This window comes from Pan paniscus, chromosome 1 (genome assembly GCF_029289425.2).
Source record: "Pan paniscus chromosome 1, NHGRI_mPanPan1-v2.0_pri, whole genome shotgun sequence".
Classification (NCBI taxonomy): Eukaryota; Metazoa; Chordata; class Mammalia; order Primates; family Hominidae; genus Pan; species Pan paniscus.
This window is the reverse complement of record NC_073249.2, coordinates 193,875,323-194,112,830: the sequence shown is the minus strand read 5'-3', so window position 1 is coordinate 194,112,830 and position 237,508 is coordinate 193,875,323. Positions and strand designations below refer to the sequence as shown.

Genomic DNA, 237,508 nt, shown 5'->3' with positions numbered 1-237,508 from the left:
GGGCCCTGTGTCAGAGCAAACAGCCTTATTTGGCCCAAGCCTGCAAGAAGCTTTCAGTGTAGAGGAAGCTAGAACCGTCTCCTGGGGAGAAAAACCTATGCAGAAAATAATGCCAAATCACTGGGCTGAGTGATGTGATAGACATTGAGAACCAGGGAAGCCAGGGATGGATGGGAGAAATTAACTCCGGGACTGGGGATGGCCTCGTGAACAAAGTACCTGGGCCTGGAAGGATGAGAAAAGCTGTTCTGGAATCAGGAATCAGGCACAGACTCTGCTTTGAAGGACAAGCGCAGCCACTCTTAACTCTCAGCCCCTCCACAAAGCCAAACCCAGGAGGAGGAGAGAGGCCCCTGGGCTGGCTACTCTTAGCCTAACCTTCCTTCTCAGAGCTGTGTGTCCTGGAGCTGACTCCTGTGGCCAGCGTCTCCTGGGCCCCCTTGCCTTCTGGTTTCAGGTGGGGTTTGGCCAAATTGGGGACCCTGGCAGGAGATCAGAGAGGGAGGAGAGTGAGATCAAGATATTTATTTTTATTTTATTTTTTAGTTTTGGGGGGACAGAGTCTCGCTTTGTCACCCAGGCTGGAGTGCAGTGCCATGATCTCAGCTCACTGCAACCTCCACCTCCTGGGTTCAAGTGATTCTCGTGCCTCAGCCTCCCAAGTAGCTGGGACTACAAGCATGTGCTACCACACCCAGCTAATTTTTGTATTTTTACAAAATACAAAGAGACAGGATTTTGCCATATTGGCCAGGCTGGTCTCAAACTCCTGACCTCAGGTGATCCACCCACCTCAGCCTCCCAAAGTGCTGGGATTATAGGTGTGAGCCATCACACCCAGCCTAGATAAAGATATTTATTATGCCCCCTCCCTGCCTGTGACTTTGGCAGTAACTATATTCCTCCCCCAAAAGCCATGGCTCCTGTTGGGTGGTTTGTACCCATGGGTACAGCTCTGGCCAGGTTCCTTAACAAGGCTCCCTCCCCTGCTCCTTCAGGCCCAGGGGTAATGATTCCATTCCACCATTGCGAGTCCCAGGTGCTCCGCCATTCCTGCCCACACCTCTGTGAATGGTCTCTTCATTAAATCCTCTTCTGGCAAACACTGAGTGTTTGAGTGTGCTGCTGTTTCCTGCTGAGACCCCTAAGATAAAAACTGAACCTTAGAAAGCTGGGCCCTGGGCAGATAACTTAGGGAGACTTTCTTTCTAAATACCCCCCACAGCTGGGTGTGGTGGCTCACACCTCTAATTCCAGGTGTGAGGGAGGCTGAGGCAGGAATATTGCTTGGGTCCAGGAGTTCAAGGCTACGGTAAGCAATGATCGCACCACTGCATGATGCCCTATTGCCTGGGCAACAAAGTGAGACCCTGTCTCCAAAAACATACATAAATAAATCCCCACCGGCTGGGCTCCGTGGCTCACGCCTGTAATCCCAGCACTTTGGGAGGCCAAGGCACGTGGATCACCTGAGGTCAGGAGTTCAAGACCAGCCTGGCCATCATGGTGAAACCCGGTTTCTACTAAAAATACAAAAACTAGGCCGGGCGTGGTGGCTCACACCTGTAATCCCAGCACTTTGGGAGGCCGAGGCGGGCAGATCACGAGGTCAGGAGATCGAGACCATCCTGGCTAACACGGTGAAACCCCGTCTCCACTAAAAATACAAAAATTAGCCGGGCATGGTGGCGGGCACCTGTAGTCCCAGCTACATGGGAGGCTGAGGTAGGAGAATGGCCTGAACCCGGGAGGCGGAGCTTGCAGTGAGCTGAGATTGTGCCACTGCACTCCAGCCTGGGCAGCAGAGTGAGACTCTGTCTCAAATAAATAAATAAATAAATAAACAAACAAATAAATAAATAAAATAAATAAAAATACAAAAACTAGAATCAAGCGTGGTGGCTCACGCCTGTAATCCCAGCACTTTGGAAGGCTGAGGCAGGTGGATCACCTGAGGCCAGGAGTTCGAGACCAGCATGGCCAACCTGGTGAAACCCTGTCTCTACTAAAAATACAAAAATTGGCTGGGTGTAGTGGCTCATGCCAGTAATCCCAGCTACTTGGGAGGCTAAGGCAGGAGAACTGCTCGAACCTGGGAGGTGGAGGTTGCAGTGAGCCAAGATTGTGCCACTGTGCTCCAGCCTGGGCAACAAGAGCAAAACTCTGTCTCAAAAAAAAAAAAAAAAAAAAAAACACACCAAAAACCAGAATCAGAAAAGTTGTGAACAAATTTCATCTCGAGTGAAGACTTCTGGGTGCCACTCCAGGCAGGGTCCCCACCCAAGGGGTCCCTCTGTCTTAGGACTGTAGTTTCTGTGGCTGGTAGAATGGGGCCGGCAGGGGACTGTGAGTGAGTGGACATGCGTGTGGGAGGAATGGATGGATGAGCTGGGAAGTGGAGAGGCACCAGAGGGCAGCAGGGGAGGCATGGCCTTGGCAGCTGTCTCTAGCAGACCCCAGAGCAGATCCTATAGGACCCTGGGAAACCAACCTCCCTGAACCTCAGCTCCCTCTCAGCAAAATGGGCAATTAACACCCTCTTCACAGGGTTGTTGTGAAATGCAATCAAATGTGAGGCTCAACATATGAGCCACTGGAAGTGGAGCTGCTCTCCAAGCTGAGAGTAGCACATTCCCCATTACTACTGATGCAGGTGGAGGCCATTCTGCTCACTTTTTTTTTTTTTTTGAGACGGCGTTCTTGCTCTTGTCCCCCAGGCTGGAGTGCAATGGCACGATCTTGGCTCACTGCAATCTCTGCCTCCTGGGTTCTCCTGCCTCAGCCTCCTGAGCCACCTGCCTCCACACCTGGCTAATTTTTGTATTTTTAGTAGAGAAGGGGTTTCTCCATATTGGCCAGGCTGGTCGCGAACTCTTGACCTTCAATCCGCCCTCCTGGGTCTCCCAAAGTGCTGGGATTACAGGCATGAGCCACCACGCCTGGCCTCTGCTCACTTTCTTTGTGCCAAGAGCTCCAGCAACCCATCTAGAGGTGGGAGGAGGGTGGTACAGAGATGCCCTGGCAGGGCCCTCAGACCCACCACTTCTGTTTTTTGTTTTCAGACAGAGTCTTGCTCTTGCCCAGGCTGGAGTGCAGTGGTATGATCAGTGGGACCACAGGTGTGTGCCACCCCACCCGGCTAAATATTTTATTTTTTGTACAGATCGCAGCCAGATAGAGGGGTATCTCACCATGTTGCCCAGGCTGGTCTTGAACTCTTGAACTCAAACGATCCTCCAGCCTTGACCTTCCAAAGTGCTGGGATTACAGGCATGAGCCACCACACCCAGCCTTGACCTACTGCTTCTAGAGAGCCAGGGTATGAATCCAAGCTTTGGAGCGCTTACTTGCTGTGTGACCTTAGGAAAGTCACTCCACTTCATGGAAATTGTTTTCTTCTCTGTAAAATTAGATAACACAGCCAGGCGCGGTGGCTCACTCCTGTAATCCCAGCACTTTGGGAGGCCGAGGTGGGTGGATCACCTGAGGTCGGGAGTTCAAGACCAGCCTGACCAACATGGAGAAACCCCGTCTCTACTAAAAATATAAAATTAGCTGGGCATGGTGGTGCATGCCTGTAATCCCACCTACTCGGGAGGCTGAGGCAGGAGAATCGCTTGAACCCAGGAGGCGGAGGTTGCAGTGAGCCGAGATCGTGCCATTGCACTCCAGCCTGGGAAACAAGAGCGAAATTCTGTCTCAAAACAAAACAAAAACAAGAAATAATTAACTATTATTTTTGAAACTCCCCTTTCTCCTGCTTCCTCTCTCTGAAGCTGCAACCAGGGGCTGGCTGACTACAGCATGTGTTTTCACTCGCTCATTCATTCACTTCACCATTTGTTAGGCCAGACAATGTGTTAAACCCTAAGAACATGAAGACAGTAAGTCATTAAAGCAAGACCTATATCTGTATGACTTCATGGCTGTGTCCCTTGTCCCTAGGTTTTCAACAAATAGTGGCCAAATGATGTGTTCATGAAGAGTATAGTAATGAATAAGACAAATAGAAGAGAATAAAGAATGAAAAGAAAAAACAAATAGTGGCCAAATTAGTAAATGATGTTAGCTATATTCTTGAGCCCCTACTGCATGCCAGATGCTAAACTAGTCTTTTTTTTTTTTTTTTTTTTTGAGACAGAGTCTCAGTCTGTCACCCAGGCTGGAGTGCAGTGGCGCAATTTTGGCTCGCTGCAACCTCCACCTCCCGGATTCAAGCAATTCTCCTGCCTCAGCCTCCTGATTAGCTGGGATTACAGGCACCCACCACCATGCCTGGCTAATTTTTGTATTTTTAGTAGAGAGGAGATTTCGCCATGTTGGCCAGGCTGGTCTCAGACTCCTGACCTCAGGTGATCTGCCCGCTTGGGCCTCCCAAAGTGCTGGGATTACAGGCCGGAGCCACTGCACCTGGGCTAGAAGGCATTTTATCTGCTTTAATGCAATAAATCTTCAGAACAGCCCTATAACATGGGGCCTGTAATAAAGCCCATTTACTGATGAGAAAACTGAGGCTTGGAGAGGTTATGCAACTTAGTTGACCAAAGTCACACAGAGAGGAAATGGTGGCACCCAAGATTCAATACACTGCCTCCACGAATAAATGATGTGTTATCCACATCATTGTCATTAACCTTGACTTTCAGAGACTTATAGTCTAGTGGGAATCTGGCAGCCTTTCCATCCTCAGACTTAGCCCCAAGGGGCCCAGGCATGGCCACAGACTTGTTTTGTGTCTCCGGGCAAATTACTTAACCTCTCTGGTTCTGCTTCCTTTTTTTTTTTTTTTTTTTTTTTGAGACCAAGTCTTGCTCTGTCACCCAGGCTGGAGTGCAGTGGTGCCATCTCAGCTCACTGCAAGCTCCGCCTCTCAGGTTCATGCCATTCTCCTGCCTCAGCCTCTAGAGTAGCTGGGACTACAGGCGCCCACCACCACGCCCAGCTAATTTTTTGTATTTTTAGTAGAGATGGGGTTTCACCGTGTTAGCCAGGATGGTCTCGATCTCCTCACCTCGTGATCTGCCCACCTTGGCCCCCCAAAGTGCTGGGATTACAGACGTGAGCCACAGCGCCCGGCCACTTCTTTTTTTCTTTTTTTGAAACAAAGTCTCACTCTGTCACCCAGGCTGGAGTGCAGTGGCTGGATCTCAGCTCACTGCAACCTCCGCCTCCCGAGTTCAAGCAATTCTCCTGCCTTAGCCTCCTGAGTAGCTAGGATTACAGGCACTTGCCACCACGCCAGGCTAATTTTTGTATTTTTAGTAGAGACGGAGTTCCACTATGTTGGCCGGGCTAGTCTCAAACTCCTGACCTCAGGTGATCCACCCGCCTCGGCCTCCCAAAGTGCTGGGATTACAGGCGTGAGCCGCCGCGCCTGGCCCCCTGATTCTGCTTCTAGGAAATGAGATTGGGTGGGCGTTAAATGAGAAAATGTGCAGGAAATGCCCAGCCCTTTGCCCAGTATACAAGAGACACTTGATAAGTGTTCTTCTCTTTATTTCCTTCTTTCTCCCTGCCCTCTGGGACCGCTGTCTGGGAGCCATTGGGGCCTACCCGGTGCTGACCACCAGCCACCGCTTCAGAGGAAGCTGTGTTCAGGGTCGTCCCTCCCCAGGTCGGGCAATGCCGAGCACTGCCTCCAGGGGGCGCCGCCACGCCGACCCCGCGCCCCGGGGGTTGTCTTTTCCGCCGCAGCCGCGCGGAGCCGCGCGGGGCCGCCCGGGCCCTGAGTTTTCAGGACGGATGGCGCGCCGACAGTGGGGAGGTCGGCGTCCCAGCTGAATCAAGGACGTCCTTTAGCACCGCAGTGATAATGAACACACAACAATAATAGCCGCAGATCCACCCATAGCGAGCTGCTGGAGTTTAAAGGGCGCATGCGCGTGCTGGGAGGCTGTGGGACTCAGGGAAGGAGCCAGGCCTTAGACTCTGAGCTGGGTTCGAATCCAGAGCAGAGCAGTCTCTCACGTTTCCCCGCTCTGTACCCTTAGGCTTCTCTGAGCTTCTGCTTCCTTTTTTTTTTTTGAGACGACGGAGTCTCGCTGTGTCGCCCAGGCTGGAGTGCAGTGGCGCGATCTCGGGTCACTGCAAGTTCCGCCTTCCAGGTTCACGCCATTCTCCTGCCTCAGCCTCCCGAGTAGCGGGGACTACAGGCGCCCGCCACCACGCCTGGCTAATTTTTAAATATGTTTTTAGTAGAGACGGGGTTTCACTGTGTTAGCCAGGATGGTCTCGATCGATCTCCCGATCTTGTGATCCACCCGCCTCGGCCGCCCAAAGTGCTGGGATTACAGGCGTGAGCCACTGCGCCCAGCCTCCTTTGTTTTCAAATGGGAAATGTATTATAGTTCTTGAGAGGAATAAATGAGCAACTTAGGAGAAGTGCATGTACCGTAATTCCCTCTGTCCTGTGAGGGAGCTCTGATTGAATTCCTTTGTGGAATGAGAACGCTGGGGACCCTTTCCCAGGCTCGCGGGCCTCCATGGGTCTCTCTCTCCCCTAGCACAGCCCAAAGGCCAGTTCAGGAGCTCTCTCCCTAAACCCCCTCTTCGGAGCTTCCCTACTCCTCTCTGGAGTTGGCAGCACCTTCAGCTCCTTGGGCTCCTCTGGGAACTGCCCCTCCGTCCCCAGGTGCAGGCCCAAGCCAGCAATCTTCCCCTGGCCAATCCCACTACATCCCTCAAACTGAAGCAACGCCCCGTTTGTTCTCCTTACCGCTTCCAAAACCCCATCCAGCCATCTTCTCCAGAAAAACCTTTCCCAGTGTCCTCTCCCAGGTCCACAGCCTTTGCACATGCCACTCCTTGTATCTGGAACACCCTTTCCCCAAGCCCTAAAGCTTGTTACTCAGAGCACAGCTTAAATATCACTTCTTCCAGGACGCTCCCTCCCTGTGGTCCTATGGTCGCCTGAGTTTCTTTTGCATTTCTTGTTTTTTTTTTTTTTTTTCTTGAGAAGGTGTCTCGCTCTGTCTCCCAGGCTGGAGCGCAGTGGCGCGCGATCTCGGCTCACTGCAAGCTCCACCTCCTGGGTTTTATGCCGTTCTCCTGCCTCAGCCTCCCGAGTAGCTGGGACTGAGGCGTGCACCACCTACGCCCGGCTAATTTTTTTTTTTTGTATTTTTTTTAGTAGAGATGGGGTTTCACCGTGTTAGCCAGGATGGTCTCGAACTCCCTGACCTTGTGATCCGCCCACCTCGGCCTCCCAAAGTGCTGGGATTAGAGGCGTGAGCCACCGCGCCCGGCTGTTTTGTTTTGTTTTTTAAGATGCAGTCTCACTCTGTCCCCCAGGCTGGAGTGCAATGGCGCGATCTCGGCTCACTGCAACCTCACCTCCTGGGTTCAACCAATTCTCTTGCCTCAGCCTTCTGAGTAGCTGGGAGGGACTACAGGTGTGCGCCACCATGCCTGGCTACTTTTTGTATTTTTACAAAACTACTATATTGGCCAGGCTGGTCACTATATTGGTTTCACTACATTGGTTTCACTATATTGGCCAGGCTGGTCTCGAACTCCTGACCTCAGGTGATCCGCCCGACTCAGCCTCCCAAAGTGCTGGGATTACATGTGTGAGCCACCATGCCCAGCAGGATTTTTTTGTTTAGTGCCTAATCTACCCTCATTACAGAGTGAAGCCCTCAAAAACAAGAACCTCATCAGTCAAGGGCTCCATGTTATGCCTAGGGCCCTGCCCTGTGAAGGTTTGGTAAATGTGTGTCTAATGAATAAGTGATTCCACCCAACTGGGTCCACACTCACTAAGCTTTCTCAACAGCCTCGGCTCAAAGGCACATACACAGAGTCAACACAGCCACACACACAGGCACACACATGCACAGAGTCACAAATGGTGCACAAATATGCAACAGGCTCACGCACAAAGCTGAATTCATCTGTGCTCACTACTCCTCTGTGTCCCAGGTCTGTTTTCTTTTGTGACTTGGGGTCCCTGAGAACAAGAGTGTTTTTTTTTTTCTTTTTTTAGATAGAGTTTCACTCTTTCGCCCAGGCTGTAGTGAAGTGGCAAGATCTCGGCTCACTGCAACCTCTGCTTCCCAGGTTCAAGTGATTCTCCTGCCTCAGCATCCTGAGTAGCTGGGATTACAGGCACCCGTCACCATGCCCGGCTAGTTTTTGTATTTTTAGTAGAGACAAGATTTCCTCATGTTGGCCAGGCTAGTCTTGAACTCCTGACCTCAGGTGATCCACCTGCCTCAGCCTCCCAAAGTGCTAGAATTACAGGCATGAGCTACTGCACCTGGCAAGAGTTATGATTTTTTGTCCTCGAGACGGACTTTCACTCTTTTGCCCAGGCTAGAGTGCAGTGGTGCAATCTCGGCTCACTGCAACCTCCGTCTTCCGGTTTCAAGCGATTCTCCTGCCTCAGCCTCCTGAGTAGCTGGAATTACAGGTGCCCGCCACCACGCCTGGCTAACTTTTGTATTTTTAGTAGAGACAGGGTTTCACCATGTTGGCCAGGCTGGTCTTGAACTCCTGACCTTGTGATCCACCTGCCTCAGCCTCCCAAAGTGCTGGGATGACAGGCATGAGCCACCGTGCCCAGCCTTTTTTTTTTTTTTTTTTTTGAGTCGGAGTTTTGCTCTTGTTGCCCAGGCTGGGGTGCAATGGCACGATCTCGGCTCACTGCAACCTCCACCTCCCAGGTTCAAGCGATTCTCCTGCCTCAGCCTCCCGAGTAGCTGGGATTATAGGCATGTGCCACCATGTCCAGCTAATTTTTAGTAGAGACGGGGTTTTTCCATGTTGGTCAGGCTGGTCTCGAACTCCCGACCTCAGGTGATCCGCCTGCCTCGGCCTCCCAAAGTGCTGGGATTACAGGTGTGAGCCACCGCGCCCGGAAAGAGTTGTGTTTTTTACCAGCCTAGGAGCCCCTAGGAGAGGGCAATTTGCTCCCATCAGACTGGGAATCCCAGGCGAATGCTCTATCTCCCCAACTAGTTTGAGGACCTGGGCTCAGGAGTGTCTCCCTTACCAGCCCAGGAGCTCCTGGACCAGGCTGCTTCTACTTCAGGCTTTGGAGCCCTTGGGCTATGCTAGATATGTTCACTAACTAGCCTTGGAGCCGCAAGAACAGAATGGGCCTTCCTTGCTTCAGCCAGGTACTCCAGGAGCAGAGCTGAGCTGGATCTCCCCCAGCAGGCTGGTGGCTCCCACAGGCATGGCTGTGTCTTCCTGACCCCTCTCCACCTCTTCCACTGTCCACCGGCCTGACCCTTCTACCTTGATACAGCAGTTAGGGCTGGGCTGGGCTGGGCTGGGCTGGGCTGCCTGAGCTTTGGAAGCAGCAGCAAACCACACTGTAATACAGGTCCTTTGGAATTCCCTAGGAGGTGGCAGGATCAGTGAGGCTGCAGTAGGGGTCACCTGGCCTGCCTCAGTAGGTTGGGCAACTCATCCATATATCTAGTCACTCACCAAACCAGTCCAGAGTTCTTGGGCCTGGGCCTGCAGCGCTCTATCTGTATTATGTAGTTAAATTGTCTCATCAATCCTGTGAGGTGGGTGTGATCACGCCTCATTTACAGATGAGGAAACTGAGGGTCAGAGAACAGCAGTGACTTGCCCTAAGTCACAGAGCTGGGAAAGAGCTGGCTGGTTGCCTACTGCATCTTCTATCCAGGTTCAGGAAATGTTTAGGGATAGATTCCACAGGTAGAGAGAGGTGTGTGGTGGGATGCCCAGGTTTCTGGCTTGGGTGGCTTTCAGGAGAGTGCTGGCTCCTGAGACAGGGACTGCAAGAAGGTGGGAGTGCCTGTCAGGGAGCTGAGGAGCAGTGGGGAGGCGTAGGTTGCCAAGCAGCTAACCAGGGCAGGCAAGAGGTGGGTCTGGAACCCAGGCTTCCCCATTCCCAGCAGGAGCGTCCCCTGCCTACTCCCCACCCAGCTCTTGGCACTGGAGTCCTGGGTTCAAGTCCCATTCTCCATTTGACCCCATCTGAAAAACATGGGCACAGACCCTGTGAGGTCAACACCTGGGATTCCTGCTCCTTTAAGCCTTTCCCAGTGGAGGGCATGGCCCTGGCTGCAGGTGAGCGCTGTTGCCACATCAGCCGGGTAAGCCCTGCCCTGTCCCCTCCCCCAGCTCTGGAGGGAGGCCCTAGAGGCCCCAGAGGACGGTGGGAAGTGGGTGGGGAGAAAAGGCGGAGTCTGCTTGGCTGGAGAGAAGGGGACAGCCCTGGGGTGGGTGAAGGCACCTGAGTGTTGAGAACACCTGACTGTGCTAGCCTCTGTGTGTCTGTGAGGGTGTCTCTGAATGTTCCAGAGTGCACAGGAGTGTGTACAAAATAAACGTGCACTTTGACTGTGAGGATACAAGGTTGTATGCAAGACTGCATGAATGTCTCAAATACCTCTTTTGTGTGCCTTTGTTTCTGTGTGGCTGTCCCTGGGTGTGCAGGAGTAAGTATGAATGTGTTTGTTTGTCTCCAGGGTGCCTTTGTGTGGCCAAGTGTGTGTGTGACCCTCTGAATAAATCTCAGAATAAACCTGAGCTTTTGTGAGTCCACATTTAGAAGTGCCCCTCCAACTGGCCCCAGGCTGATGGAGGCATAAAGCCTGCCCCATCCTTTAGAAAAGCCCAGCCCCTGTGCCCCCTCTCCCTTCCTGGTGACTCGCCGCCCCCGCACCTGCCCCCAACCTCCAGAGCCTCCTGCCTTAAAGAGCAGTCCCTCTCTTGCCCAGCTTGTCCTCTCAACACTCAAAGGAAGGCTCAGTCCCCTCCTCTAGGTGGACTTCTGTGACCAGGGAAGGGGGGCCTTACATTATTTGCTAAGCATCTTCTATTGTACCCCCATTTGACAGATGATGACACACAGCCCAAAGCAGTGCAGTGACCTGCTGCAGGTGGGCACTTGTGTTTGATTCCATGACTCTTTTTTTTTTTTTTTTTTTTTTTGAGACAGGGTCATGCTCTGTCACCTAGGCTGGAGTGCATTGGTGTAGTGTTGGCTCATTGCAGCCTCAACCTCCTGGGATCAAGTGATCCTCCTGCCTCAGCCTCCCATGTAGCTGGGACCACATGTGTGCACCACCACACCCAGCTAATTTTATTTCTTTGTAGAGACAGGGTCTCACGTTGTTGTCTAGGCTGGTCTCAAGCTTCTGGGCTCAAGTGATCCTCCTGCCTCAGTCTCCCAAACTCCTGGGATTACAGGTGTGAGCCACAGCGCCTGGCAATTCCATGACTCTTAAAGCCCCTGGTGGAATCCCTGGCCATGTCCAGCCCCGTCAGTGTCCCCGACCCAGGGACTTTGAACCTGGGAAAGAGAAAGGAAACTGACATTTAGTGAGCCCCTCAGCCGCTCGCGTGGCCTTTCCCATGTTGTCATTTTATTCCCTTCAGGCTTGCTCAGAGAGGGAGGCAGCTTGCCTTAGGGTCACATGGTCAGAAAGTAGCCAAGCTAGGATTTGAACCCAGGCCTTTCTGGCTCTGGAGCTCATGCTGTTAGGTGTAGGGGGAGGTTGGGGATGGGCTGGTCCAGGACTGACTGACCTCTAGTTGCAGAGAGAAAGGAGGAAAGTATGACGAGACATGGGTGGAAATGGAGAGAAGGCTGAGGTGACACAGTCTCATGTGAGCTCCATCAACAGCCCCAGTAGGACTTCCTGTTCTAACCAGAATCCGGCTCCCTGTCCATTGCCCCTCTCCCCTAGACGGAGGGGGCTGGATTGGGGAAAAACGTGACTAAATCAGCCCAGGCTTGAACAACCTCTCTACTGGCTAGTCGCAAGTGTTTGGAATTCCACCATTCCAGTGATCTCTGTCCCCTTTCGGCCCTTCTTTCAGAACCACAGGCTCCCAGGATGTGTCTAGTCTCCAGCCCTGCCTGGGGAAGTCTGGCTAGAGCAGGGGGCACCAGATTGATGGAAGTCCTGGATGCTCTTCTTCAATAAAGGTGGGGGGCAGTGGCGATGGGACAGGGCACCGGCAGGGAGTGGGAAGAGCAGGCCTCTGGGAGGCAGATCGCAGCAAAAGCAAGACTTGAATCTCACCTTTGGACTTCAGGTCCAAGGCTCTTGCTACCATATGTGGCTTCCACTGGATACCAGGGCTGACTTTGGCTGGTGGAGGAGGCCACAGAAGCAAGGATGTGAGAGCCAGAGTTCATTTGGCTCTTCTGGGTGACAAGGACCAGAGAAATGCTCACCCAAGTGCTTCAGGAGACAGGGCCTTGTTTGAGGCTGTTTGGAGAAGGCAGGCAGGCAGGGATGGTGTCCCTCACCTCCAAGCCTCAGGGAGTCTTCATGGATGTTCACAAAGCAGAGTAGCTCTACTGACCTGGATGTCTCCTCTTTGCCTCGTCTGCAGGCGCCTGATGCTCCCAAGTCTGAGGCTTAGTGGTCACAGAGACTGTCACGCTGAGACGTTGCTTCTGTCCTTCCTGCACATCTTGCCCGACCAGCGTCCTTGCTGCCCTCGGCTCCTGCTGCTTCATGGTCCTGCCCACAGCCTTCTCTGGATACTCCCTCCTCCCTGACAGAGGATCTACTGATGGGGAGGAGGATCCAGTGAATCTGATTCTTAGGGGGCAGCTTCCAGCCAGACCATGTCATGGACCACTGGCCAGCTGAGAGAGGGCCAGGCCCTAGGTCAGGCCCACCTCTGATCTAGTTAGTGGCAGACCAGTTGGATCACCTGGTGATGTAAGAAATCCTTAGAAAGGATGGTGGGCAAGGCAGGCATTTAGAGCATAAACCACTCCCTTGAATCCAGACCCCGATTTCAGCCATTTCCATGAAGTATCTTTTGGTATCTTTGCCCCATGCCCAACACAAGGCTGGCAGAGTTAAACGTCAGTGACTGTGTTCGTGAACAACCAGGTGAGTGAAGTCCGCCAAGGAGCTCTGAGGCTCCGTTGAAGGCCGATGCTGTGTGGTGGGGCCTGGAACTCCAGTGTCCTTGTCCAGGGCTCTCCAGGAGGCCTGTGGGCTTGGGTCCCTCACATGGGTCTGCTTCTCTGTGTCCTGGAGATGCCAGGGCACTGGAGCTCTCTGGTGCCAATCCTGCCACGCCAGACTCTGGGGGGTAAACACACAGCCTCTCTCTGCTTGTAGGTCTGACTATACTATACATCCCTGACCCTGGATCTCACAGCCTCTCTGCCTTGCTCCCTCACTGCCTGGGTGTCCTTCTGTTTCCGGCCTTTATGGGTGGCCCTGCCTGACCCCCCTGACCCATGGCCAGGCCTGAGGGGCCGGGTGGGTGGTGGAAGGAGGGTGCACAGTGCAACTCTTGTGCAGGGGATCAGGGTGGGGCCAGTCCCTGCTCTGTGTTCCAGCCTGGCTTGAGTCCTGGCAGGCCAGAGGGTGAGCTGCTGCTCTGCCCACAGCATCATCTCAACATCCGTTCCACTGAATGGGTCTGGAGCTGCTGTGGAAGCTGCCCAAGAAAGCCCTTGGCTGGGCTCTCCTTCCAGGCTATTATTGATCCCTTTGCCTCTGGCTCCTCCATCTCTCAGCCTGTGCCCTGGGCCATGACATGACAAGGATGTGGCTGGTATGGCTATGGCATGTGAACACAATGCTGGTTCAGGGCTGCAGTTCAAAATGCTTCATCTGGGAACTGGAGGTTAATACCAATAAGGCTTGATGAGGGAGATGGGGAATCAGCGTGGGGACAGGGCTAGCTGAGGGGACCAGACTGAGTGAGGGGATTGGGGCTGAGTGAGAGGATGGGGACTGAGTGAGGAGATGGGGACCTAGTGAGAGGATGGGGCTTAGTAAGGGGATGGGGCTCAGTGAGGAGATGGGGACCTAGTGAGAGGATGAGGACCTAGTGAGGGGATGGGGCTCAGTGAGGAGAGGGACTCAGTGAGGGGATGGGACTCAGTGAGGGGATGGGGCTCAGTGAGGAGTTGGAGGTTCAGTGCGGAGTTGGAGGCTGAGTGAAGAGATGGGGCTCAGTGAGGCAATGGGGGTTCAGTGTGGAGTTGGAGGCTCAGTGAGGGGATAGGGGTTTGGTGAGGAGATGGAGGCTCAGTGAGGGGATGGGGCTCAGTGAGGGGTTGGAGCTCAGTGAGGGGATGGGGCTCAGTGAGGGGTTCGGGCTCAGTGAGGGGATGGGGCTCAGTGAGGGGTTGGGGCTCAGTGAGGAGAGGGACTCAGTGAGGGGATGGAGCTCAGTGAAAGCTTGAATTAGAGAAGGGGTAGACAAGCCTCTGGAACTCATTACCTTAATGATCTCTTTCCACCCCAGCTCTGGTCCTGGAGCCTACCCCTGGTCTATATTCAGCTTGACCCTAGAGGGACATGGCTGTGCACCTTGGTATCAGTGACCTGTATCTGGGACCAAGACAGGCAACACCAAACAGTCCTGAGTGGCAAACTGTGAGGCCTTAGGGGTTAGGGGGCCAGGGCTGGGAGGGAGCCACAGAAACCAGTGAGAGGGAGGCCTGGCCTTGGGTCCTGGAGGGCAAGGAACCTCTTATTTCCCAAAAGGTTCCTCCCACCTCTAGGGTCCTGTAGGCTGGAGGCAGCTTCCAGAAAGGCATTTGGAATGCTGGGAACAGAGGTGGCCCTATCCCAGGTTCTTGGGATGCCCCTTCCCTCCTCATCACTAAGCCCCCATCTCTTTTTTTTTTTTTTTTTGAGACAGTCTTGCTCTGTCGCCCAGGCTGGAGTGCAGTGGCACGATCTCGGCTCACTGCAACCTCTGCCTCCTGGGACTCAGTGAGGCGATGGGGACCTAGTGAGGGGATGGGGCTCAGTGAGGGGGTGGGGACCTAGTGAGGGGATGGGGCTCAGTGAGGAGATGGGGACCTCTCCTTAGTACAGACAGGGTTTCACCATGTTGGCCAGGCTGGTCTCTAACTCCTGGCCTCAAGTGATCCACCCGCCTCAGCCTCCCAAAGTGCTGGGATTACAGGGGTGATCCACTGCACCACAGCCCTCATCTCTTTTTACCAATAACCTCCCCTTGACTGAGCCCACCCTCTGCCATAGAGTCCCCACTCTCTCTGTCTCTGTCCTCTTACTGAGCCAAGGTGCCCCTCGAAGAACCCTCAGACCAGAGCTGAAATGCTCAGGCACTGCCCTATCTCACCTTCAGTGAGGGCTCTCTACACTGGTCTCAGCCATTCTGGCTGGCCTAAGGCCTTATTGCCCAAAGAACTCACTGCTCATTTGCATTCATTTACATCTGATCATTTAACATTCAAATACCCAAGCCTGGACTGGTGAGGAATGGCTGCACATATGCATGCTATTTGTATATTCCCTTTTAGTGAGAAAATACTCAAACTCTCTTCCCTCTCCAGCTCCCCAAGGTCACCCTGTTTAGAGTCTGAGTTGAGGAGATCCTTGGTTGGGCTCCGCAGAGAAAGTGTAATAGTGCACAATGTTACATGGGAGCTAGTCTGTGTTCAGAACCCAGAAGTGCACTGAGAACATGGTGCTACCACTACTCATTTCTGTATTCATGGCAGACATGATTAACTGATCATGGTACTCTCTCCCTCTAACCCAGAACCATTTTGGGGGCATCAACTGGCATGTGAGATTAAATCTATTTGTCTCCCCTGATTAGTCCAACCATTTCCTTTCCAGACAGGGAAACTAAGGCCCAGAGAAGATGCAGAAAATACAGATCATATCCACCATCAATGCCACTTTGCAGCCTGGAAGCATATGGGCCATTCCCTTGGAGGATGGGGGAGGGCAGTTCTACTCTGTGTAATAAAATCTCCTGTGTCAGCACAGTGGCTCATGCCTATAGTCCCAGCGAGGTGGGAGGATTGCTTGAGGTCAGGAGTTCAAGGCTGCAGTGAGCTATGATCTCACCACTGCACTTCAGCTTGGGTCACAGAGTGAGACACCCCTCTCAAATAGAAAGAAAGAAAGAAAGAGATAAAGAGAAAAAGAGAGAGAGAGAGAGAAAGGAAGGAAAGAAGGAGAGACAGAATGGAAGGAATGAAAGGGAAGGGAAGGAGAAAAGAAGGAAGGAAGGAAAGAAGGAAGAAAGAAAGGAAGGAAGGAGAAAGGAAAGGAAAGGAAGGAAGGGAAGGAAGGGAAGAAAAAAAGAAATAAATAAAATATCCTAGGCTAGATACGATGGCTCATGCCTGTAATACCAGCACTTTAGGAGGCCAAGATGGGCGGATTGCTTGAGGTGAGAAGTTCTAGACTAGCCTGGGCAACATGGTGTAACCTCATTTCTACAAGATACAAAAATTAGCTGGGCATGGCCGGGCACGGTGGCTCACGCCTGTAATCCCAGCACTTTGGGAGGCCGAGGCGGGCGGATCACGAGGTCAGCAGATCGAGACCATCCTGGCTAATATGGTGAAACCCCGACTCTACTAAAAATACAAAAAATTAGCTGGGCATGGTGGTGGGTGCCTGTAGTCCCAGCTACTCGGGAGGCTGAGGCAGGAGAATGGCGTGAACCCGGGAGGCGGAACTTGCAGTGAGCCGAGATTGTGCCACTGCACTCCAGCCTGGGTAACAGAGCAAGACTCCGTCTCAAAAAAATAAAATAAAATAAAATAAAAACAAATAAATAAATAAATAAATAAATAAATAAATAAAAATTAGCTGGGCATGATGGAAGGTGTATGTAGTCCTGGCTAGCCAGGAGGCCGAGGTGAGAGGATCACCTGAACCTGGGAGGTTAAGGCTGCAGTGAGCCGTGCATGACACTGCACTCCAGCCTGGGTGACAAAGCAAGGCCCTGTCTCAAATATATATATTAAAAAAAGAAAGAAAGAAAAATATCACAAAAAGGTACTTCTGGATGGAATTAGAGGTGACTTTTATTTATGACTTTGTGTTTCTCTGTCTGTAATCCCAGTTACTCAGTAGGATGAGGCAGGAGAATTGCTTGAATCTGGGAGGCAAAGTTTGTGGTGAACCAAGATCGCACCACTGTACTCCAGCCTGGGCGACAGAGCAAGACTCTGTCTCAAAAAAAAAAAAAAAGAAAAGAAAATTGTCCCAAGATCACACAGCAAGTGGTACGGCTGTGACATCAGCCACATTACATACAATTTAAACCAGTCAAAAGTTAATATCAGGAGCTGGGTATGGTGGCCCGTGCCTGTAGTCTCAACTAGTCATGAGGCTGATGCAGGAGGATCACTTGAGCCCAGGAGTTTGAGTCCAGCCTGGGAAATATAGCAAGACCCCATCTCTAAAATAAATAAATGAATTATAACTAAAATTACAATTGGGAGGCCAGGTGCGGTGGCTCACGTCTGTAATCCCAGCACTTTGGGAGGCCAAGGCAGGTGGATCACCTGAGGTCGGGAGTTCAAGACCAACCTGACCAACATGGAGAAACCCCCATCTCCATTAAAAAAAAAAAAAACAAAATTAGCTGGCGTGGTGGTGCATGCCTGTAATCCCAGCTGTTTAGGAGGCTGAGGCAGGATAATTGCTTGAACTGGGGAGGCGGAGGTTGTAGTGAGCCGAGATTGTGCCATTGCACTGGGCAACAAGAGCAAAACTCCGTCTCAAAAAAAAAAAAAAAAAAAGGCAAAATTAGCCGGGCATGGTGGTGCACACCTGTAATTCCAGCTACTTGGGAGGCTGAGGCAGGAGAATCGCTTGAACCCGGAACACAGAGGTTGCAGTGAGCTGAGATCGTGCTCCAGCCTGGGCAACAAGAGCAAAACTCTGTCTCAGGAAAAAAAAAAAGCCCAGGTGCGGTGGCTCATGCCTGTAATCCCAGCACTTTGGGAGGCCAAGGTGGATGGATCATGAGGTCAGGAGTTCAAGACCAGCCTGGCCAAGGTGGTGAAATCCTGTCTCTATTAAAAACACAAAAATTAGCTGGGCATGGTGGCAGGCTCCTGTAATCCTAGCTCTCGGGAGGCTGAGGCAGAGAATTGCTTGAACCCAGGAGGAGGAGGTTGTAGTGAGCCAAGATCACGCCACTGCACTCCAGCCTGGGTGACAGAGCGAGACTCCGTCTCAAAAAAGAAAAAAAAAAAAAATTACTATTGGGGCTAGTCTGGCCTAGAGAAGAACAGTGATTTGCACGCTCTCCTGTATGATGTATGTGCAATACCCCATCCTGTGGGGAGTGAAGTGACTTGCCCAATGTCACACTGCATGTTGTGTAAAAAACCAGCCTGGGCCCCAAGAAGGCTGCTTTGCAGCCTGGGAAGAGGTGACAGGCCCTGGCATGATCTGCCCTGCCCTCTCAGGACCTGAATGCCCCTCTCCACTCAGGACAATGGGAACGCCTCCTGCCAAAGCCACTGCTCTTCCTCTCAGCGGGGAGGAGGGAGAAGACAATGAAAGAGGCTGGGAAATGAGGGGTGTGGGGGACTCCAAACAGAGCCAGCAACAAATAAGCAGGGCACAGAGTGGGGCAGGAAGGATGGCCCTCTGTCCACTGGGACTTTGAGAAGGGGCCATTTTGGCAGGAGGATGGGCGCAGTCTGCCTACTGGTATGCTTGAGCCCCTGGACAACTTCATTCACTGTCTCTATACATCACTCCCTCCTGTGTGCCCAGAGCATAGGACGGGGACACCAATGCACCAGCGCGCCAAATCTGCGTGACCTCGTGCAAGCCACTTAGTCTCCTCACCTGTGAATTGGAGGTGATCGGCCCTACTTCCCAGGGCTGTTCGGAGCATTAAAGGCAATCACAGAAGTGAAGCACCCCAGCTGGAGTGGGCGAGGCAGTCCAGCAAAGGCTAGTTGTTACAGTGGCAGAGGCGCTCCTCTCCCAGACTGCCCCACACAGCTGGCAATGGTGGGGACTGGCCAGGAGAGCTTGTGGGGAGGAGCCCTCTTCCTTCCTGCCCCTTCCAGCTGGGTATCAAGATCTGAGACCAGATGTGTTGGTGAGTGACTCAGCGCTTTCCTGCCTGGAAACTCCTCCCTGCCTGTCTCACCAGGCTGGGCCAGGGAGGGTGAGACAGCAGACTGGGGGTGGGAGTGGCTGGTTCTGAAAAACCTCAGGGGAGCCATGGGGGCAGGAAGGGAGAGGGAAGGAGGGATGAGAATAGTGTGCCTTGGCCTGCAAGATGGGGATGGGATGAAGGAAGTGGGACACTTCCGAGACTGTCAAGGAAGAGCTAGGTTGAGGGTGTCCTTGTCTGTCTAGTCAACCTAAAATGACCAGGTGGGAGGAGGAAAGCTCACCCCTTCCTCCTCCCACCTGCATACATCCTAGCCCCAGTATTTCCAGGCCAGCCCAAACCCATTTGTCCTGCCCTCCTGGGCTGCATACCCACATGACGCTCCCTTCCTTCCCTTTCCTCTCCTCCTCTTCCCAGCCAACCACCTCCACTTCCCCATCTCCCACTCCATTGGATCTGTTACTAACTCCTTGGTGCCCACTCTCTCTGGAAGGTTGTCCTCTATTGCCTAATCCCTCACCCTGACAGCTTAAGCTGTCAGGGACAGTAAGCATGGTTGACCTGGTCCTTCTGGACCTTCATGGAGCTTTTGTTTTTGAGACGGAGGCTCTCTCTGTCGCCCAGGTTGGAGTGCAATGGTGTGATCTCGGCTCACTGCAACCTCTGCCTCCCAGGTTCAAGCGATTCTCCTGCTTCAGCCTCCCAAGTAGCTGGGATCACAGGTGCGCACCACTTGACTAATTTTTGAATTTTTAGTAGAGATGGGGTTTCACCATGTTGTCCAGGCTGGTCTTGAACTCCTGACCTCAGGTGATCCGCCCACCTTGGCCTCCCAAAGTGCTGGGATTACAGACCCGAGCCACCATGCCCAGCATCTTCTTGGAACTCTTTTCTTCATCTCAAATATCACCCTGCTGGTTTCCCTTCTATCTTTTGGACAATTCCTTCTCTAATCTCTTCTTCCCACTCTCCCTTTTAAAGGTAGAGTGTTTTGTTTTGTTTTTTGTTTTTTGAGACGGAGTCTCGCTCTGTCGTCCAGGCTGGAGTGCAGGGGCGCGATCTCGGCTTACTGCAAGCTCCGCCTCCCGGGTTCACGCCATTCTCCTTCCTCAACCTCCCGAGTAGCTGGGACTGCAGGCGCCCACCACCACGCCCGGCTAATTTTTTGTATTATTAGTAGAGACAGGGTTTCACTGTGTTAGCCAGGATGGTCTCGATCTCCTGATCTCGTGATTTGCCCGCCTCGGTCTCCCAAAGTGCTGGGATTACAGGCGTGAGCCACCAGGCCCGGCCTTTTTTTTTTTTCTTTTTTCTTTTGAGACAGAGTTGCTCTCGTTGCCCAGGCTGGAGTGCAATTGCATGATCTTGGCTCACTACAACCTCCACCTCCCGTGTTCAAGCGATTCTCCTGCCTCAGCCTCCCAAATAGCTGGGATTACAGGCATGCGCCACCACACTCAGCTAATTTTTGTATTTTTAATAGAGACAGGGTTTCACCATGTTGGCCAGGATGGTCTTGAACTCTTGACCTTGTGATCCACCTTCCTGAGCCTCCCAAAGTGCTGGGATTACAGGGGTGAGACACTGAGCCCAGCAAAGGGTAGAGTGTTTTCTAAATTCAGTCCTTTCTTTTTTCTTTTTCTTCTTTTTTTTTTTTTGAGATGGAGTTTTGCTCTTGTTGCCCAGGTTGGAGTGCAGTAGCATGATCTCGGCTCACTGCAACCTCCGCCTCCTGGGTTCAAGCAATTATCCTGCTTAAGCCTCCCGAGTAGCTGGGATTACAGGTGCCCACCACCACACCCAGCTAATTTTTGTATTTTTTTAGTAAAGACAGAGGTTTCACCATGTTGGCCAGGCTGTTCTTGAACTCCTGACTTCAGGTGATCTGCCGGCCTCAACCTCCCAAAGTGCTGGGGTTACAGGCATGAGCCACTGTGCCCGGCCCTAAATTCAGTCCTTTCTAGCCTACCATATGGAGAAAGGATTAAGTGCATGGACCTTGGCATCATATAAACTTTGGTTCAAGTCCTGGCTCTCCTTTTTACTAGCTGTGTAACCTTGGGTAACTCCTCAGCTTCCTCCTCCATTAAATGTGTTGATCTTACCTACCTCCTGGGGATCTAATGCAATAATGCATATAAAGCATTCAGCACTGGGTCTGGTGCATAGTAAGTCAGGTAACGGCACCTGTAGATAATATCCTTTCTTTCTGGTCAGCTCCCCCCACCTCCCAACTCCTACCTCCTGGGCATGTTTTGCTGGATGTCCAAGTCAAATTCTAAGTAGCTAAAAGCAAAATTCCATCTCTTCTTTTTCCTCCCTAAACACCAGCTTCTCTTGCTGCCCTACCTCTATTAATGCCTCACCATCTTTCACTGAGGCCTGAGGCCTAGCCCTTAGGGATGTTGTACAAACAAGTACCAAAGCTATGTGCAGGGAAGGCTGACTTGAAAAATCATTGTCTTTGCCCTTAAGGAACTCACAGTCTGGTGAGAAAGTTAGACAGACAAACAAACATAATAAGATAATTGCTCTACTAGAGGTTTATATGGAGGAACTTCTATGCTTAGAAGGAATGCTGAGCCAGGTGCGGTGGCTCAAGCCTGTAATCCCAGCACTTTGGGAGGCCGAGGTGGACGGATCACCTGAGGTTGGAAGTTCAAGACTAGACTGACCAACATGGAGAAACCCCATCTCTACTAAAAATACAAAATTAGCTGGGCGTGGTGGTGCATGCCTGTAATCCCAGCTACTTGGGAAGCTGAGGCAGGAGAATCACTTGAACCCGGGAGGCAGGAGGTTGCAGTGAGCCGAGATCGCGCCATTGCACTCCACCCTGGGCAACAAGAGCGAAACTCCATCTCAAAACAATAAAAAATAAAAAGAGGGAGTGCTGAAGTGTGGCTGGATCAATCCAGGAAGACTTCCTGGAGATGATAGCATTTGAGTTGGCACCTGCAGGCTGAGTAGGAGCTTGAAAGGTAGACAAGTCAGGGAAAGCCAAAAAAATTACCCACAGACAAAGGTGTGGCCATGAGAAGGCAGGGACTGGAAGCTCACATGTGTTTTAGAGAGCTTCTCTAGGTCAGCACGGAGGATGCTGGAGGGGAGAAAAGCTGAGGCAGCAGACAGATCCAAGAGGAAGGTTTAGGATCTGAAAGTTTACTCATGCTTTGCCATGCAATGCTGTGCAACCTTAGGAAAGTCACTTGAGCTCACCGAGCTTCCATCCCTCATCTGTCAAATGGAGAGAATAATAGGTACCCATGGGGATGCTGGGGAGGGCTGAATGAGCTAATGGAAGGGAAAGTGCTGGATAAATGCAAGCTGTTGTTACTGTAGAGAATCCACCAGGGCAGGCCATGTTTCAGCTGCAGCCCCACCTCAGAAATGGCCTCCCTGAGCCTCATCCAAGTCAAGTCCACATCCTCCCAGGCTGGGGGGTGGGGTGGGGTGCAGGATGCAGGGGAAGGATGCACACACACCTGACTATGGATCTTGGCTCACTGGCTCTGTGACCTGGGACCAGTGTCTTCCCTCTCTGAACTTCATTTCATAGAGCTAAGAACCCAACTTACAGGGCTTCCGTGAATTCTGTGGGAACAGGTAAGTGATCATTAATTGTAGACAGTTAGTTCCCTGTCCCCTAGTCTCCAATTCCCTCCTCCAGGGCCTGGCACCAAGCTGAGCAGAGCGAGAAACAGTAAATATTTAATAACAGATGGGCTGAGAGCTCCTAACTGAAGGGAGATGTGGAGGAGCCGGAGGACACTTGCTTCCCCAGCAGGGGCAGCTGTGCAGACAGGCCGACCTGGGCTTCAGGGCTAGTGACAGCCAGATCCTGAAGGAGCTCTTGCCTTCAGTGACTTCCTGAGGGAGCCACAGCTACCAGTGGCCTTCCCAGGGTACCCTAGCCCCACAACACATCTCTCCTATTTTCTCACTTTGCTGCTCAGATGAACATCAAATGGATGTGGACCCCACTCAACAACCACCCACTGAATCCCTCTCCACTGCGCCAAGCCTCTCCTGGCACTATAAATTCAGAGAGGAAGGAGGCCAGCCCTTGCTCTTCAGGGCCTCCCATCTAGCTGCGAGAGTGATGGAAAACATGTTTGCTAAAATGTGATAGCTAGCCTGGGCAATGTAGGGAGACCCTGTGTCTATGAATAATTAGAAAAGCTAGCCGGGCGTGATGGCACGCGCCTGTGGTCCCAGCTACTTGGGAGGCTGAGGTGGGAGGATGATCGCCTGAGCCTGGAAGGTCAAGGCTGCAGTGAGTCGTGATCATGCCACTGCACTCTATCCTGGGCAACACAGCAAGACCCTGTCTCAAAAAAAAAAAAAATAACAAAAGCTGGGTGGCCGGGTGTGGTCCTGAAGGCTGCAGCTGTACATGTCATCACTTAGTCACTTGCCTGGTGGTCACCTATGAGTCAATGATTCAAAGGTTTCCATCCCAGGGATACATCTGCTCCTTAATAGGAATTTACAGGGACAATCCTTTGACCAGGGGAGCCACCTAAGGGACTGAGACTTGATCCCAGAGCAATCAGGCAGAGACTCTGTGCAGCTTCCTTTCCCTTCCTGCCCAGACGTGCTGCCTCTCCCTCTGACCCTGGGCCTCCCCTTTGTGAATTTAGGTCTCTGTGGTTGTCTGTGGGCTGAGGCAGCAAAAAGAGCATTTTGGAGTGAGCCAGAGCTAAATCCAAATCCTGGTTCTATTACTAACTAGCTGTGTGATCTTGGTCCAATTTCTTATCCGCTCTGAGTCAGTTTTGCAGAAAATGTTCAAATTTGCTGTATCTTTACGTACTTATATACAAATGCGTAAAAAAAGGCCAGAGGGCGGTCGGGCGCTGTGGCTCACACCTGAAATCCCAGCACTTTGGGAGGCCGAGGTGGGCAGATCACCTGAGGTCGGGAGTTCAAGACCGCCTGACCAACACGGAGAAACCCTGTCTCTACTAAGAATACAAAATTAGCCGGGCATGGTGGTGCATGCCTGTAATCCCAGCTACTTGGGAGGCTGAGGCAGGAGAATCGCTTGAATCCAGGAGGCGGAGGTTGCAGTGAGCCGAGATTGCACTATTGCACTCCAGCCTGGGCAACAAGAGCGAAACTCTGTCTCAAAAAAACAAAAAACAAAAAAAAGGCCAGGCATGGTGGCTCATGCCTGTAATCCCAGCACTTTGGGAGGCCAAGGCAGGCAGATCATGAGGTCAGGAGTTCGAGACCAGCCTGGCCAACATAGTGAAACCCCGTCTCTACTAAAAATACAAAAAATTAGCCGGGCGTGGTGGCGGGCGCCTGTAATCCCAGCTACTTGAGAGGCTGGGGCAGGAGAATCACTTGAACCTGGAAGGCGGAGGTTGCAGTGTGCCGAGATTGCGCCACTGTACTCCAGCCCGGGTGCCAGTTCCAAAAAGAAAAGAAAAGAAAAAGGCTGGAGGGGTTTATGCTACCCTTCTCATTAATAGTGGATGGGGTGGGGTGGGAAAGGGGTATGTGATGGGGAACTTTCACATTGTATCCTATTTTCTCCTGTATTATCTGGGCCTTTATAAGCATGTATATTATTGCATTTGTATGAAGTGGGGATAATCCTACCAACTTTACAGATTATTGGAAGGATTTTAAAAAGATCCTACAGGTAAAACTGTTCTCACGCTGTCTGCTGCAAAATTGGCTCTTACCAAGTATTAGTTCCCTTTTCCTCTCTTCTCCTTGCCTGGAACTGTGTTTCTACTTGTAAGTGTTTGCCTCTTTACATCTATGTTTGTTTACGGGGCCTGGTTGAATCTGTCTGTGGTTTTTTTTTTTTTTTTTTTTTTGAGACGGAGTCTCACTCTGCCCTATCTCGGCTCCCTGCAAGCTCCGCCTCCCGGGTTCACGCCATTCTCTTGCCTCAGCCTCCTGAGTAGCTGGGACTACAGGCTCCTGCCACAATGCCTGGCTAATTTTTTTTTGTATTTTTAGTAGAGATGGGATTTCACTGTGTTAGCCAGGATGGTCTCCATTTCTTGACCTCGTGATCCGCCCACCTCGGCCTCCCAAAGTGTTGGGATTACAGGCGTGAGCCACCACACCCGGCCTGTCTGTGGTTTATGGGCTGCTAAGCGTCTGTGTGTATTCTGTTCTTATATTGCTGAATGTCTGTGCATCTGGAAATGTATGCATTTGTGTATGTGTGTCTGTGTGTCTCTGTATAAGTGAGTATATGCTTGGGTGTATTGGTGGTATGTATGTGTGTGGGGTGTAGCTGTGTATCTCAGCTTGTTTGTGTCTATTTATATGTGTTTATTTTATTTCATTTTTTATTTTTTTTGAGACGGAGTCTCGCTCTGTCACCCAGGCTGGAGTGCAATGGCACGGTCTCAGCTCACCACAACTTCCACCTTCTAGGTTCAAGTGATCCTTCTGCTTCAGCCTCCTGCGTAGCTAGGATTACAGGCGCCCGCCACCACACCTGGCTAATTTTTGTATTTTTAGTAGAGACAGGGTTTTCACCATGTTGGCCAGGCTGGTCTCGAATTCCTGATCTCGTGATCCACCCACCTCAGCCTCCCAAAGTGTTGGGATTACAGGCGTGAGCCATCATGCACTGCCTATATGTCTTTATTATTATTATTATTATTATTTTGTTGTTGTTGTTTTTTTGAGACAGAGTTTCGCTCTTGTTGCCCAGGCTGGAGTGCAATGGTGCAATCTCGGCTCACTGCAACCTCTGCCTCCCAGGTTCAAGCGATTCTCCTGCCTCTGCCTACCGAGTAGCTGGGATTACAGGCACTTGCCACCGAGCCCAGCTAATTTTTTTTTTTTTTTTTTGAGATGGAGTCTTGCTCTGTCGCCCAGGCTGGAGTGCAGTGGTGCAATCTTGGCTCACTGCAAGCTCCGCCTCCTGGGTTCACGCCATTCTCCTGCCTCAGCCTCCCGAGTAGCTGGGACAACAGGCGCCCGCCACCACGCCCGGCTAATTCTTTGTATTTTTAGTAGAGACGGGGTTTCACTGTGTTAGCCAGGATGGTCTCGATCTCCTGACCTCGTGATCCGCCCGCCTCGGCCTCCCAAAGTACTGGGATTACAGGCATGAGCCACTGCGCCCGGCCGCTAATTTTGTATTTTTAGTAGAGACAGGATTTCTCCACGTTGGTCAGGTTGGTCTTGAACTCCCGACCTCAGGCGATCCACCCACCGCCCCACAAAGTGCTGGGATTACAGGCATGAGCCACCGCACCCAGCGTGTTTATTATATTTTTAATGCATATATATTTTTGAGACAGAGTCTCTGTTGCCCAGGCTGGAGTGCAGTGGCACGATCATGGCAGCTTTAACCTCCTGGGCCCAAGTGATCCTCCCACCTCAGCCTCTCAAGTAGCTGGGACCACAGGCATGCACCACGACACCCAGCTAATTTTTTTTTTTGAGGCGGAGTTTAGCTCTTGTTGCCCAAGCTGGAGTGCAATGGCGCTATCCCGGCTCACTGCAACCTCCGCATCCTGGGTTCAAGCGATTCTCCTGCCTCAGCCTCCTGAGTAGCTGGGACTACAGGCATGTGCCCACCACATCCAGCTAATTTTTTGTATTTTTAGTAAAATGGGGTTTCACCATGTTAGCCAGGCTGGTCTCAAACTCCTGACCGCAGGTGAGCCGCCTGCCTCAGCCTCCCAAAGTGCTGGGATTACAGGCGTGAGTCACCGTGCCCGGCCCAGCTAATTTTTAAATTTTTGTAGAGATGGGGAGCTTCCTATGTTGCCCAGGCTAGTCTCGAACTGCCGAGCTCCAGCAATCCTCCCACTTCAGCCCCCCAAAGTGTTGCGATTACAGGCGTGGGCCACTGTGGCCAGCTTATATGTGTTTAGATGTCAGTCTGCCTCAGCATATCTGAGTGTTTAAGGGTATCTAGGTGTGGCAGTGTGTATCTGGGCTTGTATATTGGTATATGTACCCACATGTTTGGATGTGCCACTGTGAAGTGGTGTGTAGGTAGGTTTGTCAACCTCTGTCTGTGTCTCAGTGTGTTTGTGTCTACATCTATGTAGATGTGGGGGTGGGAGCTGGGGTCTCTAAGAGTCCACATCCAGTTGTTCTATCTGTGGGCGGAGAGCTCTGCCCACACATTTCAATCCCTCCCCCTGCTTCCAGAAGGCCCTGAGTGTGGGTGTTTCACTCGTAGCCCTGCCCCTGGGCACAGGGCTTGCTGCCCAGGACTGGTGGAGTGCATGTCTGCAAACACCTAGAGAGGGGCTCCAGCCAGCAGCCCCCGACATGTAGCCTTCCCAGCTGGCAGACCAGATTGATCATTTTCCTGTTTCTGAGAAGAACCAAGCCCCTCTCTTTGGAGAGCAGAGAGTCCTCTGAATCTTGAGGTCAGGAAATCCCTGCTCTCTCAGCCTAGGTCAGTGTCCATCTGGCTGAGCTTTTCGTGTTTGTCAGATGCAGCCAGACAGCTGGGGAAACAAAACGTGTCTCCATGGCAACCCGCCTCCGCCTTCGAACTTGGGCAGTTCAGTGGTTTTGCAGGGCCCCCTTTGGGCCCAGTGCTGGGATGGGGTGGGTGGTGAGGATGAGTTAATAAGGCTTCTGCATATGTGCACTGCAGCCCCACACCCCAACATACTCAAATACCTCCACACACACTCCTTCCCTAGGTAAAACTGGATGTTCAGAATGGGGAAACTGGTTCCCAGAGAGGGCAATGTCTTGTTGCCCAAGTACACACTTAGCAAGTTAGTGGCAAGACCAAAATAATGAGAACCAGGTTAGCTGTAGGGATTCTTTTGCCCCACGTAGTTTTCTCATTCTAGGATTTAATAATTACTTTAGAATATACATATGTAGGCCGGGCGCGGTGGCTCACTCCTGTAATCCCAGCACTTTGGGAGGCTGAGGCGGGTGGATCACGAGGTCAGGAGATCGAGACCATCCTAGCTAACACGGTGAAACCCCATCTCTACTGAAAATACAAAGAATTAGCCGGGCATGGTGGTGGGCGCCTGTTGTCCTAGCTACTCGGGAGGCTGAGGCAGGAGAATGGGGTGAACCCGGGAGGTGGAGCTTGCAGTGAGCCAAGATTGCACCACTGCACTCCAGCCTGGGTGACAGAGCAAGACTCTGTCTCAAAAAAAAAGAAAAAAAAAAAGAATATACATATGTATGTATGTTTTATGTATACTGTATATTTATAAAAACATTTTTTTTTTGAGATGGAGTTTCGCTCTTGTTGCCCAGGCTGGAGTGCAATGGCTTGATCTCGGCTCACTGCAACCTCCGCCTCCCAGGTTCAAGCGATTATCCTGCCTCAGCCTCCTGAGTAGCTGGGAATATAGGCATGTGCCATCATGCCTGGTTAATTTTCTAGTTTTAGTAGAGACAGGGTTTCCCCATGTTGGTCAGGCTGGTTTTGAACTCCCAACCTCAGGTGATCTGCCCGCCTTGGCCTCCCAAAGTGGTGGGATTATAGATGTGAGCCACTGCACTGGCCAAAAACATTTTTTTGAGACAGAGTCTCGCTCTGTCACCGACGCTGGAGTGCAGTGGTGCAATCTCAGCTCACTGCAACCTCCACTTCCCCAGTTCAAGCGATCCTCCTGCCTCAGCCTCCTGAATACCTGGGATTACAGGCGCATGCCACCATGCCTGGCTAATTTTTGTATTTTTAGTAGAGATGGGGTTTCACCATGTTGGTCAGGCTGGTCTCAAACTCCGGACCTCATGATCCTCCTGCCTCGGCCTCCCAAAATGCTGGGATTACAGGCATGAGTCACTGCACCCAGTCCCCAAAACATTTTCTAAAGTAGTGAAAAGCATGTACACACATATAGTTGAGTTCTATGCTAATTTTTTTTTTTTGAGGCGGAGTCTCACTCTCTCGCCAGGCTAGAGTGCAGTGGTGCAATCTTGGCTCACTGCAACCTCCGCCTCCTGGGTTCAAGCCATTCTCCTGCCTCAGCCTCCCGAGTAGCTGGGATTACAGGCACGTGCCGCCATGCCCAGCTAATTTTTGTACTTTTAGTAGAGACAGGGTTTCTCCATGTTGGTCAGGTTGGTCTCGAGCTCCTGACCTCGTGATCCGCCCGCCTAGGCCTCCCAAAGTGCTGGGATTACAGGTATGAGCCACCGTGCCCGGCTGATAACTTGTTTCTTTGCAGACCTGAGAATAAAGCTTCTCCTGACATTTTTACGAAGTTGTTAAAACTCTTACTACTGGCCAGGCACGGTGGCTCACGCCTGTACTCCCAGAACTTTGGGAGGCCGAGGCAGGAGGATCATGAGGTCAGGAGTTCAAGACCAGCCTGGCCAAGATACTGAAACCTCGTCTCCACTAAAAGTACAAAAAAATTAGCTGGGCGTAGAGGCATGCACCTGTAATCCCAGCTATTCGGGAGGCTGAGGCAGAAAATTTCTTAAACCCAGGAGGTGGAGGTTGCAGTGAGGCAAGATCGCGTTATTGTACTCCAGCCTGGGCACAGAGTGAGACTCTGTTTCAAAAAAACAAACAAGGACTGGGTGTGGTGGCTCACACCTGTAATCCCAGCACTTTGCGAGGCCGAGGCGGCCAGATCACAAGGTCAGGAGATCGAGACCATCCTGTCTAACATGGTGAAACCCTGTCTCTACTAAAAATACAAAAAATTAGCGGGGCATGGTGGCAGGCGCCTGTAGTCCCAGCTACTCAGGAGGCTGAGGCAGGAGAATGGCGTGAACCCAGGAGGCGGAGCTTGCAGTGAGCTGAGATCTTGCCACTGCACTCCAGCCTGGGCGACAGAGCGAGACTCTGTCTCAAAAAAATAAATAAATAAATTAAAAAAAAAATAAAGTAAATCAGTGAGAACAGTGATGACTTTTTTTTTTCTTTTGAGACTGATTCTCACTGTGTTGCCCAGGCTGGAATGCAGTGGCATGATCACGGCTCACTGCAACCTCCACCTCCCGGGTTCAAGCAATTCTGGTGCCTCAGCCTCCTGAGTAGCTGGGATATTTGTTGAAAGAACGAAGGGAAACACAACCCGTTGCATACTAGAGACTGGGTGGTGGCAATAACTACCTCTCTGCTCTCTACTTTTTCTCTTCTTTCCTCCCCCTGCACCCTCACCTCTTTCCCCTCCTCTCTTTTCTTAGGAGCTGGCACCAACTTAAAGATGGGAACACATAAGACTCCATTTGATCTGGCCACACACCACTAGCACCCTATGCGAGCCATTTCTCCTCTCAACTCAGCGGGAGGAAAAATGGGTGGAATTAGGCTTGGGGCTTGATTCTAAGAGATGCCTAGAGGATCAAAGAAGACCTCAGCAGGGAGGTTGTTTGAAATGTTAAGACGGCTGCCACAGATGCCAAGAGCCAGGGATTAGGGGACATAAGAATGCTGGCTGGGACCTACATCTCCCCCCTCCCAACTTTCAACTATGCAGGATTGCTCTGCCCTCTGGTACAATTCCGGCCCCTGCAATTGGTCTAAGAACTGAGGGAAGCCACAGGTGCTCCCATCCCAAGGCTGTCTGTCCCTTCCTGGTCTTCCCTGTAAAATGTAAGAGGCTCAGCCACACCTTTGGCCTGGCTGCCCTGTCTGGAGTGAGGAGTCTTTGTGGAAGGAGGCCAGGCCCAGCAGAGGACAAAGCTGGCTCCTGTGGAAGGCAGGTCTCCCAAGTGGAAAGGGGGATTGGTGTGTGTGAGAGCAACATCACGGTGGTCCTGGGCTTTCCCCAAACAGAGGGGCAAAGTTGGAGGGCCCTTAGGATGCTGCCCCAAGCCTGGTTTTTGCTGGTTCCTCCCTGGGGACACGCTGGAAGTTTCCTTCCTGGTCAGGTGACAGCCTGGCTCCAGGTTGAACTTTGGGCCCTATCCACAGGGACTGCTGGGAAGTCAGCTCCCTCCGCTGCCTGCAAGGCCAGCAAAGACATGTAGCTGAGCTGAGCAATCATTATTCCAGGGAGCAGGATTCAGCTACAGCTGAGACACAGGCTAGCTCTTCCTAGGCTAGCCCTCCCTGGGTGGCTCAGAAGCATGTCTGTCCTTTAGGCCAGGGGGCAAGAGGGAGAGCTGGGCCTGCTGGTCTGAAGGTGGCCCGAGCTGGGGATGAGAAGTGAGAATCTCTGGGTGCTGGAGTCAGCAGCAGTGAAGGGAATAAAACCCTGAACTCTCCTCATTTCCCTTCTTCCTCTCCCTACGTGCAAATCAGAGGATCCAATCTGTGGGTTGATTCCTGGAAATTCTAGTTTGAGGGGAATTTCCCTGAGGAATTATATGAGACACTGGCAGGGCTATCTTCAGAGGCATGCAAACTGTGTAGTTACGCATAGCCCATGCTCAGAAAGGCTCTGTGCTTGGTTGAATGTTTTGCTGTTGCCTCTTTTTTTTTTTTTTTTTGAGACAGAATCTTGCTCTGTCGCCCAGGCTGGAGTGCAGTGGCGCAGTCTCGGCTCACTGCAACCTCCACCTCCCGGGTTCAGGCAATTCTCTGCCTCAGCCTCCCAGGTAGATGGGATTACAGGCACCCGCCACTATGCCCGGCTAATTTTTGTATTTATTTATTTATTTTTTAGATAGAGTTTTGCTCTTGTTGCCCAGGCTGGAGGGCAATGGCACGATCTAGGCTCACTGCAACCCCTACCTCCCGGGTTCAAGCGATTCTCCTGCTCAGTCTCCAGAGTAGCTGGGACTACAGGCATGCGCCACTACATCTGGCTAATTTTTGTATTTTTAGTAGAGACAGGGTTTCTCCATGTTGGTCAGGCTGGTCTCGAGCTCCCGACCTCAGGTGATCCGCCTGCCTCAGCCTCCCAAAGTGCGGGGATTACAGGTGTGAGCCACCGCACCTGGCCTAATTTTTGTATTTTTAGTAGAGATGGGGTTTCACCATCTTGGCCAGGCTGGTCTTGAACTCCTGACCCTGTGATCCACCCGCCTCGGCCTCCCAAAGTGCTGGTATTATACAGGCTTGAGCCACTGCGCCCGACCTTTTTTTTTTTTTGAGAGGGAGTCTCGCTTTGTCACCCAGGGTGGAGTGCAGTGGCACCGTCTCGGCTCACTATAACCTCTGCCTTCTGGGTTCAAGCGTTTCTCCTGCCTCAGTCTCCCGAGCAGCTGGGACCACAGACAAGCACCACCATGCCTCGCTAGTTTTTCTGTATTTTTATTTATTTTATTGAGACGGAGTTTCGCTCTTGTCGCCCAGGCTGGAGTGCAATGGCATGATCTTGGCTCACTGCAACCTCCGCCTCCCGGGTTCAAGTGATTCTCCTGCCGCAGCTTCCTGAGTAGCTGGGAATATAGGCGCCTGCCAGCAAGCCTGGCTAATTTTTTTTTTTTTTTTTTTGAGATGGAGTCTCACACTGTCACCGGGGCTGGAGTGCAATGGCGTGATCTCGGCTCACTGCAAACTCCGCCTCCCGGGTTCAAGTGATTCTCCTGCCTCAGCCTCTCGAGTATCTGGGATTACAGGCACTTGCCACCTCGCCTGGCTAATTTTTGTATTTTTAGTAGAGACGGGGTTTTACTATGTTGGCCAGGCTGGTCTCAAACTCCTGACCTTGTGATTCACCTGCCTCGGCTTCCCAAAGTGCCAGGACTACAGGCGTGAGTCACCTTGCCCGGCCTGCTATTGCCTCTTGAAATTCTTTTTTTAAAAGACAAGGTCAGGCCAGGCGCAGTGGCTCACGCCTGTAATCCCAGCACTTTGGGAGGCCGAGGCGCGTGGGTCACCTGAGGTCAGGAGTTCGAGACCAGCCTGACCAATATGGTGAAACCCCGTCTCTACTAAAAATACAAAAATTAGCCAGGCTTGGTGGCGGGCGCCTGTAGTCCCAGCTACTCAGGAGGCTGAGGCAGGAGAATCGCTTGAACCCGGGAGGTGGAGGTTATAGTGAACCGAGATCGTGCCACTGCACTCCAGCCTGGGCGACAGAGCGAGACTCAGTCTCAAAAAAAACAAACAAACAACAACAACAACAACAAAAAGACAAGATTTCACTCTGTTTTGCAGGCTGCAGTGCAGTGGCGCGAACATGGCTCACTATAGCCTTGACCTCCTGGGCTCAAGGGATCCTCCCACCTCAGCCTCCCGAGTGAGTAGCTAGGACCACAGGCACTTGTCACCACACCTGGCTAATGAAAAACAATTTTTTTTTTTTGGAGAGATGAGCTCTTACCATGTTGCCCAAGGCTGGTCTCGAACTCCTAGGCTCAAGCAATCCTCCCACCTTGGCCTTCCAAAGTGTTGGGATTACAGACATGAGCCACTGTGGCAGGCCTTGAAATTCTTAATAAGTTTTTTTTTTTTTTTTTTTTTTTTGAGACAGAGTCTCACTCTGTCGCCCAGGCTGGAGTGCAATGGTGCAATTTTGGCTCACTGCATCCTCCGCCTACCGGGTTCAAGCGATTCGCCTGCCTTAGTCTCCCGAGTAGCTGGGACTACAGGCATGCACCACCACACCCAGCTAAGTTTTTGTATTTAGTAGAGACCGGGTTTCACCATGTTGGTCTGGCTGGTCTTAAACTCCTGACCTCAGGTGATCCATTTGCCTGGGCCTCCCAAAGTGCTGGGAATACAGGCCTGAGCCACCATGCCTGGCACCTGTAACACTTTTCCCTTGAAAACTGCATTCTCTACATTCCCTTTCCTCACCAACTAACAGAGGAAGAGGCTGGGTTCTTAGGAGTGCTAGGCTGGGCCAAGAGCACCCAGAGTACAGGGCTGGTTCCTGATCCAGAATGGGTGCTCTGGGATTGTGGGCTGGATCTGAATGAATCGTGGTTAGACAAGAAACTGAGGCCCAGCATGGACACTGGGTGGTCTGCCCCAGGGCCCCCAGGTGGGAGAGTGTCAATGATGTCCCAGGTTCACCACAGCTGAGCCCCTGGGGACATGCAGGGGGCTAAGGCAGGTTAGGGAGATCCCACTGCACTCTAGTAATACTGCAATGTTATGGTGAGTGCTATCTACAGTGCGCCGGGGCTGACTGGGCTGGGTGGCCCAGACAAATGGGCCCCTGCCCTCGTGGAGACCAGGACCAAGAGAAAGCCATGTGACCAGAGTCAGATTGGGTGATTCTGGCCACCCCACTGGTATGGACATCACAAGGCCCTTCTGGGGACTGACGGAGGGGGTTCAAGGGTGCTGAACCCACAGCTGGTCCCCAGCGCAATTTCTAGTCCTTAGGGTTTGAAGCCTTGGACCAGCCTGAGACAAAACCCAGATGCCCATCTTGGCTCCTCTCCCGCTGACCACCTCTGTCCCCTTCTGGCCTCCATTTCCGTTGTCGTGGGATCAGATGATATAAAAGGGCTTGGTCAGCTGTAATAGACCCAGAGGCCTGTAGGCAATGAGTACAGCAATTTCAGGATTCTTAATGTTTCCTTTCCTACCAGCCTCCCAGTCACACCTCTCACCTGCCCAGAGTTCAACCCTAATTAGTGTTGAGCATCTCAGTGGGAACTCCTGGTCCAGGCAGGAGTGCCCTGGGGCCTCAAATCCTAGTCCAAGGGTAAACGGAGGAAGGGCTATCCTCATCTTGCCACCAAAGGGTGAGGCAGGAACACAGTGGGCCTGGGCCCCCGCTGCACACCGAAGATGGTTGGAGCCTGGAAGGTGTGGTAAAGAGCGAGGAGGCGACCCCAGTCAGCAGATGGGAGGGAAATACCCACTGCGGGTCACAGGTCTTGGACGTGTCTGAAGCCTCTATTCCTGGCGCAAGCGCCCCAACACTGTCGGGGCTTGGAAGGAATTCTCCAAATTCCCTTATTCCAGGAAAAAATATTCCAGAATCCCCTGTCTATTCCCAGCCCAAACTTGGGATACCAAGTCTCCTGGGGTCCAACCCCAGCCTCTCGCTCCCCATTGCCTGCGCCCTTCCCCTTTCCGTCCCCACCCCATACCACCCTCTTCCGAACAGACCTCCCGCGGTGCCCCCTGCGGGACGGAACCTCAGTGCCGCCCCCTCCCGGGCGGCCCCACGACCCGCCCTCTCGGGCCCCAGCGGGGGGCACGACCCCGGGCTCCCGGGACCCCCTCCTCTCGGGACTGGACCTCGCCCTCCGCCGGGACCGGGGGAGGCGGGGAGGGGCCGCAGGCAGCGGCGCTCCCGCCCCGCGGCCGCTCCCGCCCCGCGGCCGCTCCCGCCCCGCTCCTTCCCTCCCCGCCGGCCTGCGCCCCGCCCGCCGCTCGGCCGGCCCCTCCCGCGCCGCTCCCGCCGCCCGCTCTCCGCGCCCGCTCGGCCTCCGCCGCCCAAACTTTTCTCCGGGCGCGCGTCCCCGGCGGCCGCCCCCGGCATGGGCACCGCGCCGCAGGGGGCCTGACCCGCCGCCCGCTCCGCCCCCGCCTGCCATGGCGGCCCGCGCGCCCCCCGCCGCACCTGCGGCCGAGGAGCCGGGGAACCCGGGCGGCCCCCCGCGCAGGAAGAAGTCCCGCTCCGGCGCGTCCGGCCTCCGCCGCGCCTTCAGCTGGCTGCGGGGCAAGCGGCGCAAGAAGAAGGCGGCGGGGGCCGAGGGCGCCGAACCGGCCGCCCCCCGGGCCAAGAAGGCGGAGGACAAGGCCAAGAGGGCCAAGGGCAAAGGCCGAGGTAAGGCGGTCGGCACCTGGGCTGAGCGCGGGGGGGCGTCGAGGGTGCGGCCGAGGGGGCTCTGCCGGGGGTCCGCGCGCGGCGTGTTGGAGGGGGGTGACCCCCAGGAGCTGGTGCTGGAAAGCGAAGAGGCCAGGGCTGAGTCCGAACACTTCCACCCAGCGCTGCCTTCCGCACTTTCCAGACCCAGTCCTGCCCCGCTGTGAGGGGAGGGGACCCCCGGCTGGGGCAGGGATCCCCTGGCAGAGCAGGAAGTGCTGGTAGCCCGACTCCAGGGCGGTGAGGCGATTCCCCCTCCCCCAGGCTCACCCAGGTTCTGCCCTCTGCTGAGTCAGGGGGTCAGAGACTTAACGCTGGCCTGTGGCCAATGGGAGAGACAGGTGGCCTTGGGTCTCTGGTGGGGACCCTCTGGGTCTGGAAGGTCAACCGCACTCACAAAGAGTTTCAGCTCCAGCTGGATCTGGATTTCCAGCCCCACAAAGGACCTCGCATGGAGCACAGTGTGCCCTGCCTTAGCTTCTTAACAGTGCTGGCTTTTCCCACCTGGCCTCCCTCAACGCTCACCTGGGCCAGGCCACAAACATCACCTCCTGGGGTAGTGAGCTCACCAAGGTGAACCAACCCGCCCCTCCCTATCACTCCTTCTTCCAGCCCTGGAGAAACATGCCAGTGTCGGAAGTGTGCTTACAGATGGGGGAAACTGAGGCCCAAGCTCAGTGGAGAGGCTGTACCTGGGCTGGGGTGGGTACTTAAAATTCAACAGCTAATTCTCAGTCTTTCTGAATTTGAGCCCCTGGGCTCCTCCTCTGGCCTGGATGGGCAGCCTGAAAGGCAGGGAAGCCGACCTGGCCCATCCCTGCTGGGGTCATTTTCAGTTCCTTTCTTGGGCCTTCCCTCATTTTCCAGTTTCTGTCTTCTTTTTGGTGGGGAGGGCTTGAGTCTTTGCAAGAGGGTGGAGCTCCCTTGGGGCTTGCCGTCCTGGGAAATCCACCTTTCCTAGACTGCTGCTGCAGTGCTGGAGGTGAGGAAATGGCTGGGTGTGCGGGCCCATCCCATTCTGCCTGTGTTTACCCTCCCGGTGTCCTTTAACCACCTCTTCTGGGAGAGTTAGAAGGAACACTTTAGGGGTCAGGAAGAGGGTGGAAAGCCTCATGTGTGATTGTATCCGGCTTGATCTTCCTTTTGGATAAGGGCCCTGCTTCCCTGCGGCACAGCCACAAATAGAAGTGAGGGTGCTGGGGCTGGGGTGACTGGGCCAAACCCTGAGGGAGGATTGGATTTGGGTGAGGGGTGTTTCCAAAGCCTCTGCAGTCCTAAGAGGACATGGAGTCTGTCCCAGGGCTGCCCCACTGGGATTCAGTCTGAAGTCATCCCCATCTCATTCAAGAGGGCATTGCAGCAGGATGTATTGTGGTCAGACTGTCAGGATTGGCAGGCAGAAAGCTAGTGGACTAGCAGTGTATACTCCAGGGCAGTGGACTTTTTTCCTCTGGGAGACCAGCCTGGAAGGCAGGGGGCTGGAAAAGCTGAGCCTGTAGGTCACTGCTCCAACAGCCTGGGTTTGGGGTCATTGGGTCAGTGGCCAGGCCTCCCTCTTGCCTTGTGTTTGGTATCAGGTGGCTCTGGGCTTTCTGGGCAGCATGTCGGCCTGATCTGAGCCCACGTGCATGGGTAACACCTCCTTGCCCCTGGCTGTTGTTTCTCCAGGTCTGGAGGTGGCCCTGGGTATGACTGGAGGAAGTCCTGTTCCCTTTTACTCCAGCCTCCTATTATTGCAACTGTTTCCTTGTCACCTGCCTGGCCCAACTTCTTTTCTGTTTATTAAGAGAAATAAATCTGATCCCACTAATCTCCACTGGCAACGCTGGCCAGGAACGGGAAGCCTGCAGAAGGCTTAACTCTTTCAGGGAGAATGTTCAGAATGGAGATTGGGAGAGGTGGGGAGGAGGGATACACAGGAGATTGCTGGGAGGTCGGGGATCTTTGCTGGGGAAGTCATTATCTCCTCCATTCCAATCTCTGACTCAAAGACCTACGAGAGGCAGGTCTTGATTCCTCTAATCTGACTCTCCTACTTTAAGATGGAAAAACTGAGCTTGTCATGGAGTTTTGAGCACCAGTCTTCCATGATTCCCTTGCTGACCTCACTACCCTGCACAAACTTAGAAGAAGAGAGGAAGTCTGACATTTATTGATTAGTCTGAATATGTCAAGATCTCACTTGCAGATGAAAAAATTGAGACTCAGGGACAGTGAGTGACTGATTTGACCAAACTGGGATTTAAACTCAAATTACTTGCCTCAAAAATCGGGACTGTTTTCATGACTCTCCCAAGGACATAGAGCAGCAGGTAAGGCTTGAAGATCTTCTTGTTCAACTCACTTTACAGATGGGAAATGGCCCAGAGAGAGAAGTGAGGGAACTTGATAGAGTGGGGAGAGTATCAGAATCAGGCCAATGAGAGTTTAAATCCTGGCCCAGCTACTAGCAAGCCCCATGATGTAGGATGAGCAACTTCTCAGTGGGCTCCCTGATTCCACCACTGTCTTGTGGGGAAGAAAGGGGGAATCCTCTGGCTGGACATTGCCTTGATGGGCTGTGACCTTTCTGTCTCACCAAGATTCTCACAAGAGAGCATATGAAAATTATATTAAAGGCTGGGCGTGGTGGCTCATGCCTGTAATCCTAGTATTTTGGGAGGCCGAGGCAGGCAGACTGCCTGAGCTCAGGAGTTCGAGACCAGCCTAGGCAACACGGTGAAACCCCGTCTCTACTAAAATATAAAAAATTTGCCAGACAAGGTGGCGTGCACCTGTAGTCCCAGCTACCCGGAAGGCTGAGGCAGGAGAATTGCTTGAACTCGGGAGGCGGAGGTTGCAGTTAGCCAAGATTGCACCGCTGCACTCCAGCCTGGGCAACAGAGCGAGACTCAGGGAAAAAAAAAAAAAAAAGAAAATTATATTAAAGAGAAGTAACCATAGAAATGCAAGGGGTTGCTATGACTGTGTTTATAAGTTTAGTCACCTGAGCTCTAACGACCCAGTCTGGAAGGAATGGGCTCTGGGCCTAAGAACAACTTTGCTTGACTGGGCGTGGTGGCTCACACCTGTAATCCCAGCACTTTGGGAGTTTGAGGTGGGTGGGTCACGAGGTCGCGAGTTTAAGACCAGCCTGACCAACATGGTGAAACCCTGTCTCTACTAAAAATACAAAAATTAGCTGGGCTTAGTGGCACGTGCCTGTAATCCCAGCTACTCAGGAGGCTGAGGCAGGAGAATCGCTTGAACCCGGGAGGTGGAGGTTGCAGTGAGGCGAGATTGCACCACTGTACTCCAGCCTGGGTGACAGAGCGAGACTAGGTCTCAAAAAAAAAAAAAAAATGGACAACGCTGCTTCCCTGGTCTGCCCCTGTCAAGCTACAAGATGCTGGCAGGTTATTCACCCCTCCAAGCCTCAGTATCCTTATCTGTAAAATAGGGATAATAAATCCTAGCTTTATAGGGGCCTTTCCAGGATCAAATGAGCTAACAGACATGCAAATGCGTTGTGAACTGTGGAGCATGGTGCAGCTGGCAGCAGGTTTCTGCTGTTGTTATGCTGCTGAGGACTTGAGCATTAGTTAAGTTCACCCTGATCCATGTTTGGATAACAGCCCGTGATGATGATGATTATTGAGGGGGATTCACAGAGGGTAGAGTCTCACCTTTGTCCCACAGGAGGACTCAGACATAAGAAAAAGTTAAAAAAACAGGCCAGGCACGGTGGCTCACACCTGTAATCCCAGCACTTTGGGAGGCTGAGGCGGGCAGATCACAAGGTCAGGAGATTGAGACCATCCTGGCTAACATGGTGAAACCCTGTCTCTACTAAAAAATACAAAAATTTAGCCAGTTGTGGTGTTGGGCGCCTGTAGTCCCAGCTACTTGGGAGGCTGAGGCAGGAGAATGGAGTGAACCCGGGAGGCGGAGCTTGCAATGAGCCGAGATCGCGTCACTGCACTCTAGCCTGGGCGACAGAGCAAGACTCCAGCTCAAAAAAAAAAAAAAAGAAACAAAAAACAAGTTAAAAAAAACAAAAACAAACAGGAATCCATATCTTCCAGAAATATCACCTGGACTCTAGACAAGTGTGTGGGTAGGAAGTGTTTCTGGGACAGATGCCAGGATTGGAGCCCAGCAGATAATCAGGGGAGGCTTTCTGGAGGAGGCGAGTGCCTATGGAAGGAGGGCAGGGTCCTGGCTAATCTGAATGGGAAGAGAAGTAACAGGAAGGCTGCTATGTGCTATATATACCCTGGCCAAGCATTTTCATCAAAGTCTTCCTATGTCCTTACAGCAACCTGGGAGGTGGACAGTTATCACCATTTGTAGGTGAGAAAAAAGGGGTGAGAGTAAGTAGCCCAAGGTCACTCAGCTTCATTTATTTGAAGAGGACATATTCTTTACTCTGTAGTGTAAGGCACTGTTCAAGGTGATGCGAATGCCAGAGGACCAGACAGGCAAGGTCCCCATCTATGTGGAAGTGAGGTTCACAGCATCACAATGACGGAGCCACTCAGTCTGCCTCCAGAGGCCACACTCTACAAAGAAAATTATATGATGATGGCTGTGTTTCTGACTCTGGAGGCGGGTAACCTCTCTAGAGTTTTAGACAAAACCAGTTTTGGGGAAAGGGCTATGTAGTCCTCCTGAGGGTTTCTCTTGTGCAGTGGGCAGCGGCTGAGGGGTGGGAGTAGGCGTGGCTCTGATACTGAGAATTTGAGAGCCACCCTGCCAGGCCTAGCTGACTTAGCCCCATGTTAACTCCAGTCAGTTCACTGTGGCCTCTCCAAGTTCCCTCTGGCCACTCAGGGAGGACTGTCCTTTCATGGTGTGGAGTTGTGGAGAGAACCCTGAGTTTGAGTTCTGCTCTGTTGTATGACCTTGGGTAAGTCCTGCCCCTCTTTGGACCAGACATGCCCTGTCTTGATAAAGATGGTTTTTTGTTTTTTTTTTTTTTGAGACAGAGTCTCACTCTGTCGCCCAGGCTGGCGTGCAGTGGCGAGATCTCAGGTCACTGCAACTTCTGCCTCCCAGGTTCAAGCGATTCTTCTGCTTCAGCCTGGGACTACAGGTGAGTGCCACCATGCCTGGCTAATTTTTGTATTTTTAGTAGAGATGGGGTTTCACCATATTGGCCAGGCTGGTCTCGAACTCCTGACCTCATGATCCGCCTGCCTTGGCCTCCCAAAGTGCTGGGATTACAGGCGTGAGCTACCGCGACTGGCCGACAAAGATGGGGTTTAATGGCCTCTGAGACTCTTGCTAGTTCTAGGATTCTGTGAGTTTGAGAATGGGCTGAGGGAGCAAGCCTGTAGGGGCTGGGGGCTAGGCATGGGGATGGGAGCTGTGTCCAGGAAAGGAGAGCTGACCCCCAGCCAGCCAGATAAGACACTGAGACCCAGTGGCCTGGATGTCATAGGAAGGTGAGTAAGGTGGCTGGGCGTGGTGAAACCCCGTCTCTACTAAAAATACAAAAATTATGGCCGGGCACAGTGGCTCACGCCTGTAATCCCAGTGCTTTCGGGGGCCAAGGCGGGAGGGGATCACCTGAGGTCAGGAGTTTGAGACTAGCCTGGCCAACATGGCGAAACCCCATCTCTACTAAAAATGCAAAAATTAGCTGGGCATGGTGGCATGCATCTGTAATCCTAGGCTACTCGGGAGGCTGAGGCAGGAGAATAGCTTGAACCCAGGAGGCAGAGGTTGCAGTGAGCTGTGATCGCGCCATTGCACTTCAGCCTGGGCAACAAGAACAAAAAGCTCCGTCTCAAAACAAAAAACAAAAATTAGCCAGGCGTAGTGGCAGGCGCCTGTAGTCCCAGGTACTTGGGAGGCTGAGGCAGGAGAATCACTTGAACCCAGGAGGCGGAGGCTGCAGTGAACTGAGACCACGCCACTGCACTCCAGCCTGGGCGACGGGAGTTCAACTGGGCAACAGTTTCATTCAAAACTCAAAAAAAAAAGGAAGGTGGGTAAGGAGAGTCCATTATGAACAATGTCATTTCTCTCTGCTGAGGAAGGGGCCTAGATAGTTCCAAAGCAGTGAGAGTCAAGTCTCTGGGGTCGTGGACACCTTGTTCTTCTGAGGTCAGGATGGTGTCTGTTTGCCCGTCAGTCAACACTCCCATGTGTTTTCCCCTTCTGTGTCAGTTCCTGTGCTGCTTCTCCTGCCTGGAATGTGCTCCCCTTCACTTTGCTATCCAGTGAACTCCTATTCAGCCCTCAGGGCCTGGTGTCAGTGTCATCTCTGTGATACTCCCAGGGGAAATTATTGTCCCCAGACCCTAGAGCAAGGTGCTTAAGAGAGTTGGGGTTGGGCAGTATATGCTTTTCCAGCCACTTTCTTCTTGGGTAAAGGGCACCTCAGTGTCCTTACCTGGGGCCTGGAGCAATGTAATAGGGGCTGAGTTCCCTCTGCTATGGGATACCTCCAATAGGGGAGTGGTTTCCCCAGAGGAGTTTGGGGTTTCTCAATAAGAATGTGACATTTTGGCTTCCCAGAAATGTAAAAAATAAAGAGTGTGACAGGGTGGCTGCTCTGTCTCCCCCAGACCCCTGTGAGAGGACAGACATTGTTTTCCTAGGGTCCAGACGGGAGAGGGAGCCTCACTCACTTATTTCACAGATATTTCCTAAGTGTTATATACCAGGCACTATCCTAAGGATGAATAAGAGAGACAAAGTCCTGGGCCTCATGAACCTCACGATGAGTGTGTGTATAGGGGGGAAAATAACGCTGAACAAGTAATTAAGGGTTAAAAAGTGTGACAAGGGGAAGCACAGCAATCTCTGAGGGAGGTCAGGGACGGCTTCCCCAGGGAGGTGGCGCTTGAGCTGAAATGGAAGGATGAAAGGAAGCTGGGATTGAAGGGTTTGTGGCACTGGCGTCAGGCAAAGCACGTGCTAGGGACTTGGGACCAGCTGGCTATCTGGGGTTCCGTGGGATCCAGGGATTGCTGTACCTCACTATTTTGAATACCCGAAGGGCAGAGACTGGGTTGACAGACTCTTCCCTCTGCCCTGGCCAGCACAAGGCCTGGCTAAGTGTCCTTGGATGATAGGTAATGCTCCAGTATGGGCCCCCAGAGATGGGCATCTCCGGATCCTAGACTCTCAGAGCTCATGGCCCGAGATGTCATAGGGAGCCCTCATGGTACATACAGATGGGGCAGCTGAGGCCCGGAGGAGGAAGTGACTTGCTCAAGTTCACATGGCCATCTAGTGTCAGAGGCAGAAGAAAAGCCCACAACTGCCAGGCGTTCAGCTTCTTCACTCCTTTCTTCAGACTTCAAATGGAAAATCGCATCCCAGAGAGGTGCCTCTGCTAGGGGTGTGAAGAGCTGAGAAGGAAGCAAGGCCAAGGGAGTCTTCCCTGCCCTCCCCTCAACACCTTCAGGGGCTCCTTCCAGCTCTCTCTCCCTCACCCTTCTCTTGGAAATTCCCCTTGGGCCTGAAAGGGGCTCTCAATCAGTGTGCTCTCCCCACACTATACCCTCCCTGCAGTCCCTGAAGCAGGGCTCCTAGCAAGGGTTGAACTGTGGTGGCCAAGCCCTGTGACCCCAAAAATCTGCATTCTCTTGTCAGCAGAGGGCAGAGTGAGAGCCTCCCCTCAGCACCTGCTCCTTGGAAATCCCTCTCTCTCCAGACCCTCAAAGCTGTCTCAGCTGCTCATGGCCTGTCACATGCTAAAGAAAACGAATAAGAGGAAGCATTGTATGTTATTTGGGCCACAGTGAACATGGTGGGGTTGGAGGAGCAGGGACACACACCTTCCTTGTGCGGACCCAAAGGCCACCTCTAGCCCGTTGGCAGACTTGGGGAAGTGAGCCAAGTTCCTGCAGCTTCCTTGGTTAGGAGGAGTGAAATCTCTGTCCGCCTCCCCCATCGTTAGTTATACCCCACTGTACTCTATGCCCTTGTACTCCACTGTCCTGAGGGGCTGATTCATTAAAAGACTGTCAGCCCACTCACAGGGTGCCCATCTCTGTGCTTGGCATGGAAGGGGCGATAGAGACAGCTCAGCTCACAGAGGATTTAAACCCTGAATCTTGTAGCAAAGTGCGTGATTCCCAGGAGGCTCCTGGTAGGGAGATTACTAAGTGAGGCCTCCTGTCTGCTTAGGACACCCCCTCCTCCAAGTCTAGCCAAGTGAGGTCTTCCCCACCATTTTCATTTTTATTTTTTGAGACAGAGTTTCGCTCTTGTTTCCCAGGCTGGAGTGCAGTGGTGCGATCTCTGCTCACCGCAACCTCTACCTCCTGGGTTCAAGTGATTCTCCTGCCTCAGCCTCCTGAGTAGCTGGGATTATAGGCGCCTGCCACCATGCCCAGCAAATTTTTGTATTTTTAGTAGAGACAGGGTTTCACCATGTTGGCCAGGCTGGTCTTAAACTGCTGACCTTGTGATCTGCCCGCCTCAGCCTTCCAAAGTGCTGGGATTACAGGCATGAGCCACAGCGCCCGGCCCCTTTTATTTATTTATTTATTTTTTTGAGACAGTCTCGCTGTGTCGCCCAGGCTGGAGTGCAGTGGTGCGATCTCAGCTCACTGCAACCTCTGACTCCCAGGTTCAAGCGATTCTCCTGCCTCAGCCTCCCAAGTAGCTGGGACTACAGGTGCCCGCCACCATGCCTGGCTAATTTTGTATTTTTAGTAGACACGGGGTTTCACCATGTTGGTCAGGCTGGTCTTGAACTCCCGACCTCAGGTGATCTGCCCGCCTCTACCTCCCAAAGTGCTGGGATTACAGTCATGAGCCACTGTGCCCGGCCTTCCCCACCATTTTCTAAGACAGTCACGAGGCATTCCAGCTCATTCTTGTAGTTCCTGGAGTTCTGGTCCATATGCCTTCCATACCACCTACTTCTTCCCACCAGTCCTAGCCTAGCCTGTCCTGTGTTCTTGGCAGTGGGCAGTACTCCTCCCACAGGATCCTGGAGCAAGCACTGCCTTTGCAGTGAAAGTATTTATGCGCTATCATCACTACCTCCGTCAGTATGCAAGCGTCACCGTTGCTACTACAGCTAATCTACAAGCCCCACCATCTCCACCTCCACCAGTTTCTATTAAACACATAGGTATACCTACTATGTGCTGAGCCTGGGGTTACTAAAAGGAGTCAGACAATCACTGCTCTTCAGGAAACTGTTCTGGTTGGAAAGGCAGACACTAAAACTATTGTCTGAAGGCAAGTTCTGGGATGGTGAACACGGGGTGCAGGGGAGCCCTGGGGTGTGATCAGTACTATATCAGAAGGCAGCACTAATGTCTGTGGGGCCTTCATTAAGGAAGCACTGAGCTGGGGGAAGAGGGGGTGCAAGGAAGACTTCATGGAGGAGCAGCATGTAGAGCAGGGCATTGAGAATGAAAAGGCACCTTTCAGGCCAAGGTGGAAGAGGGGATGGCAGGTGTGAACGCCTGGAGTTGTGTGCTGGAGGGTGGCAAGCAGTTTTGTGTGGTTGTAGCTCTGAGAAGAAGATTCTCATCTCAGAGATGAGGTCGGAGATGAGGCTGAACTGGTGGGCAGGGGCAGCTCCTCCAATGCTTCTTGTGAAGGCCAAGGAACCTGCCACACTTCAGACATCCTTTGAGCCTCTTCACATACCTGTCCTCACTTAATTCATGCCAAGAAATTTAGACTTTATCCTTGGGTATTCCCTCTACTCCCCCATACTAACTGTTCTTTTTATGGGCCCCAGTTTCCCTATCTATATAAATTCAGGGAATTGGCTAGCTGATCTCTGAGGTCTTTTTCAGCTTTGACACTAGGACCATTTTCTCTGTGCAAAGTGTACACGCAGCTTGGTACACATTGTATGCTCAATGAATATTTTCTATGGGTGAATAACTTGCCAGCCTTTCAAGGACTGCACTGTTGTCAACCTGAGACTCTAGCAAGAGAAGGGCCTCAGAGAGAGTTGGGTTTAGCTTTGACTCTCACATTTTGCAGGGAGGGAAGAGGGTTTGCTGGAGCCATCGGGCATAAGAGGTAGCACGGTATAGTGGAGGGGCTTGTTCTGGTGGCAGGAAGGATAAGCCATGTGGGGTCTAGAACTGAGGGCTCTAGACTTCCAGCGCAGTGCTCTCTCTACTCTACCATGTTGCCTCTAGTTGGAGAGACAGGGCAGAAGTGATAGTAAAGAAGAGTCATTGCCCAGGCAATGGGGCCCTGGGCAGGTCCCTCAGCACAAGGACACCTGTGATGAGGAGACAGAGGTGGGAGCCCCAGGCAGCCTAGAAGGCTTTTCTTCTCTCTGTTTTTAATTTTTCACTCTGTCACCCAGGCTGGAGTGCAGTAGCGTGATCTTGGCTTACTGCAACCTCTGCCTCCCAGGTTCAAGCGATCCTCCCACCTCAGCCTCCCAAGTAGCTGGGATTACAAGCATGAGCCACCACGCCTGGCTAATGTTTTGTGTTTTTAGCAGAGATGAGGTTTTACCATGTTGGCCAGGCTAGTCTCGAACTCCTGACCTGAAGTGATCTGCCCGCCTTGGCCTCCCAAAGTGCTGGGATTACAGGTGTGAGCCACAATGCCTGGCGTTTTTAAAGAAAAAAAAAAAAAACGCACACACACACACACACACACACACACATATATATATATATTTTTTGAGACGGAGTCTTGCTCTGTCGCCCAGGCTGGAGTGCAGTGGTGTGATCTTGGCTCACTACAACCTCCGCCTCCTGGGTTCAAGCGATTCTCCTGCCTCAGCCTTCTGAGTAGGTGGGATTACAGGCATGTGCCACCAACCCTGGCTAATTTTTGTATTTTTAGTAGAGACAGGGTTTCACCATGTTGGCCAGGCTGGTTAAAAAAATATTTAACAGGCCGGGTGGTGTGGCTCACGCCTGTAATCCCAGCACTTTAGGAGGCCGAAGCAGGCATATCACCTGAGGTCAGGAGTTTGAAACCCCGCCTCTACTAAAATTACAAAAATTAGCCGGGCATGGTGGTGCGCACCTGTAGTCCCAGCTACTCGGGAGGCTGAAGCAAGAGAATCGTTTGAACCCGACAGGCGGAGGTTGCAGTGAGCCGAGAGCGTGCCCCTGCCCTCCAGCCTGGGTGACAGCGAGACTTGGTCTCAAAAAAATAAAAAAAATAATAAAAAAAGGACCTACCTTACACAATTGTGGATAAAATGAAGTAATGCATGAAAGCGGTTAGCACAGAGCCTGGCACATAGTAAACACTAAGTAAAAGGGTGCTACTATTTTGAACACTATAACTACAGAAATACAGTCAGTTCGATACATTTGTACACACAGGCACGTGACACTCACAGGGAGGTGGCTGGTGGGCTCTAGCGGCAGCAGGGCTCCAGATCCGCGTTCTCCCAGCTCCATTGCACTCCTCAGAGCGGTAGCCTCTGGGCTGAGAGAGTGGGCAAGCCGCCTGCCCCACCTGGACTGGCCAGGCCTTCCCCTGTGCGCCCTAGGCTAGGCGGCTCAGCCGGTCTCCCAGGTCCCGGGAGGGGCGGAGCCGACGGGATGCGCGCCAGGCCCCGCCCCTCCTCCGGGCCCGCCCCCGGCCTGGCCATTGGCCGCAGAGCTCGGGGGCGTGGTCGAGCTGGGGCTGGGGGCGCCCGCGGTGCCCGCCCGCGAGTCTCGCTGCCTCCCTCCCGGGGCTGCGGGCCCGGCGGCCGGGCTGGCTGGGCCGCGCTTGGGTTCCCGCGCCGGCTCCCGCACCAGCAATGGGGAACTCACACCACAAGAGGAAGGCCCCCAGCGGTCCCCGGGTCCGCAGCTTCTGGCGGTTCGGGCGGTCGGCGAAGCGGCCGGCAGGTAGGGGCCGGGGTGGGGGCGGGGCAGGCAGGGAGGAGGGTCCCTACTGCGGCCGTCGCCACCGCTGCTGCCCCCTCCCGGGGCTTGGAGGGTTTGAGTGTGGGGGGGTCGGGAATCCCCGCGCAGACCCCACCCCTCACAGGCACACGGAGACACACGTACACGGTAATACCTACGGGCGGGCACACGTACATGTTCGTAGTTTACACAGTCACACGCACAACACCCACTCAAATGTACGGACACGCAGACACAGGATCACATACACCATCACACCCACACTCTCGTACCATCGCAGTAGGACGCACAGAGCCTGAGACATAGGTACATGTATACCTATGCATGCGGTTTACACAGCCACACGAACTACACCCACGCGCAGATCCAGACACACAGGCACACAGTCGTTCACACACATCGGTCATGTGGGTACAGTTGCCCAGCGTCTTAGGCACACAGATGTACACACAGGTTCATAACTGCACAACCAACCGGACTCGCATTCAGGCTCACAGCAGACCCTAAGGCACTCGGACACACACGCTTATTCCCCAGATCTTAGCCCCCAACAGGCTGAAGGCTGAAAGTTTGTAGGAGGGAGGGGAGACAAAGGTGGAAGGGAGAAGCTGGAAACCCGGGGCTGGAGTCTGGGGACCGCCTCCATCTGGCGCGATCGGGAGTCGGACTGGTTTTCTTGGCTCCCTCCCTACCCCCACCCGCGCCACCGCGACTTCTCCCCGCCTCCCCCCCTCCCCCGTCCCCGCGGTCCCCGAGGTCGCCGCCGCATCTCCCCCTTTCAATGCAGCCACCGAGCTGGAACGCAGCCCTTGCCGGCTGCTGCGGGATCCCTCCGCGGGTCACATTCCAGGCTCCAATGGGGAGGGGAAGGAAAGGGGAAGGCCTCCAATCCCAAGAGATGGGATTCCTGTTTCCCCCAACAAGTGCGGCAGTTCAGGGTATCCCCGAGGGGCGCTGAAGGAGGGGCTATCGAGAGTGCCTAGTTACTGGTGAATCCAGAGATGGGGGAAGGGCAGGGTGATGGTTCCATTCCCTCCTCCCCAAGATAGAGGGTCTTCAACATAGGCAGGCACCTTAGCGATACCTGTTGGTCTGGGGGAGTGAGGAAATCCCAGAGGAGGTGGAGTGAAGGGGGCCCTGCTGTGGTGGGAGAATCTACGGGTGTATTCCCAGGATGGCCCACATTCCTAGAGATTCCGAACGGAGCTTGATGATCTCATCGCTCCATGGAGGGGGTGGTGGAAAGAGCCTGGGCTGGGAAGTGGGGGACCTCTCCTCTCAATGAGGCTGTGGAATAGGCCCTGGTGACCTTGAGCAGATTCCTTTCACTTGTCTGGACCACTCTGGCTCCTACAGGGGTTCTGTCTGTGAAATCAGGGGCCCTAGGTGACTTCTTGGGACACTTACCGTTCTGGCTAGCCATTTCATGGATGAAGAGACTGAGGTCCAGGAAAGAGGGACTTGTCCAAGGTCATTTGCCTATGGTGGTTTGAGGTAGTAATATAATCAAAATGACAATAAGAAAAGGGTTAACTAAGTTCAGTTAGGCTCTTTGAGGATTTCTCAGAAGGTGGGTGTTGATGAGAATCTCCAGGACCTTCCAGCACTCTCCCTGCCCCAGCAGTCCTGAAAGCCCTGTCTGTGCCTACCTGTCTCTCCTAGAATCTGCACTAAGGGGGCAGGGCTGGGGCTCTTCATCTGTCCTCTGATGGTCGCTGGGATCTGATGGTTTCCTAGGAACTAACTGTGGGCCCAGACTTGTGACCATTTGTGATGGAGGAGAGAGAAGATAAGAAGGCTGTGTTTATAGTCTCTTGCCTACTGGCCCTTGAGGAAGTGGCCTGGGGCTTCCAGCAACACTTGTGAGCTTCCAGTTCCTGCTGCAACTCATGGGTCAACTCAGGCTTTAAGGCGTTCTGAAAAAAATTAGAAAGCAATGTCAAGACAACACAGAAATTAAGTGTGAGGGGCTAGGAAATATTCTAGGCAATATATCAAAAGCCTTCTGGATTGGGGTCAGCTTTAGAAAACTGAGGAGATGGTCCTAATTTGTCTTTGAAGTAATCACAGGATTGAAATTAGTCCTAAATTGTTGGTTAAATGAGAGAACCAGGGATTTGTTTCAGCTGTGGGGTATGGCCGTGAGTAAAGGCATGGAGTTGAGGTCAGGCGAGGTGGTTTATGCCTGTAATCCCAGCATTTTGGGAGGTCGAGATGGGAGGATAACTTGAGCCCAGGAGTTCGAGAGTAGCTTGGGGCAACATGACGAGACCCCCCCCCGCCCCATTTCTACAAGAAATAAAACAGTATCTGGGCGTGGTGGCACATGTGCCTTTGGTCCCAGTAGCTTGAGAGGCTGAGGTGAGGGGATTACGTGAGCCTGGGAGGTCAAGGCTGCAGTGAGCCGATCGTGCCAATGCACTCCAGTCTAGGTGACAGAGTGAGACCCTGTCTCAAAAAAAAAAAAAAAAAAAAGAATGGGCTGGATGCAGTGGCTCACACCTGTAATCCCAGCACTTTAGGAGGTTGAGGTGGGTGGATCACCTGAGGTCAGGAGTTTGAGACCAGCCCAGCCAACATGGTGAAACCCCGTCTCTACTAAAATTACAAAAACTAGCCAGGCATGGTGGCGGGCACCTGTAATCCCAGCTACTTGGGAGGCTGAGGCAGGAGAATCGCTTGAACCCAGGAGGTGGAGGTTGCAGCGAGCCAAGATTGCGCCACTGCACTCCAGCCTGGGTGACAAGAACTCGACTTCATTTCAAAAACAAAAAACAAATGGAGTTGAGACTGAGCATGGAGGTGGGAGGGAAAAGTAGCTGAGGGTCCTCTTGAGGTTCCATTGTGAATGTAAACTCGGTACCTTTGGTTTTACTTGTGCTGAGGATCCTAAGTCATCCTCGGCCTCAGCCTCTGCTGTGACAGGCCCAGATGGGGACTGGAGCTTGAGTATAAGTACTCAAGCGCCAGTATAAGTACTCATTTCGTTAGTCTGTGAGAGGAGGAGGGAGAGAGTACAAGGCAGGGAGAGAGGTCTGGAGTCTGCAGGCCACAGGGAGCCAGTGAAGGTGTTTGAGCAAGGGAGGAGTCTACAAAAGTGGGATGTTAGGAAGATGGCTCTAGGGTTGGGGCAGGTGCAGGCAGGACAGGTTGAGGGGTGGGGTGGTGAGAGTGGAGGCTCAGAGACTGTTGCAGTAATCCAGGGGAGAGGTGATGAGGTGAGGGCTGGGGACAGGGTGGGGGTTGTGGGAGTGGAGAGGAGTGGCAGCTGCAGAGACACTTCGGAGGAAGTGGCTGAATTGATAAGACCTGGGATTAACCAGATGTTGAGAGTAAGGGCCAGAGGGAGCTGTGTGTGCTTCTGTGCTTGAGGCTGCTTGGCTGGGAGATGGTAGCAGAGATAAAAATAAGTCCCTATGCTGTCCCTTTACATCAGTTAATTCATTTGTCCTTTGTCCTCCAACAGTCCCACAAGCCACAGGCTATTCTCCCATTTTAGAGATGAGGAAGCTGGAGTTCGGAGAAGTGAAGTCACTTTCTCAAGGCCACACAGCAAGGAGATGGCTGAATCTGGATTAAAACTCAAGCCTGTCACATTACAAAGCCTGTGCCCTTAATCAGTTTAGGAATAGAAGGGTGTCATCTTATGATGGAGGCGCCTGCACGTCCTCTGGGCAGAGAAAGCCTGCGGCCCCGGCCCCGGGGGATTTGGACTATGTAAAGAGGACTAGTGGAGGAAGCACTGTGGGGAGGGTTAGGGGTTGAGGACTAAGCATTAAAGCCTCCAAGCGCTTAGAGAGGGAGCAAGTGGGAAGGGGAAATCAAGACTCAAGGAAGGGTTGATCCCACGGATCAAATGCCCTTGTAAGGTAGAGAAGGGTGAAGGTGTATGAGGTGAGGCCTCCTGACTGCTGGAAAGATACTGTAACCTGCCGGGATTGTTTGGTCTTGGCACTCAGGGATCCACCCAACTCTCCCCTTCCCAGGCTAGCTGAGCACTCGGTCCTGGGCAGGTTGGGGAATGGTGGTGGATGTGAATTGGTAGCCCAGGAAGACCCGCCCTCTTCCTTTTCCCATGCATTGCACTGTCAAGCTCACACACATGGCCCTCCTTCTGGTTGGATTTATTGTTCCCATTGTGCACATGGGGAGACTGAGGGAAGGGACTACTGGAGTCAGACCATCTGGAATTCTTTTCATCCTTCCCCCTGCCTGTAGACCTGGAGGTTTAACTTCTTGGAGTCTGGGGTCTTTGGTAGGTTCCACAGCTGGACAAGGCTCCCTCCTCCATTCCCCCCATGTCTCCTCCCCTTTCTTGTGGGGAGACTTGTGACCAACTGCTTGGGTGACTTGCTTGTGGGAGCCCCGGGCTTCCAGATAAGAGGCTGGTCCAGCTCTCTCTGATCCCAGGGATCTGAGATAAGCGGAATCTCCTTGCTGCCCCAGGCCCCGACTCAAGGAAGGGAACCACTGACCCCCCTTCCTTCTAGGGGCAAAGTCATCCATGGTGAGGGCTCTTTGGAGATCATCTCTCCAACCCCCCCCACATCTCAGATGAAGAAATTGAGGCCCAGAAAAGCACAGTACCTGGCTCAGGATCATGTTGCAATTAAGGGGAAATGAAAGCTCCAACCTAGGAATCCTCACTCCAGGGCAGTGAGATCTGGTCTGGGCCTGGAATTCCCTTCCTTCCCAAACTGAGGGGTTAGGGCTGTCACATGGAGGGGTGTCACTAAGGAGAGATAGGGAGCTGATGTCAAGTGTTCCTTATCAGACCTTATCTTAATGGTCCTTAACCTTACTTGAGATTTGAAGAGAGCTGGAGTGGTGGGGAGAGGAGGCTGCTGGTGGCATGGGAAGAACATGATTTTGCAGCCAGTCAGAGTTGGGCTCACATCCTGCCTCTGCCATTTCTAGCAGTGTGACCTTGGGCAAGTCTCTGACCCTTGGGGTCAGGGTTTACACTAGATTGTGTGGCTTTCTTTAAGGTTCCCAGGCACTTTGTGATGTGGGTGTTAGTCCCACCTTACAGATGAGGGGACTGAGGCCCAGAGAGGCCAATTCCTTCATCCAAGGCCTGGAATCCAGACCTCCTGATTCCCAGCTCTTTCTTCTCCCTACTCTGTGGTGTCTGCGTCTGGCATCCATAAGATGGGGATAATCATGCCTTGAAGGAACTAAGGAAAGGGCTGTGGAAAGTTAGAATTGCGCCTTGGCTGAAAGGGATTATTATGTCATTGCTGGGAGCAAATGCTGGCGCAGAAACTCATTAGGACATTTATTAATATTATCGTAGCTAATTCCTCCGTGCACTACTGCCTGTTCCCCCAGGGCACCCCGTGGGATGGGCTCCTCCCCTCCCTGCTCTGGGCACTCCCTGCCCCCCATTATTTACCTTAGAACCGGCCTGTCAGCTCTGTCCCTGCTGGGGTGGGGCTGGACACCAAGGGAAGGAAGGAGAGGGATTCCGGCACAGGTGGGGTGCAGAGCCCCTACTTTCTTTGGGCAGAGATTGAGGTCATGCCCCTCCCCCAACTGCCCTTACCCATTAACTTTCTCAGACTTAAGATCACTAAGGTTGTTGGAGTGAGACCCAGGTTCAACCACTCCCTGGTTGGGTGACCTTGAGCAAGTTAGTCACTTTCCCTTGAGCCTCCTGGTGCTCATTTGTAAAAAGGAAACCACTCCTGCCTTTTAACTTTCTTGTCAGGTGTTCTGCGAGACAGTAGAAGAGAAAGTGTTTTGAGAACCGTAAAGCGCCTCCACCTGAAAGTTTGTTATGCTCATTTTCCTTTGTCTTGCCTCTTTGGGAATAAAATCTACATTCTGGTTTCTGCTTCTGCTTCTAGAATGTGTAATGGTGGGGGGGCGGGGGCCTTCGTTTGTCCACCTGTACAGTGAGGGGTTGAGGCTAAGGGCCTCTGAACACCCAGGATTCTGGCTCATGGGCTGGCCAGGGACAGTTCAGACAGGAGTAGGGAGTTGGGGGCTGGGTTGGCTTCAGAGGGTTCGGCCTCCTGAGCAAGGCCACCTGGACAGCTGTGCCCTCCCCCCTCATTCCTCTCCCCTGAGTCAGGCCTGCCTGGCTGTGGGCGCGCCACCACCCCCGCCCCTTGCTCTGGAATGGGGCAGGTTGAGGCCTCACCCCATGGAGGATGTTGCCAAGACAGTGCGTGCGCATGCGCGTGGCCTTGGGAGGCAGGGGCTCCCTCCCCGATTCTTCCCTTTCCCCAGGCTTAGGAAAGCCCCTGAGTAGGGGCTACACACACCTGTTTTTCTGTACACACAGCCCCTTGGCAGGCCCTGTGTGGGTCTGTGCGGTCGCTCATGGGTGAGGAAGGCAGGGACTAGGGTGGCTTAGGTGTGTTTTATGGGTGTGTGTGTGTTTTTTTTTTGTTTGAGACCGAGTGTCACTCTGTCACCCAGGCTGGAGTGCAATGGCGTGGTCTCGGCTCACTGCAACCTTCGCCTCCTGGGTTCAAGCGATTCTCCTGCCTCAGCCTCCTGAGTATCCGGGATTACAGGAGCTCGACACCATGCCCGGCTAATTTTTGTATTTTTAGTAGAGACGGGGTTTCACGGCGTTGGCCAGGCTGGTCTTGAACTCCTGACCTCGCGATCCACCCGCCTTGGCCTCGGAAAGTGCTGGGATTACAGGCATGAGCCACCGCACCCGGCCATGTGGGTGTGGTTTTGAGAGTGCCCACCTGCGGAGGTGGCCCCAGTGGGACGCTGCCTGCTGCCTGAGTCTCTGCCCTGGTAAACTGTCTCTGAGTTGAGGAGCCCGCAGGTGTGCTTCCCGGTGTGCCCTGCATGCTGGGGGCGTGGCCACCAGGAGCAAGGTGTCTTCTCAGATCCAGGAAGCCTCCTCCCCCAGGCATGTTGGGGATGGGGGTGTGGTATGGGATGCTTCCCTCATGGCCTCAGCCCTAGGCTGCACCTCTGGACTGCCAGGGGCAGAAATCCCTGGAACAAGGACTCTAAGCATGGCTGTGGGCAAGGTCTTTCCACTCTCTGGACCTCAGTTTCTTTGTGAAGTACCCCTCCCAGTCACCTGAGACTCAGGTTGCTGAGCCCCTCCCCAAGCGAGCCACAGGTGTATAGATCTGGGGTGACTCGGAGAGGCTGCGGGCTCTGACTTGGGTGGGGAGGGGGAGGGGTGTTGCTGGGGCAACCAGATGTTATCAAGTGTAAGCCCTTGGATCTCTGGGAATTTGCAGCTGTGGCCCTGACTGCCAGCTGTGGGCCTGGGACCTTGATGAGCTGATGTTCCTCCACCCCCATCTTGGCAGGAGCTCAGCCCTTAGTTTCCCTGGTTAGAGGGTAGCTGAAGATGACTGTCCTGTGTGGTGAAAGGCTCCAGTTTTAGAGCCAGCCAGAGTTCGGGAAGTCACTTAGCTCTCTGAGCCTCACAGGCCCATGATCAATTACTAGGAAAGTACCTTCCAGTACCTGCCTCGAAGAACTTTTGTAAGATCCATGAGGACAGAGACTACGTTTTGCCTTTCACCACGACCTGGCTTGGTGCCTGGCATGAATTAATCACCCTGCAAATGTCGGTCTACTGGTCTTTTCTGTTTGTGTGAGACTGATAAGAAGGGTGGGTGGGTGGGTGGATCTGGCCTAAGAGGGGAAGAGTGGGGACAGTAGGTGGTCGAGAAACCTCCAATTTGTAGGGATGATGGGGTCCCATGACCCTTTTTCAGAGGGGAGATCAGGTTTGTAGCTGGCACAGTGCACAGAACATGGCTTTTGGATTCAAGTTGTTCTGAGTGAGAATACTGCTTTGCCATTTACACCATGGAGGCCAGAGAGGGCAGCTTTATAATGCTTGCTCCCTCTGGTTTCCATTTCCTCATCTATAAAATGGGAATAAAAGTGCCTACTTCTTAGGATTATTGTTTAGATCTCATTGATTTGTTGATGTGACTATTCAGCTCCACAAATGTTTGTTCTCTGGAGAGCAAGATCTCAGCTTGTACTTGAGTAGTCTCCAAGAGGCCAGTGTTAGGGTGGCAGCAACTGGGGAAGGAACTGCAGGGGGGTCGTGTTGCTTGGGAGCCTCTGTGAATTTTTAGTTCCACAGGGACTCAGAGAGAAAGATGCTATGACAGAGAGGTGTCCTTAGGCACGGCTGGTGGGATACTGCACAGATACATATATATAGTTCACAGACTCTCTTTCACAGTCTCTGCTATGTTTTTTAGAGTTATCAGGGGAATCTTTTTTTTTTTTAAGCTTTATTTTTATATATTTACTTTTTTTTTTTAGAGACAGGGACTTACTGTGTTGCCCAGGCTGTAGTGCAGTGGTACAATTATAGCTCACTGTAACCTCGAACTCCTGGGCTCAAGCCCAGCCTCCCAGGAAATCTTTTATTTATTTATTTTTTTGAGACGGAATTTTTTTGCTCTCTTGCCCAGGCTGGAATGCAATGGCTGCGATCTCGGCTCACTGCAATCTCTGCCTCCCGGATTCAAGCGATTTTCCTGCCTCAGCCTCCCGAGTAGCTGGGATTACACGCGCCCGCCACCGCGCCTTGCTAATTTTTGTATTTTTAGTAGAGACGGGCTTTCACTATATTGACCAGGCTGGTTTCAAACTCCTGACCTCGTGATCCACCCACCTTGGCCTCCCAAAGTGCTGGGATTACAGGCATGGGCCACCACGCCCGGCCCGGTCTTGAACTCTTGACCTCAGGTGATCTGCCCACCTCAGCCTCCCAAAGTGCTAGGATTACAGGTGTGAGCCACAGTGCTAGCCTGGAATTTTTTTTTTTTTTTTTTGAGACGGAGTCTCTCTCTGTCACCCAGGCTGGAGTGCAATGGTGCAATCTCAGCTCACTGCAACTTCTGCCTCCTGGGTTTGAGCAATTCTCTCACCTCTGCCTCCTGAGTAGCTGGGACTACAGGTACACACCACCACCATGCCCGGCTCATTTTTGTGTTTTTAGTAGAGACAAGGTTTCACCATGTTGGTCAGGCTGGTCTTGAACTCCTGACCTCAAGTGATCCACCTGCCTCAGCCTCCCAAAGTGCTGGGATTACAGGCGTGAGCCACCGTGCACGGCCGGAATATTTTTTAACAGTGTCACTACCCAGCTGAAACCCTCGAGGCCTATGGGGCCCAGCCTGACCTGTCGTCTGCTCTCCTCTGATTCTGTCTCCTACCATTCTTTCCATTGCTCAATCCTCCAGCCATACTGGCCTCCTCTCTCTTCCTTGAAATCCACCACTCCTGCCTCAAGGCCTTTCCACTTGCTGTAGCCTGTCTAGAAGACTCTTCCCCAGGTACCTACCCTGACTGGCTCCTCAGTATTCAAGTGTCAGTTCCAATGTCCTTTTCTGTTTATTTTATTGTATTTTATTTTATTTATTTATTTTTGAGACAGAGTCTCACTGTTGCCCAGACTGGAGTGCAGTGGCGGGATCTTAGCTTACTGCAACCTCTGCCTCCCGGGTTCAAGCGATTCTCCTGCCTCAGCCTCCCGAGTAGCTGGAATTACAGGTGTGTACCACCACGCCCGGCTAATTTTTTTGTACTTTTAGTAGAGACAGGGTTTCACCATGTTGGCCAGGCTGGTCTCAAACTCCTGACCTCAGGTGATCTGCCTGCCTTGGCCTCCCAAAGTGCTGGGATTACAGGCGTGAGCCACCGCGCCTGGCTGATTTTATTTTTTAAAGATGCCTGTCACTCAGGCGGGAGTGCAATGGCTCAAACATGGCTCACTGCAGCCCCAACCTCCCAGGCTCAAGCAATCCTCCTGTCTTAGCCTCCCAATATCTGGGACCCCAGCTGTGAGTCACCACGCCTGGGTAATTTTCAAAGTTTTTTGTAGAGATAGGATCTTGCCTTGTTGCCCAGGCTGATCTTGAATTCCTGACCACAAGCCATCTTCCTGCCTCGGCCTCCCATAGTGCTGGGATTACAGGTGTGAGCCACCATGCCCAGCCTATTCTTTTCTTAGAGGGGCTTTTCTTGACAACCTAACTAAACCACTCTCCCCGCCCCCCGGCCCCACCAAAGCTTCCTGTCACAGCTCTGGAGTCTTCACTACCCAAAATTACATTGTTAGTTTACCTCATCCATGTATTCATCAAATATTTTTTGAACTCAACTCATAACATGTTCCAGGCACTGATTTAGCCTCTGGGGATAAACTGGTGAACAAGATAAAGTTCTTCTCCATTAACTATAGTCCCTAGTACTAGGTTAACACATGTTTGCTGATCAAACGGATACAACCATCTTGTTTTTTTCTTTTTTTTTTTTTGAAATGGAGTCTTGCTCTGTCATCCAGGCTGGAGTGCAGTGGTGGGATCTTGGCTCACTGCAGTCTTTGGCTCCCAGGTTCAAGAGATTCTCCTGCCTCGGCCTCCCGAGTAGCTGAGATTACAGGCATGCACCACCACACCAAGCTAATTTTTAATTTTAATTTTAGTAGAGACAGGGTTTCACCATGTTGGGCCAGGCTGATCTCGAACTCCTGACCTCAAGTGATCTGCCCACCTTGGCCTCCCAAAATGCTGGGATTACAGGCGTGAGCCACAGCAATCTTAAAAAGAGGAGTTATTGGCCTTATTTTCATATGAGATCGTGACTTGTGTGATGGAGTTGGATTTGAACCTCGACCTGACTTCCTTTCCAGTACTTCTCCACCTCACCTCCTTTTTTACTGCCTTCACCCATGGACTGTTTCTTGGCTAATTCTGTTCTCCCTGCCTGGTGATCCAGGACAGAATCACTGACAGCGTGGGGCCAATGTGAAGAATTCCAGGCTAGGGGAGAAGGAGGTCTGCTTTGAAGTCTAGCCTCTGCAAGATTAAGTGTGATCTTGGAGAGTTCACTGTGTTTCTCTGGGCTTCTGATGTCACATTGCCAAAGTAGGAAGAAAGTCCTTTGGAAAGTGTGGGGCTGAACCTATGTATGAGGGGCTGTACTGCCAGCCACTGTGGTTCTGCTCTGGGCATCTCCCTGGCTTCCCAGGACTGTGTCCTGGGACTGGCCCCTGCCCCTCTGGGGGCCTCTGCCCACAGCCTTGCCATCCCACTAGCAGCTCTGGGCTCCTGCCTGGCTGCTGCAGGCTCTGAGCTCTTTCCCCAGGGAATTACGCTAGGCAGCCAGGAGGCTTGCAGGTGGGCACCCTGCCAAGTCTAGTCTGGTGGCCCCTCCACCTACCATCTGGCAGCTGGGACCCCTGCCTTAACTCTGGACTTGGGGGCAGGGTGAGTGATCTGCTACTGGATTGAGTATCTTCGGTCCTCCTAATCATACTCTACTGGAGCAGAGCACCCACGGACTCCTGGCCTCAGTTTCCTTTCTGTGCCCCTGCACCCCATTTAAGGGGCGGGGTCGGCAGATGGGCGGGATCAGTGGCGAAGGTGGGAGGAGGACATGGAGAGCAGCCCCTCCCCCTCCTCTGTCTGGAGCCGGTGCTCTGCGGCGGGGCGGGAGGGCTCGCATCCCCATAGTGCTGGGTTACAGTGAAGGTACGCCCCGCGCTCTGCTCTGGAGAGGCAGGGTGGGATAGGGAACGTCTCGAGTGGCGCCCGCAGTCATGGTGGTGTTCGTTGGCCGCCGCCTCCCGGCGCTCCTAGGGCTGTTTAAGAAGAAGGGTGAGTGGGTGTGGCTTGGGGGGAGGGGAGGGATGCTCGATGCCTCCCTTTGCCAGACCCTTATGTAGAATGAGGAATCAAGGCTGGGCAAAAGTAATGGGGTGGGGGCTGGGGGCTGATAATGAGGCCAGAATCTCCCATCCGGCTGTGCTTTTGTCCAGCTGCTTTGTTGCTGCCTTTGTCTGGGCCCTGCTTGTGGCTTGGGAGGATGGATCCAGGTGTCTCTGACCTTGAAGCCTGCAGCCCTCCCGTGAGACTTGCCTCCCTGCCGGGGTACCCACACTTTACTGGGTACAGCCTCCCAGTCAAGATGTACTAGCCTTTCCTAGTGTGCCGGGGAGGATGGGACGTGGGCGGCCCAGAAGAGAGGAGAGTAGTACCACTGGAAGTTGGGAAGCCTGCTCAGTGAAATCCTGTTTAGAGGCCTGGGAATGGAGAAGTTTTGGAGGGAGGGGCCTGTTCCTCCTTCCTTCTCCTAGGAATTGGGCTTTCAGACCTGGATTAAGACATAGGGACAAGAGTTTATTGGACTTTTGAGGATTGGGGGCCCCTAGTCTGAGTGTGATCCGGGAGTCCCCTCTGGGAACCTGGAGTTGAGTCCAGGGTCAGTCTGACTCCTACTGCTGGGTGACCTTAGGCAAGGCCTTGCCCCTTTGAACCATTTTCCCACTTGTAAAATCTGGGGATCTCGTGCACTGGTCTGGTTGGATCTGTTGGGGGCCTCCTAGCTCTGACCTGTGGGATTCCTGCAGACTCCCTAGGGCAGGAGCTCTGGCTGTTGACGAATGGGCTGAGGGAGGAGGAAAGGCAGGTTTCTGAACTGAAGACCCTGCTCCTGGAGCATGGCCCTTTAAAGGGCTTGTTTTGTTCCCGTCCCTTTATAAGGTGTTACCAAGGTCACATGACCCTTCCAGCGCTTTTGCTTATGTTGTGGGTTTCATTTAAAGGGGGGGCTGGGGCTGCAAAGTGCTGACACAGCCCACCATCCCCAGGATTAGATGGCCAGCCCCTCCACAGGCGGGGCTTGTAACAGGATCCTTTGTAATGGATCCCTGGCTCCTCTGCAACAGGGGCCAGGGCCAGGGCCAGGGCCTCCAGGAGAGGGGGATACCTGGGACTATTTCCCCAAGAGAGACTGGAGCTCCCTTGGGCGGGTGGAGGGGCCTGGGTCTTTCTTCTCCCCTCCCCTGCCCATCCTTCCACTAAGGGGCAGCCACATGGGTGAGTAGGGGACCCAGGAGGCTATCTCCTTAGTCTGCATCCCCCCTAGGATTTTCTGGGAATATGGTTGTAACTCATGCCAGCTGTCTCTCCTTCCTGATTTCCCGTGGTATCTTCTTCCTGGACCTGGGTCAAGTGGTGGCATGAAAAGAGTGGTTTATTTTCCTGTGAAGTGGGGTTTTGGGTATGGAGGCAAGAGCAATGTATTTACTATGGGCTATGTGTATACTCGGGATGTCTTTTGTGGGGCTCTGAGTGACGTGTGAGTACATAGTCGTGTGTATACTTGGTTACTGTTTGTGTATATACAGAGCAGGGACTGTGGGTGTTGTGTGTTTACGTGCGGGCTGGGTGTGCTTGGTGTGTGTACCTATGTGTGTTTATACTCGGATGCCCTTTGTTTATATACATGAATGACATCTGTGGGTGCTGTGTACGTACACAGTAGACCTGTGTACCTGTGTGCCCTGTGTGTGGTGCCTTATATGGGGCCCTTTGTGCGGTGTGGGTACTCAGATTTATGTACACTTGGGTGTAGTTTGTGTATATGGGGGCTGTGTGTGTTGAGTGTTTACTCCAGAACTGTGGGTTATGTGTCCAGACTGGGGAAGGGGGCATTGCTTGTATATGCAATGGCCGTGTGCAGTCTGGGGACCATGAGTGCCCTTGCCGTGGGACCTGTGTCCCTGCAGGGCCCAGATGCCTTTGCCTCATTTCCCTTCCTCCTCCCTCCTACTAGGCTCTGCCAAGGCTGAGAATGACAAACGTCTAAGTGTAGGGCCTGGCCAGGGGCCAGGGTCTGCAGTGAATGAGCACCAGGACAACGTCTTCTTTCCCAGTGGGCGACCCCCCCACCTGGAAGAGCTGCACACTCAGGCCCAGGAGGGGCTCCGCTCCCTACAACACCAAGGTAAGCTTCCTCTCCACTCCCCTCCCCTCTCCTCCCTCCAGTGCTGCACTGTCAGCTCTCAAGGTCAGGGGCCTAACCCAACAGACCCTTCTGGTGTCTTCCAGAGAAACAGAAACTGAACAAGGGCGGCTGGGACCATGGAGACACCCAGAGTATCCAGGTGAGCCCTGCTTCCAGCTCAGTCCTGACTCTTCTCTACCTGCTTGACCCCTGGCAAGGATGTCTTGGAACATTTCTGGGTCTCAGTTTCTTTATCACAAAGGGCTACACTAAATGACCCCTGAGGGCTAGTCCAGGGTTGCTCAGTGCTAGGTGATGCTGGAGGGGATCTGTGACTCAAAAGTTCGAGTGGGAGGCTGGGCGAGGTGGCTTACACTTGTAACCCCAGCACTTTGGGACGCTGAGGTGGGCGGATCACTTGAGGTCAGGATTTCGAGACCAGCCTGGCCAAAGTGGTGGGAGGGTACCTATAATCCCAGCTGCTTGAGAGGCTGAGGCAGGATAATCGCTTGAACTTGGGAGGCGGAGGTTGCGGTGAGCCAAGATTTCGCTACTGCACTCCAGCCTGAGCTGGATTTGTCTCAAAAAAAGTTCCAATGGGGAGCCTTGAGGAGACAGCCCCACCCAGATCTCCTTCTACCCTGATAGTCCTCCCGGACGGGGCCGGATGAAGACAACATCTCCTTCTGCAGTCAGACCACATCCTACGTGGCTGAGAGCTCCACAGCAGAGGACGCGCTCTCCATCCGCTCGGAGATGATCCAGCGCAAAGGTGGATTCATGGGCAGGGGAGAGGGACAGTGGGCGCCATTGGGTCCCAGCATCTGTAGCTTCTTTTCCTCCTTATCCAGTGTTTCACCAGGCTCTCTAATTCAATGAATTCGGGAAACACAGTTCCCTGTGTCCTCTTGCACATTCGTGATACACACTAACTATAAAGCAGTTAAGAGTTAGAAAATCTTGGCGGCCGGGTGCGGTGGCTCACGCCTGTAATCCCAGCACTTTGGGAGGTCGAGGTGGGCGGGTCACGAGGTCAGGAGATCGAGACCATCCTGGCTAACATGGTGAAACCCTGTCTCTACTAAAAATACAAAAAATTAGCCTTGCCTGATGGCAGGTGCCTGTAGTCCCAGCTACTTGGGAGGCTGAGGCAGGAGAATGGCGTGAACCCGGGAGGTGGAGCTTGCAGTGAGCCGAGATTGCACCACTGCACTCCAGCCTGGTCGACAGTGTGAGACTCCATCTCAAAAAAAAAAACAAAAAAAGAGTTAGAAAATCTTAACTGTTGGAGGCCTGGTGTAACTAACTACGTGCCAGCTGTGTGACCTTGGGAAAACCCTTAACCTCTCTGAACTTCTGTTTGATGTTCTATAAAAATGAGGATAAGTACCCTATTGGAATGAATGCCAAATGTTTAGCATGACGACTAACACGTAATAATATGTTTACTAAATAATAAGCTATCACTAAAGGGAAATTACCATCATTGACTTAGTAGCCTTCCAGAAGTCTTACAGAAAGAAGCCTCTAGCTTTGTTTAACCTAGCCTTGTCCATACCTACTTGACTGTGGAAACCATTTCTCGCAGAGCTCTTATTACAAAAGTAGTGCCCTGCAGAATGTGCCCGGAGTCCTTTGCTCTAACAGTTTTTCTCCCACGACTGGCCCCCAGGCTCCACCTTCCGACCCCATGACTCATTTCCCAAATCTGGAAAGTCAGGGCGGCGTCGGCGGGAGCGGCGGAGCACTGTGCTGGGACTCCCGCAGCATGTGCAGAAGGAGCTTGGTGAGGCCTGGGTTAGGAGGGCAGTGGTGGGGTGGGTGGGGAGCCTTGGTCATCCCCTCTCTGCTGACCCCACCTCCTCCCTGTCCCTTCCAGGCCTGCGGAATGAGCGTGAGGCACCAGGCACGCCTCGGGCTCCTGGTGCACGGGATGCTGTACGCATCCCCACAGTGGACGGCCGCCCCCGAGGCACCTCAGGGATGGGGGCCCGGGTGTCCCTGCAGGCGCTGGAGGCGGAGGCGGAGGCTGGCGCTGAGACAGAGGCCATGCTGCAGCGCCACATTGACCGTGTCTACCGGGATGACACCTTTGTTGGCCGTTCCACGGGCACCCGGGCCCCACCATTGACCCGGCCCATGTCCCTAGCAGTGCCTGGACTGACAGGAGGGGCAGGGCCTGCAGAGCCCCTGAGCCCGGCCATGTCCATCTCCCCCCAGGCCACCTACCTGTCGAAGTTGATTCCACATGCTGTGCTGCCGCCTACAGTGGACGTGGTGGCCCTAGGCCGCTGCAGCCTGCGCACACTAAGCCGCTGCAGCCTGCACTCGGCCAGCCCAGCCTCCGTCCGCTCGCTGGGGCGCTTCTCCTCCGTCTCCAGCCCACAGCCCCGCAGCCGCCACCCATCCTCCTCCAGTGACACCTGGAGCCACTCTCAATCCTCCGACACCATTGTGTCTGACGGTTCCACCCTCTCCTCTAAGGGTGGCTCTGAGGGCCAGCCGGAGAGCTCTACGGCTAGCAATAGCATGGTACCCCGTCCCCAGGGAGGCAGTGGGAGGGGCTCTCCCAGTGGGGGCAGCACTGCTGAGGCCTCAGACACACTCAGCATTCGGAGCAGTGGGCAGTTGTCTGGCCGGAGTGTGTCCCTGCGTAAGCTGAAGCGGCCTCCACCCCCTCCCCGCCGGACCCACTCCCTCCATCAGCGGGGCTTAGCAGTGCCTGATGGGCCGTTAGGGTTGCCCCCTAAGCCTGAGCGTAAGCAGCAGCCCCAGCTGCCTCGGCCACCCACCACTGGTGGCTCAGAAGGGGCGGGGGCAGCACCCTGTCCACCCAACCCAGCCAACAGCTGGGTACCTGGCTTGTCTCCGGGTGGTTCCCGGCGCCCCCCACGGTCCCCAGAACGGACACTTTCGCCATCCAGTGGATACTCGAGCCAAAGTGGTACTCCCACCCTCCCTCCCAAGGGCCTGGCAGGTCCCCCTGCTTCCCCAGGCAAGGCCCAGCCCCCTAAACCAGAGCGTGTCACGTCCCTTCGCTCCCCTGGGGCCTCCGTCTCCTCTTCCCTCACGTCTTTATGTTCCTCCTCCTCTGACCCAGCCCCCTCAGACCGCTGTGGGCCACAGATATTGACCCCCCTGGGTGACAGGTTTGTCATACCTCCTCACCCCAAGGTGCCTGCCCCCTTCTCCCCACCTCCCTCCAAGCCCAGGAGCCCTAACCCAGCTGCCCCTGCTCTAGCCGCCCCTGCTGTGGTTCCTGGGCCTGTTTCTACCACTGACGCCAGTCCTCAGTCCCCTCCCACTCCCCAGACAACCTTGACTCCACTGCAGGAGTCTCCTGTCATCTCCAAAGACCAGTCACCCCCACCTTCCCCACCCCCATCTTATCATCCACCCCCACCACCCACTAAGAAGCCAGAGGTGGTTGTGGAGGCACCATCTGCCTCAGAGACTGCTGAGGAGCCCCTCCAAGATCCCAACTGGCCCCCTCCTCCGCCCCCTGCCCCTGAGGAGCAGGACCTGTCCATGGCTGACTTCCCCCCACCAGAGGAGGCTTTTTTCTCTGTGGCCAGTCCTGAGCCTGCAGGCCCTTCAGGCTCCCCAGAGCTTGTCAGCTCCCCGGCTGCTTCGTCCTCCTCAGCTACTGCTTTGCAGATTCAGCCCCCGGGTAGCCCAGACCCTCCTCCAGCTCCGCCAGCCCCAGCTCATGCTAGTTCCGCCCCAGGGCATGTGGCCAAGCTCCCTCAGAAGGAACCGGTGGGCTGTAGCAAGGGCGGTGGGCCTCCCAGGGAGGACGTAGGTGCGCCCCTGGTCACGCCCTCGCTCCTGCAGATGGTGCGGCTGCGCTCCGTGGGTGCTCCAGGAGGGGCTCCCACCCCAGCACTGGGGCCATCGGCCCCCCAGAAACCACTGCGAAGGGCCCTGTCAGGGCGGGCCAGCCCAGTGCCTGCCCCCTCCTCAGGGCTCCATGCTGCCGTCCGACTCAAGGCCTGCAGCCTGGCCGCCAGTGAAGGCCTCTCAAGTGCCCAGCCCAACGGACCGCCTGAGGCAGAGCCACGGCCTCCCCAGTCCCCTGCCTCAACGGCCAGTTTCATCTTCTCCAAGGGCACTAGGAAGCTGCAGCTGGAGCGGCCCGTGTCCCCTGAGACCCAGGCTGACCTCCAGCGGAATCTGGTGGCAGAACTCCGGAGCATCTCAGAGCAGCGGCCACCCCAGGCCCCAAAGAAGTCACCTAAGGCTCCCCCACCTGTGGCCCGCAAGCCGTCTGTGGGAGTCCCCCCACCCGCCTCCCCCAGTTACCCTCGAGCTGAGCCCCTTACTGCTCCTCCCACCAATGGGCTCCCTCACACCCAGGACAGGACTAAGAGGGAGCTGGCAGAGAATGGAGGTGTCCTGCAGCTGGTGGGCCCAGAGGAGAAGATGGGCCTCCCGGGCTCAGGTACAGTGGGCAGTGCTAGGGTGAGGTCCCATTGCTGATGATGGGAAGTAGGAATCTGAAGTCCCGCCATGGGGGATTTGTTCTTGGATCTTTAACTTTTCTGGTCTGAGAATACCTGGGAAGGGCAAGCTGTCACCCTTGCTGGGGCCCAGAGGAGGAGAATGGTGTGTGAGTGTCAGGCCTACTGTGTTTGAATTCCAGCTTTGCCTCTTTCCCTACCCTTCCTAGCTACATTGTAAAGTGTGGGGCAGTGACACCTACATTGTAGTGTCTGAACATGTGTAGGGTGTCCAGCCCAGTGCTGTGGGCATGGTCAGTAAGTCAAAGGGGTAAGAAGGTTGGGTGAGGGTATGCTTTGTTGGGCTCCTAGTGCCAGAATCAAGCCAGGAGGCCCCTTGCTAAGTGTCTTATTTTTCTCCCCCAGACTCACAGAAAGAGCTGGCCTGACCACCAGGCACCTCACTGGCACTGCTGACCCATCCCAGAAACACAATCTCAGGGACCCGAGCAGCTCCAAGGACGAGAGGATACAGCAGACACAACCTAATAGAGAGGGCGCCTGCAGCCTTAACCTCCACGGCCTTTGATACTTATGCAAGCCTGGTGTTGCTCCTGTCCTCCGAGTCATCCCGCGCTCATGCCTTTTCCCGAATGGGTTCACCTCCCGCAGTTGCCACTTCAGTCTTGGCCTTAGCCTCATCTTGAAGGGGGTAGTTGGCGGGAGAGGGTGGCTGCGCCCCCTGCTGGCCCTGAGGCCGCAGAGTTGGGAGCAGGACACCTCACCAGAGTTTCATTTTTTTTCATGTCCAAACCATGCACATACTATAGTCCAGAATCAAAGCACTTTTGAAAAGTGGCTGCATGGCCATCCTCCAGGGCCCAGGAAGTTGCATTCCAAGGGCCTGTTTACATGGCAGCAGAATCCATCCCCGGCAGTCAGCCCATAGCTTGGGACCAGTCTGTGCCCTCCTGCCCAATCCAGTTTACTCCTCTTGGTTCCTGAAGGTGGCCAAGTCATTGTGTTCCCACAGGCTTCTCTAGGCTGGGGGCAGGTGTGGGGCTGTGGAATTCCAAAGCACAAAAGGTGCAGACGGGATTGGCCTTCCTGTGCCTCAACTCACCAACCACCCTCCTGCCTTCCAGTTCTGCCAGGTGCTCCATGCTGGGGACAAGTAGGAGACTGCCAGAGCCCAAAGAAATGGGTGAGCAGTAGAGTCATCTCGGGGCACTTGGCAGTGTCAAGCACCTGCCCCTTGCCTCCTTGACCACACTGGAGTGGGTGGGCCCCCAGCACTTCAGAGGCAGGAGCCTTTGGGCTGAGCAAGCACTGAGGAGGTGGATGGAAGGGAGCATCTGGAGGTGGGGAGCTTCCTTGAGCAGTGGGCCCAGGCCTGGCCCTCCACACTTCATTCTCTGACCTTTCTCTCTCCTCGTTTCGGTGCATGTCCTTTCTGCAGCTGCCTTTCAGCACAGGTGGTTCCACTGGGGGCGGCTAACGCTGAGTGACAAGGATGGGAAGCCACAGGTGCATTTTACTCAAGTCTTCCCTAGTCAGTGAGGGGCACCCAGTGCTTCTAGGGCAGGCTGGGTGGTGGTCCCCTAGGTATCAGCCTCTCTTACTGTACTCTCCGGGAATGTTAACCTTTCTATTTTCAGCCTGTGCCACCTGTCTAGGCAAGCTGGCTTCCCCATTGGCCCCCGTGGGTCCACAGCAGCATGGCTGCCCCCCAGGGCCACCGCTTCTTTCTTGATCCTCTTTCCTTAACAGTGACTTGGGCTTGAGTCTGGCAAGGAACCTTGCTTTTAGCTTCACCACCAAGGAGAGAGGTTGACATGACCTCCCCGCCCCCTCACCAAGGCTGGGAACAGAGGGGATGTGGTGACAGCCAGATTCCTCTGGCCCTCTCCAGGCTGTTTTCCACTAGTCACTACTGTCTTCTCCTCGTAGCTAATCAATCAATATTCTTCCCTTGCCTGTGGGCAGTGGAGAGTGCTGCTGGGTGTATGCTGCACCTGCCCACTGAGTTGGGGAAAGAGGATAATCAGTGAGCACTGTTCTGCTCAGAGCTCCTGATCTACCCCACCCCCTAGGATCCAGGACTGGGTCAAAGCTGCATGAAACCAGGCCCTGGCAGCAACCTGGGAATGGCTGGAGGTGGGAGAGAACCTGACTTCTCTTTCCCTCTCCCTCCTCCAACGTTACTGGAACTCTGTCCCGTTAGGATCTTCTGAGCTTGTTTCCCTGCTGGGTGGGACAGAGGACAAAGGAGAAGGGAGGGTCTAGAAGAGGCAACCCTTCTTTGTCCTCTGGGGTAAATGAGCTTGACCTAGAGTAAATGGAGAGACCAAAAGCCTCTGATTTTTAATTTCCATAAAATGTTAGAAGTATATATATACATATATATATTTCTTTAAATTTTTGAGTCTTTGATATGTCTAAAAATCCATTCCCTCTGCCCTGAAGCCTGAGTGAGACACATGAAGAAAACTGTGTTTCATTTAAAGGTGTTAATTAAATGATTGAAACTTGGCTGTGGCTACTGCTTCTTAATGTGGGGGGGACAGGGCAGTGGTCTGGGCCCACATTTAGAAGGGAAAATGTTTTGCCTGCTGCACACATTGGACCCAAGTATGGGCCTCTTCTGCCTAGTACTGCCAAAGGGACTGTTAAGGTGTCTTGCCCATCTTCTACCCCCCCACCCCCCATTACAGGGTAAAGGAACCCCAGACTAGGTGAGGGGCCAGCAGCTGCCTCACACTTGTGTTCTCTCCTGAGATGGTCCAGCTCACATCCAGACACCCTTGTTCAGACATTTTATTTGAATTTATGACAGTGATGGGGATTTGACTGAGATGCCTTATGGAGAAGTACCCCACCCTCTATGAAGACAGAATCACTCTCTGCCATTCATTCTGCCTGATGCTAACAACACGCAGCTGGTTTAGGGAGTGTCCCAGCCTAGCTGGATCAAGGGAAATTCCAGGAGCCCTGGGGCAGGCCCTGGCCCCCAGTGCCAAGCCTCAGAGTAAGCAGACATTGGGAAAGTTGCCAACCACTTGGTAGACCACTAGGTTCTCTGTTTTCCCTTCCCTTTCCTTTTCAAATCCCACAGTTTCCTGTTGGGGAGAAGCTGTAATTAGCCTAGTCCAGGTACCAGATCCCAGCTAGAGGCGCAGCTGCTTGGATAACTCCAAGAAAACCTGGGCACCAGTATTTTTCCAATTATAAGGACTGTGGCATAAATTTTTAAATGAGTTATATTGAAACCAGATTTCTCCAGCTGCCAAGGGAAGAAGGTAGGGCTGGACTCCCTGCTGTGGCCCAGCCCTTGTTAGGGGTTGGTCTCTCACTGCAGCCAGACAGGATGATCCTGGGTTCTGGGGAGGATAAGCTGCCCCTTGCCGAGTTCTGCACTGAATAAAGAGTCCAAACCCGCTGCTTCTGTGTCCTGAGAGATGGGTAAATGGGTGATGGATGGAGCAGACTGAAGAGACAGCAGATGACTCAGTGGTGGAAGAAGGGGGGAAGATGCTGGGCTGGCTAGCTAATGTTCCCCCCTTTCAGCGATTTACAGGAAATGGAGCCCAGCTTGGTCATGAAGTTGGTTTGCTTCCACTGTGCGATGCACTCCTCAGAAATTTTGAAGTCAGCCTGGACAAGATAGATAAAAGAGATTTTAATGATGGTGGTGGGACTGCAAGAAACCCCCCCCTTTTTTTGGGGGGGGGCAGAGTTTTGCTCTTGTTGCCCAGGCTGGAGTGCAATGGCGTGATCTTGGCTCACCGCAACCTCTGCCTCCCAGGTTCAAGCGATTCTCCTGCCTGAGCCTTCCGAGTAGCTGGGACTACAGGCATGCACCACCACGCCCGACTAATTTTGTACTTTTAGTAGACACGGGGTTTCTCCATGTTGGTCAGGCTGGTCTTGAACTCCTGACCTCAAGTGATCCGCCTGCCTCGGCCTCCCAAAGTGTTGGGATTACAGGCGTGAGCCACTGCGCCCAGCCTGAAAACTCTCTTACATACCAGTAGGGTAAGCTGGCTCAGCTTTTCTAAGAAATGTTTGTCAAAAGCTTTCACATTCATCTTTTGACTCAAGTAAGTTCATTTTAGGGAGTTAGTTTAAGAAAATAAACCTAAGTGCAAAGGCTTATGCACCCAGACATCTGTCACATCTGTCACATCATTCTAACAGTGAAAAACCAAATAACCTCAATGTCTAATAAGAGTTTAGTTAGATAGCCGGGCGTGGTGGCTCACACCTGTAATCCCAGCATTTCAGGAGGCCGAGGCGGGCAGATCACGAGGTCAGGAGATCGAGACCATCCTGGCTAACACAGTGAAACCCTGTCTCTACTAAAATTACAAAAAATTAGCTGGGTGTGGTGGCGGGGCGCCTGTAGTCCCAGCTACTCAGAAGGCTGAGGCAGGAGAATCACTTGAACCTGAGAGGAGGAGGTTGCGGCGGGCTGAGATCACGCCACCACACTCCAGCCTGGATGACAGAGTGAGACTCCGTCTCCAAAAAAAAAGAGTTTAGTTAGATTTTGATAATTATGGTAGAATACTATACAGTGCAACCCCTCAATTTTTTTTTTTGGGGGATGGAGTTTTGCTCTTATTGCCCAGGCTGGAGTGCAATAGCGTGATCTTGGCTCACTGCAACCTCCACCTCCCAGGTTCAAGCGATTCTCCTGCCTAAGCGTCTTAAGTAGCTGGGATTACAGGCATATGCCACTGTGCCTGGCTAATTTTGTATTTTTAGTAGAGATGGGGTTTCTCCATGTTGGTCAGGCTGGTCTCGAACTCCCGCCCTCAGGTGATCTGCCTGCCTTGGCCTCCCAAAGTGCTGGGATTACAGGCGTGAGAGAAATCATGGCCAGGAGGCTTGGCACAGTGGCTCATGCCTGTAATCCCAGCACTTTGGGAGGCCCAGGTGGGTGGATCATGAGGTTAGGAGCTTGAGACCAGCCTGGCCAACATGGTGAAACCCCATCTCTACTAAAAATACAAAAATCAGCTGGATGTGGTCGCAGGCACCTGTAATCCCAGCTACTCAGGAGGCTGAGGCAGGAGAATTGCTTGAACCTGGGAGGCGGAGGTTGCAGTGAGCTGAGATTGTGCCACTGCACTCCAGCTTGGGCGACAGAGCAAGACTCCATCTTGGAAAAATAAATAAATAAATAAAATAAAAATCATGGCCAGGTACAGTAGCTCATGCCTATAATTCCAGTGCTTTGCAAGGCTGAGGCGGGAGAATCACTTGAGTCCAGGAGGTTTACAGGCTTGAGGTTACAGGGAGCTATGATGGCACCACTGGAATCCAGCTTGGGTGACAGAGTGAGACCCTGTTTCTAATTAATCAACAGCATTTAGTATGACTTAAACGGTAAACATATTATCACTCCAAGCATAGCAAAAGACCAGAAGGAAATAATCACTAATAACATTCTTTAATATCTCTAGGTGGCAGGACTAGGATATTGTGGTTTTTTTGTTTGTTTTTCTCCTATATTTTAGATGTTTTCTACTATGAAAATTTATTTTATAGCCAGAAAAAAAGGGATTCACAAAGTCAGCCTAGAAAACCAGGAAAGGAGGGAGTGGGCAAAGCAAATGGCCTCATGCAAGAGGATGGAGAGTAGAAATGACTCTCAGTGTCCTCCAGAAGCACTCATCTATCTCACTGAAGAAACACGGTATTAACTAGAAAGAGTCACCCATGAGTGTTAGTTCCATGAGGAGAGTCAACTCCTGCTGCTTTATTCATTGAGGTAGCCCAAGCACCCAGAATACTGCCTGACAGCTATATTATGGACTCGGTATTTGTTAAATGAATGAGTGAATGAATTCAGGGATCACTGGGGCAGGCCAGATTTTCATTGTCCAGAAGGCAAGGAGACAATGAGTGCTCTAAACTCAAGATGGGCAGGAGGAACCCTGGGAAGGTTTTGATCCTGGCCTCATCATTTCTTTCTTCTTTCATTTTTTTTTTTGAGACAGAGTCTCACTCTGTCGCCTAGGCTGGAGTGCAGTGGCGCGATCTCGGCTCACTGCAAGCTCCGCCTCCCAGGTTCATGCCATTCTCGTCTCAGCCTCCTGAGTAGCTGGGACTACAGGCGTCCGCCACCACGCCCAGCTGATTTTTTTCTATTTTTAGTAGAGATGGGGTTTTACTGTGTTAGCCAGGATGCTCTCGATCTCCTGACCTCATGATCCTCCCGTCTTGGCCTCCCAAAGTGCTGGGATTACAGGCGTGAGCCACCAAGCCCGGCCAATCCTGGCCTCATCATTTCTTTTCTTTTTTTTTTTTTTTTGAGATGGAGTTTCACTCTTGTTGCCCAGGCTGGAGTGCAATGGCATGATCTTGGCTCATTGCAACCTCTGCCTCCCGGGTTCAAGTGATTCTCCTGCCTCAGCCTCCGGAGTAGCTGGGATTACAGGCGCCCACCACCACGCCTGGCTAATTTTTTGTATTTTTAGTAGAGACAGGGTTTCACCATGTTGGCCAGGCTGGTCTTGAACTTCTGACCTCAGGTGATCTGCCTGCCTCGGCCTCCCAAAGTGCTGTGATTACAGGCATGGGACACCATGCCTGGCCCTGCCCTCATCATTTCTGGTGACCCTATGTGGCCTTATCAGGTATCTTGCCAGGTAAAATGGGGATAATCTCCTATCACAGACTGAAGATCAAATGAAGAAATGTCTGAAGTCCCTGACACAGGGCCTCAAACGATCTGTCGGAGATGTAATGCAAGGTCCTAAGACCCCCATGCTCCTTAGGCACCTTGAATTCAAAAAGGTCTGGAAAGAAGGAGGGAGAGAGGGGCTCAAATGCAGGAAGTCCCAACAGAGAGGGGCAGCTATGGCTTCAGTAACAGGACAGTCTGGGGACACAGTCCAGGCAGCCCAGCCAAGAAAGGGAACAATTACAGCTTTTTACCTGCAACTTCTCGAAGACTTTCTTCTTGGGCTTGAGCTCCTCATCTGGTTGGCCCTTTTCATAGCCCTTCACAAACACGTGCTCACCAGGAGCAGAGCCTGCTGGAGGGTCCAGAGGTTCAACCTGGCGGTTTATCCCTTCTCTGGGAAGACACAGGACAAGGGAAGAGTGAGGCTATGGATGGGTTCCAGTGACTTTGGAGGCCAAAGCAATCCGGGCCTTTACACAGGGGCCCTGATGGGATTTAGGGCATCCTCAGTACCAGAGCCCCAGGAGGTCCTCTTATCTTGCTACATCCCTGCATATCACCAGGGTTACATTAACCCAGGCTATACCAAAATTGTGTGTCAAGAGAGATACCAAAATCTGTGTTTCTAGGGGAGGAAGTATAAAATAACATAGCGAGGACTTTATAGACATCAAAACTGGGATTTGAATCCCTGCTCCACTCCTTACTAGTAGTAAGACTTGGGCATGTACTGGTTTGAGCCCTCCATTTCTATTTTAACAAAAATTAACTGTAGGTAAAATGCTTCATTCACAGTACTTGTACAATAAGTCCTTCATGCATCAACTTTTGGCATCAGCAAGGAAGAGGCACGTGTTCTCAGAGCTTCCACCTGGTGTGTGGAAGGACATCATATGGGCTGATTCCCTACTCTTCCTGGCCTCCCCAGGTCCTGTGCCCCACTCCAAGTCCTCACTCACATAGAAGCACACAGAAGCATGCCTTGGGACTCGACTCCTCTCATCTTCTGGGGTTTCAGGTTGCACAGCACCACTACCAGCCTGTCCTGCAGTTCCTCCTTGGGCACGAACTGTACCAGGCCGCTCACCACAGTCCGTGGTTCAGCTTCCCCCACGTCAATCTTCTCTACATACAGGCTGTCTGCATCTGGGTGCTGCCAGGGAGAGACGTCAGGAGGAAGAGGATCATCGTCCATTAGAGAAGCAGCCTGGTGAACTCTTGGATTCCAGAAAGGAGCATCCACTCCTTACAGAGGCCCCTGGAAAGACCCCCTAGAGCTAACTTTCTTTCCACGTCCCAGACAGCAGACAGGAGAATGGGCTCTGATGGTATACTCTGCTCTCAACTGAGGCCAGATTTGAGTAAAGTGGACCTAGATGCTTGTGTTAAGAGGTGGAAGGATCTCTAAGCCATCTGATGCAGGAGCACCAGCATTGATCTCAGGGTGGTTTTGGTGGTTGGGGTACACAGTGAGAAGCAAATCCATGTCGAAGGGAAAAAAAGCCCAGAACAATGGTCCCAGGCCACTGGGTGCATAACCTTCTGTCTCTGGGAAAAAGGAAGTCTTCCCTCCACCACTTTCTGAAGGGGGCAAAATGGCCCATCCAAGATAAGGCCTGTAGCTAGTCTAGGCAAGCTGACAGGGATCAGGTGAGTCTATCAGACCAGATTTAACAGATAAACAAGTTCCCTCTGACTAACATCCGTCCCCCATGCTGAGCTCCTGGCTGTGTTTGGTTGCATAATGTCCACAGGCAACAATCGCAACAGAAAGCCTGTGGCCTGGAATTAGACACCTGCACTCTGACTTGCAATATGACCTCAGGATGTTACTTCCCATCTCCAGGCCACGTTTCCTCCGGATGGAAACAGACAAACCTGACCCCAATCTGCCTCTCTGAGATGTGGTGAAAAATGAGTACCTTCTCCACAGTGATGATTTTCCCCACACGGATATCCAGCCGGGATGGGATGACCTCCTCTGGTTCTGAATTCTTGGCAGGGCCTTTGGCCATTGGCTCTGGGAATGAGAAGAACCCCATGAGGCAGAATTCTTCCCTGTGGCAGGTCAGCTACTGATCCCACCACGTTAAGACACTGAGATTAGGTAAGATTTAGTGTAGAATCCCCAGAGTCTAAACACTGAGTTGTAACTTCTTTAATACTGGGTTGGCAACCTTTCAGACATGACATACCTGATTTTCATCTGTTCTCTCCCTCAATTATTAGACTAGCGGGGAGGGAGCAGTAGTAGCTTTGCCTCCTTTAGGTATTTCCATTCATGCATTCCACATAGAATTTACTGAGTCTTGGCCAGGTGTGGTGGCTCACACCTGTAATTCTAGCACTTTGGGAGGCTGAGGCGGGAGGACTGCTTAAGCCCAGAACTTCAAGACCAGGCTGGGCAACAGAGCCAGACTCTGTCTCTTTTAGAAAAAAAAAAAAAAATTTTACTGAGTTACTGAGTTTTTTTCTGGAAGGGTCGCACAAAGCTATCAATGCCAATATCTTAGCATTATGCACAAGTGGATGGCCAACTAAGAGCCAGGCCCATGCACATAGAAGGAAACTGGGAGAATCTAAAGATAAGCTTCTCTAAGCTCTGCATGCTCTGCCCAACAGCTGTGTAAGAGACTATCGATACCCTATATACTGGTTGGGTATAATAGGTCTAATCTAATTTCTATCATTTTTCTTTTTTTGAGACATAGAGTCTCACTCTGTTGCCCAGGCTGGAGTGCAGTGGTGCGATCATGGCTCACTGCAGTCTCAACTTCCCCATGCTCAGGTGATCCTCTCACCTCAGCCTCCCAAGTAGCTGGGACTAAAGTCATGTGCTACTTTGCCTGGCTAATTTTTTTTTTTTTTTTTTTTTTTTGGTTAGAGACTGGGTTTTGGTCTCTAACTTTTGGGCTCAAGTGATCCGCCTGCCTCAGCCTTCCAAAGTGTTAAGATTATAGGTGTGAGCCACTGTGTCTGGCCCCGGTCACTATCTTTAATGAAGAGGCAGATTTAACAAACAGACTAGAAGGACCAAAGTATACATCTTACACCAGCAGCTCTCAGCAATGCTGGTACAAAAGGATGTGATCACTTCCTGCTGTTAACCAAACCCAAATCAAAATGACTCAAGTTCCATTCTAGGAGCCAGTAGGACATGACATTCCTGCACTTCAGACCCCCTGGGTTGTTGTGCCCTCAATTTAAGACAGGCATTTTTCCAAGGCTCATTGACAAGCTCTCTCTCCTGATGATGTCGGCCCCTCTCCGGCTGGCCTTACTCTGCTTTGAGGGATCTGGATAGGCAGCGCTGGCCAGTTTTTTCAGGGCAGGGGTATTAAACTTTTCCCGGATTGGATCCAGCAACTTGTTCAGTGCGACTTCAACAGAATTCTTCAGGTCTCCAGGATGTACAACCTGCAGAATCGAACAAGACCTAGTGAGATAAGGTCTAGAACAGGGCACAGGACACCTGAATCCAAAAAAGTAGGATCAAGGGAGTTTTTCCCAACAGTCTTATTTGATCCTTGTGATAATCTTGTGAGGCAGGTAGGAGAAGGGAAAATACATTCAGAAAGACTAACGTGTCCAAAATCCAAGTCTTTTGATTCTGAAATCTATACTAACTTGAGGGTGTTTAGGAGCTGAATGTATTTGTTAGTCTAATTCTTCTAGTCCCTCCATTTATGCTTAGAGTAGGGTCACAGACCAAGTGGTATTTACAAGCAGAGAAACATTCACATAGGTAACCCAAGGCCTAAAGATAACCTGAGGGAGACAGCTGAGTAAGAAGAAAGAGGAAGGGCTTTGGAGTTCGACAGACCCAGATTAGATTCCCAGCTAGCTGTGTGACTCCAAATTAGGCACATAACCCCTCTAAGCTTTGGCTGCTGCCTTTTCTCTTTTCTTTTTGTAGAGACAGGGTCTTGCTATGTTACCCAGGCTGGTCTTGAACTCCTGGGTTCAGGCAATCTGCCTGCCTCTGCCTCCCAAAGTGCTAGGATTACAGGCATGAGCCAACGTGCCGGGCCAGTGTTGGCTTTGTTACTTATAAAGTGAAGCTAACAATAGCTATATCTCACAGGATGGGGATGAGGGTTAAATCACTGAATGTGGGTGTGAAAATGATGAGAACGCTGCTGGTACATGGTAATAGTTCAGTAATTCCATTTTATTCCTTGTGTCCTGTGACTGCCTTTTCTTTGAGACGGAGTCTTGCTCCGTCACCCAGGCTGGGGTGCAGTGGCGCAATCTCAGCTCATTGCAACCTCTGCCTCCCGGGCTCAAGCAATTCTCCTGCCTCAGCCTCCTGAGTAGCTGGGACTACAGGCGCATGCAGCCACGCCCAGCTAATTTTTTGTATTTTAGTAGAGACGGGGTTTCACCATGTTGCCCAGACTGGTCTTGAACTCCTGACCTCGTGATCCACCTGCCTCAGCCTCCCAAAGTGCTGGGATTACAGGTGTGAGCCACCACACCCAGCTGACTGCCTTTTTTATATCTCAAATCTGGTCTGAAAGAATCTTCTAGATATTCTGAGGGGACATCCCTTAGGAATGAACACTTTTAATACAACAAAGCGAACATTTTTGTTTCTGATGCTACTTCTTCATTTCCTTGGGAATATTTAATTTTAATAAAAGCTCTAGGGCTGCTGCTGTCCAATATGGTGGCTACTAGCCTTGTGTGGGTATTTAAATGTAAACTGAAATTCAGTTCTTCAACTGCACCTGCCACATTGCAAGTGCTCAACAGCCACATGTGGCTTCTGTATCAGGCAGTACAGATAGGACATATCCATCACCACAGAAAGTACTGTTGGATAACATGGCTGCAGACCTTTTTTCTGAGGAATTTCATCTATTCCTAATTCCCACAAAAGACTTTTTTTTTTTTTTGAGACATGGTCTCGCTCTGTTACCCAGCTGGAGTACAGTGGCGCAATCATGGTTCAGTGCAGCTTTGATCTCCTGGGCTCAAGCGATCCTCCCACCTCAGCCTTCCCAGTAGCTGCGACTACAGGCATGTGCCATCATGGCTGGCCAGTATTTTGATTTTTAATTTTTTTTGTAGAGACAGAGTCTCACTATGTTGCCTAGGCTAGTCTTCAACTCCTGAGCTCAAGCAATTCTCCTGCCTTGGCCTCCCAAAGTACTGGGATTACAGGTGTGAGCCACCGCACCTGGTGTATATTAACATTTCTAACAGCCCCATTAAATTGGTTGGGCCTGAATTCAGAGTCAATCACAAAACCTCCCATTTTATTCCCTATATATGGTATTATCACGTCTTCCCTTTGTGACCTGGCCCTGCCTATCTCTCCCATAATCCCCCTCCTCACCTTTTAGACTCTAGTCAGACCAAACCACCTGGAATTCCTCATACATCATGCTGTTTCATCCTACCATGTCTTTGTACAATTTATTCCCTCATAGATTTCCTTGTGAACTCCTATTCCTCAAGCAAAATAGTGCTTGGATAGTGTCTCCTCCACAAGCTTTTCCAGAGAGTCAGTTAATCATTTCCTCCTATATTATTTCTGGTATATATATATTCTTTTCATTATATATATTCACATATATATTTTCACACATATATTATATTCACATATATACACACATACACATGTTAAAAAACACATATACATATATATGTAAAATGCAGCCAATGAAATGTTTACAAGTCTGCCTCGCCTACTGGACTGAGCATTAGGAGGACTGAACCCTCTGTGTAATACCAGTCCCTAGCATAGTGCCTAACACATGGGCACCTAGTAAGTCTTTTGTTAAGGTGTCTGTTGAAATGAATAGGAGCCTCTATTCTGTCCTTTTATAATTATCTCTTGTTTTTGAACCCTGATTTTGCATCTGTTCCTGAAATACTTCATCTTTGCTGAGTTAGGTCCTTTATTCCAGCCTGCTAAGTCACTTGGAGAGTGATTAAAGCACCAGTATATTAGCTTTGTACCATTTGCCCATCGAATCTGGGAACCACCTGAATCCTCATCAAAGCCATTAACAAAATATGCAGCCCTGGAGAGCATAAACAGAGCCCTGGCCGGGCACAGGGGCTCACGCCTGTAATCCCAGCACTCTGGGAGGCCGAGGCAGGCGGATCACCTGAGGTCAGGAGTTCAAGACCAGCCTGGCCAACATGGTGAAACCCCGTCTCTACTAAAAAATATGAAAATTAGCTGGGTGTGGTGGTGGGCACCTGTAATCCCGGCTACTTAGGAGGCTGAGGCAGAAGAATCGCTTGAACCTGGGAGGCGGAGGTTGCGGTGAGCCGAGATCGTGCCACTGCACTCCAGCCTAGGTGACAGAGTGAGACTCTGTCTCAAAAAAAAAAAAAAAAAACCCACAAAAACACAGAGCCCTGTAGCATATAACTACAAACCTAGTGGGCCAAGATGGAGAGGTCTGGCAGAGTTGAGTGGGGATTATCTTTCTTTTTCTTTTCTTTTCCTTTCTTTTTTTCTTTTTGAGACGGAGTTTCACTCTTGTTGCCCAGGCTGGAGTGCAACGGCGTGATCTCGGTTCACTGCAACCTCCGACTCCCAGGTTCAAGCGAATCCCCTGCCTCAGCCTCCCGAGTAGCTGGGATTACAGGTGCGTGCCACCATGCCTGGCTACTTTTTTGTATTTTTAGTAGAGATGGGGTTTCTCCGTGTTGGTCAGGCTGGTCTCGAACTCCTGACCTCAGGTGATCCACTCACCTCGGCCTCCCAAAGTGCTGGGATTACAGGTGTGAGCTGCTGCACCCAGCCCATTCTTTTCTTTTTTTTTTTTTTTAGTATCTCATGTAATTTATTGAATACAGAAAGTGAAAAACAGAATGGTTGTATGGGTACTTGAAGAAGTATGGTTTCTACTGAATGAGTACTGCTTTTGTACATCCTAAAGGGACCACTCGTGTGTATAAGATTACAGACATTTACTGATAAGAAATGTTTCCTGAGAAGAGGCGAGACAGAGTCCCTGCCAGGTAAGGAAAGGGCCCCGAGGGATAGAAATCCATCTGCATTAACAAAATTCCTAAGTCAGAAAAGCTAACTGACAAGAAACTTTAACCAAAACTGCAATTTTGAAGGAAAATGGACACTAGTGAGATTACCAAAAGTAGAGCAAAAATAGCAGGCAGCTCACTTTTACACAGAACAAGTTGTTCTAAACAAGTTCTAACGGTCAGCAAAAAATAACAAAATACAGATCTTCATGGAAGGATTCCTTTTCCTTTCATGTTACCTCAGCAGCAAAGTCCTTTTCCAGGTCCACATAAGCTGTGTAGGTTTTGTTTCCACCCCATTTCTCATCTCGTAGGATCACAAACTCTATAAGGAAAAGGATCCATGTCAACAAACTCATTGACAGCATTCCTAGCCCACATGCATGACTATTCCTAGCCCACATGCATGACTATTTGTAGTTTTTGCCATATATTCTGAACTTTATTGTATGGTATTATTCTTAAATTGGATGAGTGGCACTATTGTATACCCAGCTAGCATCTCAGCTGCTTCAGGGGAAGGCTTGTGGCTTATATCTATTTTGTTGTATTCCTCTAGTTCAACATGTCTGCCCCCACCCTTACTTCTAACACCTCTGCCCACCCCAATATTCCCTCAGAACCTAGCCTGGTAACGAATATATGGACAATTAAATTACATCCCAACATCATTCATACTTTAATATATAAGAAATCAGAGCAGAGAATCAGGGCAGCCAGTCCCTGAAGGAAGAGTCTGTGACAAATCACAAGTATGAAAACAGCACGAATTTTTCTATTCTAGCCTGGCCTCTAGGAAGAAAACAGAGAGTGTTACCGGACTTAAGGGGAAAAAGGACATGCTTGATGAAGGACAGAACCCCATTGTTCTCCACATTTCCTGGCTCACAGAAGGCCTTCTTCAGTTTTTTCTTCACATCCTCCTTCCGATCAAGGAGATCAATCTTGGACTCCTAGAAGTCATGGAACGGAAGAGGACCTCTTGTGGTTGAAAATGAGAATATGCTCAACTAATGTAAGTTGAATTTTGTTTTTTCTTCTCTGTCACCCAGGCTGGAGTGCAGTGGCACAATCATGGCTCACTGCAGCCTCAACCTCCTGGGCTCAAGAGATTCTCCCATCTCAGCCTCCTGGAAAGCTGGGACTACAGGAATGTGTCACCATGCCCAGCTAATTCTATTTTTTGTAGAGACAGGGTTTCATCATGTGGCCCAGGCTGGTCTCAAACTTCTGGGCTCAAGCAATTCTCCTGCCTTGGCCTCCCAAAGTGCTGGGATTAAAGGTGCGAGCCACTGTGCCTCGCTAAAAAAATTCTTTTTACAAAGATTTTAACATTAGGTACTTGCAGATATTTTCCTGTGGATGTGGTAAAAATAAATAAATAAAGATTTTTTTTTTTTTTTTTGAGACGGAGTCTCACTCTGTCGCCCAGGCTGGAGTGCAGTGGCGCCATCTGAGCTCACTGGAAGCTCCGCCTCCCGGGTTCATGCCATTCTCCCACCTCAGCCTCCCGAATAGCTGGGATTACAGGTGCCCGTCACCACGCCCAGCTAATTTTGTTTTTGTATTTTTAGTAGAGACAGGGTTTCACCGTGGTAGCCAGGATGGTCTCGATCTCTTGACCTCGTGATCCGCCCCGCCTTGGCCTCTCAAAGTGCTGGGATTACAGGTGTGAGCCACCGCGCCCAGGCAATAAAAATATTTTAACGTTTGGCTGGGCACAGTGGCTCACACCTGTAGTCTTATCACTTTGGGAGGCTGGAGAGTCGCTTGAGCCCAGGAGTTCAAGACCAGTGTGGGCAACATAGTAAAACCTCATCTCTACTGAAAATAAAAAATTAGCTGGGTGTGGTAGTATGCGCCTGTGGTCCCAGCTACTCAGGAGGCTGAGGCAGGAGGATCACTTGAGCCTGAGGTTGAAAGTGCAGTGAGGCATGATCATGCCACTACACTCCAGTCTGGGCGACAGTGAAAAACCACTCACAATCCTGCCATCTAACAAATTAAACTATTTTATTTTTTATGTTCTTCTCAGGCTTTGTTTATAGCACACAAAATTGTTATGAATTTGTAGTTGGAGAATAAATGTCTATCTTTTAAGTATTTCTGAGTGGCTACCTGGTCCTTACTTACAATTTTTTTTCTTTTCAGACGGTCTCGCTCTGTTGCTCAGGATGGAGTACAGTGGTGCAATTATATAGTTCACTGTAACCTCGAACTCCTGCCATTAAGTGATCTTCTGACCTCAGCCTCATGAGGAGCTAGGACTACAGGTGTACAAAACCATGCCTGGCTAATTTTTATTTATTTATTTATTTATTTATTTATTTATTTTATTTTTTTTTTTTTTGAGACAGTTTTGCTTTTGTTGCCCAGGCTGGAGTACAATGGCATGATCTCGACTCACCTCAACCTCCGCCTCCTGGGTTCAAGTGGTTCCTCCTGCCTCAGCCTCCCAAGTAGCTGGGATTACAGGCATGTATCACCAAACCCAGCTAATTTTGTATTTTTAGTAGAGACGGGGTTTCTCCATGTTGGTCAGGCTGGTGTCGAACTCCCGACCTTAGGTGATTCACCCGCCTTGGCCTCCCAAAGTGCTGGGATTACAGGCGTGAGCCACCGCACCTGGCATACCTGGCTAATTATTTGTTAAAATGGGGTCTCACTGTGTTGCCCAGGACAATCTCAAACTCCTGGCCTCTAGCAATCCTCCTGCCTCAGCTTCCCAAAGTGTTGGGATTGATAGGATCTTGCTTGCTCTGTTGCCCCGGCTGGAGTGTGGTGGCACAATCATGGCCCACTGCGACCTTTGCCTCCCAGGCTCAAGTAGTCCTCCTACCTCAGCCTCCCATGTAGCTGGAACTGTTGGTGCATGCCACCATGCCTAGCTAATTTTTAAAATTTTTTATAGAGATGGGATTTTATCATGTTGCCAAGGCTGGTCTTGAACTCCTGGACTCAACCTATCTGCCCACCTTGGCTTCCCAAAGTGCTAGGATTACAGGTGTGAACCACAATGTGTGGCCTATTTATAGTTTTTATGCCGTATTATATTCCCAATTATTAGTGAAAACATAATTTAGCAAACTCCAAATTGTTAGATTCTATCCTAATTTTTACAAATTATATATAATGCTACATTGGACATCTTTGCAGTCTTTTCCCTTCTCTAGAATCATTTCCTTAAGATGCCCAAAATTGCTAGGTTCAAAATTGTTTTTTGAAAGGTATCCTAATCAACATTGCTGTCGACAATGTGTGAGGATACTTGTTCACAGCAATCAGCCACACTAAGTATTATATATTATCTACAGCCATTTTTCCTTTTTAGGTAATAGGCTTTGTTTCTTATTTGGAAAGAGTGAGTACATGGTCATTTGAGTTCAGTGGTTACCAAATTCTAGCTCACATGTGACAGTATATGAATCACCTTTTACTGGGTTCCACCCAAACCTAATGAATCAAAATCTCTTGGGATTGGGCCAGGCATTTTTTTTTTTTTTTTTTTTTTTTAAGATGGAGTCTCACTCTGTGGCCCAGGCTGAAGTGCAGTGATGCAATCTTGACTCAGTGCAACCTCTGTCTCCTGGGTTCAAGCAATTCTCCTGCCTCAGCCTCCCGAGTAGCTGGGATTACAGGTGCATGCCACCACACCCAGCTGAATTTTATATATTTAGCAGAGAAGGGGTTTCACCATGTTAGCCAGGCTGGTCTGGAACTCCTGACCTCAGGTGATCCACCCGCCTTGGCCTCCCAAAGTGCTGGGATTACAGGTGTGAGCCACTGTGCCTGGCCCTTTTTTTTTTGAGAGAGTCTCGCTCTTGTTGCCCAGGCTGGAGTGCAACGGTGTGATCTCGGCTCACTGCAACCTCTGCATCCTGGGTTCAAGCAATTCTCCTGCCTCAGCCTCCCTAGTAGCTGGGATTACAGGCGCCTGCCACCACGCCTGGCTAATTTTTGTACTTTTAGTAGAGATGGGGTTTCACCATGTTGGACAGGCTGGTCTCGAACTCCTGACCTCAAGTATCCATCTGCCATGGCCTCCCAAGGTGCTGGGATTACAGGCATGAGCTACCACGCAGGCCTTTTTTTTTAAATTTGTATTTTTAAAAACTTTTTGGCTGGGTGCAGTGGCTCACGCCTATAATCCCAGCACCTTGGGAGGCTGAGGTGGGTGGATCACGAGGTCAGGAGATCGAGACCATCCTGGCTAATACAGTGAAACCCCATCTCTACTAAAAAAATACAAAATAAAATTAGCCAGGCATGGTGGCGGGCACCTGTAGTCCCAGCTACTCTGGGAGGCTGAGGCAGGAGAATGGCGTGAACCTGGGAGGCGGAGCTTGCAGTGAGCCGAGATCGCACCACTGCACTGCAGCCTGGGTGACAGAGTGAGACTCCATCTCAAAAAAAAAAAAAAAAAAAAAGGGAGAGAGAAAGGGAAGGAAGGAAGGAAGGAAGGAAATACAGATTCCTAAGTTCCTCCCAGAACTACTTTATCAGAATCTCTATGGACAAGGTCTAATCAACACTTTTTTTTTTTTTAATTCCCTAGATGATTCTGAAGGTAAGCCATGTTTGGGAACCCAGAACTCAACTTTTCACATCTTTGGATTTCCACGCTCTAATGAACAGAACCAAAGTGAACTTTCCCTCAAGTACACGAGCTCAAGAGGGGCTCTTAAATATTAAAAGATATCATAATATGAGTGATATCAAGTATTACCCTAGGAATAAAAATGCTAATTAGTGAAATGCAACCATAGTGCTCTCATTAATAAGGCTGAATTTCATCACAGTTGTATGAACAAAGACATTACTTTTGCTTTTATTTTTTTATCAGCAGTAAAAACCATTAAGTTATGATTAGATGTCATCAGGACTGCTCTGGATCCTTTGATACTCAAGAACCACTAAACTAACTGAATGGTGTAAGGCCCCTTCTAACTCAAATATTGGAGAATTCTAGTTAGCCAGGTCACTGTTCTTTTCAGTCCTCAATCTCTCCATTGAGGCTGAAGATTTCTAAATTCAAGTCTCAGCTGGCAACTTACCTCTTCTGAAGAGCTCATTTTGCTGCCTGTTAATCCTGGAACCATAGGATTCATCAGATGGACCCGTTTTGAATAGCCAAGTGCAGGGAGGTACTGAGAGATGAGAGAAACACACAAAAGCAGATATTAGTCTAAGTTCCTCCTCAGTGCCCTGATCTCATCTAACTTGGCCAGCAACTGAGTAGTTGTTATATTGCTTCCAATCTTTTTATACTGAATATGTAGCTTTGACAGTGACTGTAATTCAAGCGAAGTTTTTTTCCCTACTGCTTTTCTATCAGTATTACATTGTGAGGCTATTGGACTTATGTCACCATAAACAACAATAAAAGCTGGAAACACATAAAACAACAGGGCAAGCCGGGCATGGTGGCTCACGCCTGTAATCCCAGCACTTTGGGAGGCTGAGGTGGGCGGATCACCTAAGGTTAGCAGTTCAAGATGAGCCTGGCTAACATGGTGAAACCCCATCTCTACTAAGAATACGAAAATTAGCCAAGCGTGGTGGCAGGCACCTGTAATCCCAGCTACTCAGGAGGCTGAGGCAGTAGTATCGCTTGAACCCGGGAGGTGGAGGTTGCAGTGAGCCAAGATCGTGCCATTGCACTCCAGCCTGGGCGACAAGAGCGAGACTCCATCTCAAAAAACAAAAACAAAAACAAAACAAACAAAAAACAAAACAAAAAAACCCAACAGGGCAGCAAATCTTGAGCAAAGGGAAGTAAGGTGACCACACTTGCCTTGGGCTTTCTCACTGAGGGTATTTCTTTGCAAACCAGGTGCTGAGAAAAAGAGACCAAGCAGACAGCGAAAGACTAAGCAGAGGAAACAGCTATTGGAGTTCAAGGCTGGAGGAGGCTAGGGGTTGGGATGGGTTCCTCAGCCTATATCAAAATTCCCCATTGATTTCTTGGCTGACTCATAGCTGTGTATGCACATAGTGAGATACCAGGAAGTCTGGCAGAGAACAGGCTCTGGGAGGCTGGAGACCTGGGCAGAGATTTTGGAGGCTGCACAGTATTGGGGAGACAGAGATGGAAGTTTAGCTCCAATCAAAGTAGAGAAGGCTTTGTGAACACCGTGATATTTCGGTTTGAGTCTCTAGAAAGGCCATGCTCTAGGAACAAGGACCACACCACAGGAGTAAAGGCTAAGCTGAAGTAGATGTTCTAACAAAGCCTAAAACCAACCCCTGACAGAACCCAGGTGATAAGTCAGTAATTTAGCAATCTACAGAAAACATAGCATCCTACAAACACAATCCGGAGGGTCTACAATGCATCTATAATCCCTTTGATACACACATACAAAAAAATACTAGAAATGGGAAGCAGAGAAAAGTGGCTGACAGTCAAGAGAAAATAGCCAATAGAAGCAGATTCAGAAACAATCCAGATATTGCAATAAACAGACCATGATGCCAAAATAACTGTGATTGGTAGGTTAAAGAAAATAAGCCGGGCATGGTGGCTCATGCCTGTAATCCCAGCACTTTGGGAGGCCGAGGCAGGTGGGTTACGAGGTCAGGAGATGGAGACCAACCTGGCCAACATGGTGAAACCCCATCTCTACTAAAAATACAAAAATTAGCTGGACATGGTTGTGGGCGCCTGTAATCCCAGCTACTTGGAAGGCTGAGGCAGGAGAATGGCTTGAACCCGGGAGGCGGAGGTTGCAGTGAGCCAAGATCACGCCACTGCACTCCACCCTGGTGACAGAGCAAGACTCTGTCTCAAAAAAAAAAAAAAAAAAAGATGAGTTTTGCCAGGCGCGGTGGCTCACGCTTGTAATCTCAGCACTTTGGGAGGCCAAGGTCGAAGGATCACGAGGTCAGGAGACCGAGACCACCTTGGCTAACACGGTGAAACCCCGTCTCTACTAAAAATACAAAAAATTAGCAGGGTGTGGTGGCGGGCGCCTGTAGTCCCAGCTACTTGGGAAGCTGAGGCAGGAGAATGGCGTGAACCCGGGAGGTGGAGGTTGCAGTGAGCCGAGATGGCACTATGCACTCCAGCCTGGGCGACAGAGCAAGACTCCATCTCAAAAAACAAAAACAAACAAACAAACAAACAAAAAATGAGTTTTACTCCAACTGTTGTTGGAGCAAAAATGTAGTAAAACTGTTTCTTGCATTGTTGGGCAGTGGTAAAAATATCTAACTTAAACTGTAATAAATTGCAAGGATACGTGTTGTAATCTCTAGGGCAGGGATGGGCAAACTGTTTTAGAAAGGGCCAGTTAATAAAGATTTTAGGGGCTGGGTGCGGTGGCTCACGTCTGTAATCCTAGCACTATGGGAGGCCAAGGCGGGCAGATCATGAGGTCAAGAGATCAAGACCATTCCTGGCCAACATGGTGAAACCCTGTCTCTACTAAAAATACAAAAATTAGCTGGGTGTGGTGGCACGTGCCTATAGTCCCAGCTACTTGGGAGGCTGAGGCAGGAGAATTGCTGGAACCCAAGAGGCAGAGGTTGCAGTGAGCCAAGATTGTGCCACTGCACTCCAGCATGGGTGACAAAGCGAGACTCCCTCTCAAAAAAAAAAAAAAAAAAAGATTTTAGGCTTTATGGGCCACATATGCTCTTTACTGCTTATTCTTCATCTTTTTTCACAATCCTTAAACAATGTAAAAACCATTCTTAGCTCATGAGTCATACAAAAACAAGGTATGGGCCAAATCCCTGCTCTAATAATAAAAGGAGGTCCAACTAAAAAGTTAATCAAGCAGATACAATGAAATAATAGGCCAGGCGCAGTGGCTCATGCTTGTAATCCCAGTACTTTGACAGGCTGAGGTGGGTGGATCATGAGGTCAGGAGTTCGAGATCAGCCTGGCCAACATAGTGAAACTCCGTCTCTACTAAAAATACAAAAAAATTAGCTGGGTGTGGTGGCAGGCACCTGTAATCCCAGCTACTTGGGAGGCTGAGGCAAAGAGAGTCACTTGAACCTGGGAAACAGAGGTTGCAGTGAGCCGAGATCGCACCACTGCACTCCAGCCCAGGCAACAGTGTGAGACTCTGTCTTTAAAAAACAAAAAACAACAAAAAACAAAAACAAAAACAAATTATTATTTTATTCTTTTTTGTTTTTTTTTTTCAGAGACAAGGTCTTGCTTTGTCACCCAGTTTGGAGTGTGATGGTGTGATCATGGCTCACTGCAGCCATGATCACACCTCCTGGGCTCAAGCAATTATTCTGCCTCGGCCTCCTGAATAGCTGGGACTACAGAGGTGTGCCTGGCTAATTTTTTATTTTATTGTGGAGACAGAGTCTTGCTATGTGGCCCAGGCTGGTCTCAAACTCCTGGGCTCAAATGATCCTCCTGCCTCAGCCTCCCAATGTGCTGTGATTACAGGCATGAGCCACAGTGCCTGGCCCTCAAAAAATTTATACTGTGGCTGGGTGCAGTGGCTCACACCTGTAATCCCAGTGCTTTGGAAGGCTGAGATGGGTGGATCACCTGAGGTCAGGAGTTCAAAACCAGCCTGGCCAACATGGTGAAACCCCATCTCTACTTAAAAATATAAAAATTACCTAGGCATGGTGGCAGGCACCTGTAATCCCAGCTACTCGGGAGGCTGAGGCAGGAGAATCGCTTGAACCTGGGAGGTGGAGGTTGCAGTGAGCCGAGAGTGAGCCATTGCACTCCAGCCTGGGTGACAACAGCGAAACTCAGTCTCAAAAAAATATATATATATAGATATATATATCTATATATATATAGAGAGAGAGTAAGCATTTCTGCATTCATTAACTATATCAAATAACTAAGCCAGGCACAGTGGATCTTGCCTATAATCCCAGCACTTTGGGAGGCCAAGGCAGGAAGACTGCTTGAGCCCAGGGGTTTGAGACCTGCCTGGGCAACACAGGGAGGCCTCATCCCTACAAGTAATTTTAAAACTACCCGGGTGTTGTGGCATGCACCTGTGGTCCCAGCTACTTGGGAGGCTGAGGTGGGAGAACTGCTTGAGCCCAGGCTGTCGAGGCTGTGATGAGCCATGACCACATTACTGCACTCTGGCCTGGGCGACAGAGTGAGAACTTGTCTCAAAAAAAAGACAAGAAAAAAAAAAAGATGCTGGGAAATGCGAACCAAATGCTCTGTGAAAGGACAGTAGTTCCAACTGGTAATGCCTCTCCTTGGAAACTGGGCTATTAGGAAAGGAGTAAATCCAACAGGTGCGGGAGCAGCTTCCTGGTTGTCACCAGGCACATGGGCTCTGGAGTTTGAAAGATCTGGGTACTAATAATTCCTGCTCAGTTACTAACTGTGTGATATTGGACAACTTCTTATCTTCTATCCTCAGTGTTCTCATCTGCAAAACAAGGAGAATATTTACCATACACTGTGACTAGTGGGACTGACACATCATAGTTCAATAAACACAGCTGCATACCTCTGAGGTGCAAGTGAAAAAAGACAGGAAAGCAGACACTCACCTTCTCTGCAAAGGTGAAAATCTTTCTCTGATCAACGCCTCCAAATTGGGCATCTACTTTTAAATACTCTTCATCCAAAGCCTGTGGAAAGAAACACATGAACATAAACATCTACTTTATTTTTTTGAGACAGAGTCTCGCTCTGTCGCCCAGGCTGGAGTGCTGTGGCGTGATCTCGGCTCACTACCACCTCTGCCTCTCGGGTTCAAGTGAGTCTCCTGCCTCAGCCTCCCGAGTAGTTGGGATTACAGACATGCACCACCACGCCCAGCTAATTTTTTGTATTTTTAGTAGAGACGGCGTTTTGCCATGTTGCCCAGGCTGGCCTTAAAATCCTGAGCTCAGGTGATCCACCCACCTTGGCCTCCCAAAGTGCTGGGATTACAGGCGAGAGCCACCATGCCCAGCCTAAACATCTACTTTATTTCTTCTATATGGGTCTGAGAAATCAGAAACTTTAGGAAATTACTAGATTTTTCAGAAGGTAAAGCCAAGAAGAAAATAAACAGCAGTCAGCTTCCCTCTTGGCCTCAAAAGCTGCAAAGACAGTTGCTGAGTGTTTGCGGTGAACATTACTCCATGTGGATGTCATGGGATAAAAAAATAAGAGTAGTCTCTGCCCTCAGGATATGCAGAATCCTGCAGGGAGGGAGAGAAGAAGAAAACAAACCATAGTCATGCCAAAGGTATTCTACTGAATAAGGTGGCCTGTGACAAATGACATATAAGTAGCATAAAGAAGTCCTGTGAGAATTCGGGAAAAAGGTAAGACTGAACTAGAAAACAGTGACTGTCTGGGTGCGATGGCTCACGCCTGTAATCCCAGCACTTTGGGAGGCTGAGGTGGAAAGATCACTTGAGCCCGGGTGTCTCTCCAAAAATAAAAAACAAACAAACAAACAAAAAGAAATTAGCCAAGTGTGATGGCGCGCATCTATAGTCCCAGCTACTCAGGAGGCTGAGGTAGGAGGATCACCTAAGCCCAGAGAGGTCGTGGCTGCGGTGAGCCATGATCGTGCCACTGCACCCGAGCCTGGGAGACAGAGTGAAGCCCTGTCTCAAAAAATAAAATTAAATTAAAATAAATAAATAAAACAGTGACTGTCACTTATGACATGCCAGGCCTGCTGCCAGCTCCGTGGATGGTGAGATAAATCAGACCCTGACTCTCCCTTCAAGAAGCCCAATTATCCAGCTGGGGAGAGACATGTAAACAGATCATTTCAACTCAGTGTGCTAAGGGTTAACCCAGATGTTCATATAAGGAACAGTGTTGACATAAAAGAAGAAATTATCTCTATTTAGTAAGATGGGTGTGGAGAAGTCTTCCTAGAATCAGATTGTGGGCTAAGCTTGGTTTTGAAGAACATATAGATGTTTTTCACCATGCAGAGGAAATAGAATGTGAGAAGGCACAGAGGTGTGAAGTGTTTAGGGAAATTTTGAGTGATTCAGTCTGCAAAAGTACGAACTTCAAGGGAGGTGGGAAGTAGTGACTGATGAGGTTAGAAAAGTAGGTAAAGACCATAAAATGTCATGCTAGGGTGCCTAGTGTTATCTTGGCCAATGAAAGGTTTTAAGGAGAGGAGAAATATGACCAGCACTGTAGGAAGAGCGCAACAGTAACAGGGTAGGGCAGAGACTGGAGACTCATGGGTTGGAGACAAAGTGAATGCCTCAAAGGCTATTGTGAAAGTCTACGTGAGAAATATCGATGGACAAAAGACAATGAGGACGCAGAGCAAGAATGAATTTAAGACATTTTTTTAAAGTAGAATTGATAAGATTTAGTGCATAATTGGCTGAAGGGAAGAGGAAGAGAAGGCTGAACAAGCAGGAACAGTCTAGAACAGCATTATCCAACAGAATCTTCTGTGGTGATGAATATATTATATGTCTGTGCTGTCCAATATAGTAGCTAACAAAGAACTTGATATATAGCCAATGTGACTAGAGAACAAAAATTTCCATTTTATTTAATTTAAATAGCCACATATGACTAGGACTAGAGGCTACCACATTAGACAGTACAGACCTAGTTTTTTCTTTCTTTTTTTTTTTTTTAGAGATGGAGTCTCACACACACAGAATAAAACAGAGATGGAGTCTTGCTACGTTGCCTAGGCTGGTCTTGAACTCCTGGCCTCAAGCGATCCTCCTGCCTTGGACTTGGGATTATAGGCATAAACCATGGCGCCCAGCCAACAGTGCAGAACTAGCATGTCTCCGGGTTTTCTTTTTTAAAGATAGGGTCTCACTCTGTCACCCAGGCTGGAGGGCAGTGGCGTGATCTCGGCTCACTGCAACCTCCACCTCCTGCGTTCAAGCGATTCTCCCACCTCAGCCTCACAAGTAGCTGGGACTATAGGGGCATGCCACCACACCTGGCTAATTTTTGTATTATTTGGTAGAGATGGGGTTTCACCATGTTGGTCAGGCTGGTCTTGAACTCCCAACCTCGAGTGATCTGCCTGTCTTGGCCTCCCAAAGTGTTGGGATTACAGGTGCCAGCCACTGCGCCCAGCTCCAGGTTTAACCTTGGAAAATATCTCTTTGAGGTGACAAGGGAAATTCTTATTTTCTCATATCAAACATTATAAAGGGCTAGACGTGTTGGCTTATGCCTGCAATTTCAGCACTTTGGGAGACTAAGGCAGGAGGATCACTTGAGGCCAGGAGTTCAAGACCAGCCTAGACAACATAGTGAGACCTTGGTCTCTACAAAAAATTTAATTAAAAAAAATTATACAGATATACAAAGAAAAAGTGAAGTCTATCCATATTTCCATCCTGTCTTCACAAGGTAAACAGTATCAACAGCTTGGTTTGTACTTTTCTTTTTTTTTTTGGAGATGGAGTCTTGCACTGTCTGTCACCCAGGCTGGAGTGCAGTGGTGCGAGCTCCGCCTCCTAGGTTCATGCCATTCTCCTGCCTCAGCCTCCTGTGTAGCTGGGACTACAGGCGCCCGTCACCACACCTGGCTAATTTTTTGTATTTTTAGTAGAGATGGGGTTTCACCATGTTAGCCAGGATAGTCTCGATCTCCTGACCTCGTGATCCGCCCACTTCGGCCTCCCAAAGTGCTGGGATTACAGGCGTGAGCCACTGCACCCGCCTGGTTTGTATTTTTCTATCCTTCTCCTTGCTCATACAAATATATGTGCACACAAAGGAAACAGAAGGATGTTTCTGTTAAAACATGTATTTGTTTTGTTTAACAGAAAATAGGATCATGCTCAAATTTATTTTCACATATCGCTCTGAAGTTTATTTCCTTTATTAAGATTATGATAAAAAGGATTATGATTAATATAAAGATGTATGAGACGAACAATGTCTTAAAGGACAGACAGGTAGAGAAGGAATTATAATGGAAGAAGTAAAAGAGCTTCCCAGGAAGCGGGGAAGGAAGAGGAGAGACACACAGGAAGGCCTATAGGTTGGAGAAGGAATAGCAAATGCATATATTTAACTGGTGCCAGGAGAGAGGTTTGTGTACAGTACAGGCATACCTCAGCGATACTGTGGGTTCAGTTCCAGACAACCACAATAAAGTGACTCACTTGGATTTGTTTCTCGGCGCATATAAAAGTTGTGGTTACACTATACCGTAGTCTATTTAAAGTGTGTAATAGCGTTACGTCTACAAAAACAACGTACATACATTAATTTGGTTAAGGTATGGCTAAAAATGCTAATGATCATCTGAGCCTTCAGCAAGTCATAATATTCTTGCTGGTGGAGGGTCTTGCCTCCATGTCTGATGGCTGCTGACTGATCAGGGTGGTGGTTGCTGAAGGCTGCAGTGGCTGTGGCAATTCCCTAAAATAAGACAACAATGAAGTTTGCCACATCAATTGACTCTCCCTTTCACGAAAGATTTATCTGGTGCAGGTGATGCTGTTTGATAGCATTCTGTCCACAGCAGAACTTCTTTCAATATTGGAGTCCATCCTCTCAAACCCTGCTGCTGCTTTATCAACTAAGTTTATGTAATATTCAAAATCTTTTGTTGCCATTTCAACAACGTTCACAGAATCCTCACCAGTAGTTTCCATTTCAAGAAACCACTTTCTTTGCTCATCCATAAGAAGCAATTCCTCATCTGTTCAAAATTTATCATGAGATTGCAGCAATTCAGTCACATCTTCAGGCTCCACTCCTAATTGTAGTTCTCTTGTTATTTCTACCCCATCTACAGTGACTTCCCTCACTGAAGTCTTGAACCCCTCAAAGTCACCCATGACAGTTACCATCCACTTCTTCCAAACTTCTGTTAATATGGATATTTTTACTTCCTCCCATGAATCACGAATATTCTTAATAACACCGAGAATGCTGGATCCTTTTCAGAGGTTTTCAGTTTACTTTGCCCAGATCCATCGGAGGAGTCACTATCTATGGCAGCTATAGCCTTTTGAAATATATTTCTTAAATAGTAGGACTTGAAAGTTGAAATCACTCCTTGATCCATGGGCTATAGAATGGATGTTGTGTTAGCAGGCATGAAAATAACATTCAACTCCTGAACATCTCAAGCTCTACAGAAGCTCTCCATCAGAGCTCTTAGGTGACCAGGTGCACTGTCAATGAGCAGTAATGTTTTGAAAAGAATCTTTCTTTTTGAGGAGTAGGTCTCAAAAGTGGGCTTAAAATGCTCAGTAAATCATACTGTTAACAGATGTGCTACTATCCAGGCTTTGTTGTTCCATTTATAGAGCTCAGGCAGAGTAGACTTAGCATAATTCTTTTTTGAGATGGAGTCTCACTCTGTTACCCAGGCTGGAGTGCAGTGGTGTGATCTCGGCTCACTGCAATCTCTGCCTCCTGGGTATAAGTGATTCTCCTGCCTCAGCCTCCTGAGTAGCTGGGATTACAGATGCGCGCCACAACGCCTGGCTATTTTTTTTTTTTTTTTTTGAGACAGAGTCTTGCATTGTTGCCCGGGCTGGAGTGCAATGGTGCGATCTCGGCTTACTGCAATCTCCACCTCCTGGGTTCAAGCAACTGTCCTGCCTCAGCCTCCCGAGTAGCTGGGACTACAGTTGCGCACCACCATGCCTGGCTAATTTTTGTATTTTTAGTAGAGACGGGGTTTTACTATGATGGCCAGGCTGGTCTCGAACTCCTGACCTCGTGATCTGCCTGCCTCAGCCTCCCAAAGTGCTGAGTTACAGGTGTGAGCCATCACGCCTGGCCTAATTCTTCTTCTTTTTTTTTTTTTTTTGTAGTTTTAGTAGAGACGGGGTTTCACCATGTTGGCCAGGCTGGTCTCGAACTCCTGGCCTCAAGTGATTTGCTCACCTCGGCCTCCCAAAGTGCTGGGATTACAGGCATGAGCCACCATGCCAGGCCTATTTAGCATAATCCTTAAAGGCACTAGGATTTTTGGAATGTAAATGAGCATTGGCTTCAACTTCAAGTCACCAGCTGCATTAGCTCCTAACAAGAGAGTCAGCCTGTCCTTTGACGATTTGAAGCCAGGAATCAACTTCTCTCTAGCTACGAAAGTCCGAGATGGCATCTTCTTCCGAAAAAAGGCTATTTCATCTACCTTGAAAATCCACTGTTTAGTGTAGCCACCTTCATCAATGATCTTAGCTAGATCTTCTGGGTAACTTGCTGCAACTTCTACATCAGCGCTTGCTGCTTCACCTTGCACTTTTTTTTTTTTAATAGTATTTATTGATCATTCTTGGGTGTTTCTCGGAGAGGGGGATTTGGCAGGGTCATAAGACAATAGTGGAGGGAAGGTCAGCAGATAAACATGTGAACAAGGGTCTCTGGTTTTCCTAGGCAGAGGACCCTGCAGCCTTCCGCAGTGTTTGTCTCCCTGGGTACTTGAGATTAGGGAGTGGTGATGACTCTTAAAGAGCATGCTGCCTTCAAGCATCTGTTTAACAAAGCACATCTTGCACCGCCCTTAATCCATTTAACCCTGAGTGGACACAGCACATGTTTCAGAGAGCACGGGGTTGGGGGTAAGGTTATAGATTAACAGCAACCCAAGGCAGAAGAATTTTTCTTAGTACAGAACAAAATGGAGTCTCCCATGTCTACCTCTTTCCACACAGACACAGTAACAATCTGATCTCTCTTTCTTTTCCCCACATTTCCCCCTTTTCTATTCGACAAAATCGCCATCGTCATCATGGCCCGTTCTCAATGAGCTATTGGGTACTCCTCCCAGACGGGGTGGCGGCCTAGCAGAGGGGCTCCTCACTTCCCAGACAGGGTGGCCGGGCAGAGGCGCCCCCCACCTCCCTCCCGGACGGGGCGGCTGGCCGGGCAGGGGCTGCCCCCTACCTGCCGGACGGGGCGGCTGCCGGGCGGAGACGCTCCTCAATTCCCAGACGGGGCAGCTGCCAGGCGGAGGGGCTCCTCACTTCTCAGACGGGGCGGCCGAGCAAAGACGCTCACCTCCCAGACGGGGTGGCGGTCGGGCAGAGACACTCCTCAGTTCCCAGACGGGGTCGCGGCCAGACAGAGGCGCTCCTCACATCCCAGACGGGGCGGTGGGGCAGAGGCGCTCCCCACATCTCAGACGATGGGCGGCCGGGCAGAGACGCTCCTCACTTCCTAGACGGGATGGCGGCCGGGAAGAGGCGCTCCTCACTTCCCAGACTGGGCGGCCGGGCAGAGGGGCTCCTCACATCTCAGACGATGGACGGCCAGGCAGAGACGCTCCTCACTTCCCAGACGGGGTGGCGGCCGGGCAGAGGCTGCAATCTCGGCACTTTGGGAGGCCAAGGCAGGCGGCTGGGAGGTGGAGGTTGTAGCGAGCTGAGATCACGCCACTGCACTCCAGCCTGGGCAAGATTGAGCACTGAGTGAGCGAGACTCCGTCTGCAATCCTGGCACCTCGGGAGGCCGAGGCGGGCAGATCACTCGCGGTCAGGAGCTGGAGACCAGCCCGGCTAACACAGCAAAACCCCGTCTCCACCAAAAAATACAAGAACCAGTCAGGCGTGGTGGCGTGCGCCTGCAATCCCAGGCACTCGGCAGGCTGAGGCAGGAGAATCAGGCAGGGAGGTTGCAGTGAGCCGAGATGGCGGCAGTACAATCCAGCCTGGGCTCAGCATCAGAGGGAGACCGTGGAAAGGGGAGACAGAGAGGGAGAGGGGGAGAGGGGGAGAGGGGGAGAGGGAGAGAGGGAGAGAGGGAGAGAGGGAGAGAGGGAGAGAGGGAGAGAGGGAGAGAGGGAGAGGGAGAGCCACCTTGCACTTTTATGTTATGGAGATGGCTTTTTTCCCTTTAAACGTCATGAACCAATCTCTCAGCCTTCATAAAACTGAAGACAGGGCCTTTCTCTGGAGTAGGCTTTAGATTAAGGTAACATTGTGGCTGGTTTGATCTTCTATCCAGAGCACTACAATCTTCTCCATATCAGCATAAGTGAAACTTACGTCTGTTTCTATTTTTCAGGTGTTCACTGGAGTAGCACTTTGAATTTCCTTCAAGAACTTTCCCTATGGATTCACAACCTGTCTATTTGGTGCAAGAGGCCCAGCTTTCCGCCTGCCTCCGCTTTTGACATTCCTTCTTCACTAAGCTTAATCATTTCTAGGTGTAGATTTAAAGTGACAGATGTGCGGCCAGGCGCGGTGGCTCACGTCTACAATCCCAGCACTGTGGGAGGCCAAGGTGGGTGGATCATGAGGTCAGGAGTTCAAGACCAGCCTGGCCAAGATGGTGAAACCCCGTCTCTACTAAAAATACAAAAAAATCAGCCAGGCATGGTGGCAGGCGCCTGTAATCCCAGCTACTCGGGAGGCTGAGGCAGAGAATTGCTTGAACCCGGGAGGCGGAGGTTGCAGTGAGCCGAGATTGCGCCACTGCACTCCAGCCTGGGCGACAGAGCGAGACTCCGTCTCAAAAATAAATAAATAAATAAAGTGAGCTATGTGTGACTCTCCCTTTCAACACTTAGAGGCCATTGTAGGGTTATTAATTAGCCTAATTTCAATATTGTTGTGTTTTAGGAAATGAGGAGGCCAGGAGAGTGAGGAAATGGCTGGATGGTAGAGTAGTCAGAACACACACAATATTTATTAAGTTCGTTGTCTTATACGGGCACAGTTTGTGGTGCCCCAAAACAATTACAATATTAACATCAAAGGTAACAGATCGCATATCACCATGCAGATATGATAATAATGAAAAAGCTTGAAATACTGTAAGAATTACCAAAATGTGGCACAGAGACATGAAGTGAGCACATGCTGTTGGAAAAATGGTGCTGGTGGACTTGCTGTACACAGGGTTGCCACACACCTTCAATTTGTAAAAAACACAATATCTGCGTAGTGCAGTAAAGCAAAGTGCAATAAGATATGCCTATCATCAAACCAGAGCAGAAAAGGTCATCGGGCCACTCCATCCCCCTTAAGTACCTGCAGTCCGGGGTATAAGAGGCCACTCAGCAAAGGGTGCTCCACCTGCTTTACCACCTCAGCTCCAGCCTTCTTGGAATCGTGCTGTGTGACCACGGAGGAGAGTCTGTACACATCTAGTGTGTACTCTCTGAAGAGGAAAGGAAGAGGGGACAGCTGTAAACCTGGGCCTAGGCCTCAGTTTCCTAGGAAATCTAAAGCACATTAATTTACTTCCCTAACCTTAGTGTACCCAGGGATCTCGGTTTTAAAAATATATTTTAATCACCAACTTTCTTCTTCTTTCCCTCCCTTCTGGCAATGCATGCTTATTTAATTATGTTCTTGCTTAAGAAATTTCAGAGAGGAGGGTGAGGATTCAAAAACTACCTATTGGGTATTGTGCTGATTACCTGGGTGACAAAATTGTCTGTACACCAAACTCCTGTGACATGTAATTTACTCATGTAACAAACCTGCACATGCACCCCTTGAATCTAAAATAAAAGTTGGAAAAAAAGAAATCACAGAAGCTAATCTTGAAACAAACTAGGCATGGAGCCCAGACTGCAGAATCCTCCTGCTCAGAGGGAGTCTGGAACGATTAGTCCATCACCATCAGTCTTAAGTCAAGATAACACCAACCATACCTCCTGACAGGCAATTATGCAAGACAGCCATCAGAACAAAGACACACAGACCCTGCATTCTCACCACTCCTGCATGTCTCCCACACCAAGTCTCCCTTTAAAAACACTATGGTAACATTTATAATTTAAGATAGTACTTTAGAACACTAGTTCACCATCTTCTCGGTTTGTTGGCTTTCTGATTAAACCTGCTTTTCCTCCTACCAACCCGTGTCTCTTGTGTCTGGCTTTCAAGTGGCCGGGCAGCCAAACCTGGGTCCAGTTACATTAGGACATTCAAACAGAGCACTGCCTGGTAGCTTCTAAAATGTGATAGACCTATCTTCTCATCTAAAATATTACTTTATTTTTATGTTTTTCCTTTTTTTTTTTTTTGAGACAGGGTCTCACTCTGTCGCCTGGGCTGGAACACAGTGGTGTGATCACAGCTCATTGCAGCCTCAATCTCCCTGGGCTCAGGTGATCCTCCCACCTCAACCTCCAAAGGAACTAGAACTATAGGCATGTGCCACCACACCTGGCTAATTTTTCTATTTTTTGTAGAGACGTGGTTTCCCCCCATTGCCCAGGCTGGTCTGGAACTGCTGGGCTCAAGCAATCTGCCCACCCCAGCCTGCCAAAGTGCTGGGAAAACAAGCCACAGTAGCGGGCTTGTTTTTCTTTTTAAAAGAGGGCTTCAATTAGTATTTTTCTTCACTTCTGGAAAATGTTCTGCCATTATCTCTTGAAACACTGCTTCTCTGCCACTCTCCTTCAGTCTCTTCATTTGGAATGCCTTTTCAACTGATATCAAAATTTCCCAATCTATTTCCATGTTTTTTTGTTTTTGAGACAGGATCTTGCTCTGTTGCCCAGGTTGCAGTATAATGGCACAATCATAGTCACTGCAGCTTTGATCTCAGCTCAAGTGATCCTCCCACCTCAGCCTCTCAAGTAGCTGGGATTACAGGTGCATGCCATGATGCCTAGCTAATTTTTTTGATTTTTAGTAGAGATGAGGTCTCGCTACGCCCACTCTGGTCTCGAATTCCTGAGCTCAAGTGATTCTCCTGCCTTGGCCTCCCAAAGTGCTGGGATTACAGGCATGAGCCACTGCATCCAGCAACCCCCACTCCCCCACCATTTTTTTTTTTTTTGAAACAGAGTCTCGCTCTGTTGCCCACGCTGGAGTGCAGTGGTGCGATCTCGGCTCACCACAACCTCTGCCCCGTGGGTTCAAGCGATTATCCTGCCTCAGCCTCCTGAGTACTGGGATTACAGGCGTGCACCACCACACCTGGCTAATTTTTGTATTTTTAGTAGAGATGGGGTTTCACCATGTTGGCCAGGCTGGTCTTGAACTCCTGACCTCAGCCTCCCAAAGTGCTGAGATTACAGGCGTGAGCCACCATGCCTGGCCCTAAAGTCATTTTTGTATATAGAAAAGTATCAAGTGACTTTGAAGCAAGATAACTTTATTTATCCCACCTTCCCATATCCCAAATTCTCTTAAGTTCTTGGAGAATAAAAACCATGCCTGTGTTCTTCACAGGTATAACCCCAGTGCCTAGACTAGTGTCTTGCACATAGCAAGAATTCAATATATATTTGCAAGACTCACTCCCTCACCTTATTCAGGTTTCTGCCTAATGTCATTTTAGTAGAGAGGGCTTCCCTAACCATCTCATTCAAATTGAAGCCCCCCGCTTCCTGAAAACTTTCTCTACCCTGGCCTGCCTGCTTTGTTTCAGCTATCGCCATCTGATACACATATAACTCATTATTTACTGTCTGTATTTCCTTGCTGGAATGTAAGCCCCATTAAGATAGGGACTTTTGTTTTGGCTTACTTTTGCATATCCAGTGTCTAGAACAGTGCTTATCATATACCAGGGGTTCCATAAAGATCTGTAGATTAAGTGTAAAAATGAATAAAATTTCAGGTACTCTACGAAGGCTGTAGATTCAAAGATGTTCATATGCTTTATTTATTCATTTCTTTTTCTTTCTTTTCTTTTTTTTTTGAGATGGAGTCTCACTCTGTTGCCCAGGCTGGAGTGCAGTGGTATGATCTCCACTCACTGCAACCTCCACCTCCCGGGTTCAAGTGATTCTCATGCCTCAACCTCCCGAGTAGCTGTGATTACAGGTGTATGCCACCATGCCCAGGTAAATTTTTGTATTTTTAGTAGAGATGGGGTTTCGCCATGTTGGCTAGACTGGTCTCAAACGCCTGGCCTCAAGTGATGTGCCCACCTCAGCCTTCCAAAGCATTGGGATTACAGGTGTGAGCCACCATGCCTGGCCCCATTTTTCTTTCTTTTCTTTTTTTTTAGAGATGAGGACTTGCCATGTTGGCCAGGGTAGTCTTGAACTCTTGGCCTCAAGCAATTCTTCCAGCTTGGCCTCCCAAAGTGCTCAGATTACAGATGTGAGCCACCCTGCCCAGCCTATATGCTTTATTTAAAGCCCTAATTGTATCAACAGTGAGGAATGGTAAAGAAAATTATATTAGATGCAGTAAAAAGAGAAAGTTACTAGTAAGCAAGAGATCTGGGTTCACATCCTGACTCATCTACTTACTAGATGTATAAACTCAGGAAAGTTAAATCTGAATTAATTTCCTTAGCAAAATAATGCTTACTTTAAAAAGTTGTTCTAAGGGTTTAAATGCAAAAGTGACTAATAGAGCGCTATGTACTTATAAATGCATATCTGAGGTTAAGAAAGAGTAAGTTAGGCTGGGCGCAGTGGCTTATGCCTGTAATCCCAGCACTTTGGGAGACAGAGGTGGGCGGATCACCTGAGCTCAGGAGTTAGAGGTCAGCCTGGGTAACATGGTGAAACCCTGTCTCTACTAAAAATACAAAAATTAGCCGGGTGTGGTGGCACATGCCTGTAATCCCAGGTACTCAGGAGGCTGAGGGAGGAGAATCTCTTGAACCCAGGAGGCAGAGGTTGCAGTGAGTCAAGATCGCGCCATTGCACTCCAGCCTGGGCAACAAGAGCGAAACTCCATCTCAAAAAAAAAAAAAAAGAGTAAGTTAAACATTAGGACATGAAATATCTATGCTAACATTCCAAATATGAACAAAACTCACAAAGATAAAAAGCAATAACAATTGTTGGGGCGGTGAGAAATAAGTGAAATATTTTTCTTTCACATTTCTCTTATTATTATTTGCTGAGGCTGGAAGAGAAAGGGAGGCTGAATTGTTCACCATCACTCTCCCATATGCTGTGAGTTCTGCAAGACCAAGGACTTTGTTTTGGTTACGTTTATATTTCCAGCAAATAGGACAGTATTAAGGCATTTACTAGTCAGTACACTTCTGATGGATGAATTACAAGGACAATGAGGTTTTAATGGACAAAGTTTTAAATGGTTCTTAATAGGTCACGCCAGACAGCTTCTAATCTAAATGTAAAGAATGCCTGGACTCCACAGGCCTGTAATTAGCTAGAAGCACCAGAGCCACAAGGAGGGTGGATGATCAAGCACTTACTTGCTGAGCTGGTAATCAGTGCCTTTGATGAACTTGAGCTTCTCCAAGGGCACACCAATGCTCTCCAGCATTGCTTTGATCACATTCTCATAGTAACTGACTCGGAGTTCTAGAAGTTCCCATGGGGCTTTCATGTTATCCAGGTATGCGTGGAGGTCCGCAAACAGAATTGTTACCTGGACAAGAGATAAGGGGCCACCAAAATGTGAATTTGTCCAATTACCTCCAACCTATCTCCTCCAGCCCCACCCTGTCTTTGTTAAGTCTCTCTTGGGTCTCCCTTGGGTCATTCCCCAAGGGCTTATAGCATTAGTTCTTACCTCACACCCTGCCTTCAAGAAGTCTGCAATCTTTGACATGGGCACAAAGTAAGCCACATGTGGTTTGCCCGTGGTTGCCGTTCCCCAGTAAATTTTAAGTTCCCGCTCCTTCAGTATCTCCTTCAGCTTCTCTTCCCCCAGAACCTCCTATTGTGGAAGCAGAAGAGTTAGTTTAATGTCGGTGCCTCACCTTGCTCATCCTTTACCATGTGACAAGGAAAACAACAGCATGTGTCAGTGGAGATCCAGGCTCAGAGCCATCAAGGAGGTCCAGCCATGTGTTCTCAGTGCAGATGTGATACCCTACCTTGTTTTAACCTGAATTGACTCTCCCTTAGCTGAGAGAGCCAGACAAACTCCATTTTTGCTCCTTCACTTGTAGCCCCTTGCAGCCTCTTACCCACCCCCCTTCCTCAAGGACTTAACTTGTGCAAGCTGACTCCCAGCACATCAAAGAACGCAAATAACTGATAAGATACTGTGGCAAGCTATAGCCACAGTTCCCAGGAATTTGCCCGGTTCATAGTACCCTAAGCCCCCGCATTTGTGTCTGGTTGATGGTACCCAAAGCCTCCGCGTCTATCACCTTGTGATGGATTTAAAGCCCCTGCACCCGGAACTGTTTGTTTTCCCATAACCATTTGTCTTTCTAACTTTTTTGCCTGTTTTACTTCTGTAAGATTGCTTCAGCTAGGCTCCTCCTCCCCTTTCTAAACCAAAGTATAAAAGAAAATCTAGCACCTTCTTCGGGGCGGAGAGAATTTTGAGCACTAGCCATCTCTCGGTCGCTGGCTAATAAAGGACTCCTGAATTCGTCTCAGACTGTGGCGTTTCTCTATAACTCGCTCGGTTACAACGCGGAGAGCCAATATAAAGTTGGTGCTGCTGCTAGTATCACCCCCGATGTTGGGGGGTGGGGACATGCCCCTAACTGCATCTTTGCCTGCAGCAGCTACCCGTAAACCAAAACTAAACTTTAAGCCCCCCAACTGTTGGAATGGACCCCACATTTTGGCCAACAGGATCCCAAAGAAACTTAAAAAACTAGTTCAGGCCAAGGCAGGAAGGAAGGGTCTGACATGCCTCATTATACCCTTCTCCCTTTGGAGTATATTTATTCATTTATTTTTTTGAGACAAGGTCTTGCTATGCTGCCCTGGCAGGAGTCCGGTTGTGCAAACACAGCTCACTGCAGCCTCGACCTCCAGGCTCAACAATCCTCCCACTTCAGCCTTCCTAGTAGCTTGGGGCTACCAGCACATGTATGCCTGGCTAGTTTTTTTGGTTTAGTAGAGAAGTCTCACTATGTTGCCCGGGCTGGTCTCGAACTCTTGGCCTCAAGTGATCCTCTGGCCTTAGTCTCCCAAAGTGCTGGGATTATAGGCGTGAGCCACCCCACCTGGTAATCCTCCGGAGTTTAGACACAACTGACCAGCATGAACATTAAAACACAGATAGTAAGACTGACAAAACAAACTCTCTGTAGCAATAAGGTACCAAATTCCAAACTGATTCTGGTATAGCACCATATGACAGATAGCAGGCCCTAAAGGAAATCAAAGTATTTTACCCCAAAAGATATTTCTTTGACATATTTTGAAATGGCCCTGCAAAACTGTCTCTTGTGGGGGGAAATTTGCATTCTGTAGAGAAATCTCTTCCCCACACTAAGTCTTTTCTGGAAAGTCTGACACCTTTTAAGGTCAGATAACAGAGATTCACCATCAATTCTCTCTGAAGCCAGCTACCTGGAGGCTTCATCTACATGACAAGAACCTTAGCTTCAGCTGGGTGCAGCACCTCACGCCTGTAATCCCAGCACTTTGGGAGGCCAAGGCGGGCAGATCATCAGATCAGGGGTCGAGACCAGCCTGGCCAACATGGTGAAACCGTCTCTACTAAAAATACAAAAATTAGCAGGGCATGGTGGCAGGCGCCTGTAATCCCAGCTACTCGGGAGGCTGAGGCAGGAGAATCGCTTGAACCTGGAAGGTGGAGGTTGCAGTGAGCCAATATTGCACCATTGCACTCCAGCCTGGGCAACAAGAAGGACACTCTGTCTCCAAAAAAAAAAAAAAACAAAAAACAACCTTGGCTTCCACAACCTCCTTATCTTAACTCAAGCTGACTTCCAATTCTTCAGGCAGAGTTTAACTCTTTCAATCAATTGCCAATCAGGAAATCTTTGAATCCACCTAGAACCTAGAACCCCCACCCCCTTTCTGGGCAAACCAATGTATACCTTACTTGTATTGATTTACGTTTTTGCCTGTAACTTCTGTCTCCCTAAAATGTATAAAACGAAGCTGTAACCCAACCACCTTGGACGCATGTTCTCAGAACTTCCTGAGGCTGTGTCAGGTGCCATGGTCTTTAACCTTAGCAAAATAAACCTCTAAATTAATTGAGACTTGTCTCAGATACTTTTTGTTTTTTCAAGATGGAGTCTCACTCTGTTGCCCAGGCTGGAGCACAGTTCTGTGATCTCCGCTTACTGCAACCTCCGCCTCCAGGGTTCAAGTGATTCTCCTGCCTCAGCTTCCAGAGTAGCTGAGATTATAGGCGTGCAACACCATACTCAGCTAATTGTTTGTATTTTTAGTAGAGATGGGGTTTCACCATGTTGGTCAGGTTGGTCTCAAACTCCTGACCAAATGATCCACCTGCCTCAACCTCCCAAAGGGCTGGGATTATAGGTGTGGGCCACCACACCTGGCCTCGGATACTTTTTGGTTTACATGCCTCTAACTCACTCTCCTTCCTTTCATAGCCAATTTCTTGTAACAGTTGTCTCTTCTTTTGGTCTCCATTTCCTAATCTCCCATTCCAATTTTAATTCCATACTACATCATACTACTAAATTCCATATCGCATCACACATAATCTTGCTAAGATCACAGAAGACCTTCACGTTGCTAAATTCAATGAGTATTTTTTAGTCCTCACTCCCTCCCAGAAGCATTCTCCTCTTTTGGTCTCCTTTATTTTATTCTCTTAGTGTTCCTCGTCTCTGCCTGCTTAGCTTTCTTTGCAACTGTTCTTATTTTTCCTAGTCATTAAATATTAGCAATCTTAGGGGCTCTGGTCTTTTGTCTTCTTACTCTACAGTCTCCTTAACTGATCCCCTTCAGTTGCTTCAATTACTACTATGAGCCAATAACTCCCAAATCTCCTGCTTACGCCCATATACAGAACCGTGTTCTTGTTATCAACCCAATCATTCAAACTCAACGTGTTCAAAATAAAACTCATGCTCTTGACTTCTTACTTCACTCCCCAACCATCTTTTTCACTGATAGTTTCACTCCTACTACAGTAAATGGTACCATCATTTAGAGTTGTTCAAGGACTCCAAAACTGCTCTTCAACCCTCCTATTTCTCTCTGCCTCTACATCACCACCCAAATCCAGGCCCTATGAGATCACACCAGGATTACCGTAATATTCTCCTAACAGGTCTCCCAAATCTACTCTTACTCCCTCCAATCCAAGTTCTTTTTTTATTTTTTTGAGACGGAGTCTTGCTCTGTCACCCAAGCTGGAGTGCAGTGATGCAATCTTGAGTCACTGCAACCTCTGCTCCCGGGTTCAAACGATTCTCCTGCTTCAGTCTCCCAAGTAGCTGGAATTACAGGTGCCCGCCACCATGCCAGAGAAATTTTTGTATTTTTAGTAGAGATGGGGTTTCACTATGTTGGCCAGGCTGGTCTTGAACTCCCAACCTCAAGTGATCTGCCTGTGTGGGCCTCTCAAAGTGTTGGGATTACCGGCATGAGCCACTGCGCTTGGCCCCTCCAATCCATGTTCTAAAAGGTAGCCAGAGACAGTCTTTAAAACTCAAAAACTTCTTTAAAACTCATTTTCCTTTTTACAAACCTTTAATGATTTCTTTTTGTGCTATGACAGTATTGGAAAAATTCTAACAGGCCAGTATACCCCGATAAGAGGTTGTAGTGTTTCCTCAAGTTACGGTTTTGGGAGGCTGTCAGAAACCATGATAGACTGCTGGTTTGAATCATGTTTTACCAGGACTTGTTAAACTCCTGTGCTCCAAGTCTTTTGGCAGCTGATCCCGCATGCTCAAGAGCACCCCTGACTACGTGGACACTTGGAGGGTTCTCACCATCCAAGAAGATGTCACATTACTTAGCCTTTAAAACCTGAGTGAGGCCGGGCACTGTGGCTCACTCTGTAATCCCAGCACTTTGGGACGCCGAATTTGGTGGATAACTTGAGGTCAGGAATTTGAGACCAGCCTGGCCAGCATGGTGAAACCCCATCTCTACTAAAAATACAAAAATTAGCCCGGCGTGGTGGTGCACGTCTGTAATTCCAGCTACTCAGGAGGCTGAGGCAGGAGAATCACTTGAGCCCAGGAGGCAGAGGTTGCAGTGAGCTGAGATTGTGCCATTGCACTCCAGCCTGGCCGACGAGAGAAACTCCGTTCCAGAAAAAAAAATCCCCAAAACAAAAAACCCAATTGAGTCAATTCTAATAGTTTTGTGTATTTTTAGTCTCCAACCAGCACTATTTTATGGAGAGAGAATAGGAAACAAAGAATCTAGCTAGGGGAAGCATGCAAAAACCTTTGGTTAAGACTAAGTTGTAAATGGAATAATCCAAATGTCCATCAACTGATGAACGGATAAACAAAATGTATATCCATACAACAGAGTATCATTCAACCATAAAAAGGAATGACGTTCTGCTAGGTGCAAATACTTGCATGAACTTTGAAAACATTATGCTAAGTGCAAAAAGTCAGACACAACAAACATATTGTATGATTCTAGTTACAGGAAATGCCCAGAATACGCAAATACCTGGAGACAGAGAGTAGATTAGTGTTTCTCTAAGGCTAGGAGATAGGTAGCGTCTGCTAACGGGTGCAAGTTTTATTAGATAGTGTGATGGTTGTGGCCGGGCGCCGTGGCTCACGCCTGTAATCCCAGCACTCTGGGAGGCCAAGGAGGGTGGATCACGAGGTCAGGAGATCGAGACCACCCTGGCTAACACGGTGAAACCCCGTCTCTACTAAAAATACAAAAAATTAGCCAGGCGTGGTGGCGGTCACCTGTAGTCCCAGCTGCTCGGGAGGCTGAGGCAGGAGAATGGCGTGAACCTGGGAGGCGGAGGTTGCAATGAGCCGAGATTGGGCCACTGCACTCCAGCCTGGGCGACAGAGCGAGACTCCGCCTCAAAAAAAAAAAAAAAAAAAAAAGATAGTGTGATGGTTGCACAACCTTGTGAACATACTAAAACCCACTGAATTGTGCTCTTTAAAAGGGTGAATTTTATAGTATGTGAAGTACATCTCTAAAAAGAAAAAACAGAACAGGCTGTGTGGCCCAACTGATTTATCACTACTCTTAGAAGGAAGCCCAATTTAAAATTGAACAGAATAAGGCCTGCAAGGCTCCCGTGACTTGGTCCCTGCCTACCTCTCTTAAACAAATAAATAAAATGTATACTATGTAGAAACAATAACAAAAAAAAGGCAGAGCAAGCTATGGGGCAGTTCTGGTGCCAGAGGGTTTGTTATTTAAATAAAGTGGTCGGAAATCATGCGTCCCTGATAAGGTGACAACAGTCAGAAGCCTGAAAAAGTTAAGGGGTAAGCAATATAAATATTTAAGTGCTTCCTCATATCTTTGCTCACTCCACTCCAGCTAAATTTGCCACAATTTCTGTTTCCTCCATCTGAAATGCTCTCCCTCCTTATTCTTCCATTCTTCCTCTGGTTCACTTCTACTCCTGTAGTTCTTGGTAACAATCGGAACATTTGTGGAGTGAGGGGGGGGATCCATTTCCTTCAAGGCGCAGTTTGGAGGTCACTTCCTCAGGGAAGCCTTCCCTTCTCTCTTTCCCTTTAAAGCTCCCAGTATAGCATCTTCCAGTACTTACTTGAACCGTAATGGGTCATTTTAAACGTCTGATCCCCTTCAGACAAGCTCTGGCAGGCCCTTGACGTATCCCCAGCGACTAAGCACCACGTCTGGCACTTAATAGGGGGGTGGAATGGGAGTCCTGGATTCAAAGTTTGGCTCCAACACAAGACAACTGGACGCAAGAGGTGAGCCCACTGTGATTTCTGGGGAACCCAGGGAAGGGCTGCTTGATTGACTGACCGACCAGCAGTGAGATCTACAGGCTCTCTCAGAGCTGCGCCAGCGCCGAGTCCCCGGCCCCACATACTCAGAACCCCGTAATGGGGCTCAAAATCACTGAACCTCGGGCTCCTAATCCCCAACGGCGCATTTCCAACCCCCAGGCCTGACCTGCAGGTTCCGGGTGATAAGGTGCAGTTTCTCTTCAGGGCTGGGAGCATCCCCCATGGCTCCGCTACCCCTGCTTCCCCCGCTCAGCCCGGCACCAGAGCCCCTTCCTGGGTCACCGTCGCCGCCGCGTGCCGGGAACTGTCACGCGAGTCCAGCCAGGTTGCATCAGCTGGGCTCGGCGCTCCGCTTGCTCGGCCTGGACCCCTCCGGCAGCGGCCGGAAAAAGTGAGGAGCAGCAGAGAGTCGAGCAGGTCGATGAGACGGGAAAAGGTGGAGCCAGTGGGCACGGTGGGCGGTGCGGAGGGCGGGGCTGAGGCGCCTGAGCGGGGCACAACCCTCCTAGAGGCGGGACGGTTTCCTGCCAATCACTGCTGGTTTGCCCTCCCCCTGGTTTTGGCCCGGCTGACTCGGGGTAGGGGAGGTCGGGGAGGGGGCGATAAAATGGCGCAGGGGGCGGAGTGAGCCGCAGTCGTTCGCCCAGGCTTTGGCCCGGCTTCCGGAGGTGAAGAGCGAGAGGGACGAGGGGGTCGGCGTTACCCGGCTTGGAGGGGGATGGGGGCGCCTGTTGCTTCTCCAGGGGGTTGCGCACGCCGTCCGCCCCTTGGAGGGATTGGGAGGCCCACGCCCTGCTGCGAGAAGGGCGCGTTCTAGCTCCTGAGGTGATGGCGAGGGAATGTCCCTGCCCCCCCACCTCCAAGTCGGCGGGCGACAGATGCCCCTCACCCCGCTGAGGAAAAGGGAAGCTCCCTGGTCGTCTGAGAGTCGGGGAGCGCCGTCTGCAGTCCCTGCCCAGTGGGGGTGGGGGCCGCCTCTGTCCCGGCCGGCTCGGCGGGAGGCTGTTGCTGGCGGGAAGATAGCCGCGGGCTTTTCTGCCGCGTCTCGCGGGTGGGGGCAGGAAGAGGACGACCCATTCCCCGGGGAGATCTGAGGACGGTGGTCCCCGGGAGAGGAGCGCACAGCCCGGGCCTGCTGAGGGGCGGGTTTGCCCCTACTGGGGGAGGGGCGGGGAGAAAACTCTCGCTTCTCCCGCTTTCCGCCGGGAGGCGGGAATTCGCGGTGTCCCCGGGGGAGGGAGACGCAAAGGCCCTTCCTGGAAGGCGACACCGTCCCGGGCCGTTGCATTTGTGAGAGAGAGCCAAGGCAGTATCCTCCAAAGGTTGGGCCTGGGCCACCCTTTCTCCGGCTCCTCAAGGGCTGGAGGCGGCGTCACCAGTTACTTCCAGGGCAAGAGGGAAAGCAGTTATTACCTCAGTGGGCCCTGGAAAGGTCCTAGAAGTGGTTGAATTGCCCACGGCCTGCCCTAACCTGATCTCCGGTGTTTTGTGTATTTATTAGGGACTCCAAGCTCTAGCAGACCTGCCTGAAGTGTTTTAAAGCACATTTTCTTTTTGAAAAGAAACCTGTTGCTGCAGCTTAGCGCATCTGTTCTCTGTGTCCATGTGGGAGGAGAATCCTGGCACCCTCATCTAGTGAAATGTTACCTAAAGCAAAGATTTGCAGCCCTGGGTTGTTTTTTCCGTCCTGCAGTGTTTTTAGTTACTTCGAAGGAATTTGCAAAACTGTTACAGATAATTTCAGTTCTTTTTGATTTTTTGTAAATGTTGTGCCTATTTTATAGAGTGATAAAGCCTGCTGAGTGCGTTTCGTGCTGTGTGCTTCACATGTATTGCATTTGGGAAAGGTTGGAAATCAAAGGCCAGGGGGAGGTCTTGTCCATTGGAAATAATCTCTGCTCTTGGCTGTACCTGTCAGACACTGCTTGGTAATGGTCTTGACTTTAGAGCTTGAAAGAGGATGTGGGTTTGCATCTGGTGTTGCAGTTTTAGTGGCCTCAATAAAGTAAGGCTTTGTGCTCGAAGGCAGTAGGTTTTCTGAGGTGAGATAAAAATAGAAAGGGAACCAGTTTCTGAGGTTGCAACCAGGAGGTTCGAGAACAGAGAGGGGGTGGTAAACTGAAGTGTGAAGAAGGGGGTGGACAGGTGAGAGAGATGTGGAAGGACAGAATGGGGTCACAGAAAGGATGGGGTGTAGAGGAACTAAGAAATAGAATTAGAAGATCGGAAAAATATTCTTCCCTTAAAAATAAAGGGATATGGCCAGACATGGTGGCTCACGCCTGTAATCCCAGCACTTGGGGAGGCCGAGGCCGGAGGATTGCTTGAGGCCAGGAGTTCAAGACTAGACTGGCCAACATAGCAAAACCCCATCTCTACTGTAAATACAAAAATTAGCCAAGCATGGTGGACGCCTGTAATCCCAGCTACTGGGAGGCTGTGGCACGAGAATCGCTTGAAACTGGGAGGCAGAGGTTGCAGTGAGCCCAGATCACGCCACTGCATTTCAGCCTGGGTGATTGAGTGAGACCCTGTCTCAAAAATAAAAATAAAATAAAAAAATAAAAGGGTCCCCATATTTTAAGTGGAGGTTACCCGACAAGTGCCAAGAAAGGTGGTAGATGGTAGACAGAGAAGTAAGCAAGCTTTCTTTTGACAGAGAAGTAATAAGTAAGGCTGTCTTTGGAATTTCACTGAAGAACTTCAGTTTTATATGAGGATTTCCCCCTTGCACATTCATTAAATACCAGGTTTTTTTAGTATAGAACTTTTAGGTTTAGAGTACTTTCATAAACATCCTCTTTTTTCTCATGATAGTCTGTTTGAAGTTAACAGTATTTACCCCCTTTTTAGATGCATGTTCTCATCTGTATTGAAGTTCAGAGACTTGAAGTGAATTGCTGAGGTCCAGTACCTCTATAAAGGATAGTTCAGTGAACATTAATTTGCATAATTTGCCTGATATTTCAGATATCTACCTAGTCTGGTCTTTAGTGACAATATGGTTGAGCGCTGGATTAAACTAGATAAGAGTAGAGTATATTAGATAATTTCAAGCAGGGTCTAGGGGAAATTCCCTACCAGTTTAGCACTCTTTTTTCCTACCGTTCCTATGCTTTTTTTTTTTTTTTTTTTTTTTTTGAGATGGAGTCTCGCTCTGTCACCCAGGCTGGAGTGCAGTGGTGCGATCTCAGTTCACTGCAACCTCCGCTTCCTGGGTTCCAGCGATTCTCCTGCTTCAGCCTCCCAAGTAGCTGGGATTACAGGCATGCACCACACACCTGGCTAATCTTTGTATTTTTAGTAGAGACAGGGTTTCACCATGTTGGCCAGGCTGGTCTTGAACTCCTGACCTCAGGTGATCCGCCCACCTCAGCCTCCCAAAGTGCTGGGATTACAGGAATCAGCCTCTGCGCCTGGCCCTATGCTTCTCTTAAGACTCCAGGGATCGGGGCAATGATGGTGGTGGGGTGAAATAATAACTATGGCCACCAGTTATTTGTCTCTTACGTCATGCCTCTAGTGTGCCACATTTATGTTCACGATCTCATTTAATTCTTGCCACAACCCTATCAGGTAGGTACTGTGATATATGAGGACATTTGATACTTCACAGAGTATAATCATTGTATCTTTCCCATTGACTTCATAATTTTAAGATGTTTTTATTATTTCAAGCATATAAAAAAGTATAGTGGCAGGGTATGGTGGCTCAATGCCTGTAATCCCAGTGCTTTGGAAAACCAATGCAGGAGGATTGCTTGACTCCAGGAGTTCAATACCAGCCTGGGCAACATAATGAGACTATGTCTCTACAAAAAATAAAAATAAAAAATTAGCCGTGTATGGTGGTGTGTACCTGTAGTCCCAGCAGCCCCGGGGTTCAAGGCTGCAGTGAGCTATGATCATGCCACTGTTTTCTGCCTGGGCAACAAACCTGAGACCCTGTCTCAAAAAAATAACAATAATTTAACAGTATAAAATAACATAATAATGAACATTATTATACCTAGCATACTGCTTTGTCTTAGGTTGCCATATTTGTTTCAGGTCTCTTCTTGCTATTTTTTTTTCCTTATTTATTTATCGTCATGTAGCCTAAGATGAGATATTGTTTTCTTAAGAAATAAAATGTTGGCCGGGCGCGGTGGTTCACACCTGTAATCCCAGCACTTTGGGAGGCTGAGGCGGACGGATCACGAGGTCAGGAGATCAAGACCATCCTGAATTCCGGCCTTTCTTGCATATTTTAATAATTTTGTGATATATGTATCCATACATAATACGTGGTATTGTGGCTTTTTTGTTGTTGTTTTTTGAGACTGACTCTTGCTCTGTCACCCAGGCTGGAGTGCAGTGGCGCGGTCTGGGCTCACTGCAACCTCTGCCTCCTGGGTTCAAACAGTTCCCCTGCCTCAGCCTCCCGAATAGCTGGGGTTATAGGCGTGCGCCACCAAGCCCAGCTAATTTTTGTACTTTTAGTAGAGTTGGGGTTTCACCAGGTTGGTCCAGATGGTCTCGAACTCCTGACCTCGTGATCCGCCCTCCTCGGCCTCCCAAAGTGCTAGGATTACAGGCGTGAGCCACTGCGCCTGGCCTGTTTCTTTTTTCTTTCTTTTTTTTTTTTTTGATACAGAGTTTTACTCTTGTCACCCAGGCTGGAGTGTAGTGGTGCGATCTCTGCCCACTGCAACCTCCGTCTCCTGGGTTTCAGCGAGTCTCCTGCCTCAGACTTCTGAATAGCTGGGGCTACAGGCCCGCGTCACCATGCCCAGCTAAATTTTCTTTGTAGTTTTAGTAGAAATGGGGTTCCGCCATGTTGGTCAGGCTGGTCTCGAACTCCTGGCCTCAAGTGATCCGCCCAACTTAGCCTCCCAAAGTGCTGGGATTACAGGCGTAAGCCATCTCGCGTATTGTTTTTTTAATAAAGTAATTGCAGGGGGAAAAGATCTGAAATTTTTAGATTAAAATACACATAAGACATTATCAGCCAGTCACATTGTATGGACCTTACTTGGATACTGATTATTTTTTAGCCTTAAAAAAAAATATGACATAAGATAATTGGAAATCTGAACTGTATATTTTATGATAAGGAATTGTTGTTATTTACAGATGAAATGATACAATGCCTGGGATTTGCTTCAAAACAATCTGGTAAAGGTGGGAAGTGGATGGGGCAAGATTAGCTATGAGTTGATAGTCATTGGGGTTGAGTGATGCGTATGTGGTGGTTCATTATACTATTATGTTACTTATGTATATGTTTTACTTTCTTTATAATAAGTACTTTTGAAAATGAGGAAATGGCCGGGCGTGGTGGCTCACGCCTGTAATCCCAGCACTTTGGGAGGCCGAGGCGGGCAGATCACCTGAGGTCGGGAGATCAAGACCATCCTGGCTAACACTGTGAAACCCCGTCTCTACTAAAAATACAAAAATTAGCCGGGTGTGGTGGCGGGCGCCTGCAGTCCCAGCTACTCGGGAGGCTGAGTGAAGCAGGAGAATGGTGTGAACCCGGGAGGCAGAGCTTGCAGTGAGCCGAGATCGCGCCACTGCATTCCAGTCTGGGCTACAGAGCTAGACTCCGTTTCAAAAAAAAAAAAAAAAAAAAAAGAAAATGAGGAAATAACATCAGATATCAAAAAGAGAATGGTTTGTACAAATTAAAATTATCTCCTCCTCTTTATATATACCATATATATGGTATTGTTTTGTATACTTTTGTTCCCAGATCTTTTGGAACATAAGAGAAGCTCAGAAAAGCCCATTTTTTTGCATCTGGATGTCATGTTGTGTAGGAATTGATTATTGCAATGGTTACGAAGGATATTGGTCCTATTAAGGTGGCTTAAAATATTTTTTCCAAGAGACCAAAAGCCCTCTTTGGTCTTTACTCTTGCACAGTTTGTTATAGATTGTACTGAATTTAGAAGGCCTGAGTTTGGATTCTAGCTCTGCCATTTGCTGACCAATCCTGTGCAAGTCTGTCACAGATGTAGTGGGAAAAACATTGCATTTGGAATTAGACCTGGGTTTCGATCCTTGCTCTAACATTATTAGCTATGTATACTCAGTTAAGTTACTTCATGCTTCTGAACTTTAGTTTCCCAAGAGGGAAAAATCTATCGAACTCTCCATTTGGCCAACCAAAGGCTTGAACTAGACCTTTTGTAAGGAGTTAGAATGGGGGGCAATGGCCCAGAAAGGGCATCTAAGAAATGTAGCTGCTTAACCCCAGTGCCTGTGATACCTGTGTCTGACAACCATAAATTTTCTTAAGTCAAAGAATGTTTTCCATACTAAACTTTTTTTTCTAACTGCTTCCTAAAGAAATGAATAACTCAGTCACTAATGCAGAGAAATTACTTTTCATAGAGGCAGCTGCTTCAACACCTAGAACTCTCAACAATTGCTGGAATATAGTATTGGTAAAATAAAATAAGTTTTAGCAGCTCTAGGTTTAAATACAACAGAAAATGATATCTTCGATAAGATTAATTTTACAGAATTGTGTTGAGAGGCTAAGTTAGAGTTGTAAAATGTGTCTCAGAGCACCTGGTTTATAATAGGTATTTAATATTTCTTTTTCTCCCATTTCATTTCTAATATGAGTAAGTTTAACTAGGTCCCTTCTAATTCTAGAACTCTATAATCCCTCCCTTTGCTTCTCTTTCTCTAGTACTTTATTGTCCATACCATTTTATATTATCTCATATTGGTGTTTAATTTTCAGTGTTGTTTCTCTAGCAAGATTATACATTAAGATTATACATTATGTATTATACATTATGAGGGTAGGAGCTATACCTTGATTTCTTGGAAATCATAAAGAGACATATCATGCAGCTTGTGGTGTGTGATGATTGTAGCTCAAAAAATATCTTCTAAAAGAATGCATGAACTAGGCTGGGTGCAGTGGCTCATGCCTGTAATCCCAGCACTTTGGGAGGCCGAGGCAGGCGGATCACAAGGTCAGGAGATGGAGACCATCCTGGCTAACCCAGTGAAACCCCATCTCTACTAAAAATACAACAAATTAGCCGGGCGTGGTGGCAGTCACCTGTAGTCCCAGCTACTCGGGAGGCTGAGGCAGGAGAATGGCGTGAACTTGGGAGGCGGAGCTTGCAGTGAGCCAAGATGGCAAGATCGTGCCACTGCACTCTAGCCTGGGCAACAGAGTGAGACTCCGTCTCAAAAAAAAAAAAAAAAAAAAAAGGAATGCATGAACTAAAGTTAAAGCTCAGGGTGTGGTATGGAGGGTCATGGAGTAGGGGAAATTTTATAGTTAACAAGGCTACAAGTACTTTTCCAAATTTTTGAGTTCAGTATTTAAGCATTTCTTATACTTCTCAGATATGTGAAATACTAGCATTTTATCACCTTTCCCATCTGGAAAATAATTATAGATTAGGTCTGTCATTAGCTGTTTAAAAACTAGGTTTTAATTATACAACTAACTAAATATTCAAGTAGAAAAGTAAAATGATACAAAGTCCAACCTTGACCTACCTTTATGGTCCCTGCGAGTTATGATAGTCATCAATTTTTGTTTGTATCTTTTTTTTTTTTTCTTTTGAGACAGGGTCTTGCCCTGTCACCCTGGCTGGAGTGCAGCGGTATGATGACTGCTCTCTGCAGCCTTGACCTCCCATCCTCAAGTGATCCTCTCACCTCAGCCCCATGAGTAGCTGGAACTATAGGCGTGTGCCACCATGCGCCGCTGATTTTTCTATTTTTTTTAGAGACAGCATTTCACGTTGTGCCCAGGCTTGTGTTTGTATCTCTAATGACCTTTTTTTTTTTTTTTTGCATTTTTTCTATACATATATATATATATATAAAGATTTGTGTGTGTGTGATCATGATTAATTTTTAGATTTTGGTGGAACCTTAGACATTGCCTAGCACCCCTTTTCCATCCCTTTCCCATTTTGTAAATGAGGAAACAAGTCTAAATGGTCACGTGGCATACCCAAGTTATTGGAGCTGGCTAGTGATACAACCAGGACTACACCCCAGGTCTTTGGACTCCCACGCCAGTATTCATCCTACTAAAGTAGATGATAGTCTTAAGAAAGTATAAATTGTTGGGAGGAGCAAAACTAGTTTGCTTAGTTGCATAATTTTTTTTTCTTTGAAGATTTCTTTGGTGTTCTTGACTCAGAAAATCCAACTTTCTGGTATTACAAAAAAAATCAAGATTAAAATTAATACATCGAGCACCTTAAAGCATAATACAGTTGACTTTGTAATTAGCAGAGTTGAAAGTGATGAGAAGATCCTCTAATTTTCTTTTTGCCTGCAGGAAGGTGGGAGTCAATCATTTTGACAAGTCTCCTGAAAGGAACAGCTAGCAGGAACTGAAACCTTTTTCCATTTGGTCTCGTGGCAAAGGCAGAGATTGCTCCAGCAGCTCCACACAGTATGGAAGACAGTTATTTACCTTCTTGTGTTCTCGAATTTTGTTTTATTTCAAAAGTAATACATTTTTGTTTTGTGTTAAAGTGTAAACTGAATATTCAGACATTTTACATAATATACATTTGTTTTGTTTGTATGTTGTAGATATCATTCCATGATAGTACATACAGATCTACTTCATTGTGTTTTTAAATAATTGAAAAGTACTCCATAGCACAAACATACCATGATTTACTGAACAGTTCTCTTGTAATAGACATTTAGGTTGCCTCCAGGATTTGGCTACTTTGAACATCCATGTATATATATATGAAGTTCTAGAAGTCAAATTACTAGGTCAGATGGTATAGTCAAATTACTCTTCACAAAATATCATACTGACTTAACGCTTTTACTGATAGTGTGTGAATGCTCGTTTCTCCACATCCTCACCAATCCAGATTATCATGGCATCTTAATTATCACCATTTTGATAGGCAAAAGTATCTCATTGTTCTAACGTGTATTTCCATGTTTCTGGTAAGGTTAAATATCTTAAAATTATTTCTTATGCTACAAGTCACAGTGCAAAGATTTTGAAATACTAGAACATTACCCACATATAGTGGACTGGAGTTGGTATAAGGTTATTTTCTCTTCCTCAGTGAAATTGTCTCTTATTTCTCCAGAAATGATGTGCTCACGGGTGCCCTCTGAACAGTCTTCTGGTACCTCTCTCTTGCCTAAAGACGGTGCCCCATTTTCTTGGGATTGCTTGGATGAGGATGGATTGGATGACTCCTTGCTGGAGCTGTCAGAGGGAGAAGAAGATGATGGTGATGTAAATTACACAGAGGAAGAGATTGATGCACTGTTGAAGGAAGATGACCCATCATATGAACAGTCTTCTGGGGAAGATGATGGTGGGCATGTTGAGAAGGGAGAAAGAGGGAGTCAAATTCTACTTGATACTCCCCAAGAGAAAAATTCATCATACAGCCTGGGACCAGTAGCTGAGACTCCTGACCTCTTCAAACTACCTCAGCTAAGTACATCAAGTGGTCATGGACCAGCTCATACTAAACCATTAAACAGACGCTCTGTACTAGAAAAGAATCTTATAAAAGTAACTGTTGCACCATTTAATCCAACAGTTTGTGATGCTCTGCTTGATAAGGATGAGACTGATTCATCCAAAGATACTGAAAAACTCTCTTCCCTTGGAGAAGAGATGAGAGAAGATGGTCTTAGCCCAAATGAAAGCAAACTTTGTACTGAATCTGAAGGGATCAGCCCCAATAACTCTGCCTGGAATGGGCCCCAGCTCTCTTCTTCAAACAATAACTTTCAACAGACTGTCTCTGATAAAAATATGCCTGACAGTGAGAACCCTACGTCTGTATTCTCTCGGATCTCAGACCATTCAGAGACTCCTAATATGGAGTTATCCTGCAGAAATGGTGGTTCACACAAGTCAAGTTGTGAAATGAGATCTCTGGTCGTTTCCACCTCATCAAACAAAGTAAGTACATTTTATTCAAGGTGAAGAGAAAAATGAAATTATTTTTATTCAGATGTATAGCAGAGTTTCCATATACCTGCTATCTCCACACATACACAACTTCCCCTGCTGTGGGCATCCTACACCACAGTGGTACATTTGTTATAATCTGGCAGAGCTTTGTATTCAGACAAATTGGGGTTTGAATCCTGACTAGCACTGTGACCCTGGGCTAATTATTTAGCCTCTATGTTTCCCCACGTTTCTTATCTAAATTGGAGTAAATAATACTTCATAGTATAATAAGGATTAATGAAATAATGTATTTATGTCACCTGGCACATAATATTAAATTACCCTCTGTTGAATAATTACTAAGATGGTAATTCTATTATTTTTCTTGTCTTTGGGCTTCAGCCTATGTCTCAATCTTTATTGCCATGCTATATATTAAGATATAGCACTAGCTCTGAATCAGCCATGAAAGAGCTGAAAAATCTTGGGCAATTTATCTAACCTTTTTGAGCCCGATTCCCTATCTGCCAAATGAGTGTAATAATCCCTGCCACGTAGGGTTTCTTTTTTTTTTCTTGAGATAGAGTCTCACTCTGTCCCTCAGGCTGCAGTGCAGTGGCACGATCTCGGCTCACTGCAACTCCCGCCTCTCGGGTTCAAGCAATTCTCCTGTCTCAGTCTCTCGAGTAGCTGGGATTACAAACATGCACCACCATGCCCAGCTAATTTTTGTATTTTAGTGGAGACGGTGTTTCACCATGTTGGCCAGGATGGTCTCAAACTCCTGACCTCAGGTGATCCACCCGCCTTGGCCTCCCAAAGTGTTGGGATTATAGGCATGAGCCACTACACCTGGCCAGGGTTTTTTTTTTTTTTTTTTTAAGATTACAGAAAAAGATTACAGTTATCTCATTTGAAGCACTACTGTTATACGTGGTACACAGTAGTGTTCACGAATAGGCTTTTGTAGCCTTTAGTTAAAAAATATTTCCATAAATAGTGTTTTCAGTGCTTTTCTTATAACTAAGAATCACCTTTCCTTTTGCATTCCTTTTCCTCAAAAAAGCAGGATGTTCTTAACAAGGATTCTGGGAAGATGAAAGGCCATGAGAGAAGACTAGGCAAAGTCATTCCTGTTCTACAAACTAAGACCAGGTAATGTAAAGTATAATTAAATATTCTGATTTATTTTGGTTCTCTTCAATTTCTTTCTTCCCCTCCCCAGTTTCCTCTTAGTGCAGGGGAAAAAATCCCTACTCCAGGAGTAAGCAAACTTGAAGTTCTAGCACTACCAACTATGTGACTTTTGGCAAGTCAATTAATCTCTTACCTCAGTTTTTATGCATGAAATAAGGCTAATGATGCCTCCTCTGCTGCTTGACAGGGTTATTTTGAAAGCAAAATAGACATATTAGCGAAAACACTACAAAGGTAAGATATCTTCTCCTGTGCATGGGGCAGCCTGGTCACATATATGATAAGAGGTTAGAATAATTTTAACGAAAATGTTAAAATACAAGTAGTAGAAAATCATTTTGTTGTCCGTCCCAACTTGCATACAACTACCCTTGCGGAAAAATTCCAGTAGGGGTTGCAAATTTGCGTCATCTTTTCAATTTATTCTCTGGTTGCCAGGAGATGGCAGTGTCTTTACATGGTCCTTTTAAATTGAATCTACTAGAAAAAGCTTTTTTTAGAATGTTGGATCAGATTAGCTTCCTTACAGTGAGATTTAAAAAAATTCTTTTGATTATACATTTATTACATTAATTTTGCTTAAAAAATTTAATTAGGCCGGGCACGGTGGCTCACACCTGTAATCCCAGCACTTTGGGAGGCTGAGGTGGGCCAATTGCTAGAACTCAGGAGTTCAGTACCAATCTGCGCAACATGGCAAGACCCCGCCTCTACTAAAAATACAAAAAAATACCCAGGTGTGGTGGTGCACACCTGTGGTCCCAGCTACTAGGAAGACTGAGGTGGGAAGATTGCTTGAGCCCAGGGGACAGAGGTTGCACTGAGCCGAGATCATGCCACTGCACACCAGCCTGGGAGACAGACCTTGTATAAAAAATAAAATAAAAATTTAAATTATTACAAACAAGGCTAAAGTTTCCTTTGACTATCATCCCGAATCCCAGTTTCCTGGTTTTTTATTTTGTTTGCATAATTGAGAGAAACCTTGTGAATTGCTTACAATGTAAGTGATAATCAAAAGCTCACAACTCAGGCTACTTGGGACAGTAATAAATTTGCAATCTCAATATTCTCATCCACTGATTCTTTAGTACAGTCAGTCAGTATGAGTACGGGCCAGAAATTGCTCTCACCAAGGTCATCATTGCTCTGATTGCCAGATCTAGTGATTCTTTTCAGTCTTTATCCCATTTAACTTTTCAGTTTCACTCTAGAAAGCTATTTTCTGACTAACCTTGAATTACTCAATAAATGCTTTCTCTAGGGACTAGTAATCTTCACCTTTCTATTCCTTGTTAGCAGGAGGTTGTATCTATTTCCTTCTCTTCGTCTTTTTTTAAATTATTTGATTTTTTTAGAGACAGGGTCTCACTCTGTGGCCCAAGCTGGAATGCAGTGGTGTGATCATAGCTCACAGCAGCCTTGAACTCGTGGACTCAAGTCATCCTCCCTCCTCAGCCTCCTGAGTAGCTAGGACTACAGGCACATGCAGCCATGTCCAGCTAATTTTTTAAAAAAATTTCTTGGGTCTCACTGTGTTGCCCTGACTGGTCTCAAATTCCTAGCCTCAAGCAGTCCTCCTGCCTGAGACTCCCAGAGTGCTGGGATTACAGGTGTGAGCCACCACACCCAGCTTCTCTTCTTTTTCTCTTGATTCCATACTCCATTTTAGTTTTTTTTGTGTATGACTAATACTGTCCTCTGCCTCTCGATCATAAAGATAATTTTGCCTCTGAAACTTAGTTCTAATCAATCAGCAGTATATCACTTCTCTCTACAAAATGCTATATTCCTGTTTCTAATGGGCTGTTTTTCTTTTTTCTGGTTTGCTTTATTCAAGGACTAATGTTCCAACGTTTTCACAGTCAAATCTAGAACAGCAGAAGCAGCTTTATCTCAGGAGTGTCATTGCTCATATAGAAGACCCAGAGGACACTAACCAAGGTAACATGGTACCCAGAGAAAGGCATATAAAACATGTGATGTGACTTTCTCTTTCCGGTGTAACAGCTTAAACTGGGAGATTGTTTAGAATTTTCTTAAATTCTTGAGAAAGATAACTTCCTTACTTAAAAGATTTTCACTTAAAAGGATTGCCTAACCAGATAATTCTCGAAGTGGTTTGGTTAACCAGTTTTAGAGAGGGATCTAAGCACGTTTACAACAGTACATGAAAGGTGCCTCCCTCATGGTTGAGGGCTTTAACCCAGACCGGTACATTTTTGCTAGGGATTTTTTGTCTGAAAAATAATGGAAGTGGATGACCAGGTGCTGCTTACTAATCAGTGGTTTTTAAAATTTGAAATGTTTTATTTCTCCTGTTACCTTCAGCATTTAAAAGCAGGCATTTCAAACACCATTCTGCATTTTGGCTTCTGAATAAAAGCTCTTGAAAGGTTTGGCTACCTTCCAGATCCTTCAAGTTGTGTTCTCCCCACTTCATTAGAAGATATTGCAAACCAAAGTGACTAGATTCTTTCTCCAGCTCTCAAGAGACTACAGTCCATGTTATCATTCAGCCTGAACTATTGGCTGATGGGAAAGCTCCTAAAGGGGAGACTTACGGGAAGAACTGAAGGTGAAGAGGTTAGAGAGGTTTTATACTGATAAAAGAATCACTTATTAAAAAGATCACTCCAGGCTAGGCATGGTGGCTCATGCCTGTAATCTCAGCACTTTTGGAGGCAGAGGCAGGCAGGTCATTTGAGGCCAGGAGTTTAAGACCAGCCTGGCCAGCATGGCAAAACCACATCTCTACTAAAACTATAAAAATTAGCCGGATCGTATTCTTTTGGGAAAAAAAAAATTAGCCAGGCGTGGTGGCACATGCCTATAATCCTAGCTACTCAGGTGGCTGAGGCACAACAATCACTTGAACCCGGGAGGCAGAGGTTGCAGTGAGCCAAGATCATGCCGTCGCACTTTAACATGGGTGACAGAATTGAGACTCTGTCTCAAAAAAAAAAAAAAAATCACTCCATATTCTGTCATCTTCATTCATTCAGCAAACTTTCTCGAGTATTTCAGTCGTGGTAGTTTTGAAGATAAGGAATTAGAAATGGAAATGTAAAGAGGAGTAAGATAGGGTCTTGGCCCTCTGGGAATTCATAGCCTAGAGAAGAAGATAATTACACTGCAGTATTGATTAGAGTTCTAATAGAATTACATATAAAGTACAGTAGGAGCAGGGAAGGAGTCCTTCTGCTTGTGTTTGGGAAAAGTGGAAGATGGGGAAGGAGGATGCCCTAGGTGAGCTCCACAGAGAAGATAATTAGTTTAATTACTCTAAGATCTATTGTAAATCACTAGGGAGGGTTTTAGGAGAATTTTTGGTCCTTTTGCAGAGGAGACTCTTCTTTCTTTTGACAAATCTTGAATTATGTAGTAGTTTTTCTTGTTTGTTTTATAATATTATGATGAGACATCAGTCAGAAGAATTTTTTATCCCGTATCCTTTTATTTTTCACTGAATATTTCATAAGCAACCAAATATTACTTACACTGATTTCTTAGCCCTCTGCTTGTGAGATCCCTTTGCTAGAACTATTTTAGGTCTGATAGAAGTAGAGAAACCTCTCCTCTCCACCTCTCCCCCCATCATTGGAGGGGCAAATTTAAAAGAAACCTGTCTATATTCAAGCTCTGTGGAACAGGCCTAGTCATGTCATTGCTTTTCCCTCTGTGAGCTGACTCCTTTTTTTATATCCTAGGCAGTTGACACTGATGATATCCAGTTATGTTTTCTCTCATTTGGAGCATTTAAAGAAAATTTCCCGAGAAAAGCAAAGAGCAGCTGTTCACACTATAACATCATTTTCAATCTTTTCCCCATTCAGCAGTTCCTTTCCCAGTATTACCACAACAATCTATATCCCATGAAGAATAGCTAGAATAACTATAGTGAATAGGCAGCATACTTTAGTGGTTGAGAGAGTAAAGTCTAGTCTAGAGTTAACATCTGGGTTCACATCTTGGCACCACTGCTTACTGGCTGGGTGAGCCATTAAATATTGATTTGTAAAATTGGGATAATGACAAGGCTTAACTTACATGAAAATTATACAGGTATAAAGCATAGAACAGTACCTAGCTCTAGTAACTAACATTTATTGAATAGTTGCTGTTACCAGCAAGAAAGGATATTTTTTCATACTGAAGTTTTTTTTTTAGGTAAAATAGCGTTATATCTAGTGTTTGTTTTTAAATCACAGCCAAAAAATACTGGAAACAGCTTTGATAAAATGTTGATAAATGAAGGTGAGTGGTGAGTACACTTTCTACTTTTGTGTATATTTGACAATTTCCATAATTAAAAAGTTGTTTTTTAAGCACGTCTTTTAGGGCATTCATTTTTTTCAGCATTACAAATTACTCTAAAAATTTCACAGACCTCTGGCACTTCCTTCTGCCTTCCAGGAACCCAGTATAATATGAAGTTTTTCTATCACTTCCCATTGCCCAGTATTCCTACATCCAAAATCATAAGATTTGTATATACCTTATTGCAAGGGCAGGGGTGGTATGTTCTTCACCTTTCCTCCATTTGTATGTGAATTATAGTGCAGCCAGAAGCACAAAAGGGGAGCTTAGTACTTCTTGTCCTCCTTCCTTTTGAGATGTTTATTGCATTTAACCTTGAAAAAGTGTAATTCTTCAGGTTATCAGACACAGAGAAATTAGTAAGGAGTAGATTCAAATGTAGTTCTTGTCAGTTCAGTTTGAATCCTCTCCATTGGGTTAGTTATCTCTTTTCACTTTATCAATAATGTATATATTATTGATGTAGAATGTAACAAAGTAAATCATCCTTCAACTCCATTATTCTAATGTAAGTGTAATCTCTTTAGTTTAGTGCCCCATGGGTTTTTATTTAATAATAACACTTAAAAAGAAATACCAACAACTTCCTTTCTGGTATCCCTGCAAATGGAAAACTTTCTATGAAATTATAAGTACTTAAAGTAGAAAAGGATCATTAGGAGCTTCTCTTTAATCTCCTAACACATAAGTCTGTTCTATATATTTTTGCCAGGTGACCGTTTAGCCTTTGCTTAGAGTTCTAATAATGCAAAACGCATTACCTCATAAGGCAGGTCATTCATTGCTTAGAAAATTTTAGTTGTTAGAACGTTATTCCTTACGTTGAGTCAAACGTGGCTTCCCTATAACTTCTAGTGGTAGTTCCTAGTTCTGCCCTCTAGCATCATGAAAAATAACTTTGTTCTGTCTTTCATTTTTTATTATTTTCTTTTTTTTTTTTTTTTGGAGACAGAGTCTGTTGCCCAGACTGGAGTGCAGTGGCGCGATCTCGGCTCACTGCAGCCTCTCCCTCCCGGGTTCAAGCGATTCTCTTGCCTCAGCCTCCTGAGTAGCTGGGACCACAGGCGCAGACAACCACACCTGGTTAATTTTTGTATTTTTAGTAGAGACACGGTTTCACCATTTTGGCCAGGCTGGTCTCGAACTCCTGGCCTCAAGTGATCCGCCCACCTTGGCCTCCCAAAGTGCTGGGATTACAGGCATGAGACAGCACCCAGCCCATTTTTTATTCTTTCAGACATTAGAAATAATGATTCTCTCTCCTACAAAGAAAAAAACTTAAAATCACCTATAAATCTATCCTGCCACCTAGAAATAACAAAATTAACATTTTGATAATTATCTTTCCTGTAAGGTAGAATATATACAGGGAAATTACATATTAATAGTTTATAATCTGCTTTCTTTGTACTTAATGTATTTTAAGGACCTTTTCATGTTAAATATTTGAAATTAAGATTTTTAATGATTACAAAGTATTTTATTATATAATTTATTTCATCTTGGTAAATTAGATTGTGTCCATTTTCATTAGTAATGCTGCAGTGAACATTCTGGTCAATAAATGTTTATGTACAACTCTTATTTCTATAGGATGAATCCCTAGAAGTGGAATTGCTGGGTAAAGTATATAAACATTTAAAAAACTGTTACATGTTACCAGATGGTCCTGCCCCCAAAAATTGTATTAATTTTTAGTGTCACCAATTTGATAGGTAAATTTTAACATATTTTGTTTTAATAATTGGTCAGGTTAAATGTTTTTTGTTTATTGTTAATTTATATTTAATCATAATTTTTAAAAAATCATCTAATATATATTCCATATTCCAATTTCCATAGTTGTCCCAAAAATATATTCTTGTAACTTTGGTGAAATAGCATCTAATCAAAGTTCACATTTAGTTATTGTCTCCTTAATCTCTTTTAATTTAGGTCACTTGTTTTATAGATTGTCCCACATTCTGAATTTTGTCTGTTTCTTGTGGTATCATTTAATTTGTTCCTCCATTCTCTGTATTTCCTGTAAACTAGAAGCTGGGTCCAGAGGTGGGATTAGATTCAAATTAAGTGTTTTTGGCAGGGATAATTCCTAGGTGCTATTGTGTATTCATCCTACACTATACCCTACACTATATCCTTCTAATCAAATCAGCAGGCATATATGACACTTAATGACAGGTTGTTCCACAAATAGTAATACTAAGTTTGTTAAGGTGTTAACTGCCATGTCTTTCCATCGTAAAGTACATTTACCCCTTTTTAATTAGTAAATTATCTGTGGGGTGATGCTTTGGTACCATGTGAATATCCTGTTCCCCAACAACTAACTGTTCACCTAATTGCTTGAGCATTTATTGATGATCCTTGCTTGAATGAGCTGCTGCACTGGGAGTTACATAGAAAATGTTCTTTTTTGGCCAGGCGCGGTGGCTCATGCCTGTAATCCCAGCACTTTGGGAGGCTGAGGCAGATGGATCATCTGAGGTCAGGAGTTCGAGACCAGCCTGACTAACATGATGAAACCTGTCTCTACTAAAAATATAAAAATTAGCTGGGCATGGTGGTGGGCGCCTGTAATCCCAGCTACTTGGGAGGCTGAGGCAGGAGAATCTCTTGAACCCAAGAGGCAGAAGTTGTAGTGAGCGAAGATCAGGCCATTGCACTCCAGCCTGGGCAACGAGCAAAATTCCATCTCAAAAGAAAAAAATGTTCATTTTCTAAATATATAATTTCTTCTACAGTTATTAACTACCATTCTTTTATAAAGATTTTCTATTACTTTACTATTACTATAACCTCATGGATTTTTTTAAAGAATCAATATGTTGTAATCAATTATAGCTACTGTTCTTGGTTTTTCTTTTTGATGCTCAATTTGTCTCAAATTTGATAAATGGGAGCTCCTTCAAGATGACTCTTGTTCCTATTGACATGATCCCATTAATCTTTTTTTTTAATTGTGGTAAAAAAAAATACATCTAACATAAAATTACCATCTTAACCATTTTTAAGTGCACAATTCAGTAATGTTACATATATTCACATTGTTGTGAAACATATCTCCAGAACCTCTTCATCTTGCAAATCTAAAACTCTATACCTACACAACAGTTCCCCCTCTCTCCCTTCAGTCTCTGGTAACCACCATTCTACTTTCTTTTTTTTAAAATATGACTACTTTAGATACCTTTTATAAGTGGAATCATACAATATTTATCTTTTTGTGACTGGCTTATTTTGTTTAGTATAATGTCTTCAAGGTTTACCCATTGTGGCATGTGACAGGATTTCCTTCCTTTTTAAATATTTTTATGTTTATTTTTTTTCTATTTTTCTCACCACTCAATTTCCTTCCTTTTTAAGGCTGAATAATATTCCATTGTATATATACACACCATTTTGTTTAATCCATTCATCTGTCAGTAGACATTTGGGTTGCTTCCACTTCTTGGCTATTGTGAATTGTGCCACTATGAACATGGGTCTACAGATATCTCTTTAAGACCCTATTTTTAATTCTTCTGGATATATATGCAGAAGTGGGATTGCTGGACCATATGGTAGGTCTGTTTTTAATTTTTTGAGGAACTTCATACTGTTTTTCATAGCAGTTGCACCATTTTGCAGTCCTACCAACAGTGCACAAGAGTTCTAATTTTTCCCCATCCTTGCCAGCACTTATTTTTTTGTGCTTTTTTTTTGAGGCTGGAGTCTCGCCCTGTCATCCAGGCTGGAGTGCAGTGGTACAGTCTTGGCTCACTGCAACCCCTGCCTCCCACATTCAAGTGATTCTCGTGCCTCAGCCTCCCAAGTAGCTGGGACTACAGGTGCACTCCACCACGTCTGGCTAATTTTTGTATTTTAGTAGAGATGGGGTTTTGCCATGTTGGTCAGGCTGGTCTCGAACTCCTGAGCTCAAGTGATCTCCCCATCTCGGCCTCCCAAAGTGCTGGGATTGCAGGTGTGAACGAACCACTGTGCCTGGCTTGTATTTTTGTTTTTGTTTGTTTTTTTTTTATAGTAGCTATCCTAAAGGGTGTTAAATCAGTATTCATTGTTTTTGTGTCCCAACTAAGTATTGTTCACTGAAAAGCCGAGTAGTATATTATGGCTTCATTTTCTTTCTTGAATTGTTTATTTTTGTAGAGTTGTTAATTGCTTCAGTTTCTTTCATTAAATTTTTTTTTGGGAGAGCTTTTTCCTAGAGCCTTCTGTTCTACTGCTCCAATTTGCACTGCTTGTTCTTTAGCCCTGCAACAGAGCTGTCATTCCCAGGATTTTCCTCTGCTGCCCTCTTGGGTTGAATCCTGTTTCTTGGATCCTATATCTTGCTCTTTCTTATTTTTGGTTTTAGTAGAGGACATCCTCTGAGAATATCTAAGAAAGGGTGCATAGATGTTTTCTTTGTGTCTACATATCTGAACATGTCTTTATTCTATCCTCATACTTGATTGATAGTTTGATATAAAATTCTAAATTTAAAATCAATTTTTGCTCAGAAATTTGAAGACATGGCCAGGGGCAGTGGCTCACGCCTGTAATCCCAGCACTTTGGGAGGCTGAGGTGGGCGGATCCCAAGGTCAGGAGTTCGAGACCAGTCTGGCCAATATGGTGAAACCCCATCTCTACTAAAAAAAAAAACATACAAAAATTAGCCCGGTGTGGTGGCGGGTGCCTGTAGTCCAGCCTGGGCAACGGAGCAAGACTCCATCTCAAAAAAAAAAAAAAAAAATTTGAAGACATTCAGTATTGCTCTTAAGAAGTCTGAAGTCTGTTATCAGTTTAACTTTTATTTCTTTGTATGTCATCTGTCTTTTTCTCTCTGGAAGTTCTTTTTGTTTGTTTGTTTGTTTGTTTGTTTTTGAGACAGTCTCGCCCTGTTGCCCAGGCTGGAGTGCAGTGGCGTAATCTGAGCTCACTGCAGCCTCCACCTCCCAGGTTCAAGCAGTTCTCCTGCCTCAGCCTCCTAGCTGGGATTATAGGCACTGGCCACCTGCCTGTAATCCCAGCTACTCGGGAGGCTGAGGCAGGAGAATCACTAATCCCAGCTACTCGGGAGGCTGAGGCAGGAGAATCACTTGAACCCGGGAGGTGGAGGTTGCGGTGAGCCGAGATCGTGCCATTGCACTCCGGCCTGGGCAACAAAAGCAAAACTCCGTCTCAAAAAAAAAAAAAAAAAAAGATAATAAGCATATTGGACTAAAAACTTTCTTTGTGCACCTTTGTAATTCCTCCCTTCTGCCTATCTCTGCCCCCTCTAATCCCCAGGCAAGATTGACCACTGATCTAGTGTCTACTGCAGTTAGTTTGCATTTTCTAAAGTTTTATGTGATGGAATCATACACTATGTACTCTTTTGAGTCTGGCTTCTTTGTCTCAAGATAATTATTTTGAAATTCATCCATGTTGCATGTTTATTTCTTTTTATTGCTGAGTAGTATTCCATTATATAGATTTATCCCTAAGTGAATGTTTACCCATTCACTTAGACGGGCATTTGGCTTATGTTCAATTTTTGGCTATGACAGATAAAACTGTTAGGAACATTCATGCACAAATCTTTGTATATATATGCTTTTATTTTTCTTAAGTAAATATCTAGAGTAAAATGACTGGGTCATACGGTAGGTGTGTGTTTAACTTTTTGAGAAACTGCCAGCTGGGTGCAGTGGCTCACGCCTGTAATCCCAGCACTTTCGGAGGCCGAGGCGGGCGGATCACGAGGTCAGGAGATCGAGACCATCCTGGCTAACACGGTGAAACTCCGTCTCTACTAAAAATACAAAAAATTAGCCGGGCGCGGCGGCGGGCTCCTGTAGTCTCAGCTACTCGAGAGGCTGAGGCAGGAGAATGGCATGAACCCGGGAGGCGGAGCTTTCAGTGAGCCAAGATAGCGCCACTGCAGTCCGGCCTGGGCGAAAGAGCGAGACTCTGTCTCAAAAAAAAAAAAAAGAAAAGAAAAGAAACTGCCAAACTGTTCCCAAGTAGTTGTACCATTTTTTATTTCTATTAGCAGTTGTATGAATTCCGGTTGCCCCCAGCCTTACCAACAATTGGGTATGGTCACTATTTTAAAATGTTTCCCCCAACTTTTTAATTGTAAAATACACATAATATACACATAACCATCTTTTTAAAACCTCTTTATAAAAACGTTTTGGCTGGGTGCAGTGGCTCACGCCTGTAATCCCAGCACTTTGGGAGGCTGGGGTGGGCAGATCACCTGAGGTCAGGAGTTCAAGACCAGCCTGGCTAACGTGGTGAAACCCTGTCTCTACTAAAAATACAAAAATTAACCAGGCGTGGTGGCAGGTGCCTGCAATCCCAGCTACTCTGGAGGCTGAGGCAGGAGAATCGCTGGAACCCAGGAGGCAGAGGTTGCAGTGAGCTGAGATCATGCCATTGCACTTCAGCCTGGGTGACAAGAGTGAAACTCCGTCTCAAAAAAAAAAAAAAAGTTGTAAGTGTACATTTCAGTGGTATTAAGTATATTCATATTGTTGTACAGCCATCACCATATCCATTTCAATAATTTCTTGGTCTTGCATATCTGAAGCTTTGTTTTTTATTTTTTTAAAGATGAAGGTCTTGCTATATTTCCCAGGTTAGGCTCAAACACCTAGGCTTAAGCAGTCCTCCTCCTCAGCCTCCTGAGTGTCTGAGACTATAGGCACATATCGCTGCACCCACTACAAATCCATAGCTCTATACCCATTAAACAATAACTCCCCATTCCCCTCCCCCTTGAGCCCCTGACAACCACCATTCCACTTTATGTGTTTATGAATTTGACTACTCTAGGTACCTCACATAAGTGGAGTCAGACAAAGTGGTATTTGTCTTTTCGTGACTGGCTTATTTCACTTAGCACAATGTCCTCAAGATTCATGTTTGTTGTAGCATGTGTCAGAATCTCCTTCCTTTTTAAGACTTAATAATGCAGCGTATGGATACCACATTTTGATTATCCATTTATATATCAATGGACACTTGGTTTGCTTCCGCCTTTTAGCTTTGTGAATAATGCCGTTATGCATATGCATCTACACATATCTTTTTGAGACCCTGCTTGCAATTCTTACATACCGAGAAGAGAAGAGGAATTGCTAGATCATATGCTAATTCTATTTTTATTTTTATTTTTATTTTTGACATGGAGTCTAGCTCTGTCACCCAGGCTGGAGTGCAGTGGCACAACCGTAGTGCAGTACAGCCTCAAACTTCTGGCATCAGTCTCCTGAATAAGGTTAAACTACAGGTGCACACCACCATGCCTGGCTAATTTCTTTTTATTTTTAGAGACGGGGTCTCACTGTGTTGCTCAGGCTGGTTGTGAACTCCTGGGCTCAAACTATCCTCCCACCCCAGCCTCTTGAGTAACTGGGATTATAGGTGTGTACCACTGCACCCAGACTATTTTCTTTTACTTATTTGTTTTTTGAGACAGGGTCTCTGTCACTGAGGTTGGAGTACAGTGGTGTGATCTTGATTCACTGCAACTTCTGCCTCCCAGGCTCAAGCAATCCTCCCACCTGAGCCTCCCGAGTAGCTGGGACTACAGGCTCACCACCACACCTGACTAATTTTTTGTTTTGTTTTGTTTTTTTGAGATGGAGTCTTGCTCTGTTGCTCAGGCTGGAGTGCAGCGGTGCAATCTCAGCTCACTGCAACCTCTGCCTCCCAGGTTCAAGCGATTCTCCTGTCTCAGCCTCCTGAGTAGCTGGGATAACAGGTGTGCATCCACCACATCCGGCTAATTTTTGTATTTTTAGTAGAGGTGGGGTTTTACCATGTTGGCCAGGCTGGGCTTGAACTCCTGACCTCAAGTGATCCACCCACCTTGGCCTCCCAAAGCACTGGGATTACAGGCTTGAGCCACCGCACTCGGCCTAATTTTTTGTATTTTTGGTAGAGACCGTGTTTTACCATGCCACCGCACCTGGCCCCCTATTTTCTGTTTGTTTGTTTATTTTATTTTGAGGCAGAGTCTTGCTCTGTTGCCCAAGCTGGAATGCAATGGCATGATCTTGGCTCGCTACAACCTCCCCCTCCTGGGTTCAAGCAATTCTCCCTGCCTCAGTCTCCCAAGTAGCTGGGATTACAGGCACCCGCCACCACGCCTGGCTAATTTTTGTATTTTTAGTAGAGACAGGGTTTTGCCATGTTGGCCAGGCTGGTTTCGAACTCCTGACCTCAGGTGATCCGCCTGCCTCGGCCTCCCAAAGTATTGGATTACAGGTGTGAGCCACCACGCCCGACCTATTTTCTATTTTTCAATGGGAGTCATCCTAATGGGTGTAAAGTGGTCAGTTTTTATAATTTTAGACATTCTAATATATGTGTAGTGATATCTCATTGTAGTTTTCATTTGCATTTTCCTAATGAGTAATAATGTTGAGCATCTTTTCATGTGCTTATTTGCCACCTGTATATCTTCTTTGGTGAAGTATTTTTTGCTCATTTAAAAAATTGGATTATTTTCGGCCAGGCACGGTGGCTCAAGCCTGTAATCCCAGCACTTTGGGAGGCCGAGGTGGGCGGATCACGAGATCAGGAGATTGAGGCCGTCCTGGCTAACACGGTGAAACCCCGTCTCTACTAAAAATACAAAAAAAGTAGCTGGGCGTGGTGGCGGGTGCCTGTAGTCCCAGCTACTCAGGAGGCTGAGGCAGGAGAATGGCATGAACCCGGGAGACGGAGCTTGCAGTGAACCGAGATTGTGCCACTGCACTTCAGCCTGGGCGACAGAGCAAGATTCCGTCTCAAAAAAAAAAAAAAAAAAAAAATTGGATTATTTTCTTATTACTGAGTTTCGAGAGTTCTTTAAATACATATTCCAAATGCAAGTTTCTTTGCCAGATAAGTAATTTGGAAATATTTTCTCCCAGTACATGCCTTGTCTTTTCATTCCCATAAGTGTCTTCTAAAGAACAGAATTCTTAGTTTTGATGCAGTAAGTTTGTTTATTTTTATTTATTTATTTATTTTTCTTGGTAGTCACTGGTTATAGTAGATGAAGTAAGTTTAATCAGGTTTTTAAAAATTTTATGGGTGGGAAGCAGTGGCTCACACCTGTAATCCCGGCACTTTGGGAGGCCAAGGCAGGCAGATCACCTGAGGTCGGGAGTTCGAGACCAGCCTGACCAACATGGAGAAAGCCCATCTCTACTAAAAATACAAAATTAGCTGGGCGTAGTGGCGCATGCCTGTAATCCCAGCTACTCGGGAGGCTGAGGCAGGAGAATTGCTTGAACCCGGAAAGTAAAGATTGCTGTGGGCCGAGATAGCACCATTGCACTCCAGCCTGGGCAACAAGAGCAAAACTCTGTCTCAAAAAAAAAAAAAAAAAAAAAAAATTACGGATTATGCTTTCATGTGGTATCTAAGAAATCTTTGCCTAAAAGAAAAGGCCACAAAAATTTTCTCCTATGTTTTTTTCTAGAGGTTTTATAGCTTTAGGGATTACATTTAGATCTATGATCCTTTTAAAATTTATTCTGTATGTAGTGCAAGATATGGATTAAAGCCTGTAATCCCAGCACTTTGGGAGGCTCAGGTGGGAAGATTGCTTGAGCCCAAGAGTTTGAGACCAGCCTGGGCAATGTGGTGAAACCTTGCCTCTACCAAAAAAAAATTAAAAGGTTAGCCGGGCATGGTGACATACACCTGTAGTCCTTGCTACTCAGAAGGCTAAGGCAGGAGGATTGCTTAAGCCCAGAAGAGGGAGGTTGCATTGATGCACCACTGCACTCCAGCCTGGGTGACAGAGTGTAAGACTGTCTCAAAAAAAAAAAAAAAAAAAAAATATATATATATATATATATATATATATACACACACACACATATGGGAATGTAAGGCTTATTTTCTTGGCACATGGATATTCAGTTGCTTCTTTACCATTTATTGAAAAGACTGTCCATTCTGCATTGAATTGCCTTTGTACCTTTGTCAAAAATCATTTGTCTCTAGAAAAATCAGGTTTCCAGGAAAAAAAAGACTAATGTGTTCCACTAGTGTTCTTATTTTTCGGTTGTGTTGGCTTTTGTAGATTCTTTGCATTTCCATATAAATTTTAGAATTAGCGTATCAATTTCTTAAAAAAGGCTTGGTGGGATTTCCATTGGGATTGTATTGAGTCTATATAAATAAATAAAACTGAGAGAGAATTAACATTTTATTTTATTTTTTTGAGATGGAGTCTCACTCTGTTGCCTAGGCTGTCGTGCGGTGGTGCGATCTCAGCTCACTGCAACCTCTGCCTCTGAGATTCAAGCAATTCTCCTGCCTCAGTCTCCCAAGTAGCTGGGATTACAAATGCCTGCCACTACACTCAGCTTAATTTTTTTATTTTTAATACAGACAGGGTTTCACCAAGTTGGCCAGGCTGTTCTCGAGCTCTTGACTTCAAGTGATCAGCCCTCCTCAGCCTCCCAAAGTGCTGAGATTACGGGTGTGAGCCCCCGCGCCTGACTGAGAATTAACATTTTAATATTGAGTGTTTTGATTAAAGTCTTCTCTAATTTCCTTCATAAATGTTTTGTAGCTTTTGTACAGTCTTGCACATCTTTTATCCAATTTATCCCTGAGTGTTTCATATTGTGATGCTTTTGTAAAATGATTTAGTTTTTAAAATTTCAGTATCTGTTCATTGCTATTATATAGAAATGTAATTGATTTTTATGTCTTGGTCTTACATTCTATAACCTTCCTAAATTCTTTTATTAGTTTTAGTAACTTTTTAATAGATTTCATCAGGTTTTCCCTGTAGGTTATCTTATTGTCAGCAAATAAAGAAATTTTTACTTGTTTCTTTCTGACTTGGATGCCTTTTATTTTCTTTTCTTGTGCTGCCTAGAACCTCCAGTTAAGTACAAATGAGATCTTTTCTTTTTGTTTTTTGTTGTTGTTGTTGTTGTTGTTGAGACAAGAGTCTCGCTCTGTTGCCCAGACTGGAGTGCAGTGGCGTGATCTCAGCTCACTGCAACCTCAGCCTCCTGAGTAGCTGGGACTACAGGCATGAGCCACCACACCCGGCTAATTTTTTTTTTTGAGATGAAGTTTCACTCTTCTTGCCAGGCTGGAGTGCGATGGCACAATCTCGGCTCACCAAAACCTCCGCCTTCCATGTTCAAGCGATTCTCCTTCAGCCTCCTGAATAGCTGGGATTACAGGCATGTGCCACTGTATCTGGCTAATTTTGTACTTTTAGTAGAGACAGGGTTTCTCCATATTGGTCAGGCTGGTCTCGAACTCCCGACCTCAAGTGATCCGACCACCTTGGCCTCTCAAAGTGCTGGGATTACAGGTGTGAGCCACCGCACATGGCCTAATTTTTTGTATTTTTAGTAAAGACGGGGTTTCACCGTGTTAGCCAGGATGGTCTCGATCTCCTGACCTCATGATCTGCCCGTCTTGGCCTCCCAAAGTGGTGGGATTACAGGCGTGAGCCACCATGCCCGGGTGAGATCTTTTCCCATCCCCTTGTTGACTTTTTTTTTCTTTTTTTGAGATGGAGTCTCGCTGTGTCATCCAAACTGGAGTGCAGTGGCTCGATCTCAGCTCACTGCAGTCTCCGCCTTCCAGGTTCAAGTGATTCTCCTGCCTCAGCCTCCCGAGTAGCTGGGACTACAGGCGCCTGCCACCATGCCTGGCTAATTTTTTTGTATTTTTAGTAGAGACAGGGTTTCACCATGTTGGCCAGGCTGGTCTTGAACTCCTGACCTTAGGTGATCCGCCCACTTCGGCCTCCGCAATTGCTGGGATTACAGGTGTGAGCCACTGTGCCCAGCCAGTTTTTTGTATTTTTAGCAGAGGTGGGGTTTTGCTATATTGGCCAGGCTGGTCTCGAATTTCTGGCCTCAAGTATCTGCCTGCCTCTGCCTCCCAAAGTGTTGGGGTTACAGGTGTGAGCCATTGTGCCCGAACCTGTTACTGATTTTAGAAAAACATTTGAAACTGGGCACGGTGGCTCATGCCTGTAATCCCAGTGCTTTGGGAGGCCAATGTGGGAGGATCACTTGTGCCTAGCCTAGGTTACAGAGCAAACCCTGTTTTGTTACTAATTTTTATGAGATGGGGTCTGGTTCTGTCCCCCAGGCTAGAGTGCAGTGGGGCCATCACAGCTCACTGCAGCCTCTACCTCCTTAGCTCAAGTAATACTCTTACCTCGGCCTCCAGAGTAGCTACAGGCACGTGCCACTATGCCTAGCTAATTTTTAAATTTTTTTGTAGAGATGGTCTCCAGCTTTGGCCTCCCAAAGTAATGGGATTATGAGCATGAGCCACCATGCCCTTCCTGTTTTCTGATTTCTATTCCGAGATAGAGATATATATAGATATCTATAGATAGAGATATATATCTCTGTATAGATCTATAGAGAGATATATATCTCTGTATAGATCTATAGAGAGATATATATCTCTATATATCTATATATATATATCTTTTTTTGAGATGGAATCTCGCTCTGTTGCCCAGGCTGGAGTGCAGTGGTGTGATCTCGGCTCACTGCAAGCTGTGCCTCCCGGGTTCACGCCATTCTCCTGCCTCAGCCTCCCGAGTAGCTGGGACTACAGGCACCCCCCACCATGCCCGGCTAATTTTTTTGTGTTTTTATTTTTTGTTTATTTATTTATTTATTTATTTAATTTATTTTTGAGGTGGAGTCTCGCTGTTGCCCAGGCTGGAGTGCAGTGGCGCGATCTTGGCTCACTGCAGGCTCCGCTCCCCAGGTTCACGCCATTCTCCTGCGTCAGCCTCCTGAGTAGCTGGGACTACAGGCGCCCGCCACCTCACCCAGCTAATTTTTTGTATTTTTAGTAGAGACGGGGTTTCACCACGTTAGCTGTGTTAGCCAGGATGGTCTCGATCTCCTGACCTTTCTTTTTTTAAAAATAGAGACAGTAGCCAAGTGTTGTGGTGGCACATACTTGTAGTCCCAGCTACTTGGGAGGCTGAGGTGGGAGGAACCCTTGAACCCAGGAGGCTGAGTGAACCAATGTCGTGTCACGGCACTCCAGCCTAGGTGACGGAGTGAGACCCTGTCTCAAAAAAAAAAGTTAAATAGAGATGGTATCTCACTGTTACCCAGGCTAGTCTCGAACTCTTGGCCTCCCAAAGTGCCACAGTTACAGGCATGAGTCACCATGCCTGGCCTTGTTTTCTAGCTTTTTAATGTGGAAGATCAGATCATTGATCTTGAGAACTTTCTATTTCCTCTAAGCATTTTAAGCCATAGGCTCCCCTTTAGGCACTGCTAGCTGCATCCCACACATTTTGATATGTTTTCATTTTCTTTTTCTTTCTTTTTTTTTTTTTTTTTAAGATAAAGCCTTGCTCTGTCACCCAGCCTGAGTGCAGTGGTACAATCATGGTTCACTGTAGCATCAACCTCCCGGGCTCGTGATCTTCCTACCTCAGCCTCCCAAGTAGCTGGGACTACAGGTGTGTGCCGCCAAGCCTGGCTAATTTTTTGTATTTTTTGTAGAGATGGGGTTTTGCCATGTTGCCCACGCTGGTCTCAAACTCCTGGGCTCAAGTGATCTACCCACCTCGGCCTCCCAAAGTGCTAGGATTACAGGTGTGAGCCACTGGGCCTTGCCTTAATTAATTTATTTTTTTATTTTTTTTTTGAGATGGAATCTCACTCTATCACCCAGGCTGGAGTGCAATAGTGTGGTCTTGGCTTACTGCAACCCCCACCTCCTGGGTTCAAGCAATTCTCCTGCCTCAGCCTCCTGAGTAGCTGGGACTACAGGTGCATGCCACTACACCCGGCTTATTTTGTAGTTTTTTAGTAGAGATGGGGTTTCACTGTGTTGGCCAGGCTGGTTTTGAACTCCTGACCTCATGATCTGCCTGCCTCGGCCTCCCAAAGTGCTGGGATTACAGGCATGAGCCACCACGCCTGCTCTCCTTAATTTACTTTTATGTTTAAAGTAAATGTCTTATAGAGAGCATATGATTGGTAGCTGGGTCTTGCTTTTTTTTTTTTTTTTTCCAGTCTCACAATTTCAGTCTTTAATTGGAGCATTAATCCATTTACATTTAATGTACAATCCCATATGGCTGGATTTAAATCTACCATCTTGTTACTTGTTTTCTATTTGTTTTTTGTTTCCACTTCCATCTTTCCCTGACTCATTTAATTTTTGTAGTATTTTTTAGTATTCCATTTTATCTCCATACTTACTGCCTATATCTCTTTGTTGTATTTTTATTATCTTATTAAATTTATTATTATTATTATGGAGATGGGATCTCACTCTGTTGCCTAGGCTAGAGTGCAGTAACATGATTATAGCTCACTGTAGTCTTGACCTCCTGGCCTCAAGCAAGCCTCCCACCTCATCCTTCAAAGTGTTGGGATTACAGGCATGTTATTTTTACTTTAAACAGTAAATTATCTTTCTTTTTTTTTTTTTTTTGAGACGGAGTTTCGCTCTTGTCGCCCAGGCTGTAGTGCAGTGGTGCGATCTCGGCTCACCGCAACCTCCGCCTCCAGGTTCAAGCGATTCTCCTGCCTCAGCCTCCCTAGTAGCTAGGATTACAGGCATGTGCTACCACACCCGGCTAATTTTGTATTTTTAGTAGAGACGGGGTTTCTCCATGTTGGTCAGGCTGGTCTCGAACTCCCAACCTCAGGTGATCCGCCCACCTTGGCCTCCCAAAGTGCTGGGATTACAGGCATGAGCCACCGTGCCTGGCCATAACAGTAAATTATGTTTTAAAGGCATCATCTAAATAGGAAAAATAGCCTTTTATATGCACTCACATACTTACATTTCCAGTGCTTTTGATTATTTTGTATAGATCCAAGTTTCGATATGATATTATTTTCCTTTTTCCTAATGAACAACTTTTAATGTTTGTTGTAGTGCACATCTACTGATGAAGTCTCTCTGCTTTTATTTAGAACCTGTTTATTCTGCCTTCATTTAAAAAACTTTTTATTTTGAAAAATTATAGACTTATAAGAAGTTTCAAGACTCACCTCAGTTGTTTCTCTTTCCTCGGGGATCACAATTTTCAGTAGTCTGAAAGCACTTGTTTCATAATTTTGCCTAGTTTCTAGTAGCTTACAGTGAGAGGTTAAGTCCCCTATTCATCTTAGCTACAAGTGGAAATATCTGCTTTGATTTTTATTGAAGATCATAAACAGCAATGGTTATATAAATTCTGATTCTGAATTTCCCAGTACTGTTGAGGACATTCATATATCATTCAGTATCCCCTGTATCACTTCATAAGTGAATTACATAATAACTCCTGTTTCTTCTACTTTTTCCCTTGCCTGCAAGGAAAATCAGTCAAGATTTCTACTAGATCATCGCAGTTTTGTTGACCTAGAGGTGACACATTTGCATTCTTGCCTTCTACTTATTTTTTCTCTTCATTTATATTTTATTAATCTATTTATAAAAGCAGTAGCCCATGTCCCCTGTAGCACATTTTTTCTTTCCTTCTCTCTTCATTCCCTCCCTGGTATTAAGTACTTTACATTGCATGGAATAGAGACATTATGATAGCCTTTAAGTAACTGAGTTTAAGGATTTACAGGAAAAGATGATTAGATGAGACTTTTCACCAGGCCTCGTAGTGAAAAGAATTAACCGTAGAGCCGAACTACACTCTCCGTCAGAAATGTGTGCCTCTAACTAGGTGCTGCAGCTCACACCTGTAATCCCAGCACTTTGGGAGGCCAGGGTGGGTGGATCATGAAGTCAGGAGTTCGAGACCAGCCTCGCCAAGATGGTGAAACCCCATCTCTACTAAAAATACAAAAATTAGCCGAGTATGGTGGCGGGCACCTGTAATCCCAGCTACTCGGGAGGCTGAGGCAGGAGAATTGCTTGAAACCGGAAGGCAGTTTGCAGTGAGCCAATATCGAGTCACTGCACTCCAGCCTGGGCAAAAGAGCGAAACTCCGTCTCAAAAAAAAATAAAGAAAAAAGAAATGAGTGCCTCTGTTCCCTATTGGGATTTTCCCTAATCTAATCTGTTTCTGTGACCAGTACTTTTGCTGCTATTTAGCTGTCTCAAGTAACTGTTTTTCCTAGAGCCCTGCATGTGTACTGTTCTCTCTTGTTCTCATTACTAAAGCTCACATTGACATTTCAAAGGAGAGTATCTGATTGGTTTACTTAATGACCTGCTGGTACCAGGCAGCCTTCTAGGTCATTAGGTCATTAGCCAGCTGAGAGAGTCTCTGTTCTTTGGTCACGTGCCACACTTGATTGAGTTAGGGTCATGTGGGTGGTAAAAAGTATTATGTCCTATAAAACCTGTCAGAATTGGCATAGCAGGTACTCAGCATTATCCACCCTCCTCCATTATGATATAAAAATTGATTCACTTTAAACTTACTAAGAACAGTTATTAAACTGGATGTTTCCCCAAAACCAGTCACCTTCATATTTATAGATTAAGATTTAGATGAATTGTTGACGTCATTCCTGAAATATTGGGGGTTTTTCCCTCCTTTATTTCATTCTTAGTCACAAAACAAAGGACAGTCTTTACCACCTTTTTGCCACAACTTAAAATAAACCCATGGTACTGATTGTTGGTCCAAGAAAGCCCATCTGTTAGAGACTATGAAGAGAAGAGAAAATTCAAATGTTCCCATTCTTGTTAGCATCTCTAAATTTGGAGGAAGATGAGGTTCAAACTATAAGCTAAAATGAGGTTTTTGGATTATTAGCCCCACCTGGGTTTGAATCCTGGCTTTCCTGATTTACTAGATGATAGATGAGTATCTTTTCTTTCTTTTTTTTTCTTTTTTTTTTTTTGGAGACAGTGTCTTGCTCTGTCACTCAGGTTGGAGTGCAGTGGTATGATCATGGCTCACTGCAGCCTCCATCTCATGGGCTCAGGTGATCCTCCCACCTCAGCCCCCTGGAGTCGATGGGACTACAGGTGTGTACTACCACACCCGGGTACTTTTTGTAGAGACGGGGTTTCACCATGTTGCCCAGGCTGGTCTTGAACTCCTGGGCTCAAGCCATCCGCCTGCCTCGGCCTCCCAAAGTGCTGGGAAAGTATTTTTTTCTAAGCTTCAGTTTACTTGTGAATAAAATGGAGGTTATAGAGTTTGCCATCTGTGATTGTTAGAATTAAATTGTAGGATACATGCAAAGCAGTTAGCAAAGTACCTAGCACATAAGAAGTGCTTGATAAATGTTAGCTCCCATTATCTCTAGATCATTAAGTCTTATTCATAATAAGAGTTAGGCTAGTCTAACAATAAGTTAGTTATTAGTGCTAAGGAAAATTAAAATTTTTTGGTACATGAGCTGAGATCTAATTATTGAGCCATTGTTTACAAGAGACATATGGCTATATGATTTTTACTTTCTAATCTCAACTATGAAATGTTGCTCCCAGAAAATTTTTTAAGGAAAGTCAATCCTATGATAGTTTTATATTGTTGGAATTCTGGCTTTGTCACTAGACATGTGACTTTGGGCAAATTAGTTAACTTTTCTGTGCCTCGGTTTCTTTACAGTTTTATATACTTTTGTCTGTAAAGCGGGGAAAATACCTTATAGGATTGTTGTAAAGAATAAATGAGTTGATATATATAAACTAGCACATAGGACAGTACCTTTATTTATTTATTTAAACAGGCTTGATATATAATGTTATATAAATTGCTGCTGCTGGATTTGATTCCTAGAAGTTAAATATTTGAATATTAGGCCCCTTTGGCTAACTGGCTATTCTTCTCATCATTTAATGTGAATAGATATGTTTGTAGATTTATTATCTTTAGTTTCCATTGCCAGATTAATTTTCTAAAATGCAGGTGATAAGAAATGAGTGAGCTGAAGGACATGTTCTATAGATAATCTTGTGGTTCCATTTTGATGGACACAGAATTTCCATATATTGCTAGCCCTCCTTTGTGAAGCTTTGGTAGGAAAAATGTATCTTGAAATTTTTATAAAGCTGATTCTCCCCTCCCCTGCCTCCCACTGAAATGTCCTTTTTGGGTGACCACAGGGAGTGGAGTGCTAGCGAGGTGAAAGTGGGGTATTGGAAAGGCAATTTGAATTGAGACCTTTGATTTTAGCTTTGCAAATCCAGCAGGTAAGGAATTTTCTAATCAAGAGTTACTTCCCTTCATGAGGAAACTCATTTCTGATTTATTTTTCCTTCTCAAGGAGTGACAGTAATGCCTTTTCTTTCCATGAATGAGATTGAACATTGTTTTTATCATGTTTATTGATCACTTGTAATAATTTTGCAAGTTGTCTATTCATGCCCTTGACCTTTTTTAAAAAATAAAGAGACTGTAGATAAAGGACATTAAACTTTTGCCAAGTATGTTTCAAATATATTTTTCATTTTGTCAATTATGTTTCATTTGGTCGTGCTTTTTTAACAGTAGAGAAACTTTTAATGAAATCTATAAATTTTTCCTAAAAAGTGTTATGGTTAGAAAAATATTTGAGTGCCATAAAATGTCATAGTTTATGTGTGGATGGATCCATTTAATAAACGTTTTTCCTTAAAATTTCACAGGATTTGCAGAGTCTTTGCAAGCTAACATAGACCTGAGGTGCTAACATCATAATAGCTACCACTCACTGCACACACGCTGTGTGCCATAGCAATGTGCTAGGTCTTTTACGTTCAATATTCCTAAAACTCAGCTTCAAGCTAAATTGTATTATCTGCTTTTCATAGATGAGTAGTGAGCCCTGAAGAAGTGAAATAATTTGCCCAGGGTCACAGAGCTAATTGATGGATTGGAATTTTAACTCAACTCTGCCTAACTCCAAAGTATACAGTATACTTTTTCTACAAAGCTCTACTTTTTGAGGCTTCAAATAAATTACATTTATCCTAAAAGTTACATTACTTTTACTAGAACTTGAAAATATGAGTCTGTAGCCTACTGAGACTGCTTTTGATTCCCGAAAGCACAGTAGATAAGGTAATGAAAAACATGTAAACGAGCTGAAAAGTCTCCACTGTCTAGGGCTTTGATTTTCAAAGTGTGCTTCTCAGCTGGGCATAGTAACTCATGCCTGTAATCCCAGCACTTTGAGAGAGCAAGGCGGGTGGATCACTTGAGGTCAGGAGTTCAAGAACAGCCTGGCCAACATGGTGAAACCCTGTCTCTACTAAAAATACAAAAATTAGCCAGGCATGGTGGCAGGTGCCTGTAATCCCAGCTACTTAGGAGGCTGAGGCAGGAGAATCACTTGAACCCGAGAGGAGGAGGTTGCAGTGAGCCGAGATCACACCACTGCACTCCAGCCTGGGTGACAGAGTGAGACTCCATCTCCCACCCCACTACCCCCCCAAAAAAAAAAAAAAGTGTTTCTTAGACCACCAGCATTAGCATCACTTGGGAATTTGCTTGAAATGCAAATTCTCAGGCCCTACCCAGATCTGTAGTTTTCTGATTATGTATAATCAGAAAGTCTGGAGGCTAGGCCCAGCAATCTGTTTTACAATACCTCCAGTTGATTATAATGTATGTTAAAATTTGCGAACCACTGGTCTAGGGAAATTATTTCCTAACTAGTGTTTTATTTCTGCTTCTATTGAGTTTTAGCCTAAGTCTCAATCGTTGAGTGCAAAATTAGCATTATTGCATAGTGGCAAGGACATGGAGTCACAGGAGCTAGTTGAATCCTGGGTCATCAAGAATTTCAGGGCCATGCATGGTGGCTCACACCTGTAATCCTAGCACTTTGGGAGGATCATTTGAGGTCAGGAATTGGAGTCCAGCCTTGCCAACATGATGAAACCCCATCTCTACTAAAAATATAAAAATTAGCCTGGCATGGTGGTAGGCGCCTGTAGTCCCAGCTACCCAGGAGGCTGAGGCAGGGGAATCGCTTGAACCCAGGAGGCAGAGGTTGCAGTGAACCGAAATCATGCCATTGCACTCTAGCCTGGACGACAGAGCAAGACTCTGTCTCAAGAAAAAAAAAAGTATTTCAGGCAAGTTCACCTCCCATAGTTTCCCATCTTTGAAATGATATTAATAACATCTATCTCCATGTAAGTTTTTTTTAGAATTAAGTAAGATAATATGTAAAGTGTCTAGTACATTGCTAGGATCCCAGGTGTTTGAGAAATTGCATCTAGCAATTTTTCTTGTTAGCAAAGAGCGCCCACCTCCATCTGTTCTAAACTCCTCTTGTTTCTTGAATGTATTTGCTGTCTTTTGTCTCTGGGGCTTTGTATTAACTGTTATCTTTTGGCATCCAACCTCCTACCCCTCTTTACCTCACTAATTTTATACATCCTTTAGATCCCTGCTATAGTTACTCCCCCTGGAGGGGGCTTTCCCTAACCCCCACCCCCCCAGTCTCTATAGCAGTCTGTATTTCTTTCACTGCCATATTCCTAGGGACAAGTAAAGTTCCCTGTATATTGTAGGAGCTAAGTGTTGAATGAATGAATGGTGGCTGCTATTATTGCTTCACCTTCACCCTCCAAGAGTAATCTCCCCATTCTGGTTTATAGTTTCTGTGCTCACTGCTTGTGATAATCATAAGTATATATTGTTGAGAACAGTGCCTGTTTTCTCTTTCCCTGAAAACACATACTTTGACGTTGGCTGACATAGTTCACTCAGCTGTTCCTAACCACTGATCCCTCTGTATCACAGGTGTCTCAGGGGAGCTTTGTGCCTTGATGGATCAAGTTCATCATATGCAGCACTCAAAATGGCAGCATCCTTCGGACCTCACCACGCGGTGAGTGGGTGATTAGAAGAAGATGGAAAAGGGTAGAATGGCTGGGCGCGGTGGCTCACACCTGTAATCCCAGCACTTTGGGTGGCCAAGGTGGGTGGGTCACTTGAGGTCAGGAGTTTGAGACCATCCTGGCTAACATGGTGAAACCCCATATCTACCAAAAATACAAAAATTAGCTGGGTGTGGTGGCAAGCATCTGTAGTCCCAGCCTCAGGAGGCTGAGGCAGGACAGTTGCTTGAATCTGGTGGCGAAGGTTGCAGTGAGCCAAGATGGTGCCACTGTACTCAAGCCTGGGCGGCAGAGCAAGACTCCGTCTAAAAAAAAAAAAGAAAAGGCGGTGGGGGGGCGCGTGAAATTTGGCTGCAGGAGGAATGTAGTGGGGAGTAGGGGTTGGAATTGTTTAATTCAAGAGGCAGGGGGAAAAAGTGATGCAGTATAATGGAATAAGAACTGGACTGAGGCTGAGCACAGTAGCTCACACCTGTAATTCCAGCACTTTGAGAGGCCAAGGCAGGAGGATTGCTTGAGCCCAGGAGTTCGAGACCAGCCTGGCCAATGTGAGACCCCGTCGCTACAAAAAATACAAAAACTTAACTGGGCATGGTGGTGTGTGTCTGTAGTCCCTGAGAGTGCCTGAGAGAAAAGGATTGCTTGAAGCCCAGGAGCTTGAGGCTGTGATGAGCAATGATTGTGCCACTGCACTCCAGCCTGGGCAACAGGGCGAGACCCTGTCTCAAAAAACAAACAGACAAAACAAAAACTGGACTGAAATTCAGGAAACCTGAGTTCTAATACTAGCTTTGCAACTTGGTGTCAAAGGACCTTCCTAATTCTGAAATCTTCTGGAATTTTTTTTTTTAAGACTCAAATTTAGTATTACAGTTTTCTGGATTCTTGATGCAATGTGGCTGTACAAATTTATTCAGTTACTTTGATTCAGATACTCAAAAACCTTGGAATCATCTTTTACTTTTTTCTCTCTCACCCCATATTCAGTCTATCAGCAAATCCCACAGGTTCTGCATATACAGTTGTCCTTGGTATTCATGAGGGATTAGTTCCAGGACCCTCTCTGGATACCAAAATCCACAGATGCTCACGTTCCTTATATAAAATGCCATAGTGTTTGCATAACCTGTGCACATCCTTCCATATACTTTAAATCATCTCTAGATTACTTATGATAACTAATAGTATAAATGCTATGCAAATAGTTGTTATACTGTATTGTTTAGGAAATAATGACAAGGAAAAATGTCTATACATGTTCGATACAGATGGAACCATCCATTTTTCTTCTTTGAATATTTTTGACCCATGGTTGGTTAAATCCATGGATGTAGAACCCATGGATATGGAGGGTCAGCTGTATATCCAAAGCCTAACTATTTCTCATCATTTGACCTGGATTGTTGCAAGTCTCCTAAATGCCCTCCCTGCTTCTGCCCTTGCCAGTGCACTGTTCACAACTCAGCAGCCAAAGAAAGAGATTCTTTTAAAGCATAAATCACATTTGCTCAATATTTCCCAGTGGCTTCCCATCTCACATCTTTCCATTCTCGTAATCCCCTACAAAGGCCTATATGCTTTGGCCTATGCTCACCGACCTCATCTCCTAATACTCTTCCTCTTGCTTCAGGGCCTTTACAGTCATATTCCCTCTGTAGTTGTCAAAATCATAGCATTTCTCAGAAGGAAAGGCAGTGTAGTGTAATTGTTAATAGATAAATTCTGGAGTCAGATGTGAATTCAAATCCAGTTCTGCTTACTCTACTGTATGACCTTGGGTAAATTATTAACCTGAGGCTCAATCAATTTCCTTACCTATACAAGGACTTAATGAAAATACTAGTAGGATTGTCACAGTATTAAGTGAGGAGAGGTATTTAAAGAATTCAGCAAGTACTTGCATATAGGGATAGATAAATGTCAGGTACTGTTACAGTTATTTTCAACCCTGGCGACTACTCATAATTACCTGTGGAGATATCTAAAAATACAGATGTTTGTATCCTGATTCCAGGTATTCTAAGTCATTAAGTCTGGGAGGAGGGAGAGGCCAAGAATCCATATCTGTATTTGTTTTTTCTTTTTCTTTTTTTAAATTTTAGAATGCGTATCTTCAGAAAGCTTCCTAGATTATTAGGAGCACTTTCAGAGTCGAAAATGGGATCAGATTATCTCAGAGCGTCTTGCTCAGAACTGCAGCCCAGCACATAACTAAATGAGACTTTTAAGAAATTTTACTTTGAGTCTGTGCTGTTAATTTTTCAGTCTCTAAACTCACATGATGACTTACCTTTCTGGGAATTTATTCTAATTTTAACTGCTGTGTCCTGAGCAACCTTGAGCTGTGTCAGACAATGAGGTCCTTTTGGAGGTACAGGTGTGATGCAAACAATAAAATATAGATCCTATCCTAAATTCTTCTGGAGGAATAAAATGGTTTTTTTTTTTCTCCCCTACTTAAACATTATTCTACATTAGTTTTCCTTAGAATATTGTGTATATGGCACATATCACCATAATCCCTATGGGAATTAGGTGGCTTTGGGAGTTGGAAAGAAATAGCACTTAACGGTGTGGTGTTCATATAAATGAAATAGTATAAAATTTCTAAAATTGCGAGAATTGAAATATAAAATTAATATCTGATTTCCAAAAGTAAAGATCTTCTTAAAATTGTTGTGCTGGCCTTTTTTTGTGTACAGATAGCCATTCTAGTTGAAATAGCCTTCCTGTTTGTACTCTCCCTCTCTCTTGATAGAAACTACGCCCGCCGACAGAAACATCTGCAAAGATACAGTCTGACTCAGTGGGTTGACAGGAACATGCGAAGCCACCATCGGTTCCAGCGTCTCCCAGACTTCTCGTACAGTTAATTTGTGTCATCCCATCAGCAGTGAAGGTCCCTATCCAGGGTCCTGCTTGGAGCAGCATTTCATGTTCTTTTGCTGTTTTGTGCTTTTGCCGATTTTGGATTTTATTTTTCACAAGATTTTTATTTAAAAAACTGGTCACCTTTTGGAAATGCCCATTGCCGACTTGAATTTTTTTGTATGAAGTCTCTCCTGATTTTGTGTGTGTGTGTCTGTGTTTAAGCAAGCGTTCGGTTGGTATAGTTTTTTTTGTTTTTTTAATTTAAATTGAAGGTAGCTGCCTCCTGAAAGCCAGCATTAAGCCAGAACACCCAGGTTCAAGCAAAAGACCCACCTCTCTGCAGAGGCAAAGTCTACTTTCTGGTACCTCAAAGAAATCATTGTTCAATCTTCCATAAGGAAGAGATTCTTTACCAGGCTGTGAGCCAGTGTTAGATAACTTGTGAATGGATATAAGTTACTTTTAACAACCCCTCTTACTTTTTTATTTGAATCCTCTGAATACCTGTCAGTATTTTAAAGTTGGCAATCCAGGACATTATAAGTAGGATGGAGCAGGAGAAGAATCCTATTGAAAGGACAAATTAAAATAGTAAATCCTCTCCTCTCCCTTCTGTATGTACTAGCTGCCTTGATTTTTTTTTTGTGGGGGGGGGGGATTTTTTCATTCCTTATTGAACTTATTTTGCACAATAGTGTTTACAAATCTTATACATCTTACTTTGACAGAAGACTTATAATACCTTGTGGTCTTGAGACTGGTTGTCTCCTTTGCCTTTCTTCAAGGATTTTCCTTTTTCTTTTTACCCCCCAGTTACCACTCTGCTCTTTAGGATTCTAGTGGCAGTATTCTTGTAACCTGTTAGACGTGGATATGCCTCTTCAGGATGGCCTCCTTGCTGTCTTTATTGAAGAGCTGCCCACCCAGAGTCTTGACTCTAGGGCAGGCTAGTGCTATTGTGGTGTCAGTTGATATTTAGTTTCATTTGCTGAACCCCAAATTTGAGTGTTAGTTAGGGAGCCTCCATTCTCTGGGAGAGTGTGGAAAGGCACTCTTTTTTCTCCATATTAGTTAACAAGAGGTGTCTTTAGGCCCTGGATGTTACCATCTCATTTGGTCAAGCCCCTGATACCTAGTTTCACATGGATGCTAACGTGGATGTAATATAGTTGTGACAGCCTATGCACAAAAGCATTACCTGATCTTAAGGTTTGGTATTCTAACCAAAGTTGACAGACTGTGCGTCTGTCTTAATGGATGTCTTAGGAGTTGGTTATTCTCTCTTTTTTTTTTTTGAGACGGAGTTTCGCTGTTGTTGCCCAGGCTGGAGTGCAATGGCGTATCTCCGCTCACCACAACCTCCGCCTCCTGGGTTCAAGGGATTCTCCTGTCTTAGCCTCCCGAGTAGCTGTGATTACAGGCATGTGCCACCATGCCTGGCTAATTTCGTATTTTTTAGTAGAGACAGGATTTCTCCATGTTGGTCAGGCTGGTCTTGAACTCCTGACCTCAGGTGATCTGCCCACCTCGGCCTCCTAAAGTGCTGGGATTACAGGCATGAGCCACTGCACCCGGCTGGTTATTCTCTCTTTACAGATAGCTATAGACATCATTTTAGGAAGTGTTGCAGTCTGGCATTTGTGCTATTGTTCATTCTCTGTGAAGGCTGTTCATAGTTGCTATAGCCTGTGTTTAGTTTTGTGATTTCATCAATCCCATCTTTCTGTGTGAGTAATGCATTCTAAACATCCTACCCCACTTTAGAAACGGACGTGGGGAAAGCTTGGTCATTTAAGCCAACAATAAATTTGGGTGAATGTCCCTAAGTGTTTACTGTTTTTATCCAGTCAAGGATTTGCTTTTCCTTGAACATTTGGTTTAAATTCTGGGGTCAAAATGCAAAGGAGAAGTTCTATTCAAAGGCAGTAGTTGAAATCTATTACTTTAGTTAGCCTACTTGGCATTTACTACATCGGTCACTTCTCCAGGCTGCCCTAAATTAGGTTGATGGAGTGAGACATGCCAAACATCCACCTTTGGGACCATAGCATAGTTAAAATTAAATGTAGTTGGAATAGCTAGCATTGCAGCTACAGTAGGGAACTGTAGTCTAGTTCCCTACAGAAAACCCAAGGAGTGAAGGGACAGGATTTTGCCTAGGCAAAAATCTAAGACTCATGCCCTCCTGGTACATGGGGTTTTAAGACTGAATGTGTAATAGGAGCACTGCCTTTGCCAAATCAAATGAGTGACAGGTTAACTAGAAAATGTGACAATCACATTTCCTCTTAGCTCAAATAATTCTGTTTTTCCAAAGCTTTAGCAGCTTAATTAAATCTGTTGGACTGGGGGAGGAGAGAGCTGTTCTCTAGTGGTTAACATGGTATTCTTTAAGAAGAAAAAACAAAGCCAAAGAAAACTCATTATCTGGCATGTTCGCCTTAAAGATGGTAGTGGGTAGAATCTGGAGTTTTCATCTCTTTTCAAAGCTGCATATCTCTTATATTTGGTGTTGGCCTCTAAGTCTAATATTGCAGTTGGAATTCTTGCTGTATTATTTTTTAAGCAAGTGTTATGTGCATTTAACTGCTTTCTTCATCCATGACGACATTCCCACCATGGGGGTCTTGACAAAGCAGAGTAAAAATATGCTGTTTACATTGTTTACTTACAAGTAAGGAGCCTGAAATAACCTGTAGTTTCTAATGCAGGCCCTGATTTACTGGCGTTGTCAGTTTCAATTATGAAACTGAAGTTTGGTGCCTCCTCTTTATCATGTTTTTTCCCTTGTAGCAGTTGTGTTTAATGTCATTAAAAAGAAATAAAAGTTCTTTTGTCAGTGACTTATGTACTGTGGCGGTCTGTCATAGGCTTCGATGGAGGGTTATTTGCCTTCTTCCTTTGCGTAGGTAGGTTAGTGGGGTGGGGAGGGGGGCGGCAGTTAGTAGAATGTGGTACTGGAAAGGCGAGGGTGCTTGCTCCCTATTCTTTTGAAGGTAAATTACAGTGTTGAGAAAGGTGTTCTAGCAGTTAAGAAATGTTGAAATTGATTGGGATTTGCAGCTACATATGGTGCATGTCAGGAGCCTGACATAGGGAGAGCCTGAAATATCATTATGCCTCAGTTTTTGCAGAGGGGGAAGATGGCTCAGCCGTGATCAGGCAGGCATTGCCTTTTATTCCTTCCCATGGCTGTGTGATTGGCCTCCCTATCTCTGCTTCTCCAGAGCTAGCATTGATTATGGAAGAAGCCATGCTATCCCAGAGCATTCTCTCTTTGAAGGGGATGTAAGAAACCAGAATCAGTGGTACAGAATTGATGGTTGTTCATAACCCAGTTTCTCCAGAAACTGCGGCTTCTAAAAACTGGGTGAAGGTTGGATAAGCGTGGGTAGATGTGGGAGACACAGTGTTCCTTAGATCCCTTTTGTGAACCAAAGCTTCTTAGACTTACCCCCAGAAGCAAGGAAAAAAGGGAAGGCAATAATAACTTGTCACCTATATTAGCCAGTGCTTTAAAAATCTGAGTTCATGCTGAGAAAACAAGTAGCAACATGTTTAGCCATGCTATCTGGCCTGCTGTGCTATAAGTTTTGTCTATAAATTCTAGACAAAATATAATATTGAGTCCATGCAAAAGACTTAATATAAGTTTGCTAAGTACTCAGCAACTTGACATTCTTGTCTCAATCTGAGGTACTCTCCTTAACCTATGCATATCTGTTTTGTTCCTATCAGGTGTAGATAGGATCTTTTGTCCATTTTACATTACGGAAAAGTGAAGAGGAAAAGGAGAAATGGACCTTCTCCAAGAGGAAGGGGGTCATTCTCTAATTAGCCTATTTTGAGCTTTTATAGGAAGAAAAAACCCAACCACCTAAAGCTAGAAAGTGGAGTTCCCTGCTTCTCTTAGTAATGTTCTGCTTTTCTAAGAGAAAACAATTATTCCTAAGCTGATTTTAGTGTATGCTTGCTTTGTATGCCAGAGCACCTGTCAGGGAAAAAAAAAAAAAAAATTCCACTTGTCACAGGAAGTATCAGCTGGTCAGTGGTGGAATTCCTAAATGAATAGGCTCCTGCCTTGTCCTTCCTCCCCACCTGTCCTCCCCCTGTGACAACTGGGACATGCCATAGACGGAAAATCTGGCCCTTCCCAGCACCCATTGAAAGGGGGTGGAATATAATATTTTGGATAACCTTTAAAGCAGTCTAAGTGATAGTCCTGAAATATATCACTAAGGAACTATTTGTTTTGAGACAGCGTCTCACTCTCTTGCCCAGGCTGGAGTGCAATGGCGCGATCTTGGCTCACTGCAACCTCCACCTCCTGGGTTCAAGTGATTTTCATGTCTCAGCCTCCTGAGTAGCTGGGATTACAGGTGTGCGCCAACACACCTAGTTAATTTTTGTATTTTTAGTAGAGACAGGGTTTCACCATGTTGGCCAGGCTGGTCTTGAACTCCTGGCCTCAAGTGATCTGCCCCACCTTGGCCTCCCAAAGTGTTGGGGTTATAGGCGTGAGCCACTGCACCTGGTTAGGAACTATTTGTATACAAAGTTTTCCTTCAACTTAACTTCAAGTCACATTTGAAGGTTTGGTAATATTTTGTATGGATGGAGCTTGATGGAGCTGGGCAAGGGAGGAGGGTGAGCAGGGTGTCCCATTTATAGAAGCAATTTGTTCTTGGAGGCTACTTAAATGCACATTCCAGTAACCATCAAATAGGTTTAAAGAGAGTCAGAAATCTAAAGCTCATGTTAATGGGTTGGTGAGATTTTGCACATTTTTGTAAAGGGTTGAACCAAAACTCTTAAAAATGCATTCTTGAGAAGGCCCATTCTGAAAAACTAGGGGACAAGAGTAGGAGGAGAAGAGGACTCTTGCCTCATAGAAACACTCACCAGTCTGTCTTCCTTCCCTCAGACCCTGAGGTTTCCCTCATGCTCCTAGGAGGATGCACCTTGGCTCCTATTGTAGGAAGTAGGTAGAGTCTGGGAATCTTCTAAATTCTGTTTTTGGCAGATAAGGACACCACGACCTAACCTCAGAGAATTAACTTGCCTGAGGTGTTAGGTGATTACAAGGCAGGGTCTCCTGTCTCTCAAAACAACATTTCTCCCACAGGCCTGCGGTAGTCTCCAAGTGAGGTCTCTTGGTCTCAAAGACCTGCCTGTGCCTTTCCACAGTTGTGAGAAAATGTCCATGGATCTATGTGATGGTGGTGAAAGGATCACATCCCAAGTCTAGCTGTGTAGGGTTCAACTTTGCAACTACAGTGGATTCAGGGAAGGCTCAATTGTTATACAATTGGGAGTTTAGGGAGGTAATTAAAGGGAATGGAGTTTTATCTAAGCCAAGAGTGTTACCTCCTTTTCTCTCATACCCTTTATGATGTACCACAGGCACAGATTAAGTTGAAGACAGGAAACCCCCATTAGCAGAGCTCCCTGAGCCCCACTGACTATACTATACCTAGTGCTGATTTGGGGGCTTTTCCATCATTTGGCACTAGATGGGTACAGAGGGCCTAGGAAGTACCTCTCTGAGGTTTGGCTTAGAGTCGGTGTGCAACTCAGTTTCCTACTTTGCTGTGCAGCCTCTAAACCTTCTTTCCCTCTGCTTTCAAAACTTACAACAGTCAACTCTAAGCCCTGCTCACCGGACATTTTCTCTCCAAGCTTCTTCCTGGCTCTGGACAGGAATGTTCGAGGTACCCCATTTACTGGTTTTTGCTCCTTGGCTAATGTCATCATTACTCTTTCAGCCTACTGTTGGGATCATAATGGTGTTCCTTTAACAGCCTAGAACAGCACGCTGTGAATACTGAGCTGCAGAAAGCAGCTTTTGCTGTTCCCCTTCACTTCCTTCCTTACCCTGGGGAGAAACAAGAATTGCATTCCTTTGGCCAGGAAAAGCACCCAGCCCCATCCAGAGGGGAAAACCCTTTGTTTTAAAAACTAAGTACCAGCCTGCATACCTATCTAGTGAGGCAGCCCAAGCTTGGTTTGGGGGAGCCTCAGTAATAGGATGATGGAGCAGCTATTTTCTTCTCCTACACGTGCACCCCCATCTGTTTGAGATTTCCCTTCCAACTCCAGCTTGGCTGGCAGGCATGTCCCTAAGAAGCTGCAGGCCAAAATGGAGAGAAACTGACTCCCTCCTCCACACATCCTGACTTGCTGCCAATTGCCAGAAAAAGAGGGCAACATTTGGGCATTTACCAGAAGACAAGGATGTGCCTTTTCATTTGTCTTTTTATTTTACATTTAAAAAGTGGTTATTGCTCTAAGTGGATCAGAGGTGAGGACCTCTCCCCTAAGGAGCCTTGGCCTTGCAGCCCCATTCAGCAGGGATGGAAGTCACAAGACAATGAGTGGAGCCTCATGCCCTCCCATGAGAAAGCCCTTAGTATTGCTGACATCTGCCCTTTATCCTGTCTCTCCTCCCCAGTGCTGCCACACTTGGGCAAAGCAGAGTGGTGGCAGACCCAGCCTTGAGAGCTCTTGTAGACCGGAAGGAAGGGGCGGTCATTGGGTGATGGCTTCTGGCTCTCTGGCTTGGGGACCAATGCTCTTATCATTCATTTCAACAAATATTTACTGAGTACCAGGCTTGCACTAGGTGTGGTTCTCCCACACCCATCCTTGGCCACCAATGGAAGATGCAGATGTCCACCTCTTCCCATGCAGGCATCTGGCAGCCGTAACTCGTCAGTCCTAGGGAACAGTCTACCTTCCCTCATCAAGCACCATTTTTTTAAACCAGAAAGGGGCAGTGGAGAGAGAGACCTGTCACCTCACACCACTCAGGCTCTAAGGAAGGACATGAGGACCCTGGGTAACTTTCATGGAACCCTGGATGAGATGGCAAGATATGAAGACCCCAGAGGCCAGTGGTGATAGCCAGAGCTGCTCTTCCTGTCCGTGGTGAATGGCTCAGGCCTGCCTTCCAGCAGCTTCTACTCCAGAAGGGGTGTTTTGGTAGCCCCCAGAATGCCAGCTGTGATGTGACTTTTCAGTTGTCCAAGCTAGCATTTCTGAAACTCCAAGAGATACTTCCTAAATAAATTGGACCAGTACCTTCCAAACTGATGATCTTTCAGTCATAAGGGTCAAAGAAGATAGAGGATGCAGGCAACCAGCTCAGTCTTCGGGGGAATTTCTCTGCCCTCTAGAATGCAGCCTTCTGATTTTTGTTTTCCAAAAGAGACAAACCAGGTAACATCTTACACGCTTGCAAAAGTGTGCATCACACCACAAACATGTCCTTGATGGCTGGATCCAGAAAAGGCTTGATGGCAGCCATGATCCTGCCTGGCAGGCAGCCCCACAGCTTCTCTGATGTTCCTTGGTCTGAAAGACACAGCTTGAGTCAGTCCTTGTGCTTGTCATCTCCCAGGGCTTTGTGCGTTTTCTCAAAGAGGAAGCCAGTCCAGGAGAGGCGAGGAGGCAGAAGGCTGTGTCTCATGCAGCTTTGCCTTTTCCAGAATGGGGCCAGGCCTTTTAGTTTTGTGGCTTATTTTTATTTTTTTGCAGAATTTGGGTTTGTAGTTCAGCCTCCTTCATCTGACTAGGACAAGGAGAAGAGAGAACTGTGCAGCTAGCTGTGCCTCCTCCCCACTGCTGCAGTTGTCCCTCTCCCTGTGCCCGTGGGCCTGGGGACCAGCTGAGAAGAAAAATGGAATCCTTCTCCCTGCAGACAGGCAGTCACGCTTCAATGATGTTCACTGAGGGCTTGTTTGGAAACTGGGAGGAAAAAAATGAGAGAAGCAGCCAGGCCTAATTGTGAATAGCCTTCTTGCAAGGCTGGAAACAGGACAGAAGAAGGAAGGGAGCAGCAGCAGGGCTGTAGCCTAAATAAGCCAAGCTCTTGTCCCTTGTGGAAAGAAAAGAGAAGCCCTGCCTGGATGTCTTGTCTTTTTGCCTTTTCAAACCCAGCCTTCAGCCTCACTCAACTGAATGGCCAAGACTGGGTCCTGGGCCCATGGCCCCTGGCACCCAGTCTACCCCCAGCAGTCATCCGTCTGAGTGCAGCCTCAGCCACTGACATTGTTGAGGTGCTTCTGGAGATGGGGGTTAATAAGAGGCTTCAGGAAAGTGCGCCAGAGAGAGGACAGTAAGCCAGAGGGTACAAGGAGATGGAGGGAAGAGATGTAGAGAGGGCCAGATGTTTGTTGGATAATCATCATCAGAACCATGAGATCCTCTCACATTCTCTACTGTCTTCTTAGCTGCTGAGGGCAAGCACTGAAAAGGTTTTCATATCTGTTTTACAGAAGAGGAAATGAAGGTACAGCGGTAAAGCACCTGCCCAAGGTCACAAGGCACAGCAGGAGCAGGAATGGGCCAGACACCCCACTCCTATTGTCCCGCGCCAACCAAGAATTCTGCCCTCCCCACTCACTGCTTTTTTTTTTTTTTTCTTCAAATCACCACTGGCCCCTGGCACCCTGCAAAAGGAGAGGATCCAAAATCAACTTGCAGTGTCCCTGTGTCACACAGGCAGCAGCCAAGTCTGGCTCTGCCCAGCTGTCGCCATGCCAGTCCCCGAGCTGACCCCCTCTGCAGTCCAGGGATTACCAGAGCATGAGGCACAGGGTGGCCCACCCAGGCCCAGGTCTTGCCCTCACCTTGCTGCGGAGAAGCCCCCCGCCCTGGTGCTCTGGTGTGCTGGTTTCTGATGCACTCTTGGTTTTTTCCTTGTTGTTATTGGGTTCATTGTCCTTGATGATGTCATACTGGCGGCAGAAGAGGGCGATGACACCTGAGGGGGGACAAGTGAGCAGTCAGAGGCCAGGGCCTGGGTTCCTGCCTCCCCTGCTTCTTTCCCACTAGTGCTTGCCAATGGTCTCTCCAGATTGTACCTCACCTGTACTACTGCAGCACCCTCCCTCTGCCCTCTGGCTCCTGTTTTCACCTGTGCCCTCACCAACCACCCCTTTCACTGCTGCTAGGCTGATCTTCCTACAATATGCGTCTGATCATATACCTCCTCCTCTCCTTTCCTTTAAACCTCTGACAGCGGCCAGGCGCGGTGGCTCACGCCTGTTAATTCCAGCACTTTGGTTTTGTTTTTTTTTTGTTTTGAGATGGAGTTTCGCTCTTGTTGCCCAGGCTGGAGTGCAATGGCGCGATCTCGGTTCACTGCAACCTCTGCCTCCCAGGTTCAAGTGATTCTCCTGCCTCAGCCTCCCGAGTAGCTGGGATTACAGGTATGCGCCACCACGTCCGGCTAATTTTGTATTTTTAGTAGAGACGGGGTTTCTCCATGTTGGTCAGGCTGGTCTCGAACTCCCGACCTCAGGTGATCCGCCCACATTGGCCTCCCAAAGTGCTGGGATTACAGGCATGAGCCACCATGCCCGGCAATCCCAGCACTTTGGGAGGCCAACGTGGGTGGATCACGAGGTCAGGAAATAGAGACCAGCCTGGCCAACATGGTGAAACTCTGTCTACTAAAAATACAAAAATTAGCTGGGCGTGGTGGCAGGTGCCTATAATCCCAGCTACTCAGGAGGCTGAGGCAGGAGAATAGCTTGAACCTGGGAGGCAGAGGTTGCAGTGAGCTGAGATCAGGCCACTGCACTCCAGCCTGGGCAACAGAGAGAGACTCTGTCTCAAAGAAAAACAAACAAAAAAACCTCTGACAGCTCCTGTTTTCCTTGAGGGGAAAATAGAAACAATAATAGCATTTGTTGAGCTCGTGCCAGGCCCTGTGCTGTGCACTGACATATTCTATCTCACTTAATCCTCACAACTCTGTGAGGATACCTATTATTATCATTCCCAGGGTACAAGTGAGGACACTGATGCAGAGAGAGTTTCACTAACTTAACTCAAGGTCACACAGTGGTGGAACTAGGACATGAACTCCAGGGCCTGCAGTCTGTTAAATGTTTAGTTTTATCAAACTAATAATACATGAACAGAATGTTTTTTAAAAGTCAGACAGTGTTAAGGCAGCCAACTCCAGTCCTTCTAGGTGTTTTCCCAATTTTACCTCTATATTTAGAATGTTATTTCTTGATCTATTTTAGAAGTCTGTTGACTTCCAAACATGGTAGATAAAGCATAACAACTTCCTCTACTTCCCTCCCTATTATCCTAACAAAATTACATCACAATTTTGGGTTAATTCGCTATGTTTATATTGTTATGATTATATAAATACTGTCTGTGCCAAATCTAATAACGCACCATAAGCAAACCTCCTCTTTTGTACAACCCTTTGTTTTTCCCTCATTTTTCCAAGTGCCTGTTTTTCTGTGTGCCTAAGGAGCATTTTTTTTCCAAATGCTTCTACAATACAGCCTGCCTTTCTCAACCACCATGGTAATAAAGCTTTAGCATGGTATTCAAATCCCTCAAAAGACTCCAGTCTGCAGCCTCGCCATCCTTTACTCCCCCACGTTCTACCTTCTCTCTTGGATTGCAGCTGCCCTGAACCAGACTGAGCTTACTTTGTTTCTTGAACACACCATGCCCTGAACACTATTCCTCTTTTGGCTGCCTGGTGAACTCCTATTTATCCTTCAAAGCTCAATTCCCATGTTATCTCCTCTCTGTGTTTTTCCTGATTTCTAACCCACAGTTATTCCCTTTCCTCTGCTCTCCTACATGGTACTATCATAGCACTCATCACACTGGATTATAGTTAAGTTCAGCCCAAGAAAATGAAAAAGAAAAAAGAAGAGTAAACGAAAAGAAAAAAGAAAAGTTTGGGCCTGGCTTTGCCCAGATAGTTCTTTGCAAGCAGAGGGGTCTTCTTAGTCATGATTGTAGCACTACTGTTTGGGCTGGAGTGATTGTTCAGTAAATGCTGGTTGAATTGAGTACAAAGATGAATGAAACTTGGCCTTTACCAGCCTGGGCAACATAGCAAGACCCTATCTCTACAAAAAATAAAAAATTAGCCAGGCATGGTGGCACATGTCTGTAGTCTCAGCTACTCAGGAGGCTAAGGCATGAGGATCACTTGAGCCCAGGAGGTCAAGGCTGCAGTGAGCTATGATTGCACCACTGCACTCCAACCTGGGTCTCAAAAAACAAAACAAACAAAAAAAACTTGGTCTTCATTCTCAGGGAGCTCACAGACCACAGGTAAAGGAGAGACATGAGCCGAACGAACTAACACAAGGGCTAAAGAGAGGGTTAAAGAAGGGCTAAAGAGAGGAGTGAACAGTATGCGGTAGGGGTGTGGAAGCAGGAGGACCATTCTAATGGATGGATTGAGGGAGTTTTCACGGTGGCTGTCTCACAGCCATGGTGGCTGGGTCTAGAAGGGTGAGTAGGTTAGGAGAATGTCCCCAGGCCAGGCAGTGACTTCCCCTGAGCTTCCCAGGCCTGGACCCCTGGAGGCACAGCACCCCAGAAGAGGAAAAAAAGGCTGTGGCCATGACCAGAGGTAAAAGGCCTGTGGAAGTGTCCAGCCCCAAGAAGCTGAACCTCTTCTGAGGGAGGGCGAAGGCAAGTACTCATCTAATCCTATAAGGCAGCTAACAATATGCTGGTTTTTTGGTGAAGAGTGAGGTAGAGAAGGGGTCAGATCTGTTTCCCAGAACTGTCGTTGGCAGGACTTGGAGACTTTTCACCTTAGAGATGTCCAAACCCCTTACCCTTTTTTTCATGAGAGAAGGGGCTGGTCAGAGTCCTCCATTTCCCAGAGTCTGAGGGAAGAAGAAGGTCTCGGAGGCCAGACTCACCTGCCCACATGAACAGGACCACGACGATGATCAGCACCTCGCCTGTCCGCAGCTGTTGGTTCCTCCCCATCTCTTTCATGGTTACCTCATCTGCAGGGAGAGAGACACTAGATCCAGCGCTCCTTTCCTCCCTCAGCCACTCCTCTAGGGCCAAGCCCAAGACAACAGTGCTGATTTCTACAGGTGCCCACACATCTAACATACATTCTAGAATGCACTGATGGCTACTTGGGGTGGCAGTGATAGGACCAAGTCTAAAGGGAGTTTATATGCTCAGCGTCTTGTCAGGGACTAGCGTGAACCCTCTCTCAGGTACTGCTTTACTTGCCAGCAGGGGATAAGGGGGAGGAGACAGAGCTTTCCTCAAGCCACCCACTGGTCTGGTCCTGACCACCCCTCACCCCACCCCATTCCTCTTAACAGTGACCCGGGCCTGCCTTTGTTCTTGGAGGCCATCTTCTCAGCCTCACGCGGGGTCTTGAAGAGCACAGGCTCGCTGGCTGGGCTCTGGCCCTGAATGGAGATGGCCTGCACGTGGACTATGTACTCCGTATCCTCCTCCAGGTCCCAGAGGGCACACGAGCGGGTGGTGGTGTTCACCTCCTGGATGAAGCGCAGCATCCGCACATCCTTCTTCTGCAGACAAGCGCCGGTCACTGCTGTCAACACTCGGTGACCAGCCCTGCTCCTGCCCACCTCCCAGTGGTGACAAAGCCTTTACATACACAATCTTCATCATTCCATCACCTCCGCTATCAATATCTCCATTTTACAGGGAAGGAAACAGGTTCAGAGAGGTTGGGGAAGTTGCCCAAGGCCACACATCTAGTAAGCACTGGAGCTAGGTCCTAAATGCAGATGTCTCTGAGATCAAAACCTTAATTTCTGTGTTCCACTTGAAAGTTCCCAAACCCTCCCTCACTGACTGATTCTCTTCTAGAGAATTTTCAGACATATGTCTGAATGGGGCCCCAATTTTCAGACATATGTCCAAATTGCTGTTCATCTCCCTTGCCCTAAGTTCCTATTTCCTTTCTATTTCTCCATCACCACCACCGCCACACTCCTACCCCCATCCGCCACTACTGTCTTGATGTGTCCTTCCCTCCTAAGGACAGTGGAGCATTACCTGCTGGGAGATGGCAAATCCGATGACAACCTCATCCTCCAGAACATCCCAGCTCACCACTGCAGAGTTGGCCTTGAGGTGCCTGACGGTGACGTTCACTGGGGCTGAGGGACTGTCTGGGGAACAGGGAGGCACCTAAGCCTGAGCATCCCCTATTGTGAGGCCCAGACCCACTGTCTCATAAGTAAGAAGGGGAAACCTGGGGAAGGCCATGCAGGAGGGGAAGGAAGAAACTAAGGCCTCAAGTGGGGTCCAGTGACATGGCTCTCAGCTCTTCAGTGGGTTGAAGAACCAAGCCCAAGAGGCCCCAGGCTCCTCATGATTGGGATGGAAGCCCCTGCTGGCCACAGGCCGGCCCCATGAGGGGTCCAAGGCTCAAAGTGATGGGCCTGGGCCGGGGCCCTATCTAAGGGATGGGTGGTTAGAGTTGTGGAGAGAGTTATGTAGGGGACATAGGTGGACAGAAACTGAAGGTTAGCTGATGAAAAGCAGACAAAAGGACTCCCCAGTCCAGTGCTCTTTTGACAATACTGTCCTGTCCAATGAGTGACCTTGAACGAAGGAGAAAGACCCAGAGATCGAGAAGTGTCAGGCTGGGGTGAGCCCTGGACTGGGAGTGAGGAGAACAGAAGTATCCTCAGAGCTGTGATGGCCCAGGCAGAATAAAGCCTGGGGAAGAGTCTGTGTGAGCCTCTTATCCATGCTCTTCCAGCCCCAAGATGCAGGTGGGGAGGTGGCAAGGGAAGATGGGGTCACTCAGAGCAGGGCCCCTCCATGGCGAGTGGAGAGGAGAGAACAGGTAGGGGAAGAGGATGAATGAGGAATCACTCCAGAAGAGACAGGAGGGAAGTGGGGGTGAGAGTGATAGGGATAGTGGGGGGTCAGTGAGGAAAACCGTCCAGGAGAGGGGCAGTGCAGTCACATAAGGCTCAGTATCTTCCAAGGGGCAGGTGCGGCACGGGGCAGAGCTGGGCCTGAGCAGCACCCCTCACCCCACAGAGAGTGAACTTGAGACCCAGGGGGCTGGGCCTGGGACCTGAGGGAGACAGAGCCAGACACGGAGGGGGAGGTGGAGAGACAGGACACAGACAGGTGGTGGCAGACACAGAACCAGAGGACAGAGAAGTGGGGCATCTGAGAAAGACAGCTGCGAGAGAGCGCTCCCCGAGCCACGGAGGGAGAGATGAGCCGGGCAGCGGCAGCCAGGAGGGACAAAGACAGAGTGGCAGGAGAGGCTGGGCAAGGACGGGCCGGCCCCATGGGGCAGGCCAGACACTGCACCAGATCAGGGGTGCCGGGGCCCACCCCACGCCCTGCGCCCTCAGGTGCCAGCCCCCATCCCCTTCACACGTGCTCCTGTACAGCGGGACCCCATCTGCCCCTGCAGAGTTGGCTTGCAGGGCTTTGAGAGGTCCTGGGGACACGGAGAGAGGCCCAGATGGGGGACCTGGTGTCCTCAGCTGCTCCCTGGGTCAAAGAAGGGAGCTAGGGAAGCTGAGGCAAAGACCTGGGGTTAGGGGAATGGGATTAGGGGACTGGGGACCACAAGACCCTAGGAAACCCAGGGCTGAGGTGACGGGAGATTTGGAAACTGAAGGACAGGTCTGGGGGTCAAGGAGGTAGGGAAGACGCTGGGGGCTGGGTTAGGGGAGCAGTGTTTGGGCCGAGACAGGAGTCCCTAGGGGGCAGAGAAAGGACCAGGGGACTCCCAGGTAGCTGGGCTCGAGAGGAGCCTGCCCCGGCACCGGCCCCCCGCCCCGGGCCCCCTTACCCGCCTGCACCAGCGCGAAGCAGACGCAGCCCAGCCACAGGCGGAGCGCGGCGCGGGCGCGGGGCGGCCAGGCGCTCGGCGACCCAGGGTGCATGGTGGCTCCTCCGGCCGGCAGGCCCGGGGCGGCGCAGGGGGACGCGGCTCCGGCGCCCGGCGGCCGCTCGCGCTCGCGCTCCGGCCCCCGGCCCGGCCGGCCCGGCCGCCCCGGCCGCCCTGCGCCGCCCCGAGCCGCCTGCATGTCGGCTCCGCGGACAGCGACTCCCGCGCGGCGGCGGTGGCGGCGGCCGCGTCCACGTCGGGCGCCCGGGGGGCGGGGCGCCCCCGCTGCGGGGAGAGGTGCAGGGGCGGGGTGAGGACCGGAGGGCGCCCCCACTCCCGCCCCCGCCGCCTATTAGGTCCTCTGCCGGGGAGGAAGGGGCTTCGCGGACCCACGGCTCCCGCCCTCTCACCGAGCGGGAGCCCGGCGGGGTTCTCCGCGCCCCCGCCGCGGTCACTCTCTCTCCCGTGCACAGCCCTGACTTGGCTGCCGCTTTCTGCCCTTTCCCAGGGTAGAGAGGGGACAAGTGCCACCGAGATGCCCGTTTGTGCCCCCACCCCTAAGCGCGCCTCCCTTCCCTGGGCCTAGGGATCCCCTCACTCCACGGTAGACCCGAGGCCTTGCGGCTGGGGCAGACGGGAGCAGAGGGGAGAGATCACAGTAAGGCTGGGGAGAGCTGGAGAGAGTGCTAAGTGGACACCAGGGCTCCGTGTTTCCAGTGGGGTTGGGAAGAGGCTGCTCTGACTCACTGGAGAGTCCAGCTCTGTGACCCCAGGCCAGTCCTTTTCCTTCATTTTCATCCCCATAGTGAGGGCAGTAATGAGCGTCTACCAGGGGCCAGATACTATGCTGAGCTTTCTTTGCATTATGTGGCTTAATTCTCAGGGCAACCCTGTAAAGTCATACTCTGCACACTTTGCACAGGAGGAACCTGCAGCTTGGACAGGCTACTTGACTTGTCCAGGGACCCGCAGCAGAGCCAGGACTTGAGCACAGGCTGATCTGACTCCCAAAGCTGTGCTTAACTGAACTGTCTCCCCACCCAGAGTGACTTCACCCATCCGGAGATTCCTGAGACTCTAGAATTGGCCGGGGCCAGCTCCTCCCCAGCCAGAAAACAGTCTGCAGCAATCTAAGAGCATCTCTGAGAGGGGGAGTGGCTCCAGCCCCCTACCCTCATCTCAGCCAGAAAAACAAGGTGGAGGAGAGAGGCATGGACCAGGGCTCAGGGCCTTTTGTCTCAGCAAGAACCCCTGAGCCCCCTCCCACGACTATCCGAAATTCCACTACTAGCGGGGCATTCCTTTGGGTCTTAAAGGTTTTCCAGAAGCCCTGGAAGGGCTAATTTTCTTTGGAAAGGAGACGTCTTGCAAAGTTCTGCCACAGAAACGTCTTCAGGGTCTTCCTCTCCATCCCCCTGGTTTTACATTAAGGAAGTGAGGTCTACCGATGGGAAGAACTTGGTGCAGATTCACACAGTGGGTCAAGAGGAGCGATAGACAACCCTCCTCTCCTAATGCCCACCCAGGACTCCTTCGCTGGCCCTGTGTTCCTCCTTGGTCACCTTGGAAGGGGTGAGATGGAAGCGAGCTTAGGGGCTCTTGTTGAGCGGCAGAATTTTCCTGCCCATCCCCTCAGTGCCCCCAGACCTGCCCCACTCGGCAGGGTGACACTGCCCAGCCCTATCATTTCCCCAGCCACATACCTTGTCCTGGGAGAGCCTCAGCTGGGACCTCGACCCGTTTGGGAGAAGAGCCCCGGAGCCAGAGCACCTCTCTCTTTCTTTTCTCTTTGCTCTCTCTCCCCTTATTATCTTCTCTCTCTTTCTCCCCGCAGCTGCTGCCTGCCCCACCCCACCCGGCCCCGCCCCACCAACTGCAGCTTAGCCCCTAGGGACCCCCCACCCCCCCATCCATCAGACAGGAAGACAACCAGGAGGCCCGCAGGAGCAACTGGAGCCTCTTCAGGCCTCCATCACAGGAACCAGCAGGAAGGAGAGGGTTCAGTTAGAGGACACAGAATCTACTCCCGTCTCTGCAGGGGAGAAAAGGAGGGAGGGTCCTGGTGGGGTCTTGGCCTCCAGTCCAGCGCTGGGGAAAGGGGAACCTTGGCGCCATCTGCTGGCCTCTTTGGGTAAAACCCAGATAGATGTAGGGCATTGGGAGGGAGGAGATGGCAGTGCCTGAGGGCTTGAGAGAGAAGGCGGCTGAAGGAGGGGGCTTGAAGGATTTGGAGAGTTGTGACTGTGGGGGTACAGCCTTCTCAGTCCTCATGATGCATGGGGTGCTTGGGCCTTAATTCTGGGGAAAGCCCTGGTGCCTGGAATCTGGCAGCCAGTGAGAGCTGGCTGGGAGGATTTAGTGGAGCCCTGGGTGAACTTGGGAGGGAGCTGTCAGAAGCAGCCACTGCAGGCCAGGGCGCTGGCTCACGCCTGTAATCCCAGCACTGTGGGAGTCCGAGGTGGGTGGATCACCTGAGGTCAGGAGTTCGAGACCAGCCTGGCCAACATGGTGAAACCCTGTCTCTACTAAAAATACAAAATTAGCCGGGCATGGTGGTGCGTGCCTGTAATCCCAGCTACTCTGGAGGCTGAGGCATGAGAATCATTTGAACCCGGGATGCAGAGGTTTCAGTGAGCTGAGCGCACCACTGCATTCCAGCCTGGGTGACAGAGAAAGAGTCCATCTCAAAAAAACCCAGCCACTTTATGTACCCCATCCCTTAGCACAAGGCTTATGATGCAGTTGGGGCTCATTAAATGATTGTTGACTGTATGGAAAAAAAATCATTCTTCCATCATATGTTTATTGAGCACCTATTATGGATCAGGCCCTGTGTAATATTCTGGAAACACAGCAGTGAAAGAATGAATGAAACCATGAGGACCTGGGTAGGGACTAAGGGTGCGCCTCTGTCCTCCCAAGCTGCACTCACTGGGCTTCACAGGACTCCACAGAGACCCCCTTGAGGGCTGGCCGGCCACTTACACATTGACACCTAATGGGGTCACCAGCATTTGGACCCTCCTGCGTGTCCAGAGTCTCAGCACCTAACTCAGGCTGCAGGTGCCCAAGCCAGCCCCGGGTACCCATTTAGAATAGGAAGGTTCCTTTTTATAGCCTAGGATGGTCATGGCCCCAGTCAAGGGTGGTCGCTAGACACCCCTCACCCGCCCTGCAAATCACAGGAAGAATCAGGAGGTCAGGAGTTGCTTTGGGGATATAATAATTGAGCACCTACTTTATCCATGTTATTATTTTATTTTATTTTGAGACGGAGTTTCATTCTTTTGCCCAGGCTGGAATGCAGTGGCGTGATCTTGGCTTGCTGCAATCTCTGCTTCCCAGGTTCAAGTGATTGTCCTGCCTCAGCCTCCTGAGTAGCTGGGACTACAGGTGCCCACCACCATGCCCGGCTAATTTTTTTATTTTTAGTAGAGACGGGGTTTCATCATGTTGGCCAGGCTGGTCTCGAACTCCTGATCTCAGGTGATCCACCCACCTCAGCCTTCTAAAGTGCTGGGATTACAGGCGTGAGCCACCGCGCCCGGCCTTTATCCATGTTATTTTGAGTCTTAGGCTGGTATGTGTCATTAGCTTCCATTCCATATCAGGAAGCTGAGGATCAGAGAGGTAAGGGGACTTGCCCTGTGTCACACAGCCAGTGAACTATAGAGACATGTCTCAAATTAAATTATGCGGCTGCAAGTTGAGGGCTTGATCCAGTCTGCCTACCACATCCCCTCACTTCTAAGGACCTCTGAGGACAAGGATCCAGGGCTCAGGGCTCACCAGAGGACATCACATCAATCTCCTTCCCTGAAGGGCTCAAGGGGACTTATTGCTCACAGAGGCAGTTGCTAATCCCAGGGCCAAGACAAGGGGCCCCCTACTCACCCAACACTTTTCCCGTGCTGACACATTATGTACATAAGGGAAGACTCTTTGAATCCTCAGAGGAGTTGGAATTATACCCATTTTACAGATGAGGAAACTGAGGCTTGAAGAGAAGAAGGGGCTTGCCATGGGTCATACAGCTGGGAGACACTGATCTAGCCTCTCTAATCCTCAAAATCCCCATCATGGCAATGATGAAGTCAGGCCAGTTTAGTATTTACTGAGTGCTGGTGGTGCTGAGGACATAATGATGAACCAGACTGGTCCTAGTCCTTAAGGAGTTCTTATGGCCAAGGAAGAGGAGAGAGATGCTCTTAAAATACAAAGAGGGGACTGCCTTCTGGAATAGGAGGCACCTGGGGCCTACAGGGACAGAAAAGGTAATTAACTTGAGAGGAAAGCAGGAAGGGCTTCTGGGAAGAGGTGATGCTTGAGCTTAATAAGTACTGACAGTCAGGTGGAAATTAGCCAAGTGAGAGGAAAGAGGCAGAGGGAAAGAGGAATCATTAGCCCTGAGGTCTGGAAAAGTGGAGTGTTTCTGTGGAGGGAAAGCAGGAGAGGCAGAATGTTTATGTGGGCGTTTGCTATAGGCTCTGAGCTGTGACATTGGGAGCAGGAAAAGTAGAACTAGATTGGAAAGATTGTTCCGAGCTTGCAAGAGAAGCTGGGGCTAGGAAGGGCTTTATTTATTCAACAAACATTTATTGAGCACCTACTAACTGCCAGTAGCATCACAGCTGTGACCAAGACAACAGGGTCCCTGCCCCATGTGAATCTCATATTCCAGGGGGAGAGAAAAGCAATAAACAAGTGAGCTGATGACCAAATGAAATATCTTCAGAGACCGAGAGTGGCTATGAAAACAATGAAGTCATGTGGTGGAGAGTGGCTGGGTGGGGCGACATTACATGGTGTGGGCTGAGGGGGAGTCACCTGAACTGACACCTGAAGGCAAAGGAGGCAGCAGCACACAGCACAGGAAGGGAGCTCCAGCCCCAGAAGAGCAAGTACCAAGGCCCTGGGGCAGGAGCAAGCTTGCATGTTGGGGAAACAGAAAGAAGCCAGTGAGCCTGGAGCTTTATAAGCAAGAAGGAGGCAGTGAGGGCAGTTGGGATTGAATAACACATGCCTCCAGGTGTGGAAGGGAGGTTAGGTTGATCCCACTCACAATGGGAAGCTTCGAGGGGAGATGAGATGGGATGTGATTTGCATTTTAAAAGGCTCACTTTGCCCGCTCCAGTGTGCAGGCTGGATGGCAGAGAACAGGAGTGGGGGGCCAGGTGCCCTGTGAGGAGGCAAGGAGGGTGCTGCGGTCTCACGGCCAGAAAGGATGCGGTGTTGGCCTGGGTGGTGGCAGGGGACAGAGAGAGAAGTCGATGGAGGATTTGGGATTTTTTTTTTTTTTTTTTGCAGGAGGAGCTGATGGATCAGATGTATAGGAGGAGATGAAAAGGAAGCAGGGCAGAGGTCAGCCCTCCAAAGTCCAGATTCTGAAGCCAGAAACCCCTGGCTGGGTGACATAGGGCCAAGTAACTCTAACTTTCTGAGCCTAAAATGCCTCCTCTGGTCAGGGGTGGAGAAGAGGAAGAGAGAAAGAAAGAGGTAGGAGGACGGGGGCGGCAGGGGGCGGGGGGGGGGGTGAGGGGGATGGGGAGGGAGGAGGACGGGGAGTGGGGAAGGGAGAAGGAGGAGCGGCAGAATAGAGCCTTCTAATCGGGTAAAGGAGACCTCCTCAAATCTCTTCAGTTCTTCAGAGTCTACACAGGAAGGCTCCCATCCAACAGCACTCAGAGAGGTTGAGAATCTCACCCAGTATCACAAAGCCAGTCAGTGGCAGCTCCAGGCCTCAAAGCCTGGACCCTGGCTTTGCCTTTGGAGACAGATTCTCAGCTGCACACCAGTCACCCAGATTCCTCAGAAACAGTGGGGCCAGAGGCCCCATTTTAGAGGCTCAGAGTGGAAGGCAGTGGAAGAGGTGGAGGCAGCTAGGGGAAGATGAGAGAGGGGTAGAAGGACAAAAGCCTGGGAGTGAAGACTGCCTTTACGTTCACTCCTCAGCTCAGCCCCGGACTGCCGGAGTGACCTTGGCATCTGTTCTCACTGGCGAACAGCGGCCATCCGCAGTGAAGGTCTGACCCTGAGGCTCCAGGGTCGGTCCACCTCCCACAACCCAAGTCCACAGAGGGCCTCCCTCGTGGCTCTGCACAGCCTGGGCACAGCCAGCAGAGGGCGCCACCTTAGCCACAGTGAACCCCACATTGCCCCAGCGCAGGAACGGCCCCAGGAGGAGGCCCCGGCTGGCAGAGGCTGCCTTGCCTGCTGCTTAGCTCTCAGGAGGCCAACTCCCAGGCGAGCCGACCACAGACGCAGCAGCCAGGTAGAGCCTGCATCTTGCTGCCTCTGCCTATAAACATGTCTCTGAACCTCTCTGAGCCTCAGTTTCCCCATCTATAAATGGGCCTAACAATAGTGCCTGCCTCATAGGGTTCTGTGAGGAGTCAATGAAGATCAGCCACATAAGGGCTGAGTTCCTAGCAGCTGCCATTTTTATTAGCAGTAGTTGCAGTTGTATCATATCTTAAAGCGCCTGCCACAAAGTGTGTCCAATCAGTGGTAGCTACGATGACAACAAAGATGATGACGAGGATGTTGCAGGGACTCGGTCATTGCTTGTCTCAAATTTCCTCACCAGGGTGTATCCAGTGCCTGCCAACCTGGGATGCCTCTAGTGGGGGGCATTGCTGCCTTCCTGGCAACACTGCCAGCCCATCCTTTTGCTGAAAATTGCCTCCTGGAAGCCATTCCCCCACCTGGCCCACCCAAATCCCTGCTCAGGATGATGCAGCTGGCCCAGCCTCTGGCCTCAGGCCCCTTTGTTAAAAGTCTGCATGAGAGGTCTCAGAGAAGGCTGGAGGACAGATCCAGCAGCTGGACTCATCCCTTTGCTGGAAGGGAAGGGAACCCAGGTGGCTTCCCAGGCAGGAGATTCTCAGTGGGTCTTGTTCTTGCTGCTCAAAGTTCCTTTTCTGCACACTGGGAAGAAATAAGTGAAAGAAAAAATCCCTGTGTTGTCTAAACCTCCCCTCATACCTCCGACCCAGGAATGGCTGGAGGCTGAAGAGGGAATATGATGGCCCAGAGTGACAAGCCCAGGAATGCTGGCATTCTAGTTGGCTCTGGTCCCACCTGCTGCCAGACACACCCATCTGTGTTTGTGGGTCCCGGGGTGAGTGCTTATGGGTCTGGCATCAAGGGGTCTGGTGAGGAAGGCAAGAGTCCAAGGCTTGGAGCCAAACAGTTTGGGCTCACACATTGGCTCAGCCCCGCACTACAGTGTGACCTCTGGCAAATCACTCTCCTGGCATCCATCCCAGCATGGTGTTTGGGGAACACAGGAGATGTTACATGTGAAGAGGAAAGCGCAAGACCTGGCACGTGCTAAGTATCTATAAATGTTGCAGTGGGTATTATTATAAAGTGCAAGTCCCTCATTTCCCCGAGATGCTCTCTGCATCTGAGTGGGCCAGGGTGGCTGTGGGAGTGGGTTATGTCAGGCAGGATGATGTTCTGACCCACTTCTGGGTCAGCGGGCCAGGGCTTGAAGCCCCATGCCCGTGCCTGCATTTGCAAGGGTGTGCGTGTGTGTTTGGGAGGAGGAAGGGGTGTGCATTGGGTGTGCATGTGTGCAAAGGTGTGCATATGCTTGTGTGCATGCACCAAAGGCTGCCCCATCCCAGGCATTCCTGGGGCAAATGCATACTTGCAGGTACCAGTGCAGTCTCCCAGCAGTGATTCAGGAGGCCCTGCTGTTCACTGTTACTATGGAAACAATGAGGCAATCCTCAGCCTCCGGTAGATCCTAAGGTGCCAGGAATGAGAGCTGGCCTGGTCTTCCCAGGGAGGGAGACAAATTGGGAGCACAGGGTTCCTGGGATAGGGCAACCTTGGACTCCGGGGTGGGGTTCTGGAACTCTGGGTACCCCTGGACCCTCTGGGAAGTCTTCTCACTCCTCCAAGGAAGCCTGGCCCACTGGAAAGAGCTCGGAGACAGAGCTGGGTTCTAGCTTGCCTCTGGCTCTAACCCCATGCATAGTCTCAGGGAGGGAACTGGGGTGCCAGCAGCAGTCTAGAGCTGGGGTGTGACCTTTCCTCTCACTAGGGCACCTGCCGGCAAAGCTGTGTGAATGTGTATCCCAGAGCCCTGAAGTGTCACGGAGCAGCCTCCTTCACGTGCGCTACCCTCCACAGTGTCTTGTAGGTTCCCCACAGCAGCTCTGCAAGGGAGGCAAGGCTCAGCTACATGCACAGTCCCTCCGCCCCCAGAGCCACACCACACAGGTGGCTGGGAATTCCAACCACTTTTCTGGGTCATGAGGAGCAGGCTGGGAGGAGAATCCCCCAGGGCTATGGGCAGTGGATGCAGCGTTCAGCCTGGACAACCCCAGCAGAGCTGGGCCGCTGGAAGGCTTCTGGGAGGCAAATCCCGGTTTAGGGGGCACTTTTTAATTTTTATTTCACTTATTTATTTAGAGACAGGGTCTCGCTCACTGCAACCTCCATTTCCCGGGCTCAACAATCCTCCTGGCTCAGCCTCCTGATTACACACCCAGCTAATTAAAAAAAAATTTTTTTTTTGTAGAGATGGGGTCTCACCATGTTGCCCAGGCTGGTCTCAAACTCCTGGCCTCCAGCAATCCTCATGCCTCGGCTTCCCCAAGTTTCTTTCTTTTTTTTTTGAGATGGAGTCTCGCTCTGTCTACCAGGCTGGAGTGCAGTGGTACAATCTCCGCTCACTGCAAGCTCCGCCTCCCAGGTTCACGCCATTCTCCTGCCTCAGCCTCCCGAGTAGCTGGGACTACAGGCGCCCGCCACCAGGCCCGGCTGATTTTTTGTATTTTTAGTAGAGATGGGGTTTCACCGTGTTAGCCAGTCTCGATCTCCTGACCGCGTGACCCGCCTGCCTTGGTCTCTCAAAGTGCTGGGATTACAGGGGTGAGCCACCGCGCCTGGCCCGAGGAAGTTTCTTTTAAAATCTTAATTTGGGGCTGGGCTTGGTGGCTCACGCCTGTAATCCCAACAGTTTGGGAGGCAGAGGCGGGTGGATCACAAGGTCAGGCATTCGAGAACAGCCTGGCCATCATAGTGAAACCCTGTCTCAACTAAAAATACAAAAAATTAGGCCAGGCATGGTGGCTCACACCTGTAATCCCAGCACTTTGGGAGGCGGAGGCGGGCGGATCACCTGAGGTCAGGAGTTCAAGACCAGCCTGACCAACATGGAGAAACCCTGTCTCTACTCAAAGTACAAAATTAGCCGGGCGTGGTGGTGCATGCCTGTAATCCCAGCTACTTGGGAGGCTGAGGCAGGAGAATCACTTGCACCTGGGAGGCAGAGGTTGCGGTGAGCCGAGATCACGCCATCTCCAGCCTGGGCAACAAGAGCAAAACTCCATCTCATAAAACAAACAAACAAAAACCAAGAAGCCAGGCATGGTGGCGCATGCCTGTAATCCCACCTATTTGGGAGGCTGAGGCACGAGAATCACTTGAACCTGGGAGGCGGAGGTTGCAGTGAGCTGAGATTGCATCACTGGACTCCAGCCCAGGTGACAGTGCAAGACTCCGTGTCAAAAAAAAAAAAATCTTGGCCGGGCACGGTGGCTCATGCCTGTAATCCCAGCACTTTGGGAGGCCAAGGTGGGCAGATCACAAGGTTAGAAGATTGAGACCATCCTGGCTAACACGGTGAAACCTCGTCTCTATTAAAAAAAAAAAAAAAAAAACAATTAGCCGGGCGTGATGGCGGGCACCTGTAGTCCCAGCTACTCGAGAGGCTGAGTCAGGAGAATGGCGCGAACCCAGGAGGCAGAGCTTGCAGTGAGCCGAAATCACGCCACTGCACTCCAGCCTGGGCAATAGAGCGAGACTCCGTCTCAAAAAAAAAAAAAAAATCTTAATTTTGACTCAAGTCTCAAATATCCTCCATGTCCAGGTTTTAATACATTCAGACAGAAGGGAATATAAAGTTAGAAGTGAAGACTCAGCCTCCTGCCCTCCACTCCACTTCCAAGAAGTGACTGGTCCCTTTGCCATGACCCAGGAATGATTTTCAAACGGTCCCGTCCAAGATAGACCAAGAGAAGTGGCAGGATTGAGCTCCCCAGCAATGGAATTATGGAAGAAAGATCTCAATGTTTTGATTACAGAGGCTGTGAAGGGGCCACTTCTAATTGAGGGGAGCAGAAACAGGGCAGGCCTGGCTGGGTGATCTCAGGCAAGTCACTGTCCCTCTCTGGTCAACTCCTGAGGCCCTTCCAGCTATGAGTTGCTTTCACCAGCAAAAAGAAAAGTGATTACTCTGCTGGGCAAGTGTGGCCTGGATGTGACCCCAGATGCTGGCATTACTTCACCCATCCCACCAAGGCCAACTCCCATATGGGAGAGATTAGGGCTGAGAGAGGGTCAGGGAGCCCCTTCATCTGGTGTGGGGAAGATCCTGGTCATCCGGGGCAGGGGTTGCTGGGCTGGTGGGACATTATTAGGGGAAAGGAAGGTAGAGGGAGAAGAGATGGGGTGGAAGATGAGGGTTAAGGCATGTCTTAGAGAGCCTCTGGTAGGCAGCGGGGAGCCATGGAAGGTTATTAAGCAGGGAGGAAGGTAATCAGATTTAGAGAAACTGATCAGAGCAGGGGAGCTGTGGGAAGGCCAGAGCTGTAATACCAGGCAGATATGACCAGGAAGTCAGTGGCACTGTGGAGAAGAGGGCAGGTCTGAGACCTCCTCTGCTACAATGGGCCGGACTTGGGAAGAAGGCAGGTGTGGGAGTGAGGAAGAGGGAGGGGTCCTAGATGGGGTGGGGCCTCAGCCTCCTTTGGTGGATGGAGGGGGCCCAAGGGCCGGACAGGCTGTGGGAGAAGGTGATGGGGTGACCATTGGCAGGCTTACGTCAGGGTGTCTGTGGGCTTCTGGCAGCAAGTCCCAGAAGTGGCTGGAAAGGCAGGTTTTACAGAAAATGGACCAGAGGGGTTGTTTTTGCCAACTTTCCCAAAAAGACAAAAGCCCATGCCAGGATTTGAACCTGGATCTGTCACCCCAGGAAATCCGTACTCTCATATTGAGGAACCAGCTAAGATGCAGCACTTTCTCTATCTCTTGGGCTCCCTGACAGTGGACTTGGCATGGAACTGGGTGCTTTTACCCAGGAGTCAGGGCTCTTCTTGGGGACCCATTGGAGCCATCTCCATCTTGCAGAGCTCAGCAGCCTCAGGGGCTCTCCCAGCAGGATCTTCAAGCCCAGACTTCTGTTTGGAGAAGGACCATCTCAAGCAGCCCCAGCCTTCCTGATCTCCCAACACCAGGGGTTGCCTAGAAGCCACATGGAGCCCTGTGAGTACTGACAGCCAACATTAGCTGGGCACTGACTGGGCGCAGGCGCTATGCCAGGCACCTCGCAGCTCCCTCCCTCTTAATCCTCACAGCAGCCCTTCCAGTGCTATTATTATTGTTTCCATTTACAGACCAGGAAACCAACCAAAGCTTCCAGAGGTCAAGGACCTTGTCCCGCTCCTCTACGGGGTGGGTAACGCTGCTGTGTGACCTGGGCTCCGCATATAAAGTGAGGGACTTTGCTTGAGGGCCCCCAGCACCTCACACTCCATCCCTGACTTTGGGTCTGTGGTTCCAGCTCCCAGGACTTTCCCACCTCCCGCCCCAGCGTGCTGTTTCTTAGGGCCCAGCTCCCTTGGGAACAGCCAGGCCCGTCCCCTCCCCCTCCCGGGCTGTGCTCCTGGCAGCTCTGCCGCCCTAGGCTCTGGTCCGGGGGTGGTCCCTGGCAGAGAGGGGGCTGGGCAGAAGATGGGATGCTGGCGCTGAGATGCGGGGTATTTGGAGACCCCCAGGCCCCCACCTCAGAGCCCGCTGTGCTCTAGGCTGGGGTGGGCAGGGCCTTTTGGAAAGGGGTGGCTTGGGGTTTTAATCACTTTTTCAATGTTTGTTTGTGTAATTCAGCCCCGAAATGCTTTTCCCTCCATCTGTCCCACCATCTGCTCCTGTCAGGATTTTCCAAACCGTTTGGGACCAAAGAGGCAACAAGGTGGAGGGTGGGGGGTAGGGGATGGGGGAGTAGGGTGGCTGGGCCTCTGAGGGGGCTGGGTAGGGGCCACCTTCACCCACTTCATTGAGAGGTTTCCAGAGAGGTCTGGGGCTCCTGAGTCACACAGAACTGGGTTCAATTTTTTCTTTTTTTAGAGACAGGGTCTTGCTTTGTTGCCCAGGCTGGAGTGCAGTGGCGCAATCATAGCTCAAATTCCTCAAAATTCCTGGGCTCAAGCAATTCTCCCACCTCAGCCTCTCAAGTAGCTTAGACTACAGGCGCCTGCCACCATGCCCAACTAATTTTTGCTTTTTTTTTGAGACGGAGTCTCACTCTGTTGCCCAGGCTGGAGTGCAGTGGCGCAATCTCGGCTCACTGCAAGCTCTGCCTTCCGGGTTCACACCGTTCTCCTGCCTCAGCCTCCTGAGTAGCTGGGACTACAGGCGCCCACCACCATGCCCAGCTAATTTTTTTGTATTTTTAGTAGAGACGAGGTTTTACCGTGTTAGCCAGGATGGTCTTGATCTCCTGACCTCGTGATCCAACCCCCTTGGCCTCCCAAAGTGCTGGGATTACCGGTGTGAACCATCGCGCCCGGCCAATTTTTGCATTTTTTTGTAGAGACGGGGTCTCACTTCATTGCCCAGGCTGAACTTGAACTCCTGGCCTTCAGTGATCCTCCCTCCTCAGCCTCCGAAAGTGCTGGGGGTATGGATGTGAACCGCCATACTTGGCCAGAACTGGGTTCAAATTCTGACACTGTTGCTTTCTTGCTGTGTTACCTCAGACAGGTGACTTTACTTCTCTGAGCCCCAGTTTTCCTATGTGTAAAATGGCAGTTAACATTATTGATTCCTCAGAATCATTGAAGATCCAGTGAGGTGACGTGTGCAGAGAACTCTACACACTATAGGCGCTTGAGATATCACGTCTCTCTCTCTGGCATCCCAGGAGCAGTTCTGTCCCTCCCTTGGTAGTGGTAGAGGAGGGTAGTCGGCCCTGATTTATGTGCCCTCTCCTGCCTCCTCAGATGCTGGGGACTTCCCCTCCCCTGGAACTTGCTGGCCCTTCCATGGACCCTGCCACTGCCTGGCTCTCTCAATTACCTGCCTCTGCTTCTACCCCACCCCTGCCTCTCCCTCCTCCTGGGCGCCTCAGTCTGAGGTGGGAGGGACTAAGTATCACCAGCAAGGACACAGCCCCACACACAAGAGGCTTCCAGGGTCAGGAGGCCTCATTCATTCGTGCTTACATCACCTGTCTGAACTCTCTGCTCAGAAAGGGGAAGAGACTTGCTCTGGGTTGTCCAGAGCGAGGGACCCAGGCCCGCAGCCCAGCTGCCCCTCAGCCCCCCTTTTCATGGCCATATCTTAGAGCACTAGGGCTTGGACCAAGGGCCGTGTTGTGCAGTGTGGGGAGCCCTGAACCTTCTTTGGCTGTTGGGGGGTGGGCTTGCAATGCTTCTTAGTCCCTCTGAAAGGTGCAGGTGGCTGATGGGAAGTAGCAGCAGAACCCACTAGGGCCCACACTCTGCCTCCAGAACCACCTACACAGTCTAGGTGCAGGGAAAGACAAAGGCAGGAGGGGCTCATGGGGATGTGAGACATGGCCTTGCCTTCCAAAACCCCTATCTACTGGGGAGACAGAATACAGACTGGGGGTCCGAAGGCAGGGCACCAGAGTCACCCTCAAAGAAGAAAGATGGTTGGTGGTGGGGGTGGGGAGAAGTCAGCCCCTGAGGGGGTGAGCCTGCAGGAGGCTGAACTGGGGAAGTGGGGAGAAGGCAAAGAGGGAGCTGAGCAGCCCAAGATGGGGATAAACTGAGTCCCCCAAGGATAAAGAGAAGGATCCAGACCACTCAGGAGAGAGAGGAAGGGGTGATGGGGGAGGGGGCTGAGGAGGTGAGGGAGGGTGGGACCGTCTCCCCGACCCCAGCACAGCTGGCCCCCCAGGCCTGGTGGGGAAATGGGAGGGAGCTTGCCACTGGAGGGCCCTGGGGTGGGGGCTGAGCAGCGAGTCTCTCCCAGCCCCCAGGTCCTCACGCAGGAGGCAGCTGGGAACCACCCACGCTCATCTGGCGTCTCTCACGCCTCCACTGGGGGTCCCAACATCAGAGCCAAGGCACACAGTGAAGCCGGTGTTCCGGAGAGCCCAGCTGTCCCCACCCCACCCCGGCTCCTCAGTTCCTCCAGCCGAGATCTCCCCACCTGCCTCCAAGCAGGAGGGACTAAGGCTAGACTCTGAGGACTTGAGAGGCTCAGTCTGGGAGCCTGGAGGCGGAGCCCTGGGGTGCCAGGAGGGGCTGAGCTGCCGATGCTGAAGAAACTCTGGGCTGGGAAGGGCCCTCTGGGCAGATGGCAAATGCTGCCGGCTTTACCTGCGAAGTAAATCCAGAAACCAGACCCACCCCGGCCATCTCTCAGCCTGAAATGGCCCCTTCTCCCACCTTGCCCCCAACTCCTCAAAGTCTCTTCTTGACATAATAACCCAAGGAAGCTGTCCACATGGAGGTCACACCCTCTCACTCTGCTCAAAGCCCCCCAGGACTTCCCATCTCATCTGGAATAAAAAGCCTAAAGTCATTGTCATAGGCCCCAAGGCTCTGGATGGCCCCAATGGCAATTACCATTCTAACTGCCACACCCAAATCCCAACGTTTAAAAACACATGTCTAATATCGACATGTATATTGTGTCCATTGTTTATTGTCTGCGCCTGTAGTCCCACTACCTAGACAGAACAATGCTGGCCGCAGAACTAGTGTTTTATATGTATTTGTGGAATGAATGGATGAGGGCGCACACACTGGAAAAATCACTTAACCCCTTTGAGCCCATTTCTTCATGGGGACAATAAGGACCAACCCCTAGAAATGGAAAAGGGACAAAATCTCAGCCCAGCATGCGGAGAATGTTGCTGAGGCTGGGGGCAGGAGGAGCTGGGCTAGGGGTCATCGACTCTGGAGAGGAGCTGTGCGGTCGGCAGGCAGTGGGTAGGTGCCACAGGATCCCTAGGCAGATGTTCTGCCCTCCTGTCATGGCCTGCACAATCAGGCTGGGGAGGGAGGAAGGGAGGGGGTTTCCTTGATTGGAGGGGGGAGTGGGAGGAGCAGCTGACACCAAAGTTGGGAGGTGGGATTAATTCTGAGAGGGGGGTCGGGGTGAGGTCTGGAGTGGTGGGTTTGAGATGGGGGCCGGCTCGCCAAGGTGGAGGTGGGGAAGGGGGCGTGTCTGGTCCCCTACCCCGAAGACCTCAGTAGCTGGAGGAATGGGCGCTCCACGCTCCCAGCTCCGTTAGTTGGGAGTTGAGGCGCAGGAGCAGGGAGGGTGCCCAGGGTGCCAATTCGGCCCTCGAAGCGACGTGCGGCTCAGAGCCCAGGTGGGTATGGGGAAGGAAGCGGGGCGGAGTGGCCTGGGATCGCCCCCGGCTCAGGAGAGAGACCTCTTGGCACTACCGTGTCCCTTCATTCCGGCCACCAGAGCCGAGGTGCCGAGGAGAGGGGCGCCGCGATCCTCCTCCCCGGGCAGGGTGCTCCCTCGAGGGGGACCGGGGAACTGAGGGCGTCCCCTTCTCTCTCCGGGGCGGGGGTGGGGGGCGGAGCCCAGCGCGCCGCTCCCCAGCCCCCAGGGCTGGCGGGGACCCCCCCAGGGGAGGGGCTCCGGGTGAGCGCTGCGGGGCGTCTCCCTCGCAGTCCCGCCCGCCCCTCCTGCCGCCCCTGCCGCGCGCGCCGCAGCAGCGCCGCCTTCCCTGCGCAGTCGGTGTCTCCGCGTCGCTGGGTGAGTGGGAGCAGCTCCAGCCGGGGCCGGGGGATGAGGGCAGGGGGTTCCCGGAGCCGGGGGCCCACGTCCAGGGCTTCCTAACACCGCCGCTCCCGGGCTTCCCGGGAATCCTTGCCCCGGGTGGCGGGGGCGCTGGGGACTGGGAAGCGCGCGGTGCTCTCCAGGGTCCTGACCGCCGAGTGGCCGGCCCCTAGGAACCGCGTTCGACCGCCCTGGAGCGCCCCCTCCAGGAGGGGCCACGCGCCGGGCGCTGTCCTAGTGCTGAGCGGATGGAGGCGGGGGCTGGGGGACAGAGCTGAGGGAGGTTTGGAGCGGGTCCCCGGGGCTGGCTTCTCAGGTCGAGCTGAGGGGGTTCTTCCCATATGGGGGACTGGAGGTCTTTGCGGGCAGCTGAATCTTCTTGCAACCTGGAGTGGCAACTCCGAGGGTGGCAGGGCCCAGGGGGCACTGGAGGAGCTCTCCTGCTCCGCGCATCTCTCTGCCCCCACCCCGGTGACCCAGTTCCTTGGACCTTGAGGAGGGCAGTGAGGGACATGCCCCAGCCCTTCTCATTTCCTTAGCCCTTTCCCACTCACTTGTCCGGTGGGTCCTTAGCCTGGGCCATAAGAGGCTGGTCTAGAAAGGAGGGGCACCAACTTACAGAAACATGCATGTGACACACCGCCGAGGACACACACGGGTCCTCCAAATGGCCACACGGGCTCATTCCCTCACGCTGTGACGGGTGCATACCTGATCACATGCACATCTGAGGCACATGCAGGGACATAGATGGAAAGACACGGCAGGCAAATGCAATGCAAAAACCAGCGGTACACATCATGCATGAGCACATGCACTCACAACACACCCATTCACATGTGTGCAGAGCTTCATGCACATGTATGCACAAGGAAGCCCCTCCTTGCCCCAAGTGGGTGGGGGTCACCTGCACACACGCCTACATCCTTGTGCAGAACTGGCTGGCTGTTTCCTCTTCATTGCCTTCTACTCAGCCTCCACAATCTAACCTGCACTCAGGGGACCTTTCAGGACTAGATGAAGGGTAAGTGTTGGGGAGGCTTGGATGGGCTTGGGGGGGGGTCTCCTTGGAAAAGGGGCCCCGAGCAGGTCTGGGAAGGTTTGCAGCTCCCTCTCCTGGGACCTGGCAGCACCCCTGGGAAAACAGAAGGAAAACAAAGAAAAATGGCAAGGGTGCCTGAAGGTCCCACGTGCAGCTGGCCATGTGAGAGGTGTCGGCATGCGAGTTGGCGTGTGATGGCATGTGTGAGACATGTGGGGTCGTGGGCTGGTGTGTCTTGATGCACAGGGTATGGGAGTTGTGCGTGGTGCCATGTGTCGATTCGTGTGAGTTGTGGAGCAGAGGGAATGTCGTCATGTGTGGAGGCATGCTGACCCATGGGTGGGCGTGGGCTGGTACGTGAGTGGCATGGGATCCAGGGTGTGGATCTGGTGAGCTATGAAGCATACAGTTATCGGTATACATTCATTTGCACAGTTTTTGCATGAGTTTTGTGGCACCTGGGTATATGTAAGTCATTTTTATTTATTTAACACTTATGTAGCACTTATCTATGCAGCCATGGTTCTAAGGGCTTCACACATATTAACTAATTTAATCCCCAAAACAATCCTCTTAGGTAAGTACTGTTATTACCCCACTTTAAAGATAAGGCAGAGAGAGTTTAAGGAACTTGCCCAAGGTCACATAGCTGGTAAGAGGAGGAGCTGGGATTCAAACCTAGGTGATCTGACTCTGGAGCCCACAGTAACACCTCCCTCTGCTGCCTCTTGTTGGGCACACCTGTCAGAGGGAGAACAGGGCAGTGTCTGGGCTGCGGGTATATTCAGTGCTGAGCAGGCACATGTGAGGCAATGAGAAGGCAGTGGGTAGGACGGAGGAGGATCAGAAGGTTTTTCTGCACCTCTGTGGGCAACTCTAGGAGTCAGCCTCATAATGCCATGGCTGTGTGACCTGAAGCAGCCACCTCACGTCTGTAAGCCTGCCTTCTCATCTGTAAAATGGGGCAAATCCCCATACAACCTGTTGCGAAAGTGAATTGGTGTGCATTTGTGAAGGCTTAGTGGCTGGCACCTAGAAGGGCCTCAGTAAATGTGAACCACCCTTCCCTTCCTCCCTCTCCCAGGAAAGTGTATGGTCCAGGGAGATGGTGTGGAGCATGGCATAGATACAGGATGCCTGGGTCTAGGCTGTGTGACCTTGGGCCAGTTCCTCTCTTTCACTGGGCCAAACAAGAGGCAGGGATGGCTGTTGGCAGGGGGGCCCATCTGGAGCAGTGTCTAGTAGCCAGGAGGGCCTGATCACTCCTCTCTGCCCTTGACCCCCTTGGGGACCCAGGTGGGACTTGGCTCGGCGGCCATGGGCAAGCAGAACAGCAAGCTGCGGCCCGAGATGTTGCAGGACCTGCGAGAGAACACAGAGTTCTCAGAGCTGGAGCTGCAGGAGTGGTACAAGGGCTTCCTCAAGGACTGCCCCACAGGAATCCTCAATGTGGATGAGTTCAAGAAGATCTACGCCAACTTCTTTCCCTATGGTGACGCCTCCAAGTTTGCCGAGCACGTCTTCCGCACCTTTGACACCAACAGCGATGGCACCATAGACTTTCGGGAGTTCATCATTGCGCTGAGCGTGACCTCGCGCGGCCGCCTGGAGCAGAAGCTCATGTGGGCCTTCAGCATGTATGACCTGGACGGCAACGGCTACATCAGCCGGGAGGAGATGCTGGAGATCGTGCAGGTGGGCCCCTGGGCCCCTCAGAATGCCAGGCACAGGGCCTGGCAGCTTGCACCCACCACCCCTTTTGATCCTCTCAGCAGACCTCGTAGGCATGTGGTGGCAGGGGATATTCTTGCAATCCCATTTTAAAAATTGTTTTTAGGAAATATTTCCCATTTAAAGAAAAGTTGAGAAAACTCCCCTATACCCTTTACCCAGATTCACCAATTAACATTTTCCCACAGTTGCTTCATCATTATCAGTGTGTGTGTGCGTGTGTGCACACTAGTGTGTAACATTTTCTTGCTGTTCTGAACATTGGCCCTTTACCCCTGGATACATTAGGATATATTTCCTAAAAATAAGGACATTCTCTTACATAACCCATAATATGATTACCAAAGCCAGGATATTTAACATAGAAACAATGCTATTATCTAATCTACCAACCATATTCCAATTTTGCCAACGGTCTCCATAATGTTCTTTATAGCATTTTTGGCCCTGACCTGGGGTCATGCATTGCATCTAGTTCTCATGTCTCTTTAGCCCCCTTTAATCTGGAATAGCTCCTCATCCTTTCTTTATCTTTTATGAATTGACATTTCTGCAGAGCACAGTCCAGCTATGTCTAGTTGATCCTCATTTACACCAGAGGAAACGGATGCTCAGAGAGATAAAGGCACTTGCTTGAGGCCACACAGCCTGTGTGAGTGGGCCATCTGGCACCACTGTCTACATTCCATCTGGATACCCAGCCATCTTCTAACTAATTGATTGAGGGCCCACTATGAGCCTAGCATTGAGTGAGGTGCTCATGAGCTCAGTGCGTGCTTACAACAACCCCATGAGGCTCAGAGAGGTGAGGTGATATGCCCAAAATCACACAGCACATAAGTGGAGAAAAGCTCTGGCTGGCCACTACTTAGAGCTGTCTACTGAGAGGGCTCTGGACTCATAGCCAGGAGGTCTGGCTTCCAGTTCTGGAAGTGGCCTTCAATCTTAGGTTGCTCATCTGTACGCTGATACTGACTTCACAAGGAGATTTAAGGACCAGATATAAATGCCTTTTGTTAGTACAAGTTTAAGTGTGCTGCATGTTAGCTTTATTTCAGAAACCACCCATCCCTTCAGCCCAGCCTTGAAGATGGCCAGGGCTCTGGTTCTATTTTATCTGCCTTTTTCCTAAGCCTTTACACGTTTTTTCACCTGTAAAGTGGGGGTGTTAATCCCCTGCCTCACAAGGCTATTGCAGGGATAGAGTGAGATAAGGACTTGAGCGGAAGGCTTGGCATATAATTGGTACTTGGTAGACATTAGCAATTGTCTGTTATTATTTTCTCCTCTGCACATCCTCTGCTCTAGCCAGAAGGGCCTTTTCAGCATCTTTGAAATGTGCCCTGACTAATCCTGTCATGCAGCTTTGCACAAGCTCTTGCCCCCTTTCCTTCTGCATCTCTGAATCCTTTCCCTTCTGGTCCCTCAGCTCCACAGACTGCTGCCCCAGCCAGTGCTGGACTCTTGACTTTGGCTTCTCCTCTTGCTAAGGTCTGGGCCTGCTCTCCAGGTGGAGATGTGATGCCCTCCCCATACCTATGGCTAGAAAGGGGAAAGCCCTAATGTTTGCCATGGACTCCTGTGAGCCAGGCATTTGACTCTTTAGTTGCTTGATGGTAGGGGGATCTGGGGGTCCTGATGGTAGGGCCAGGTGGCCAGAATGGTGGAGGATCACCCGGACATGGACAGCAGCTGGGTACTGACTATCTGAAGGAATGTTGGCATTTTACCACTTAGTGTGCTGCACTGGTGTGTACTGGTAAACCCCAATCCTGCTGGAGCCACCACGCCCGGGCGTCAGTCAAGCTAGACCCATTCCCTGGGCATCCTCAGGACCCCTTTCTGGTGGCCTCTGCTATCCAGGCCCTGGCTTCTTTTAGGGCAGCCCGGGGGCCCCAGACAGCTGGTGCACACAGAGATCTGCAAGCCCCAGTGCCTGATTAATGACAAGTTGGCTCCCATGAAACCATGAGTAAGCAGCAATTCCAGACAATTAGTTAGGAGGCCCAGGAGAAGGCTATCACAGGGTTACTGGTCACTGGCCCAGTTCTTCTCAAGACCGAGCCCTCTGCCAGGTAGTGGACACACTGGAGAGGAAGAGACTGCGCCTCTTGGGGCTCCCACTCTGGTGGGGGAGACAGATGTGTAGGTCACACTGACAAGCTCAGTGACAGGGGTGTAAAGGTGTCATCTGGGAACCAGGGGACTGAGTGGCAGGGAAGACTTGAGGATGTGGAGGATGAATAATGACTATAATATGAGCTGCTGTTTACTGACCACCCACTCTAGCCAGCCACAGTTCCTCACACATAATCTCATTTAATCTGAGGAAACTGAGGCTCACAGATACATATATGTCCAAGGCTACACAGTTAGTGAGTAGTTCAACCAGGACACCACTCCAGGTCCATCTAACTTTAGAAACTTGAGACTACCAGACCCCTCTATTCATGTGCTGGTCAGACAGGTAGTGATATCCAGTCACAACTGTGGCTACCATTCATTGAGCAGTTACTACAGACCGGGTCTAATGCTAAAGGCCCTGCTGATTATCACCACCCCACACTGCCCAAGCATCCCTCCAGCAGCTAAGAGGGAACAGGTACAAATCGAGTCTCTGCCATCAATTTCCTTCTGAGCCTCAGTTTCTTATCTGGAAAATGGGGATCATGATACCTGTTTTTCAGGGCTTGCGTGAGGTTTAGAAATAGTGCATGTGAAGTACCTGGCACAGAGCGGGCCCCTGATAAGTGGTACTTAGTATTGTTATTCCAGGCAAAGACTGTAAATGCTGGAGAATCTGAAGGGCCAGGGGTGTTTGGCTGTTGGCAGAATCACCCAGCCAGGGGAGACCTGATGGAGGAGGGTCAGCAGTGGACAGATTGTAAAGCATCTTAAATCCCAAGGGCTGAATGGTTTGAATTTGGTACAGAGGGCAGTGGGAAGTGCCAATGGCTTTTAAATAGGGAAGTCCCTGCCTGGTCCCAGGTTCTGGGGATATGGGCATTAGCTAGACGTCCATGTTTGCAGGAACAACCCTGCAAAGACATAATTACTTCTGGAGAGATGTCTGCAAAGGAAAAGTCCGCCAGGCTCTGGGCCCATATGCACCCTGACCCAGCCTGGGTTGGAGAAGACCTCGCTAAGAAAACAGCTTGTAAACTGAGCCCCAAGGAGAAGTGGGAAGCAGCAGCAGGAGCTGGGTGCAAGGCGGGCCTAAGAGGAGGCCTGTGTGTGACGGGAGTGAGGGGGTGGTGTGCAGGCTGGGGACGTAACAGTGGAGATCTGTGTTCGGAAAGAGCTTTCAGAGGCAGCATGGGGGACAGACCCGAGGGACAGAGGCTGGAAGAGACCAGTGTGGAGGCTGAAGCTGGATCTGAGGCAGCAGAAGTTTATGGGATGGGAGAAGGGAGGCTTCTTGGAGGAAGTGTCAGTCGGGTAAAGCTGGAAGATTGAGGAGACAGGTTCGGTCCTTGAGCTCCATGGCACTGCGACCCAGGCTACAGGCCAAGCCCTACGTGCTCTGTACATTTAGCGCAAGAACTCTCTTTCACGTCGCCTCGGGAGCTACTGCACGTGGCGGCTGCCGCCCTCTGCCTAGCCCAGCCTAGCCAAGCCTGGCGGTCCCTGCCCGCTGCAGATGCTCATTTGCATTCATTTGCATACTGTTCCCCGCCCCTCTGGGCCCAGCTGCCTCTGGCCCTCCAGCCCGCGCCGCGCCCCCTGCCGGCAGCAGACGGCCCCGCAGCGCAGTGCCGCCCCCTTGGCCCGGCGCCCCCTTTCGACCACCGAGCGCGGGCCGCTCTGGGCCCGGGTGCCAGCCCGGTACTTACCCCCGACCCGCGTCCCGGGCACGCGCTCCTGAGCCCGCCGCTCCAGGCCCTCCACTGTCGGGCCCCGGTGTCCTCCAACATCTCTCCCGACCCCTGCGCCCCCAAATTCCCGGCGCCCGCTCGGAGCTTTCACCTGCGGCGCCTTTGCTCCTTTCCCACCCAGCCCTCCAAGGGAGCGCGGCAGGGCCCGCCCGATAGCCCTCTTTTCTGGGAGGCCTTCCCGGACACGCCTTCCCGAAGCCCTCGGCTCCCCACGCCTCCGTGATTCCCCACTCCACCTTGCCCAGGCGGGGGCAGCAAACGTCAGAGAGGCCGGGGGCGCCTCTGAATCTTGCGGGTGGGGGCTCGGGCAGGCTCCTCTCACTCCCCGCCTCCCCTCCCGCCCCCAGGCCATTTACAAGATGGTTTCGTCCGTGATGAAGATGCCGGAGGACGAGTCGACCCCGGAAAAGAGGACTGAGAAAATCTTCCGCCAAATGGACACAAACAACGACGGTGAGGGGCAGGGGCGGGACGGGGTGGACGGGGCGGGCGCCTTTCCCTCCCTCCCTCCCTGCCTCCCTTTCCCGCTCCGCCTCCCCTCGCTAGGCTGCCGCCTCCTCCCCCATCACCGCTCCCCTCGCCCTGCAGGCAAGCTGTCCTTGGAGGAGTTCATCCGCGGGGCCAAAAGCGACCCGTCCATCGTGCGTCTGCTGCAGTGCGACCCCAGCAGCGCCTCCCAGTTCTGAGAGGAGCCAGGTTCCCCTTCCTCCCTCCCTTCACCGGCCCCCTCCCGGCTCTTAGCTTCCACTCCCTTGTGTGTATTCTGGCTGGGGGCCAGATTGGGGAAGCCCTTCTCCCCGGGTCTGCCCTGTGGGGGGCTTCCGGAAAAGGGAACCCTGCGGTACCCCCAGGCCAAAGCAAGTAAGCGGTTAGCACCCCCCAATCCCAGAGGCAACAATAGAGACACAGGCTGGGTTGGTCTGCCCCTCAGTCAGGCCCCCTTACCCACCCACCAGCCCCGAGGCCAGACCCCTCCCCCAAAGGGGCAGTCCCCTTCTTGCAGGTCTCAGCTTGCGGGGTGGGGGGAGTCATGCCCAGGGGAGGAGACTTTTTATCTGGAGGGGAGAGAAGGATTCTAGGGGTGTGGAGTTGGAGAAAGAGGCTTCCTTGAGCCACCCTTCCCACCCCAGCCCTTGCTGGTCCCTAGGCCAAGCCACCAAGTGAAACCTTCCAGTATACTAGCCCGCCAGCTGTGGGTCCCAGAAAGCCAGCCTGCCTTTTAGCACTTGGATACACACAGACCCACGGAGCTCTCTGTGTTTGGCCTCTCACACACACACAGGCCCATAGACAGATGGGCAGATGCACCCAGAGCCCCATGCACAGTGTCCTGCGTGGGAAAGAGGCACGGTCCCCCCGGCTGAGCCCCTGTCCTCCCCTCTGTCCCCCCAACCGCCCCCCCTGCATGCAGCCAAATGGAGCATCTCTGTTCTTTTTAATAATTTCAGAATAAAGTCTCATTTCAGTGCAGTGGGCTGGGTGGTGGGGGAGAGGGTTGAAAGCCCCACTTGGGTCCCCGAGGGTCCATTGAGCCCTCTCAGGCCAGCTCCAGGAATCCTGGCCTGGTCACAGAGCAGAGTTGCTTGCAGGGTCCTAGTGGCCATCGGGCCTGGGCAGGACATCATCTCTCAGAGGGTCAGAGGCTCAGAGCTGGTGCAGCTCAGCAGGTCACGGCCCTCCACCAGCTCTGGGTTCTCCCGCATCTGCAGAGACACAGGAGGCTGCCAGACCCACTGGTTCTCAGCCTGGGTCTCCTCCTCCAGGACATCCGGGAAATGGAAGGAGGTGAGGGCTGGAAGCCTCTCTGGGGGCAAAGGGGCATCACTACCCACTCCACTGCAAGAGCCAGGCCTGACCTTTGCAATGCCCTCAGTGCGAGCCCAGACACCCCTGCCCCTCCCTCAAGACTCATCCTGGGCCCTAGGAGAGCCAGGTGTCAGCTGTGTGACTCTGCTGGGAGATCTCACCTCTCCCAGCCTCCAGGCCTCTCCCTTTGCTCCTGGGGAGAAAACTTCTGCCCCATTTCTCAAGGTGGGGGCCCATACATAGGGGTGGGGCAGAGCAGCTTGGGCACCCTGGCAGGGGCTCCCAGGAAATTCGGGGAGTCAGGGCTGTGGAGGGAACTTACCATGTGGTGGCTGCTTTTCCCCCACCAGGGCCTCAGCTCCAGCAGCTGGTGGGTGAGCTGAGCACAGCGTACAGCAAACACATTCTCCGCCACGCAGAGCACTAGGGCGATGCCCCAGAGGCACAGGCTGGAGCTCTGCGGGGCATGGGGCAGAGATGGCTGGCTGGAGTTGGGGGTGGAGGGTGGATTCCAAGAGCCCTTCCCACCCGTGTGAGGGCCTGGTGCCACTATTCCAGGCCTAGGTACTCACATAAATGCGTGTGGGGTCGAAGGGACAGTCAGGTGCGAGGGCCAGTAGTTCAGAGCTCCCAAAAGTGCAGGCAGCCAGCAGTGCCTTGCCCTGGGTGGCAAAGGTCACGGCGATGGAGGCCAAGAGGCCGAGGGCACAGGTCAGAGAAAGGAGAGCACAGGCCACGCTCGAGCTAAACACTGTCCAGCGCTGGACGGGGGAGGCCACTGGTCAATGGGCGTCGTGCTTGGCCCCCATGGGCAGCTCTGGCCTCCCTGAGGGTCAGCCTTACCCTCTCCAAGGAGGCCAGGCCCTTGGCAGGTGGCTGCTGCCCCTACCCTTCCCTCACAGCCCCATCCCAGGAGGCACCACGTACCAGGGGGGTGCTAGGGAGGTAGCGTGACAACACGATGGCTGCGATGCCTGAAGTGATGACCTGTAGGGAAGGCTCAAGTCAGCCCTGACTCCTTGGCTGGAGGAACAGGGGCAGGGGGATCAGGGCCACTCTGGGATAATGATCTCACCGGCGCCAACCATTGCCCTCCAGACTCCCCCACCCCTCACCTGCTGCTTAGCCTGGGCCTCACATCTCCATCTGCCTCCTCATAGTCCAGCCTGACATGATGTTTCTAAAACAGTCACTCCCTCTCTACAACCTTCCATGAGTCCCCACTCCTAAGGCTGTGTCTCAAGCAGGTTCATGTATCCTGGGGCCACCGGGGCATGCCAGGGTATGCATGGGACACCCCTTTCTGGAATGAAAAAGATTGTGGAAGAAACTAACCCAGTTAGCAAGGAACTAAAATCAAAATTGTTACATTGAAACAAACCAAGACATGTTATGGAGTAGAATTTTAAATCTCTGGGAGTATTTTCAATGATTCCAGGCTCTCAGTGACCAGATCCCAGCCCCAACCCTGTTGGCTTCTCAGCCCTACCTGGGCTACCTTCCTCCCTCACTGCTCTGGATGTGGATGCCCATACACAGCCTGCTCAGGACACTGCCCATGCACCCTCTCACCTTCCTGCTCCTCTGCCCGTGTGGATCCTGCAAGCCCTGCTCAGGTTTGCACACGTTTCCCTAACCAGCCTCCATCCCAAGGGGTGGGGCTACCCCACAGTTCAGCCCAACAGCTGCCCTCTGGATCTTTGGGGTCCACCCAGCCAGCCTTCCTCCTGATGTTCCTCACTGGACCAGGCTTGGGCCAGACCCATCTGAGGCAGGTGGTATGACGGGGTCCTGGGTTCCAGGCCCAGCATGTCTTTAGTTCACATGAGAGCCACAACAGAGTGCCTCATCTCTGTGGGCTTAGCCCCACTCTGCAGGATGAGCTGACAGAAAGGACACTGGTTTTGGTGTCAGACACAAATAGTTTCCAATCTGGTTTGGCTTCTGTGTATCAGCAGGAGGTTGGGTGAATCCCTGAGTCTTGGTTTCCTCTTTTGTGAAACAGGGATAATAATGGCCCCCAGTTGCTGGGAGCAGTGAGGATTAACCGAGTAAGTGAGGGGAAGGCTGAAGTGGTCCAGCTCAAAGTCCATCCTGGTGGACCTCCTCACCCTGAGCTCACTGCCTTCCCTGCCTTCCTCACAACAGTATTAGAGGAACTCCAAGGACCCTGCACACATCCACCCATCCCAGCCCTGTCCCACCAACAGAGCCTCTCTTTCTTGCTGGGACCTATGACCCCCATTCTCCCAAGCCTTGAGGCCAGCAGGCTGTCTGAGCTTTATTTTGCAAGGGAGGAACAGGCCTAGAGAGAGAAATAAGTCCCTCAGCCAGGAGAAGGCAGGGATGGAACTCAGACACTGATGTGCGGGAGGATCTTCCCCCGAGGCTGTGGCCACTTGTGCTGACCGGCAAGAAAGAGCTTTAGAAACTTGAGACTACCAGACCCCTCCATTCATGTGCTAGTCAAACAGGTACTGATATCTGGTCACAACCGTGGCTACCATTCATTGAGCAGTTGCTACAGACCGGGCCTAATGCTAAGCTCCTGCCAAATTGGTTTTCTCAGAATCTCCAGAACAGATCTTAGTCATTTCCACCTCCAACCTTCCCGTCTCCCGTTCTCTGTACTCGGAATGCCATCTCAGCTTCCTTTCCTGCCTATGCTAGCCTCAGCATGCCAATATGTAGGTTCTGGTCATGGCAGCCTGTCTGTGAACTCCTGCTCATCCATCAATACCCAGGTCAGAGGCCTGCACTCTGTGAAACCCTCCGGCACCCTCCCAAGCTCACCTCCTGCTCCTTTCTTCTGTCCAGTGGTGCTGTGGCTATTCCTCGATGTAATAATCATCCTAGCTCACAGTAGTGGGTGCTAACAACATGCCATGCCAGACACTGTGCTAAGCACTTTGTGTGGATGATCTCATCAGTACCCATTAGGACCCTCAGAGGTAAACACTGTTACCATCTCCATTTGATAGATGAAGAAGTTGAGTGACTTGGGCAGTTGGTAAGTGGCAGACAAACGGTTAGTCCTTGAGGCTGTCTGCTTACCACCACAGGCTCTGGGTGGGGACCTGTTGAAGACCCTTCAAGCCCCCTCCAGCCTCCTCCCAGCAACCACCCTCCCAGCCTGGCCATACCACGATGGCAGAAGTGACAGAGAGGATGTTGACCACGCAGTACTGCAGAGCCACCGCATCTTGAGGGGTGCCCACGTAGCGCAGCACTGTGCCATGGAACAGGGCAGCTGTGATGAAGCTCACATGGCCCAGCACCACCAGCACCAGGCCTGTCTTCATCAGCACCTTCCGGAAGTCGCCCACACTCAGGCCTCCTGTGGGGGACAGCTATGTCAGGGCTGTGCGTGGGGCTTATCCTGCTGGGCAGAAGGGGAAGCTGAGGCCCTGGCCCTAGTGATGGACATTGGGTTCTAAATGTATTTCTGAATGACTTGGAGCCAGTAACTTGTCTTCTTTGAGCCTTGGTCTCCTCATCCATAAAAGGGGTTCGGGATGCCTTTGTGAGAATCCTTGGGACTCTAAGGCTGGACAAGCACACAGGTGGCTCTTAGCAGTAGCGCTTGTTAGTGTTCAAGGTCATGAGTGGGGGGCGCTAGCTCAGGTCTCTAGCTCTAGACTTCGAGATCCTTCCACTAAGCTCCCCATTCACTGATTCGTGTGTTCACTACACATGTTCACAGAGTGTCTGCTCTGTGCCAGGCCCTGGGGTACCACGGTGAGCTCCACAGTCACTCTCCAGGCCACAAGGAGCCAGAGTTCATTGGGCAGGAATTGGGCCCTGCTTGGTACTCAGATTCATGGATAGGGCCTGGTACACAGCAGATGCTGACACTGCTGCTGAACTGAACTGCCCAGAGCCAGGTGACTTGGGGAGGTAACTCAAGGCTCTGAATCTCCATGTCCCCATCTGTAAAATGGGAAGAAGAACCTTGCCTCTCAGTGGGTCCATGAGGAAGTGGATGGGAAAGTGTGGTGTACCCTGAGGGTACTGGGAAAAGCAAGCTCTCAGTGCAGGGGGAACCTGGCAGGATGGAGTGAGTGGGGGAAGCTGGGATCAAAAGAACACTGGGACTCATTCAGATGCTCTCAGTGGCCAAGTGGCTGCCCAGCCCTACCTGCACATGCCGGCTCCCGACCTGCTGTCTGAAATTTGCCCATAAGTCCTAGCTCTGCCTTCAAGGAGACACACCACACCCCCTGGCCCTGCCAGCCGCTCACTAGAGCCAGCTCTGAGACTTGAAGACTGTGGTCAGGCCCTAGAACTAAACATCCCCTTCTTTAGCTGCTTCTGATGGGATGTGACTCTGAGTCCCTTCCTAGACCTCCCTCTCCTCATCTGTGGTAGAGCGGTTTGGTCATATTTAATATATGGTAGCTCTGCAGCTGAAAAAAAAAAAAGAAAAAAAGAGGCTGGGCACAGTGGTCATGCCTCTAATCCCAGCACTTTGGGAGGGCAAGGTGGGAGAATCACTTAAAGCCAGGAGTTCAAGACCAGCCTGATGAACATAGCAAGATCCCATCTCTACCAAAAAGATAAAAATAAAAAATTAGGCAGGCATGGTGGTGCATGCCTCTAGTCCCAGTTATTCAGGAGGCTGAGGCAGAAGGATCTTCTGAGCCCAGGAGGTGGAGGCCACAGTGAGCTATAATCGTGCCATTGCACTCCAGCCTGGGCTACAGAGCCAGAGACCCCGTCTAAAAAAAAATGAAATCTCTACACTGGACGCTCTGGGACATCTGTCCCAAGCTGTGCCAAGAGACAGTCCCCAGGGAGCAGGAAGGGATGGGGCTATTCAGTCACAGACTTGCTGTGTGACCATGCACCAGCCCCTCCCCTCTGGGCCCCAAGTTCCACATCTATAAAATGGGGAGGCATTGGTCCAGCCAGTGTCTGAGACCCCTGGAGACTGCAGGACCCTCTGGAGCTGAACCAGGTCTAGCAGAAGCAGAGGGCAGACGATGGGCTGGACAGGCACCATGAGACTGGAATAGCATTGTGAAGATGGACTGCCAGCCAAGCAGGAAGGGGCATGGCAGCTTCAGCGCAGGAGCCTGACCCACCTCACCCCCTCCACCCACCTACCTGGGAGCTCGGTGTCTACCTTCCAGCTGAGGGCTGGACTCAATAACAACAGCATCCCAGGACCAAGACTTTGGTCAAAGAGGAGGCACGGTGCCAGCATGGGGCTGTGCCTGGAGCACTGGACTGAGCCTGGAGCAGTCCTTGACTTTTTAAATTAAATTGATTGAGACAGAGTCTTACTCTGTAGCCCAGGCTGGAGTGCACTGGCCTGATCGTGGCTCACTGAAACCTCTGCCTCCTGGGCTCAGGTGATCCTTCCACCTCAGCCTCCTGAGTAGCCAGGCTAAATTTTTTTTTCTTTATTTAAATTTTTTGTAGAGACGGATTTCACTATGCTGGCCAGGCTAGTCTCTCCTGGACTCAAGCGATCCGCCTGCCTCGGCCTCCCAGAGTGCTGCCTCCCAGATGAAGCCCAGCTGGCTTCATTTCTGTCTTACCACTGTGGGAGCGCATAGCAGCGCAGCCGGCAAGGTGCTAAGCGCTTTACTCTTAGAAGCTGCCCTCATCCTCATAGTAGTCCTAGGAGGTGGGAACTACTGTCCCCCTCTTACAGACAAAGAAACTGAGGCTCACAAGGTCTCTCGGCTAGACAGCGGGGATGCCCCAGGACTCTGCTGCCCACAAGCAGCATCACCGTGCCCAGGCAGTGGAAGGAGGGGGCACATTAGTCCCGCTCCCCCGCTGCTGATTCTTTTTGCCCACGGCTTTCCTTCCTGGCCTCGGGAGAGTGGAGAGTATGTAAGTGGGAGCCCCTTGTAAGGCTGGGGAAGCTGAGGCCTGGCCCCGGGGTCCCTTCTGGGTAAGATGGGGCTGCTCTCTCCAGCGTCTCCTCTGCCGCCCACCCGGGGGTCCCCGAGGGCAGTCGTGCGCCTCCGCAGGAAAGGCAAGAGAGGGCGAGGGTAAGAGACGCTACAGCCACATCGAGAAGACACCCGCAGCGCTCCTCCCCTCCATTTCACTGCTGGGGAAACTGAGGCCCAGAGAGGAAAGTGACCCGACCCCGGCCTCGTAGTAAGTTAGAGGCAGAGCAGGTGGCCTGGCCCCCTGGGGGCTCGGACTCCGGGCTCAGTGCTCCGCTCCTGTGGGAGGGTTGGGGTGGTTCGGGGCCTCCCGCGCGCCCCCCGTCGCTCACCGAGGCGCAGACACATGTCGGCTCCGCGCTGGTCCCGCCCCCGGCTTCAGCGCGGCTCCCGAGGCTGCGGGCCGCCGGGGGACCCTGCTCCCATCCCGCTGGCCAGTCGCCCGCGCGCCCCGCACCGCCGCGCTCGCCCACTTCCCGCCCGGAGCCCGGGGCTGGGCGGCGCCGGGCCGGCCTCCCTTCCCGTCACCCCCCGGGCCGCCCGGCCCCGCAGCGCCCCCGCGGCTCGTGCGCCTCCCGGCCGGTCGGACCGGCTGAGCAGCCCGTGGCCCGCCCGCTGAGTCAGGCGCCGCCCCGCCCGGCCCGCCCGGCGCCGAGCCGCCCTCCCTCAGCCCACCGGCGGCGGCGGGCCCGCTCTAGAAAGGGAAACTGAGGCTCTGAGGAGCCGCCCCGCGCGGGCCCACGGCAAGTTGGGGGTTGCCGGCGTAGCTGTGGTTACTGTGACCTGGTTGTGGCGCTTGGGCGGAAAGCCCCCGGGCCCAAGGCTGGGACGGAGAGGGGCAGCAGGGGCAGTGAAAGAGCTGCTGGGGATTGGGGTCTGCCCCTGCCTGCTGTGTGACCTCAGGCAAATCGCCTCCCCTCTCTGCGCTTACCTTTAGCGCCCGCGAGTCTTGTCTTCCACGCTGAAAAAGGCGCTTTAAGTCTCCTTCTTAGTCGGGAGGGCCTTCAGTTCCGTCCTTGGAAAATCAGGGATAATTCCTGTCCCCGAAGGTCGTGGTGAGACAAAATAGGATACAAAAATTAGGTAAGAAAGCGCTTTCGGCCGGGCGCGGCGGCTCATGCCTGTAATCTCAGCACTTTGGAAGGCCTAGGCAAGCAGATCACCTGAGGTCAGGAATTCGAGACCTGTCTGGCCATCATGGTGAAAACCCCCCCGCCCCCCCGCCCCCCCGCCCCCCGCCCCGTCTCTACTAAAAATACAAAAATTAGCCGGATGTGGTGGGGCAAGCCTGTAATCCCAGCTACTCTGGAGGCTGAGGCAGGAGAATCGCTTGAACCCGGGAGGCAGACGTTACAGTGAGCTGAGATCTCGCCACTCCATCTCAAAACAACAAAACAACAACAACACGCTTTGGAAACTCTCCAGACTGTCTGTATGGACAAAGTGTAGACCTAGCAAGAGCACATAGTAGGAGCTTTATTAGTACTGCTCTGGGTTGCTGAGCCCTTTAATGTGTCAGGATGGACCCCAGTGAGGTCCCTTGTTAGTCTCAGCATCCCTTTGGCAGAGGTACCATTCCTGCACCTTTGGGCTCAGAGACCACAGACCACTCACCCAAGACCACCAGCTGGAAGTGGTGGAGTAGGCAGGAGCCTGGAATCCCCTTGGGTCTCTGTGCCCAAGTTCTGTAGAGTGGCCACACTGTGGCCACCTCCCTGGGCTCTTTCGGTCCTTGGAGGCACTATGGGAACTGGGCAACATCTGTTCACAGCTTGCCCCACTTACCCCACTGGGCAGTGTCCCAGAGGCCAGGGGCTGGCTGGCTGTCTCTGGGTGCTTGCTTGGAGCCTGTCCTGGGGGCTGTCCACTGTCTGTGTGTCTTTCTGCACACCTGTGCTGACACCTGCGGCGCTGTGTGTGTTGGGCAGTTGGGTCAGATGTAGAGCCTCTGGAGTTTGGAGAACGCATTAACACCATGGGAGGGAGTGGAGCCATTTCTCCTAGGAAGCCCCCCGGGGCATCCCATCTGGTAACCCCCCAGCAGAGCTGCTTCCCTGTCACCTGCTGTCTGAAGGGGGATAATGTGCAGGGAATTCCGGGTGGGGAGACAGATTTGTCAGGTGGAAGGGAAGATGGGGGCAGTTTATGAAGACATCGGGCTGGCATCGGAATGTTGATGTCCTCAGACAATCTTTTAGTAGGGCAATTTGGGTAGTACTTACTCATATTATAAATGTTCAGACACTTGTGGCCGGGTGCGGTGGCTCATGCCTGTAATCCCAGCTCTTTGGGAGGCCAAGGTGGGCGGATCACGAGGTCAGGAGATCGAGACCATCCTGGCTAACACGATGAAACCCCGTCTCTACTAAAAATACAAAAAAAAAAAAAAAAAATTAGCCAGCGTGGTGACGGGCGCCTGTAGGCAGGAGCTGAGGCAGGAGAATGGCGTGAACCTGGGAGGTGGAGCTTGCAGTGAGCCGAGATCGGGCCACTACACTCCAGCCTGGGTGACAGAGTGAGACTCCGTCTCAAAAAAAAAAAAAATGTTCAGACACTTGTAACTGTGGCCCAGAAATTCCATTTGTAGATCTTTATCCTACGCACCAGAGTGCAAAGATATGCATGCATCTAATGGTGTTTGTGGACAAACTGTTCCTAATAGCAAGCAATGGCACCAAAGTGATAACCAAGAGCGATGCAGGAGAGTGACGGGAAGGATTTTGCTTTTTGTTTTACACATGGCTGTATGGTTGAAGTTGGAGTCTTAGAATGAATTCTGCCTTGGTTTTGTTGAAAAGAAAGGAAGGGCCGGCCTGGCGCAGTGGCTCATGCCTGTAATCCCAGCACTTTGGGAGGCCAAGGCAGGTGGATCACTTGAGGCCAGGAGTTCGAGATCTGCCTGGCCAACATAGCAAAACCACCATCTCTACTAAAAATACAAAAATTAGCTGGGCATGGTGGCAGGCGCCTGTAATCCCAGCTACTCAGGAGGCTGAGGGAGGAGAATCCCTTGAACCCGGAAAGCAGGGGTTGCAGTGAACCGAGATTGTGCCACTGCACTCCAGCCTGGGCAATAGAGCAAGACTCTGTCTCAAAAAAAAAAAAAAAAGAAAAAGAAAAAAAGAAAAGAAAAGAAAAAATAAAAAGAAAGGAAGGGCCCCTTCATCACCACTGCCCTGCCCTCATTCCACCAACAGCTTGTGATGCCAATGCCCATCTCCCAGGGGCTGCCCCGGAGAGCACAGGTGGTCACTGCAAAGCCGATGTCAAACCTCATGTGTGTGCATGGATGTGGCTTCTCTATCAGTCAGTGTCAGGCAGTCCTCTTGACTCTAACCCCTGCTGGAGGCTTCTGGAATTAGGTTGGGGACCTTTTAAATGCTTTTGTTTCCAGATGCATAGATGATGATTCTCTTTTATCCTTGGAAAAACACAGAATTAAAGATAATCACTCCATTTTACAGATGAGAAAATTGAGGCCCAGAGAGGTAAAGGACTTTTTAAAGACCCTACAACATATATTGGTGGTAAAGCTGAGACCTGAACCTGGACCTGTCTGACTGTGAGGCTGCTCCTGACTTCTGAGTGTGTGTGTGTTGGGGGTGGGGAGAGCCACAGTCCCCAGGAGTGTGCCTGCCCTCTGGGACCTCTGAGGAAGGAAAACTTTCCACCTGCTTCTCTCCAGACCATAATTTCCCAGCCATCAGCCAACCTCAGCGGTCTGAAGTTATTGCCACTTCTTTTCCTTATTGCCATGTGGCCAAAGTCCATCAGTGCCAGCTACCTGGCAAGCCTTGGCCTCTGCTCCACCCCTCTGCACGCTGGCCTGAGGTTCTGGAAAGAACTCCAGGTCTGAGCTCTAGTTCCTTATCCTCCATCAACTCACTGTGATATCCTGGCAGCTCACTGCCATTTCCTGGGCCTCAGTTTCCCTATCTGTCAAATGGGGATAATGATTTTCTTTCCAGGTTTCCCAGATTTTTTGAGCCATCAATGACTTGCGAGATATGAAAGTTCATTGGAAGCTAGCCAGAGAAATACAAATAGCAGTTATCTTCCTGGTACATTTAACAACCAGGTGTGGCCCGTGCACTTAGCTGGGAGCTGGATCTCCCCAGGGCAGGGGCTCCCATGGGGCTGCTTAGCTGGGAAGGTGGGTTCGGGCTGCCAGTCCCTGTGCATCCCCTCCTCAATTTAAAGAAGGTTGCCATCCCTCCCTGATTTTAAGAACTGTTCCTCCATGTAAGTAAAGCCATCACACACAACTGTACCAGATTCTAGTTTATGTATGTATATACCTGTATATAAAACTAAAAACCAACTGACCATGCTTGTCTGAGAGAAGAAGAGGCAGTTAAAGGAGACTTTCACTATAGCTCTAAAGTTTTTTTTTTTTTTAAAGCAAATATGACATGTTTACAGTTATGGATTCTAGATGGTGTGAATAGGAGTGTTACATTAATTTTTGTATTCTTTTACATGTCTGGAAAAAAAACTCATTGTAGAAAAACTGAGAGAAAAACAGAAAAGTATAAAGCAGAAATCAGGCGGGGCACAGTGGCTCATGCTTGTAATCCCAGCACTTTGGGAGGCCAAAGCAGGTGGATCACCTGAGGTCAGGAGTTTGAGACCAGCCTGGCCAACAAGGTGAAACTCCATCTCTACTAAAAATACTAAAATTAGCCAACGTGGTGGCACGTGCCTGTAGTCCCAGCTACTTGGGAGGCCGAGGCAGGAGAATCGCTTGAACCTAGGAGGCAGAGGTTGCAGTGAGCCGAGACTGTGCTACTGCACTCCAGCCTAGGCGTCAGAGTGAGACTGTATACCTCCATTCACATTTTTGAAGTTTTTTGTGCCTTTCTTTCTTTTCCCCCTCCCTTCCTCCGTTCCTCCCTTCCTCCCTTCCTTCCTTGCTTTCTTTTCTTTCTTTGTTTCTTTCCAGATGGAGTCTTGCTCTATCATCCAGGCTGGAGTGCAGGTGCCATCTCGGCTCACTGCAACCTCTGCCTCCTGGATTCAAGTGATTCTCCTGCCTCAGCCTCCCAAATAGCTGGGACTACAGGCAGAAGCCACCATGCCCGGCTAATTTTTGTATTTTCTAGTAGAGAAGGGGTTTCACCTCGTTGGCCAGGCTGGTCTTGAGCTCCTGACCTCAGGTGATCTGCCCGCCTTGGCCTCCTAAAGTGCTGGGATTACAGGCGTGAGCCACAATGACCCCCCACCCCCGCCTCTTTTTTTTGAGACCGAGTCTCACTCTGTCGCCCAGGCTGGAGTTCAATGGCTCAATGTCGACTCACTGCAACCTCTACCTCCCAGACTCAAGCAGTCCTCCCACCTCAGTCTCCCAAGTAGCTGGGACCACAGGCACATGCCACCACACCAGGCTAATTTTTTTTTTTTTTTTTTCCATAGAGACAAGATCTTACTATATTGCCCAGGCTGGTCTCGAACTCCTGGCCTCAAGCAATCCTCCCACCTCAGCCTCCCAAAGTGCTGGGATTATAGGCATGTGCCTGGCTTTATGTTTTGTTTTGTTTTCTGTGCGCATATGTTATCTTTTTCTTTCTCCTCTGAGACTTCTGCTGCCTGGCTCTACTCTGCTGTGCCTCCCCATCACCTTCATCTTCTATCTTCCCTGTCACCTCCCTTCATCCATCCGGGACTTGGGTTTCTGTCCTAATATCCTGCTCATCCGTGTGAATGTCCCAGGGCCCTTCCTTGCCATCCTCAGTGGCCTTCACATGACTGTAGCTATTCTCTCCAGAGCCACGCCTAGAACAGCCTTCTCTGAAATCCCAACCTCAAGCATCACCAAGTCCTCCCCAGCAGCATGCCCGTATTCGGACTCCCCATGCCGGCCCCTTCTGTTTTCTTCCATTCAGTTAGCCCTGTCCTGGCCTCTTCACCACCAAGCCTAAACCACAGGGTTGAGCGTCTGAAGTCCAGCTCAGTTGTCCCAGTGAGAGATGAGGCCTGTAGGGGGACTTGGACTTGGACCAGAATGGTAGCTGTCAAGATGGAGAGAGGGGGGAGGTTTGAGATATGTAACTCATATGCACATTAACGTCAGAAGAGCACTGTTCTAAGTCCTCTCACCTCCATAGAATTTTTTTTTTTTTTTTTTTTTCTGAGACGGCATCTTACCCTGTCACCCAGGCTGGAGTGCAGTTGGCACCATCTCGGCTCACTGCAACATCCACCTCCTGGGTTCAAGCGATTCTCCTGTTTCAGCCTCCCGAGTAGCTGGGATTACAGGTGCCCGCTACCACGCCTGGCTAATTTTTGTATTTTTAGTAGAGATGGGGTTTTGCCATGTTGGCCAGGCTGGTCTTGAACTCCTGACCTCAGGTGATCCACCCACCTCGGCCTCCCCAAGTGCTGCGATTACAGGTGCGAGCCGCTGCACCCGGCCCATATAAAAAATTTTTAAAAATCAGTATAGAATCAAGCAGGGTTAAAAGAAAAATAAATAAAATCAATCCTCTCCCTCCTTATTCCTCCCAGCTCTACAAGGACTCTCCATCCCTCATCCTCTCCCTTTCATCTGCTTTCGTTCCTCAGCCTATAAACTCACCCAAGTCTCTTTTGTCCTAAAAAGCACAACCTCCTCTTGACCCTCTTTACATTCCTAGTTACTGCTTTTTCACTTCTTTTCCTTTCTCCCTGCAAACCTCTGGAATGAGTTATCTTTATTTGCTGTCTCCACCTTCCCAACTCCCACTTCCTCTTCAGTTCATAGCAGTGTGGCTTCAGCTTCAGCAAAAGAGTCATTGCCAGGGTCACCAGTGACTTCTAATTTGGCTAATTCCGATGGAAGCATTTCAGTCCTTAAGTTGTTATTATTAGCCACTCTCCCTGCATCTCTTTCTGGAGCTTCCTCCTGCCTCTCTGGTTGTTCCTTCTCAGTCTCCTTTTGTGGACTTTTTGTCATCAGCTCAGCCTTGGAATTCCTAGTTTTTCTGTGCGTCCTTTCTGCTTCCTTTACTTTTCCCATCAGTTGGCTTGTGCACTCTCACAGCTCTCCTTTTATATGATGAGTGTCAAATCACTATTCCCAGACTAGATTCTTCTCTTAGCATTGGACTCAGATATCCAACTACCTTACCTTTCCACCTGGGTGTCCCTTCACCACCTGAAGCTCAGCAGGCACAAACTGATCACTTCATCTTTCCCCACAAATTATATTTTCCTATCTCAATTGGTGGCGTCGTGATGTACCGAAGCCCAAACTTGGGAGTTGTTCTTTACTCTTCCCTTTCTTTCTACATAAAGTCAATCACCAAGTCCCGTCCATAAATATTTATGTAATGAGTGACTTCCTCTTTGTCTCTGCCCTTGTTCATGTAGCGTCTCTTTGCCCACCAATTATTTTTCCACACTACTGAGTAATCTTCCTTTTTTTTTTTTTGAGACAGAATCTCACTCTGTCTGCACCCCAGCCTGCACCCCAGGCTGGAGTGCAATGGGGTGTCTCGACTCACTGCAACCTCCGCCTCCCGGGTTCAAGCGATTCTTCTGCCTCAGCCTCCTGAGTAGCTGGGATTACAGGTGCCCGCCACCACACCCAACTAATTTTTGTAATTTTAGTAGAGACGGGGTTTCACCATGTTGGCCAGGCTGGTCTCGAACTGCTGACCTCATGATCTGCCCGCCTCAGCCTCCCAAAGTGCTGGGATTACAAGCGTGAGCCACCACGCCCGGCCACTACTGAGTAATCTTCTTAAGTATAAATCAAATCATGATATTCTTCTGCTTAAAACCAGTAACATGAGAGAAATGAAAGGCCAGGCACACTGCCTCATGCCTGTAATCCCAGCACTGTGGGAGGCCAAGGTGGGAGGATCATTTGAGTTCAGTTTGAGACCAGCCAGGGCAACATAGGGAGACCCCATCTCTACCCTCCCTCCCCCGCGAATTAGCTGGGTGTGGTGGCACCTGTGGTCCTAGCGACTTGGGAGGCTGAAGTGGAAGGACTGCTTGAGCCCAGGAGTTCACAGTGAGCTAAGAGTGAGATCTTATCTCTTAAAAAAAAAAAAAAGAAGAAATTAAAGAAGACCTAAGTAAATAGAAAGACATCCTAAGTTCATAAATTGGAAGACTTAATATCATTAAGATGGCAATTCTCCCAAATTGATCTACACATTCAATATAATCCCTATCAAAATCCAAGCTGCTCTGGAGGGAGGTTGAGAGAGGGGTGAGAGTTGAAAAATAACCTATCAGGTACAATGTTCACTATTTGGACACTGGGTACAATAGAAGCCTGATCCCCATCAGTATGCTATATACCCATGTAACTACAAGCACATGTACCCCCTAAATCTAAAATAAACTAGTTAAAAAATAAAAACTGCCTTTTTTTGCAGAAATTGGTAAACTGATCCTAAATTTATATGGAAATACAGAAGATACAGAATAATCAAAACAATCCTGAGAAAGAAAATAAAAGTTGAAGAACTCACACTTCCCAATTCTAACTTACAATAAAGTTAAAATAATCAAGACAATGTGGTACTGACATAAGGATGGACATATGGATCAATGGAATAGAACTGAGAGTCCAAAAATAAAGAAACCAGAAATAAACGAGGAATAAAAATACACACATGGTCAATTGATCTTTTTCTTTTCTGTTTTTTGGAGACAGGGTTGCTCTGTTGCCCAGGCTGGAGTGCTGTGGCTTGACGATAGGTCACTATAGCCTTGAATTCCTGGGCTCAAGCAATCCTCCTGCCTCAACCTCCCAAGTACCTAAGACTCTCGGTGCATACTACTGCGCTCAGCTAATTTAAACAATTATTATTATTTTTTTTTTGTAGAGACAAAGTCTCATTATGTTGCCCAAGCTGGTCTCAAACTCCTGGCTTCAAGTGATCCTCTTTCCTTGGCCTTTCAAAGTGCTGGGATTACAGGTGTGAGCCACCATGCCCGGCCTTGGTTAACTGAGTTTTGACAAGGATGCCAAGATGATTCAAGGGAGAAGTAATAGTCTTTCAACAAATGGAGCTGGGACAATTGGGTATCCCATGCAAAAGGATGAAGCTGGACCCCTAACTCATACCATGTACAAAAATACACTCAAACTGAATCAAAGACCTAAATGTAAGAGCTAAAACTATAAAACTCTTTTAAGAAAATGTAGACATAAGTCTTTGTGACCTTGCATCAGACAATGATTTCTTACTTATGACACTAAAAGCAGAAGCAACCAAAGAAAAATAGGTAATTATGATTTCTTTGAAATTAAAAACTTTTGTGCTTCAAAGGACACTATCAGGAAAGTAAAAAGATAACCCATCAAAAATATTTGCAAGTCATACATCTGATAGACATCTAGTATCCAAAATACACAAAGAAGTCTTACGATTCAACAACAAAAGGACAAATAACCCAACTGAAAATGAGGCAAAAGATTTTAATAAACATTTATCCAAACAAGAAACATAGATGGCTAAGAAGTATAGGAAAAGATGCTCAATATCATTAGTCAATAGGGAAATACAAATAAAAACTACAATAAGATACCACTTCATATTCACTAGCATGGCTATAACCAGAAAGACAGACAATAACAAGTGCTGGTGAAGATGTGGAGAAATTGGAACCCTCACGTACTACTGATGAGAATGTAAAACAGTGCAAGCACTTTGGAAAACTATATGGCAGTTCCTCAAAAAATTAAACATAAGCCTGGGCCACATAGTGAGACCCCATCTCTACAAAAAAATTTAAAAATTAGCCAGGCATGGTGATATGCAGCCGTGGTCCCAGCTCCTTGGGAGGCTGAGGTGGAAGGATCACTTGAGCCCAGGAGATCAAGGCTGTAGTAAGCCGTGATCACACCACTGCACTCCAGCCTAGGCGACAGAGCCACCCTGTCTCCAAAAAAAAGAAAAAAAGAAAAAAGAAAAAACGAACAAACATAGAGTTATCATATGACCCGGCAATTTCATTCCTAGGTATATTCTCAAGAGAACTGAAGACATATTCATACGAAAATTTGTATATGAATGTTCAGAGCAGCATTGTTTACGATTGTATCACCACAACCAGACAGGAACCCACACTCTCTGCCTTCTTCCCTGTTACCATAAATGAAGTCCTCTCGCTACTTTCTAAGGCTAACTCTCACCTTGTCAAGGGCTTTGCTTCTGCAACTACATGCTTTTTCTCCTGCAACACCAGATAATCTCTCTCTCTCCAATAGAGCATTCCAATCAATACATAAACATGTTATATATTTACATCTTAACAACACAACATGAAACAACAAGACCTCCCTTGACTCTACTTGCCCTCCAGCTACTACTGGTTTTCCCCACTTCATTCCTCCCTCCTCAAATCTCATCACTCTTCAACCCACTCTCTTTAGGCTCCCAACCTCACCACTCCACTGAAACTGCTCTTATCAAGAATGCCAACATCTTTCATGCTGCCAAATCCAGTGGGCACACTAGTCTGTTGTCACCTTAACCTGTCAGCAATGGTCAACCAAAATGACCACTTTCTCCTGCTTAAAACATGCTGCTTTTTTTTTTTTTTTTTTTTTTTTGGAGAGTGGGTCTTGCTCTGTTGCCCAGGCTGGAGTGCAGTGGCACGATCTCGGCTGACTGCAAGCTCCGCCTCCCGAGTTCACGCCATTCTCCTGCCTCAACCTCCCGAGTAGCTGGGACTACAGGTGCCCGCCACCATGCCTGGCTAATTTTTTGTATTTTTAGTAGAGACGGGGTTTCACCGTGTTAGCCAGGATGGGCTCGATCTCCTGACCTCATGATCTGCCCACCTCGACCTCCCAAAGTGCTGGGATTACAGGCGTGAGCCACCGCTCCTAGACAAAACATGCTTCTTTTGGTTCTATGACCCCACACCCGTCAGGTTTTCCTCCTACCTTTGTCACTATTCATTCTTGGTCCCTCTAAGTTGATTTCTCCCTCCTGGACCTCTAAGTCCAGTCCTCAATGGCCCATTCTAAGGTCAAATCTTTGACCTCGTTATCATCAGTAACTATACTACTTCTAAGACCTTACATTTCAGCACCCTACTCCCCCAACACCCATCTTCTATCTTTCCATACCACTTACTCTAATATCTTAACAATTCTTTGGCTTCTTGAGGTCTCCACTCTTTGACCCTTCATGATGGCACACTTGAGAATTTGGTCAAAGTCCTCTTCTTTTCTCGTCTATACCCACTTTCTCAGTGATCTCATCCACACTCTTGGCTTTTATACTATCAATGTGTCAGTGACTCCTATATACAGTCGCCTCTCAGCATCTGTAGGGGATTCATTCCAGGAACCCTTCAGATGCCAAAATTTTTGGATGTTCAAGTCCCTTGTATGAAATGCCATAGTATTTGCATATAACCCATGCACATACTTCCATATACTTTAAATCATCTCTAGATTACTTGTAATACTTATTACAACATAATGCTATTTAAATTGTTGTTATACTGTATATTAAAATTGATATTATTTTTTATTGCTGTATTGTTATTATTTCAAAAAATATTTTTGGGCTGGGTGCAGTGGCTCACACCTGTAATCCCAGCACTTTGAGAGGCTGAGGTAGGCAGATCACCTGAGGTCAGGAGTTCAAGACCAGCCTGGCCTACATGGTGAAACCTCATCTCTACTGAAAATACAAAAATTAGTTGGGCCTGGTGGCATGCACCTGTATTCCCAGCTACTTGGGAGGCTGAGGCAGGAGAATTGCTTGAACCCGGGAGGTGGAGGTTGCATTGAGCCAAGATGGTGCCACTGCACTCCAGCCTGGGCCACAGAGCAAGACTCTGTCTTTTTTTTTTTGAGATGGAGTCTCACTCTGTCACCCAGGCTGGAGTGCCGTGGCGTGGTCTTGGCTCACTGCAAGCTCTGCCTCCCGGGTTCAGGCCATTCTCCTGCCTCAGCCTCCCCAGGAGCTGGGACTACAGGCACCTGCCACCATGCCCGGCTAATTTTTTGTATTTTTAGTAGAGACGGGGTTTCACCGTGTTAGCCAAGATGGTCTCAATCTCTTGACCGCATGATCTACCCGCCTAGCCCTCCCAAAGTGCTGGGATTACAGGCGTGAGCCACCACGCCTGGCCTGAGACTCTGTCTTAAAAAATATATGTATAGATAGATAGATAGATAGATAGATATATTTTTTTAATCTACAATTAGTTGAATCCACAGATATGGAGGGCCGACTTTATGTATCTCCAGCTCTGACTTCCATGTTCCAAATGTGTGTACCCAACTGCCTACTTGTCATCTCTACCTGAATGCCTAATGGCCATCTGAATGTAAAACCCCCAAGAAGGGCTCTTAGTTCCATGCCCCTGAATTCATTCTTCCTCTTTTCAGTAATTGGCACTATCATCTATATAGTTGCTCAAGCCAAAGGCCTAAAGGCCATTAGTGATTCCTCCCTTTTTCTCATTCTTTACATTCTATCCACCTGCAAGTCCTGCTGTTCTAGTTCCAAAATACCTATGAAATCAAACAGCTTCTCTCCATTTCCGTCATCACTCCCTTCATCCAGCAGCCTCCTAACTGGTACCTCTACCTCCACCTCTACAATTCATTTTCCATGTAGCAGCCAGAGTGATTTTTCAAAAACATCAATCAAGTCATATCAATGCCTGCTTTTATTGGGCTCTGTAAGTCTTCACCAAGGCCCACAATTTCCAGCATGCCCTGGCTCCCACCCACCTCTCTCATATCGTAGCCCTCCAGTCCCCTCTTTAATTACCACACTTCGGCCACACTGCTGTCTCTCTTTTTCTTTCAACACACCCAAGTGGTTTCCATCTTAGGATCTTTGCCTTTGCATCCCTCTGCCTTCAATACTCTGCCCTCAATCCTCACTGAGCTTTCTGTCTCACACACACTCAATCAGTGCTGTTCAATAGAACTTTCTGTAATGAGGGAAGTGTCCTTTATCTGCACTGTACAATATGGTAGCCACTAGCCACATACGGTTATTGAGCACTTGAAATGTGCCTAGTGTGACTCAGAAACTGAATTATTTGATTTAATTTAAATTTAAACAGGCACAAGGGAGAGTGGATATCATATTGAACCATTGAAGATAAATTTCCCACAAGCCATTCTCTATTAAATTATCCTGTTTTATTTTCTTCAAGGCACATTTCTGTAGATGAAATAATCGTATTCATTTATTTATTCATTTTCTGCCTCTATCTACAAGAATTTTGGTTCTCTGAGAGCAGAGGCCTTACAGATTTTGTGTACAGTGCACCACCCAATACTCAGAGCCTGGAACTGTCAGGAATGCGGTAGACACTTGATAAATATTAACTGATGAATAAAGCATTACATCAGCAGTTCTCCACATGTGATCTGCAAATTCCTGAAGGTTCCAGGACCTTTAGAGGGTCTGTGAAGTCAGTTATTTTCATAATAATACTAAGACCTTATTTTGTTGTTTTTTTTTTAAGAGATGGAGTCTCGCTCTATCGCCCAGGCTGGAGTGCAGTGGTGCGATCTCGGCTCACTGCAAGCTCCGCCTCCCAGGTTCACGCCATTCTCCTGCCTCAGCCTCCCGAGTAGCTGGAACTACAGGCGCCCACCACCAAGCCTGGCTAATTTTTTTGTATTTTTAGTAGAGACGGGGTTTCATCGTGTTAGCCAGGATGGTCTCGATCTCCTGACCTCGTGATCTGCCCTCCTCGGCCTCCCAAAGTGCCGGGATTACAGGCGTCAGCCACTGTGCCCGGCCTTTTTTTTTTTTGAGAGAGAGTCTGGCTCTGTCGCCCAGGCCGGAGTGCAGTGGTGTGATCTTGGCTCACTGCAGCTCCACTTCCCCAGTTCAAGTGATTCTTTTTTTTTTTGAGATGGAGTCTCACTCTGTCACAAGGCTAGAGTGCAATGGTGCAATCTCAGCTCACTGCAACCTCCACTTCCCGGGTTCAAGAGATTCTCCTGCCTCAGCCTCCTGAGTAGTTGGGATGACAGGCGCGTGACACCATGCCTGGCTAATTTTTGTACTTTTAGTAGAGACGGGGTTTTACCATGTTGGTCAGGCTAGTCTCGAACTCCTGACCTTGTGATCCACCCGTCTCAGCCTCCCAAAGTGCTGGAATTACAGGCGTGAGATACCGCGCCAGGCCACCTTCCTCTGAAGTCTTGAACCCACAAAGTCATCATGACAGTTGGCATCAACTTCTTCCAAACTCCTGTTAATGTGGATTTTTTTTTTTTTTTTGAGAAGGAGTTTCACTCTTGTTGCCCAGGCAGGAGTGCAATGGCATGATCTCGGCTCACTGCAACCTCCGCCTCCAAGGTTCAAGCAATTCTCCTGCCTCAGCCTCCTGAGTAGCTGGGATTACAGGCATGCGCCACCACTCCTGGCTAATTTTTGTATTTTTAGTAGAGATGGGGTTTCTCCATGTTTGTCAGGCTGGTCTTGAACTCCCGACCTCAGGTGCTCTGTTCACCTCGGCCTCCAAAGTGCTGGGATTACAGGCATGAGCCACCGTGCCCGGCCAATGTGGATATTTTGACCTCCTCCCATGAATGATGAATGTTCTTAGTAGCATCTAGAATGGTGAATCTTTTCCAGAAGGTTTTCAATTTACTTTGCCCAGATCCATCAGAGGAATCAATGTCTATGGCAGCTACAGCCTTTTGAAATGTATTTCTTAAATAATAAGACTTGAAAATCAAAATTACTCCTTGATCCATGGGCTGTAGAATGGATGTTCTGTTAGCAGGCATGAAAACAACATTACTCTCCTCACACCTTTCCATCAGAACTATTGGGAGACCAGGTACATTGTCAATAAGCTGTAATAGTTTGAAATGGATCTTTTTTTTTTTTTTTTTTCTGAGCAGGAGGTCTCAATAGGGGGTTAAAATACTCAGTAAACAATGCTGTAAACAGATGTGCTATCACCAGGCTTTGTCGTTCCATTTATAGAGCACAGGTGGAGTAGATTTAGCACAATTCTTAAAGGTCCTAGGATTTTTGGAATGGTAAATGAGCATTGATTTCAGCTTAAAGTCACCAGCTGCATTAGCCTCCAATAAGATAGCCTATCCTTTGAAGCCAGGCATTGACTTCTCCTCTCCAGCTATGAAAGTCCTAGATGACATCTCCTTCCAATAAAAGGCAGTTTTGTCTACACCGAAATCTGTTGTTTAGTGTAGCCACATTCATCAATGAATCCTAGCTGGATCTTCTGGATAACTTGCTGCAACTTCTATATCAACACTTGCTGCTTCACCTGCATTTTTATGTTATGAAGATGGCTTTTTCCCTTAAACCTCATGAATCATTCTCTGCTAGCTTCAAACTTTTCTTCTGCAGCTTCCATCTCTCTCTCGGGCTTCATAGAATTGAAGAGAGTTAGGGCCTTTCTCTGGATTAGGCATTGGTTTAAGGGAATATTGTGGCTGGTTTGATCTACCCAGTCCACTCAAACTTTCTCCATATTAGCAACAAGTCTGTTTCACTTTCTTATCATTCATGTGTTCATTGGAGTAGCCCTTTGAATTTCCTTCAAGAATGTTTTCTATGTATTCACAGTGGGGCTGTTTGGCGCAAGGGGCCTGCCTATCTTTTGGCCTGTCTCGGCTTTCAACATGCCTTCCTCACTAAGCTTAATCATTGCTAGGTTTTTTTTTTTTTTTTTTTTTTTTTTTGAGACAGAGTCTCCCTCTGTTGCCCAGGCTGGAGTGCAGTGGCACAGTCTCGGCTCACTGCAGGCTCCGCCTCCCAGGTTCAGGCCATTCTCCTGCCTCAGCCTCCCCAGTAGCTGGGACTACAGGTGCCCACCACCATGCCCGGCTAATTTTTTGTATTTTTATTAGAGATGGAGTTTCACCGTGTTAGCCAGGATGGCCTCGATCTCCTGACCTCGTGATCTGCCCGCTTCGGCCTCCCAAAGTGCTGGGATTACAGGCGTGAGCCACTGTGCCTGGCCATTCATTGCTAGTTTTTGATTTCAAGTGAGAGAAGTGTGATTCTTCCTTTCACTTGAATACTTACAGGCCAGTGCAGGGTTATTAATTGGCCCAATTTCAATATTGTTTTGACTCAGGGAATAGGGGGGCTCAAGGAGAGGAAGAGAGCTGGGGGAACGCTGGTCAGTGGAGCAGTCAGAACACAGACGATATGTATCAATTAAGTTCTCCATCTGATATGTGCGTGGTTCATGGTGCCCCAAAATGGTTACAGTTATGTGCTGCATAATGATGTTTCAGTGAACAATGGACCACATTGTAGTCCCGTGAGATCCTAATACTGTGTTTTTACTGTACATTTTCTATGTTTAGACATGCAAATTATTACCATTGTATTACAACTGTCCACAGTATTCAGTACAGTAACGTGATGTACAGGTTTGTAACCTAGGCACAATGGGCCATACCATATAGCCTAGGTGTGTAATCGGCTCTACCACCTAGGTTTGTATACTCTATGATGTTGGCACAACAACAAAGTTGCCTAATGATGCATTTCTCAGAATACATGCCCATTGTGAAGCAACACATAACTGCATGATAGTGACATCAAAGCTCACCGATCACAGATCACCATAACAGATACAATCATAATGAAAAAATTTGAAATATTGTAAGAATTACCAAAATGTGACAGAGACATGAAGTGAGCATGTGCTGTTGGAAACATGGCTCCGATAGATTTGCTTGATGAAGTTGCCACAAACCTCAGTTTGTAAGAAATGCAATATCCGTGAATAAAAAAATAAAGTGGAGTGCAGTAAGAGGGCATGTGCCTATACGCCCACCTTTTCTAATTATCTGTGTGAGACTGAATTTCTTCATACGCTTCAACCAAAACACCATATTTCAACAGATCAAATGAAGAAGTAGATATGGAAATTTAGCTGCATTTCATTAACCCAGAATTAAAGAGATTTGTAAAAATGTAAAACAATGCCATTTTTCTCACTAATTATTTTGTTTGGAAATGCAGGGGTTTTTTAAAATTTAACAATGTTTTATTTATGTTAACATTAATTTAATGGGTCTTTTTATTTTTAAATAAATATTTTAAAAATTCTTAATTTTAACTTTTTTCTTTTTAAGACAGGGTTTCACTCTGTTGCCCGTGCTGGAATGCAGTGGTGTAATAATGGCTCACTGCAGCCTTGACCTCCTGGACTCAAGAGATCCTCCCACCTCAGCCTCCTGAGTAGCTGGGACTACAGGTGTGCACAATCACGCCCAGCTAATTTCTATATTTCTTGTAGGGACAGGGTTTCGTCATGTTGCCCAAGCTGGTCTCAAACTCCTGGGCTCAAGTGATCTGCCCACCTCAGCCTCCCAAAGTGCTGGGATTACAGGTGTGAGCCACCATGTCTGGCCAATTTTAATTTATAATATGGCAAATATCAATAATAAAACCCACATAAACAAAAGCTCTTTTAAGTCTTCAATAATTTTGTTTTGAGACGGAGTTTCTCTCTTGTCACCCCGGCTGGAGTGCAATGGCATGATCTCAACTCACTGCAGCCTCCGCCTCCTGGGTTCAAGCAATTCTCCTGCCTCAGCCTCCTGAGTAGCTGGGCTTACAGGTGCCTGCCATCACGCCCGGCTAATTTTTTGTATTTTTAGTAGAAACGGGGTTTCACCATGTTAGCCAGGCTGGTCTTGAACTCCTGACCTCAAGTTTTCTGCCCACCTCGGCCTCCCAAAGTGCTGGGATTACAGGCGTGAGCCACTGTGCCTGGCCTTCAATAATTTTTAACAGCATAATAGAGTCCTGAGATCAAGAAGTTTGGGAGACACTGCTATAGATAAATACTAATAAGCTTAAAATACCTTGATGCATTGGTGGAGGGAAAACAAGATAATTACAAATAAGCAACCCCATTTGGAAAACGGGAGAAGGAGAACACTCAGTGGTCCACGGTGTGCATTACATGAAGAACAGCAAGTATTTCCTGCCTCAATAGAGCAGGGCCAGTCTGGCTGCTCTACCTTGGTGGAGGGACTCCCCTACCCACTGTAATTCTGCGGCCACACCGTAGAAGGGTTTTGAGGATTTCCTGTGGGTACTCTTTGGGGCCAAGACATTGCCTTAGCGGTTGATCAGCAGTCACAGGCTTCCACTTGCCAGGATTGGGGTTTCTCTGGCAAGACCACTCTATTAAAAGATGTGTAAGTTTAGCCGGGCGCAGTGGATCACACCTGTAATCCCAACACTTTAGGAGGCTGAGGCAGGAAGATCGCTTGAGGCCAGGAGTTCAAGACCAGCCTGGGCAATGTAGTGAGACCCTGTGTCTACAAAAAGTAAAAAAATCTGGCATGGTGGCACACACCTGTAGTCCTAGATACTCAGGAGGTCAAGGCAGGAAGATTGCTTAAACCTAGAGGTCAAGGCTGCAGTGAGCTGTGATTGTACCACTGCACCCAGCCTGGGTGGTAGAGTGAGACCCTGTCTCTAAAAAAAATTTTTAAATAAAAAAAATAATAAAATAAAGTAAAAAGACATGTAAGGTTTCTGACTTATTTGCATTTGGGTAAGACCATGGGCTAATAACTGAGTCAGAAGAATTGTAAATTATGGTCCCTGAATCTAGACTTTGATCTTGATTTGCTAGGGAGAGGGAGGATGTCTCTCTTAGCAACGGAAACCTCCCAGTACTCAGATCCCTAAGGCCTCTGTCTTCACCTCTGCCTTGGAGCAATGTGAACACCAGGCATGGGGGTGGGGGCACAGCTGGCTGCTCTCACTATGTGGAAGGCTCTTTACATAAGGGTCATTTTCCTCTTAGTGGGACAGGTCAGAAGGGCTTGGGAGGGGTGTGTTTCCTGCCTCCCTGCCTTTGCTCCCATTCACTTTAACTTTGACATAAACAAATGAGCAATTTTGTTTTTTTGTTTTTTTGTTTTTTTTGAGACAGAGTCTCCCTCTGTCGCCCAGGCTGGAGTACAGTGGCACGATCTCGGCTCACTACAACCTCCACCTCTCAGGCTCAAGCAATTCTCCTGCCTCAGCCTCTCGAGTAGCTGGGATTACAGGCAACTGCCATCATGCCCAGCTAATTTTTGTATTTTTAGTAGATACTGGGTTTCACCATGTTGGCCAGGCTGGTCTCAAACTCCTGACCTTGTGATCTGCCCGCCTTGGCCTCCCAAAGTGCTGAGATTACAAGCATGAGCCACCGTGGCTGGCCAAGATGAGCATTTTCAATCCTACAAAGCACACGATCATTGGACACTGAATCAGCTTGGATTGTTGGCTATGGGCAGCCTCTCTGAGCAGAGCTGTGGGAGCACAAGCTCAGTGGCCAGGCTGCCTGGATTCAAGTTCATAGCTCAACGGCCATCTAGCTGTAAGACTTTGGGCAATTATTCTGTGCTTCAGTTCCTCAAATGTAAAATGGAAAATAAAATAGTACCCACTTATTTATGTTATTTTAAGGATTACATGGGCCAGGTATGGTGGCTCACGCCTGTAATCCCAGCACTTTGGGAGGCCGAGGTGGGAGGATTACTTGAGCTCAGGAGTTTGAGACCAGCCTGGCCAACACAGCGAGACCCCCATCTCATTTTATTTAAAAAGAAAAGAAAAATAATAAACGAATTAATATGTGTAAAGCTCTTAATATAGTGTCTGGCACACAGTGAGTGTCTCATAAATGTTAGCTTTTTTTTTTTAGACGGAGTCTTGCTCTGTCGCCAGGCTGCTGGAATGCAGTGGCGCGATCTGGGCTCACCGCAACTTCTGACTCCCTAGTTCAAGCAATTCTCCTACCTCAGCCTCCTGAGTAGCTGGGACTACAGGCACGCGCCGCCACGCCCAGCTAATTTTTTGTATTTTTAGTAGAGACGGGGTTTCACCATGTTGGCCAGGATAGTCTTGATCTCCTGACCTCGTGATCCACCCACCTCGCCTCCTAAAGTGCTGGGATTACAGGTGTGAGCCACCGCGCCAGGCCAAATGTTAGCTTTTATTATTATTTTCTCTGCAAAATTTGTCTATTTCTGGACTCTGAATTGAAGATTTGGGAAAATAGCCAGCACATTGACGTATTTCTGTGAAGCTCTCTAAAGTTCCCACCTCTGCTGGGTGCATGATCTGAGTTTCAGGACACTCTGGATGTGCAGCTGCATCTCAGGGTACACCCGCCTCCCAGCCCGGGATTGGGAAATCCTCACCATTCTATAACCCACCTCAACTCAGTCAACTCCAAGTGTGAGGGGCCAGCACTAGGAGTATCCCACTTCCTGTATTAGTCAACTTCTTTAGTTACAGATGACAGAATCCTAACTGAAATGGGCTTTGGATAAGGGGAAAGACATTTGTTGGATTATGTTACTGAAACGTTCAGGGGCTTTAGGCATGGTTAGATCCTGGCATTAAAATGATGTCATCTAGTGTAATCAAATGGTGTTTCTTTCTCTTTCTTTTTCAATTTCTCAGCTCCACATTCCTCTGTGAGTTGCAATATTAGGTAGTCTCTGTTCTCTGGAAGATTCATGCTTACATCTTCTCAGCTTAGGAACCCCAGGAGAAAGCAGTCTCTACTCATTTGGAATTCCAGGCAATTCAGGTTTGCTTTGGTTGTGTTCTTTATCCTTGTAACATCTCAGAGTGATGTCACATGTGGCCTCAGAGGACTGAAACCGCACAGCAAGGAAGGGGAGGAGAAGACTGATATTTATCAGCCATCTGTTTTGGAACAGGCATTTTATATCTTCTCATTCTGAAGACCATCCCTTTTGAGAAGGAAACTCATTCTTTTTTGTTTGTTTGTTTGAGACAGACTCTCACTCTGTTGCCCAGGTTGGAGTACTGTGCCTCAATCTCAGCTCACTGCAACCTCCGGGTTCAAGCGATTCTCCTGCCTCAGCCTCCCGAGTAGCCGGGATTACAGGCGTGCACCACCAAACCCAGCTAATTTTTGTATTTTTAGTAGAGGCGGGGTTTCACCATGTTGGCCAGGCTGGTCTTGAACTCCTGATCTCCAAGGCCCGCCTCAGCCTCCCAAAATGCTGGGTAATCCCAGGCATGAGCCACTGTGCCGGCTACTTCTTTTTTTGATCTAGCTATGTGATTCCCAGAAAAATCAAGGGCCACGTTTGGGTATGTTCTCAAGCTCCTTTAGGTATGCAAGGAAGAGCCAGGCTCAGAGGACTTTCAGTGATGGTGGCTACAATAAGGACACAGAGGAAGTGAGGTTATTGGGGAAGCCCTCTCAGCAGTGTCCAGCAAGTCCCCGGAGAACAGGAACTGGGATAGACTTGTGCTCTGGCCCCATGCCCTCTGGGCATGTTCCCAGCATCGATGTCTCCCATACCAGACAGTCTCACACAGGCATTGGCCTCCATCACATCCAGCTTGTCCACGGCAGCAAATGGCTCGGGCCCAAATCCTGTGTCCAGTCAGCTACAGTGAGGTTGGCAGGGCTGGCCTCATTGGACTTACGTGACCTAGATCACAGTGATTTCATGAAGCCAGGTCAGCTCAGGTCCACTGGCCTCAGGAGGCGACTGAGGGAGCTGTAGGCACTCGGCCTCATGGTTTTTATGTCTTCCTCCTTGTGCCTTCGTTTCCTTCTTTGTCGAATGAAGGCGTTGGACTGGTCGATCTCAAAGGTGCTTTCAATTCTGGCTTTCTAGGAGTATATTATTATTATAGTTTGGCCGCACATCAGCTCTAGCAAAATGACATGCCATAGCCTCTCTTTGAGGACACTGTATCCCATGGTGCTATTTATCATCGGGGATCAGTCACAGGAAACAGAAGTCACTCTAATCGAGCAGAAAGGGATTTAATACAGGGAATCAGACGCTTAAAAAAATGGGGCCAGGTGCAGTGGCTCATGCCTGTAATCCCCAACACTTTGGGAGGCTGAGGCGGGCGGATCACCTGAGGTCAGGAGTTCAAGACCAGCCCGGCCAACATGGTGAAACCCCATCCCTACAAAAATACAAAAATTATCTGGGCATGATGGTGGGTGCCTGTAATCTCAGCTACTCAGGAGGCTGAGGCAGGAGAATCACTTGAGCCTGGGAGGTGGAGGTTGCAGTGAGCCAAGATCGCACCATTGCACTCCAGCCTGGGAGACAGAGCAAGACTCTGTCTCAAAAAAAAAAAAAGAAAGAAAAAGAAAGAAAGAAAAAAAAGCTTGGGGTCGGCAAGTAAAAAGAATAGTTGGGCTTGGCGTTGTGGCTCACAACTGTAATCCCAGCACTTTGGGAGGCTGAGGCAGGCAGATCACTTGAGGTCAGGAGTTTGAGACCAGCCTGGCCAACATGGTGAAACCCTGTCTCTACTAAAAATACAAAAATTAGCTGGGTGTGGTGGTGGGCACCTGTAGTCTGAGCTACTTAGGAAGGCTGAGGCAGGAGAATCACTTGAACCTGGGTGGTAGAGGTTGTAGTGAGCTGAGAATGCACCACTGCACTCCAGCAAGACTCCATCTCAAAAAAAAAAAAAATAGTTGGAAGGACTGGAGGAGTGGGCTCTAGGATGTTTTCAGGAATAACTCCCAGAATCAGACTCTGCAAATTGCGCCCCAGAATAGCTACTAACTCTGGCACAATTGGGAAGGTGATGAGTCAGGAAATGACTACTAGAATTGTTGCACTGAAGAACACACCAGGTGAAAAGACTGCCCACAGATGGGAGAAAATATTTGCAAATTACATATCTGTTCAGGGACTTACATCCAGAATATATAAAGTCTTACAACACAACAACAAAGACAAATAACCCAGTTAAAAAGTGGGGAAAGGTGGCCGGGCGCGGTGGCTCATGCCTGTAATCCCAACACTTTGGGAGGCTGAGGTGGGCGGATCACAAGGTCAGGAGATCGAGACCATCCTGGCTAACATGGTGAAACCCCGTCTCTACTAAAAATACAAAAAATTAGCCGGGGGTGGTGGCGGGTGCCTGTAGTCCCAGCTGCTTGGGAGGCTGAGGCAGGAGAATGGTGTGAAACCAGGAGGCGGAGCTTGCAGTGAGCCAAGATTGCGCCGCTGCACTCCATCCTGGGTGACAGAGCTAGACTCCTAATCAAAACAAAAACAAAAACAGAAACAAAACAAAACAAAAAAAAGTGGGGAGAGGATTCAAAGAGACATTTCTTCTAAGAAGACATACAAATGGCCAATGAACACAGAAAAAGATGCCCACCAACATGTCATAAGGGAAACATGAATCAAAACCACAATGAAATATCACTTCATACTTACTAGGATGGCTATAATAAAATAGACAAAAAGAAATATCCATGCTTACATCTTCTCAGCTTAGGAACCCCAGGAGAAAGCAGCGGTTGGAGGATGTGGAGAAATTGGAACCCTTGTGTGTTGCTGGTAGGTAAAATGGTGCAGCTGCTGTAGGAAACAGTGCAGCAGCTCCTCAAAAAGCTAAACGTAGAATTAACACAGGGCCCAGCAATCCCATTTCTGGGTATATTCCCAAAAGAATTGAAAACAAGGATTTGAGCACCAATATTTATAGCAGCATTATGTACAACAGCCAAAAAGCGGAAACAACCTAAATGTCCATGAATTGAGGGATAAACAAAATGTGGTATATCCATACAATATCCATGCAATATACAATGAAATATTATTCAGGCCAGGCACAGCGGCTCTTGCCTGTAATCCCAGCACTTTGGGAGGCCGAAGCAGGTGGATCACTTGAGGTCAGGTGTTCGAGACCAGACTGGCCAATAGGGTGAAACCCTGTGTCTACTAAAAATACAAATATTAGCGGGGCATGGTGGCACGCACCTGTAGTCCCAGCTACTCAGGAAGCTGAGGCAGGAGAATCACTTGAACTGGGGAGGACGAAGTTGCCGTGAGTAGAGATGGCGCCACTGCACTCCAGCCTGGGCAACAGAGCGAGACTCCGTCTCAAAAAACAAAAACAAAAACAAAACAATGAAATATTATTCAGCCACAAAACGAAGTACTGATACATGCTACGACATGGATGAACTTTGAAAAACACTTGCTAAGTAGAAACCAGACACAAAAGGCTACACATTGTATGATTCCATTTATACAAAATGTCCAGAATAGGAAGATTTATAGAGAAAGTATTAGATTAGTGGTTCTGGGGCTGGGGAGAAGGGGTAGTTAGGACTGATTGCCAATAGGTTTCTTTTTGGAGTGATGGAAGTGTCCCGGAATTAGATAGTGCTCATCACCCAGAGCGATTTGTGCCTCAGCGGGAGGAGGGGGCTACCTCCTTCTGCCATGGCCCCAGTTGGGAGGCGATGGGTGGACAGCCCACAGGGGACATAGTCGAGGAGACAAGGGAATATTCTAAGCGAGCAGGAGGGTTATAAGGCGGCGGAACTGGGTGAGGGAGACTTTCCTTTTCTTCAGAAGGAGGCAATACAGGAGGAGCCAAGCTGGCTGAGAGTCGAGGCGAAAGTGAGGTTTGGCTCAAAAGGACCTTGGAGGTAGAATTATGAATGGCTCATGAGCGGAGCCATGGAGAAGGGCTCCGGACCAAACTCAGCCATTGATCAATGTAGGGAAACTGATCGGGGTGACTGGGAGTTCCAGCAACTACCCGCCACACAGCCTGAACAATTGCGAGGTTCAGTGACCCTTCTGGGGGCCACCCGGCTCCAAACTTTGGCCATTCTACTTCAGTGTCCGGAGTTTGCCTTTTTTAAGGTAGACCCCATAATCCTCTGAGAAGCCTAGAGAGAAATTTTGTAACATACATTGGAGAGGGCTCCAATCTTTACGAGGCCGGGAAGAAGAGTTTCTCATTCTAGAGGCAATTTAACAAGGTTTGAGAAGAAATATTAAACCCAGCACGGACAGAGAAATTTACAACCTGGGGGGCTGTAGTATCGGAAGAACAGAAGTATTATAACCAGAAGAAGCAGGAAAACAACTATAGTCAACACTTCTTGCCACATAAGGACTGTCTCTTTAAGCTTTGAGATCTAGGGGGAGGACAAGAGGCAGGTCCGAGGCCAGTGGGACCAATGTGATCCCTCACTCTTCCTCGACCTATAGCCTAAATATTTTTGGTGTCTCCACGACTGGGAGGCAAAAAGTTCAAACTTGGCCTTTTCTTTTAAGGGTTTAAAAAGGGAGAGTAGAGCCAAATCTTGGAGGCGCTGGACTTGCTGTGACACAGGAAAACGAGATGTGCGGGGTAAAGGATGGGGATGTGGAGGAAAGGGGCCACTCGGATCTTCTGAGGCTGGGAGGAGCTGTGCCGGGCAGCGCTGGGTCCCCTGTGTCGCCAGGACGACTCTGTGGTCCCCCGCCCCGCCTTCAGGCCCCGTCAGGCACTGCAAGCCCGGCTCAGAAGCCGGGGCCTAAGGTCACCGCAGCAGGCCAGGCCTCTGCGCTGGGTCGCCAGGACGACTCTGTGGTCCCCCGCCCCGCCTCCAGGCCCCGTCAGGCACTGTAAGCCCGGCTCGTAAGCCCGGCTCAGAAGCCCGGCCCGGGGCTAAGGTCACCACAGCAGGCCGGGCCCCTGCGTTCCGAGCCGGGTGTGGACGCGCTGGTGCTCAGGGATGTCAGGGGTTTTGACGCCTGAAGGCGCAGGAGTCAGGCGCCCGCGGGGGTCCCTGGGGGAGGGGGTCCTGCGCCGTCCCCTCCCACTCCTCGCCTGCAGGTCGGGGAGCCTCTGCCGAGGGAAAGGAGGCTGTTTTGTAAACTGGTGGAGGCGCGCCTGGCCCCTGGGCCCGGCAACCCGAAGAGACACGCCTGAGACCTCTTGTGTTAGAAAATCTGCACTCAGGACTTTGAAGAAGTCCTTGCCCAGTCGTCTTGGGCAATATCAACGACCAGACATACGAAACTTAGACAGACACCAGACAGGACAATAGACACTAAACAGGACAATAGACACTGGGGTATATAAACAATTATGACAATTTTTATAGACAGACAAGGGGAGGGGGTCCCGTGATGGGATCAGTCAGATGCCCGCCTGGCTGCTCCCCCTGAGGGGACTTAGGCTCCTCTTCGCATTGGCAGACCGGTATAAACCCCCGGCTCAGATGGAGCTATGCCCGATGCTGCCTTAAGCCGTATGAGGTCGCCACGGAACCGTAGGTGAGGGCCCTCTCGAATTCCGTAGCTTTCGCGGTGGAGCTACAAACTGGAAATTCAAGCGCAAGCCCTTGAACTCCACATACATGCCCTGATTCACACAGAGTTTACAACAGTTTTTTTTTTTTTTTTAATTCCCGTTCTAAAACAGAGGTCTCCAGGAGACCTGAAAGAAGAAGAGATAGAGAAAGAGGGAGGGAGGGAGAGAGAGGAGAGAGGGAGAGAGAGAGAGAGAGAGAGAGAGAGAGAGAAGAGAGAGAGAGAGACAGATAGCCTAGACTTAACGGAGAGGCTGGCCTGCCAGAAACCAGGACTCAGTCCTCCAGCGTCCTAGAATATGGACAGAGTCACGGGAGGGCCCTCGTCAGGGCTGCTTCCCTCTCAGAGAGACACAGAGGCGCCTAACAGAAAACCAGGGCTCTGTCCTCCAGCGTCCTGGAATGCGAGCAGAGTCAAAAAGGGAGGGCCCTCATCAGAGCCACTTCCCTCCCAGAGAAACAGAGTCAGATCTGACTTACCTTCCCGGGACTAGAAACTGAGGACTTAGGAGTTGAATTTTTTGTGGGCACACACCGGTGGTCGATCCGTTCCCCTCCGGAAGATGGGGTCTTATGGGGCCCTGGAACGTCTTCAGGTGGCGCCTCCCCTGTAAGTCCGCCGTCTGTCCGGGGGAGCCTGGAACGAGTCGGGCTCTCACCCAGTGGCGAATTTCTCGCTGGGGCCTCCAAATGTTGTAACCAAGCGAGTTATAGAGAAACACCACATTTTGAAACTAATTCAGGAGTCTTTTATTACATGGCGACCGAGAGATGGCTAGAGCTCAAAATTCTCTCGGCCCCGAAGAAGGGGCTAGATTTTCTTTTATACTTTGGTTTAGAGAGGGGACGGGGAGCCTAGCTGTAGCAATCTTACAGAAGTAAAACAGGCAAAAAAAAAAAAAAAAAAAAAAAAGTTAAAAAGACAAATGGTTACAGGAAAACAAACAGTTCCAGGTGCAGGGGTTTTAAATTCATCACAAGCTGATAGGTACGGGGACTCTGGGTGCTATCTGCTGGACACAAATGCAGGGGCTTTAGGGTACCATCACCTGGGCGAATTCCTGGGAACCGCGGACATAGCTTGCCACAGTACCTTATCAGTTAATTGCACTCTTTGATATGCTGAGAGTCAGCTTGCACAAGTTCAGTCCTTGAGGAAGGGGCTGGGTAAGGAGCCCTTGATGTCTTGCAAAGGAAGGAGCCAAATGGAGTCCATCTCGCTTTCTCAGCTAAGAGAGAGTCAATCAACTTAATACAAGTTACGGTATCACAAGAACATTTGAAATTTACTCTTCAAATGATGTACATTTGAAATGTACAATCATATACTATTGTATTAGGCCATTCTCAAATTGCTATAAAGGAATACCTGAGACTGGATAATTTATAAAGAAAACAGGTTTAATTGGCTCATGGTTCTGTAGGCTGTGAAAGCATGGTACCTGGCATCTGCTCGGCTTCTGGGGAGGCCTCAGGAAGCTTTTATTCATGGTGGAAGGCAGAGCACTTAATACCGGTGAAAGCCAGAGAAATAGAGAGGTGGGGGAGGTGCCACACACTTTCAATCAACCAGATCTCCAGACTCACTATTGTGAGGACAGCATCAATCCGTGAAAGATCCACCCCATGATCCAATCACTTCCCACCAGGCCCCATCTCCAGCACTGGGGATTACAATTCAACCTGAGATTTATATGGGCACAAATATCCAAACTCTATCAACTATTATTAACTATATTCACCATGCTGTGCAATAGATCTCAAAACAAACAAACAAACAAACGTATTCCTCCTGAGGTCTTGTACCCTTTGACCATCATTTTCCCTATTCCCCTCAGCCCTCAGCCTCTGGTAACCACCATTCTACTTTCTGTTTCTATGGATTGAATTGTTTTAGATTCTACATGCAAGTGGTAACGTGGTATTTGTCTGTGCCTGGCTTATTTCACTTAGCATAATGTTCTCCAGCTCCATCCATGTTGTTGCAAATAACAGAATTTCTTTTTCAAGGCTGAATAGTATTCCATCATTTATAGATACATTTTCTTTATTTTTTCATCCGTTGATGGGGTAGACTCCAACTTGTATGCGGAATGTTAGCTGCATGGGAGTCTGGGAAATAGTTTTTATCTTTGCAGCCTCTGCAGTATGAGGAAGTGTTTGGAATGGATGTTGAAAGTCAGTTCACCATGTCTACACAGTCTATCTTTTTGGACTTTTAGGGACCTAAATCCGCTCCTTAAAATAAGAGACCCCAAATCCCATCAGTCACATAGCTAGCTGATCCACCCTGGGTGATTATCGTTCTAGTTCAGTTACAATTCTACCATAACAGCATATAATCTAAACACTAAATTAACAAGTTACCAACAGTAATACATTTCATTATACTAGGGAATATATGGGAGGGGAAAATGAGTTAATATCTATAAATTAACACAATAGAGCAAGGAAGAAAATATGAAATGCTAATATAGTGCCCGTTTCTCAGCTTTTCATGAGTTAGTTGTTTATATTTATATATATTTCTTTCTCCACCATCCAGTCCATGATCCTTCTTCCTCAGCCAGTATATGAACTGGATTAAGTTCTTTATCTGGTGGGGTGACCCAAATCACGGAGGTAGACATTCTCTTAATTTCCACAGGGATTATCTCCTATCCTTAGAACACATGTTTTACCAGGGCATTTGGATACCTGCTACTTCTTGCTTGCAAGATTCCAGACACGTAGAACAATGTTCTGGGAGATGTGAGATGATTAAAGTGCCTGCAGATTAGACTGCAACAGGGCTGCAAGGGTGATATAACCCAGATGCAGTACAGTGTAAAGTACTGTTGACCCTGACAGGTGAAAGTAATCTGTTTTTGATGTTTTCTGCTATTTGGGCTAGAGAAAAAAGCATATTCCAGGTCAGTACTCATATTCAGTTGCATGACTGTAGGGGCCAGGGGCAGGTGTTGATTTGCTTCATAAAGAGATTATATCTAAAATAGCAGCTAAAAATCAAGTCCTGCATAGGCCAAACAAGTAAATTAAATGTGGATATGATAGGAGCCATCATTCCTGAAATTTCTGTCTTTGATGCGGACACTAATATCCGTCATTCCCTTAGGGATGCACTATCGCTTTTGGTTTATGTTTTTGGTGGGAAAGGGCAATTTCAAGGGTTCCCTTCGCTCTTCTTACCACAACCGCTTTCACTCCATGAGTTACTCAATGTGCAGATTCTACCAGTCGCCGAGTGCGTCTACTACAACTGTGCCTAAAGGAACTGGTAATGAGTATGTGAGATTGATGCAGGCCAGAACTCCTTTTTATCACCTGACCCCCATGTATCAGTTTGCTAGGGCTCCCATAACAAAGTACCATAAACTGGGTGACTTAAGTAACAGAAATTTATTGTCTCACAGTTCAGGAAACTAGAAGTCCTAGATTTTGGCAGAATTGGTTCCTTCCGCGGGCTGTGGGGGAGGATCTGTTCCTTGCCGCTCCCAGCTTCTGATGGTTTGCTGGCAATCCTTGGTGTGCCTTGGCCTCTGCTGCATCACCGCAGTCTCTGCCTTCATCTTCACATGGTACTTAGCCTATGTGCATGTCTTTGTGTTCAGATTTCCCCTTTTTATATGTACAACAATCGAATTAGGGGCCACCCTATGCCAATAAGACCTCATCTTAATTATATCTGCAACAACCTCATTTTCCAAATAAGGCCACATTTTGAGGTACTAGGGGCTAGGACTTCAACATATGATTTTTGGTGGAAGGGACACAATTCGACCCATAACACCACGGAAGCCTCTATTCTAACTAGTGGACCACAAAGGCTTTTTAGGTCTCAGCATTTGTGCTGGTTTAGGGCCAGTTTCCAAGTAATCCCTAAAGGCCTGGGTATTTCCATTTCACTAAGCACACATGCATAGTTACATGGTTTAAGATCCCTTTGGGGAAAACGAGAAGATTTATGATATAGTTATGGTGGTATTGCTGGGTGCTTCCTCCAGAGTACCCTGCACCCCCTTTTTCAAGGGCTTCAGCTCTGAGAATTGTCTGTAAATCTCCATTTTGGTGACTCAAAACAGGCCTCTATTTGCCAGACCTGAAGATTTGTTTTGCGTTCTATAAGCCAAATAGAACCTTGGTAGGTAACCCATATATTTCATCACTACAGCTCTGTTGCCTTGGTACTACCCCTTGGCCACTGGCACTGCAGGATCCCATCATCTCTACTGATATCAGGGATTCCTTTACAATGGTAACATCTCTTAGCTTCGTTTCCAGCCTAGGGAAGGTACACACTACAAACTTTTCAAGATAAGGTGTTTCCCTTGTTTAAAGTACTTTTTCAATTCCTTGCTGAAAGGAATAACCTCTTGGCAATTTTGAAGGGCAAAATTAGGAGGTAAGTAGGTCACACATATGATAAATCTACAAATCAATGTTTTTAGTATCATGTTTTTAAGTTATTATTTGAGACAGAGTCTTGCCCTGTCACCCAGGCTGGAGTGCAGTGGCATGATCTCAGCTCACTGCAACCTCTGCCTCCTGGGTTCAAGAGATTCTCATGCCTCAGCCTTCTGAGTAGCTGGGACTACAGATGCATACCACCATGCCCAGCTAGTTTTTGTATTTTTAGTAGAGACAGGGCTTCACCATATTGGCCAGGCTGGTCTGGAACTCCTGGCCTCAAGCGATCCATCCGCCTCGGCCTCCCAATGTTCCGGGATTACAGGTATGAGCCACCATGCCCGGCTGATTCTTTTTTTTGAGATGGGGTCTAGCTCTGTTGCCCAGGCTGGAGTGCAGTGGCACGATCATAGTTCACTGCAGCCTCAAATCCCTGAGTTCAAGGAATCCTCCCACTTCAGCCTCCTGAGTAGCTGGAACTATACAGGCACACACCACCATGCCCAGCTAATTTTTTAACTTTTTGTAGAGATGGGGTCTCGCTATATTGCCCAGGCTAGTTTCAAACTCCTGGCCTCAAGCAGTCCTCCCACCTCAGCCTCCCAGAGTGCTGGGATTACAAGCATCAGCCACAACACCTAGCCTTGAGTCTTCTAATTCTACACTAAGGAATTTTTGCCATCTCTGTATAGGCCACTTTTAAGTCCAGGTTTCATCCAACAACCTGTTAAAAGCCATTCTTGGCCGGTCGCGGTGGCTCATGCCTGTAATCCCAGCACTTTGGGAGGCCAAGGTGGGCAGATCACTTGAGGTCGGGAGTTCAATACCAGCCTGGCCAACATGGTGAAACCCCACCTCTAGTAAAAATACAAAAAGTAGCCAGGTGTGCTGGCATGAGCCTGTAATTCCAGCTACTTGGGAGGCTGAGGTGGGAGGATTGCTTGAACCTGGGAAGCAGAGGTTGCAGTGAGCCGAGATTGCGCCTCTGCACTCCAGCGTAGGCAACAGAGCAAGACTCTGTCTCCAAAAAAAAAAAAAAAAAAAAAATTCTTAGCTGCTAAAGCCAATATGCTGAGTCCAGAACCTCTAGTACCCCCATATTGATAAATTCAACGCAAATGAAAATAAATGTATATTCCTATCTTCCTGGTCCAACATCTTTGGAATATACTCTACACATTTTCCCCTTGTTTCTGCTGATACAAATTAGCAAAGTCTTACAATTCTTCTGTAAGTCTCTCAGATCAGACTTTGGGTTTGCCTTCCAGAAGCATACTGGGATCTGACTCTAGTTAGAGCTGGTAGCAAGGAGGGGTAGGGGGTGGGACACGAGAAGTATTAGTATTCCCCTTTAAGACAACTACCCCAGGGTCTTCAAGCAGCAGAACCAGCCATATCTATGAGGGGAAGAATGGCTGCTTCTGCTGGTTAAAAGGAGTAGATTTGTGAGTTGACAGCACTAGGATTTATCCAAATCCACTCAAGGGTCCCCATTGCTCATTTCAGAGCCCCATTTTCACATAAGAGGCCTGGTAAAGCTACGAATTCAACTTATGTTGTATGTAATTCAATGATCCAGAATCTCCCTTTGATTTTGATGTACATGAGCTTTGCGGCTACAAAAGATAAAATTCTTTTGGGTCTCTCCCATACTATGCCTTGAGCTGCAAATGTCAAACTTTTGAGCTTTTTGTCTTTTTCCTTTAACCCCTCTAGTGTAGTCACCATCATTTGTCCCCATTTCTTACATGATGATCTATCATGGCAGCCCTTTGAGGTGCCAATGTCTTCTCTCCAAAAGACATTTCATTTCAGGTGACCACAGGTGTAAGCAATTTGCCTACCAGTTTATCATTTTCCAATGGTGACTAGATCTACATTTCATTCAAATGCAGCTTAGTCATAACTAATCTAAGAAGCCCATCTTTGAGGGCCTGTTACTAGCAACCACTTTTGGAACCAAATACTATATTAGCCAGGATTCAGTAACTGCAGGAAACAATACTCCTCTACCAATTTTAAGTGGAAAAGGATTCAACACAGGTAAATTAGGTGCTTACAAAAGCATTGGAAAGCCTGGGGAACATGGCCATAGGCTGGGCCTCCAGGTGATTCCCAGACCTGGAATTAGCCTTCCATGTGAGCTGCTACCTCTGCCACCATAGGGGAGATGAGGAATTAGGAGGCCACTACAGGTTGACTACAAGAAAACATATCGCAAACTGCTATCTATGGATCCAGACACCCTTCAACAACCACAAAGCTACTGATGGCTATTAGAATGCAGTTAAAGAGAAACCTAAGGCCTCTACATCTTGCAGGAGCAATAGCCAAAGTAGCTAAAGATAACCCCTGAATCACTCCTCCTTCCACATCTTGTTTGTGAATCTAATTGGCAAAACTTGACCTTAGGTTACATTCAGAACCTTGGTTTCAAGGAAATGTAAGACATGAAGTTTTTAGTTTTCCAGCCTCTGCAGCATACAAAGGTACATTAGGTGAGCATAAATGAGTATTCATTTACCATATCCACAAGCTTCTTCACATTGGCCTGTCCAAGTAGTACTAGTGATCAGACATGCCCCTCCCAGTTTCAACCCCTTTGAAAGCTGGCCGCAAGCACTGCATCTGTCTGGCGCTGAAGATTACCTCTTTGTGGCCCAAAGAAATCTAAAATTTCCTTGTCTTCAGAGTTGTTTGGCTAATCTATACAATCTTGCTCCAGCTATGTCTTTGACCTAATCCACTACTCTCCCCACCTTGGTCCACTTTGTTCCAGCCATACAGGCCTCTATACTATGCTTTTTTGGAAACAGACTAAGGATGCTCTACCAAAGGGCCTTTGTACTTTATTCCTCATGTCTGGTATGTGCTTCCCCTAGATATTCACATAGTTCTCTTCCTTGCTCCATTAAAGTCTCTAATAAAATGGAACCTTATCAAGGAGGACCAACCTGGTCATGTCAAGTAGCACTGTCTACCACTCTGTCTTCCCTGTTTTTCTTCACAGAGTACTTATCCTCACTCCAGGTTATATATCTGATTGCCTTCCCCCCTTAAGAATCTAAGTTCCATGGGGACAGGAACTTTGTATTTTAGTCATTGCTACATCTTATACCTGAAATGCGGTAGGTATTTCAGAATGAATGAAGGCTGTATGAAGAGGAAATTAAACTTTCTCCATTTTCTAAGCTATTATAACTTTTTTTTTTTTTTTGTGAGACGGAGTCTCGCTCTGTTGCCCAGGCTGGAGTGCAGTGGCGCAATCTCAGCTCACTGCAAGCTTTGCCTCCCGGGTTCACGCCATTCTCCTGCCTCAGCCTCTCGAGTTGCTGGGACTACAGGCGCCCGCCACTACGCCCGGCTAATTTTTTGTATTTTTAGTAGAGACGGGGTCTCACCCGTGTTAGCCAGGATGGTCTCGATCTCCTGACCTTGTGATCCGCCCGCCTCAGCCTCCCAAAGTGCTGGGATTACAGGCATGAGCCACCACGCCCGGCCAAGCTATTGTAACTTTTCTAATGCATTACTTGTGTTCGCCTCTAGGTGGTGATGATGGGCCTTTTCATCTGCTAAAGTGTCGCTAAGGATTAGAATAAATTTAAATTTTTCATAGCCTCTGGCCTAGAGGTCTAGGCTTCCTTTCTTATATGGTATCTAAAATCTCCTTTAACTCATTTCTTCTTCTTCCTGCAGGAGGAAAAAACATGGGCCTTTACCAAAAACATTTTCAGTATACCATCTCAGTCTTCACAACCCCTTAACTAGGATCATCATCTCCATTTTGGCTAAGTGAAAACAGACTCAGAGTAAACTGCCCAAATCTCACAGCTGTAGTAAGTGGAACCCAGGTAAGAAATATAGGTTTAGCCATAAACTACTGCCCCTCCAACAGACTTCTTTGATTTTATCAAAGAAGTGAATTGTTCTCTTGAGGCTTCAAGAGAATTCCAAGTTTTGAGTTGATAATTTGCGTTTCAGAGATCTCCAGGCTGTCTGCCTCTTTTTCCAACAAGTTCTCTTTTTCACACAAGTACACGCCCCCTTCAGGGAACATTCTTCCAGAAATCCAAAGTCCACTAACAGCATTTCCTGTCCTAGGTGCAGGGAAATGTGTGAAGTCTGGCTGCAGTGCCCAAGAGATAAGAATCTTCCAAGCTGGCTGTTGTCCAGACTTGCCATCCTCATTGTAGTAAAACACTGGCCAGGAAGACAAAAGTGCATCTGTGAAAGGAAACAGAAAGTCATCTGGTCTTCAGGGAAAGGAGGATTTCAATTTTTCCTCTGGGCCCAGGACTAAGGTGAGAGAGGTCTGACACTGGAAGCTCTTTAAATGCAATCTGAGGGCCGGGCGAGGTGGCTCATGCCTGTAATCCCAGCACTTTAGGAGGCCGAGGTGGGGGAATCACTTGAGTCAGGAGTTCTAGACCAGCCTGGCCAAAATGGCAAAACCCCATCTCTACTAAAAATACAAAAATTAGCCGGGTGTGGTGGCATGCACCTGTAATCCCAGCTACTTGGGAGTCTGAGACTTGAGAATCACTTGAACCCGGGAGGCTGAGGTTGCAGTGTGCCAAAATCATGCCACTGCACTCCAGTCTGGGGGACAGAGCCAGACTCCGTCTCTAAATACATAAATAAGATCTGAAAGTTGGGGAAGTTAGGGGCATGAAACTCACTCATACGAAGTAAGTCACTGTAAGATTTGGAATCTGACATCAGGTTTCACGAGTCTTCTAATTTTCTTGCTATACTGTATATAAGCTTTCACTTCTAAGGACATTATTTTGTCAGATGGAGTCTCACTCTGTCACCCAGGCTGGAGTGCAATGGCGCGATCTCGGCTCACTGCAACATCCGCCTCCCGAGTTCAAGTGATTCTCCTGCCCCAGCGTCCCGAGTTGCTGGACTTCAGGTGTGCGCCACCACGCCCAGCTAATTTTTGTATTTTTAGTAGAGACGGGGTTTCACCATGTTGGCCAGGATGGTCTTGATCTCCTGACCTCGTGATTCACCTGCCTTGGCCTCCCAAAGTGATGGGATTGCAGGTGTGAGCCACTGCGCCCGGCCCATTATTTTATTTTTGAGATAGAGTCTCCCTCTGCCTCCCAGGCTGCAGTGCAGTGGGTGATCTCAGCTCACTGCAACCAGCACCTCCCAGGTTCAAGCGATTCTCCTGCCTCAGCCTCCCGAGTAGCTGGAATTACAGACACATGCCACCAGGCCTGGCTAACTTTTGTATTTTTAGTAGAAACGGGGGTTTCACCATGTTGGCCAGGCTGGTCTCGAACTCCTGACCTCAGGTGATCCACATGCCTTGGCCTCCCAAAGTGCTGGGATTACAGGCGTGAGCCACTGTGCCCGGCCAGGACATTATTTTACACAGAGGCAAAACTCCAAGTAGTACAAACTTAGCTCAATTTTGACGAATTTGTAAGATCAGATAAATATGTTCAGAGATTTTGAGGGCATACCCCCTCCTTTCATTACAAATCTCAGATTTTAGTCCCTTTTATTTAAACCAGATTAGCAAAACTGAGAAAGTTTATTAGAACACGGAGTGGTATACCTGAGAACACAGCAAACACCTATGTCATTGCTTTGTGATTATGCGCATCAGTGTATTTCTTCCTCCAATAACAGAATATTCTGTTCTCCAACTTGTAACCATGCAACATTCACTGAGAACTTTTTTTTTGAGACAGGGTCTCTGCCACCCAGTCTGGAGTTGCAGTGATGTCGGCTCCCTGCAACCTCTGCCTCCCCAGGCTCAAGCGCTTCTCCTGCCACAGCCTCCTGAGTAGCTGGGATTACAGGTGTGCGCAACTACCGCCTGGCTGATTTTTGTACTTTTAATAGAGGCGTGGTTTCACCATGTTGGCCAGGCGGGTCTCAAACAGCTGACCTCAAATGATCCACCTGCCTCGGCCTCCCAAAGTGCTGGGATTACAGGCGTGAGCCACCATGCCTGACCACTGAGAATTCTCTTAAGAGCTACCTGGGACTGCCACTCCTTCTCTCCTCTGAAGCATATGACTACTAGTGACTATAATGCAGAAAAGGGTAAAGTTTTAAGAGTAAATTGCACAGTTGCTTCTAGAGAGCAAACAAAGTTAGTTTTAATCTACTGCTTCCCTATTCAGCTGACTCAGCTAATAATTCTTCAGCCTGACTACAAAGTCCAAAACAAGCCTAGCTTTGCTTCCTGTCATGCTAGGAGTCATAGGTTTATAGATGACTACTGCGGTTGGATTTGAATACAATCCTTCTTCCCTGGGATTAGAAAAATTCAGGTCTAGAGACTGTCAAAGATGGTGCTTTGTTTCACTCAAACACTTAGCTCTGTGGGACTATCCAAGCCAAGGAAAATGAGGTAAGTTGAATTATGACAGAAATCTTTATTAAAATGTGTCTTTCAGTAATATGTTTAGCATTCAATATACACACATACATATGTACACTCTTTGACACACCTCACGGATTGCTGCCATCAGTTTAACCAATAAATTAAAACTAAAAAGAGGGAGGGGAGGGGAAGGGAGGGGAACTAACGGCAAACTTTTCATGTTTTATCTGGTAAGAAATTGTGAATTTCTCAGAATTTCCCTGGGCGAAAACCTGTGACCAGAGAATCTTTGAAATAAAATACATAAATCTCTACCCCTTGGAAAAAAAAATAAAAAAAAATTCCAAAAGATGCAGTTACAAGTGTGCTTCTCAGAACAGGAGCATTCATTCCACTTCATACTCTGGCTTCTCCACCTTCTGGCTTCAAGACAGTTTGTCCCTCGGCTAGGGCAGAGAGGTTCATATGGGCACTTGGGCTCGGTGCACCTTGGGCTCTGGGGGTCGAGGGGCAGGCTGCAGTATGGGAGCGGGGGGAGCCACACTCATCTGAGGTGATGTCTGGCACATCGTCTGACTGTGTATCAGAACTCTCTAGGTCACTGCGGATGCTTTCAGGCTGGGCCAGGCTGATGTCCCAAGGTTTGCTGGCCAGGCAGTCTTTCTGTTCACAGCTTTGGTGTCTGCAGGGGGGATCCTCTTCACTGCCTCCGCCACCACTACCTTCTTCTTCATTCTCTGCCATCTGAGCATGAACATGGAGCGAGTCCTCCGTGCTGCTTCCACTCACCAGCTGATAGTGGCTTGGTTTGGCTTCAATGTCCACTTGGATTTCCATATTGTTGCATTCTCTGTGGAGACAAAATCCACTTTGCTGAGTCATGCATGGATCATGCTAAACCTGTTGGTAAAAGCAGTTCGTGGGTTCAGGATTAGGAATTTCAAAAAGATAGGTAAACAGTTAACTAGAGCTCACTTTTAACAAAAATAACATTTTAATCTAACACTCAAATGAGATGGAGGCTGGACGTGGTGGCTCATGCCTATAACCCCAGCGCTTCGGGAGGTCGAGGTGTGAGGATCGCCTGAGTCCAGGAGTTTGAGACCAGCCAGGGCAACAAAGTCAGACCCTGTTTCTAAAATAAAAAAAATTAGCTGGGCATGGAGGCACGTGCCTGTAGTCCCAGCTACTCGGGAGGCTGAGATGGGAAGATCACTTGAACCCAGGAGTTCAAGGCTGCAGTGAATTATGATTGTGTCACTGCACTCCAGCCTGGTTGACAGAGCAAGACCCTGTCTCTAAAAAAACAAAAATAAAAATAAATGAGATGGAGAAGAGTAATTAGATCCTTTTTGCTGATTTAACTATACATGCACACGTGTGCTCAGATGCACACACATGTGTATCTCAGCCAATCTCTTTAAACATACAGAAAGAGCTTCCAAAATTCAACTAAGGGTCAGAGCCCCACGCTAGCTTACTCAAAATAGAAAAGTAAAAGCTTTTTACTACCATGCCACAAGTAGAAGAAGCCAGAATACCTACTAGTGGGAGTACCACAATCACACCATCCCAGATACACCAGTTTCTCAAAATGAAAGAGAAAGAAGCTATGGGAATCCTATCAAGCAAAGGGCAAGCAGAAACCCTAGACTTGAAGACATCAATGAACATCAATCTAGCTCTTTAAGTTCCATGTAATTATACACTGTTGCAATAGCCAAGAAAGACAAAAAAAAAAAAAAAAGAAAAAATATATAAAAGGAAGAAAGAAAAGAAATCTCTAAAAATCAAGCGCTAACAAGAAGAATCAAGAGATGCCAAACACTCAAGTACCAAGAACTTGCTCAAATGAATTCACAGGTTACACTATATATCCCAGGAGATGGTACATACAGCCCTAACATGAGGCATTGAACTTCTGAAGACCTAGTACCCAACCAAAAAATGCAACCTCTCCTGGACATCTGACTGTTCACATACCTGTCCTGTGGGTTGTAGGAACTGATTATGGAACCGGCCATAGCACGAGTGCTTGCGTTGTCACTAATTGCACCAAGACTGGCTGTGTCTTTGGGGAAAATTTCCTTTTGGACATCGGCTTGAACTTCTAACCTGTGTAAAGAGGGGACGTTCAAGTTAATATGAGACCTGGGTATTCCAAGACAGTCTGCTTCCTGGCACACATCTCTTCCATTACTCTCTTGCAAATTGTGGTTGTCTGTCTGATCTTCTCCAGCTGTCAAACAGCGCAAATAGATGCCCATATATTTTTTCTCTTAAATATCTATGGAAATCGTCCCCTCCTTTCTATCCCCACAGCTACTGCTTAACTTCAGGTTTTCATCATCTTCTGCCTGGATGACTAAAATTGGGCTCCCTCTCCAGTAGCCCTTAAGTCCAAGTCAAACAACCTCTAGAACAGTGCCAGTGTGAATAAAGACCCAATCACTCTAACAATTCTCTAACTCTTGGCTCCCTACTGCCAACAGGCATTAAGGTCTTCCTGATCTGCCAGGAAGCTCTCTGTCCAGTTCTATCACTCCCTATAGATCCGAAATCATAGTCACTCTGAATTCTTTCTTTCTTTAAACACCTATACATTTTATACTTCCATGACTTTGCACATGCTATTCTGTCTCTCTAGAAATTTCCTTTCTCTACCAGACAAACTTATACTCAGTCCTTAACAACAAAGGAACTATCACTTCCCCTCATTATCCCAGCAAACCATTCACTTCTTGCTAAGTACTCCCACAGCACCTGCCTACTTATTTATTATTATTTGTTTTTAGAGGGAGTCTCACTCTGTCACCCAGGCTGGAGTGCAGTGGCACGATCTTGGCTCACTGCAACTTCTGCCTCCCAGGTTCAAGCGATTCTCCTGCCTCAGCCTCCCAAGTAGCTGGGATTATGGGTTCCCACCACCACACCCAGCTAATTTTTGTATTTTTAGTAGAGATGGGGTTTTACCAAGTTGGTCAGGCTGGTCTTGAACTCTTAACCTCAGGTGATCACCCACCTAAAAAAGGTGCTGGGATTACAGGCGTGTGCAGGCCCTGCCTACTTATTATTATGCATCTCTCACTTGTCTGTTAACTCCACAAAAGGAGAGACCACAACTCATTCACACTTTACCTTCCCTGCCTTGCACATAATAGGAAATCAAACATTTAACAATCAAATTACCTCCAGGGAATGAGACTGAAAGACACACAGGAGCCAACCTCTTCCCTCCTCTTGGAGCAGCAAACTTTCCCAATAGTGTCTCAGAGCCCATAACTATTTCCTTTCTTGGCTCCAACATCACTTTGTTGCACAGTTAAGTATTTCCTCATGATGGGTTTCACAGTCAAACCCATCTGACTCATTCACTTCCTATAAAATAAAGGCTTTCACAGAACTAGAACAGCTGGACTGGCTAAGCTGCAGTTTCAGCAAGTCAGTCTCCAATTATGTCTGCCTGCTTATTTACAGGGGTGTTGGTTTTAAGAAAGCACAGCAGTGAATATGCCAGCATGTGGGGGCGGGATCCCCTGATAAAAGACAACCAGAGTCATGAGATGCACGGACGGGTCAGTAGCAGCCTGCAGCTGCACATTCAAGCAGCTTCCATCCTACTGCCTGAGCCTTTGCTTTGCTGCTCCAGCTTCAGGTGCCCTTCAAAAATGTGCCAAGGCCCAGGGAAATGAGGGAATGCAATGGAAAGCGCACAGTGTCAGAGACCTGGATTCTAGTTTCAGGTCTGCCACAGAATCACTCTGAGTTGGAAGAGTCTTTCAGAAAGGGCTCCTACTTAGGTGGTTCTCAGATGCTGGTTCATGCAATGGCTGTGCTAGAATTACCTGGGGAGCTTTTTCAAAACACAGATCACCCCCTAGGTGCCACTCCAGGAAATTCTAAGCTACTCATTCTGGGATGGGTCCCTGAAGTCTATTTTTAAGAGGCTCCCAAGTGATTGACAGGCACTCAGGTGGGAGATCCAGTCCACCTGCCATCTGTTGCTTGAATCCTTCTTATAGCCAAATAGCCATCTGGTCTCACTGTAAACATTTCCAGGGACAGGCAGCTCAGTATCTACTAAAGTAGCCTTTTTCCTCTTTGGGCTTTCATGTTGCTTTTCCCTATATTCTCTATACTGAACCAAAATTAGTTTCCCTTTAGCTTCTGCCAAGTCATCTTAATCTACCTTTTGGTATGAGGCATAGAAGTCTAATCCTTTTCACAGTTGAAGGTCCTTCGAATAGCTGAAGGCGACCATCTCCTCTACCTTCCTATCCTGCTTTGTTCTACCTTTACCCCTCCCTAGGCCTTTCTTCTCCATTGCATTCAACTAACTGCTTCTCAGGCAACATGTTATGCTCCTCTGAAAATATACACTCTGGTCTGCCTAACTAGTGAAATGACCAAGCAAGTCACAATCTTTTTAGTTACAAAGCTTTACATATTTTCAACACAAGTACATAGAATTGATTTTCCTTATCTAGCAAATGGAAATAGAAAGGTAATAAGGATTGCAGTATCACTAAACCAGCTGGGGGCAATGGTTCATGCCTATAATCCTAGCACGTTGGGAGCCAAGTTGGGAGGATGGCTTGAGGCCAGGAGTTTAAGACCAGCCTGGGCAACCGAGCAAGACCCCATCTCTACAAAAAATTTAAAATGTTAGCTGGGTGTGGTGTGTGCACTTGTAGTCCTAGCTACTCAGGAGGCTGAGGTGGTAGGATTGCCTGAGTCCAGGAAGTTGAGGCTGCAGTGAGCCATGATTGTGCCACTGCATTCCAGCCTGGATGACAGAGTGAGAAAAAAAACAAAAAAACATCCCCAAAGCCCACTATCAATAAACCATGATGGGCTGGGTGTGGTGGTTCATGCTTGTAATCCCAGCACTTTGGGAGGCTGAGGCGGGTGGATCACAAGGTCAGGAGCTTGAGACCAGCCTGGCCAACATGGTGAAACCCTGTCTCTACTGAAAATACAAAAATTAGCCGGGCATGGTGGTGCAGGCCTGTAGTCCCAGCCTCTTGGGAGGCTGAGGCAGGACAATCACTAGAACCCAGGAGGTGGAGGCTGCAGTGAGCCAAGATCGCGCCATTGCACTCCAGCCTGGGCGACAGAGCAAGACTCCATCTCAAAAAAATAAAATAAAATAAATAAGCCATGATACAGCATAAATGCTACTGAAAGCCAATGACAAGCCTAACGGAGAGCATTTTAGGAATTCTATAAAAATGCCTACTCTCCCTTCCTGAAGCAGGCAGCCTCAGGCAGTCAAGGGGGAATCTGAAGTCAGGATTATTCTTTATATAGAGGCAGCTATGGTGCAATGGAAAGAACAATGAACTTTGCATAACTGACGTAACCTTTTTTTCTAAGCTTGTTTCCTATTTTGTAAAAGTAAAAAAAAAAGGCCTGGCGCAGTGACTCATGCCTGTAAACCCAACGGTTTGGGAGGCCAAGGCGGGCGGATCACGAGGTCAGGAGATTGAGACCATCCTGGCTAACATGGTGAAACTCCACCTCTACTAAAAATACAAAAAATTAGCTGGGCGTGGTGGCGGGTGCCTATAATCCCAGCTACTCAGTAGGCTGAGGCAGGAGAATCGCTTGAACCCAGGAGGCGGAGCTTGCAGTGAGCCAAGATCGCGCCATGGCACTCCAGCCTGAGCCACAGAGTGAGACTCCGTCTTTAAAAAAAAAAAAAAGTAAAAACAAAACAAAACAAAACCATTGACAATTAAATCAAAATATGATGATACGTGGCACAAGCCTGGCACAGAGAAATGGCTCAATGTGTTACTTCTTATAATTCTAACCATTTCTGTCAGAAATTATCCATTTGTTTACCTGCTATATTTTCCCTTGCCACTGGAGAGAATGCCGCCACTCAGCGTGCCCCCTGAGAGGGCTGCAAAGCTGGCTGTTTCGCTGTAAGGACCTTGCATAACACTAAGTCCATCTGTAGGGCTTCCACTAGTGCTCAATACACTAGTCAGGCCTTCAATGCTGCTTTCCCCAATGCTGGGATTCTTGAGGGCTCTCCAGGCATCTGCCACTGGGGATAGAACCAAACATCCAATTCAAGACAGCAGAGCATCAAAACAGTCAGTAGGCATTTTCCTGCAATGACTTTTCAGAGAACTAATGTATTTACTTAATGAACGGGTACTGTGTGCAGTCGCCACATATCAGGTGTTTTAACATATGTTCATATTTAATCCTCCAAATAACTAGGCATTAATAGCCTCAATTTTAGATGAGAAAACTAAAATTTAAAACTAAATGACTTGTCCAAGGCCATGGTAGTTACACAAAACTGTTAACTCTGATTCCAAGGCCACTATTCTTTCCACTACACTGTTGCTTCCATGTAACCAAACGTGAAGATTTAAAAAATATGTTTGGGTCATGTGCTGATTTTAATAGGAAGCTTCTAGTAGAAAGCTAGAAAAACCGGCCGGGCGCGGTGGCTCATGCCTGTACTTCCAGCACTTTGGGAGGCCGAGGCGGGCGGATCACGAGGTTAGGAGATGGAAACCATCCTGGCTAACACAGTGAAACCCCATCTCTACTAAAAATACAAAAAATTTAGCCGGGCGTGGTGGCGGGCGCCTGTAGTCCCAGCTACTCGGGAGGCTGAGGCAGGAGAATGACATGAACCCAGGAGGCGGAGCCTGCAGTGAGCCAGGACCATGCCACTGCACTCCAGCCTGGGCAACAGAGCAAGACTCCGTCTCAAAAAAAAAAAGAAAAGAAAAAAGAAGGCTAGAAAAACCTTTGGGGATCTCTGTGCCCTACGTTAGTTACTACGAGTAGAAACCACATTAAAGTAAGTCAGAAGACTTGCCCTAGTCTCAGCTCTGTGAAGCTCTTAATAAGATAGTAAGATGAAAGCTTAAAGAAATTCCCATTTAGGCTGGATGTGGTGGCTCACACCTGTAATCCCAGCACTATGGGAGGCCAAGGTGGGCGGATCATGGGGTCAGGAGATCGAGATCTTCCTGGCTAACACGGTGAAACCCCAAACCCCGTCTATACTAAAAAAAAAAATTAGCCAGGCGTGGTGGCACGTGGCTGTAGTCCCAGCTACTCAGGAGGCTCAGGCAGGAGAATCACTTGAACCTGGGAGGCGGAGGTTGCAGTGAACCGAGATCGCGACATCATACTCCAGCCTGGGTGACAGAGACTCCGTCTCAAAAAAAAAAAAAAAAAAAAAAAAAAAGAAATTCCCATTTAAATGGGGATAACAGCTCCATCCTCCCTCGTCAGAGAGCTGTTTGTTGTAAAAAGCAAGTGAGATAATTGTGTAAAATACTCTGAAAATTATCAAGTACTGTGCAGATATAAAGATGTTATTATAATCACTACTACTACCAGCATACTTGGAGTTACTTGGAATCCTACTAGTTTGTACCTGCCACACAGAGGCAAGTACCAGGGGAATTAACCTAATAACTTTGGAACAAAGAAATGAAAAGCTAAAAATACTTTACCCCCTACAAAGCTCATTATCCAAAGTAATCCAATGACAATCTCCCTGTAAAATGTGCTGAATTTTACTGATTTTTATCTTGTATATCATAAATTCAAATGGAAATAAACATCCTGCTTTTTACCTGTGATTGGACCATCATCTTCATCAAATTCAATTTTCACTCCTTTTCCGTTGGCTGTGCTAACTCCACAGCCGCCTCCACGACAAAGAGAAATGGGCACAACCCCATAAACATATGCCAGCATAATGGGGACACCAATACCTGGGGGAAGAGAAGGAAACATGTCAGCTGGCTATTAGGTTGCAAGTGCCCTGAATTCTTCTTCCCAGTCTGGGCATGGACAAACCACTTTATAAAGAAAGGAAGACAGAAAATGGCTATCCCAAAAAGGTGGCCTGGTGTAACAGAATGATGACCAGGCTAGAAATCAGAAAGGTCTGGATTAGATTCTTGGCTCCATTTACTAGCTGTATAACCTTGGACCTATCTTCCCAGGGTTGTCAATAATCAAATGAGAATGCTATGTACTGTGCTTTACACAGTAAATATATGTTGCTTTCATTTTCCCCTCTTCTAATCACTGCTGAAATGCTAACCCAATCAAGAGCCAATCAAGAATCAAATATTAAATAAGTGACTACTGCTTGGAGTTTAGGATCTCCTCAGGATGTTAATTCCAAAATCTTACTGCTGTGTGAGGTGGAATGGCTTAGCTGTTAAGAGAACAGGATCTGAAGGCAGATTAACTTGATTCATGTCCCAGCTAAGTGACCTTGGGAAAATTACTGCACCTTTCTTTTTTTTTTTTTGAGACGGAGTCTCACTCTGTTGCCCAGGCTGGAGTGCAGTGGCATGATCTCGGCTCACTGCAAGCTCCGCCTCCCAGGTTCACGCCATTCTCCTGCCTCAGCCTCCCAAGTAGCTGGGACTACAGGCACCTGCCACCACACCCGGCTGATTTTTTGTATTTTTAGTAGAGACGGGGTTTCACCGTGTTAGCCAGGATGGTCTCGATCTTCTGACCTCGTGATCTGCCCGCCTCGGCCTCCCAAAGCACTGGGATTACAGGCGTGAGCCACCGCGCCCAGCCAATTACTGCACCTTTCTATTAAAATTGTGCTTCCTTTTGTGAGGATTAAATAAATTAATATATGCAAAAGTCTCAGAACCACTCCTGGCACATGAAGAGCCACATTAAATGTTAGTTACACTATTATTATTCTAAAACAAACTCTTATGCCTCCCAAAGTAATGTGAAGCATTAAACAAATCAAAACAAAAGTAATTTTGTTTTGTGGATTTCATGGCAAGTAGAGAAGGAAGATGAAAGGTGAAAACTAGGGCTTAAAATAAGTTTCTTTAATTCAACCTTTTCTATGTGCCAAATGGAGTTCTAGGCACTAACTTAAGAATGAAAGATCGCACACTCTGATAATTTGGTGTGCTTGAAAAACTTAAAAATAATCATAATCATGGTGCCTAACAGAATTTACTATCAAGGTGGGTTGGCATAAAATGTAGGAGTCTTTGAGAAACATCTGGCCATCTGGCTAAACTGCTATGGTCAGAAAGCTGAGAGAGAAGAGATGTGGTCCTGACTAGCTTACCAACACTAACTGCAGCAATAACTGGGGATGCAATGACCGACAAAGTCACTCCTCCAGTGATAGCCAAATTCCTCTTGTGTTTGGAGGTTTTCCTTCCCTCATACCTGCTGTGAATCTAAGAATAAAAAAAGAAAATCCAGGTCAGCAGGTTAGGACATCAATCTTTTGCCAGAGAAAAAAAGGACAGGTGAATATTCACTTGT

The 237,508-nt window shown here is 48.8% G+C and overlaps 7 protein-coding genes and 1 long non-coding RNA gene across 33 annotated transcripts in view; 3 read left to right on the top strand and 5 right to left on the bottom strand.

The window, feature by feature from the left end:
* Nucleotides 1-7,920: 7,920 nt before the first annotated feature.
* Nucleotides 7,921-27,655, bottom strand: LOC134728447 (uncharacterized). Its single transcript, XR_010108848.1, has 2 exons — nt 18,552-27,655; nt 7,921-11,275 (listed from the first exon to the last, which is right to left on the bottom strand). It is a non-coding gene; the product is annotated as an uncharacterized LOC134728447 (long non-coding RNA).
* A 7,371-nt stretch (nt 27,656-35,026) lies between these two features.
* On the top strand, nt 35,027-67,944 carry NHSL3 (NHS like 3). 4 transcript variants are annotated; one of them, XM_034960393.4, is made up of 7 exons: nt 35,027-35,387; nt 60,803-60,973; nt 61,078-61,133; nt 61,622-61,745; nt 62,646-62,759; nt 62,853-65,414; nt 65,839-67,944. In XM_034960393.4, exons 1-7 carry the CDS (start codon nt 35,153-35,155, stop codon nt 65,859-65,861), a joined length of 3,285 nt encoding a protein of 1,094 aa, XP_034816284.3. In that variant the 5' UTR covers nt 35,027-35,152; the 3' UTR covers nt 65,862-67,944. The 4 variants fall into 4 exon arrangements, with proteins under 4 accessions (XP_034816284.3, XP_008963756.3, XP_063449164.1 ...); XM_008965508.4 differs by lacking the exon at nt 35,027-35,387 and adding an exon at nt 46,992-47,209; XM_063593094.1 differs by lacking the exon at nt 35,027-35,387 and adding an exon at nt 55,217-56,517.
* A 272-nt stretch (nt 67,945-68,216) lies between these two features.
* On the bottom strand, nt 68,217-108,006 carry YARS1 (tyrosyl-tRNA synthetase 1). The gene is made up of 13 exons (XM_003812532.7): nt 107,720-108,006; nt 101,442-101,588; nt 101,122-101,297; nt 97,008-97,137; nt 88,614-88,694; nt 84,166-84,258; nt 79,929-80,064; nt 79,351-79,436; nt 75,388-75,523; nt 74,029-74,126; nt 73,066-73,259; nt 72,358-72,499; nt 68,217-69,066 (listed from the first exon to the last, which is right to left on the bottom strand). The coding sequence occupies exons 1-13, from the start codon at nt 107,774-107,776 to the stop codon at nt 68,956-68,958; spliced, it is 1,587 nt and encodes a 528-aa protein (XP_003812580.4). The 5' UTR covers nt 107,777-108,006; the 3' UTR covers nt 68,217-68,955.
* Nucleotides 108,007-108,040: 34 nt separating this feature from the next.
* S100PBP (S100P binding protein) lies at nt 108,041-149,441 on the top strand. 12 transcript variants are annotated; one of them, XR_010108835.1, is made up of 9 exons: nt 108,079-108,221; nt 115,862-115,978; nt 116,646-117,478; nt 118,539-118,627; nt 120,510-120,613; nt 122,881-122,926; nt 124,583-124,610; nt 143,630-143,717; nt 146,486-146,502. XR_010108835.1 is itself a non-coding variant. In XM_003812533.5 (7 exons), exons 3-7 carry the CDS (start codon nt 116,648-116,650, stop codon nt 146,598-146,600), a joined length of 1,227 nt encoding a protein of 408 aa, XP_003812581.1. In that variant the 5' UTR covers nt 108,041-108,221; nt 115,862-115,978; nt 116,646-116,647; the 3' UTR covers nt 146,601-149,441. The 12 variants fall into 12 exon arrangements, 10 of the variants coding, with proteins under 10 accessions (XP_003812581.1, XP_008963225.1, XP_063449205.1 ...); XR_010108836.1 differs by lacking the exon at nt 122,881-122,926; XM_003812533.5 differs by lacking the exons at nt 122,881-122,926; nt 124,583-124,610 and having other exon boundaries at nt 108,041-108,221; nt 146,486-149,441.
* A 3,394-nt stretch (nt 149,442-152,835) lies between these two features.
* FNDC5 (fibronectin type III domain containing 5) lies at nt 152,836-161,461 on the bottom strand. Of its 5 annotated transcripts, none has more exons than XM_008964980.6 (6): nt 161,201-161,461; nt 159,430-159,545; nt 158,738-158,936; nt 158,301-158,390; nt 155,229-155,362; nt 152,836-155,048 (listed from the first exon to the last, which is right to left on the bottom strand). In XM_008964980.6, the coding sequence occupies exons 1-6, from the start codon at nt 161,436-161,438 to the stop codon at nt 155,028-155,030; spliced, it is 798 nt and encodes a 265-aa protein (XP_008963228.5). In that variant the 5' UTR covers nt 161,439-161,461; the 3' UTR covers nt 152,836-155,027. The 5 variants fall into 5 exon arrangements, with proteins under 5 accessions (XP_008963228.5, XP_008963229.5, XP_008963227.5 ...); XM_008964981.5 differs by having other exon boundaries at nt 152,836-154,863; XM_008964979.5 differs by having other exon boundaries at nt 152,836-154,344.
* A 15,010-nt stretch (nt 161,462-176,471) lies between these two features.
* On the top strand, nt 176,472-185,143 carry HPCA (hippocalcin). Of its 3 annotated transcripts, none has more exons than XM_003812537.6 (4): nt 176,472-176,603; nt 179,364-179,762; nt 184,021-184,126; nt 184,262-185,143. In XM_003812537.6, exons 2-4 carry the CDS (start codon nt 179,385-179,387, stop codon nt 184,357-184,359), a joined length of 582 nt encoding a protein of 193 aa, XP_003812585.1. In that variant the 5' UTR covers nt 176,472-176,603; nt 179,364-179,384; the 3' UTR covers nt 184,360-185,143. The 3 variants fall into 3 exon arrangements, with proteins under 3 accessions (XP_003812585.1, XP_003812584.1, XP_014199971.1); XM_003812536.4 differs by lacking the exon at nt 176,472-176,603 and adding an exon at nt 176,899-177,001; XM_014344485.4 differs by lacking the exon at nt 176,472-176,603 and adding an exon at nt 177,912-178,049.
* On the bottom strand, nt 185,092-191,904 carry TMEM54 (transmembrane protein 54). Of its 4 annotated transcripts, none has more exons than XM_034960583.3 (6): nt 191,718-191,902; nt 188,623-188,816; nt 186,407-186,466; nt 186,052-186,240; nt 185,802-185,936; nt 185,092-185,430 (listed from the first exon to the last, which is right to left on the bottom strand). In XM_034960583.3, exons 1-6 carry the CDS (start codon nt 191,731-191,733, stop codon nt 185,302-185,304), a joined length of 723 nt encoding a protein of 240 aa, XP_034816474.3. In that variant the 5' UTR covers nt 191,734-191,902; the 3' UTR covers nt 185,092-185,301. The 4 variants fall into 4 exon arrangements, with proteins under 4 accessions (XP_034816474.3, XP_034816477.3, XP_034816485.3 ...); XM_034960586.3 differs by having other exon boundaries at nt 185,092-185,376; nt 191,718-191,897; XM_034960594.3 differs by lacking the exon at nt 186,407-186,466 and having other exon boundaries at nt 191,718-191,904.
* A 36,335-nt stretch (nt 191,905-228,239) lies between these two features.
* The window catches only part of RNF19B (ring finger protein 19B), a 28,595-nt gene continuing 19,326 nt past the window's right edge, over nt 228,240-237,508 (bottom strand). For 2 of the 3 annotated variants that reach the window (XM_003812538.5, XM_008964983.4), the window contains exons 5-9: nt 237,306-237,420; nt 235,819-235,959; nt 234,050-234,257; nt 230,186-230,317; nt 228,240-229,052 (exon numbers count right to left, since the gene is read on the bottom strand). In XM_003812538.5, coding sequence (XP_003812586.2) covers nt 228,599-229,052; nt 230,186-230,317; nt 234,050-234,257; nt 235,819-235,959; nt 237,306-237,420 — 1,050 coding nt within the window. In that variant the 3' untranslated portion in view covers nt 228,240-228,598. Of the gene's footprint in view, nt 229,103-230,185; nt 230,318-234,049; nt 234,258-235,818; nt 235,960-237,305; nt 237,421-237,508 lie in introns of all 3 variants that reach the window. The other variant, XM_034960619.3, reaches the window with a different exon arrangement.

Bases quoted from the DNA above. Each gene is read 5' to 3' on its own strand.
- S100PBP (XM_003812533.5), top strand. From the start codon at position 116,648: ATGATGTGCTCACGGGTGCCCTCTGAACAGTCTTCTGGTACCTCTCTC. The intron at 117,479-118,538 runs GTAAGTACATTT...TCCTCAAAAAAG, and splicing joins TTTCCACCTCATCAAACAAA to CAGGATGTTCTTAACAAGGA. The intron at 120,614-143,629 runs GTAACATGGTAC...TCTGTATCACAG, and splicing joins CCCAGAGGACACTAACCAAG to GTGTCTCAGGGGAGCTTTGT.
- NHSL3 (XM_034960393.4), top strand. From the start codon at position 35,153: ATGGCGGCCCGCGCGCCCCCCGCCGCACCTGCGGCCGAGGAGCCGGGG. The intron at 61,134-61,621 runs GTGAGCCCTGCT...CTACCCTGATAG, and splicing joins GAGACACCCAGAGTATCCAG to TCCTCCCGGACGGGGCCGGA. The intron at 62,760-62,852 runs GTGAGGCCTGGG...TGTCCCTTCCAG, and splicing joins GCATGTGCAGAAGGAGCTTG to GCCTGCGGAATGAGCGTGAG.
- HPCA (XM_003812537.6), top strand. From the start codon at position 179,385: ATGGGCAAGCAGAACAGCAAGCTGCGGCCCGAGATGTTGCAGGACCTG. The intron at 179,763-184,020 runs GTGGGCCCCTGG...TCCCGCCCCCAG, and splicing joins AGATGCTGGAGATCGTGCAG to GCCATTTACAAGATGGTTTC. The intron at 184,127-184,261 runs GTGAGGGGCAGG...CTCGCCCTGCAG, and splicing joins AATGGACACAAACAACGACG to GCAAGCTGTCCTTGGAGGAG.
- FNDC5 (XM_014344499.5), bottom strand. From the start codon at position 161,438: ATGCAGGCGGCTCGGGGCGGCGCAGGGCGGCCGGGGCGGCCGGGCCGG. The intron at 159,546-161,200 runs GTAAGGGGGCCC...CCTGTTCCCCAG, and splicing joins CTTCGCGCTGGTGCAGGCGG to ACAGTCCCTCAGCCCCAGTG. The intron at 158,391-158,737 runs GCAGGCCCGGGT...CTCTCCCTGCAG, and splicing joins GATGGCCTCCAAGAACAAAG to ATGAGGTAACCATGAAAGAG.
- YARS1 (XM_003812532.7), bottom strand. From the start codon at position 107,776: ATGGGGGATGCTCCCAGCCCTGAAGAGAAACTGCACCTTATCACCCGG. The intron at 97,138-101,121 runs GTAAGTGCTTGA...TTTCCTCTTCAG, and splicing joins ACTGATTACCAGCTCAGCAA to AGAGTACACACTAGATGTGT. The intron at 88,695-97,007 runs GTACTTAAGGGG...TTCTTTCCACAG, and splicing joins TCTTATACCCCGGACTGCAG to GCTTTGGATGAAGAGTATTT.
- TMEM54 (XM_034960583.3), bottom strand. The intron at 186,467-188,622 runs GTATGGCCAGGC...CCTTCCCTACAG, and splicing joins CTGTCACTTCTGCCATCGTG to GTCATCACTTCAGGCATCGC. The intron at 185,431-185,801 runs GTAAGTTCCCTC...GATGTCCTGGAG, and splicing joins GGAAAAGCAGCCACCACATG to GAGGAGACCCAGGCTGAGAA.